The 215,152-nt window shown below is 36.0% G+C and overlaps 1 protein-coding gene and 1 non-coding gene across 5 annotated transcripts; both read left to right on the top strand.

Moving 5' to 3' along the window:
- The first annotated feature begins 31,696 nt into the window (after nt 1–31,696).
- Nucleotides 31,697–31,803, top strand: LOC132520145 (U6 spliceosomal RNA). Its single transcript, XR_009540505.1, has one exon. It is a non-coding gene; the product is annotated as a U6 spliceosomal RNA (small nuclear RNA).
- Nucleotides 31,804–57,272: 25,469 nt separating this feature from the next.
- On the top strand, nt 57,273–213,890 carry RAP1GDS1 (Rap1 GTPase-GDP dissociation stimulator 1). 4 transcript variants are annotated; one of them, XM_060147589.1, is made up of 15 exons: nt 57,273–57,443; nt 93,317–93,427; nt 115,026–115,148; nt 117,870–117,995; nt 158,280–158,426; nt 170,744–170,872; nt 178,184–178,309; nt 188,285–188,428; nt 189,212–189,343; nt 190,533–190,667; nt 192,034–192,159; nt 192,930–193,069; nt 198,977–199,103; nt 202,680–202,808; nt 212,096–213,890. In XM_060147589.1, the coding sequence occupies exons 1-15, from the start codon at nt 57,440–57,442 to the stop codon at nt 212,221–212,223; spliced, it is 1,827 nt and encodes a 608-aa protein (XP_060003572.1). In that variant the 5' UTR covers nt 57,273–57,439; the 3' UTR covers nt 212,224–213,890. The 4 variants fall into 4 exon arrangements, with proteins under 4 accessions (XP_060003572.1, XP_060003573.1, XP_060003575.1 ...); XM_060147590.1 differs by having other exon boundaries at nt 93,320–93,427; XM_060147592.1 differs by lacking the exon at nt 57,273–57,443 and having other exon boundaries at nt 93,411–93,427; nt 115,026–115,210.
- The last annotated feature ends 1,262 nt before the right edge of the window (nt 213,891–215,152 follow it).

Below are 215,152 nucleotides of genomic sequence, written 5' to 3' on the forward strand. Positions count from 1 at the left end.
GGGTTGTGGTCATGTCCTGGCATACCTATAATTTTCCACAAAATACTGGGTGTTGTGTGTGAAAATTTGTAGTGATAACTTGAAACTCTGGATCATGCTTTCTTTCTCCAAAAAAGGATTTCGGTTTTTGGGGGTTTTTTTCCCCTGTAGGTAGTTAGAATAGGGATATATCACCTTGAATATACTCTTGGGTTGTACCAATTCACAGTTGAATTTCAGTTTTTTGGGTTTTTTTTTTTTTTTTTTTTTGCGATACGCGGGCCTCTCACTGCTGTGGCCTCTCCCGTTGCGGAGCACAGGCTCCGGACGCGCAGGCTCAGCAGCCATGGCTCACGGGCCCAGCCGCTCCGCGGCATGTGCGATCTTCCCGGACTGGGGCACGAACCTGCGTCGCCTGCATCAGCAGGTGGACTCTCAACTACTGCGCCACCAGGGAGGCCCTGAATTTCAGTTTTGTGATAGCTCCATATTTTCACTTTGTACTCTTTCTAGGATGTTTCCCTTCATGGGTCTCAACTGAAAGTCTGGAGGGTTTACCATAGCCTCTTTTCTTTAGGTCCTTAAACTCCAAATTTTGTCTCCCCGCCATTGTAAGACTGATAAAATTCCTGCTCAACCTCTTGGCCAATGATTTCTGTTTGATTTCTAATCCCCATGCACAGTAAGCACATGCCTGGAGAGGATAAGCAGCACAGCGTGTTGGGATCATCAGGTACCAATTTATGTACCTTCTCTCCCAGATCTTGGTTCATGGGTTACTAGTTCCTAGATACCTAGCTCTTTGATGCTTCAAGACCAAGAAAGAAATCAATGATGCTCAGATGATGGATAGTGGTGCCACTAACTGAACAGGGCATACAAGATAAAAAATGATTGAGGGGGTCATAACGGAAAGGGATGTGGTCAAGAGGAAGAGACAATAAATTCTGCTTTGATAATGTTTAAAGTGTTTGTGGCTCTTCTAAACAAAGATAACCACTAAGCAACTGGATTTAGGGAAAGAGGTTTGGGCTATTGATACAAATGTGTAAGTTATCTGAACATAAGTGATGCTTAAAATTATGAGATCAGATGCAATCATGAAGGTAGAGTTCTATATGTAGAGTAAGTGAACCAGGCTTAAGATATAACTCTGGAAAACTCAGATATTTAAGATGAGATAATAAATATATGTTTAGAATCAGTCTCAATTAATTAACTACAAAAATAGTTCAGTAGTCCAAGAAAAGAACTGTCAATCCTGTCTTTTTAATTATTCCATGAAAAATTATTTCTTCCAAATGTTAGTTTATAATCTTTCCTCATATAGTTCTAAATTAACAAAACTAGCATGTTAGTAGATCCATAGGGAAGCTGTTAGTCATGTATTTCCATAAAGATTTATGTTTCTAGAACATAGCATAAACACCAGAAGAATATAATGAAACAAAGGTAGCATATGTAAGTTCAAGCTGGAATTGATCTGTTGTTATTGGTTTAGAAAGTAGGCTCTGGGCTTCCCTGGTGGCGCAGTGGTTGAGAGTCCGCCTGCCGATGCAGGGGACATGGGTTTGTGTCCCGGTCCGGGAAGATCCCACATGCCATGGAGTGGCTGGGCCCGTTAGCCATGGCCGCTGAGACTGCACGTCCGGAGCCTGTGCTCCACAACGGGAGAGGCCACAATAGTGAGAGGCCCGCGTACCGCAAAAAAAAAAAGAAAGTAGGCTCTGAGGTATCTGAATCTAACTGTCAAATGTGTATCCTGTCTTTTCCACTTATTAGTTTTATAATATCGGGAAAGATGCTTAATCTCTCCAGCCCTCAGTTTTCTTATTGGTAAAATGAAAATAAAAGCAGTACCTATTCCATTGGGTTGCTATGACAATGAAATGAAATGAAAGTGTTTAGCACAGTGTCAGGCATATAATAAACTATACATAAATGTGAAAAGGTATATAACTTCAGACCAATTACATGAAGGTAAAATTGGTACATCATTCAAACCACTGTTGGATTCAAGCTTAGAACACCTTTTACCTATGTCTAAATGCCAGCAGAAATCCAGTTGTAATATTTTTCACCCCTTTAATTACCAAAATTGATTCAACTTTGAATGATTCAACTTTGATTCAACTTTGAATGTTTCCTTTTTCTATATGTCTCTCCCAAAATAAAAATAAAGATGCATTTCCCACATAGATTCCCACCATCTTTTTGTCAAAGTATATGAGTGACTATGATCCTTGTTTGAACTGCCTTTGCATATGTAACCGATGTATGCCTTCCAAACTAGAGGAAAGTTATATTATCTAAAATGACTAATGTAAAAGTGTACACTAGATTTATCAGGTGTTGAGCTACAGTTAATCATACTCCCAAAAGATCTAGATACTGCTTCTTTTTAAATTCTGCATGACCAGACTATTTCAGGGGAATTAACTCTCCTAAAACAAGAACAAAATTTGTATTTGGCCAAAATGACAACTTCACTCTTGAAACCAGTGAACTTTAATGATTCAGAAGCTAAATGCTTGCTATTTTATCCCAAGATAATAAGTAAGGTGTTTTTTTAAATTTAATTTTATTTTTTTATACAGCAGGTTCTTATTAGTCATCCATTTGATACACATCAGTGTATACATGTCAATCCCAATCTCCCAATTCATCACACCACCACCCAATAAATAAGTTTATATTCAACAGTGAGTAATGGAGACATTGACTTTCTTATGTCTTCAGAGATTTTTTGAACATTTTTTACCTGTAATACTGTCTCCATCTGAGTGTGCTTGGTTAATGTGCACAGAATTCAGAAAGCATTCTTTCTTTAAGAAATACACTTTACCTGTGTGCATGGCAAAGAAGAAACTTGCTTGTTCTATACTTTCATTTTCCTTACACTTTACAAGTTGGAAATTTTGAAAATGAGATTGCTACCCTGTATTTTTAAGACTTTCAGTTGTAGGTGGTAGAAATACATACAAATTATTTGGTGTTCAAAACAAATGTGTCTGCCGAGTAACTGCAGTTTGCAGGGGTGGTACTGGCTTAGACACAAATAAATCAAGGGTTTCAAACTGCATCACTGCAGTCATCATCATCATCTTGACTGATCTCTCTGTGTCTCTCCCTATTTCTCTCCTCTCTCTTATCTCTCTGGTAAAAAGGGTGTTTTGGGTTTTCTGTCGCTGCTTTAATAAATTACCACAACCTTAATAGCTTAAAACAACACAAATTTATTCTCATAAAACTCTGGAAGTCAGAAGTCCAAAATAAGTCTTGCAAGGCTAAAATCAAGGTGTGCGCACTATGCTGCTTCTTTCGATGATAGCAGCACCAGTGTATGCAGTTTCTCTGTGGTTTCAGGGTCCAGTTCCCGGCACAGAAGTGGCCTAGAGGGGAGTTGGGAGGTGGCAGCACCTTCCCTAATGCTCTGTAGGACAACAGAAGCAGCAGTTTCCTCTTTGGGCCAACTGAGCTGTGTGATGTTCAGAATCGTTCCCAGGCAGTTAACTTCAAGTTCAATTCTCTGGGCCTCCCAGCAGTTCCCTGAGCCAGCCAGTATCCTTTTAATAAACTCCTTTTTCTGCTTAATCAGCTAAAGAGAGTTAACTTAAGGTGCTTGAAATTAAGGGTGATGATTGATTTATCTACCTCAGAGAGTTGGTGTTGTAATTAAACAAAATAAAATCGATAGATTGTCACACGAGTTGCCTTCCTCAGTTTGCTTGCAGATAATCCCCCAAACACACCCTCTGCACCCAAGCTCTTGTTTCAGGGTTGGCTTTTGAGGGAGCACAATGAAGACAGATTCATACCAATGGAAGGAAAATATTATGTTTGACTTTGAACATATCAGATAAAAAGAGGCATTCAAAACTAAAATTCCACAGTGATGCCTCCACTTTCATTTTCTTCAAATCAAGCTGCGAAAATACTGAATTTCATTTTTTAAAATTTGGGATCATTCCCATGGCTTTCTATGCTGTTAATGATTCTGGCATACATTATTTATTTTGCAAAAAATGTTGGCAAAATTCCCTAAAAGGAATAGTCTTTTTAATGCATCATCATTTTGTTTATCCCAGAGGTAAAAGTTTAACATGTGTTTGCACTGAAAATAGTGCTGAAATTTGAGAATTCATTTAAAAGAAGATTAATAGTTTATAATATTCTACTGGTTGTAATGTAGTTTACAAGAAAAACTAATTACTTTTACAGAGTAGTTGAAAACCTTAGACCTAGAATATGTGAATGATCTTCATTTGAACAAATTAAGGGAATTGATTCATATTTGTTGCAAAGCAATCCAGTTACATTTAATCAGGGAACATTCACAGTGTTTGGGTTCAATGTTTCTGGAAACCTAAGAAAATAAAACAAAACTAGAGCACATTTTCCCTGCAGGCTCTAACTTGAAAATTCAATTAAGATTTATTGATAAAAGACTGTACCAGCTAAAATATATTATCCTAATTTAGGAATCCATAAGCATTTCTGTGATTTTTACGCACTATAAATTATATACTTTATGCCTATCTGATGTCCAAATGTGTTGGTAAATGAGGTGCCTAAAGCAACATGTAGGGATAGAATATAATTCTGTTAATGTTGAAAAGAGGTGGCATTTGTATGCTAATCATAACAGAGCTTATGTGGACTGTTTTAACAACTTCCATACTAGACTCATTATATTTATATAGCGTCCCTTCTGTCTCCAGTCTTTTACACCTGGCGAATTCACCCACACACCCTAAAGACAAACTGAAAGCACCAAGGAAAGTTTTAGGCAATTGCCTCCCCCATTTCTCTTTCCCAAAACTCATACCTCCTCCAAACCTGCTTTGGTTTTTTTGATAGCCTGCGTGTGTAACAGAGTTTCCGGTGAGCTGAATTTAGAACCTTGAATGACAAGCTGGCAGCATTTCTTGGTTTAGGTACCTGTAGCCAGTCTCTTTGGAGATCTTTGTTTTGCTTTTAGTTATGTAAGATGTTCAGGCACCTGTTATCTTGGGGGTAAGTCTCATAACCTGATGTTTTTCCTCAAGACTTCATGGTGTACAGAGCCTGCCTCCAGGGTAAGGCATGGGAAATTTTGCATACTGGTGAAGGAGCCACTTGGGGAAAAAAATATGAACTAGAATTTGAACAACTTCCTTTCTGAGGTTTAACATTGTTAGAAGTTTTCTGACAGATTGAGGTGGTTCAGTCCAAGATTTTTCATTGGAAAAAAGCACCAAGGGCTTTGAAGTAGAACTCTCCTTCAGTGATTTGTGCTTAAGACCCAGCTAACCCAAGAACCTCAATATCCAAAGTAAGCAGTTTTGGTCGAGGCACACATGAGAAATAGGTAATTACTTCAGGAGCTTCCAGTGACGCCCTAGCATGTTATCACCTTTGGGGATCCATGGCTGGATACATGTAAGTGTAAACCTGAAGTCTAACTATGGTATAACTGTACAGGGCTGAAGAGGTCTGGGCAAGAAAAGATATCACTGTGGCAATAGATAGGTACTCCTCAGATTGTGCAGAACAGATACTCAGTAGAGACAGCTTGTGCGATAGCAAAACACTTCTGGTGCTAAAGGCATCAACAGACTTTTTGGTTCTCTCTCCTCACATCTTTTTGGAAGCTGAACTGACCATTGTGGGCAGTTGCTTGTGGGGAGGCCACAGGAGGTAGACATCAGTGTTTCTGCAAATATAAGAATGAGGTATGCCAAACTGATGAATTAAGTTGTGGTTTCCAGTTCTGTTGACTCCTAGAGTTTTGGCAGCCTCCCTCTACTCCTGTGTCCCTGAGTATAAGCTACTTTTATTGTGAAACTTACTTTTTTTTCCCCCTATGGAAAAAAAGAATTAAGCAAAAAAATATATAATTGATAAATTTATTTTTTAAATATCCACATAACTCAAAATGTTAGGAATAATTTTAAAACAAAGAAAATAATATATATATGTATAATAGCATTTTTTACAACTCTCAGTGTGCTTGGATGAACAGTAGGGAGTTGGCTAACTGAGAAAGATGCTGAGATACAATGCATTGAATAATAAAAGGGCCATTCTCAGTTTTAGAATGGATAGGGGGCAAGTAGGAGAAGACCTAGATAAAAACAAGACCAAATATAGCCCAGAACTTGAAGTTGTTTGTCTTAACTCTGCTCAAACCGGATTCACACTTACACTCTTTTTTTTTTTTTTTTTGCGGTACGCGGGCCTCTCACTGTTGTGGCCTCTCCCGTTGCGGAACACAGGCTCCGGACGCGCAGGCTCAGCGGCCATGGCTCACGGGCCCAGCCGCTCCGTGGCACGTGGGATCTTACCGGACCAGGGCACGAACCCGTGTCCCCTGCATTTACAGGCGGACTCTCAACCACTGTGCCACCAGGGAAGCCCACACTTCCACTCTTGATGTGGCTGGCACCCAATGAGAAAACAAACCTTTGGACAAAAATAGGTTAGAAAACAAAATGAAAGAAAGCATCCCGTTTTACAAAATCAGATTTTTAAAACAAAATACTTAGTGGTAAAATTAAAAAGAAAAATATAAGATCTACTTGGGAAAAAAATTATGGAATATAAAAAATTAAATATATATAGATATATAGTTGACTCTCGAACAACAGGGGTACAAACTGCACAAGTCCACTTATACGATGATTTTTTTTCAATAATAAATCCTACAGTACTACATTCTCTGCAGTTGTTTGAATCTGAGTATGTGGAACCACAGATGCAGAGGATGGACTATAAGTTATAGTTGGATTTTCCAGTGCTCACAGAGTTAGCACCCCAACCCCTACGTTGTTCAAAGGTCAACTGTACTTTCATCCAGTATAGAAAGACTAAATAATACAAACATCAAAGTCATACTATATAGCACAGGGAACTCTACTCAGTATTCTATAATAACCTATATGGGAAGAGAATCTGAAAAAGAATGGATATATGTGTATGTTAACTGCACCACTTTGCTGTACACCTGAAACTAACACAACGTTGTAAATCAACTATACCCCAATATAACATAAAAATTAAATTTAAAAAAATAATTATACAAACATGAAAATCTCCCAAAGTTTAATAGGTTAATTCATTATCATCCCAAACAGAATTCCAGAGGTTTCTTCTTTTCTTTTTAACTTGCAAAAATAATAGTAGAGTTCACCTATAAAAATAAATGTCTGAGTAGACGCAGAAAATCTCTGAAAAAGAAAATTAATACAGAGGTAATATACCTACCAGTAAAACTTCAATATTAAGGAATGTTATTATTAGCCAAAGAATAGACAGCTCTGTGAAACAAAAGAGAATTCAGAAATAAACCTCCAAACAAATAGGAATTTAGTACATAATTTATAAATCTTTTCAAATTATTGAGGGAAAAATGGATTATTCAATAAATGATGTTGGAACAGCTGGGCTACTAATTTAGAAAGATCTCAAAATGAATTCCAAACATGTAAATATTGCACTGTAAAAGTGCAATCATAAAAATCAAAAATCATAAAAAGCAAAAAAATTGAATTAAATCATAAAAAGCAAAAAAATTGAATTAAAAAATAATTTTAGGGACTTCCCTGGTGGCACAGTAGTTAAGAATCTTCTGCCAATGCAAGGGACAGGGGTTCAAGCCCTGGTCCAGGAAGATAGCACAGGCCGCAGAGCAACTAAGCCCATGTGCCACAACTACTGAGCCTACACTCTATAGCCCGTGAGCCACAAATTACTGAGTGCACATGCCACAACTGCTGAAGCCTGCAGTTCTAGAGCCCGTGCTCTGCAACAAGAGAAGCCACCAAAATGAGAAGCCTGTGCACTGCAACGAAGAGTAGCCCCTGCTCTCTGCAACTAGAGAAAGCCCACATGCAGCAATGAAGATCCAATGCAGCCAAAAATAATTAATTAAAAAAAATACTTTAAAAATAATAATAATTTTAGGGGGACCTTCAGGATGGCAGAGGAGTAAGAGGTGGAGCTCACCTTCCTCCCCACAAATGCATCAAAAATACTTCTACAAGTGGAACAACTCCTACAGAACACTGACTGAATGCTGGCAGAAGACCTCAGACTTCCCAAAAGGCAAGAAAATTCCCACGTACCTGGCTGTGTGGCTGACAGGGTCTTGTTGCTCGGGCCAGGTGTCAAACCTGAACGTTTGAGGTGGGAAAGCCAAGTTCAGGACGTTGGACTACCAGAGACCTCCCAGTCCCCCGTATATCAATCGGTGAGAGCTCTCCCAGAGATCTCCGCTTTAATGCTAAGACCCAGCTCCACCCAATGGCCAGCAAGCTACAGTGCTAGACACCCCATGCCAAACAATGAGCAAGACAGGAACAAAACCCCACCCATTAGCAGAGAGGCTGCCTAAAATGATAATAAGGTCACAAACACCCCAAAACACACTACTACATGCAGACATGCCCACCAGAAAGACAAGATCCAGCACCACCAGAACACGGATACCAGTCCTCTGCACCAGGAAGCCTACACAACCCACTGAACCAACCTCACCCACTGGGGGAAGACACCAAATACAACGAGAACTACAAACCTGCAACCTGCGAAAAGGAGACCCCAAACTCAGTAAGTTAAACAAAATGAGAAGACAGAGAAATATGCAACAGATGAAGGAGCAAGGTAAAAACCCACCAGACCAAACAAATGAAGAGGAAATAAGCAGGCTACCTGAAAGAATTCAGAGTAACGTTAGTAAAGATGATCCAAATTTTGGAAATAGAATGGAAAATTACAAGAAACTTTTAACAAGGACCTAGAAGAACTAAACAGCAAAAAAACATGATGAACAACACAAAAAATGGAATTTAAAATTCTCTAGGAGGAATCAATAGAATAACTGAGGCAGAAGAACGGATAAGTGACGAGGAAGATAAAATAGTGGAAGTAACTACTGCAAAGCAAATTAAAGAAAAAAGAATGAAAAGAATTGAGGACAGTCTCAGAGACCTCTGAGACAACATTAAATGCACCAACATTCGAATTATAGGGGTCCCAGAGGAAGAAGAGAAAAAGAAAGGGTCTGGGAAAATATTTGAAGAGATTATAGTTGAAAACTTCCCTAACATAGGAAAGGAAATAGTCAATCAAGTCCAGGAAGGACAGAGAGTCCCATACAGGATAAACCCTAGGAGAAACACACCAAGACACATACTAATCAGACTATCAAAAATTAAAAACATAGAAAAAATATTAAAAGCAGCAAGGGAAAAGCAACAAATAACATACAAGGGAATCCCCATAACGTTAACAGCTGAGCTTTCATCAGAAACTCTGCAAGCCAGAAGGGAGTGGCAGGACATATTTAAAGTAATGAAAGGAAAAAAACCTACAACCAAGATTACCCAGCAAGGATCTCATTCAGATTCCATGGAGAAATTAAAACCTTTACAGACAAGCAAAAGCTAAGAGAATTCAGCACCACAAAACCACCTTTACAACAAATGTTAAAGGAACTTCTGTAGGCAGGAAACACAACAGAAGGGAAAGACCTACAAAAACAAACCCAAAACAATTAAGAAAATGGTAATAGGAACATACATATCGATAATTACCTTAAATGTAAATGACTTAAATGCTCCAACCAAAAGACATAGATTGGCTGAATGGGTACAAAAACAAGACCTGTATATTTGCTGTCTAGAAGAGACCCACTTCAGGCCTAGGGACACATACAGACTGAAAGTGAGAGGATGGAAAAAGATATTCCATGCAAATGGAAATCAAAAGAAAGCTGGAGTAGCAATACTCATATCAGACAAAATAGACTTTAAAATAAAGACTATTACAAGAGACAAAGGAGGACACTACATAATGATCAAGGGATCAATCCAAGAAGAAGATATAACAATTGTAAATATTTATGCACCCAATACAGAAGCACCTCAATACATAAGGCAAATGCTAACAGCCATAAAAGGGGAAATTGACAGTAACACAATCATAGTAGGGGACTTTAACACCCCAATTTCACCAATGGACAGATCATCCTAAATGAAAATAAATAAGGAAACAGGCTTTAAATGACACATTAAACAAGATGGATTTAATTGATATTTATAGGACATTCCATCCAAAAACAGCAGATTACACTTTCTTCTCAAGTGCCCATGGAACGTTCTCCAGTATAGATCATATCATGGGTCACAAATCAAGCCTTGTTAAATTTAAGAAAATTGAAATGATGTCAGGTATCTTTTCCGACCACAACACTATGAAAGTAGATATCACTTACAGGAAAAAAACTAAAAAATACGAACACATGGAGACTAAACAATACGCTACTAAATAACCAAGAGATCACTGAAAAAATCAAAGAGGGAATCAAAAAATACCTAGAAACAAATGACAATGAAAACATGACGACCCAAAACCTATGGGATGCAGCAAAAGCAGTTCTGACAGAGAAGTTTATAACAATACAATCCTACTTCAAGAAACAAGAAAAATCTCAAATAAACAACCTAACCTTACACCTAAGTCAATTAGAGAAGGAAGAACAAAAGAAACCCAATGTTAGCAGAAAGAAAGAAATCATAAAGATCAGATCAGAAATAAATGAAAAAGAAATGAAGGAAACAATAGCAAAGATCAATAAAACTAAAAGCTGGTTCTTTGAGAAGATAAACAGAATTGATAAACCATTAACAAGACTCATCAAGAAAAAAAGGGAGAAGACTCAAATCAACAGAATTAGAAATGAAAGAGAAGTAACAACTGACACTGCAAAAATACAAAGGATCATGAGAGATTACTACAAGCAACTCTATGCCAATAAAATGGACAACCTGGAAGAAATGGATAAATTCTTTGCAAAACACAACCTTCCAAGACTGAACCAAGAAGAGATAGAAAATATAAACAGACCAATCACAAACACTGAAATTGAAACTGTGGTTAAAAATCCTCCAACAAACAAAAGCCCAGGACCAGATGGCTTCACAGGTAAATTCTATCAAACATTTAGAGAAGAGCTAACACCTATCCTTCTCAAACTCTTCCAAAATATAACAGAGGGAGGAACACTCCCAAACTCATTCTACGAGGCCACCATCACCCTGATACCAAAAGCAGACAAGATGTCACAAAGAAAGAAAACTACAGGCCAATATCACTGTTTAACATAGATGCAAAACTCCTCAACAAAATACTAGCAAACAGAATCCAACAGCACATTAAAAGGGTCATACATCGTGATCAAGTGGGGTTTATCCCAGGAATGCAAGGATTCTTCAATATATGCAAATCAATCGGTGTGATACACCATAATAACAAACTGAAGGAGAAAAACTTTATGATCATCTCAGTAGATGCAGAAAAAGCTTTTGACAAAATTCAACACCGATTTATGATACAAACTCTCCAGAAAGTAGGCATAGAGGGAACTTACCTCAACATAATGAAGGCCATATATGACAAGCCCACAGCCAACATCGTTCTCAATGGTGAAAAACTAAAACCATTTCCTCTAAGATCCAGAAAAAGACAAGGTTGCCCACTCTCACCACTGTCATTCAACATTGGTTTGGAAGTTTTAACTACAGCAATCAGAGAAGTGAAAGAAAAGGAATCCAAATCGGAAAAGAAGAAGTAAAACTGTCACTGTTAGCAGATGACATGATACTATACATAGAGAATCCTAAAGATGTTACCAGAAAGCTACTAGAGCTAATCAATGAATTTGGTAAAGTAGCAAGATACAAAATTAATGCACAGAAAACTCTTGCATTCCTATACATTAACAACAAAATATCTAAAAGAGAAATTAAGGAAACACTCACATTTACCGTTGCAACAAAAAGAATAAAATACCTAGGAATAGGGCTTCCCTGGTGGCGCAGTGGTTGAGAGTCTGCCTGCTGATGCAGGGGACACGGGTTCGTGCCCCAGTCCGGGAAGATCCCACATGCCACGGAGCGGCTGTGCCTGTGAGCCATGGCCACTGAGCCTGCGTGTCCGGAGCCTGTTGCTCCACAACGGGAGAGGCCACAACAGTGAGAGGCCCATGTACCGCAAAAAACAAAACAAAACAAAACAAAACCAAAAACCTGGGAATAAACCTACTTAAGGACACAAAAGACCTGTATGCAGAAAACTATAAGGCACTGATGAAAGAAATTAAAGATGATACAAACAGATGGAGAGATATACCATGTCTTGGAATGGAAGAATCAACATTGTGAAAATGACTATACTACCCAAAGCCATCTACAGATTCAATGCAATCCTTATAAAACTGCCAACAGCATTTTTCACAGAAGTAGAACAAAAGATTTCACAGTTTGTATGGAAACACAAAAGATCCTGAATAGCCAAAGCAATCTTGAGAAAGAAAAATGGAGCTGGAGGAATCAGACTCCCTGACTTCAGACTATACTACAAAGCTACAGTAATTAAGACAGTATGGTACTGGCACAGAAACAGAAATATAGATCAATGGAACAGGATAGAAAGCCCAGAGATAAACCCACACGCATATGGTCAACTTGTCTTTGATAAAGGAGGCAAGAATATACAATGGATAAAAGACAGCCCCTTCAGTAAGTGCTGGGAAAACTGGATAGCTACATGTAAAAGAATGAAATTAGAACACTCCCTAACACCATACACAAACATAAACTCAAAGTGGATTAAAGACCTAAACGTAAGGTTAGACACTATAAAACTCTTAGAGGAAAACATAGGCAGAACACAATTATGACATAAATCACAGCAAGATCCTTTTTGACCCACCTCCTAGAGAAATGGAAAGAAAAAGAAAAATAAACAAATGTTACCTAATGAAACTTAAAAGCTTTTGCACAGCAAAGGAAACCATAAACAAGACAAAAACCAACCCTTAAAATGGGGGAAAATATTTGCAAATGAAGCAACTGACAAAGGATTACCTCCAAAATATACAAGCAGCTCATGCAGCTCAATATCAAAAAACAAACAACGCAATCCAAAAATGGGCAGAAGACCTGAACAGACATTTCTCCCAAGAAGATATACAGATTGCCAACAAACACATGAAAGGATGCTCAACATCACTAATCATTAGAGAAATGCAAATCAAAATTACAATGAGGTATCACCTCACACCAGTCACAATGGCCATCATCAAAAAATCTACAAACAATAAATGCTGGAGAGGGTGTTGAGAAAAGGGAACCCTCTTGCACTGTTGGTGGGAATGTAAATTGATACAGCCACTATGGAGAACAGTATAGAGGTTCTTTAATAAACTAAAAATAGAACTACCATATGACCCAGTAATCCCACTACTGGGCATAAACCCTTAGAAAATCATAATTCAAAAAGAATCGTGTACCACAGTGTTCATTGCAGCACTATATACCCTAGCCAGGATATGGAAGCAATCTAAGTGTCCGTCCACAGATGAATGGATAAAGAACATGTGACACCTGTGTACAATGGAATATTACTCCACCATGAAAAGAAACGAAATTGAGTTCTTTTTAGTGAGGTGGATGGACCTAGAGTTTGTCAAACAGAGTGAAGTAAGTCAGAAAGAGAAAAGCAAATACTGTATGCTAACACATATATATGGAATGTTAAAAAAAATGGTTCTGAAGAACCTAGGGGCAGAACAGGAATAAAGACGCAGACGTACAGAATGAACTTGAGGACACGGGGAGGGGGATGGGTAAGCTGGGACGAAATGAGGGAGTGGCATGGACGTGTATGCACTACCAAATGTAAAATAGTAGCTAGTGGGAAGCAGCCACATAGCAGCCACCCTCAGCTCGGTGCTTTGTGACCACATAGAGAGGTGGGTTAGGGAGGGTGGGAGGGAGACGCAAGAGGGAGGGGATATGGGGATATATTTTTACATATAGCTGATTCACTTTGTTATACAGCAGAAACTAGCACAACATTGTAAAGCAATTATACTCCAATAAAGATGCTAAAAAATAATAATTTTAGAGTAGGAGGCTTTTTATGGGAAGACTGAAAATCTAGAAGTCATTAAGGAATAGATTAATATGTTTGCCTACATAAAAACTAAGGGGTCACGCAAGACAAAACAAATACTACAAATAAAGATAAAATACAACCAACTAACTCGAGAAAAAATTACTTGTAATACATATCAGTAAAATTCTAATTTCTTTAATATACAAAAGCACTTGCTATTCAATGAGAAGAAGAGCAACCACAAAGACAAAAATTGACGTATAGACTTACAAATCTATTTAAAATATTTTATTTAACGAAGAAATGATACAAGCACAGAACAAAGTCTCCTTAATGAGTCTTTATTCTAGTAGGTATGCCTGATTCTCAGCTGGTAAACCCTTGTAGGGCTGTGCTAGTTGCTTACAACTTGTGCCCAATCTGATTGGTGAGAACTCATTCCCTTCCCAGTTAAAGTTAAAAACAAAAGCACCTAATAGTATAATTCCTTGTTATTTAAAAGAATTAAAAAGGCATATGTGTGTTTGCTTTTAAGGATATTCATTTTCTATGTATCTGGTTCCAATTAACTGATTTGTTCCCTATACTTTTCACTGAATGTAATACAAGATGATTACTAATGAATGATTCCTTTTACTTGCATGCGTGATTTTTAGAACTTTAATTTGTAGATATACATTGGGGGAGCTCTGCTCTTATAAGGTATTACATTCCTTGAATTCATATTTTAATATAATTTCATAATAATGTACTAGTATATGGATAGAAAATTCTGGTGGGATACATAAGAAACTGTTAACAACGGTTATCTCTGGACAGTGGAAGTGAGTGGGGTAGGAGATTTTATATTTCATTTCAGACTTCTGTGTATTCATTTAAGTTTTTTTTATCATGTGCCTATTTTCTATAATGTTCATAATAATTTAAATTGAAACAAAAGAATACAATCTTCTAGAATACCAGCTTTGAACTCCTATCTTCCAGGCCTGTCTCCCTACATTCCTAGTGTAGGAAATAACAAATTTGGTTTTCCTGGTTTTTATTCTCAGTTCTCTGACTCCGTTCGCATTTGGTCTGGCTCCTGTTTCCCTAGCTCTCCAGGTAACCACCTCATGTGGTTTAACATGTGGTTCATCTGCTTGCTTAACTGGCACCCAAACCTGAAAGAAGGTCAGACCGAAGTTTCATAAAGTTCAATAACAAGTAACATTATCACTTAGGAAAAGCTATTGTAACAACAAAAAGGAACATTTGATAAAATTGACTTCATTAAGATGCTCAATATCTAATTTAGGGTTGAAGATAAAAACTGGTTGCTGTTGTTTTCATGCTTTTATTATGAAATTGTAAGATTACTATGCATCTTATGTGGTTTAGGGCTGCGTGAACAGATGCATACCTTGCTCAGATTCACTCACACCGCGGAACAACCATACCAGTTACAAAATAGCAGAGGAAATTGGTAATTGTTTCCATTCTGGCCTTCAATGGGCCCACTTTCGTTGCCACACAGTCCAGAGAATATATGGGAATATTGTTTCAGATTGACTAGGGGCCATGGGTATTGATAGTTGGCAAGGGAGAATTTTTTATCCGTCTATTCCCGACCCCTCAACCCCATGATTGGTTTCCTCTCACCATTTTTTTTTTTTCTTGCGGTACACGGGCTTCTCACTGCCGCGGCCTTTCCCGTTGCGGAGCACAGGCTCCGGACGCGCAGGCTCAGCGGCCATGGCTCACGGGCCCAGCCGCTCCGCGGCACGTAGGATCCTCCCGGACCGGGGCACGAACCCGTGTCCTCTGCACCGGCAGGCGGACCCTCAACCACTGCGCCACCAGGGAAGCCCTCCTCTCACCATTTTTAAATAGCACTTTCTTCGCCATTTACTCCCACCTGTCAGGTCTGGGATGAATACTTTTCATCTCTGTTACTGTGATCATTTACCCTGAGTTGTTAACACACAGCCAATAATAAATGATGGCATTCCTGACATTTTCACAAGGAATAAAGCAGTGTAGGTGTACATGTCAATTTTTTGATGTCCAATTTTTTGATGTCCAAACTCATTTCCTGCTTTTTCTAACCTTTATTTTTTGCCTTTATAGCTCACATCTATTTCTGAGCAGGGTTTGCTAGGTAAAAACTTCCTGATTTGTTGACATCTTTTGGCTGAATAACTGTCAGATTCCCATTTGGCCTTTATACTTTCTTTAGCTCCAAGTGGATAAACACTAAAGGGGAAAAAAACCCGATATTCAGAACTAGCCTAAATAGCAATTTTTTCCTGCTCTGCCGAAGTCAGTAGTGGTATTGCAGTTCCAATTAATAAATGTGGTTTGGTGCAGCCAAAACACACTTATTATTTTTTTCAGTAATTATATTAAGACAGTATTAAAATGATTATTCAGGTACCCTACTCCTTAAGGACAAATGAGATTCTATAAAACTGTCTGGAAAGCTACTTGAAATCCTACTTGATATTTTAATTACAGAACTGGAGATATTACCATGGAAAGCAAATTCTTCAGTGACCTGAGTCAAAAGCTTTCTGGAAAGAAGAGATTGCTATGGTGATCATTACTGTGGTTTGCTGGGCCCTGTCAGATAATGACATTCCAGATTATCATTGCACCTAGTGATCGACTCTTTGCCTTCAGGTTTTGATGATTTGGATGGATTTTAGCAGTGCCTTCTCTACTTTATGATCTACCCTTTCATTATTTCCTTCCATTACACAATCTTAAGAATTTCTCTTTTGCCAGAGTATGTCCAGGTTCTACGTAGAACTCTCCTACGTCCTATGCTTTTAAAATGTGTTTATGGACCTGCCCAGATATGTGACTAACACATGGCGTATTCCTCAAGATTTTTATTTGTGTTCCTTCAAATAATGTGTTAGTTCCCTGTTTTACCAATTTTTTAAGTTTGAAGTTTCATATATTGAATAATAATGTCTACTATCTACTATAAATAATATTTCACACATAATAAACCTCACTATTAATGTATAAAGTATGAGATATTAGCAACAGAACTTTAATTTTCAACCAGCCTTAGAAGGACTGCTCCCATTTTTATGTGAAAATCTACATTATCTACGATGTAAAGGGAAAAGACTGAAATTTTACTTGCTAGCATAATAATTCTTGGGAAGTGATAATAATGCTATGTAAGTTTTGCAAAAATATTATTACATAAGAAATTTAAATGTTTTTAACATTTAAAAAAATAGGTTCTTAAATTTAAGATACATGCATTTGCAATATGGATGGAAAGTTTCTTGAGATCTAATTTTAACTACCTGCCTTGTAACCTGTATATTTTGTGATGAAATATGATTATTGATGATTACTAATAAATAGGTGACTCGTCAATTTTTTTGCTTACTTATTAGTTATATTATTAGCTCCATCAAAGAATAATTATTTATAATTATTACATTACATTTAGTTTTTTACTTCCAAATACCTTTATAATACAGGGTCTCTAAAGCTAAAAATAAAAGCAAAAACATAATTGTGAGCACATCTTTTTCCTTTATATGCCTCATGTATGTTCTCCTTCTGGAACTTCCTTTGAAGCTGTGACAGTCCAAAAGATGGAAGAGGAAAGCAATAGAAAGAAATCAAAATTTCACTGCAGCTGTTTAATATTATTGTAAAGTCAATTCACCAACTTTAGAAAAACAGTGATAGGAAGTAGTGAGAAAAGAGATCAGATATAATAAGTTAACAGTGGTTTGAATGAAAGGCTAAGAAACTTGGATTTAATTCTACAAGTAAAAGGAAGTCAGTGAAATTTCCTGATGAGGGAATTGACATAGTAAAAAATTATCTTTTCAAAGATTAATGTGCAATTCTGTCACAAATTAATAGGAGTGAAAAGAGATGGAAAACAAAAGGATATAGGAATCTGGTTACAGTCGTCCTAGCCAGGGGACCTGACTGCCCAAAGTAAAGTAGTTATTATGTAGAGGCAGATAGCATTTAACAAATATTATAAAGAAGAAATGGGCAGAGCTTTAGGAATGATTGTTATGGGTGACAAATAAGAAGGAAAGATAAAAGAGACTCTCAGGCAATGGGCTCACTTATTAGGGCAGCAAAGCTAACAAATATATATGTATATTTTTATGTAAGGACATCTTTTTAAGAAAGTCATAGCCACCTACAGGACAGTAGTTGTAACTTAAAAATCCAATCATGGGGAGAAATACATAGTAACAGACAACTGCCATTAACTCAATAATGCTTTTAGATGAAATTGTATTTTATGAATCACAACAACCTTTATGTCTGTTTACATTGTACACAATTTGACCCTTCTGCATATTGACATTGATATGAATGCTACCCTCGGAGTTGTGCAGTGCACAGTCTACCCTACTGTACACAGTGTCCGTGATGACAGCATCTACACATCTTTGGAAACAGTTGAGCAAAACTGGAGGAAACCCATTTATTCAGTTCTCAGTTACTATCTAATTCAAAATGGCTTCAGGGATGCTTTGCAAGGACTCCTTAATTCCCCAGGGGACAGTCATCCATAGATTGGCTACCAATAAAAGGAAGAGAAACAGGAGGATTATATTGATGTAAACAGTGATGGGAAAGTTCATAGAAGGAAGGACTCTTCTCCCCACCAAATCCCTAGACTCTCTGCTTTCTAAGATAAAGTTTGAGCTAAGAATTACCTCCTATATATTAGTTTCCTAGGGCTGCTGTGAAATAATTATAACAAACTTGGTGTCTTAAAACAGACATTTTTTCTCCCACAGTTTTAGAGGCCAGAAGCCCAAAAATCAAGGTGTCTGTAGGGTCCTGCTCCCTCTGAAGGCTCTAGGGAAAAATCCTTTCTTGCCTCTTCCAGCTTCTGGTAATTCCCAGCAATCCTTGACATTCCTTGGCTTTTATCCACATAGTTCTAATCTCTGCCTCTGTCTTCATACAGCCTTCTCTGTGTATCTCTATGCCTGTTCACTTCTTCTAAGGACACCTAACATTGGATTTAGGGCCCACCCTGACCCAATATGACCTTATCTCAAGATCCTTAACTAATTACATCTGCAAAAACCCTATTTGCAAATAAAGTTACATTCTGAGTCTCTGGGTGGACTTGATTTGAGGAGTACACTATTGAACCCATCACACGTCTATAACTAAAAACCTAAATATTTCACAGGCATGCTCTCAAGTCTTTTAAAGAAAATGTTACATTTTTACAGTTGCTGTGTTTTGCAAAGGTAAAGAAGCAATATGTTCCTATTCTGAAGCTCAAATAGGAAAATAATAGCCGCAGGGCTACATTGGGAGTGGGTTAAAGCAAACATGTTTTGATCGAACAAAACCACACAGAGCACTAAAGAAAAGGCAAGGTCTCCAGGCTCCTGCTTTAGCCTCTTGAGAACAAAGCCTTCCCCTGCGTGGTGACTTTTACTTGCATACCTTTCCCTACCTGTGATAGACAAGCCCTGCTTTTAATTCACCATGAAAGACGGAAATAAAGGACAGAAGATAGGACATAATTCCACAAGCTTGTTATCTGACTTTCTTTTCATAAAACAAAAACCTTTTATTTTGTTGTTAATTGATGTTTAAATTGTACAGTTACTTGCTATCTTGATCTTTCTTTCTCTCGTTCAGCATATTCATTCACTGAAGCCTGATTGGAATATTTTATCTAAAACACTCTGATTCTTTATTAATGTAGAATAGAATGTGTGGGATTTTTAAAATATTAGTTTATAATTCTTTTTGAAGTTTGTATAAAGTTTTGGACTTTAAAAAATCCACCACAGTATTTTTCCTAATATGAATTATTTATCCTGTGCATAAAAATGTAGAAGAGGGTTTAAGTAAGAAAGAATTTTTGATTTATAAAACTATCTTTGTTCTTACTCTTTGTTGCCTTCACATTTTCATGTAGCAAATTAAAGGAAAAACTACATTAGTGTAGGAATTCAATATCCTTTTCCTATGTAATACTAAGTTTGTTCTCCTGTCTAAATTAAATAAGAATGGAAGAAATATGTTTATCCAGAATAATAGGGTCTGTTGGTAAAGAGATGTGTAAAACTCTGCCCCTGCCATTGAAGTGCTGAAAAAACTAGTGGTAAAAAAAAAATTATAATGTAATGTGATGCATGCTACAGTAGTGATGTTTACATATTGCTACGACATTATGAAGGACAAGTTGGTTGAAGATTTGAGCTAAATCTGGAAGGATAAAAAAGACTTTGCCAGGCAGAGTACATTGGAGAAGAATGTTCTAGGCAAAATAAACAGCTGTGCTAATTCATGGAGTATGTTGTGTTCAGAAAATTTTAAGAAATTTATGGTGTCTAAAGAATCGGGTTTGTGTAGCAGATGGAAAATAGCAGGAAGTGAAGATAAGATGATAAAGCAGATTGGGATCATGTTATGTGTAGTAGGAATAATATTTTAGAAATACTAAATCAGTGCATTGTAATATCCCCATTAAAGCATGTTCCTTTGCATTCTTGCACTTCCAGTGTCAAGCCATGAAGTTTATCATGCCATGGTAGGGGAAATACTGTAAAATAAAAGAGTCTTTGATTTGCTTTAGGTATCAAAGCAGACTTTCTTGACTTTTTTAGGAAGATAGTAATTGAGAGACAGGTTTTATAAGAGAGAGAAAAGGACTTACTAAATTCCTCAATCTCTCCCTTAATATTTCAAAAGCCAGCCTATACAGTTTGTGTAAGGCGAGCCAATACAGGCAGGAAGGTTAAATTGGAAGCATCTGCCCCTTTCAGTCTTGTACATTATACAGAAGGACAAGAAATAGAAAGAGTGACACCTGAAGGATGTCTCTCTCCTCTTTCCTCCTGGTTTCTGCTTTGAGAGAGCAGAGGGACTGCAGGTAAAAGGTGTGGCATGAGAGAGAAGGGCATTTATTTGTTTGTTTGTTTATAATTATTTTCTTTTTTAATTTTTATTTTATAGTGAAGTATAGTTGATTGACAATGTTGTATTAGTTTCAGGTGTACAGCAAAGTGATTCAGTTATACATATACATATATCCATTCTTTTTCAGATTCTTTTCCCATATAGATTATTACAGAATACTGAGTAGAGTTCCCTGTGCTATATAGTAGGTCCTTGTTGATTATCTATTTTATATATAGTAGTGTATAAATGTTAATCCCAAACTCCTAATTTACACCACCTTTCCCCTTTGGGAACCATAAATTTGTCGAAGTCTGTGAGTCTGTTTCTGTTTTGTAAATAAGTTTATATGTATTGTTTTTTTAGATTCCACATATAAGTAATAGCATATGATATTTGTCTTTCTCTGTCTTACTTCACTTAGTACGATAATCTCCAGATCCATCCATGTTTCTGCAGATGGCATTATTTCATGCTTTTTAATGGCTGAGTAATATTCCATTGTATATCTGTAACACATCTTCTTTATTCATTCATCTTTGGATGGACATTTAGGTTGCTTCCATGTCTTGGCTATTGTAAATAGTGCTGCAATGCACATTGGGATGCATGTATCCTTTCAAACCATGTTTTTCTCCAGATATATGCCCAGGAGTAGGATTGCTGGATCATATGATAGCTCTATTTTTAGTTTTTTAAGGAATCTCCGTACTGTTCTCCAATTTACATTCCCACCAACAGTGTAGGAGGGTTCCCTTTTCTCCATATCCTCTCCCGCATTTATTATTTATAGACATTCTGTTGATAGCCATTCTGACTGGTGCGAGGCGATACCTCACTGTGGTTTTGATTTGCATTTCTCTAATAATTAGCGATGTTGAGCATCTTTTCATGGCCTTCTGTATGTGAGGGAAGGGCATTTAGAAACATTGACAGCAATTACAAAGGCCAAGGACATTGGACCTAGGGACTTTTAGGAGCAGCATTGGGAGGCTACTGGCCTGGGAGAACCCCACCCTACACAGTGTCCAACATGGCATGGGAACCGTGGTGTGGAGGTGGGGATATATCATGATCACATAATCGGAGGCACATCTCCTGGCTGCTCATGGCCTATACGTGTCCTCCAGTGACCCCAGAAATTCCTGAATGCTTTAGAGAGGGAACCTGAAAGTGCTGAGAGAGCCAGTAGACCAGCATAGCCTGGAATCATAGAAAGAACACTGTGAGAAAACTTAACGGCCCAGGGCAAACGACCAGGCTTCAGTAGTTCATGCCACTATATCACCCCCCAAAGTTGCACCTCAACGCTCACTAGTCCAAGGAGAATACTCATCCAGATTTTCACAGCAGAAATTCACCAATTATCCAACTAACATGTATTTTTTGAGTAGCTAGATGCTTTAATGTGAGGATACAGAGATGAACGAGACAGGCAGAAGTGATCTGATGAAGTGATTTTTGACTTGAGCCTTGAATGGTGAGAAGCAGGCAGTACATGCAGATCTTGGGGAAGGTCTGAAGAGGGCTAGAGCACTGTGAATGAGAAGGACAGTGGCAAGAGATGAAGTCAGAGAGGGAGGCAGAAAGGGAAGACATAGGTAGGGCCTTGTAGGCCTTGGTAGAGAGTTTGGCTTTTATTCTGAAGGCAGTCATGAAAGGGAGTGACATGATCTGATTTACCCATTAGAAAGACAATTCTGGGGCTTCCCTGGTGGCGCAGTGGTTGAGAGTCCGCCTGCCGATGCAGGGGACACGGGTTCATGTCCCGGTATGGGAGGATCCCACGTGCCGCGGAGTGGCTGGGCCCGTGAGCCATGGCCGCTGAGCGTGCGCGGCCGGAGCCTGTGCTCCGCAACGGGAGACGCCACAACAGTGAGAGGCCCACGTACCGCCAAAAAAAAAAAAAAAAATTTCGATTTTTTTTACCTACGACACAGTAAGTGAGGGCTTAACAGATCAGCCCTAGAGAAAAATAAATTTCATTTTCTTTGATCACCTGAGTATAGTGTGAATAAACCTGAGATATATAATCTTCATATATAATTTTAAGCCCAGCAGTTCTTATGATAAATACTTGTTCTTGTTACTCTTCTAAAATGAAATTCATGGATGATAAAACTGACCTACACATGGTTTCAAAAAATCAAGATAATATTTAACGTCATATATAAGAGAAATGAAAGTAACTTATAATAACATGTATTTCAATATATCAATGCTTGGGCACAACTACACTAGAAAACATGAAGTAGTCAGATGCTTACATCTATATAGAGACTCACCATAAATGTGATAGCCACAAATGAAGATGTGTTTTGGGCAACTCAGATACCCCAAGCATCATCCACCATCAGTGTTAGGATTCTCAAAAATGGCAAACAACTTTTGTAAAGTTCTGAACAAAACTAAGTACCTACTTCCCTGAATTTACACAACACTTCCCCTCCTGTAAAATGTCTGCTTAAATGCTTATACAAGTTTCCCACTTACATGAATTTCTTGGGGGACATTTAAAAGATGTGCCGAGGGCTTCCCTGGTGGCTCAGTGGTTGAGAGTCTGCCTGCCGATGCAGGGGACATGGGTTCGTGCCCCGGTCCGGGAGGATCCCACATGCCGCGGAGCGGCTGGGCCCGTGAGCCATGGCTGCTGAGCCTGCGTGTCTGGAGCCTGTGCTCCGCAACGGCAGAGGCCACAACAGTGAGAGGCCCGCGTACCGCAAAAAAAAAAAAAGATGTGCCGAACATGAAACAAACTTTTATTAAGCAAGACTGTCCATGCGTTGTAGAACATCTAGCCTCCCTGGCCCTGCCCAGTGAGAGCCAGTAATACTCCTAATCCTTGTGACAATCAAAAATATACTCACAAATTTGCAAATATCCCTAGGGAGCAGTATTACTCCCCTTGAGGACCACTTTTTAAGTGATATAAGACTACTTTTTAGTTAATAGAGAGCCAATGAAAAATTGTAAATAGCAAGGTGTTCACACACCAGTGTTTTGGAAGACAGCCCCCGATGGCATTGTACAGATTGAAACAGGTAGAAGTTAGTGGTTAAGAGTTCCTTTAGGTAGCTGTTGCAATATTTTGGATAATAGATGATAAAAGCCTAGATTAAGATCATAGCATTATGAAGACAGAAGAAGAATCATAATCTGGAGACAGTCCAAAGCAAAATGAAAAAATTTGAAGGTCAATTATACATAGATTGGGGAAGAGAGAGAAATACAGAATGGCTCTGAGCTTTCTAATTTGGGAGATCAGGTAAGTGATAATGCCATTAGCCATGTTAATGAATACAGGAAGAGAACCAGATTGGAAGCACAAAGGGTAGAAGCTAAATTAAATTTCATTTCATGAATATACAGCCTGAAGAAGGTGCAAGACATTTTTTGCTTTCACCCAATTTACTACCATTAGTTCATTCAACAAATATGTATTGACTACCAACTATGTGCCCTTCACTGGATTTGTGGCAGTAAGACAGTCGTGCTCTCTGCCCTCAAGAAATTTACTATCTAATGAGAGAAAAAGACTTTTCAACTAATAATTACACACATAATCATATAATTATAGTTAGTGCAGTTGTGATAAATATACCAAAGGGTTTGGCATCCAGTGAAAAGTTGACCTAATTAGTCTGGGCAGTAGGGAGATGCTCGCCATTCCTGCCAGAGAGGCTCTAGCAATCTTTATGCCCTCCAGCTTCTTAACCATGCTTTACATCACTCTGCATTGCCAGAGTGTGACACTGGTTGAGAATTATTGAGATGACCTATTGTACTATTTCCTTAGCTATTGTCTTCTTGCGGTCTCTGAGCCAGCCTTGCAACCTTTATTACCCATCATGGCTTTCATGTGAGAATACCCACAACTAAACTCATTGGGGAAAAATAAAATAACTCACTTTTCCTGATCCAAATCTGACTTTTTCTTGCCAGACACCTCTTAACTTTGGGTTGGAGCTGTGAGAGCAACTTTTTGAAGTCTCATAGTCATATGTGGAGCTGGCTTCTCACACCTTTGTCCCTCTGGCAGATAATTGTCAGGTACACTTGGGGATGTCTACCTGCCTCTCAAAATCACCGCTCCCACCATCCCCAGAAAACTCCACCTTCACTTTTCCGATTCATATGGGCAGCGCACATGGAAGCTGGTTCAGAAAAATCAAACAGGTCCTCAGCCAGAATCCTTGTGAGTGTTTGTGGCAGCACACAGGAACAGTGAGAAGATCACCTGACACTCCCTAGACCCCCAAAGGGAATCAATCCCAAGGGAATCCTCACACCTGTGAAGAAATGCTGTTGCAGCAGTCTCTCAAGTGAGACAAAGTTTCTGTTAGAATAGAAACTGGAGGTGTAACATAAACTTTGATGAGTTATAAGACTGTGGATGAAATAAGTTTCTACTTAAAATCTGGCCATCTGATGTTCATAACATTTCTCTTCAGTCAGTATTGACTTGGCCAGAGTCATGGCATCAATACAGGGAAAATGTGGAAGATTTTCCATGTTTTACAATTTTCGCTGCAAAACTGTTTTAAATGTAATTTTAATGTAAGTCACTACACTTTCTAACTCACAATTTGAAAAATCAGTGTTTACGTGAACTTCTGAAAGTTGCCCCTGACCCAAACCAGACACACACACACACACACACACCCTACTTTCTTTTTTTTTTTTTTTTTTTTTTTTGCGGTACGCGGGCCTCTCACTGTTGTGGCCTCTCCCGCTGCGGAGCACAGGCTCCGGACGCGCAGGCTCAGCGGCCATGGCTCACGGGCCCAGCCACTCCGTGGCATGTGGGATCTTCCTGGACCGGGGCACGAACCCGTGTCCCCTGCATCGGCAGGCGGACTCTCAACCACTGCCCCCTACTTTCCTTTAATAGAACAAATCTAGCATATTATAATACAGTGCAAAGAAAAATTTTAACATCTATCTTTTAAAGACATCTTCTCAGTTCTAAAAGATCATGAATTCATAAAGCCCCAATCATTCTCCAAACACATGGTAGCTCTGTTAAGAAAACCTAGGTAATTAGAAAGTATATGAAATCTTAATTAATTAAATAGAGGTGCTTCCAGAGATGAAGAGGGCAGTTTTGCCTCTGTAATATACCATGTTACTCTCATCATTGACAATTTGAACACTGTAGACACAGGCATCTCTATGTAGAAGATAGTGTCTATGGGGGCTTCCCTGGCAGTCCAGTGGTTAAGACTCCACGCTTCCACTGCAGGGGGCACGGGTTTGACCCCTGGTCAGGGAACTAAGACCCCACATGCTGCGTGGCGCAAACTAAGACAGAAAAAAAAAGAAGATAGTGTGTACGGAATATCTATAGGAGAGTAATTCATTTGTGCTGATGTCTAACTAGAACACTGTAAAAAATTAAGTACCAAAATACACCAACTATTTTAAACAAATAGAAATAATATAATGTATATGCACACATTATTATTATGTTTTAATTACAGTTCCAATGAAGACTAAATCAGTTGCATTTCTGATGTTAGGTGTGCCTTTTAAAACAATATTATTTCTATTTCAGTTACAATGATGACTGTGGAAATATTGAACTATCTTAATAATTGGGGTCAGAAAAGAGCTGATGATAGATTCAAATCCTTGGGTATATATTCAAACAAAATATATATAAATAATGAAGTCTCACTTAGCTATAATCTCTTTGGGAGCCTCTTTGCAAATTCAGAAATGAGAACCTGGAAAACACAAGCTGATGCAATATTCTAAAAAATCCTCCAGGGAAAAAGACATCTACACAACAAGCATAGCAAATGAATTGTGTTCAAGACTTTAAACCAAAATGTTAATGCTAAAAGAGCAATATAGGATCATGAAAGTAAAATTATTTCACATTATCACTTTAAACCATTCTCTCTGGGGACTTCAGTAATTACTTTCAAGAATATATTCATTACAGGAAAATTGAAATTTATAGTTATTTTGTCTTGGTTTTTAATAAAAGTATTGCTTTTATAATAGCATTGGACTTAAAAGAAATGAAACTAACCCCCCCCATACCAAAAGCATGGTATTATTTAAAAAGCTCCCTCTTTGGTTACACTGACCTGAAAAATAATAAGGCAAGCTTAAGGTTCATGATAAATCCCATGGGATTGAGAATATTTTTATGAATATGAATATGAAAATTTCTATGAGAAACATTTGCATTTTGCCACTGCATAAAAAAAAAAGCAAGTTGCAAATGAGGTAGAGAGAACTTAATTAAAATCATTTTACCAAATTTTAATTCTTGAGTACCTACCAAACCATTGTGATAATATTCTTATTGACTAGTTAACATGGAAAAAAACTTTTTAATTTTAAGTAGATTTTTGAAAGTATAAATGATCCTCACCCTAATCTCAGTTTATAGTTTAAAATGATAATATATGATAATTAGGATATCTTCTGAATTACTTGTAGAAAGTAATCACTGTTAATTTTTTTTATATTTTAATGTATCCAATGGAAAAAATAGTTCTGTGAATTTAGCAAGACATAAAAACTTGTTCCATAGGTAAAATTCTTCTGCATGGACTTCCCTGGTGGTGCAGTGGTTAAGAATCCACCTGCCAATGCAGGACACGGGTTTGATCCCTGGTCTGGGAAGATCCCACATGCCGCGGAGCAACTTAGCCCTTATGCCACAACTACTGAGCCTGCGCTCTAGAGCCCATGAGCCACAACTGCTAAGCCCACATGTCACAACCACTGAAGCCTGCGCACCTACAGTCTGCACTTTGCAACAACAGAAGCCACCGCAATGAGAAACCTGCACACACCAACGAAGAGTAGCCCCCACTCGCCGCAACTAGAGAAAGCCTGCATGCAGCAACAAAGACCCAACGCAGCCAAAAAAAAAAAAAGAATAAAAAATATATATTCTTATGCATTATTCAGTACTTATATACTATTTTTTGCACTAATATGTCTCACAGAGTACTTAAAAAATTTAGAATCCTCGATAGAACAGGAAGAACTCTTATATGTTACCTAATTTTAAGGTAGACAAAATAACGATCCACCAAAGCTGTCCATGTCCTAATTCCCAAAACCTGTGAATAAATTAGGTTACATGGCAAAAGGGAATTAAGGAATAAGGTTGCAGATAGAATTAAAGTTGCTAATCAGATGGATTTGTAGTGTGGTGGTTATCCTGCATTATCTAGGTGGGCCCAGTGTAATCACAAGGTACTTAGGAGTAGAAGAGGGAAGCAGAAGAGTTAGAATCAGAGAGAGATTTGAAGATGCTATGCTGCTGGCTTTGAAGATGGAGGAAGGGGCCACACACAATGCAGGCAGCTTTCAGAAGAAGGAAAAGGCAAGGAAATGGATTCTCCCCTAGAGCCTCCGGAAGGAATGCAGTCCTGCCAGCAGCTTGACTTTAGCCCAGTAAGACCCATTTTGGACTTCAGACCTCCAGTACTGTAAGAAAATAACTTTGTGTTGTTGTAAACCAATATGTTTGTGGTAATTTGTTATAGCAGCAATAAAAAATTAATATGCCTGATTTTACAAACAAGGAAATAAAGAGTTAAAGTGACATTAATTTTCTAATTAATGGAAAATCTTGGTTAATATAAAGGTCTTCTTATTTTTAGGCCTAAGGGCTAAGCCCTTCTATTTACAAATAATAATACAAACTATTTACAAATAATTTACTTCTATTTACAAATAATGAAAATTAATACAGGAATAAGGAAAAATTAAAACAAAAATATAGCACAAACAATTGAAGGGCTGTACTACTATAAATAAAATGAATAAAAGATAGTAGGTAACTATCATGCAGTCCAACAGTACTGTGGAGAGTTACGGCAGATTACCCTAAGAACTGGATAATCAGTTCTTTTAACTTCAGAGTATAATTTTTTATGGATGTACCTGATATTTTTGGAATTTCTAGAGCCACACAAATGAGTGATCACAATAATGATACCATAAAATAAAGCTTTTACTTACGAGAAGCTATGAAACTTATGAGAAGGTTATGCAACCCAGTGTATAATTTCCTTTCCACACAAAGGTTGGACAGAACAACTTCTCATATCAGTGAAAAGCAGAGTTTAAGCAGAGAGAATCTAATGTGTTGTTTTTCTCATCGTATCTTTTTCTGGTGTAGAGCGGGTATGAAGTATTAGGCTTTAAAAGAGTGTTGAGAGGGCTTCCCTGGTGGCGCAGTGGCTGAGAGTCCGCCTGCCGATGCAGGGGACACGGGTTCGTGCCCCGGTTCTGGAAAATCCCACATGCCGCGGAGCGGCTGGGCCCGTGAGCCATGGCCGCTGAGCCTGTGCGTCCGGAGCCTGTGCTCCGCAACGGGAGAGGCCACAACAGTGAGATGCCTGCGTACCGCAAAAAAAAAAAAAAGAGTGTTGAGAGATTTACAGTCAAGATGACACTGTAAGTTCAGGTTTTCATGTGCCCACCCAGCACACAAAAACAATCAGTAACATATAGTGTATAAATTATTGTATAATTTAAGAGAGAAATTGTATAATTTAAGAGAGAAAGCCAAAAAAGACCTGTCAGACTCAAATGTAAGATAAATCTCCATGGATAAGAAGCAGAAGAGAAACATCACAAGCTCTGCTGGACTCTAAATCCAAAAATAAGAATTGGTGGCTGGAATTTGCTTTCTGAAGGCTAACAGGGACAAAAAATATGCAATGCAAGGTGGAGGACTGCAACCACATCCACTGATCCAAGCTAGACTTGGAGTGGAGCTCACCTCCAAAAAGGCAAATGGAAAACCACTGTTGTATCTGCTGCTTTGTATAGTATATACGGAGCTTCAGGCCTAGGCAAAGAAAACAGTAGGCACAGCTCCTCGAATGTGAAGAAAAGCAAGTCATTAGCTGGCTTGATGAACAAATCCGCAATATTGCCAAATCAACAGGTAGCGAGGACTCCAAACCAATATTATAAAACCTGATTTTGGCCTGAGGATCTGGACAGAAGCAAGAATACAACCACAAGAGAAGCAGGGGTGAGCACAGAGGTAGAGAAAGTAAGAGAGAAATTCAAAGTAAAAGTTCAAAATATATATATTTCCAAGAACAACAGCAATAAACTCAACAGAGGAATCCATCCCAGATGAAATTAGAGTATAGTCTAACGAAGATATTAAAATAAATATTTAGCAAGTTCATTGATATAAATGAAGACATAATTTGCTTTTAAAAAATAAAAAGAAATTTGAAACAGAAAAATAAAAGAAGAAAAAAGATAAATATGAGAATTGTAGAATTTATAGAAATTAAAAATAAAACTATTGAGATTTTAAAAACTCAATAAATGAAATAAAACTCTAGATAGTATTAATGGATACAAAGAGAGAATTAGCAAACTTAAAGATAATATTGAGATATTCACCCCAAAATAGAACTTTGGGACAAAGAGATATATTTAAAAGAAAGAGATATAAATAAAAATAAATTTAAAAAAATAAAAGGGACTTCCCTGGTGGTCCAGTGCTTAAGACTCCCATGCTTCCACTGCAGGGGGCGTGGGTTTGATCCCTGGTCTGGGAACTAAGATCCCACATGCTGCAGTGTGGCCAATAACAAATAAAGATAAATAAATAATAAAAATGAAAATATAATTAGGTACAAAAAGCAACTGAAAAAAAGAAGCAAATAGAACTCTCCTACATTGTTAGTAGGAATGTAAAACTGGACAACCACTTTGGAAAATACCTTTGCAATTTTTTATGAAGTAAAACAAACACTTCTTGTATGAACCAGCAATCACATTCCTAAATATTAACCTAAGAGAAATAAAAGCATATGTTGATACAAATTTTTTATAGGAGAATGTTTATAGAAGATCTATTTATAATAGCCCCCAAACTGGAAACAACTCAAATATTCATCAACTGGTGAATGGTGAATGAATAAACAAATTGCAAAACATCCATACAGTGGAATACAACTCAGCAATAAAAAGACACAAAGTACTAGTACATGAAATAATATAAATGAACCTCCAAAACCCATCATACTAAGTGATAGAAATCAAATAAAAATTCTGTAGAATTCCATTTATGTAACATTCTGAAAGGCAAATTCATAGAGACAGTAATCAGATCATTGTCAGAGATTGGAGATGGGGGAGGGGTCGCATAACAAGGGGCATGAAAGATCTTTTGTGTTTAATGAAAATGTTCTATATTACTGAGCTGTACACATAAAAAGATTTCATTGTGTGTAAAATATACCTCAATGAACCTGAATTTTTAAAAAAGAGAATATATTAAAAGCTACCAGAGAGAGAAGAGGAACACATTTTAACCTATAGCAGGCCTCTTATCAATAATAATAGGCAACGGAGGCAATGAAATGATAGCTTTAAAGCACTGAGGAAAAGAATAATTGTTAATCTAAAATTTTATATACAGTCAAACTATCATTCAAGAATAAAACAAAATAATTACATTTTCAGATACACAAAGACTGAGAGAGAATACTACTTATGGACTGTCAGTGAAAAAAATAGTGAAGGATGTCTTTCAGCAATAAGTAAAATAAACCAGAAGATGCATGAAACTTTTTAAAATGGTGTATTAGAAATTAACAAACTGATGGTTGCCAAAGGGGAAAGGGGGAGAGGAAGGGATAAGTTAGGAATATGGGATGAACAGATACACACTACTATAAATAAAATAGGTAAGCAACAAGGATTTAGTATATAACACAGGGAACAATATTCAATATCTTGTATTAACCCATAATGGAAAATAATCTGAAATAGATATATATATATAAAAGTGAATCACTTTGCTGTACACCTGAAACTAATACAATATTGTAAATCAACTACAATTAAAAATATTAATGAAGTGCTCACTTCAGCAACACATATACTAAAATTGGAACAATACAGAGAAGATTAGCATGGCTCCTGCACAAGGATGACACACAAATTCATGAAGCATTCCATATTTTTTTTTTAAATTAGTGAAACTAAAGTTAGTACTGACTATAAAAAAAGAACTACTTTTGTATTAAAAAAGTCAAACAGTCATGAGATTGGAGAGTACAATAATGGATAACTGAAGCATACTAAGATCATTTTACGTTTGAAAAATAAAAACACCAGATAACTTAAAATCTGTAAGAAATATTTATAGTTAAATATAATGCTGAAAAAATAAGGATTATAACTAATAGACAAAATATATAATCAGTAATAAATGACTCAGCAGACAAAAAGTGGAGAATAGAAAACTTTTGGACCAAGAGAAGGCAGAAAAAAAAAATTAAGCAATAGAAAAAGAATGGTAGGCATAAAATATAAAATAAGACTGTTAAAGTCATTGCAGATATACCAGAAATAGTAATAGTAATAGTGAGATTATTAGGTTGGATAAAGCAACAAATCTTGCTCTATGTTGCTAGCAATGCACTAAACTAAAAGACCACACACAAAAGCTGAAAATAAAAGATAAAGATATCTTATGTAAATACTAGCCAAAGAAAGTTATTTTAGTGATATAAGATTTGGAAAAAGTCAAATTTCAAAACACACAAAAAAAGAACAGTTCAAGAGAATGAGAAGAAAAAAACGCAGGCTTGGAGAAAATATTTGCAAAAGACACATGTGATAACAGACTATTATCCAAAATACACAAAGGACTCTTAAAACTTAGTAATAACCTGATTAAAACATGGGCCAAAGATCTGAACAGACACTAATCAAAGAAAATATACAGGGCTTCCCTGGTGGCACAGTGGTTGAGAGTCCGCCTGCCGATGCAGGGGACACGGGTTTGTGCCCCAGTACGGGAAGATCCCACATGCCGCAGAGCGGCTGGGTCCGTGAGCCATGGCCGCTGAGCCTGCACGTCCGGAGCCTGTGCTCCGCAACGAGAGAGGCCACAACAGTGAGAGGCCCATGTACCACCAAAAAAAAAAAAAAAAAAGATATATAGATGACAAATTCCTATGAAAGGATGCTCCACATCATATGCCACTAGAGAATTGCAAGTTAAAACAATAATGAGATACCATTATATACCTATTAGAATGGCCAAAACCCAAAACACTGATTATACCAAATGCTGGAAACGATGTGGAGCAACAGGAACTCTCATATATCACTGCTAGGAATGCAAAATGTTACAGCCAGTTTGGAAGACTTTTGGGATTTTGGCAATTTCTTACAAAGCTACACATATTCATACCAATAATCCAGTCATTGTGATCCTTGGTATTCATCCAAAGGAGTTGAAAACTTATATACACACAACAACCTACACATAGGTGTTTATAGCAGCTTTATTCATAGTTGCCAAATCTTGGAAGCAACAAAGATGTATTTCATTAGGCAAATGAACAAACTATGGTACATTCAGACAATGGAATATTATTCAGCACTAAAAAGAAACAAGCTATTAAGCTATGAAAAGACACATAGGGCCATTAAATGCGTATTACTAAGTGAAAGAAAACAATCTGAAAAGGATACATACTGTATATTTCCAATTATATGACCTTTTTGAAAAGGCAGAAATATGGAGACAATAAAAGTTCAGGGATTGCCAGAAGTCAGAGAGGGCAGAGATGAATATGCAAAGCACAGAGGATTTTTAGAGTAATGAAAATACTCTATGATTTTATAATGATGACTGTTTGTCATTATACATTATACATACATTATACATTTGTCCAAACCCATAGAATGTACAACACCAAGAATGAACCTTAAGTTACACTGTGGACTTTGGGTGATTATGATGTGACAATGTAGGTTCATCCTTGGTAAAAAAAATAAGAATGATCCATTCTGGTGAGTGATGTTGACAATGGGGGAGGCTATGCATGTGTGGGGAAAAAGGTATGTAAGAAATCTCTGTATCTTCCTCTCAATTTTGTTGTAAACCTAAAACTCTTCTAAAAAATAGTCTTAAAAAATGCAGTGTCTAGGCAATGTGTCTTTACAAGACTCCCCGACTTAGTTCCTATTTGTGTAGCTTCCATGATTGATTCTCCTTTCTTTCCAGAAATTTTGAGAGGTATCCAATATCCTTTACTAAAATCCTTTTCTGCTGATGCCTAGCAAAGCTGGTATCCTAACTAATATAGCTCTGAGGTACAATCCATCTGGAAATTAGAGTTTATCATATAGCCTCTGGGGAGGAACAAAGACTGTGCCCTTGGGTTGTATTGTTAGGAATCTGAGCATTGTAGCATAGGAAGAGTTTGAAGGATCCAAGAGTATGTGCACTTAAACTGACACTCTATAGAAATGTCTCTCTCTGTGTTTCTTTACCGCTAAATACAGTGGCCTATGTTCTCTTCTCATGATTGACCTTTGTGCCATATTTGGTACTGTTGACCACTCCCTCCCTCTGGAAGCTCTATTATGGCTTGCCAGAGAGCATTTCAAGGGCAAAGATTAAACAGGATTATCTTTGTATTTACAGCACTTTGCATTGTGCTTCACACATGGCACTCAATGCGATTTCAATGAATGAATGAATGAACACATATTGTATTTTTAACTGTGACTAAAGGAGAGAGCCTAATTGAATAAAGCACACAGGAAAATGTTGATTAAATAGCGAGAAAGTAATAGTAACTCATCTTGAGTGTTTTCAGCCCATTTTAATTGTAGTGATTAATAACGGCATGTAAGCAAATTGTGGATTAATACAAACAAATAAGACAGGTAATTTTCTTCTAACTAAAACATATCATGGTACTGGTCTATTTGTTAACATATATTGATCAATTAAACTGGAGAGTAAAAAGATAATGAAGGAGGTGCAAAAACTGCATGCGGTTGTCAAGATTCCAAGGAACATCAAAAGTCCTGTGGGTATTCAGTTAATCATGAAGGTCTCTACCTCAACAAAACCAAAAGTGCCCTTGCTGGTTTCACAATACCCCCTCATTTTTTGGATCTTCAAAGATCACCAGGTTGATGTTTACCACACCTAGATCAAGATATGAAGATAAAAGTGATTTTCACCTGGACAAAACTGGACTAGCTCTGTGGGAGATTTATAGTTCATACTTACACCAAGATCAAATATGCCCACCCTAACCAGGTATCAATCTCACTTGCATGACTGATCAGAAACTGGGGTAAAAGAACTATAGCCTATGGACCAAATCCAGCCCCTCATCAGTTTTGTAAATAAAATTTTATTGGATCACACTCATGCCCATTCTTTTCATGTATTGTCTATGGCTGCTTTTATTCTACAATGGTGAAGTTGAGTAGTTGGGACAGAAATAGTGTGGCCCACAAAGAGCTTAAAATATTTACAATCTGGCCCTTTACAGAAAAAGTTTGCTAACCCCTGATCAAGAATATAAGCTTTTTAACCAAATTACTATTGTTAACTTCCCCCTCCATAATTAAATAAATAAAATTTAATTTTCACTTCAAAAAAAAAGGGAACATACCTAATCATAATAAAGGCCATATATGACAAACCCACAGCTAATATCATACTCAATGGTGAAAAACTGAAAGCATTTCCTCTAAGATCAGGAACAAGACAAGGATGTCCACTCTCACCAGTTTTATTCAACATAGTCTTGGAAGTCCTAGCCATGGCAGTCAGAGAAGAAAAAGAAATAAAAGGGATCCAAATTGGAAAAGAAGTAAACCTGTCATGGTTTGCAGATGACATGATGCTATACATAGAAAATCCTAAAGATGCTATCAGAAAAAAACTACTAGAAAACTACTCAAACTCATCAATGAATTTGGTAAAGTTGCAGGATACAAAAGTAATACACAGAAATCTGTTGCATTTCTATACACTAACAATGAAAGATCAGAAAGGGAAATTAAGAAAACAATCCCATTTACCACTGCATCAAAGAGAATAAAATATCTAGGAATAAACCTACCTAAAGAGGCAAAAGATTCTGTACTACAAAAACTATAAGATGCTGATGAAAGAAATCAAAGAAGACACAAACAGATGGAAAGATAGATCATGTCCTTGGATTGGAAGAATCAATATTGTCAAGATGATGATACTACCCAAGGCAGTCTACAAATTCAGTGCAATCCCTATCAAATTACCAATGACATTTTTCACAGAACTAGAACAAAAATATATTTTAATTTGCATGGAAACACAAAAGACCCTGAATAGCCAAAGCAATCTTGAAAAAGAAAAATGGAGCTGGAGGAATCAGACACCCTTACTTCAGACTATACTACAAAGCTACAGTAATCAAGACAATCTGGTACTAGCACAAAAACAGAAATATAGATCAGTGGAAAAGGATAGAAAGCCCAGAGATAAACCCAGGCACCTATGGTAAACTAATCTATGACAAAGGAGGCAAGGATACACAATGGAGAAAAGACAGTCTCTTTAATAAGTGGTACTGAGAAAACTGGACAGCTACATGTAAAACAATGAGATTAGGACACTCGCTAACACCATATACAAATATAAACTCAAAATGGATTAAAGACCTAAATGTAAGACTGGAAACCATAAAACTCCTAAAGGAAAACATAGGCAGAAGACTTTTTGAAATAAATCATAGCAACATTTCTTTGGGTCTGTCTCCTAAAGCAAACGAAATAAATGCAAAAATAAACAAATGGACCCAATTAGGCTTAAAAGCTTTTGCACAGAAAAGGAAACCATCAACAAAATGAAAAGACAACCTACAGAATGGGAGAAAATATTTGAAAATGATGCTACCAGCAAGGGATTAATTTCCAAAATATACAAACAGCTCATATACCTCAAAATATCAAAAAACCAAAAACAACCCAATCAAAAAATGGGCAAAAGACCTAAATAGACATTTCTTCAAAGAAGACATACAGATGGCCAACAGGCACATGAAAAGATGCTCTACATCACTCATTATTAGAGAAATGCAAATCAAAACTACAATGAGGTATCACCTTACACTGGTCAGAATGGCCATCATCAAAAAGTCTGCAAATAATAAAAGCTGCAGAGGGTGTAGAGAAAAGGGAACCCTCCTATACTGTTGATGGGAATGTAAATTGGTGCAGCCACTAGGGAGAACAGTATGGATGTTCCTTAAAAAACTAAAAATAGAGCTACCATATGATCCTGCAATCTCACTTCTAGGCATGTATCTGAAGAAAACCATAATTCAAAAATATACATGCAGGAACTTCCCTGGTGGCACAGTGGTTAAGAATCCGCTTGCCAATGTAGGGGACATGGGTTCGAGCCCTGGTCTTGGAAGATCCCATGTGCTGCGTAGCAATTAAGCCCATGCTCCACAACTACTGAGACTGCGCTCTAGAGCCCAAAAGCCACATCTACTGAGCCCGCGCACCACAACTACTGAAGCCTGCGCCCCTAGAGCCCATGCTCCGCAACAAGAGAAGCCACCGCAATGAGAAGCCCATGCACTGCAACAAAGAGTAGCCCCCACTCGCCACAACTAGAGAAAGCCTGCACGCAGCAACAAAGAGCCAACACAGCCATAAATAAATAAATAAATAAATAAATTTATTAAAAAAAACATGCACCCCAGTGTTCATTGTAGCACTATTTACAATAGCCAAAACATAGAAGCAACCTAAATAATGTCCATTGACAGATGAATGGATAAAGAAGATGTTATATATATATATATATATATACACACACACACACACACACACACACACACACACACACATATATGTATAAATAACCAATAGGGGAAAGGAATCTGAAAAAGAATATGTACGTGTGCTGTATACCTGAAACTTACACAATATTGTAAATCAACTATACTTTAATACAAATTTTTTTTTTAAAAAAAAAGAATATATGGAGAAAGCAGAGAGGTCTAATTTAGTTTTCTAGACTTATACAAGAAGGCCCTGAAAATGGGAATTCTTTCTATTTCAACATCATGGCTGAAGCTTCTCCCTCATCCCCCTTTATCACCCCTGCCCCTACTTCCTTATAATCAGGCTTATAACTGTGAACAGTTTATCATGTTTTAACAGTTTAAAAACTTTGTGATTCAAAACCTATGGTAGGAGTTCCCTGGTGGCACAGTGGTTAAGAATCCGCCTGCCAATGGAGGGAACACGGGTTCGAGCCCTGGTCTGGGAAGATTCCACATGGCACGGAGCAACTAAGCCCGTGCACCACAGCTACTGAGCCTGCGCTCTAGAGCCCGTGCACCACAACTACTGAGCCTGCGTGCCACAACTGCTGAAGCCCGCGTGCCTAGAGCCTGTGCTCCATAACAAGAGAAGCCACCGCAATGAGAAGCCCACGCACCACAACAAAGAGTAGCCCCCACTTGCCACAACTAGAGAAAGCCTGCGTGCAGCAACGAAGGCCCAACACAGCCAAAAATAAATAAATACACTTATTTTTTTTAAAATAAAGGTATGAAAAAATATTTTTTAAAACCTATGCTATATCAGAATTCCACAACTACTTGTACATCATATATCCTAATTCTTTATCCTAAGTTATCACTTTTTCAAAAATAATGGTCTTCTTTTTATCAACAGTCCTTCTCCTTCTGACAACTCTTGGTCAATCTGTTTATCTGTTCCTATTTTCCCACGAATATCTTAAATGTAATACTTCCTTATGTACATGTTCTTAACACTATTTTCTCCTAGCTTCACACTTGCTCATGCATCACTTATCTGCTTCCATAGCTTTCATCATCATTCTGTACAGCTAATTTCATCTTACTTTGACCTTTCCTTTAAACCTCACACATGCATTTCTAAATGCTGTACATCTTCATGTGGGTGTGTTGCTTTCCTGCTCACACTTGTCTGGTTTGACATCTAAATCATTATCTCTGCCCACAAAAACAAATCATAAAATACACACAAAGATAGAGCAGCTATTCATTGTCTGTACTCCCTAACTCAGTTAATTGCATCATTCGCCTACTGGTTGCCAAAGCTAGAAACAAGAGAACCCTCTCCACCTTCTACATCTAATCAAACTTAAAATTCTGAAGATTCTTGAATTTTAAATATATTTAGAAATCATCTTCTCCATGTCATTTCCATTACTGTATTTTATAACTTCATCATTGAATAACTTTAAAACCGTTGCAAATTATTCCTATCTTTGGTGGACTATTTTTCTAATTCATCCCTCATATTGTTCCCAGGCTTATCTTATTATAATACAAATCTGGTCATGAAACGTCTCTGTTTAAAAATCTTCAAAATTCCCTATTGACCTCCAAAATAAAAATGTTTGGGGTGACATTCAAGGCTAATCATGCTCTGAGTTACCTTTTCAAATTTATTTCCAACTAAACCCCATTGTGAAACTTAAACTCTAATAATATTGAATTATTTTCCATTTTCCAGACATATCGGTGGCATAAGAGTTCAGTCATTTTCCCCACCCACACCCCTATGCCAACCATCCTAAGTTCGTTTGAGAAACAATAGGTGGTCAGAGTTTGGCTGACAATTAGATTTTGGTTTGCTGAGGATATGATGCAAGCTGGCTAGAGAAGGGGGAAGGGGAAAAAGAGGACTAAGTGATTAGAAAGGCTGCTGAGGAGATTCTGAGGAAGGAATAAGGCAGTTGTAAGAAAGAGAAAGAGCAGAGTTTTAGGCTATTTTGCTATATGACTCCTTCTGTTTTCTCATTAAATCTTTAGTAAGGCTATATTTCTACGCAATTCTCTCACAGTTGGATTTATTTAAAGGCTAAAACTGAGTGGCCTGGTTTGAAGGTGTGCCTGAGGCTAGTCCAAGCTGAATTTTGGATTCCATTTAACTATGTATATATTCACTTCCACTTTTATATTGTAAATTTCCTTGAAGGCCTGAATCATGTTTTATAGTAACTGATCTCTGTTTGTGCAATTGATTTGGATTCTATCCATCTGTAACTTGTATTTCTTCTGTGATTTCTATTTTAATATTATCTCTGTGTTCTATTCCCCCAACCGCTCATAGTACAATCAGCTGGACAAATGAGTTGGCTCTCTTCCACAGTCTTATCTTCTGTATAATCCTATCCCTGTCACCAGCATAGCACATGCTCAGAAGAGCTCCTTGAGTCTATTCATTCATCTCCCTGAATTAGAAGTCTAAAGCTCTTAAGATTCTTTTGAAAACAGCTGTTCCATTAGACATCCTTCCCCGCTACCAAACAACTGTTGCTGGATATGACCCATCTCCCATTAAACAGCATTAGATATGAGACACTTTTAATGAGGCTTGTGATATTCTATCTTTAAAGCTGTCTTCCAGGGCACTAAATTGGAGCATGCAATTGATGTTTAAAAGAAAATCATTCTAGACATTGTTCTAACAGTGACAGTTCACAAAAAAGATAAAAATCCTTATTGTTACTATTGTTACATTCTAATACAGGGAGAAAACAAACAAATAAAACAAGAAAATATCAGATAACAATGAGGCTATAAAGAAAATAAAACAGTGATATGATGGAGTAACTGATTACTTTAGATTTGTCGGTTTCCGTACATTATAGAGGTGAGGCAACTGAGTTCCTCTATAATAATTGAGCTGTGACCTGAATGACAAGAAGGAAGCAGTTACGGAGAAAGCATTCCTGGCTGTGGGAATATCTGGTTCAATGGCTCTGAGGCAGGAATGAACTTGGCATTTTTAGGAAACAGAAAGAAAGGCAGTGTAAGGGGGAAAAGGGTTTAAAATGATGACAAAGATGCAAGCAGGATAGATTACATGAGGCCTTGTAAGCCAGGGTGAGGAGTTTGGGCTTTCTTCTAAGTGAGGTAGGAAGTTTGGGGGGTTTTAGCAGGGGAGTGATGGATCTGATTTACATTTTATATAATGATGACTCCAGCTGCTGTGTAGAAATTAGATTGTAAGGGGGCAAGAGAAAAAGTCAGAGACGCTTAGAGAAATCTAGGCATGAGAAGATGGTGGTTTGGACCAGGGTTGTGTAACAGAGATAGACGTGGACAGATGTGAAATATATGTTTTGAAAGAAGAAGAATCAGATGGATTGGGGTGGGGAGGTGGGGGCAGGTGGTAAGGAACACAGAGTGAAAGGGAAGAGTAAACGATGAGTTCTAGGTTTTTGGTTTAAACAAAATGAGATGGTAAAGATTAGGAAAGAAGCAGATTGGAGAAGAAAGGATGATTGAAATTTCTTTTTTGGCTATATCAAATTTGAAATGTTTATAAGACAAGCAAGAAGAAGTATGGTAGGTAGCTGGATATACAGATCTGGAACTCAGTGTCAAGCGGGGATAGTGTGTAAAGGAGAGAAAGGAAGAGAAAGAAGGGAAGAGAAGAGGGCCCACCTCACGCTGAGAGGTGGGCAGAGGAGAAGGAGGTCTGAGCTAAGAGGAAAAGCAGAGCATGACCTCTCCTCCACTGTGTTCCAGACTCCTACATCCAATGTCTACACTATAATCATTCCCAAACAACCAATAAGATATCCTTTTCCTATGTTGCTATTGGAAGAAATTCTAGGATTTGCCTGTGAGGCACTCACCCAGTATGCTTATTTGTTCTAAGAAGACAAGTGTTTCCAATGACTTCCTTCCTTTGACTGATTCCTCTGCTGCTGCAAACCACCTGCCCCCCGACCCCAAGTCATTTCTGAACTCAGCATACTCTGCTACCCAACTCTGGCATCTGAATGTTCGTGCTTTTCCTTGATAGTACAAGTCCTGTTGTGCTTTTTGTTTGGGGGGAACTTTTGTATTTTGTTTTTGTTTTTAGCATTTTATGCCTGATTAAATTCCATCTTAGTAACTGAAGAGCTTCTTAAAGGAAGTATTTTAGATAGAAAATACCTTAAGCATATAGCTTAATCTTCACCACCCACAGTAAGTATAATCTTTGGTAAATCCTTGAAACTCATATCAATATTACCTCACTTCTAAAATATGTGCCAAAAGTTATGGAAAATATATTAAGTGAATGAGTGAATTTATAAATGTATATAATACGTACCTGAAGACCAAAAGTTGGATCACCTGTCTTCCAATGTAAAAGTCATTGTTATAACCATTGTCTGCATGTAGTTGGTGCTTAATAATTGTACCGCAGTGGGATGTTTTAGCATGAAGTCTTTACTATACTGAGTGTTGTCAGAAGGAGCAGTCACCCCAAAGTCACAGTTTTACTGTTTTGCTTAGGACCATGCTGCCAAACCAAATGTCTCTCCTCTTCATCCTACTCAAAGAGTATGGTTTCCAAAATGAAATGTGCAAAACAAAACAATGGGGAGCAAGAGTAAAATATTAGACTTGACACCTTTATTTTGTATCTAAAAAATATGAAGGGACTTATGCTTTTCTAATACTCAATGTACTGACTGACACTCCTGTCCTCACTTGCTCCACAAGGCAAATACATAGCATCAAGATGCTATGAATTGATTTCCTTTCTATGTATGATACTGTACCATGGTTCGTGTGCTACACAGAATGTTGTCAATGCGATTAACTTTTTAATAAAATAAGATCTTTAAAATAATAGTGGAGCCTTGTAATAAGCAAGGGCTGACCATGAAAATCTTTTTACCACACAGTAACCAGTATACTGGTTTTCTTCGAGAAAGGACTGTCCAACTAAAAGCTGAATAACATCTTGTCAAGTAAACTTGACAAGTGTGCCCAATTTGCTAACTTTTTCTATGAACGCAAGTGACAGTCAGATATTTTTGAAAAAATAATACTCTTAATCAGTTTCTTCAAGGTAAAGGTGACATTTTTAATAATGAAGGAGAAAGTAACTGCTGCTCAAAAGACATTTGGGCTAAGGAGAGAGCATTTTTAAAATAGATACTTGGAAATGTTCCATTGTTATGTAATTTTGTTGTTGAAAACAATTTAAATGTAAAACTCTTAATATCTGCACACAAAAACTTGGAAATTGAGTTTTTAAGACTTTTTAACAAATCTTCCTTAAAGATCTTCCTTTAATCTCACTTTAAAAAATGAGTAGTTTCAGTGGGTTTTGAGCCCATTTCTTAAAAATATAAAAATGCAATAACTTCTGATTAGTTGTAAGAATGACTGACTGATATTGGGTATGATATATGTTGGCTAGCTGAATTTCAACAAAACCCTTTGCATAATTGGGGATGGGTTTGAAAAATGAGTATCATGATTTAGCAGGCACAGCTAATGGTGCACTTCTTCCATCTGGCTGTACTTATTTTTGTGAGAAAGCTCTTTCAGCTAAAATAGCCATTAAAACCAACATGGGAATAAACTGAACTTAGAACCAGACTACTGAGCCACTATATCACAAGGTATTAAAACAAAATTTTTTTAATTGATGAGGAATTGTCAACCAAATTGCTCTCACCAGAAAGGGCAAGGAGGCTGTTGAACCATTGATAAATAGAATAAAGTAATATGAAAAGTATTATTTAACCTTTTTTATCTAATCATTCTTAATTTCTATTTTAAGTTGTTCTACAAAGTACACATTACAGTAGAACATTATTAAATATATATAATTAATAATTATGTAATTATAATGTATTAAGTTGTTCAAAAATTTTTACTTAGGGCTGCATAATCAAAAAGAAATTTGGAGATCACTGCTTTAGTAGAACTAGTTGCATCATGCCTCAAATTCCTCTTTATTTCAGTAATCTTTGGAAGTACAAGTCCCTTCATCATCCATTATAACCTGCTCTTCCATTCCTGTACTGCTCTATCTCCTCATCTGACTGAATCCCATCTCAGCCTTTCCTCTCTGCCCTCTAAAAAGTTTGAGTCTGAATCAACAAATTTCTTATGGTAAGCTAATCACCACAGATGGCTACCAATGGATCACAATTCCTGGTATTGACATTATTGTGAGACCCCTCCCTTGAATCTGGACTGGTCCCATGACTCACTTTAATTAATAGAATGTGATGATGTTGTGCCAGCTCTGGGTATAAGCCTCAAGGTCTGGCAGATTCCACTTTTGTGCTTTTGGGAAGCCTAAGCTTCCATGTTAGTAGTCGTGTGGAGAAGGAAAAACCCTGAGATGAGAGAGAGAGAGAGAGAGAGCTGCACTGGTATCCCAAGTGAGCCCAGCTTTCCAGTCATCTCCACTAAGACACCAAATATGTGAATGAGCTAATTGGATTTTCCAGCCCAGTCAAAGCTCCCAGTGGCTTCAGCCCCATATGACATCATGTGAATCAGAAGAATCACCCAGCTGAGCACAGTCAATCTGAAGTAACTTGAGAGATAATAAAATTGCTCTTTTAAGCCACTGAGTTTGGTGTGGTTTAGTAAGCAGCAACTGATAACAAAACCATCTGTTACATTCTCAATCTTCTGGAAATTTTCTCTTCCATCTTTTGACTTTCCAGTTGAGGACACTTTACACTACAGGCCTCTCGAATGACATCTGCTTTTCCCCCTCACACTCCACCTACTACAGAGCCAATAGAGTAGGTGTTCTCCTCTCTCCCCACTGTCCTCCTGCAGAGACCTCTGCTCTCTTGAAGCTCATGCCATCTGGCTATATCCCTCTCTAAATCATGTTGCTGCCATCTGCTGATCTCTTGGCCATTCCTCCTTACTCATAGATAACCTAGCCCCTGGCTCACGCTCCACTCCTATTTTTGTCAGCATGCTCTGTGATTTCACTGTGCATGTGGATGACCTAGCCTATAACTTTCCTCTTAGCTCCTTGACTTCTTAACTTTTCCTCTTCCCCTCTTCAGCCACCTGTTCCCATGGTCATGCCTAGAATAAACTGAACTACCTCTGAAATACAAATTTCAAATATCTTTTTAGCTCACATGCACTATTAACTGCACTACAACCATTCTTTGACCATATCAGAATCTGATAGACAATGAAACTTTGAAGAAAATAACCAAACTGATATACTTTTCATTGATAATTACAAACCTCACATGGGCATTAAACACTGCCCAGTAATAGTACTTAATTTCTGCATTAGCTTTGAATTCATAATTTTGGACACAACTGCTTCATGTTGTCTCTTCTCTCCTCAAATAACTTATCTCCCGTTACCCTCCATTAATGATGTCCCCTCACGCTTCATAAATAAAATAGAAGTTATTCAGTGGGGGCTCTCCATCCTCCTGCCATCAAACCTACCAGGCCACCTGTATCTGTTATCTTCGCTCCTGTTACAGAGATTCACTTCAGGTGTCCGTCTCTCGGGCCCATTACCCAGTTAGAGCTCTGGGTCCCATTCCCCCTTGCCTTTCTAAAGGTTTTGTACCTCTAGTTATTCTACTTTGTATCACTTCATCACTCCATTCACTTCAGTGTAAAAACAAAAAAAATCTTCAAACATCCCTTATCTCCCTTATTATGCCATTTCTCTGCTCACCTCCATAGTAAAATTTCTTTTAAAAATGTACACAGGCAATCACCTATCTATCAGTCTTTCAAATTCTAAATCTGGTTTCACTTCCTGGTGTTCACAAAAATTACTCTTGCAGAATCACCAACAATCTTTTCTTTGCCAAATCCAAGGAATGTAATTCTGTGGCCGTCTTATTTCTTTCCCAGTTTTCCCAATTGAATACATGGCTCCACCATCCACCCAGTCATTTAAACCAGAAAGCTCAGCCTTAATTACTTAGCCTTAATTCCTCCTTGACTGTCTGCCCTAAATCTAATTCATCAGCGAGTACAGCCTTTCTACCTCTAGACCTCTAATCCTCTTGCTTTCCTCCTCCACTGCCCTGATGTAAGCCGTACCATCTCTCAAATCATCTAGGAGGCAGTAACTCTTCCTGCTAGATGCTCTTCTTATTTCGACTTGTCTCCACAGCAGCTGAGGTGATCTTTCCAAATTGTATATCAGTCTATGTAACTCCACTATTGAAAACCCTTCACTGCTTGTTGTTTGTACTTAGTGAAATTCAAACTCTTCATCATGGCCTGTAAGATCCATCTGATGGAACTGTAAGGGTAATATTTATTTTTCCCCTTCCCTCCACACATTCCATAGAAAGGAGAGAACTTTCTCTCGGCAGGGAGAAAATCATGGAAATAGTCCCATTCTCTCTCAGCAACTGCCCCCTCCACTCTCATCCCTTAGTACTCCTTCCCCGGAGTAGGAAGAGGGAATTATCTCACTGGTGAGATGGCAATGGGAATTGAGAATGCGTGGCTCAGAGACTTCTTGGGTTCTTTCTTTCAGAACGGCTTATTTCTCCTCTGCCCTTCAGTAACTAGCTTGCCCCTAGAGGGAAAGCCTGCAGTTCAGCTCTGCTGGGGAAAACGGGAGGTGATAGCAGTGGGAGGAGTATTAGGAAGCCCATTTGGCTAAATTCTCCAATCAGCAGAATCAGTAACACAGATGCTATTTTGACCTCTATCTAATCTGACCCCTGAGACCTATATCCCACTTGTTTTTAAATTCTGGAATACCACAGAGGGCTTTATTTATTTATTTATTTATTTTGCATCCCTTAAAGCCCCAAATTCAGCATTAATGGACTTTTCACTACCTCTGCAACTTCATTTTTTGCACTCTCCTCTACCTATTAGGCTTCAATACTCTGGCCGCCTTTCATTTCCTAAAACGTAGCCACAATTTTCCTGCCTCTGGACCTTTGCACTTGCAGCTCCCTCTGCCTCAAGAGTTCTCCCCGTGGCTTTTTGTGTGATCAGCTTCTTATCTTCAGGTCTCAGATTAGTTATCATGTTCTAAGAGTGGCCTTCCCACACAATGTAATGTTATAAATTACTTCCCCACTGTCATTTTTTGTCTGTCCCAGCTCCTTATCTGCTTCCCTTATAGTACTTATCCCATCTTTATGTTTTGTTTATTTGCTTGTTTGTCCTCCTCATTCAAATCTGCTCAATAAAGGAACAAGTCTTTATTGTTCACTGTTGTATCCTCAAGTCTTAGCTCACAGTAGGCTAGTATTAAATATTTATTGAATAAATGAATGATTACATGGAAATAGCAATGCAGAATTAACAGCCTGACTTGCGGACTTGATAATTACAAAGTGTAAATTCTAATTAATTTCCATATGAATTTTTCATATTCCTTTCATTGTTTTGCTCCCAGAAAACCATGAACTGGTTTATTTACCATAAAAACCTGGTTCAAGTCTGATTACTTCAGGAATATGAGTCAACTTAATCAATGATGTTTGTTGAAAATGTACATTTTGTGTTAGCCGAAAAGTTCGTTCGGTTTTTTTCCATAAGATGGCTCTAGTAGTTGTCTTTAACTTCATTAGAAACAACTTTGTTAGATTGTATGTGACAGCTGTCATATCAGAGCGTATTTTAAAAAAAACATCAAAATTAGTGAAATTTTGTGTAGCCATTTTAAGATTGAAGGAAAAAAGCAACATTTTCGGCATATTATGCTTTGTTATTTTGAGAAAGGTGAAAACGCAACTGAAACGCAAAAAAAGATTTGTGCAGTGTATGGAGAAGGTGCTGTGACTGATCGAACATGTCAAAAGTGGCTTGAGAAGTTTCGTGCTGGAGATTTCTTGCTGGACGATGCTCCACAGTCGGGTAGACCAGTTGAAGTTGATAGCGATCAAATCGAGATATTAATTGAGAACAATCAACGTTATACCACGTGGGAGATAGCTGACCTACTCAAAATATCCAAATCAAGCGTTGAGACCATTTGCACCAGCTTGGTTATGTACATCTCTTAGATGTTTGGGTTCCACATAAGTTAAGTGACAAAAACCTTCTTGACAAAAACCTTGTCAAGAGTGTGAATCCGCGTGTGATTCAAAAACCTTCTTGACAAAAACCTTCCGCGTGTGATTCTTAAACATTAACGAAAACATTCTGTTTTTAAAACAAATGGTGACGGGCGATGAAAAGTGGATTCTGTACAATAATGTGGAACGGGAGAGATCGTGGGGCAAGTGAAGTGAACCACCACCAACCACACCAAAGGCCGGTCTTCATCCAGAGAAGGTGATGTATGTATATGGTGGGATTGGAAGGGAGTCCTCTATTATGAGCTCCTTCTGGAAAACCAAACGATTAATTCCAACAAGTGCTGCTCCCAGTTAGACCAAATGAAAGCAGCACTTGACAAAAAGCGTCCAGAGTTAGTCAACAGAAAACGCATGATCTTCCATCAGGATAACGCAAGACTGCATGTTTCTTTGATGACCAGGCAAAAACTGTTACAGCGTGGCCGGGAAGTTCTGATTCATCCGCCATATTCACCAGGCATTGCACCTTGGGATTTCCATTTATTTCCATCTTTACAAAATTCTCCTGTTGGAAAAAAATTTCAATTCCCTGGAAGACTGTAAAAGGCACCTGGAACAGTTCTTTGCTCAAAAAGATAAAAAGGTTTTGGGAAGATGGAATTATGAAGTTGCCTGATAAATGGCAGAAGGTAGTGGATCAAAACGGTGAATACGTTGTTCAATAAAGTTCTTGGTGAAAATGAAAAATGTGTCTTTTTTATTTATTTATTTATTTTGTTTTTGCGGTACGCGGGCGTCTCACTGCTGTGGCCTCTCCCGCTGCGGAGCACAGGCTCCGGACGCGCAGGCCCAGCGGCCACGGCCCACGGGCCCAGCCGCTCCGCGGCACGTGGGATCCCCCCGGACCAGGGCACGAACCCGCGCCCCCTGCATCGGCAGGCGGACCCCCAACCACTGCGCCACCAGGGAAGCCCAAAAATGTGTCTTTTATTCTTAGTTAAAAACTGAAGAAATTTTTTGGCCAAGCCCATAGAACTATTACTAGATTCTAGGAAGGGAAAAAGGACATAAAAATGTGGATCTGGATAATGGATCTAGAAATACAAATATATGTATATCCATGAAATGATTAAAACACATATATAACATAAAAATTACAAGTCTATTTTCCAGCATGATTAAAGAACTAGTTAACAAATTTATCATGTACACTCACATATACATATCACATATGTATCATCTATGCATATAGGTTTTTGCTAATTGTCATACATTTAATGGAACAAAATAAATTTAATATTAACTACCAAGGTAGGTAGAATAATGCCTCTCCACCCGCAAGATATCCACTTTCAAGTCCCTGGAACCTGTCAATATGTTACCTTTGGACCCAGAGATTATCATACTAAGTGACGTAAGTCAGACAGAGAAAGACAAATAACATGATATCACTTCTATGTGGAATATTAAAAAAATGATACAAGTGAACTTAGTTACAAAACAGAAACAGATTCAAAGACATAGAAAATAAACTTATTGTTACCAAAGGGGAAAGGAGATGAGGGATAAATTAGGGGTTTGGGATGAACAGATATACATTACTATATGTAAAACAGATAAACAACAAGGACCTACTGTATAGCACAGGGAACTATATTCAATATCTTGTAATAACTTATAATGGAAAAGAACCTGAAAAAGAATAGATATACATATAGAGAGAATTGAATCACTCTGCTATACACCTGAAACTAACAACATTGTAAATCAACTGTACTTCAATAAAAAGAAAAAAATAAAAAATATATTACCTTCCATGGCAGAAGGGACTTTGCTGATGTGATTAAATTACGGAACATGAGATGGGAAGATGATCCTGGATTATTTTACTGGGCCCAGTATAATCATGAGGGCCCTTAAAAGGGAAAGAAATGGGCAGGAGAGTGAGAGGAAGGAATGTGATTGCAGGCTGGAAGGAGCACACAAGCTAAGGAATGTGGGCAGCCTCGAGAAGCTAGAAAAGGCAAGGAAACAGATGCTCCTTGAGAGCCTCCAAAAAGGGATAAAGCCCTTCTAACACCCTGATTTTAGCCCAGTGAACTCCATTTTGGACTTCTGACCTCCAGAACTGTAAGCTAATAAATCTATGATGTTTTAAGCCAATAATTTTGTGGTAATTTGTTACAGCAGCCATGGGAAACAAATACAAGTACATTAAGCAAACTTTATTCAGTCTTTAATACTTTAGAATCTTCAGGATCATCATTATGAGAATCAATTATCAGTGAACTGTAGGTAAAGAGACATGCCGGTTAATGAGGCTTTTCTGTTCAGAAGTCTGAATAAGCCAGTTTTTGTTATAGGAGCTTTATAAGCACTAAGAACTTCTTAATCAGGGTTGGATGAGATTAAGTTAGAATATGTCTCCTTAAGGAAGTCTTTAGGTGAATTTTAAAGTAGATAAAAGAGGACCCCTGAAAAGGAAATGGTGGAGACTTCAAAAGGATCTGGAAAAATCCTAAGTAGGGAAAATGGGCAATTGCTGGTGATTTGCGCTACACAAAAGTATATGAAGAAAAAAGAGAGTATATGAAGGAAGCAAGATAATCTAATCAGAACTCCTCTTTTGAATTACTTTATTTTTATCTAAAACACCACTCTTAAATGCTTACATATGTTTCACAGAGGAATGGATGGTTATAAGCCTATTGGCATGGATTACTAGATTAGCTTCCGTTAACTCTGAAAAGAAAATCATTCATGAACCAGATAGTTAACCTTGCCAGAGTGGAGAAGTAGGTAAGATAAAATACAGGTGTTTCTTTTCCATGAAGTGTTACAGTGGAGGTGAGGTTAGAGGTGAGGAAACAAGTTTACATGAGGCAATGCGATGAAATGGAAGGAGCGTGGACTTTGAAATCAAACAGACTTGGTTCAAATTCCAGCTCTACCTTTTATTGGTCATGTGACACTAGGCAAATTAATTAAAATATCTTGTTTCTCCATTTCCTTACCTGTAAAATATCTAACTCATGTGGTTAGTATTAGATGTTAGTGTTATTGATACATGAGAGTTTTTGACACATAAATAATCCCAAGAGCATCACACTAATTTCAATTACTTCCCAGTTTTGCCTTAGGCCAGTCCAGGGTAGGAGGAATGAAATGTTTTAAGACTTGGAGGATTTCTCTAGCAAGTTTGTGAGGATATGTACACGTGGGTGGGTGGGCTGGAGCATGGAGATAATTTTAGGTAGTAGAACTGAATGCCTCTATCAGAACCATGCACCATGAGGAAAATATCCCTTAAATGTGCAAGACAGTTCATGTTTTCTCCCCCTGACTGACCTATTATAATTTACAGTATTTACAAAGACGAAATGTGAGACTCAGAGACACAGTGAACTATCCCAAAAGACAAAATTAACTGCCACAGAGGTGGTTAGAGGTAGAATAGGACTCAGCATTCTTGTGTCTTGAGCTCCCTTTGCCTCCATGGTAATGTACTCAGCCATCAGGTCTCAATGTTCTCACGCCACCTATTCATTTTACTTTGGCACGATTTTCTCATTATTATGAAACATGAAAGAAAAAATGAGGTGACAAAACTCAGTAAGGAGTCTGTAGACTGAGATGACACTTTCTGAGCTGATATCTCACTAATAACCTTTTAAGGACTGAGTTAAATTTGAAGTTTACAGGAAGAAAAGGAAACAAAGTTTATCCATGCTTATCAAATGGTCTAAAAACATACAAATGTAACGAATCCCTGCATGTCATGATTTAGAATCCTAGATGCATAGCAAACTTCTAACCCCCCTTTTAATGCAACAGAATGGCAAAGCCAACTGAAATTAAAATAGGCCAAATATTACTTCAAGAATAACTGAGCCTATCTTAATCAAAAGTAGCTTTATTCAATATTCGCAAATAGTATAGTAACACAGAGATTCTGTCTTTTAAACTTGTAAAGTTCAGAGAAGTAGAAGCACACAAAGAGTATTTTAAAGACAATGAAACTCACTTCAAATAAAAATATTTTACAACATAGTATTTTTAATCTGTTGAGGTCACACAAAATATAAGGTATTTTCCCTCAACACATTTACCTAACACATTATTGCAGTGAGGATCTGAGTCAGAGAGGCTTAGATTTGACCTCTGCTTCCTTTATGTATTAGTTGTAGATCCTAAGTTAAATTATTTAACCTCTCTTAACATGTTTCATCATTTGTAAAGCTGAGATAATAATACCTCACCCTTAGTGCTGCTATATATTTAAAATAAACAATCCTAAACAACATCTGATCAATCACCAAGCCAATATCACGCCCTTAGTATTTCTCAGGACTGTCCATTACTCTCTATCCCCACTGCTTCTATTTCAGTTCAGCTCACATTTGGAATATTGCAACAGTCTCCCAGCTTCTAGTCTAGACCTCATTCTTAGGCACTTTCCACTTTGCAACTACTCAAATATAAATTTAACTATGTCATTTTCAAACTTTAAACCCTCCAGTAGCTTCCTGCTGCCCTCAGGATACTGTCCAATATCTTACCTGAACCATCAAGGCCCTACAAGATTTGATCCCTCTTATTTGTCCACTTTGTTCCATGACCTTCTCCCTTTCCCCATATCTGTGCACATCTCACTGTAGCCACCAACTGCTTGCAGGTTCCTTAAAGATTCAAACTCTTGTTTCCAGGCCCATGTACATAAAGCCTTTTGATTGGTTGACTTCTATTCCTCCTTCAGGTCTCTGCTGAATGGCATCTTCTCCAGGAGGCTCTCCATGACGGGGTTAAATGTCCTACCTATATTCTTCCGCACTACTCTGTCCTATTACTTACAGCATGTACTCTGTTCACTTGTGTCTCTGCCACTGTACTCCTCGAGGGCCAAAACCCACTTATTCACCCTTGTGTACCTAACTCCTAGACAGAATGTCACATGCTCTCAGTAAGTATTGCTTTTTTAAATCTACTACTCCTTCTCCTGCCCCCTATATTGTTTTCACCACATTCCATTTATCAGAAACTTTCAATGGTTCCCTATTTCCTACCTTATCAAGTTCAAATTCCTTTGCTTGGCTATTTTAGGCCCTCACAATCTGTCCCTCTTACTACATTTTTCAATCTTATTTCCCAATATGCCTCAACATGTACCTTTCTATGGTCTTATGAATATGACATCTCTGTGCCTTAGCTCATACTCTTTCTCGGAATACATTCCTTTCTTCTCATAATATCTTCAGAAAAATTCTATCCATACACATCTTATGAAGCCATCTTTGACTTTTTTGACTAGTGTTCTTTATATGTTAGTACTCACAGATTTAGGCAATTTTCTAATAGGAAGAAACTTTAAAAATAGACTGTTGCTACTCTCGTTTTGCATGACGCATACCTATACCTATCTCTTAGAGCATCTAGCACAGTGCTGAGCTCAGAAGAGATGCTCAGCAACTACTTGACTGATTGCAAAGTGCTTCGTCCCATCTGAAAAATGTATATAGGACTTCCCTGGTGGTCCAGTGGTTAAGACTCTACGCTTCCAATGCAGGGGACGCAGGATCCACCCCTAGTTGGGGAACTGAGATCCCACATGCCCTGTGTTGTGGACAAGACAAAGCAAACAAATAAAAAATGTATATAATCTAGGCCTATAATCGTTTGCAATATGTAGACATTGGTAATTTGAGGTGACAAACTATGAAAAAAGAAAATTTAGATTTCATAAGATGTAGAAAATGGTTAATATAGGAAGTAAGTGAGAGGAGGGGGTGGGATAGGATTACAGTGAGCTAGGGTTTAAGATATTTCAGTTGTTCAACCTAGCCTAACCTCATTGAGGCCTTTTAAAACTATAGAATTTAGGCAGAAGACTGTTCACTGACAAATCATTTTTTATCACTGCAAAGTCTAGTTAACTACTCCAGTGAGATTCCCTTAAATGCTGTTCAGAACATCATGGGGAAGAAGAGGCAATCAGTTCCCTATTTTTCTTTTAAAGAACATTCTTTCTCTTCTCTTTCTACTTCCTCTTGCTCTGCCCCTCCCAGTGCATTTCCTTTACAGAATTTAAAGCACCTTCTAACCTTTTGAAGTTTACATGCAAAAATGAGGTAAGTTTTGTTATAAACCTTGTCAAAATATAGTGCTTATGACCCTTTCTAATAAACATTTTCCTTGATACTTCTCTTCACCTGCCCCCTACCACAATAATTTGATACACAAATAAATCTGTGATACTTCATTAATATATAGGTATTTCTGGATAGAATTTCCTCCTTCACTTTGTAGCAGGCCTAATCAAATCCTGAGCATTGCTTAACCTGGAGCATGAGAACTAGTAGATTTATTCTGGAAAACTCTTTTGACATCAGGAGTATATTTTCTAGCTATTTATGTGATCAATGACTGGAAGTTTCATCAAAGCAATTTTTCTAATATATAAGTTTTTTGAGAGCAGGGACCATAGTTTATTCTTTATCCCTAATGCCTACTATAGTGCCTGATACGTAGTAGGCACTCAATAAATCTCTATTAACTGAATGAGTGAATAGATTAGTACAAAAACGAGTCCCTTTAGAAGATTCTTCAGAAGATTCATAGTTTAAGACAGAAACAACACAGATAGCAGCTGTCATCATCATCATCATCAATATTTATTGCATAACTAATTTTACTTGGTAAGGTGCTAGAGTTTATAAAAAGAATATTAACACCATTCTTGCTTTTTAAAGACAAAACTCTGAATGAAAAGACTTTCATTCATACAACAGATTTTTACTGAGCATTTGCTCTGTGAGCATTTGTTCTGGCACTGAGGACATAATGGCAAATAAGGCAGACAAAAATTCCTGCCGTTGGAGAGCTTAATTTTTTTTTTTTTTTTTGCGGTACGCGGGCCTCTCACTGTTGTGGCCTCTCCCGTTGCGGAGCACAGGCTCCGGACGCGCAGGCCCAGCGGCCATGGCTCACGGGCCCAGCCACTCCGAGGCATGTGGGATCTTCCCAGACTGGGGCACGAACCCGCATCCCCTGCATCGGCAGGCGGACTCTCAACCACTGCGCCACCAGGGAAGCCCAGAGCTTAAATTTAAATGGGGTGATAGCCGATAAGCAAAATATGTATTATTTTAGTGATAAGTAGTAAGGAAAAAATAAAGTATGGAAGTGGGGCTAGTGTTGAAATTTTAGATAAAATGGCTAGGGAAGGCCTCACATAGATAAGATTTGAATAAAAAGATATTCCTGTGACATTCCTATGACAGGAGAAGACAAGGAAGGGGAGGGGAACTAGTGTGAAAGGGGTAGGCATTATACCAGCCCACGTCTGCATGTTGCAGTCAGTATTGGGTCTCACTATGGTTACACAGCAGTGCATTGGGATTCACTATGCAGTTTGCCTGGCGCAGCCCTGTGGTTTTAACTGGTAGGGGTGCTGAAAGGATGGCTTGTGGATTCGAGCAGAGCAAAGAAGGCACCTAAACTAGTGTCAGGTGGGAGGTCACAAAACGTCTTCAGCTGCTTTTGCTAGTTTCAATTTATGCACCCAAACAAAATATAAAAGATGCTCTTAGAAATTATTGTAATATATAACTACAAAAGGAAGGTAGCAGGAAGACGAAGCAAATGAACTTGAGAATCTGGAAGAGATTAATGTAAGGTTAAAGAAAGAGAGAGGAACAAAAAATGAGGAGCAGCGATACAAAGGCCCAAGGCTGGTCTAGTCTTCTGGCGAGGTCCAAAATGAAAGTGGAACGTGGTGTGGTGTGTGCGGGGGTGTATGTGTGTAGCTTGCATCGGTATGTGTTATGGATTGACTCACGTTCCCTATAAAATATATACATTGAAGTCCTAACCTCCAGTACCTCAGAATGTGACCTTATTTGGAAATAGGGTCACTGCGGATATAATTAAAGATGAGGTCATACTAGAGTACTTGGGCCCCTAATCGAAAATGACTGGTGTGCTCATAAAAAAGAAAAATTTCAACAGACATGCCATGTGAAGTCTGTGGTTATGGTACCATAGGCCAAGGACCTACCAGAAGCGAGGGGAGGCCCGGAAGAAATCTTTCCTTAGCGCCTTCAGGGTGAGCATGGGCCTGCCCACACTTCGATTTCAGACTTCTGGCCTTTAGAACTGTAAGAAAATACATTTCTGTTGTCCTAAGCCACCCAGTTTGTGGTACTTAGCAGCCCTAGGAAACTAATTCTGTTCTGTAAGACTATTTTGAGGCAAAAAGCAAGAGCATTCTTATATCACAGAAAGGAAAGCAGTATAGTAGGAGTGAAGAGCCTGATTGTCTTGGGCATCACAAAAGTCTAACAGTTTTCACTTCTGTAGTTCTATTGTATTTTCTTATTTTATCAAACCTTTTCATTATCATGTTTCCTTTTTGTTTTAGAAAATCGGCTGTCTGCTCAACGCATTACAAGGCCTATTCTGACTTGTGTGCTTGTGATATGACTGTTAAAAGGGGCCACGGATGAAGGGCGGGGGGCACCTTTTTCTCAACACTTGAGTCGAAAGAGCAAAAGTTGAAAAGGGAAAGGAATTTCCGTTGAGCTATTCAGCATCTCCCTCTCACAGGTTGTGCTGCTGACGGCGCCCCTTCCCCTGCAGGACTGCAGTTGCTGCTGCCTCGGGAGAGCGACCTGATCCCTCACCCCACCCACCAGAGAGGGTTCAGGCCACGACCAGGATGCGGAGAAATGGAAGGTTTTCCCCAGCCTCCTCCCCCAGGGTAGAGGACCCAAGACCAGCCTTCGCCCCGCGCGCATGCCCAGTTGGGAGGGCGCCCTCAAAAGGGAGCGCGCGGCTCAGGTTTTCCCCGCAGTTAGGGGGATGTCGGGAGCGGGCGGCGGCTCCGCGTACCGAGGAAACTCCAGCCGGCGGACCCTGCGGGGCCGCACCGACTCAGCGGACTTTTATTTTCTCACCGTGGCGACCTTGTTCCGGCCGCGTTCCAAGGGAGCCGGGCACAGCTGGGCACATCCCGGGAGGGTGGAGCCCGACGGCCAGGGCACCCTCGTTACATGGCTTTTTAGGTGTCCTCCGGGGAAAGGAAGGCCGCACTCCTCTAGGAAGGAGAACGACACACTCTCCGAGGACATCCCGGGGCGATCACTCCTCTCGCTGCCCGGACTTCTCTTTTTAAACTGGTCTTAACTGTCCCGCTAATATTGAGCGCCTTCCCAGGGGCCGCCCAACGAGCCCACAGGCTGCTCTGAAAACGGGCGTCCCCAGGTGTCTTATCTCCAGAGGCACTGGCCTCATCGCCAGTAGGTCTGTTTCAGGACGTCCGCTTTGCTTTCCGACCACCCTCCCAGGTCTGAGGAGGCCCAGCGTTTCCTCCTTCGGGAAATTCCCGCCTGTGCACCCGGGCTGCCCCCTAATAAACACCGGCCCGTTTTCCGGGTGTGGGTTGGTGGGGTCGAGGTAGCGAGCCGGAGGGTAATAGTTCGGGCTCAGGGTCCCTGCGCCCAGCTTTCCCGAGGCTCACCCTCCGGCCCTCAAGCTGCCGCCATGAAGCTCCTCCGCGGCAGCGGCAGCCGGCCGGCAAACACACGCCCACCAGCACGTTTAGATTCTCTCGCCCCGGGGTGGGGGGGAAGGGAAGCACTGAGCATGCTCGGTGGGGAGGGCGGGGCGCTCCCGGACCGCGCGTCTAGGCGGACGCCGCTCCAGCAGGCTCGGCGCCTCCGCCTCCCGCCCGCGGAGCCGCGCCCGCCGCAGGCTGCGCCCGCCCGCCCCGCCCTACCCCGCCCCGCCCCCCGCCGTTCGTCCCCGCCGCGGCCGCGCCGCCTGCAGCAGCAGCAGCGGCGGCAGCAGTAGCTGCTCCTCCCCGGCGGCCGCCCTCCGCGGGTCCCTCCCTGGCTGCAGGAGAGGCGGAGGTAGAGTGAGGACACAGCGCCGCGCCGCCCGCACCGGAGACCTTCGCCTCGCCCTGCCGGCTCCTCACCCTCTGGGAGGACCATGGGTAAGTCATCCTTCCTCCCCCGTCATCGCCTGACATATTTCTCTTTCTCGGCGTGTTGCAGGGTGGGAAGCGTTTCTCGCGCAAAGTTGCCGAATTTCTCAAATCCACTGGTGTGAGGCAGTGGCTCTTCCTCCGGGGAGAGTCGGCGCACGCGGAACGCACGCCGAGTCCGTGGGCTGGGAGGGTCCCGAGGCGGGGTGGGGTCGGGCCGCGGGGCCGGACCGCCCGCCCGGCTCTCGGGCACCTCGCTGCCTCGCCTCCCCTCCTCCATTCTTCCTGCCCGAGCCGGTGCTCGGGCACCACAGAGCCTGCCTCGCGGGCTCGCATTCGCTGCCCCATCCCGGTTTCTTCGGAGGCCGCCCGCTTCCTTTCTCCCGCGGCTGCTGGGCTGGAGGCTCGGGGCGGACCGCGAGAAAGACCACTTCACGTAACTTCCCTGCCAGGGCGACCTTTCCCCATCTTGGGGACTGCCCATCCCAAGGCGAGGAGGTGCGAGCAAGTAGTTTGTGCGGGAGATTTTACAACCTGCACGGAAATTATTTTCGGTGGGGGAGAGCGGACAGTCTCATAGGTTGAAAGGATGACTTGTCAGAGGCCACGAGGAACGTGAGGGAGGATGGATAGAGCCCGCTAGCTGTTGAATTAGTGTTGGGTGGCTACAGTGTGCAATATTCCTGTGCTCAACCCATTTTCTTGGTTCCTTCGCCTGTCTACTGTAGCAGGGAAACTGCAACCTGCCTGTAACATGTTACCGAACTTACATGTTAGTTATTCTTTCCCAGGTTCACTTGTCGAAATCTCCATAATCCGATTTTAGTTCTTTCGCGTTAATATCAAGAGTTTTGGATAGGATATTTAAAAGCAAATATGTTTTATAAAACTGCATGTAATTTAAACCTAAAGTTTTTTTTCATAATATGTTGCTTAATTGTTAAGTTCAGTAATTGCAGAAACGTCTCTTGGATGCTGTAATGTAATTAAAAGACGAAAGTTTTAAAAAAAATAGTAACAATTTGGAATGCCATACTTCTGCAAGTTCCCCAGTTTGCTTCCATTCCTGTCTATCATAGTTTCCTCTTTTTAAAATTTGCTACATTGGCATCTGTCAACTCGGACTTTTCCCACCCCTTCCTTGCAAGTTATTTTAAGCTTGAGATGAGCGTGGTCCTTTCACCTGTCAATACATTGCCCAACACGTACAGAGTTAGGTCATGGCAACTCTGAATCTTCAAAGAAGTATCTGGTGTCGATGGAGCCTACTTGAAAAACAAATGCTCCAAGCTCTGATTCAGACCTTTGGCCGTATATGAGGAAGAGGTCATTGTTACAAGAGGAGGTGGTATGAATGAAAAATGAATCTAGGTCCCAGAATTTTATTTTCACTTGTTCAGTTTTTTCCTTTTTAATGTACTATTGGTATGCTGACAGATTTCTGTAAAAATCGGGTGGCCCATTTATATGTATCTAGTCTTTCTCTGGGAGTAGAATTTTAAATAAATATTAGTTCGGATTATTGGACACATTGTGTCTTTCCCTTGAACATAACAAAAATTTTCTTCTTAATTGTAGGCACAAGTTTGGCCTATAAAATATATTTCCCCATGTTTCAAGGTGAGCTAAAAAAAAGTCTGTTTAACTAAAATTTTAACTTACATGTTAAATCAGTACCTTTTCAGTAGAAAAAAATCCATTCTGTTGCAATACCAGTGAAAAGATACTTAAATAATGTACTTAAAAATAATTAATCTTGAAAATCTTGAATTCTTTACTTGATTTCAAAGAAACTCCAAATAGAAATCCAGAAATCCATCTCTCATTTGAAGCTTGTCAGATATACTTTGATTAAGCACCCTCTCTCCTTTTACCATTCTGTTTGTACCTTGCTGGAAGCTTTATAGCCCTTACGTAATCTGCTTTATAATGGAGTTGTTAAGGTGTGTGTGTTGTGCATTTAATCATGTGTTCCAGAAGATGAAATTTGTGTCTTATGAATTTTTGAGTCCTCTACAGTGCTTACCACATAGTATGTATTCAGTAAATCTTTGGTGAATTAATTGTTGAACTGGAAACCTGTCTGTTATTTTCAACTTGTGAACCTGAAAGTATGGGCTCTGAACAAACATTTAGGTTGGTAGGTATTATGGAGGTGCTGGAGATGTGAAGGAAGTGGGAACAGAGAAGTATAATTACATTATGACTGCTCTTCTCTCTCTCAAAAAAAATAAGTTGGGTTGTCTAAGAGGTACGGGTTTTGGAGCAGCCACCAGGCAAGCTATTTCCTTCTACACTGCTGTTTTCAGTGGTTTAATTTGTGATCGGTAGGTACGTACTATAATGTAAAACTGAAACCTTGGGAAGCAATGTTATATTCGAAGCCAAGGAAGTTATTATAACAATTCATATGTACATAAGGGGTATACTGATTAGTGGTAGGGGGAAAAAATCACTTTTTAATGTCTTTTCAAGAAATAAATACAGTGATTTTTTAAAAAGATATTGTCGTGGCAGTGATTTTTCGCCATAAGAGAGTGAAGGAAACTAACTTCCTGTGTAGTCTTATGGACCATGGCTATTATTTTATGTATATTTTTTTTATAAATTCAGCATAATTTGTTGAATATCAACCATATGTAATGTACTGTGGGAGGATAAAAATTAATAAAACATTTTTCAAGTTTCTTATAATCTTAACAGGAATAATGTTCTACATACACAGATAACTAAAGTATGAGTGATACAAAAGACCTTAACATATTTTATAGTTTCAGAGGATGGAGAGGAGTTTTCAGAAAAACGATGTTATTTGATCTAATGGTTGGTTAAGCTTCTGAAAGGTAGAAATGAACGGAGACTGTTAATCAGGATGGGAGCAGAGGGAGAGAAATGACATAAAGGAAGATACAGAGATAGAAACATTCAAACAGTTTCAGGATATGATTAAATAACCATGTTTGGCTGGAGCAAAAGGTAAGGAAATAGTGGGTGACAGAGATGAAAAAGTTGTAATAGGTAAAGAACAGATAATGGAGGACCTTGAATGCCAAGCCGACGAAGTTTTTAGGCTTGACTTGTCTATTGAGGGACTGTTAAACTTTTTTTATAGGTAAGTGATGGAGCACATCTGTGGTTTAGGAAAATTAATCTGTCAGTTGAGTGCAGGATGGATTGGATGAGAAACTGGAGAATAATTCAGAAGGTGGTTGTTGCAGTTTGGGTGAAAATATATACTGTCCTGAACCAGCCTGTGGCAATGGGAATAGAAAATTGCAATAAAGAATATGGAATTAAGAAAGGAGTCATACATTGTTGCCTGGGCAATAATGAGAATGTGGGATCTTTTAAATATCTGTTTAATCCACGGGAAGAGGAAACGTGAATGAATAGTCAGTTTTGGACCTGAAGTGTTGGACTATTTAGTTTGCCTTTTAGCTTCTCTGCTTCTTGATGACAGGGACTCTCATATTAGGTTTTGAATACATTTCCTAACACTAGTGTCTTGCATGTAGGAGCTATGCAGTAAAAATCAGTTGACTAACCAAAACTAGGTAAAAAATATTTAACAGTTATTTTAACTCTCGAGAGGATTTGAGCTAGAGATCTGGATGTTATCCACAATTTTCCTGAGATAATATTTGAAGTTAGGTAGGAGGATGAGAGTCAACAAAAAGAAGAAAATTTGTCCAGGGTAAGAATCTTGAAGAATGCCCCATTGTTAAGGAAAAAGAATGAAATGATTTGACACCAGAAAAGACAGTAGTAGGTAGGAGTGAAAAACTAGAATAGGCATATGGTTGATTTCAAGAGTGAATGGTCAATAATGGCTGTTGCTTCAGAACAGTAAGAGTAATAGGACTGAGAAAAGGCTCCCAGCTGATGTGGTTTGGTTAGGATATTACCTAGGGTATTTTCTAAAAAGCAGCTTTACGAGGTATGATAGCTATGGAGGTCAGTTGTAAAGGCTAAGTGGCTAATGAGTAAGTGGAGACAGAGTTCCCTATGTATAGTAGTGCAATATTCCTTGCCCCGTTTAAATATCTGTACGTAAGCATAGTTTTGTTTAAACATTTTTTAAATGTCTCACTTTACGTGGAATGACACGTGCTATTTTTTTGCTGAACAATTTGTAATCTCACCATAGTGCCTCACATTTCTTTGACATTCCATTTTTTATGTCTTTGTGACTTAGTATAGTGTACTTTCTGTTTTTGCAGTATCTGTCATGTAGAGGGAGTTTAGAAATGGTTTTATAATTTTACATGACAGTTTGCATAAAGGATACTCTACTAATGAATGGTTTTATCACTTTTTATTTATTATTCATCTTTGTGAATTTGGATTTCTCTAGTTATATGTTCGCCTCTAATTATACTCTTAATTCATGGAGTTTTCTTTTTCTCTGTAGGTATGTATAAGCCTTATGCATAAGTCTTTTTTTTTGCTTTTTTTCTTTTTTTTTGCTTTTTTTCTTTTGGCTTGCATTTCTAAGTCCTGAATAGTTTCGTAGATAAATAGTTAAAATTGGTACTTTTGCTTATTCTTTATAAGTCAGGGTAGAGCAATAAAATATTTTTATAAGCTGATAATCACTAAAATTTATTATTTTAAAAGAGCATAGATTATATATTGACTAGTTCAATAATTTTTCTTATTGGCTTTATACCTATTTTGTATATGCCCACTTTTTTTTTTCATACGGGAGAGAGCTAGATTCACTATCCTTGGCAGAGTCATATTTTCTGAAGTCTCTAGTACTACTATTTGGAAAGTTATAATAGCCTTAATTCATTTTGAGAACCATAGAGTTTTAATTTTCACAGTGGAATGTTGGAGCTTCTAGGTGCCTTTAGGGAAATAGTGTGATTGCTCTCTCCAGAGATTCCAAATCAGCTGAACTGAACTTGGCGATTCTGCAGTTATCAGAGGCACCAACAACAGCCGTAAACAATTATGTAAATTTTTAATATCCCCTCATGAACATCAGGAGGGATGGAGAAGGAAGATCGTCTCCTTTGGGAACTCCATGTTAATTTTAGATAATCAGATGTTCAGATAACTGATAAGGAAAAAATTTAATTTAAAATGCTTTCCTAGACATTTAACTTGACAAACAGCTCTTTCTTATGGAGAGAAGAGCCAAAAAAAATTAAGGTATCAGAATAGGTTATAAAGTCTATTTTGGTTCTAAACTTCTGCAATTCTTTGAAACTAAACTTTGAAATATACTCAATATCATTGATGTCTTAAGTGTGTTATAATCATCCCTATATAACTTGTTTTTCTTTATTGTTCGAAGGGCAGTGTCTCCTTGAGGTAGAAACTTCTGAGTATGAACCAATTTGTTAGACTTGTCTAAATAGATGGCCTAAAATACCATTACCCCTGCTGGCTAAGATATGGATGCTGAATTCAAATTGCAGAGTAATGTAATTCTCTCAGTACATCTATTTATACAACTTTTGTCGGTAGAAGCGTTCCAGGAGTTAAAACTAAGAATTAGGATAGTGATAAATGGGAGTAGTTAAATTGAGCTGCTAGCCATAATTGGCTATACTTATAAATTCTAAAGTCCTTCTGACTTTTTGTTCACAAAATTAACTTTTTCCATATGGGTTCTATATCTGACCCCTTCTCTAAAGGCTGTTTTGCTCAATTTTGTCCATATTTATGGCTTCAACTACTGTCTATATGCTACTGATGCCTAAAAATATATATCTGGACTCTATCTTTTTATCTAGTAGTCGGTTAGCCATCCATCCCTACATGCATAGTCAGTTCAAACTCATTGAGTTCAAAACTGAATTCATTATGTAATTTTTAATAATGATAACCAGAGATACGTTGATTAACATTTTGCCAGAAGCCTTTCTCCAAAAAAGCTCTGATTGTGGTGGTTGATTTCCTGTGAATGCATAGTCGGGAAGAAGTGAGATGCAGCACACCGTTATATAATATACCCACCATACAGACATAATAGCCTCATGAGCACAGATAATAATAAAAGGTAGTAAAGTAATTAAATAGTGATGGGTTTTGACTATTAATAACTTTGTTTTAATATAACTTACTTAATTTTAAGTTTATAAAATTTTCGATAATGGCTATTTTAATAATTGCCTCACAAAATTCCGAAAAATTTAATTATCATTATCTCATGGGCTGGTGCAAGGAGGCCCCAGTACACCTTCGAAGTAATAATTATCATTTATTACCATTGATTAAGAATTATTGATGTCAGTAATCATGTTAAACTTTACATTTTTTTATATTTTTTTAAATAGTTTTAATCTCTTCAACAGTTTTGTGAAGTGGGGGACACTATCCCCATTTTATTTACTCAAAGAATTAAATAATTTATCCAAGGGGACAGAACTAAGTCTCTAAAATCCTGTTTGAGAGCATTGATTCTCACTCTTTAGCTTGCATAAGAATCCCCTATAAGCTTGTTAAAAAAGAAAAATTACTGGGCTCACCCTCAGAAATTCTGATTCAGTAGGTGTGAGATGGGCCAAGAATTTGCCTTGTCAAGACATTTCCCAGACGATGCCGCACTTTGAATAGCATCACCATAAAGCAGAGGTCTGCAAACTTTTTACATAAAGGGCCAGATGGTAAGTATTTTAGGCCCTGTAGGCCGAGAGGCAAAATCAAGGATATTACATAGATAAGAGTGAAACTATATATGAGAAAAACCAAATATCCACAAAATTTTTATTGACTAAATTCAAAATATAACATAAATTGAACATGATTGTAAAATACAGGTCTCCGAATGAAAAGGTTGTAATTCCATTTTTGAGATAGCAGTTTCCTTTAATTGGGACTTCCAGTTACCCTATCATCAAAATTGATTGCCGTTGTTCACTTGTTAATGCAGATCTGTAAAGGCATTTAATTGATTTTGTCTTTGAAACGTTTTCACACAGACAGGTACTACCAAATGCTGCTATCAGTCATGTGCATGTGATCTTAATAATCACATTGATTGTATGGAAGGTATTTATAGAATTCTTTTAGATTCTCTTGATAGTTTCCATTTAGTATGCTGTTTACACTGCAGATTAACCAACTGAAAGTTAGATGGAAGTTCCTCAACTGCATAGTTAAATGGATTTTGATATATGGAAGTTTCTTTTGCACTTGCAGTGAGGTCTGAAAAACACTGCTGGAACTGTAGTTTGAGCTTGCATAATATATCTGTTGCACATTTGTATATGCACAGAGATCTTCTTGTTTTTAACTTTTGACAGCGCAAGAAATGTATAAAGCAGATTGATGGTTACTTGTGATTTGAACAATGTTGTCAAAATGACTTAACACAGTATGTTTCACATATAAGCACTGTTTTGCCTTGACTTTCAGGTCAGATTCAAGGAGACATTATCTAATCTGCAGCAAAATATCATTTCCAAAGGTATTCATTGTTTGATAATAATGGTTGAAGGCACTTCTTATTGTTCAGAAATTTCAGTCTCACCATTGAGCTAAAAAAAAAAAATCACTGTAAAACCGTACAACTGCTAAGCCCTTAAGCTGTTGTGTGGTAAGGCAAGTTAGGATATGCAGCTTCTATTTCCTATCAAAGTACAAACAACCGACAGTGGTTAAATCTGTGAGTGTGAATGAAGTTGATACTATTGGTTCAATCATACATGTTAGTTTAAAATATTTTTCCCACAAAATACCTGCTGATTAATAATATAATGAAGAAACATAGACTTTAAACACCTTATTTTCACAGACTTTATAAATTTATTCAACTAAGCCTTTTTCTGTTCCTCACATGTTTTTACCACCATCAGATGTAACACATCTTAATAGATTCCACTTCAGGTTGTACTGAATTAATGTTTTCTCAACTTTAAAAATATCTTTGTCTCTTCTGTGCAGTCTTTATAGAGGCTCTTCTTCAGTCACTTTCAGCCTTGACTTCTCGAAAATAAGGACACTATGCAGTATCACAAATATCTATCTGTTAATTTATCAAGAACCAAGGAAAACCTTTTTAAAATTATTTGCCTTGTCTTTTAATTGAATATTGATATTGCTCCCAGTGCCCTTACCTCTTCAGGTAGCTATTCTCACTGAAAGAGTTTTCTTAAACGAGTTTTTTCCGCCTCTGGAAATGTTTCTTTGGTTGCTATAGTCAAAATACAGTTTAATTAACTCACCACGAGTAAACAGCTTTCCTTGCTTGACTAATAAGTGAGCCCCTCAGAAACTTAGTTAGTTTGCAACTTCATTTTCTCTTTTTCTTTTTGTGAAGAAATTCTGCTATGATGAGGTACTTTGTTTTATTTATTTTTAAAAATTTTTATTGGCGTATAGTTGCTTTACAATGTTGTGTTAGTGTATACTGTACAGCAAAGTGAATCAGCTATACGTATACATATATCTCCTCTTTTTTTGGATTTCCTTTCCATTTAGGTCACAGAGCATTGAGTAGAGTTCCCTGTGCTATACAGTAGGTTCTCATTAGTTATCTATTTTATACATAGTATCAGTAGTGTATATATTGTCAATCTCAACCTCCCAGAGGTACTTTGTTTTGTATTTTCTAATTCCTCTGACAATTACTTTCCTATGAATTGTGAATATGATGAATACTTAGTCTGGTAATATAGATACATGTTGAATTTTTCTAGCGTAGCTATAGTGTCATTGTGTGATACAGTGGTTTGCCATTTCATTCAGTAACAAAATAATCCATATGTCACTTTAAACATTAAAAGCATGATATTTGAAGTATACTTTTTTTCTTCGTTTTGATGTGATGGTCAAAGTGAAATGTTGTGGTGTGGCAATACACATGGTACTCGAAAAACTGAACAATCATAACTGTGTCACTGCAATTTGTAGTACGTCAAGCAACAGTTTAAAGTGATGAGAGTACCACATATGGTTGCTGTCTCAACGACTCACCTCTGTCATAGTGAAGTGAACACAGGTGTAGACAATAAATAAAGGAATGAATTATGTCCCAGTAAAACTCTATTTGTGGACACTGAAATTTGAATTTCATATAATTTACACATTATGAAATACATTCTTCTTTTGACTTTTTTCAACCATTTACAAATGTGAAACCATTTGACTCGTGGGTTGTATAAAAACAGGCGGTGGGCCGTAGTTGGCCAACTCCCGCTTTAGAGTAATGCTATACTACCTCACCTTTCCCCAAGACTTTTTCTCCATTATGCATTCCGTAACTCCCTGGTGGTATCACCATTTATCCAGTCAACTGTTCCTAAAATCTAGAATCATTCTACTTCCAACACCCTTTGGGTTTCCTAAATTCTAATCGTTCTACCTGCTTGAATCAGTCCTCTCCTCCTTTCTCCACTGTAAACATGTCAGTTCACCTCTTGAAACCACTTTACTAGTCTAACAGATGTTCTTTCTCTCAGCATTCCCCCTCTTAAGTTCTTGCATGCTTCTAGAGTACTCTCTAAAATGTGAATCTAATCATTTCACTCCATAGATACTTTTTTCAATAGGTTTCCAACATGTATAACAGGGTTTCCAAACTCAAATGAAACTATATGATTAAAGAGGGTTAAGTGGTGATCTTTTCACACATATGCACTTTTTCTTTTGCATATTAAATCTAAAGGAATATTTTATTTCCATAAAAATGTATGCTTTCTTTCATTTTTCTTGACAAAATGTCTTTTTGTCTTTCATTTTCTCACCTTTGATAAAAGACAAAGTTTAGAAAAATGTTTCTCTACCATAATAAAAAACAGCAATGAAAGCATGATGAATTGTAACTAACGCTGGGCCTCACTGAAGGGCTACAACAGGAAATGGTGGGACTATGGCCAACTAAGAGAGTATGTGCCCAACCTAAAAGAGGAATGCCCTACTCAGCTCCAGCCAGTTTTGCCATGTACAGATGAGGGCCCAAGGAAGCCAGATTTTCAGACTTTTCAAAAGAAACCAGAGATTACACTTTTATCTGAATACTTCAGATTGTTAGTTTTCGGAATTGTAAGACCCAGGGCCTCAAACAATGACGTCTATCTGGCTCTGTCTCTTTCTGTCCAGATTATGGAGCTGAGGCTCAGTGAGATTAAGAGACATGCCCAATTTCACACATTTAGTTAGGGTCAGTGTCAGATCTAGAACCCTTATTTCCTAACTCCTTAACTAGTGTTCTGTTCATTATACTAGGCCAGCTCCAATCTGTTAATGAAAAAAAGTGCACACACACAGGGGCGCGCGCGTGCACACACACACACACACACACACACGCACACATACAAACAAGCTAATAACAAGGATTTATTCAGGTGAATAGGATAGTGGAAAACTCTTTACCCATTTCTATTGCTAGAGTCCAGGCCCTTACCTCAGCTACTACTGAGACCATTTCTTAGTTGGCCTCTTGATACTAGACTGTGCTCTCCAGTCTTTTCTACGTGCTACGACCATCTTTTTTTAAGACACCACATTGATCATGTCACTTCCCTACACAAGATCTAATATTGCTTCAACTGTTGACCACATCAAGTCTAAACTCTGCTTAGCTTTCAAAGTCCACAGAAATCTGCTACCTCTCTTGTATTTCTCACTGCTCTTTGAAATACATCTTCCTTTATCCTAAATATTCTTCGTCAGTGATACCACCAAGACACCACTGTTCATGTTACCCTTTCTTTTAGAATAACTTTTCATATTCATTCTCCTTAGTCCAGCTCATGAAAACTACTTCTGACCTCTCATACTGACCTCTTATTGTTCTCTGGACACCTCTTACTTCTTGGACTTCTATAACACATTCAATAATTCAATAATTTTAGTTGATCAGTGTTTCATATTTCTTATTGGCATTCAGTAAATACTTGTTTGTTCAGTTATAGAGTCACTACAGATTCAGGTCAGTCTTCTCCTAATTTAACAGCATTACCCTATAGTGATGATAGACATGTCTGTAACAGAGCTTGCAAACCAGCAGTCCATGGTCCACATATACTCTGCAGAAGGATTTTTTTAGCGAAGTTTTAGAAATTGGAATTAGTTGTCAACATTTAAATAATCAGGAAATTTCTGATAAAAATCTTCACCAACTTTTCTTGAAAAATTAAACATTTAGGATCTCTGAACCTATATTTCTATTGGTGACAATCAATGATAGTTGTCCTTTAGGCAGGGTATAAGGTCCCCAGTTCATTACTTCTTATTATTATCTTTTTTTTATAAGACACTTCTTTTACCACTTTATTTTTATTGTTTTGTTTGTTTTGGCCTCACCGCCCAGCATGTTGTATCTTAGTTCCCCTACCAGGGATCAAACCCGTGCTCCCTGCATTGCAAGCTCGATTCTTAACCACTGGACCACCAGGGAAGTCCCTCTTACTATTATCTTAAATCCTACAAATCTCACTCGGTACTCTCTCACTCTTGAAAGTATTTAAATTTGCAATGTCTGAAATTTCTGTTATAGCTTTTGAACTACTAAAGAGTTAATTGTATTCAAACTTCTGATAAAATTGACCTTATATTACTTTTGAAAATTAATACATTTATTTTAAAATTAAGAAATTGTTGTGAAAATTAAATCGTACAACTAGTCAAGAGCAAAGTTAACTATCTGTGATATATATGGTCATCAGTGATGATTAAACTGAATTTTCAATTGACCAAATGATACAAGAAATCAAAGAGATAGAGGATGGAATCTCTGCTTTTCCGTAAATTAATTAATTGTTTAGTATAACCTTTTGGCAAGTTAGTTCAGGTCTTTAAATCCCCATTTCATATATATCCTTAAAATATTATGTTATTATTGAATAGGAACCAAATAATAGATTTCAATTAAAAATGGAAGGGGCATGCCCATTTCATACTAATATAAATTATCATATGGAGAACTTCAAGCTCAGTTACCTAATAAAGACCTACTAGCCCCCAAACCAAGATCTGTTGTATTTTTCCTTCCTTTTTTGACTCTCAAGCATAAAATACATTTTCTAGGGCAAATGATGGCATGGCATTTAAAAAAGCAATCGAAGTGCAATAAGACTGCTGAACTGTTTCTAGAGAATATTATTTTCTTATGTATTAGAAAGTATTTTCTAACATATAAGAATTATATGAACTTAAAATAATTATATAAAAAGAATTACATAAAATCATAATTTAAAAATTTTTAAATTTAAAATTATTTTTAAAAACTGTATAAAAATAGTTGTATAAAATAATTTCAAATAACTAGTAAGTTCCCTGAATTTATGGGTGGAGTTTTGTTTTTTATAGTCAGGAAAAAATTATAACCAGCGATCATCGTACTTCAACAAAAAACTGTTTTCAAAGCTGTGAGAAGCTCACATCATCTAAGATTCTTTTTAACAACAGATTTGTCAGGTTGTAAAAATTATTTCCGTTAACTCTTCTGAAAAATATTCCCCTTCTAAGATTCCTCAAGTAACTCCATCATGAAAGATGAAACTGATCATTATAAGAACGTAAAACTTACATTGATGTATTTATGCTTCACAGAAATATAAATGTTGGTTTATCTTTAAGGTTATAAGATGGCCTCAGAAACAAAATCAGAACAAAGACAAAGTTTATATGAGCTGATTAACTTAATTTCCTTTTAGTTGCAGGAACACATTTTTGGGGAGGGTGGTGGTAAGCTCCCAGAAAAGATAACTGTCAACTGTGTCACATTTCTGGCTTTTGTATAGTTTGTATAAAGCTCCAGAGTCAGATCAGAAACACAAGATTACCATATTAGGCATTACAGAAAGTGACAAAATAAGGAGTGCAAGTAGCCACATTTTTTTGCTTTTGAAAAGCTTAACCTCTAACTGGTAGATAAAGAATAATATAAAAGAATGAGTAATAGAAACAGATGTGGCCATAATTTGGATTCTTTTTTTTTAATTAATTATGTTTAAATTTTATTATTTGAGTCAGGTCTTCGTTGCAGCATGCAGGATCTTTAGTCACAGTGCATGGGCTCTTTGTTGTGGCGCGCAGGCTTCTCTAGTTGCGGTGCGTGGGCTTTTCTCTAGTTGCGGTGCACAGGTTCCAGAGCACGTGGGCTCAGTAGTTGTGGCACGCGGACTGAGTTGCCCCACGCCATGTGGAATCTTAGTTTCCCAACCGGGGATCGAACGCACGTCCCCAGCACTGGGGTATGGATTCTTAACCACTGGACCACCAGAGAAGTCCCCATAATTTGGATTCTAGAAAAAGAGAAAACACCTCCCCCCCTAAGAATTTGAATGAGAGGATAGATCAAATTTATCTTTTCAGCACCTAGTACAGATTCTTTGAAATATACAAGTGCTCATTACTTACAGTGATCTGGAAAATTTTTCCTAGAATTTACTTACTTATTCAATTAAACACTTACTTGTACTAAAAAGCGTGTTACTACCCTTGAGATGCTATGGCAGAGACTGCTCCCTGATACATTTCATTGTGATTTTCTTTCTTGTTTTTTGTTCTGTTTTGTGACATATTAAGATACATGGACAGTCGTTAGCCAGTACAACTATCTAACATGGTTGGGTTATAAATTCATTATTGAATAGCTTTCGTCTATACAAAGAAAGATACAGGTAGTCCTTCTTTGTACAGCTCTGGTATGCATGAGATCTGCATGAGGTTCACTTAATTGCAGTACGGTGCAGATTGCTTGGTCAGTGAGAAGTGCTTGGACTGTGAAGACACACATGTCTGGATTTATCCCAACTTTGACACTTAAGTTTCTGGGCAAGTTCTTCAGCTGCCGAATTCAACTTTCTCAGCTGTTAAAATACAGGTAATAATAACACCTATTTCACAAGGTAGTTGTAAATATTATGTAAAATAACAAGCATATAAATTTTAATTTCTATTTCCAAAGCTGAAAATACAGTCATTTTTGGGAAACTTTATCTTATATTCAGAGTTAAAACCAATCAAAGGGTGTAATGCTCTTTGTTGTATTATTTTAACCAAATTATGTAGTGAATATTAAGTTACTGTAGCAGATTATATTTTCCAAAGGTGGCCACAACAATCTCTTTTGGCCCCAGATATTCTTCTAAATCTTGCCACTCTCCATTGAGAGTTGGGGAATTCTCTTCCTGTTGAATCTGAGCATGCTTGTGACTCACTTGTAACCGATAGAAGACAGCAGTAGTGATGCTGTGATTTCCTAGTCTCAGTAGTAAAAGGCATTGTTGCTTCTACCTTATTTGTCGAGACACTGGCCTGCTTGGAGCCCTAAGAAGTCTGAGACCCTGAAGATGCCATGCTATACGGAAGCCAGGCCACATAAGGAGGCCTCAGGTGTCAGGTCTCAGGTCAGCAATCCTAACATTCAGGTCCTTCCAGGCCAATCACCAGACATGTGTGTGAATGAGCTATCAGATGATTCAGATGATACCAGCCTCAGCCGTTGAGTCACTCCCAGAGACGTTCCTGGCCTTTGAGACAGCATTGAGGCCCCAGACCTTGTGGAGAGAACACAAGCCATTCTCAGTGTGTCCTTTGTGAATTCCTGGTTCATGGAATCTGTGAGAGTAATAAATTGGCCTTTGTTTTATGCCAGTAAGTTTGGGGTGGTTTGTTATGTAACAGTAATAATTGGAACAGTTATAAAATGTGAAAGATAATTGTTTCAGTAAGAAACAGATTGCTGTTAAAACTCATTAAAGTGGGAACTACCTGCTGAATAAATGTTTACTGATTTTTTTCTTTCATTTCAAATGAAGATAGCCTAACATAGAATTTTTTCTACTAAGTAGCATTTCCTTATGGTTTATTTAATTGTTCTTTATGTGACATTAATTCCCTTGAAAAAATGTTTGTTGACTGTCTTGGCTACCAGAAAAGAGATATGCATGTTTAAACAGTATTATAGGTTTCACTATAACTTTTTCGTAAATGTTACCTGTTTGGCTAATGAAAAATGTCAGTCAGTACTTTTAAGTTAATAAGGATAGTTACCACTAAAAATTACGTATTTTTTTTCAAAACCTAATAGCCTAATAAAATCTCATAGGAACAAAGGAATATCTGTACTCCTCTCTCCAAATGAAAGTTTATTATACCTGATATTAATTTTAATGTTAATCTTATATTCGTATATTTATTAAGCTTATTTTATATATTTGACAAAATTATTTTGAGTCTGTTTCTTTCCTGTCACTGTTGGAAGACAGTGGGTTTTCTAAGTTTATTACCACTAAATGAAATAATACTTTCTCATATAATTACCAAAGAATTTCAGATACATAGTAGTTATTAGATTTTCTAAAATAATACTATAATGATTCTAATAATGGTACTTTATTAAGATCATTACCATGAGAAAGGTAGTTAGTACTATGGTAACATTTGGATTGATTATGCTTTAAAGTGTGTGTGTGTGTGTGTATGTGTTTTTAAATATAAATAATTGCATAAATAGAGTGCTTCTGGAAGCATGCACAAGAAAATGTTAACATTGATTGCTTCTGGGAGTAAATTGAGACATGTGAAGGTAATTCCCACGAAAATAAAATTAAAACTAAAAAAAAAAGTTTTCTATACTATGCGAACTGTGTTGTATACATCTTTGTATCTTTAGCACTTAGGGCAGTGTTTGATGTTTGGTAGATGCTTAGTTCATATTGTTGGATGAGTAGAAGTTTGAGGTTATCTTCTTAACCTTTATTCACCTGATACATAGCATTCGTGATCTGATAGACTATGATATTGTTCACTGAAAGAGCTAATATTCTTACTTGTTTGCCACACAACTCCTCATTTTTCTAAGCCGACTATGTATATATCTGTATCAGTCTAGGTCCAATCAGAAGGCACACCACCTAATGTTACATTTATACGTACGTATAGGTATTATGACAGGAAACACGAGGTCTGTAGATCTTAGAACAGGGTTTATTACTCAGAACATTTTAGTACTGGTGATTGGTGCACATGTAGCAGAGAGGAATTTTAAGAGAGGAATCCTAAAATTACGACACTGAGAGCTTATATTGGGTTGCTGGCGCACCTGCCATTCGAGGAACACATGCACACATGCCCCTTATCTTTGCTCTTGAATTAAACAAAGCCTCTCTTGGGAGAGGGATGGCATCTCTAGGTTTGTTACCCTAAAAGTAAGCTAAAAGCAAATATCTGGGAAGAAGAGGGCAATGTTTTACAATCCTAGAATGTGTCCATTCTAAGGGTGGGAGACTTATCTTTATTACAGGTTATCAACTTCCTTTGCTCAGAATGCCCCAACAGTGCAGGAACACCGTGAAATCCAGGGAGAATTGTCTTTCAACACACAGTAATTTAAACAGGGGACATTTGATGTAAAAACTATTCAACAGTAATTGGAGAGTAACTTTAAAGGTAGATAGCAAACTCTGAAGTGTTTGGTGCAGGAGTGTATCCAAGGAAGCACACACTTCTTTGGAAGGGTGAATTCTCATTAAAAGATACAGTTTCAGGCCTCCTGATGGCATAGAAGTTCACTGGGTTGCCCAGGCCAGAGCTGGTCCATACCCATCAGACCTGTAGGAGACTCCTGGGAGAACAAGCAAGCTGGGGTTGATGGGTGGCACACAGATAGTTGGGCATGCAGAGGAAGTTGAAGCACCCCTTCAGGTACTACTGGAGCCTGGAGCTGGAGGAGCCCTCTTCTGCAGGAACCCGGCACACTTCTGTGTACAGTTTGGGCTGGAGTAGCTCTGGATAGCCAGCTCCACAGGGCTTCTGGCACACATACTTCCAGGGCTGAGAGATGGTGTGGGAAGCAGTAACCGGGGCTGGGATGCAGCCTTGAGTTGTGTGGGGCTGTTGTACACAGCGCTGCTGCCTGAGCTGAGAGCTGGAGAAAATGTATGGTGAATGCTATGACTCGCAGACACTTGACACTGGAGAAAATTACGCAGGCTGAGCAGGAAGGAGGGCACCTTCCTCTTCAGTGCTATCCATTGTCATCTACAGACAAAGCTTGTATCATGCCATCTGACAAAGGAGAAATATGTAAAGGGCCCAGATTCTTTTTTTTTTTTTTTTTTTTTTTTGCGGTACGCGGGCCTCTCACTGTTGTGGCCTCTCCCGCTGCGGAGCACAGGCTCCGGACGCGCAGGCTCAGCGGCCATGGCTCACGGGCCCAGCTGCTCCGCGGCACGTGGGATCTTCCCGGACCGGGGCACGAACCTGTGTCCCCTGCATCGGCAGGCGGACTCTCAACCACTGTGCCACCAGGGAAGCCCCCAGATTCATTTTTATAGATCAGGCAATAAGGGTGAATTTGGAGCTGAGAGACAAATAGGTTGGTAACTGACTTAAATGTCTCTTCATCCTATGGCTTGAATTTTATTCCTTTTAAATTCATGGTACATCATAGCTTTAAGTACAGATATTATCATGCTTTCTGTTTTATATATTTAATTTTTTCTAAATTCTCTTGTTTTACCTTGACCCTCACATTTCTTTCTGCTTTCTGTTGCAGTATCCTGAGAAAATATTCCCATGTGGGCTCATCAGTTATAGTCCAGACATTATCATTTTTATTAGATTTTTAAAATTCTTAATATGTTCCTTAATATATGCCTATGTTAAATTCATCTGTCACATTTATGACTACTTGTTTATATATCCTTTTTCTCTGGTTGGCATTTTATTACCCAGAAAAGTTGGTGTTGCCTAAAAGTTTATAAATTTCAGTGTATATTATCTCCTTCTTGTATTTATTCGGTTACGAAGTGAGACTATTTGCTTTGCACCAATCTTAATGAAGTACTTCTTTATATATTTCTCTAGCTAAAGAAAGTTCCATTTACGTAGGTCTTTTATGTCAATCTTTAATCTAGTTCTCTATTACAAAGCATTATAAAGCAGGGTCTTTGCTTCTTTGTCCATCTTTATAATTGATTAGTCACAGTTCTAAGAATACTCTAGTGAAGAATTTGCTCGGGACTGTTTGGAAGTATAAGTAGATAGCCCCCAAACACTTCTGTTTATCTACCTTATGTAGCTTTTTAAAATTCCCATATATTTAGGCAGGATTTCCTCTTATTGAAATTATATTATCTGTCTCTTGTCTGGTCTTCCTCACCTTTCCCTGTCAGGCATATCCTAGAGTCCAGGGCAGAGCTTGGAGGCAGGATATCTTTTACTCTTGAATCTAAATGCCAGGAGCTGAAGCATTATAGGCAGACACTTTAGTATCCAGGAGGAGTAAAAGGTCACAGCTAAGATATTAAATCCAAGATCAATGTACTATTCTGAGGGACTAAATAGAATATGAAAGCCTGAAGATAAATGGGGCCTGAGAAACTGGGAAATGCAGGATAATGAAGTGAACTGATAAAACATTGTTCCGAAGAATCTGGTGGTAGAATGCTGATACTGTGAGGACTCAGTTGATCTGCAGGCACGTACCAGGTATAGGGAGCTGGAACAGGGTAAATATGTTTCAAGTAGCTGTTTTTATGTTTAGAGAGTTTCTCTTTTGTTACAGACTCAATTAGCTTACCTGTACAGAAGTCAAGTTGGAAAGTATATAGTTTCCACTTTCCAGCATTTTCTGGAACTCTTGTGTATAGAGATCATTCCGACAGTTCTTCTACACGGAAGCTGTTTGTAATATGACAAATTACACGGTTTCACCGACATTGTTCTAGTATAATTCTTGGGTGTCTTTAAAATTCTTTGACAAATGCCATTGTGCTTTGTAGATTTATCTACATTGATTTTCTAAGTTGGCTTACAATATCCTGGGTGTTGACAACTATTTGGTATGGTTGTATTTTAAATCTTTCTGTTAGGGGATTGTTGAGGAGAAGAAATCACCCTGGTATTTCTCTTGGTCAGTTCTGGGTCAAAGAATTAATTAAGCTTGAATCTCAGCATAAATCATTCTCTTAAAAAAAGCTGATATATTAACTTATTAGCAGTTTGTGTCATACTATCTGCTAAAGCTATATTTGACAGCTATAAAACAGTGAGCTCATTCTTGAACTCTAAGTGAAAAGGTCTTTTGGCATTGTGTGAAATAAAATTTTACAAACTGTATCTTATCCAAATGCTCTTATCCATTATGGTTTAATATTATAGTTGTGAAGATCATCAGTCATACTCTTGACCCTCTAATCAAACGTGACATCTTACTAAGACTGTAGTGTTATTGGTTCAAACTAAAATAGACTTTAACTCCATTTAAGAATGCATGAAAAGTGATTGCTCAAAAAGTTTTTATCCAATTTCTGAAATAATTAGAGAAGAAAAAGTGAAGCGTAGTCATTGTTTTTAGAGTAACATCTTTTAGTGTAACATAAAAATATTTCTTAATCATGGCAATTTATGCCGTAATCTGTAATAAGAAATGCAGGTACAAATAACTCAGTAAAGTAGGTTTTCAGGATTTATTAAGTTTCTACTATAGGAGAGCAATGTGAGTATCCTAGAAGAATCTCCTGTTGTACAAGAATGTCCCGTCAAATAGTAGAAATAGTAGAAATAAACTAAAAGAGTTCTATGAACCTAGGACTATAAAACTAGCAAAATGAAAAATACAGAAGAAATAGAACTGTACAATAGTATATAAAAATGATTTCTTAGTTAAATAGATTTGTGAACTTGATTATGAACTTAAATTTTGGAGTTCATCTACTTATATAGTTCAAACCGTTGACATATAGAAGAGATTGATTAAATTCATCTAAGGCCTTATATTTTTATGAACTCTTAAGTTAGTAATCTTGTCTCAAGTGAGGGAGGAAGTAATGTGAGATGTGCAATTATAATCATCTTGTGGAGTGAAAGAAGCATATCCAGTAGATAGATGTGTGGATAACTGGCAAATGGGCACAAAGTTAAGATGTCTTTGCAACCTGGAGAAGTGTATTGGGAGAGAACCCACATGTATGAAGGGGTATGACTACATGTTAAAGTAATGAATGAATTAAGGTAGAAATTAGGAGTTTAATATTTATGAAATTTGTTTTGGAGTTCTTTCATTAAGTAAAACAGTTTCTATGTCTTCATTTGTTTCTCTCTAAATATTACAGATATTTCTAATTCTCCACGTATTGCCTGAATTGCTGTTGAAAATAAATATTGCACACATGCATTTTGAACTGTTACAGTTTTGCTCTGGTATCTCTTTTCCAAGTCAAGTTTAGTGTTCACTAAACATTTAGTATTTAGGTAGATTCCTCTTAGAATGCTTCTGTGGAACTTAATCTTGGAAACGAATTTAAAGAAAATGGCCTATTTACATTAGCTTTATATTCACTTTAAGTTTCAAATTCTTTATTCTGTGACTAAACAATAATTATGAAGATAATAGTAAATGATTAAATTTTAAATCTTTTCTTAAGTTCTTAGGTGTTCCCCCCGCCCCCTGCTGCCCCAGTTGATATTTTGACCCCAGAAATCTATAGTAGCAGCAGTAGTGACTGAATCATGAACTTTTCTACTTCACCTTTTTTTGCTTGCCAAGAAGTAAGTCCCTGTTTTGTTAGGTGTGTATGTGTGTTTATATGAGTATATCTACCCACCTTCAGAGAGTCATGGAGGATGCAACGGTATTAAGGGCAGAAGAGAAGGTTTTCTATGTTGAATTTTAACCTAAAATGATTAACTTGGCCATGAATTAATTGAGTTCAGAACTATTTTCTCGTTTGATCCTGTCTTTCTTGGGAATGGGTATAAACATTAGAAAAGAAGGGATAACACGATCTGTTTTTTACTAATCATAATTTTATATACAGAAAACTCAGGAAACTAAAAAGTCCCACTTTTTAATAACCTCATATTCATAAGAGAATTTGGCTGGTTATGAAATAATTATACAAAGTAACTCCTTTCTACTCTAGGTATAAACACCTACACATGATAATGGGAAAAATTATTCAGTTCTCACTAATGACAGAATTTTTAAATATGTTGAAACAAATTTAATAATAAATTACAGGATCTATATAAAAATAGAACATTTTACTGAGAGACCCAAAACAAGATCAGAATAAAATGAAATACATACATTTAGTGGAAGGGAAGACTTCATAGTGTGAGAATGCAAATTATCCCACAATTAAAATATAAATTTAATATAATTCCAGTTATAATCTCAGGAGGGTTTTTATTCATCCATTAATTCATTTGCTGTGGAATGATTAGATGAAATGATGTTAAACCTCTTATGGAAGAAGAAAATCTGAGTAGTCAAGATAGCTGAAAAAGAACATAGTGGCAGGACTAGCCTTACCAGGTATCAGAATATTAGATACAGCCAGTGTAATTACTTAGATATAGTGTTGGTATAAGAATAGACAAAAGGTCACTGGAAAGAAAAGAAACTTTAGAAAATACATTTCTGTATAAAGAGACAAAGGTGGTAGTTTAATTCTATGAGCAAAGGATGGAGTATTAAAACTACTCCTGACACAAGAAAATAAAAGTACACCCTAATCTTAGGCCACGTGTAAAAATGAATTCCTGTGAATCGAATACTTAAATAAAAATTAACAGAATCATAATAGTGTAAGAAAATTGAGGCATTTGCTGGGAGCTCAAGAGACTTTCTTAACCACAGATGGAAATCCAGATGCTATAAAAGAAAATTAGGAAAAAATACATAAACAATTTTAGTGAATTAGTAATAGATTTAGAGAAAAAAGTTAAATGGATGACAGACAAAAGGTTAATGTCTATACTGTACAATAACAACAAGACTGACAAACCTATTTGAACACTAGGCAAAGGATGTGAATAAACACTTTACAGGAAAGCAAATCCAGTGGCCAACAAACATGAAAAGATGCTGATATTTATAGTGGTTAAAGAAATGCAAATTAAAATAACAATTACATATCAACTCTAAACCCATCAGACCATCAAGAAATAGATATCAATATTTATTGATAGCCAGGTTATTGGAAAGAGAATACTTTCAACACATCTGGAAGAAAAGTGAAATCTTTCATCCTTTTCGGGCAGCTGTTGGCAGCATCTATTAAAATTACAATATCAGCAATTCCATCCTGGGAGCCTATCCCATAAAACTAAAAGTACTTTGTACATGTATAATGATGCTTATTGCACTAGGGGTACCAATGACCAAAATGAAACACTTTTAGCAAAAGAAAGTGAAAATGTATGTGTACAGGAATGTTTGAATAAATTGTGGTGTATCTGTACTATGAACTATGGTAGTTATTTAAAAACATGAGTTAGAACTATACAGATTGACTTGGAGTAATTTATAAGAGTTATTGAGTGAGAAAATCAAGATGCAAAAAAGTGTGTATAATATAATCCCATTTTAGTTAACAGTTTCCCAAACTTACTGTATATTTTTATACATGATTATGTGAGGATGTAAAAAAACATGAACGCTTAAAAAACTTAGGTTATTGACATGTAAATGGAGAGGTTGATATGGAGACAGGGAAGACCAGGCAAAAAAGAAGATGTTATCACATTTATGCATTTTAATTAAGCTTTGTGTGCGTGTGTAAAATGTTAAATAACATTGAAAAAGCAAATTAAAAATAGACACAACTGGGACTTCCCTGCTGGCGCAGTGGTTAAGAATCCGCCTGCCAATGCAGGGGACACGGGTTCGAGCCCTGGTCCGGGAAGATCCCACATGCCATGGAGCAACTAAGCCCGTGCGCCACAACTACCGAGCCTGCGCTCTAGAGCCCGTGAGCCACAACTACTGAGCCCGTGTGCCTAGAGCCCATGCTCCGCAACAAGAGAAGCCACCACAGTGAGAAGTCCGTGCACCACAACTAAGAGTAGCCCCCGCTCGCTGCAAGTAGAGAAAGCCCGCCCACAGCAATGAAGACCCAACACAGCCAAAAATAAATAAAATAAATTTATTTAAAAAAAAAAAAAGAGCTTCCCTGGTGGCGCAGTGGTTGAGAGTCCGCCTGCCGGTGCAGGGGACGCGGGTTCGTGCCCCGGTCCGGGAGGATCCCACATGCCGCAGAGCGGCTGGGTCCGTGAGCCATGGCCGCTGAGCCTGTGCGTCCGGAGCCTGTGCTCCGCAACGGGAGAGGCCACAACAGTGAGAGGCCCGCGTACCGCAAAAAAAAAAAAAAAAAAAAAAAAAAGTAGACATAGCTGGTGAGTGCCATTAAATTCTGTTCAGCAGTTGTTCACTGAATGCTTACTGTGTTCAAGACAGCATGGTGGGTGTAATGAGCAGTACAACTATGACAGTTATTAATAATTATTATATCAACAATCATCAACAGTGCTTGATTGCTTAGTGCATGCTATATAGCCTGTTCTAAGAGCATTATGTATAACCTCATTTGATCCTCACAACAACCTGATGAGGTACTTATTATTGTTATCCACATTTTATATATGAGAAGACAAAGAAAATAAGCTTGTGTAGTTTATGCAGTTTAAGTGGTGGAACCAAGATTTGAACCCAGATGGACTGACTCCAGAGGCTACTAATCATTAAAATATGGTGCCTTTTTTGTCCATGAGTTGCTTATTATGGTGAAACAGTGGCAATATAGAAAACGGTGAAATCCATGCCATCATTGAGGTTAAGAACAAGATATGGGAGCCTAGAAAAGAAAGGAGTTGGTCTGACTGCAAGAATACAGAAGATTTCACAGCAGAATCGAATATTAGTTGACTTTGCAGAGTAAGTAGTTATTCTATAGATAGAGAATGCACAGAAAGGCATTTTAGACAGGAAGAATTTAATAAGCACAGTTGTAAAAATGGGCATATGCCTGGAAAAAAGCCAGTAATCTAGTGGGACGGACACATATGTTGTGTGAGAAAGTAATGCGATGAGGGCATAATATTAGTTGAGGCACTTGGTTTTGACGTAAGGTATTCTGGACTTTAGGCAATTATTCATCACTGAATAATTTTGAAAGAACAGTGATATGCTCTGGAAAGAACATGTTTCTGAGGTTTCTAGCCTGGGTGAATAGAAATTGGTAAGTTGGACCCAGGTTCTGTAAGACTCAGAAACAATCTTCATTTACTCATTTTAGTGTTAATAAGAAAATTGGAGAATGTAAGATTTATTTGTAAAGGGGGAGGGATAATAATCAGAGGGGACTTATATCCCGTGTTGGTCTTTGAGTTCTCAACTAGCAGAAATGGATTAAAAGAAAGAATGAAACAAATATATTTTTAAAGTTTGTTTTTTCCTCACATGTAGCATAATTTAATGGAAGACTCAATAGACTATGTTTTTAAATAAATCTATTTTATTTATTTATTTATTTTTGGCTGCTTTGGGTCTTTGTTGCTGCACGCGGGCTTTCTTTAGCTGTGGCGAGCAGGGGCTACTCTTTTTTTTTTTTTTTGCGATATGCGGGCCTCTCACCGTTGTGGCCTCTCCCGTTGCAGAGCACAGGCTCTGGACGCGCAGACTCAGCGGCCATGGCTCACGGGCCCAGCCGCTCCACGGCATGTGGGATCTTCCCGGACCGGGGCACGAACCCGTGTCCCCTGCATCGGCAGGCGGACTCTCAACCACTGCGCCACCAGGGAAGCCCGGGGGCTACTCTTTGTTGCAGTGCGCGGGCTTCTCACTGCAGTGCCTTCTCTTGTTGCGGAGCACGGGCTCTAGGCGCGTGGCTTCAGTAGTTGTGGCACGTGGGCTCAGTAGTTGTGGCTCGCGGGCTCTAGAGTGCAGGCTAAGTAGTTGTGGCTCACGGGCTTAGGTGCTCCGTGTCATGTGGGATCTTCCCGGACCAGGGCTTGAGCTCGTGTCCCCTGCATTGGCAGGTGGATTCTTAACCACTGCGCCACCTGGGAAGTCTGCAATAGACTAATTTTTAAAAGTGTTCTGGGTTTTAGGCCTGGCTCGGGACTAAACTCTGTAAAGATACATTAAGCAAAAAAATAAGATAGAAACTGAGTTACAATGTACGGAAGCTGAAAATACTATAATTTTTAAATACAGTACTTTCCATCGTCATACTAGTAAAAAACAATCATTTCTTTCTTTAGCAGGCAAACTTTTAAAATAGTTTCATTTTGTCAAATACTAAATCCTTTTGATAAGTGAAATATAATGTTCAGGAGAGACTGTTATTATTTCCAGCTCCCTAAGCCAGGTGTCCCAAACTGACTTAATGCCATTCATTTGGAGATGAATTTGAAATTCTTCCAGTCATGCATTGACTACATTCTAGGTGCTTGAAAAGCGTGTTAGTATAAAAATAATTTTTATTTTCATTTGGTGTGTGTAATAATGATGATAGTAAAGCTTTGCTACTATATATGTACATGAAGGTTAATTCTCTTCAATTGCAAGAAATAATCTCTTTTTTAAGAGTGTTGCTATTACTAAGAAGCTGTATATTTAGAAAATATTGAGTGGCATTTGAAGGGGGATAAATTTGTCTCCTAATGGGTATTATCAACAGTGATATAGTTGTCCAGAGAGATAAACACCTCTCTATCTGTCAGTCGGTCAGTCTGTCCATCCATCCATCCACTTACTATATAGTAAGATGATAGAATGAACATTTGAAAATATACACTATATTTTTAGATCCAGTAACCTTGAAACTAAAGGTACTATTTGTAGATAATATCTTTGAAGAAGATAAACTCTTAAAATTATGCTACCATGAATAGCATAAAGAACTTCAGATTTATATGTGGAATCTAAAAAATGATACAAAGGAACTTATTTACAAAACAGAAATAGACTCACAGACATAGAAAAACTTACGGTTACTAAGGGGAAAAAGGGGAGAGGGATAAATTAGGGATTTGGGATTAACAGATACATACTACTATATATAAAATAAACAATTAGACCTACTTATAGCACAGGGAACTATATTCAGTATCTTGTAATAACCTATAATGGAAAAGAATCTGAAAAACAATATATATATGTATCTATATATATCTGAATCACTTTACTATACACCTGAAACATTGTAAATCAACTATACTTAAATTAAAAAAAAATTCAAGTTTCGGCTAATGAGATTCAGAAGGAAAAAAAATGAATGAAAATAAGACTAAAAACTGAATTATTCTGGGACCTAAAATAATTTCCTTTTTGATCTACTTTGTGACTGAATGTCAATATCCTTACATATAAAATAATGCTATCAGCATTCAGGTATCTAATTAGGGAATACTGTTTGGAAAATACAAATTTGTTAAAAATGAATGGTATGTCTTCCCTACCATTAACCATTCTGACCATCAACCCCCACCCCTTAGGCTAACTATAAAGCAAAAGTTGTACAATGTGTTTGACTTTATATTATTATATTAGAAATAAACAGTGGTTGTTTTTCTCTTTTAAAAAAAGAAAAGAATTTCAGGACTTACTAGCCTAATATGATACTGTCTCATTTTGAGACTGGCTCTTTGGGACAGTATATTCTTTGATGATGGTGATTATCTTAGGCACTTCTATAGTCAAGTTATTTAAATATAAAAATAACCCCACTTTTCTCATCAGTTTTTCTTAGATTGATATTAAGAAAAGAGAGGAACTGATAGCTGTAAAATTTGAAACTCTTCCGTTGCAGTACACACTTAAAGACCAGCACATTGAGTTTCTGGCTAATAGAATAGAGAAATTGGAGCATAAAGAGCCTTTGGTGCCTAATGGTATACAGGATTGGAAGAGAAAAGTCTGGACAAGGTTGTTTCAAAGTTCCAGCAGGAAAGTATAGCTGTCTTCATATCTTTATGTCTTAATATCTTTAACAAGGGCTTCTAAGAGGAGACACTTGGGATGAGAGCTAGCTTGCTGATCAGGGTTATCAGAAGTTGCAGTCATATTTTATCCAAATGTAACAAGGCCTAAAAAGTGGCAGTTCTTTACATTGATAGGTAGATAGCTGGATAGATAAAGGAAGTTATCTGTCCAGCTGGATAAAGGAAGGAAGGATAGAAGGAGAGGCAGCATAACATTCTATGTATTTATTTTATTTTTTAAATTAATATTTTTTATTGAAGTATAGTTGACTTATAATACTGTGTTAGTTTCAGGTGTACAACAGAGTGATTAAGCTATACATATATATATCTATATTCTCTTTATTCCTTCCCATTATATTTTATTACAAGATATTGAATATAGTTTCCTGTGCTGTACAGTAAATCCTTATTGTTTATCTATTTTATATGTGGTAGTGTGCATCTGTTAATTAATTCCATACTTCCAATGTATCCCTCTCCCCCGCTTGCCCTTTGGTAACCATGTTTGTTTTCTTTGTGAGTTTGTTACTGTTTTATAAATAAGTTCATTTGTACTATTTTTTTAGATTCCACATATAAGTGATATCGTATAATATTTGTCTTTCTCTGACTTTACTTAGTATGATAATCTCTAGGTTCATCCATGTTGCTGCAAATGGCATTAGTTAATTCTTTTTTATGGCTGAGTAATATTAAATTGTATATATATATGCCTCATCTTCTTTATCCATTCATCTGTTGATGAATATTGAGGTTGCTTCCATGTCTTGGCTATTGTAAATAGTGCTGCTATGAACATTGAGGTGCATGTATCTTTTTTTTAATTAATTTTTATTGGAGTATAGTTGATTTACAATGTTGTTGTGTTAGTTTCTGCTGTATGGCAAAGTGAATCAGTTATACATATAAATATATATCCACTCTTTTTTAGATTCCATTCCCATATAGGTCATTACCACATGATCCAGCAATCCCACTCCTGGGCATATATCTGGAAAAGATGAAAGCTCTAATTCAAAAAGATACATGCGCTGAATCATGTGGTAACTCTTAGTTTTTTAAGGAACCTCCATACTGTTCTCCATGGTGCCTGCACCAATGTACGTTCCCACCAACAGCGTAGGAGGGTTCCCTTTTCTCCACACCCTCTCCAGCATTTATTATTTGTAGACTTTTTTTTTCACATTTTCATTTTAATTAGCTGTTTAAAATGCTAGGGTTTTTTGGCCACGTGGGACTTATGTACATTTTCAATTACATAGGACTCAGTATTTTAAATCATTGAATTCTCATTACACATTCTGCAGTTCATAAGCTACCCTATCTATACGTACTATCATGTGTTTAAGTATTAACTTGCCTACGATCATTTAAGTAGTAAAAGAGTGAAAATGAGACCTGCGACAGCAATTCTGCATACTTGCTGAGTGACCTTGGAATATAAATCCCTGTAGGTCCCTATAAAAGGAGAAAGTTGATCCAGAAGATCACAGATCTATTCCTAATAGTCAGTGAATACCCTATTCTTTTTTTTAAATCGAAATATAGTTGATTTACAATGTTGTGTTCATGTCTGCTGTACAGCAGAGTGATTCAGTTATACATATATATACATTCTCTTTTAGATTCTTTTCCATTATGGTTTATCACAGGATATTGAACATAGTTCCCTGTGCTATACAGTAGGACCTTGTTGATTATTTGTAGGCGTTTTGATGATGGCCATTCTGACCAGTGTGAGGTGATACCTCATTGTATTTTGACTTGCATTTTTCTAATAATTAGCATCGTTAAGCATCTTTTCATGTGCCTGTTGGCTATCTGTATGTCTTCTTTGGAGAAATGTCTGTTTAGGTCTTCTGCCCATTTTTTGATTGGGTTGTTTGGTTTTTTTGTTGATGATCAGCATACCATTCTAATTCTCTGGTGAACATGTATATATTGTCCAGAGAGAGAAGAGGACTCTGGGCAAAACCGCAGTCATACTAACATTAAAGGGACAGATAGAGAAGAAGACCAAGAACAAATATTTAGAGACACTGGTGTTTTGAAGTAAGATGTCAAATAATAGAATTGAGAAAAGTCCATTGTGTTTGTCGAGATATCATTTAAGACTTTTGCCAGACTAATTTTGATAGAGTTTTAGATAGTTTGGTTAGGTTTTGAGAGTGATTAAGTGGTTAAGAAGTAGGAGACAGAGAATTAAGGACAGAAGTCAAATTTGCTTTTACTCCTTCTTTTTAATTAATTGATTAATTATAATTTATTTTATTTTTGGCTGTGTTGGGTCTTTGTTGCTGCGCACGGGCTTTCTCTAGTTGCGGCGAGCGGGGGCTACTCTTCGTCGTGGTGCGCGGGCTGCTCATTGCAGTGGTTTCTCTTGTTGCGGAGCACAGGCTCTAGACATGCGGGCTTCAGTAGCTGTGGCATGCGGACTCAGTAGTTGTGGCTCCTGGGCTCTAGAGGTACAGGCTCAGTAGTTGTGGCCCCACGGGCTTAGTTGCTCCGCGGCATGTGGGATCTTCTTGGACCAGGGATCGAACCTGTGTCCCCTGCATTACCAGGCGGGTTCTCAACCACTGCACCACCAGGGAAGTCCCTGCTTTAACTCTTTGAAGATGTCATAATTTCTTTCACAAGACAAGCTAGACCATATGCTGTAATATAAGGAAGAGATTATTATTTTAAGGCAAAAATTTTTATTTTAGTTGTTAATACTTCTTAGTACTAGAACTTCCCATGAAAATTATCATTCTCTACTTACTTCCCCTACCCTCCCCACCAGCCAGAAGCTGAGAAATTTTCTATTAGAATAATTACAGTGTCTTAAATCATAAGTAAATATAAAGTACGGAAATCTGGATTTACACACACAAAAAATTTGGATGGTAAGGATTCACTACTGAGATGTACTGTCATGCTTTGAAGGGGTCCAAAAATAATACCCCCGTTCCCTACCCAAGTTCAGAATCACTGGCGATATAAGCAGATGAGTTCTCTGTTGGAATTCAGAATAACTGCTTTAAAATTGGTAAAGTCTAGAATGAAGGACAGAGCTTATTTGTATAGTTACAAAGGAATGGCTAATACTTCAGGGCTGAATTAAATATATTTACTAATAATCTTGTCACTGGTGCAGCTGGACAGCCAAAGATGGAGAGGAATTCTTGCCCCTTCTACTAAAAACTCAGGAGCCCAGAAGGGGCTGAGCCATGCATATCCAGTTCTTCTCTCTCAACTTGTTAATCAGATAAATCATTCCTCTCCTGGAGAATGGAGGTGGCAGTTGCCAAGTGAGGAGCCAGAAGAAGTGTCGCTGTAGTAAAAATTCCCTGTAAGGAAGCTTGAGACCAGTGGGAAAGGGGTTACTGCCCCAGTCATTTTATTTTCCAGTATGCTCTTTTAAAGAGGTGTAATTCACACAGACTAAAATACACAGATTTTAAATGTACAGTTTGATGAGCTTTGACAAATGTACATACTTATGTAATCACTATTCCAATCAAGATATCAACATTCTGACACTATAAACAGATTCACAGCAAGAGTTTTTTAAGTACTAACCTGTTCGTTCATTTTAAATGCTTAAAAAATACATTAAATTTGTAATAATTCTGTTGACAGCGTTGGTTGTCTCTGGATGAAGAGTTTAATGAACTTTTTCTAAAAAGATCCCACATCATTAGTAGGCATATAATTATTTCTATGGAGAGACTGAATGATTTTTTTACTGAGTAGAAGTCTTTTAAAAATGGAATCGTCTATGTATTTTTTTAGTTATATATTTTATATTCTTAAGTACTTAAATTGTCTTCACTGATACCTTCCTATATTAAAATATAAGATCCTGGGCTTCCCTGGTGGTGCAGTGGTTGAGAGTCCGCCTGCCGATGCAGAGGACACGGGTTCGTGCCCCGGTCCGGGAAGATCCCACATGCCGCGGAGCGGCTGGGCCTGTGAGCCATGGCCGCTGAGCCTGCGCGTCCGGAGCCTGTGCTCCGCAACGGGAGAGGCCACAACAGTGAGAGGCCCGTGTATAGCAAAAAAAAAAAAAAAAAAAAAAAAAAAAATAAGATCCTGTATTTCTATTTCTGATAATATGGAGTGCATAGTGTAGGTGCATAGCAGGTAACATTTACCTTCCCTTCCCTATTGGTATACTTTGGCTCATAAGTTTGTGATATAAAGGATGGTAACTAGAGAGCTTTCTGCAAGTAAGGAATTCATTCCCTTATTCACTTAGTTAATTTAATAAATATTTGCTGGCTACCTTTTTGTGCCAAGTAATAGGTATAGTGCAATGACTATAGTTAACAATGTGCCCCATACAATATAGAGGGGGAGTATATATTACCAATTAAACAAAAGAATATATAACTGCACACTGTGAATAGTGCTGTAAAGGATGGATGCGGTGATAGAGAATAACCCTGGAGGGTTGGGGAAGAGAAGACTTAGAAGAATGATGGTCTCTGGGGTTGTGACAGTTAGGCTGAAACTTGATAAGAAAGGGTTGTCAAACAAGGAGCACTGGGGATGGAATGAAGGAAAGGAAACAAGTAAAACAGATCCAGATGCCAATATAGGTAGTACTAAGTACGTCTTAACTACTTTTATTACTTGTTGACTCATAGTTTTGATGTATTATTATCATTTGACTAACATTATGTCTTTTTTCCTCAGTGTTGTGGTAATTACTTTTTATTAATTTTAGTAGTATGAACTTAGATATGATATATTATTCATACTTTATTTCAGAAAAATCAACCTATATCCATGTAATAAGATAGAACAAGTATATCTGAGATGTGATGCCCTACAACTTCTTTTTAGTTAATAGAAGACATATATATGAATATAGTTTTCTTTTCCTTTAGGGAAATAAAATCAACTTCTCAAAACTATTTAAGCCCTCTTAGGAAAATAAATATTAACATTCGTTGTGACTGATAACCTGGGATTTTTTTATAAAGTAGGTTTAGGATTACTAGGTTAATCACAGTTGTATGAGACATCACTAGAGCATGTTAGTATTATTTAATGTAAATTTTTGTCTACTTTTTCCTGGGTTGACCTGGAAAATAAATTACCACTCATTTTATAATAGGGAATTCCACTTTATTTTTAGAATTGTCATGAGCTGGCAATGTACAAAAGTCTATTAAAATTTACACCTTACTTGGAAGTAAGAAAATGCCTGAAATTCTAATACTAGAGCAGCAATCCCAGGAGTCTTTGGTGTGCTGTTAGGGTGCCCATGAGGTCAAAACTATTTGTGTGGTATCATCAAAAGACATTTTTTGTCTTTTTTCACTGTATTGACATTTGCACTGACAGTGGTGCAAAAGCATCTGTGGGTAAAAAATTGCTAGTGCTTCAGTATGTGTGAATCAGGCTACTAGTAGCACCAAACTACAATAACTAGTAATTATTGTATTCTTTACCATCGTATACTTGAGGTTAAAAAAAAAATACCAGTTTTACTTAAGAATGTCCATGATGAAGCAGGAAAAACAATGTTTTTAAAACTCTTAACTAATACACATTTTAAAAATATACTATTTGATAAAATGGGAAGTACACAGAAAACACCTGCATTGCATCGTAACGTCTGATGGTTGTTTTTAAGAAAAGCAGTTGTGCAATCTTTTGAGTTGTGAGCTGACTGAGATACTTTTTTTCATGGAATAACTTTTTTTTTTAATTTGAAAGAACAGAGAGACGAACTGGCTTTTCATATTTGGCAGATATTTTCTCACGAATGAGGTTAATTTGTCATTTAAGGAAAACAACTCACAGTATCTGTTGCTGGTGATAAAATTAGAGGTTTTAAGAGAAAATTAGAATTTTGGAAAACTTGTATCACCTTAGGCTTGACAGCTTCCCAGTACTTAGTCTTTAAAAAAGATTAGTGAAGATATTAACAAATGTGATATTTTGAAATAGTACAATGAAATGTGTCAGTGTTTGGAAGATATGCATAACTCCATGACCTAATTTTTTAAATGACCAATGCATGGATGACAAACATGTTGCATGCATGAAAGATTCAAAATGCAAAAGAGCAGTGGATTTTCATGTAACAGTTGGCAGAGCTCAGTGATATTGTTTCAGATTTCACATGGTAACTAGCCTTTAAAACACTACCACTAATCAAATTTTGGTGTAGTATCAAAGACTATCCACTGTTATCTGAAAAGGCTGTTAAAATACTCCCTTGTTTTCCAACTATGTATATGTGTGAGGCTGAATTTTTTTCATCTACTTAACCAAAACAACAAATTATAAAGATTGAGTACAGAAGCAGATATGAGAATCCAGTTTTCTTCTATTAAGGCAGACATTACAGAGATTTGTGAAAATGTAGAAAAATGCCACTCTTCTCAGTAAGTTGGTTTTGAAATATAATTATTTTTCATTAAAAATATAATTATGTTAACAGATAATAGTTTTATATTTGTTAGGTTTAAATGAATTACTAAAATAAGTCTTTAAAAGTCTCATTTTTAATTTTTAGTATGTTAAATATCAATATAAATAATTGAAAACAGAGCTCTTTTGTACATGATACTATACATAGAAAATCCTAAGAAAACATCATCAGAAAACTACTAGAGCTCATCAATGAATTCGGTAAAGTTGAAGGATACGAAATTAACATACAGAAATTTGTTTGCATTTCTGTACACTAACAATCAGAGAAATTATGGAAACAATCCCATTTACCATCGCATCAAAAAGAATAAAATACCTAGGAATAAACCTACCTAAGGTGGTAAAAAGAAACCTGTACTTGGAAAACTATGAGACACTGATGAAAGAAATTGAGGATTACACAAACAGATGGAAGATATACTGTGTTCTTGGATTGAAAGAATTATTATTGTTAAAATGACCATTGTTAAAATGACCATACTACTCAAGGCAGTCTGCTGATTCAGTTCAATCCCTGTCAAAATACCAGTGACATTTTTCGCAGAACTAGACCAAATAATTTAAAAATTTGGATGGAAACACAGAAGACCCTGAATAGCCAAAACAATCTTGAGAAAGAAGAACAGAGCTGAAGGAATCACGCTCCCTGACTTCAGACTTTATTACAAAGCTACAGTCATCAAAACAGTATGGTACTGGCACAAAAGCAGACACATAGACTAATGGAACAGAATAAAAAGCCCAGAAATAAACCCCCACACTTATGGTCAGTTAATCTACAGCAAAGGAGGCAAGACCATGCAATGGAGAAAATACAGTCTCTTCAATAAGTGGTGCTGGGAAAACTGGACAACTACATGGAAAAGAATGAAATTAGAACATTCTCTAGCACCATATAAAACACTAGACTCAAAATGGATTAGAGACCTAAATGTAAGACCAGAAATTATAAATTTCCTAGAGGAAAACATAGGCAGAACGCTCTTTGACATAAATCGCAGCATTAATTTTTTGGATCCATCTCCTAAAGTAAAGAAAATAAAAGTAAAATAAACAAATGGGACCTAATTAAACTTAAAAGCTTTTACGCAGAAAAGGAAACCATCAGCAAAATTAAAACACACCCTACTAAATAGGAAAAAATATTTGCAAATTATATGACCAATAAGGGACTAATATCCGTAATATATAAACAGCTTATACAACTCAACATCAAAAAACAAACAACTTGATTAAAAAATAGGCAGAAGACCTGAACAGACATTTTTCCAAAGAGGACATGCAGATGGCCAACAGACACATGAAAAGATGCTCAACATCACTAATCATTAGGGAAATGCAAATTAGAACCACAGTGAGATATTATCTCACAAGTGACAGAATGGCTGTCATCAAAAAGAACACAAATAACAAATGTTGGTGAGGATGTGGAGAAAAGGGCACCCTTGTATACTTTTGGTGGGAATGTAAGTTGTTGCTACACTGTGGAAAACAGTATGGAGGTTTCTCAAAAAAATAAAACTAGAACTACCACTCGGTATATATATCAAAACACTAATTCGAAAAGATACATGCACCCCAATGTTCATAGCAGCATTATTTGCAGTAGCTAAGATATGGAAGCAACCTAAGTGTCCATCAACAGATGAATGGATAAAGAAGATGTTGGGGGGAGGTGTCTGTGCGTATATATACACACACACAATGGAATACTACTCAGCTATAAAATAAGAATGAAATTCTGCCATTTGCAACAATGTGGACTGACCTAAAGAGTACTGTGCTAAGTGAAATGAGTCAGAGAAAGACAAATACTGTATGATATCATTTATATATGAAATCTAAAAAATACAACAAACTATTAAATATAGCAAAAAAGAAACAGACTCACAGATATAGAGAACAAACTAGTGGTTATCAGTGGGGAGGGGAAGTAAAGGGGTAGGGGATTAAGAAGTACAAACTATTATGTATAAAATAAGCTACAAGGATACATTGTACAACACAGAGAATATAGCCAATATTTTATAACTATAAATGGAGCATAACCTTTAAACATTGTGAATCACTATATTGTACACCTATAATTTATATAACATTATACATCAGCTAAACTTGAATAAAAAATTTTAAAAGACCTCTTTGGGGTCCTAAATAATTTTTAATAGTGTAAAAAGATTTTTAACAGTCTATGGTCTAGAGGAATCCATGTATAATTTAGGAGGAGAACATTGCTTTAAAATCCAAAATGTACATGTTTTGGCTTAAAGCAGTACTTTGAAGCGTTTTTTAAATGGCATTGTTAAAACAGGTTTTATAGTCATCAGACTATTATTTTAAGTCATATCATTTTGAAACTTTTCTAAACCTTCGTTTTCATTTTATGTATTTAAAATACAACAGAGGAAGCCAAAAATGTAATAAAGTATTATTTGCAAAGCTATGTAATTTTTTGTAGACCTTTTTTTTTTTTTCAGTTAACCATGCCTTGTTCCTGAACAAGCTAAATAAGGTACAAGAATGCTGAAAAGATGTTCTGTGACTATCTATGGAATATTCTTGGTATCTTACAGATACAGAATGAATATTTTATAGGAGTTAAATGGATAAAATTTTATTTAAAAAATATGTAATCGTATAGTCCATTGCCATTTTGGAATGTATGTGGAAATTAATTCACCATATGGGAGCCTTATGCCTGTTAGTGGTACTGTTTATCATGTAACATGATGGTTAGAGAGGTTTCTGATTGCTCTTTTTTCTCTAAGCAGATAATCTCAGTGATACCTTGAAGAAGCTGAAGATAACAGCTGTTGACAGAACTGATGATAGTTTAGAAGGATGCTTGGATTGTCTACTTCAAGCCTTGGCTCAAAATAGTAAGTTTTAAGGAACCTCCATACTGTGAGGATATGGGGAGGGGGAAGGGTAAGCTGTGACAAAGTGAGAGAGTGGCATGGACATATATACACTACCAAACGTAAAATAGATAGCTAGTGGGAAGCAGCTGCATAGCACAGGGAGATCAGCTCCGTGCTTTGTGACCACCTAGAGGGGTGGGATAGGGAGTGTGGGAGGGAGGGAGACGCAAGAGGGAAGAGAGATGGTAACATATGTATATGTATAACTGATTCACTTTGTTATAAAGCAGAAACTAACACACCATTGTAAAGCAATTATACTCCAATGAAGATGTAAAAAAAAATAGTAAGTTTTATTATGTTTACTCAAATGCCAAACAAAAAATCAAATCAACAGTCATTCAGAAATTGGTATATAGTTTAGCACATAGCTTACATTCACATAACTTGAATTCTTTTGAATCCTATCCCTGAATACTGAGATTGTTTTACATGTTCACCCTCCTACTTACCTCACCTCCCCCAGGATACTGAAAGCCAAGTTGATAGGCAGAAGAAAGGTGGAATTGATTGGTGGTGATGACATTAATACTAGTCCCAGAGAGAGGCAGTTCTTAACAGATAAGCGCCAAAGTTGTTTTTCTTCTTAACACCTAACTACGCTTTAAAAAAAGACTGTGTTTACATGTGGGGACGAGAAACAGAGGAAAAGAAAGAAAGAAAGGAAGGAAGAAAGGAAGGAAGGAAGGAAAAGAAAGAAAGAAAGAGAGAGAGAGAGAAAGAAAGAAAGAGAGAGGGAGCTTAAACAGTTGAAATTTTTTTTCTGAGATCTTTTTAATCATTTTACTTTAAAATAATGTGTATGCTTAGGTTTAATTGGAAAGAGCCATCAGCAGTCATCCAGAAATCCTGTAAAACTGAGGTAACACTTGATCTTTGGTGGCGTGGTAAATAAGAGATAAAAATTATACAACTCTTCATTGACTAATACATTGTATTGTTACAGTTGATCCATCATATTTCTATTCACTAATTTCTGTATTATCACAATGAATAGACAGATACAGAATAATTTTCATTTGTTTCCTTAATTCTCCTTGGCTGTGCTGTGGTTTATGCTGTGCTTGTTTTTAATTATGCCATTATTTTATCCTGGGACTAATTATGTAGCTGACAAATAATTCAGGAGGAAGAATAGACTGTATTGTTAGAGTTCAGTTTCAAGCACTCTGATATGTATGCATTTTTTTTCTTTTTTCTTTTTTAGTAAACTGTGATTAGGAAATTTAAAATAATTGATTGCAGTACTCTTTATCAAAAAGCACATTTAAGGTAGCTTTTAAAATTCTGTTTTAGTAATATTTTGCTTTTGAGATTATAATTATGTCAAGCTATTTAATCTTAGAGATATCAGAGAAGGGATTTAAAATAAGGAGTTCAGTAAAAACATCTGGATAAGGGTCACAGTGGTAAAGAAAAATAAGAGAGAATGTGTAAGGCTGTACTCTCCATTATAGTAGATACAGGTGGCTATTTAAATTTTAACAATTAAATTTAATTAAAAATTAAGTTCTTTAGTCTAACTTTCAATAGCCATGTTTGATTGGTGACTACCTTATTGGGGATCACAGGTATAAACTATTTCCATGATCACAGAATATTCTTTTGGATAGAACCACATAATGACCTGAGTTTTACACATGCCTGTATAGGCAGATTTACGTAATCTTGTAATCAGTCTGTATAAATTGAGTATCTCAAGTTCATTTTTTTCAAGCGTTGTTTTATTATAACTTATTTTGTTTAAATGGCCCCATTTTTTCTCTGTGTTAAAAACAAGTAGTATTTTCTAAATGGACCATTTGTTCAGGACCTGAAGGACACGGAGGTGATATCCTTGGTTATACATGGAGGCTTGCTCAGCCCTCTCCTGGAAAGACTGGTACACAGATAGATGAAATTGTTGAAGAGAAATGAAAAAAGGAAGCAACATTTTATAGCTTTTTAAAGAACAGATTCAGGAAGTATTGACAAGTGTATATAGCTGCTGAACTAAATTTCAGACCCATTGCAGAGTTATTCGTTGGACCCATTTATTGAAAATGGTCTTGAAATTATATATCATAAAATGTTAAGGCCAAATAGTTACAAAGTAGTAATGAAAACAACAGACTCTACCAATTTAATTATTGACTCCTTAGGAAGGGAACAAAAGGAATATGGCTTCTTAAGAATCTGTAATAAAATTCATAATTGTCCTCACATCTGAGACTATTGACACAAAAGAATTTGATGTAGGAAGAGGTGGTTCATGCAGATGTTCCGTCTTTGACTTACAAATGATATCTATCATTGATTGAGCATCCACTGTGTACTCAGCACTAGACTTCAGACCTTTATCTGTTGTCTAATCTAATCTTTCCTATAGACCCATGAGGAGGTATTATATACATCACCATTTAAAAGATAAGGAAACAGTCCCTGTAAGGGTACTTGCCTTGCTCTGGCAGAGTACAGAGTTTGAATTTGAACTCTTAGTTTACAAAATAAAAAACTACGTTCTGAGTAAAGTGCAGCTTTTTTCCTGCATTTATAGAATGTAAAAGTGTTTTCAGAAACTAGATTTTAATATTGTCTTAAATTTTTGCTTTTTCTTTAAAATAGTTTCAAATTATTATTACAGAGGAAGAAAATTTATAAACCATTTTCCCCTTTGAGTATATATTTATTTTATAGATATTAATTGGTATGTTTTATAAAATTAACATCTAGCTTTTAAGCAAGAAAAATTTTTTTTAAATACCAGGGAAATGTTTATTTTATAAAGTTCTTAACTTCCCTGAATAAAATGTTTGATCCGTCACTACCTCTATGCTCTTAAAGGTAAAATTATAAAGCATATAACCTAGAATCTATACTGTTTTTTTTTACACAGAGAAGTTCTAATTTCATAATTCTTCCTAGTGTCAGGTGTTCTAACTAAAAAATATCAGTGTTTGCACTAGAATTGCACCTGATCAAGAAAGAATGATTTCTCCATTCTTTACAAGATGGTAATGTGTGTAATGGAAATCTAATCTTAAAGTTCTATTTTACAGTTTACTAACCTGCCATTGGAAAGGACATTTCTGAGAGGAAAGAAATTATGCTTTTAAGTTTTTACACTGTGGGAATTTAGTATTTTTGAATTGTATATTACAGATTATCATAATCTGAATTAGAATTTTTGCTTTGATGTATGACTTCAGAGTGTTTTCTTAAATTTGGGGGGGGCATTAAATCTAGTATATGTAAGGATCTTAAAAGACAAAAGTTGAAAATTTGAATACGTACTAGACTTTGTGGAAAACATTTTGTTTGAGCAAGCATTTTGTGTAAATCTCTGATCTAAATTAATATAGAAGCATTCATTCACTCATATAAATACTTCAGATCTCAGCTTTAAAATGTTTTTAGTAAATATATGAAGGCTACCAGCCAAGAAATCAGCCCGTTTATTCTGGTCTCTTTTGATTCAGAGAATAGTTAGAAGATTCTCAGTAAATGCTTGTTGAATTGTAGTGTCGGTTATTCTATTTCATGCTTATTTGAAAATGTAAAACAGCCCACATTTTTATCCATAAACATTAAGGCAGGAATTGTCCTTAGAGAGTATGACATCTGAACCACTTTATAAGACAAACTACTAGCATGAATTAAAGGCCCCCAAATAAGCAAAATTAACAGTCTATTCATAATAAAAATTCTATTCTGTTGTAAGAGCATGGGGACCATGTTCTTGTTGGCTGAGGGAACCACAATACAGTGCCAGCATGATCACCAGCACCACTTTCAATTTTTTCCCTAACGGATTAGGCTGTTTTCCTCTTTCTCATTGCCTCATATACCTTTGTATTTTAACTTTAACCAATTGCCCGATGGCAATTCCTATTTCATGCAAGTGTCACGTAATTGTTTATTATCTACAGAAAACCCTATGAAAGAACATCAGTTTACTTGTTTTTAAAGAAGAAAGTATTTAGTATCTAGTTCCATATTCCTAACTTGGTAATACTCATCTACCTGTTGAATTCTTAGGTTATTTCTTAACGCTTGTTCTTTATTTTATTCAGTGTGTTGATTTTTGATTTGATTTTGATTTGAGTGTGTTGATTAGGCTATAATCCTAAACATATCAAATTATGTACAGAAGCCACTAATGTAGATTATAAATCTTCTCTAACAGTAAGAATTGTCTGTTGTCGTTTGCTTTTAGTCTGCTTTATGCCTTTAATATTTCTGAACAGACTTACTGTCATGTATCAAAATTATTTCCCAAGTAAGGGACTTTGAAATTTATTATCAACTGTTTTTCAATAACCTTGTTAAATCTTCATTTACTGAGCATGAAAGATCGCTGCTGCTTTAGTAGAAATGAAAATTTATTTCACTTAATTCTTTCACAGTAATATCTAGATTTCAGTTTTTTACCCTACGTTATCAAATGTATCACAGAGTGATACATTTGCAGTTTTCTTTGCAAGCTAGATTCATTATGGTGTTCACCTCCTTTATATAGTTTTGTATTATGTGGCTCTTTTAGTTATTGTGTCCATCATTAATGAGGGCTTATGACTGGTGCTAATCATAAATTACCAAAGGTTCAGTTTTTACTAAATAAAGGTAGTATTTTAAGAGTAGAGGAGACTAGACTAAACTAGAGAACATGGTCAACTAAAAAGACACTGACAATTCTTGATGAATTAAGACCCCTGGATTGCCATAGAGTAGTGGTGGCCACCTAAGTTTGAATTTTTCTACGCAGTCTAAAAAGCCATACAAATCAACAAAAAATCAGATAAAATCAAATATCTATAACCTATGCCCTGGAGACACACTAAGAACTTCAGATTATTAGGAGAGAGAAATTAATATCCAAATCTAGCCTACTCAGCTTCAGAGCCCATTTTTAGAGAGAGTTCATGAAGACTGCAGAGACCACATGGAAAGGACGAGAGGGGTTGAATCAGGAGCCTAGGGGTGATAGTTTACAGTTAAAATTGCCTTTAGAAAGAAAAAGTCTTAACTTGGTGGGAAAATTCTAAGATCTGGCCTTAGATTCAATTGGAGCATTGGCTATTGGGAATCAAAAGGAGGAGACTTAAAAGTTCACAGGACCCTAGGCAACAGATCAGGAGAGTGCCACTTTGGGGGATGAAATTGTTCTCCCTTGTAGACGTGGTGTTGAAGGAAAAGAAGGATGCAAGATGGAGAAAGTAAGTGTTCTGTAGAAATAAGAAAATCATACTGTTAGAAGACACACTAATAACCCCCTTTGGTTTAAGTTCAGAAGAGGGAGCTTTTGAACTAAAAAACCTGAGAATTCATCCTTACCCTTACTGCATACAACTTTTACTGCTAGTTAAAGAAAAGAAAAACTATACACTGAATAGGAAATTGCAGGCTATATACATACATAGGTGCTACAAGGAACAAAGCAGAAAATAAGAATCAAAACATTTTAGTTATTGAATTGTTTTCTCCTAAACCACCCACGAAGTGGTTATCAGTAACAGAACACCATGACCTATATTAAACATCCTTAAGCCTTTGCAATTATGAAAAGGAAGAAGAATACCTGGGTAAGAAATTCAGAAACTTGGAACCAAAGTAGATAATTACTAGGAAGATGTAAAGTAAGAGTTGACTAGAAGATAATGAAGAAAAGAATCATTTTAAAAAGTAAGACTAAATTACAAGATACCAAGGAAGAATAGAGGTGACTGAAAATTTAATAAGGAGCATTGAGGAAAGTGGGCAAAATGAAGACAGAATAAAGGAGCAAAGAGAAAATGATTACTATAGAAGATAGGCAAAAGGATCCAACATATGTGCAACTGGAATCCTCAAGGAGAAAAACAAAACAGTGGAACAGAGCTAATATTTAAAAGTATGAACTTTTCTGAAGTATAAAAAGACCAGAATCTGTATGTTGAAAGGGCCTAGCATGTACTTGTGAAAATTGACCTCGAAGAAGTCTAGCAAAACTTTTAGACTTTAAAGGTAAAAATAAATACAAAGGAGAAATCCTCCAGGCTTCCATGCTAAAAGATCAAGTTATTTAAAAAGAAAAGAAAATTAGATTGGCATCAGACTCTTCAACAACACTATGCAAAACAATTCAATATTAGAGCAGTATTTTCAGAAAACTAAAGGAATAAGAATTTTATATTGAGCCAAGGTGCTCAGTAAGTATCAAGGCTATAGCAAAATTCTGTTAAACATGGAAAAACGCAGGGAATACTATGCTCATTAGCCTTTCAGAGGAATCTTCTAAACTTGTGTTGTCCAATACAGTATCCATTCTCTGACATGGCTATTGAGTATTTGAAATGAGGCTAGTCTGAATTTAGGTATGCCATAAGTGTAAAATACATACTATACTTTAAAGACTTAGTACTTCCTCAAAAGTAAAATATCTCATGAAACGTTTTAAAATTATTGATTATATATTGAATCTCATTTTTAAAATTTTATAAAATATTTATAAATATTTCTATTGGAGTTTTATAGGCTATCATTTCTTGAATTATGGGTGGTTTAAGAATTGGACCAGCCAGTATGATGTGATGGAAATGAAGCTGAGAAACAAAATCATCATCATTGTCATCAATAAAATGTAGTTGGGTTATTCAGTGGAGGAGCAGACATTTTTAAAAGAGGCCATTTAAAATAATGAACCTTAAGTTCATTATCCTAGGGTTAGAGTCTAAGGAAGTAGTAGCATATAGGTCCAAGATATATGTTAGTCAGAAGCAGAAAGAAGAGACAGTATATATTCAAATATATTTATATCTAGGAATTCGTAGAAGAGGGGTCACAGAAAGGCTTGAATCTGATTGAAATAATGAGAAAGACCATCTTGAAATCTTTCACAGGTCACAAGATTAGTAACAGAAGATAATAACATGGTTACTGGGTTCTGTTTGCCTTCTAATATGCTTTTAAGCATAAGGGGCAAAGAAAGCTCTCATTATGTACAATCTCCAGAAGGAGATAAGCCTCCATTGGTATTTGTATTTTGTGATTGAAGCATGGACAGAGAATCTGGATTTTCTTACACTAGCTAATTGATAAATGATACCATTTTTGCTTCTTAAGTTTGCTAAATTTGAAAAACTTCTTATGTTCCTGACAGTAAAATATGTAAGAGAAATGTGATTTGAAATGATACTATATGCCAAATATATACTGAAAAAGATCTACCATCCTCAGTAAAACACTAATACTGACTTACTGTCACTAAGTTGTTGAGGGAGAAGCTGATGGGTTTGTGCTGCTGTGTCTTCCTAACATTTGTTTCTGACAGGGGCCCATTTAACTGTGTAACTGCAGCTACCTGTAGGTCTTCTGTGGCCATATGCTTGATAGATGTTAACTGGCTTCTCAAATTAAACACTAACCCAACATGTCCTGAACGTGTCAAAAAATATGAGGCATGCAGATTGGACTTTTAATTAGTATAATGAATTGGAAATGAATTAATAAGAATTATATATTCTCCCATGGAGCTGATTTTCAGATAGCTGGGGGCTTTGAATGACACTCCGGGAGGCATGCCATCAACCACCACACAACCAGGGTTAATTGTGATTTTCCTGTAGGGAACTTTCACAGGGAAGTCCATACCAGTGGCTTCACCAGATTTTCAACTAAAGAGGTCATTAACTTGTTCTCTTAGCTGTCTAGCTTTTTCAACTTTTGACAGTCTTTCATTATCATAGTCTGGAATTGTCACCTGAATGATGTTAAGATCTTCAACATCTGATGCAGTAGTATTAACATTGGGCGATGAATTTATTTTTCTTGGAGGGCTCTTAGAGGAGGAGGTGCTCTCCTTAATTGCTGTCTCAAACATTTCAGGCTTTTTAATGATGAACTTAATTTTGGCTTTGTTTCTGAGTATCTTCTCCAGCCTTGGAATGCCAAAAGTAGATGGTCATCAGAATGGCACACCCTCGGGTAAGCCTTCCACGTGCTGAGTTCATTAAATTCACAGTCATTAGACCATTTCCAGGACTTGTGATTAATAACCAGTTGGTTGATCAGAGTGAGTCAGAAGGCCCGTAATCCAAGAATCAGCCGAGCCAAGCCAGTTGGAGGTTCCTGCAACAGAAGAAATAAAGGAGACTGATAGAAGCTCTCAAATCAAGCAAGAACCAGACCCTACGTGATAGACCTCTTCCCTCCTAGGCTTAAAGTATCAGTGGGTGAGAAGAGCTTTTTGGACTGTTACTGCCCCAAGCTGTGTCATATACTTGTATAACAGAAATACCTTCTATACAAACCTTTTTTTCTACTTTTCAATAGAAATGTCTACTTTTTCAGCAGTTCTGTGAATTGAATTAAAGAGCAGAGTGACTGTAAAAAAAAAAAAAAAAAGGATTATATATTCTCAACAGAAAAATGTAGTTTGATGTTTAAAGGAAAATGCTTTAAAGTAAGAAATAGATTGATTAAATTAACCTATTTTCAGTGTCTTTGCTGTGATTATGGATGTTTGAACCTGATATTAAAGGTATGGGCAGTAGCATACTGCTTTTTAGCTCTTGTAGTACTTGGTAGTCATGATGGTTGTTTCCTCTAGAAAGCTTTCTTACATAGTCTAAATGCTTTCACTTTTACCTCTTGTAATTCAGATTTCCTGAGTACCCACTTGGCATTGTAAAACAAAGGTTAAAGTTTCACCATTAGGTAGACTTTGGGATTTATAAATGTGACATTTTGAGAAATTAATGAATCATTATTTTTGCTAAAGGGAAGCCTCTATATAAAATACATATAGTCTTGCTATTATGATTATTTGATTTTATTATGTTCAATTATTATTATTTTATTTTATTTATTTATTTTTTGCGATACACGGGCCTCTCACTGTTGTGGCCTCTCCCATTGCGGAGCACAGGCTCCGGACGCACAGGCTCAGTGGCCCAGCCGCTCCACGGCATGTGGGATCTTCCCGGACCGGGGCACGAACCCATGTCCCCTGCATTGGCAGGCAGACTCTCAACCACTGTGCCACCAGGGAAGCCCCCAATTATTTATTTTTATATATGGCATAGGTGAGGATTTAATTTTATTATTTTCTAGACAATCAATTTTCCCAACACCATGTGTCATTTAATCTATTTAATCTACTCCTTATTGGTTGAGGATGTTCCTTTTATCATATAATAACTACTTAATTTAATATAATTGGGCCAGTCTTGGGGTTTTATTTTATTCCATTAATTTGTTTGTCTATTATTGTGTTGTAACCATGCTATTTTAATTATAGTAACTTTATTGAGAAAGTTCCTCTTCATAAATCTGTTTCAAAGTTTTTTTATTTTCATGGGTTTGTTATATCAGAGAAGTTGTGTAAATACTTTGTTGCATTCCTGGAGAATGCTGTTGAAATTGGGATAAGCTATAAATTAATTTGGAAAGAATTGAAAACTTCTTAATAGTTTGTTATTCTAAAAACATAAATTATATCTTTTTTTTATTCAAGTTTTCTTTCTTTATGTCTCATTAAGATTATGTAATTTGGTTCACATGCTTTCCATATATATCTTATTTAAAGCATTTTTCCTATGTATTCTACATTATTTTGGTTGTTTTTGCAAATGGACTTTTTCCTATTATAACTTCCAGGCCGTTTTGTTAGAGATCAGTTTGAAAGCTGTATTGATTTTTATATCTTTTATTTGTATTCAGCTACCTTTCGAGCTCACTTATTAGTTAAAATAATTTTTTAGCTAGTTCTCTTGGGTTTTGCAGTCAGAACATAAAGTGTTATTTTTGTTTCCTCTTTCCCTTGTAACTATAGCTGACTTATTGAGTTGGCTTGAACGGCCAGCAAAATAGTAAATAACAATGGTATGAGTAGTATCTTATTTTAGTTTCTGATATTAGTGGCAAGCCCTTCTAATGCTTCACCATTCAATATAATACCTCTGGACTTAATATAAAAATCCTTTTTCATGTTAAGATAGTCTTAATTAAAGAATGATTTTCTTAAAAAAATCAAGAACAGGTACCTCTAAACCATAAATCTTTAGCCTACTCAGTATAAGAATAGTAAACATTTTTCTTTTTTATTATTTTGAAGTTTATTTATAATGAAATTATTTGCTGAGAGCGTTAATTCTAGAGGAAGATTTTCTTAAGTATGGAAAGTGCAGTGTAGTTTTACAGTCTCAGATTCAATGTCATTTAGTAGAATAGTGAGGTTCAGTATGATTTATATCTTCCCTTGTGTACTCAGGGACAAACGTTTACCTATTGAGAATTAGTACCTAAAGAATAATTAAAATTAATAATGTTAATTATTTATTTTAGAATGAATGATTATTAAATGTTCTGATAAACATTTTAGGAAATTTCTCAATTTAGTAATTTACAGCCCCCAAAGGCTCAAAACTACAGTCAGTGGAGCATTAATTTTGCCACCAGATAATTGTTTGGTTACAATTACAAGGTCATATTATATCAGCCTTTGAATTATGTTTATAGCTATAAATTGAGATATTCATTTTTTTGTTAGTTTGTATTACTCAGCCCTGACAGTGTGAAATTGATTGCTTATTATTTTTCTTACTTCATTTTAATATAGTTTTACAGAGATATAAATTTAGTTCTACATGTAGTTTTATGCAGTGTAGTTTTACATAGATTCCTCTTAGACATTTGTAATGTTATATGAATTTTGGTATGTCAAGATTTAATGAAACATGAATATAAATTATTTTATAAATTTAAAAAATATTTTAATTACTTGGCATTAATAATCATTTTTAAAATTTCTAACATTTAGTTTAGAGGAAGAAAAAGAAACACTAGCCAGAAAAATAGGTAATTGAAATAAATTTTTCTCCTTTTGGAGGTTTGATTTTATATGAATCTTAATCAATGTAAACCTATAGTTTATCTATTATGTTAAAACTGGAAGAGATGCCGTACCATGGGAATATCTTTTATACCAAGTAAATAAACAAAAGCAAAGTTATTTCACTTTTCACTGTTACTCATTTATTACCTACTGCAATTTTCAGTTTTTGAGTTATGAATGTATATGAATATTAATGACCAACTGCAAATATTTTTGAAATCGGAAAAACAGTAGTAACATTAAAGGCAAAATAGAGAGTAAAAGGTTAACTCTTTGCTTGAAATATTGAGAGTAAGGGAAGAATAGCCAGAAAGTGGAAAAGGTTCCAAATTAAGAAACACTTTTTAGAAGCATATTAAAAAAGAGTTGAAGAAATGTATGCTAAGTCAGCTATACATCTCTTTAACTGGATGTAAGATACTATATTATTTTTATTTGCTGTACAGTAAGATCTTGATGAAGAATACTAAGGCCAAAAGTATTATATACCATATTCTTAACTGTGTGTGGTTCATGGTCATTTTGCTGTCTTATAACAAATCACAACATAAATCTTAGCAGTATATTTTTGGATCTGTATCCTAAGGCAAAAGAAATAAAAATAAACAAATGGGACCTAATTTACCTTAAAAGCTTTTACACAGCAAAGGAAGCCATCAACAAAACGAAAAGACAACCTACTGAATGGGAGAAAATATTTGCAAAGATATGACTGATAAGGGGTTAATATCCAAAATATATAAACAACCTAGTTATCCCAGTTGGGATAACTGCTAGTTATACATACAACTCAATATCAAAACAACCAAGAACCCAATTTAAAAACAAGCAGAAGAGCTGAAGAGACATTTTTCCAAAGAAGATATACAGCTAGCCAAAACGTACGTGAAAAAATGCTTAGCATCACTAATCAGAGAACTAAAATCAAAACCACAATGAGATATCACCTCACACCTGTCAAAATGGCTATCATCAAAAAGTCTACAAATAGCAAATGTTAGCTAGGATGTGGAGAAAAGGGAACCCTAGTACACTGTTGGTGGAATTGTAAATTCATGTAGCTACTATGGAAAACAGTATGGAGGTTCCTCAAAGAACTAAAAATAGAACTACCATATTATCCAGCAATTCCACTGCTGGGTATATATCTGAAGAAAACACTGGATCATTGGGATACATGCACCCCAATGTTCATAGCAGCATTATCTATAGTAGCCAAGATATGGAGGCAGTCTAAGTGCCCATCATCAGATGAATGGATAAAGAAGATGTGGTGTATGTATACACACACTAGAGTATTCTCAGCTGTAAAAAAGAATGAAATCCTGCCATTGCAACAACGTGGATGGACCTAGAGAGCGTTATGTTTAGTGAAATAGGTCAGACATAGAAAGACAAATACTCTGTTATCACTTATATGTGGAATCTAAGAAATAAAACGAATGAATATAACAAAACAGAAACAGACTCACAGATACAGAGAACAAATTAGTGATTACCTATGGGGAGAGGGAAGCGCGGGGGATGACAAGATAGGAGTATGGGATTAAGAGACACAAATTACTATTTATAAAATAAGCAACAAGAATATATTGTATAGCACAGGGAAATGTAGCCATTGTTTTGTACTAACTTTAAATGGATTATAATCTATAAAAATATTGAACCATTATGTTGTCATCTAAAACTAATATATTATAAATCAATTATTTCAAAAATAAAGAAAAAATTAACAAATAAGTAAAAATAAACACAACCTCTTTCCTCAGAAATCATCAATAACTGAGAAAGTGTGAACGTTTCATGTGCTTAGTAAGATAGAGTTTAGGTATAATATTCTAGGTGGTATTCATACAGTGGACTGTATAATGTAGAGAATCTTTATACTCTAATTTTTTTTACTAGAATTTAGTAGCATTCAGTGCCTTCTGTTGTCAGATGCCTTCACTTGGAAATTTTGGCTGTTTTATTACCAGTTAAAAAACAAACAATGCATTGTGTAATTTCTTAAAATTTCAGAAAGCCAACACATTTAGATACAGTCAAAGTCACTTTTCTTTTCTGACTCTAGTTATACAGAGTTGGAGCAGTAGTACAGAATACTATGTGAGATTTCATGACCCTGCACGTGAATTACTCTGCTGCCAGCATTCCTCTTGCTCCAGGGCACGTGGGGGAAAGAGTTCAGGGTGGTCAGTCTTTTGTTCTATTCAAACATTCAGCTGATAGAGTGAGGTCTACCCACATTGTAGAAGCCAATCTGCTTTGCTTAAAATGTACAGATTTAAATGTTAATCTTATCCAAAAACTCCCTTACAAAAACCTCCAGAATAATGTTTGGCCAAATTCCTGGGTACCATGGCTCAATCAAGTTGTCATGTAAAAGTAACCATCACAAGTGGACTCTATATTCTACTGACATATCAAAATGAATTGTGTGGCATAATAGTTATGTGTTGGGATAACTGCTAGTGAGGAATGATGCCCTTAACATTAGAGCTTTCCACAAGCAAATCTAGTTGATTTGACTAAGGTTGATTTTATGACCTGCTTTTTAGTATTTGTTGTGATAAACCCCAAACTGAGACTCCAAAAGGCGGAGTAGTGGGGTTTTTTTTTTAAGAGACATCTGGATTTAAATTCTGGGTTTTAGCACACAGTGTTCTCTGAGGTGAGTTCACTTAGATGCTGGTAATTTTCTCTGCCCATATTTAAGCATTACGCGTCTTTTCTCCTCCTTGTACTAAAGGAGCAAACAGAATGTTTTCATTTTGCTCATAATAACTTACTTATGGATTGATCACCTTTTCTTTCTGATGTGTGCATGTGGGAGGGATAAGATAAAAACAAAGTAGTTTCTAAAATGATGTCTGAAGTTTCAAGAACATTTTTGCATATGTTTGCTTTTGAAAAAATGTAATCTGAGACCTGATTAGCTTAATGCAAAGTGAAAAGTTTAGTCTCTGCATAAGCTAGCGATTGGTAATGCTACCAAAAAGACTTCCATTCTTGATGAGAAAATTCTTAAAATATAAGACAGTCTCCTTATAAGCTCAATCTTCTTTTCTGTTAAAAGTAATTACAACTTCTACAACATTAATAAATGTAACTCAGTTGCTCCATCTTTAGTATTCTGTAGGACAGCTTATGCATCCCTCTAGTTGAACTTATTTCGGTGTATATTAATTATGTGTGTATGCCTTTTTTTATTCAGTTATAAACTCCTTAAGCACAGGGCAGTTCTATTCAACTAGCATTAATTGGGTACCACCATGCATTAGTTGGTACCTTGCCCTGGAGCGATTGGATAGACAAGTAACAGATAAGTTTTAATACAGTATAACACATTATATAATAGAGCTGATTACAAAGTGTTCAGAGAACTGGGTTCAATTCATAGTTGTAAGAGTCTTTCAGAGTGTCACAGAGGGACTGACATTTCACCTAGATTCTGATGGATAAATGGGTGTTTCATAGGCGGATTATCTTATCCTTCTCCTTTTACCTACCTTTTCTTCAAACCCTAGATAATATCAGCCATCTACCTTTTCCACTTCTCAATTCTGGCAGCCTCCAGCTGCTGGTAAAAAAATCACCCAGTGGTACAGAATGTTGCTATTACAAATTTAGGGTCTCTAGCTTCAGATAGTAGTGCTTTTTATGTGTTCCTTCTTTGTGGAATAAATTTTTCTCCTTTTTCTGCTGAACATGCTTTTTTGGGCTTCAGAACTCAGTTTAAATGTTAACCTTGTTTATGGAAATTTCTATGATCTTCATGGAACTGTGATTGCTTCCCATTATACATTGTATGTAACCTCCATGGTGTTATCAGTCGCAGTGAACTGTGGTAATTTATTTACCTCTCTCTTTCTCTTACCAGACAGCTCACTGAGGATATGATTTGTATCCTTTAGCTTATATTCCCAATATGGTAGGGACTCAGTAAAAAGACATCTTCTGTGGATAATCTCATCTACTCCAAGTCTTCAGCTACCAAATAGGTTCTAACAGCTTGGAAACAATTACAACATTGTGTGTGAATATTGGGGAAGAGGGGTGAATTTGATAAGCAGGATCAGGGAATGCTGGATTTTGAAAATACAGTGTACTTTACCCAGGTCATGTGAGGGCACAAGGATTATGGGAAGAACATCCCAAGCAATGGAGGCAACATATACAATGTCACAGTGGTGGGGAAGAAACCTAGTTCAATCAGAAACTGAAACTGGAAAGAGAGTAGGGGTCAAATTATGAAAGGACTTTTATGCCATACGTCTGAGTCCACGTGGGCTGCTATAACAAAATAGCCTGGACTAGGTGGTATTCCTCACACTTCTGGTGGCTGGGAAGTCCAAGACCAAGGCACCAGCAGATTCTGGTGAGGGCCTGCTCTCCGATTCATAGACCGCTGTCTTTTCACTGGAACCTCACATGGTGGAAGAAGCATGGCATCTCTCTGGGGTCTATTTTTGTAAGGTCATTAATCCCTACATGAAGACTGCCCTGTGACCTACAGATGCCAATCTCTTTAGCTTTGTTTACTTCATATTTTTCCCCAAGGTGTTTCACAGGATGGAGATAGATCTTTTACTAAAAATATTCCTTCACTGTGTTTTACTATGTCCTTGTTCTCTTAGTATGAAGTGAGGAAATCCACGTTTACCGTAGGGACCACGTTTTCAGTAATTACTGTGAACTTAGAGTTGAACGATTCTAGTTATATACTCTGCTTTTACCACAGTCATTAGCACGGTTCCTCCGGGTATTTCTCAGCAAATATCTTTCTTTTATTTTTTAACCAACTCAGTTTTTAGCAACTGACCTAGTTGGTGGTAAGTTTAAGGAAAATAGACTAGCAGATCTCCCTGCTTATTCTAGTGATTTCCAAATACATAACTTCTCCAACTCCCACAGCTTACATTATCCCTGGAATTGAAATGACTACAAAACTGTCAAAATCATTTATTGTAATTTTATAAATGACTCTCACAACTTAATCTTTTAGTAAGACCTCTTTCTGATGGTGAGTCATTGTGCAAGTGGGTCTTTGTTCTGCCCTGTTTCTTTTCATGACTATATCCAGCCTTTTCTTTCCTGTACTTCATGTTCCTTTTATTTGCTTAAAATCTTTATTGCGGGAAAAAGATTCTCATCAGTGAAAGAAAAAGCATTTTATAACAACCCCCCATATACTTCCATTTTCTTTTAGAAACATTAATTTCTCATTTATCAGGTCCTTTAATCTTATATCCAATATAGTCCTCTTCTGTGTTTTAAATATATTTTAAACCTGTTTCATTTTCTCTATACACAGTTCCCTTTCTCTCCTTCAATCACTGAGTCAATTTATCTATCTCAAAATACTGTGCATCCCTTTCTTACCCAGTTGTCTTAGTTTAGTTCTTACTTCTGAAAAATATGTTAAATAAAAATATTTGTCACGTAATAACTTGGTGAATCTGGTCAAGGTATTGTTAGCACTATATATCTTCTAAATTAACAGTTGTGTTAGGAAGAGCACTGGACTAGGAATCAGAAATTGGTTTCTTATTGCTTTTCCAATATAATCATATAGCTTTATTTGTAGTATGAAGAAAACATAACCTATCATGCCTATGTCACATGTCTGTTTTAAAAAATGAGTTTTTATGGTAGTCAGGTATCTTTAAAAGTTTAAATGGCTCTCAGTCAGGTGCCTTTAAATGAGGACACTATGCCTCTGTGTAGGAATTAGCTATAGTGGTGGTGTGGGTGTGGCATTTCAGAGAGGGAACAAATGCAGTAAGAAAGTATGAAATAAAATGATTAATTTAGACTTCTATAAGCAATTTAATGTGGCTAGAATGTAGGATATCAATGGAGGAGTATCAGGAGATATGGTTGGGAAATATAAATGTCATGGATGTGCTTGAATGTTTAATTAAAACTTATAGACGATCATTTAAAGATTTAAAGTAGGGGAGTGACATAAAATTTGTATTTCCAGAAGCTATTCTGCCGTCAATGTAGATGACAGTTGCAGGGGAGGCTGGAGTTAGGGAGACTCTTGAGGAGGCTGTTGCATTTAATAAAGGTCAGAATTGAGAACTGGAAGTAGCACGAATGTAACAAGGAAAGGATAGATGCACAAGATGCTAGTCAGATGGAATCTACAGAACTTACAGTACTTTCTGATTAACATGGGTGGTAGCAAGGCATTTACTAAAAGAAAAATTTATAATCATTCTAGGGCTTGTGGCTTAGATGGGTTCCCTGCCATTAACTGCAATAGAGACTAAAATGAAAGGAAAGGAAGAGAGTAAATTGGATTTTGGAAATGATAAATTTGAGGTATTTATTGTATATCCAAGCGCACATGCTTTGTTTTCCTTTGGATAAAGGGAGAGAGGATTTGGGGCTCGTCTGTGTGGTAGGAAATGAAACCTTGGATTTGGATCAGATCTCCCAGGCACAGGGCCAGATCTCTTGTTACACCCTATTCTAAAAATCTACCCCTTGAGAAATAAATAGTTCCCCAGAGACAACGATACACACACAGCCCTGGAGTCATATTCCTTGTCCTTGCAGTCAATCCCAAATCTGAATCTTCCCTTCACAGTCAGTCACGAGGATCCTTGGACATATAATATAAGTAAAAATAGCAATTCTTTATTGTTCTCATAACTAGAAGTAAATAATCCAAGTACATTTTTAATCTAATAGAGTCACAGTAATGACAGTCATTATTTTTGTTTTTCTAATTTGGAGTTTACTGTAAATTGGCTATCAAATGCTCTTCATTAGCTTCTCCTCATAAAGCCTATATGCCAACATAACCTCATAAATTCAGCTTATAGCAGCATACCTGAAAACCTACTCTTGATATTTAACTGTAAAGCCAATTATTTTAATGTATTTACTTGGCAGCTTTGTTGGGAACTTTAGCATTTTTCGAGCCATATCTTAAATTCCCATTCCTATTCCACCCATTCTCTGTCTTCTCCTGGGTTATTGGTCTTGAGAAATTCTATGAGTTGTGCTTTAACTTCTCCTCTCCCTATAGCATTGTAGCACAGCTTCTTGATTTACCCTTCTTTCAAGTTTCTCTGACCCAATTGCTCAGTTTTCTTTTTCTTTCTGTCACTGGCAGTTTCATAACGAAGCTGCTTCTTGCCACCAGGAGGTCAGGTGGGGTGTGGACATAGGACTGCAGAGACAGAATAGTGCTTGCAGAACTGCAAGGGCTACTCTAATGGATATGACTCCTGCCGTAGCTCCACAGATATTATTTTAGAGTAGCAACTGCCCTTCATGTATGGGTCCTTCAAAATTCAAGGAATGCCAGCTGCCTATAATTTGTAGGCATACTCAAACGCTTTTATGACTGCACCTAAATGTGAAGGGGGAGAAAGAAGTGGAATTGATTCCTGCAAATATTTAAAATGGGTATAGTTCCAATGTCAGTAGTAGTATGGCTAAAGATAATGAAAAGTCTGCCTTTTTTTTTTTTAGGACTCCTGATCACAACACATGATTTCTTTTTACAAGCAGTCATTCATTTAGACCTGCAAACACCACCGCTGACGCCTTCTTAATGCTCTCTTAAAATCATTTCAGCGGTGCTCACAGATATCTGTGAACATGTTTAGTTCACAGATACACATTGTGAGATGCAGTAGAATGCCAGTGTAGAAAGCATATATGAAATGAGGCTGAAACTTTGTCATTGTTTATTGGATAGTGGCATTTTAATGATAAGCAGTATTTGGCCCTTTATGTTTTCATGACAAACGAAAGAAGATAATTCCCAGCTGTTTAAGTTCTAAACCTATATATAAATCCACATGCTAGCAAGTAAATAGAATTCCTTTTCGATTTTTCTAAATTGTAAATCAGATTTATATGAAAAATCAGATTATATTTTCCCTTTTATTTCTCTGACAATAGTATTAAAAAAATACTATTCCCAAATCTTGATTCATCTTATTATAACTGTTTTCCCAGTTCCCTGGATTGTAATCCATGGAAACTCATCAGAGTGCAAGAGTCTTGTATTGCTTTGTTTTCTTTTTTTCCCCGTGCCCCTGACATTCAGCTCTGATGTTAAGCCATTTTTTTAGTTATAGTTAAAGTGAGACGTGCCTGGGTGATTTGCAGTTAACTGCTCGCCTCCACACACACAAATGCCTCAGCTTCACATCTAATCATGATTCATCCCTCATGCCAGATTTTTGCTGTCATCCTAGCACCAGCAGATGGTGGGACAAGACCCCTGGGGCAGTCAACCCCAGTGTCCTACCGTTGTAGCAGTGGTCAGAAAAGGAAGAATTTTAACATGGCAAACTGAGTTCAGTTCTTTTGGCTTCTTGCTAGAAAGAATAATAATGATAATAATAATTAACAGAAACTTGGTGTCAGATTTTCAGGTGGTACCTTAAAAACGTATTTTTTAATCCAAGAAACAAAGTAAAAGTGAAAAGCCACATTGTATTTTATAAATGCGCTTGCTGAAAGGACAGCTCCTGTGTTTATGTTCTATCATGTGTACTTTACATTTGTAATAATCTGAATTGTGAGAAACCAGTGAGTAGCAGCGTACAGAAAGACAAATTTCATTTACTTATGCTTAAGTAAGTTTTCTGTTCTAAAAAATAACACCAGTGGTTGCCAGGTGATACACATGTTGAATTGTTAGTGTAGTAGAATCTGAATTTGCTCTTCATGCTCTATGATTATTGGTGACTTTAGACAAGTTTACTTTATCTTTCTGGGCTTCTGTTTCTTCACCTAATAAAAAGCGCTGTTTTAAAGTATCTCCAAAATATCCTTTTTTATTACAGTACATAAAATGTAAGAAAACCAAAATAGCATTAGCTGTATTAAAGTGTACTAGGCGTATGGAAAAGGAAATGCATGGATGGAGTTTCAACATTGACTAATTTTGATTACTTGATCTTTTGTACTAATGTCATATATAAACATGCACATATACCCAAGTAACTACAGTAATTGCAAAGAAGTGTTTTTAAGATAACAAATCCATGGAACTTTTACAATTTTCAATTTTTACAAATTTATAAATAATTTTCCATATAATTTTCTATTGCTTCAGCCCTGATAATGTTAAGAGTGTTATACCTCTTTAACCCAGAATCCTGGCTAGTCCTGGGTTACACAGAACATTGCTTTTTAACTTTTTGACCAGAATCTACGATTAGTGGTACATTTTACATTCAGTAAGCACACACATACAGTTACATGTGCATGTGTTTCACTCAGTGTTTTACCTTACTGTCCGCAAAAAAATTTTTTTCTATTCTTTTGTTGTTGTTGTGGATATTGTTGATTCTATTTCTCTTTTTAAGAAATTGCTGGTCCTTGCTCACCAGATTGATTTCAGGGTTCTTAATGGATTGGGACCCACAGTTTGAAAAACACTGAGCTAAACAATCAGCGCTTACTATATGAAGAGATTTTTTTTTTTGCGGTACGCGGGCCTCTCACTGTTGTGGCTTCTCCCGTTGCGGAGCACAGGCTCCGGACACGCAGGCTCAGCGGCCCTGGCTCACGGGCCCAGCCGCTCCGCAGCATGTGGGATCTTCCCAGACTGGGGCACGAACCCGCGTCCCCTGCATCGGCAGGCGGACTCTCAACCACTGCGCCACCAGGGAAGCCCTAATCAGCGCTTACTATAAAGAAATAGATAATTTTTTGTAGACTTTCTCAAATTATTAAAAATGATTTCCTACTCTCTGTTGATCAGAGCAGCTGCCATTTACTTAACAAGAAATCGTTAGAGTTCTCTTGTTTGTTTGTATAACCAAAGGATGTAAAGGATATAGAGGAGCTACACATAGAAATAAATTTAAATAGAATGTCTTAATGAGCCTTATAGCTCCCTGTTTTTAAACAATGCCATTCCTCTTCGTTGTTAAGAGCCAAATAGTGATTTTAAATTTTGTTTCCTTGAGCTTGTCTTTATTTCCATCATCATTCCAGGTGTTCCTGTTTTTTATTTTAATAGGTCATGCTTTTTACATGAAGCAGCTTGATTTCATACAAAGGCTCTTTATTTGTATTTTAACAAAGATGGAAAGAAAAGGAAAGAAGTAGGTCTTCTTGAATTTCTATATCACCATATAGAGTTCTAAATACCATGGCCTTATTGCTGTTGACTATTTCCCTTTCTCATTAGTGGTGGTTTGAATAAGTTGTGTGAGAAACATAGTAATCATATGGAACTGAATAGTCTCTTCTATCACTCCATATAAAATGATATGAGGTTTCGTTTTTAGTTGCCACTTATTTTTTTTAATTGCTGTAGCATTATAGGTAATCATAGAATTCACATGTATTAATAACACACTGTTAGAGAATTCAGAAGGGAAGTAGAAAGTAAAGCATTCCTACTCTGAATAGACAGTGTTGGAAGTAACATTGAGAAGTAAATTTGGTATGCAAATGGTATATTCAGAAAGGATTCCTTTATAATCTGTAGATTTAGAAAAGATTGTATTAGAAAGTGTTTTGCATAGATAAAAACTGAACATAAAAGCAGCTTGTGGAACTGAAGGTAATTTTATATAAATATACACATTTTGATATATAATGAACTGTTTCTATTATGGATGGTGAAAATTCTTAAAGAAAAATTTATTGTAGATGAAGTTGTCAGTGTTAGTGTTGAAGATGTTCACTGAAGCTCTTTGTATGTATCTCTTTCAGATATGGAAACAAGTGAAAAAATCCAAGGAAGTGGAATACTTCAACTGTTTGCAAGTCTGTTGGTTCCACAGTCTTCCTGCACAGCCAAAGTAGCTAACATCATAGCAGAAATAGCCAAAAATGGTGAGGTTTTCCTCAAGAACTTTTCTGCTGGGAACATCTTCAGTTTTACACCCTACCTGTCAGTATGTTTTATTAATTTATGTTTTAATTTTGTAGATTAGACCTTTTTACTTTCTTTCTATTTTTCTTTTCTTTGACTTTTTTCACGTAATGAAATGTTGTTTAAAATGACTATCATTATAGTCATTCTATTCGTACGTTTCCCATTTGCTATTCCATTCCTTCAGAGTAGAATTAAAGAACAGCACTGCTAGTCCTGTACCTGTATCATTTATTGCTTTGGTTACAGGATTCTTGAGCTGCCACTGAGTCATTCGTCTTCATTGTCACAGGAGAGCTTACCCTTTTTCAGTGTATACGTTGGTTTGTGTTATATCCAGATAAACTCACTGTTTTTTTCTTTTTAGTCTGACCTACTGACGTTGGCACTTGACTGCAACAGTGTAGTCGGAATACATACTGGTTTCTGAATTCATCTTCATGAGAAACATTTATTTCTTAGGTTTCCATGTAATGATAGCAAAGCATAGATTATAAAATAGCCGTCCCATTATATATGGTTTATATCCAGTGAGAGGGGATTCTTTGGAAGAATTATTTTGTAGCAGAAATATTTGTGTATGATTTTAGTTTAGTCAATTTGAGAAAAACACTGACTTCTTAAAGCAGTTTTTAAGCAAAAGGGGAGGCCATGCTAAATGTAATACCATTAGTATGCCTCAGTTTGTCAAAGTTTGATATTATTTTTAGTTCTTTTATTTTAGTAAGTTGCATATATTATACTTTAAAAAAAGAAACTTTAAAATTCTGGCTTCAGTTTTACACAATTTTATACATTGTGGAATCACTGTGGCAGGTGGCATTGTAAAGTATGTTTTTAGCCCAGTAAAACAACTTGTTCATATGTGTGTTACCAGAAAGAATTGCCATGAAATTTTTTCATTTGTTTAGAGGTGCTCAAAATATCTTTCCAAATTCCAATATTGGTAAATCATTTTTTGGTTGTTAATGAAAACTGACCATCTATTGTTTGTATGTACATCTAAGCTATTGTAATTTATAATCATTATGCTGTGCTCTGGAGTTGAGCTGGTCATAAATGTTCAGAGATTCCTAGTGGTCTGGAGTATTTAGTGTACTTCAAGAAGATTTGAACTGCTCTGAATAGATAGGGATCACCTTGGGACAACAAAGAACTCCTGAAGCAGATCTAGTTTGAAAATGAAACCCCTTCAGATATTGTTTGTTAACTTAGAGCAACCACTATCTAAATCTTCTTAGATGCAAAGCAGCTTGATTTTTAAGATCAAGTAATTTATTTTTAACTTCATTAGAAACACAGTATAGTTTCCAGAAATCAATTTTTATCTTAAAACTTTTTTTCTTAAGAATGAGCACACACACATAACATAGATTGAGAAATTTTGAATAGATTTTTTTTTGAAATGGCTTGCCATTCCTATATGATCTTATTACTTAATAGTATCAATCCTTATAATACTTGGTCACAGTTGCATGATAACTCTGCTGCTAGAGGTTGCTTCTAGTTACACTCTAGTAGATGACAACTATGTTTTAAAGACATAATTTATAGCATTTATACTTTTAATCAGAGGCTTGTTAAGGGCATGCCACTAATCCCTACTGGTTAAAATAAATGGGATCCGTTTAAATGGTTGTTTACTGCTTAATCGTCACATTGTTTCTTTTTTAAGTGACTGGCTGAGAAAGTGGATTAGAGTCTTTCTTTTTAAATAAATATCTTCAGAAATGCAACATGACCCAACAGAGATATTAACTAGCCTTATATTTCTTCTGGTTAGAAACTTGACAATGAAAGAAGATTGTGTGAACCGGAGAAAAAAAGAAATTGGAAGTTGATCTGTTCATCGTCACTCTGCTGTGCACGTTATATAATAATAGAAGAGAAGTGTTAGCATATACTTGTTAGATTTGGATTAATTATAAAATATAATTATGGTTAAATTTGTACATACAAAAGGAACTCTCTAAAAATTAGCGTACCTGACTATGTGCTGATGTTCAAAATCCAGAGTATTAGTAAGAAGTTCCAGGGGCAAGTTTAACGTGGGAGCATAGCTATGACCATAAATTGCAGTAAAAGATTTTGATATCTTTTAAATAAAGTGTTCCCCTATATAACAGATTTAAGATGGATTTGAGGCAAAGGAAAAATAAGTAAAAGAGGAAGTATCTGAATATTTCTTCCTTTTTAGAATTGTACTCTCAGAGTGTCTAATAATAATAATAACAACAACAACAACAAATTTCTGAAACGAGGTACTGTTTATGTGTCTACAGTGCTGATAACTGAAGTTGAAAATGTGTGAAAGCAAACAAAACCTTTACATCTTATTCCCCTCCTCCAACTCCTCCCCCCCTCCCCCCTCCACCTTCCTCCTCTTATAACATCCAGGTATAAGAAGATAGTGATAAATTAGGTATAATGAAAGTTAATGAAAAATTCTTTTGGTTTATTGTAGAGACTATCAGCAAAGAAAAATATGACCCCACTCATTTTTGTGTACTTATTTCATGAAGTATTTAGTAGGGTTGTAATGATACTTTTAGACAGAAATGTACTCTTCAGATAGTAAGCCATCTTAAACATTTTCATATTAGATATTTATTTTATTAAGGGAGGTTTTTTATGTAATTGAGAATCTTTATATTTTTAATTAAATATGTTCTTCTTTTCAGAATTTATGCGAATTCCATGTGTGGATGCAGGATTAATTTCACCACTGGTGCAGCTGCTAAATAGCAAAGACCAGGAAGTGCTGCTTCAAACTGGCAGGGCTCTAGGAAACATATGTTACGATAGCCGTAAGTGTTGAAATAGCAATGGTACACTTATAAACTTTTGTTTAAGAATTACGATTTTCATAATAATTCTGCTTTTAGTGTTAGCACTGTCTTTTCTAGGCTAAGACATTAATGTGAGCCAGTATGACTTAGCTCTGCTTATGTAGCTGAATCGATGGAAATTCGGGCCATAGTATTCTTTTATCTTAGACTTATCTGAAATGAATTCTTTTTCTCATATCACAAATGATATTTTCGGAGGAAAATAAGTCATTTTCTAAGAATTGGAGCTTTTAATTTTAGGAAAAAAATATATCTTTTCAATTAGGTTTTATTGAAGTACCATCTCTGCATGAGAATACTTCTGAACACATTTTTTAGTTTCTAAGTCTGTCCAAATACATTTTTAATTACTTGCAATTCAGTAAAGCCATTCATAAAAACCATTATCTTCTCAAGAGCTAGATTGGCCTATTGCATCTTGCATTGATTCCATTCCTATTTGTCATAATGTCATTGTCATCCTCACCACTTTATATAATATACTGTTCTACTAGGCAAAGAGAAAGCAAGAACTTGGGTATGGGTATAGATATTGCAAAATTTTTACATTTTCTACTTTTCCTTCCCACGTATATGCAAACAAAATACAGAAAAAAATCTTGAGTATATTCAGTTTAGTTAGGCTTATCCTGATTTTCCTTAGATTTCTGAGACAAAAACACATTTTTTAACGTTCACCTTTAAAGTCTCCTAAGAATTTAGTTCTATTTATACAACTAGGATAACTTTTATTGTTTATTTTCCCCATTGAGTTTATGTACAAAAATCATAGATAGCTCTTTTATAATACACAGTGTTTCAAAAAGTGATTTGTGCATATAAGCCAGACAAAATAAAGTCATAAACATATTTATTTATAATAAAAGAAAGAAGCAGAAAAAAAGATTGAAACTACAGCTTTCAGTTATAACTTCTCTGTAGCAGTGGTGGTAAGACTAGCCTCATTTATTCTTTCCTTTTTCTGGAATATTATATATTATATCTGAGGACACGGGATGTCTTTTAATGTGAATTTTAATTGGAGAATTTCAGTCCCTAATCCTGCTTATAAATTTACCTATCCGTGCCTTCATTCCAATTCTTACTATCCTAGGGTATTAGCTTTGTTTATAAAATCCTAGTGCTCTATGTTTATAACTTGCATTTTCATATTTAGGATTTTTATTAAACACTATAGCTTCTAACGTTAGCTTTCAAGAATGAATGTGTATTTTATATGATTAATTTTAACAATGTATATTTAATAGACCCCTGCAGAGTAATAGGCAAAGATTGATGGCAAGTATTTGGAGAGTATAATCATTACTCTTTTTATGCTTATCTTCTGTGTTTATTACTAGAATTTAAGGCTATCAAAAGTATTCTTTAATCTTTGTTCAGTTTAGATATTCTTGAATTATGCATTGTTTGAACATCATAGGAATTATCTGTTTTGAGTACTTTTGTCCTAGAGTTTCACTTAATATTGGCACAATGGAAGAAATACCCATAGTGATCTATTATCTCATCTTGCTATGATTTTTATGGGCACAGAGTAATTTTATTTCCTGTATACGCTAAAGAACCTTGAAGTTAGTGTAATAAATGTCTACTTAATAAGTATCATTTTGATGAAACTGAAGTCCATTATTATGCTGTTTATCATATCCATTTACTCTGTTCTTATGAGGTATACAGTATAAAGTCTGTGGATATGCTTTAGGCTATGAAGTTAATTTTTTGTTTCATTTATTTGTGAATATTTATAACCACTTTATTCTCATTCAATTCAATGAAAATTATAAATAGAAAATTAAGCATACTGAATACAGACTTTTTATACATTTAAACCTTGTTTAAGGAAAATGAAGTTAGTAATCTTAAAAATGAATAAATATAAGAAGTGATTTATTACTGTAAATCATGTGGTAAAAATGTATTCATTGTGCCATGCTGTCTTAAGCATATAATTTCCATAATACTGTATGCTTTCTTATCCTTTTATTTGAAATTAAATCTATGTCAGTTTATGAGTGATTTCTCCAGAATAGTTGTAGGAAGAGTACAGCACCTTTATTTTAATTACAAGAATGATATCAAAGTCTATAAATGTGATGCTGTGTGGTTGATTTTTTAATTTACTTGAAATGCAGTGACATATTATGACAAGCAGGAGTTTGAAAGAACCCAGAAATTAGATTTCTCTCTTTAAAAAGTATTGAATAACTTCTATTTTAATTAATTAATTAACCTTCTTCCCTCTTAAGAATGTAATGCTTCATTCCTAAATGGAGAATAGAAAACTACAAATGACAGCCTTGTACATACAAGGAATCTTCTTCTTACAGATAACATGTGTTTTAAAATTCACGTTTGTATTTTATCAAACTTACCCATAGGACTAATCAGTTTATTCTTGTTTTATAAATGTATTCCAAATGAATAATTTTTTAGTGTGGGTTTATTCAGAATTTTATTGGGCTTACAACAGATAGTAAAGTCAACATATACATAAAGTAGCATGGGAATCCAGTATTAGAGATAAATATGTGAGAAATTTGTGCATATTTTATAGATTTTTATTTTGATACTTAAAACATAAGGCAATTTGCCAGCATATGTCAGTTAACAGTTCTTTTTGAAAGGAGAGCTCTAACTGTAGAAAGAATTACACTTACCACGAAATTCATGGAAATCTTTTGAAAAAAGTAGGTCAGATTTCAGATTTCCCAGCTTTGACAGTGCCCATTTTATGGAACTCTTCCTAATGGAAGGAAACGGTCTTATATATCCTAACATCAGGTAATAGACTGATATAACTGCTAAATGGGACAGGATGAGGCTTGTTGCTGATGAACTTTTTGAATCCCACCCAGTCTCTCTCTTGCATATAGAGATGAAAGCATCAGTGAGTGGGAACAGTTTTCATTTAAAATGCCTGGTCTTTTTTCTGTGCTTCCAGAGAGCTGCCAAGGCATTTATGGATTTCTTTTTCGAAGTATCCAGACTTCTGATATAAGCAACGTTTTAACTCTTTGCCCTTTAACTTCTCCAAAATAATTCTTTTTATAAGAAGTTTGACATCTTTTAGATCAAAGAAGAGAGAAAAATTATATTTCAATTTGGAAAGAAGTCAGCAAAGCTGTGATGGGATATGCTAGGGGATATGATTTTAGATAACGTAGTATTACATCTCAGCAGTGCATACATTTGGCCTGTTTAATTACACATTTCTCTCAAAGGTGATATGGAAAAAAATGAGCCCCTTTTTCTCCTTACCTGGCCATTTTTGTGGTATTCTCTTCTTTTAATGATTAGTTTTGTTTATATAACTGTGCACATTTAAAATTGCTTATATAATTAAATGGTCTTATAGTATCGAAGAGCTTCATGTTAAATCCCCCCCCCCATGTTTATAATTCGTAGCGATAAATTGGTGACTGGAGACTGAGCTTTCTCTGTTTGTAGATGGTACTGTTTGAGGTCAGGAAATAATTGATATCAGAAATACTGGTCAAGTCATTTAGTAGAGGCTAAAAGAAAATGATTGCATGAAATTGAATATTTGTGCCTTTTTGTATACCAGAGAAAGAATAATATAAAATTCAAATTAATTAAAATTAAACAAATATACCTCTTTACAGAAATGAAATTAGTGCTTTTGATTATGTAATTAGTCCTATTATTAGAAAGATGCGCACTTAAGAAGCTTGTATGACATGCTGTCTTACATGATATAAAGGAAATTGAATTCTTGCTCACTAATGAAGAAATAAATCTACCAAAATGAGGTGGTAATCAGGCTTGCCAAAGCCATTGTTTATGAGGTAAACTAAGTATTGTTTATTTCAATGACTTCAAGAAGTGTAAAAATGAAAGGATGCCCAAGTACATGCATGGACCTATTTATATATTAGGGATTCTAACTGTGCTACACTATTTTTAATGTAAGGGATGAAGAAAAAATTTATTATTCTGACTGCAAACGCTGAAAAAGAATTAGCAATAATTCTGTAATATTTCATAATGTAAGTTGGTTAGATAAGAGTCATACAGACATGCTTTGAAATTGCCTAAGTAGTCAGAATATGTTTGCAGCAGTTATATTAAACACAGAACTATTTATATCTTACATTTAAAATGTTTGTTTCAGTGATATAAATTAGGTTAAGTGTTTGATTATGTTATTAAAGAGTTTGCAGGTCTATAGATTTGTCCTACTTCTTTTAGTATTCAATTTTAGAGTAGAATAGAATTATCAACCAATAAGTATAAAAATAAGATTCTTCAGCTTTTACTAATCTGTTGTAATTTTTAATAAATTTATTATCAGAGTACATCATGTATATAAGAATAAACAACTGTATGCAACTGCTTTTAGAGACAGTAAATATGGCTATTATCACATGAAAATCCTCTCTTGTAAAGATTTCCTACATATATAGGAGTTGGAAATAGATGTTGTTTTGTAACCCTATCATAAGCTCTATAAAAGGTTCCTGCCATTAAAGAGCTTTTAATATGGTGGAGAAAATAAAATGCACAAAGGAACACAACTTATGGACAATTACAGAGTATACACTTAATATGTGGTTTTTGATCAGAATGAAAATAAATGGGTGATGGGAGTAGTATTTGGAGCCATTTTTTAGAAATTAAGCAAATGGTGCATTGCTTATAAAATATAGTTTATTTTTAAATTAATAAAATTATAAATAAGTAAAATTTTAGTAAGCTCTCTGGAAGGCAAATATTACAGATTGATAAGATTTCCAGATCTACCATTTACTAAATTATCATTTAATCTTTCTGAATTTTAGTTTCCTCATTGGAAAAGTGGACTGTTGTATGGATTAAATAAGGTTATATATAGATGTACAATATAAATTATGAACTGCTAGGCAAAGGAAATACGTAGCATTTATGTATGATCATTTGTCTTACTCAGTTTGGGCTGCTATATTAAAATACCACAGACTGAGTGGCTTAAACAACCAACATTTATTTCTCACAGTTTCGGAGGCTGGGAAATCCACCCCAGATCAAAGCAGTAGTAGATTCAGTATCTGGTGAGAACACTCCTTGTTTGGCCACAGCCTTCTTATTGTATGTTCACAGAGAGAGGAGAGCTAGAGGAAGCAAGCTCTCCTGTCTCTTCATTGAGGGTTCTACCTGCATGACCTAATTACCTTCTAATGTCATAACATCAGGGGTTAGAATATCAACATATGAATTTTAGGGAGACACAAACATTCATTCTATAACATTATTGTTTCTAAAAAGTATGCTGTGACATAATGCAATGCATACACTAATGTACTCAGGATATACTTTTTTAAAGTATAAAGGACAGAATCCATATAAGGAGAGGCAAAGATAAATCTAGTAAGAGTCAGGGATAATATACTTACCATAATGAGCACTAATTTAATTTGAGCATCTCAGTTGCCAAGGTGAAAAACTTGATATGCTATGTAATTTTTATTTTATGCTAAGGAGAAATTTTGTAGCTCTTCAGTTAAACAAAAAACTGTTGAGACAAATTCTAGACGAGATTTATCATCAGGATATCATTAGCTTCTTAGATGATTCTGTATACATTCCTCTTAAAATCTGCAAAAGATATTGGTTTGCATTAGACAGTATCTTCAATAACGGTTCTAAAAAATTGCTCAAATAGTCTCCATATGATTGTTTCTTATACCACATCTTTAACAGAATCCAAGAAATAATACGGAGTACTTTAGCAAACGTAGTTCTATTTGGACAATATAGCCCAAATGTGTTGTTTTTTGGTAGTTGAACTTGATTCAAGCATACAACTTAAAATTTTCAAGAAGTTTTGACTTGAATATATTTCCTAGTTTATTTTAAACCAAAATACAGTTCTACTTTGCATTCGTTATACCTGCTCAATTTCTGTGTTGTGTAATGTATCCAAGTTCTATTTTCTGAGACCAAAAAATATAATTATCTTTTATTTTTAAGCCTGTTACCGATTTGATAAAATTTGATTTACACGATAGTGAATATTTAAAACTACCACAGTTACATGAATCTATACACATGATAAAACTGCTTTGAACTATACATGCCCACACACATATGCAAATGCATATAAAAACTGATGAAATCTAAACAAGGTCCGTAGATTGTCACTTTCCTGGTTGGTATATTGTATTAGAGTTATGTAAATGTTACCCTTGGAGCAAGCTGGTTGGAGGGTGCATAGGACCTGTCTGTACTAATTTTTTTTTTTTTGCAACTTTCTGTGAGTCTCTAATTATTTCAAAATTAAACCTTTAAAAAACTCCACATTTCTAAGAGGCATATATATAATCTGTGGGAAATGACCTTGTTTCTATCAGCCCTACTTGAGGGAGTGGGAAGAAGAAATGTATATAACATAATTACAAACTTATATACATATACACGTACATATAAACATTTAAAGTATGACCCACAACAGTAATTTTCTTTTTATTGGATTTATATAATTAAAGTGGAGGACAAAATTGCCTCTAATTTTTTCTCCTTCCAAATTTGACTTTAAGGGAAAAAAATCAACAAAAAAATTGACAGCCCTAAAATAAAATTTAGGGAGAGACAGTTCATACTTTTGGGACCTTGATCAGAACAGATAATCAGTAGGTTCTGCCTTCTGTGCATCCTGTAGGGATAGATTAGGCATTAGCACTCCTAGTCTCGGGAGGATTTCTGTGTTGGGCCACAAGCCTCTACTTCAGGTGAGATTTCTGGTGAGTCAGGATCAGCCTGTAAGTAGTTTATAATTTACCTTTGTTCTGGAAAAACCAACGCAAATAATGTGAGGGGGAAAATGTTTTGCTGGTAATCACTTCTGTTTAATTGTTCAAGTGTGTCTCCTTTGTTTAAAGAGTTAATAGTGCATTTAAGGTAATGAAACATGTGAGTAAAATAGGACACAGTGATGGTGCTGTAAGAGGATACACAATAGAGATCTAGGAGGGAGCTCATTTGTGTTTGAGCCCTCCCAATGGTGTTAATAGAGGAGGAAGCAGTCAATCTGCATAGTATCTGGACATGTGGAGAAAGGATTAGGAGATTATTCAGGAGCACAGAAAAGCATTTTAAAAGGTAGATAATACAGTAGAGAGATATGTCTGGAACCCATATTGGAAAAAGGCTAGTACAGTGGGGAGTCATTGGAGGTATTTGAGCAAGAGTTAAATGTGCAGATCGATCCCGTAGAAAAAGCTAATTTGAAAGAGATGTACATTATAAGATAGGCAGTTGCCCTTAACAAGAAGTATGTATCTGAAACACTTAGTGGACTTTTTCAAAATACATTTTCTTGGCCACACCCTAGATGATTCTAATACACATTCATACTTAAAAACCATTGGACAGTAGACTAGATGAAAAATAACCAGTTAGAAGGTTATTGTTTCTTTTCAAGCTTGAAGAATAAAAGAGAGAATAGAAAGGAAGAGAGGGTGTGTGTGTGTGTGTGTGTGTGTGTGTGTGTGTGTGTAAGAATCCAAGAAAGTATCAGGTAAGAGAAAGGAGTCCATGAGTCCAAAATTCAAATCTGGATAATATCAACAACAGAAATAGATCTCAACCAGGTGGATATGTTTGGAGGCATGTTGAATTTGAGGTGCTGTTGTCACATTCAGGTGACAGAGCTTTGAGATTCACGCACTTAAAAGTGATGGTTGACCCATGGAAATGTTTAAAGGAAATGTTTAAAGGAAAGCGTGAGGAAAACAGCCACATTTTGAGTATAGAAGAAAGGAAGGAGCTTATGAAGAAGCACTGAAAGATTCGAGGAAAACAATTTTCTTGTCATGGATTCCAAAGAGTTGGGTGATAAACACTGTCAGGTACTGCCAAGAAAAATACTGAATTTTGTCATTTGATTAACAGACATTCATGTTTTAAAAAAATCTCTAAGTCGAGTCTTGTGGAGAAAGAAATAGAATTTCAAGGGCTATGGTGAGTAATGAGGAAATGAAAAGAGGGTATTAACTTTCTAGAAATTGAATGAGAAAAGAAGAGACAGAAGCGGTTTGTGGGAAGGGCAGCATTGTGAGAGTAATTAGAGTAGTGGAAACAGGAACTTATTTGTTGGGCTAGGACCCTATGGACAAGGACAGAGTAAATTTCCTGGAGTAAATGATTGATGGGCAAAGATCATAGATGAAAAAAGAAGAAATGAAATCTTTGGTGTTAGAATGGGAAGGGACATTCTTCCTTAGAGAAAAATAACAACATAGGTGAAACTATAAAAAAACAATTTACAGTAGTACAGAGAGCAGTCAAAAGAGTGCTTCTGGCGTGGCCTCCATCTTCCCAGTAAAGTACAAGTCAAGCTCATTATTAAATAGAAGTCAGTTGCAAAGTGACGGTAAGAAGCTTTGGTGTGGGGAAGGGATCAGAGTTGGGGCTGTGAGGCGTATTATAAGCAGTCATAAGGATATGATTTTTAGGTAACCAAATGGTAGTGAAGGTTTACTGTAGGTAGAGATCTTGATTTTGCATTCATTTATCGATTTGTGTTGTGCACTTACAATGTATGTAGGCTAAGGAGTTGTTTTTGTGCTGGAATGTGTGGACAGGAAAAAGCCACTGGAAGAAAACTTGAAATTGGTATTTTCAGTTCCATAGAAGGGTTCAATTTGTATTGGAAGGAGAGGAGAAGTGAGGTAGAGATATCAAAAAGCCATTATAGTAGACCCAGGTATGATACGGTAAATACTGACTGGGGCGGAGAGAATGAAATTGAATTTTGAAGTGAGATTGGATTGATTGTCATTAATTTGGTTGGTTCTTGCAAAGTACTGTACTAGGTTTAAGCAATGTTAAATATTTAGTAACCCTTCAGATAATTTATACTTTGAGGATCTATGATTTTTCCATTTTTGTGCTTCATATTACATTCAAATACCTTTTGTTTATTAAAATGGTATTTAAAAATCTAACAGTCTATAAATTTTTACCTTCATAAAACTTGTATGGCAAAGAACACATTATATATTTAGCTGCTTTTTTCCAGTACTTGATTAGTTCCCATGTACCATGTTATAAAAAAGCTAATGCCTTGTTAAAGAGATGGACTAATAGTTTACAGGTAGTTGTGATCAATTTTAATAGATAGGAAAGTAGAGACAACATGTGAGGGAGCATTGTACATGGCAAAAGTATTAGATGATTTTTTCTTTTTTTGAACTCAATAAGAAGTCATATATGGTTGCCAAATTAAATTTTTTTGTGTGTGTCCCTTGGATACCAGATTCTCTCCTCTCCTCTGCGTCAAAGCCTAAATGGCATTTGGAATTTCCCTTTCCTGATTTAAAAAGGGTAGGGAAAGTCTTAAAAAGGGTAGGGAAAGTCTAATTATGAAGCTCTGCAAAAGTAAGATTTTTTGTTTGTTTTTGCTGTTGAAATCTGTTTTTTTCCCAGACCTTTACTATCCTAATTTCACCTGTTAAAGATAAAGTCTATGTATAGACACATTAAACATAAAATGTCTAGTCTGCTTATTGAAGCCCTGTCAATACATAGTATCCTCTGCTCTTAATTGTGTTCTGTTTTAATTTTTCTATTTTTCTTCTTTGTAACCAAGCTAAAGTACTGAAAACTTTCTCTATTTTTAATCAAAGTTATCCCTACTGCGTATCGGGAGTCTTTCCCTTGGTTGGGAAGGAATATAAAAGATAAATACTATTTAAAGGTGAATAATTCACATTCTTCTTGCTGAGTGGAATAATGTACCTTTTGAGAAACTGTGCTGTTATCAGTTTAAGTTAAATTCTAAATCATTACTACATACACATGTGAGCACACATGCAAATACGTATACATCGTCTAGGGTAGTTTTTTTAAAGTATGAAATAGTTTGATACAAAAGCGTCTCATTTAAAATAGTTGGAATAAAATTTAATTTTGATCTTGAGCAATTAGACTAATAAATTGGAGCAGTAAATTATTTACATTGTTGCCTGAATGCTGTTCAGAAGTCGTTTAAGGTAATTTTATGAAATAACTGAGTTTAATTAATAAATTGTTTATAAAATACAGATATTCAGTCTTTTGCTGATACAGTAAGTCCCCTACATATGAACCTTCAAGCTGCAAACTTTCAAAGATGCGAACTTGCATTTCATCAACATCTGGTGTGAGTGAAACTGCAGCTTGCTTTCCGTCTCCTATTGCTGACGATCCTTCAGCTCTATCATCTCCCACCTCCCTCCCTCCTCCAGTCAGTAACTCTTCTTGCCTGTTCACTTGATGTCAACCCCTGTAGGCCAGCTGTTGTACTGTATTACTGTACTTTTCAAGGTACTGTACTGTAAGATTAAAAATGTTTTCTTTATTTTTTGTGTGTTTGTTTTCTATGTATTATTTGTGTGAAAAGTATTATAAACGTATTACAGTACAGTACTGTATATTCGATTGTGTTAGTTGGGTACCTAGACTAACTTTCTTGGACTTACGAACAAATTGGACCTATGAATGCACTCTCAGAACAGAGCTTGTTCATGTATAGGGGACTTACTGTAATGTAGAAATATAAAAGCCTGGTAAACAGAGTAACTTCAGTGATTTCTTTAGCAAATGCAGTGTGACTTACGGATGCTCTATTATTATATAAAGGCTTTTTTAAAAAATTAGAGTTGTAAACAATTTTGACTGATGTGAGAAATCTATTGGTCTATATAAATTAATACTGATATCAGTAGGCATGCCAAAGCTGTCCATCAGATGCCGTGCTGTGACCTAATTTTAAACTGCATCTGTGGAACTGGTGCTTTCGTCTCCTGATCCTGCATTATAAATGTAAATATATAAATATTTGAAATTATCCTACATTAAATAAAGGCAAATTTTAAACCTGAATATAATACTGTGCCACCAAATTGCAAGCTTTATGTTTCCTTTTGATATACGGGTATTTAACGGTCATGATGTTTTTTTTCTTCATGACTCATTTTTGTAATTTCACTGGTGTAATATTTATAGCTTTTGCTTTTATATCTAGTCTTTCATGCATTTTACCTGCACCTGGATCATGAATAAGTTGTTTTTTTGAATTTCAGAAAAGATGTTGATGGGTTTAAATTTTTCATTTGAATGCTTAAAACATATTTGAATATGTCTAAGGTACATAGTAGAAATTACCTATTTTGACAAAATTATAGGGGAAAATGTAAGCATCAGAAGTTAATTTTCTTCCCTAGTAGATTTCATAAGTATGTTTTGACTTTATCTTGAAAAGCAAGGCAGGTATGTCTATTTACCAGTACCCTGCTCCTAAAAAATAAAATAGCGCTAGGCAAAATTAAGAGACAATATATTTAAGAGTACAAAAATCCTTTATAATCTTGTATATCAGAATAGAAAATATGTCTGACTTACAAAAATATGATACTACTCCTAATGATTTACATCATGACTACCAACTTATTTTTTCTTTTTCATGCACCCATAACAAATAAAATTATAGTTTTTTTAGGCTACCAACGTTTTTGGGTATGAAGACCTTCTTTTCAGCACCAAAAATAATTGTCCTCCCCCCACCTTTGAGGATATTGCTCACATACAGTAATGATTTATTTATTATGAAAGTTCATTTACACCATGTAGATTCAAAGGCTAGAATTTTTACATTGGGAGATACTTCTTTGTCATTTACAAAATGTTTCGTTTGAATCTAGTCATATGATGCTGAAGATTGCAAATCAAAAGAGACATGCCATCATAGTAAAATAGCTAACAGAGATTTAACCTGTAAACTCTTCTTTTTTAATCAGCCTTCTATATGACATAGGGAAAAAAACTATCTCTACTAAGTGAGATTAGAACTAGAAACATGACTTTATGTCATTGAAGGTATGTATTTATGTTCCTCCTTATAGAAAGTCTCAGTACATACACCATGGGTCATATGATTCGAGTGTTTTTTTCCAGTAATGATGATGAGTAAATCCCAGGAAATTCTCATTCTGTGCCTTTGTATTATTTCATGTATATATATGCACCAAATACTTTAATCAATAAATATTGATTGAGCCCACTGTGTTCAGGGCATTGTGCCAGGTGTTGGGAATCATTGAAAATAAGAGCGAGAAGCCCCTTTGTGGGTATTGCACAGGAGGAGATAGATAATAAACAAGTAAACACTACAAAAAGAAGATATTTACAGATTGTGATCATTGGTATCAAGGAAATAAACAAGATGATATAATGGAGAGTATCTGAAGGTGAAGAAAGTTCTGTTTTTATCTGAGCTGAAGTCTGAAAAAATGAGAATAAAGTAGCTATTTAAAGAGAAGGGGAAGAATATTCCTTAGAGAAGTATAGCAATTGCAAAGCGCCAATTGAGGACAGAACTTAGTTTGGTCAAAGCACAGGAAAGAGACCAAGGTATATGAGATGCAGTAGACAGGGAGAGTGTTGGATAATAAAGTGGAAGAAATAAATAAGACCTAGATCATAGCCTTGTGGGCCATCCCAGAGTAATGAGAAGCTGTCAAAGGGGATCTGGCATAGATTTTTAAAACATCACTCTTGGAGCTGCATGAAAAGTGGGTTGAGAAGAATGGAAGAGTATGGAAAGGAAGTGTGGAGACCAATTATAAGATTTGTAGCAGTCCAGGCAAGAGATAATGGTGACTTGGATTAGGTTTGTGGTAGTGAAGATGAGGGCCATCAGAAGAATTTGAGAAATACTTAGAGTGGTGGATGAATCAGGAATAAGGGTAAAGGAGAAATCAAGAGTGATTCTTAGATTTGGGGCTCGACCAGAGGATGGGGTAGTTTACCGATAAAGGAAAGAACAGAGGTTATTTTGTTATGTTTTTCTGAGTATTGTTGTTATTGCTGCTTGTTTTTGTTTTGTTTTATTTTGTTGGTGGCAGTAATAAATCTGAGATTCTTAATAGAGAGATACAAAAGGAAATGGCAAGTGGTCAATTTCTATATCTTTATATTCGTACACACTTTGGGAATAAACATTCAAAAAGTTTAAATCTCTCTTGTTTAGCAAAATATTCAGATGTTACTTGGATAGAAGATGTGGATTCAAGGAACAAGCTTAGGGGTATAAAGCCACATAGAATTCATGAAATTTTTTAAAACAAGGGACTTTTAGAAGTCATCTAATCCAACCCTGCCATATTTTACAGATAAGGAAGCTGAGGCCTGAGAGTTCACATGACTTTTCAGGATCAACAGCTAAACTGGTCATAGTGTTGAACTAAAATTCATGTCTCTTGTTCATTTTCTCAAAGTACTGTAATTGAAGAAATTATCACTTTCATAAATACATAAATATGTCATCAAATACCTTTATATTTCAGTATTAATAGTTCAGCTCTTAGAATTGCAGATATAGGAATATGTTGTAAGAATTTTGCTAGAAGCTAATCTTAAATCAATATTTTGTTTAATCTGTTTTAAGTCAAAAAAGTAAACTACCTAATTTGAAAGAAGATAAAGCAGAACCAAGTGATGAAGGAGAAGCTTTTCACATTTCTCCAAATTTTAAAACTTTATGTAAAAGTGTATATGTGTATATAAGCATGCACACATTTGATCCTTTATTCTTCTCATTTTTTCTAAATGTAGGAGAATGTATGAAATATTGACTTTCCTTTTTATTCATTGGGAAATGATGAACATTTAAATTTGATCAGGATTCTTAGTAAAAACTAAGGAAATCCAGTTAATAATCTGAGGGTTTTACAATTCTCAGTAAACCAGCTAGACAAACATTGGTAAACCCTTCAAGTTTTCAGACAAATACCTATTGCTTTGTACAATTTCCTCTGCACACAAGGTATATAGATAATAAAAATTAGAATTATACCATCCTTACTAAATATCCTGAATAATTCTTCCTTTCCTGGGATGAAAAATAATAGAAAGGAATTTATACACATCTTACATATTTTTAATAAATATTTTAAATTCAGTTTTACTGATTGATACACCCTTTTAAATTTCTCTAATTTATTGGCTTAACAAAGTGAGCTTTTCTATTTAGTAGTTCTCTAACCTAAAATTTTTCCTCATACTATGCTCTAAATGAAATAAATTGGGATTTAAAGTAGAAAAACCATAATAATGTAACAAATAAGCAGCAAAAAAATTTCCTGAGTGACCTGAAAAACCTTAAAATAAGCAGTGATAAGACACAAGAACAGAAACAGGGGACTTCCCTGGCGGCGCAGTGGTTAAGAATCCGCCTGCCTATGCAGAGGACACGGGTTTGAGCCCTGGTCCGGATAGATCCCACATGCCACAGAGCAACTAAGCCCGTGCACCACAACTACTGAGCCTGCGCACCTAGAGCCCAGGCTCCACAACAAGAGAAGACACCACAATGAGAAGCCCGCGCACTGCAACGAAGAGTAGCCTCTGCTCACTGCAACTAGAGAAAGCCGGCGCACAACAATGAAGACCTAACACAGCCAAAAATAAATAAATAAATAAATAAATTTATTTTTAAAAGAACAGAAACAGGTTCTTTCCTTTGGACAGCTTGTCATTTGAGTGAACACCAGGTGATGGTTGTTTTTTTCCTCTCTCTTCCACATACTGTAGTATGGGTCAGTTAAGTAGTTAATATATGTTGTTTGTATTAGCTAATCTTTATTAGACCAGATCAATATTATGTAGTGTCCCATGATAAAGAAAAGAACGAAAAGAAGATATACCAAATTATTTTTCAGATTGGCATATATTTCATGATGCCGTAAGTGAATGAAAATCAGGCAAAATTTTAAAAAAATAATTTGATGTTAAAATTGACTAACAACAAAGCCACCAGGTGAAATATTTAATGATTTCTGAGCATGGAATCAATTGTATCATTCTTACGTGAAGGTCTAGTTGTCTTTTTCCTCTTCACAATTCTGAATTGTTATGACAGTTTCTTAGCACTCATTTCTAGAATTTTATTTTTTAATCAACCTTTCTTTTAGCCCTGAATTTTGTTCATTTTGTAACTTAGATGATTACTTATTGTAAAATTAATTAGAAAAGTTACACATTAAAGTTAAAATCAGTTTAGTAGAATGAGGCTGATGCTTTTCTCTAGTGGCCAAGTTGATTGTGGAGCAGAAGCCCTATGCTTGCTTAGATATGAAGCTAAGGTTTCACTTCAATTTGGTGTGCATTTATTTAAGTACCTCTTATGCTCAGGAGTACATGCATTGTCCTTTATTTTAAGAACTTTCCATTTTTACTGTATTTGAGAACTTTTTAAATACAATTTTTCAATGGCACACCACATTCTTTTAACTGTAATAGTGCTCAGTAACCATATACTCATAAACGTACTCCTACCATAAGAACCAGCTATTTCATTTCTAGATATTTAACCAAAAACTTGTACATCAGCATTCACTGCAGCTGTATTCACAATAGCCCCAAACTAGAAACATCCCAAATGTCTTATACATTTAGGTGAACAGATTAAAAAAAAATTTGTGACATACAATGGAATACTACTCAGTAATAAAGAAGAATAAACCACTTACATACCTAACACTATGAATAAATCTCAAAATCATTAGGCTGAGTTAAAGAAGCTAGACATAAAAGAATACATATTATATGAATGTATTTATTCAAACTAATCTAGAATGACAGAGAACAGTGGTTGTCTGGGGACAGAAGTGGAGGGAAAGAAGGCCTGCAAGGGGACATGAAGAATCTTTTGATTGTGATAAAATGTTTTGTATTTTGATTGTGTTGGTAGTTTCTAGGATGTGCAAAACTGTCAGAACTCATCAATTATATGTTTTAAATCTGTGTGTTCAGTAGTTTATTTTACATAAATTTTTCCTTGATAGAGTTAATAAGGAAGGGGATGAGTCAGAATCTAAGCGAAAAAGTACACAGTTGGGTTTTTTTTTTCTTTGTATACACTTAATAAATGCCAGTAAGGACTTGAAAAACATTCTGAGAAACATGACAATGAATCTTTTTCTAACCCTTCTAGGTAAAACTTCTTTATTTGTGCTTGCACTGTACTCTGAAAACTTAACTGTTTACTGCATAAATATTTTCCTTCATACTTTTCTCTCCTTAACTATGAATTAGTTAGCTTTGTATTCCCCAAACCTAGCTCAGTATGTGAAACACCATATGTACCCCCAAAACATTTTGATAAATAAATGCAGGGAATTAATGGTAATTTGGCCCCAGGTCTTAAAATACCTTGATTAAACTGAGCATGTAATTTATGCCATTAATTAGTAGTTTAAGGAACTGTTACTCCTTTTAAGTAGTGATTAACTTAGATTACAGGTGAGCTAGAGAAAACTGTAATTTTACTGTAGAAATATACCTATTATTATGGATTCATAATTTACAGGTCTTAGATGACTACACTTATGTTTATCATGAAATTTAATTTCTGTGAAGTTTTATATAAACTTCCTTTCTCCTTTTTTCTCCATCTGTTCCTCCCGAACATGTATATATTCTCTTATCTGTGCTTCCATAACATGCTGTAAAAAACTGTATTGAAGCTTTTATTGTCTACTATTCTGTCTTTCTTACTGAAATAGAAACTCTGTAAAAGAAGAGGCTTCTTATATTCCTGTTGATATCCACACTGTCTGACATAAAGGCTAAGTTAATATTAATAAGTACCTATTCTATAATTGAATGTGTAAGTTTCCTTGGATAAATTGGGCAATATTAATTTCTGTCATTTGTCTTCATGATTGACTTCTTATACCTCTTTTTAATTCTTTAGTGGTTGCCCATACATACATCTTTAACTTAATCACAATTTACCATCAAATACTATATTATGTCACATATAGTTTAATAACCTTACAACTATATAATTCCAATTCCTTCCTCCCATTCGTTGTGCTATTATTGTCATGTATGTTGTTTTTACATGTTAGAAATCCCACAATATATTGTTGTTAATTATGTTGATACTTTACACAGTTCCTTTTGGGAAAGAATTTATTACACTGAACAAAAAATTCATGTTAAAAGCAGAAGGAACCATATGACATACTGAGTCTGGATCCTTTGCGGTTTTTTATTTTTTTCATTGTACATTTATTTATTTATATTTTTATACAGCAGGTTCGTCTTAGTTATCTGTTTTATACATATTAGTGGATATATGTTAATCCCAATCTCCCAATTCATCGCCTCCCTCTCAGCTTTCCCCGCTTGGTGTCCATACGTTTGTTCTCTACATATGTATCTGTATTTCTGCCTTGCAGACTGGTTCATCTGTATCATTTTTATACATTCCACATATATGCGTTAATATACAATATTTGTTTTTCTCTTTCTGACTTGCTTCACTCTGTATGACAGTCTCTAGATCCATCCACGTCTCTGTAAATGACCCAATTTCGTTCCTTTTTATGGCTGAGTAATATTCCATTGTATATATGTACCACATCTTCTTTATCCATTCGTCTGTCGATGGACATTTAGGTTGCTTCCATGACCTAGATATTGTAAATAGTGCTGCAGTGAACATTGGGGTGCATGTGTCTTTTTGAATTATGGTTTTCTCTGGGTATATGTCCAGTAGTGGGATTACTGGGACATATGATAATATTATATATATATTTTTAAGGAATCTCCATACTGTTCTCCATAGTGGCTGTATCAATTTACATTCCCACCAACAGTGCAAGAGGGTTCCCTTTTCTCCACACCCTCTCCGGCATTTGTTGATGGTACATTTTCTGATGATGTCCATTCTAACTGGTGTGAGGTGATACCTCATTGTAGTTTTGATTTGCATTTCTCTAATAATTAGTGATCTTGAGCAGCTTTTCATGTGGCTCTTGGCCATCTGTATGTCTTCTTTGGAGAAATGTCTGTTTAGGTCTTCTTCCCATTTTTTGATTGAGTTGTTATTTCAGTATTGAGCTGCATGAGCTGTTTGTATATTTTGGAGGTTAATCCTTTGTCCATTGATTTGTTTGCAAATATTTTCTCTCATTCTGATAGTTGTCTTTTCATCTTGTTGATAGTTTCCTTTGCTGTGCAAAAGCTTTCAAGTTTCATTAGGTCCCAGTTGTTTATTTTTGGTTTTATTTCCATTACTCTCAGTGGTGGGTCAAAAAGATCTTGCTGTGATTTATGTCAAAGAGTGTTCTTCCTATGATTTCCTCTAAGAGTTTTATACTGTCCAGTCTTACATTTAGGTCTTTAATCCATTTTGAGTTTATTTTTGTATATGGTGTTAGCGAGTGTTCTAATTTCGTTGTTTTACATGTAGCTGTCCAGTTTTCTCAGCACCACTTATTAAGGAGACTGTCTTTTCTCCATTGTATATCCTTGCCTCCTTTGTTGTAGATTAGTTGACCATAGGTGCATGGATTTATCTCTGGACTTTCTATCCTGTTCCATTGATCTATATATCTGTTTTTGTGCCAGTACCAGATTGTCTTGATTACTGTAGCTTTGTAGTATAGTCTGAAGTGAGAGAGTCTGATTCCTCCAGATCCATTTTTTCCACTCAAGATTCCTTTGGCTATTTGGGGTCTTTTGTGTCTCCATACAAAGTTTAGGATTTTTTTGTTCTACTTCTGTAAAAAATGCCACTGGTAATTTGATAGGGATTGCATTGAATCTGTAGATTGCTTTGGGTAGTATAGTCATTTGCACAGTATTGATTCTTCCAATCCAAGAGCATGATATATCTGTTTGTGTCATCTTTGATTTCTTTCATCAGTGTCTTACAGTTTTCTGAGTACAGGTCTTTTACCACCTTAGGTAGGTTTATTTCTGGGTATTTTATTCTTTTTGTTACAGTAGTGAATGGGATTGTTTCCTTAACTTCTCTTTCTGATCTTTTGTTGTTAATGTATAGGAATGCAAGAGATCTCTGTGCCTTAATTTTGTATCCTGCAACTTTATGAGATTTATTGATTAGCTCTAGTAGTTTTCTGGTGGCATCTTTCGGATTCTCTATATATAGTATTATGTAATCTGCAAGCAGTGACAGTTTTACTTCTTCTTTTCCAATTTGTATTCCTTTTATATATTTATTTTCTCTGGCGTGGCTAGAACTTCCAAACTATGTTGAATAAGAGTGGACATACTTGTCTTCTTCCTGATCTTAAAGGAAATGCTTTCAGTTTTCACCATTGAGAATGATGTTTGCTGTGGGCCTTTGACCTTCGTTATGTTGAGGTAGGTTCCCTCTATGCCCACTTGCTGGAGAGTTTTTATCATAAATGGGTAATGAATCTTGTCAAAAGGTTTTCCTGCATCTATTGAGATGATCATATGGTTTTTATTCTTCAGTTGGTTAATATGGTGTATCACAGTCATTCATTTGCATATATTGAAGAATCCTTGCATCCCTGGGATAAATTTCACTTGATCATGGTGTATGATCCTTTTAATGTGTTGCTGGATTCTGTTTGCTAGTATTTTGGTGAGGATTTTTGCATGTATGTTCATCAGTGATAGTGGCCTGTGGTTTTCTTTCTCTGTGATATCTTTGTCTGGTTTTGGTACCAGGGTGATGGTGGCCTCATAGAATGACTTTGGAAGCGTTCCTTCCTCTGCATTTTCTTGGAAGAGTTTGAAAAGGATGGGTGTTAGCTTTTCTCTAAATGTTTGATAAAATTCATTTGTGAAGCCATCTGGTCCTGGACTTCTGTTTGTTGGAAGACTTTTAATCATAGTTTCAATTTCATTACTTGTGATTGGCCTGTTCATATTTTCTATCTCTTCCTGGTTCAGTCTTGGAAGGTTATACCTTTCTAACAATTTGTCCCTTTCTTCCGGGTTGTTCATTTTATTGGCATGGAGTTGCTTGTAGTAGTCTCTTATGATGCTTTATATTTCTGCGGTGTCCGCTATAACTTCTTATTTTACATTTCTAATTTTATTGATTTGACCCTCCCTCTTTTTTCTTGATGAGTCTAGCTAAAGGTTTATCAATTTTGTTTATCTTCTCAAAGAACCAGCTTTTAGTTTTATTGATCTTTGCTATTGTTTTCTTTGTTTCTATTTCATTTATTTCCGCTCTGATCTTTATGATTTCTTTCCTTCTGCGAACTTTGGGTTTTGTTTGTCCTTCTTTCTGGAGTTCCTTTGGGTGTAAGCTTAGATTTTTTATTTGAGATTGTTCTTGTTTCCTGAGGTAGGATTGTATTGCTATAAACTTCCCTCTTAGAACTGATTTTGCTGCATCCCATAGGTTTTGGATCATTGTGTTTCTGTTGTCATTTATATCTAGTATTTTTTGATTTCCTGTTTGATTTTTTCAGTGCTCTCTTGGTTATTAAATAACGTATTGGTTATCTTCCATATGTTTGTTTTTCTTTCCCTGTTATTGATTTCTAATCTCATAACATTGTGATCGGAAAAGATGCTTGATATGATTTCAGTTGTCTTAAATTTACCAAGGCTTGATTTGTGAACCAAGATGTGATCTGTGCTGGGGAGTGTTCCATGCGCACTTGAGAAGAATGTGTAATCTGGTGTTTTTGGATGGAATGTCCTATAAATATCAATTAAATCTATCTGGTCTATTGTGTCATTTAAAGCTTGTGTTTCCTTATTAAATATATGGGTGATTTGTACATTGGTGTAAGTGAGGTGTTAAAATCCCCCACTATTATTGTGTTACGGTCAATTTCCTCTTTTATAGCTGTTAGCATTTGCATTATGTATTGAGGTGCTCCTGTGTTGGGTGCATATAGATTTGTAATTGTTATCTCTTCTTGGATTGATCCCTTGATCATTATGTAGTGTCCTTACTTGTCTCTTGTAACATTCTCTATTTTAAAGTCTATTTTATCCGATATGAGTATTGCTACTCCAGCTTTCTTTTGATTTCCATGGAATATCTTTTTCCATCCCCTCACTTTCAGTCTCTGTGTGTCCCTAGGTCCGAAGTGGGTCTCTTGTAGGCAGGATATATTTGGGTCTTGTTTTTGTATCCATTCAACCAGCCTGTGTCTTTTGGTTGGAATATTTAATCTATTCACATTTAAGGTAATTATCGATATATATGTTCCTCTTACCATTTTCTTAATTGTTTAGGATTTGTTTTTGTAGGTCCATTTCTTCTCTTCTGTTCCCCACGTAGAGAAGCTCCTTTAGCATTTCTTGTAGAGGTGGTTAGGTGGTTCTGAACTCTCTTAGCTTTTGCTTGTCTGTAAAGCTTTTGATTTCTCAATCAAATGTGAATGAGATCCTTGCCGGGTAGCATAATCTTGGTTGCAGATTCTTCCCTTTCATCACTTTAAATATATCGTGCCGGAAGAATAAGACGTGGAGATCACCTTCCTCCCCACAAATACATCAGAAATACATCTACATGTGGACAAACCCCTACAGAACACCTACTGAAAGCCGGCAGAAGAACTCACACCTTCCAAAATGCAAGAATCTGCCCACGTACGTGGGTAGGGCAAAAGGAAAAACAGACACAAAAGCATAGAGATGGGACCTGCTCTTCTGGGAGGGAGCTCTGAAGGAGGAAAGGTTTCCACACACCAGGAAGCCCCTTTGCAGGCAGAGACTGTGGGTGGCGAAGGGGATAAGCTTCAGAGCCACGGAAGAGAGCACAGCAACAGGGATGCAGCGGGCAAAGCAAAGAGATTCCCCCATGGAGGATCGGTGCCGGCCAGCACTCACCAACCCGAGAGGCTTGTCTGCTCACCCACCGGGACAGGTGGGGGCTAGGAGCTGAGGCTCGGGCTTCGGAGGTCAGATTCCAGGGAGAGGACTGGAATTGACTGCGTGAATACAGCCTGAAGTGAGCTAGTGCACCACAGCTAGCCGGGAGGGAGTCCAGGAAAAAGTCTGGAGCTGCCAAATAGGCAAGAGACGACTTCTTGCCTCTTTGTTTCGCAGTGTGCGAGGAGAGGGGATTAAGAGCGCCACCCAAACGAGCTCCAGAGATGGGTGCGGCCCATGGCTATCAGCGCAGGCCCGAAAGACAGGCATGAAACACTAAGGCTGCTGCTGAAGCCATCAAGAAGCCTGTGTGAAAGCCCAGGTCACAATCCACACCTCCCCTCCCGGGAGCCTGTGCAGCCTGCCACTGCCAGGGTCCCATGACCCAGGGACAACTTCTTCGGGAGAACACATGGCATACTTCAGGTTGGTGCAACGTCACGCTGGCCTATGCAGCCACAGGTGCCCTGTATTCCATACGCTTCCCTCCTCCCGGCCTGAGTGAGCCAGAGCCACTTAATCAGCTGCTACTTTAACCCCATCCTGTCTGAACGAAGAACAGACGCCCTCAGGTGACTGACACGCAGAGGCGGGGCCAAATCCAAAGCTGAACCCCAGGAGCTATGCGAACAGAGAAAGGGAAATCTCTCCTAGCAGCCTCAGAAGCAGTGGATTAAATCTCAACAATCAACTGAATGTACCCTGCATCTGTGGAATACCTGAATAGACAACGAATCATCCCAAATTGAGGCAGTGGACTTTGGGAGCAATGATATATATATTTTTTTCCTTTTTCTCTTTTTCTGAGTGTGTATGTATATGCTTCCGTGTGTGATTTTTGTCTGTATAGCTTTACTTTTACCGTTTGGCCTAGGGTTCTGTCCACTTTATTTTTTTAGTATACTTTTTAGCACTTGTTATCATTGGTGGATTGTTTTTTGATTTAGTTGCTTCTTTCTTTTTTTTATTTAAATTTTTTTTAATTTTTAGTAATTTTTATTTTAATAATTTTATTTAATTTTTTTTTCTTTCTTTTTTTCTCCCTTTTATTCTGAGCCGTGTGGATGACAGGGTCTTGGTGCTCCGGCCAGGCTTCAGGCCTGTGCCTCTGAGGTGGGAGAGCTGACATTGCTCCACCACAGGACATTGGTCCACCAGAGACTTCCGAGCTCCATGTAATATCAAATGGTGAAAATCTCTCAGATATCTCCATCTTAATGCCAGGACCCAGCTCCACTCAACAGCCAGCAAGGTACAGTGCTGGACACCCTATGTCAAACAACTAGGAAGGCAGGAACGCAACCCCACCCATTAACAGAGAGGCTGCCTAAAATCATGGTACGGTCACAGACACCCCAAAACACACCACCAAATGTGGACCTGCCCACCAGAAAGACAAGTGCAGCCTCATCCACCAGAACACAGGCACTAGTCCCCTCCACCAGGAAGCCTACACAACACACTGAACCAACCTTAGCCACTGGGGGCAGATAGCAAAAACAACAGGAACTACAAACCTGCAGCATGCCAAAAGGAGACCCCAAACACAGTAAGTTAAGCAAAATGAAAAGACAGACACACAGCAGATAGTTAAAAACCCACCCAACCAAACAAATGAAGAGGAAATAGGTAGTCTACCTGAAAAAGATTTCAGAATAATGTAAACATAATCCAAAATCTTGGAAATAGGATGGACAAAATACAAGAAACGTTTAACAAGGACCTAGAAGAACTAAAGAGCAAACAGTGACGAATAACAAAATAAATGAAGTTAAAAATTCCCTAGAAGGAATCAATGGCAGAAGAACAGGTAAGTGACGAGGAAGATAAAATAGTGGAAATAACTACTGCAGGACACAATAGTGAAAAAAGAATGGAAAGAATTGAGGACACTGTCAGAGACTTCTGGGATAACATTAAACGCAACAACATTCGAATTATAGGGGGCCCAGAAGAAGAAGAGAAAAACAAAGGGATGGAGAAAATATTTGAAGAGATTACAGTTGAAAACTTCCCTAATATGGGAAAGGAAATAGTTCATCAAGTCCAGGAAGCGCAGAGTCCGATACAGGATAAATCCAAGGAGAAACACGCCAAGACACGTATTAATCAAACTATCAAAGGTTAAATACAAAGAAAAAATATTAAAAGCAGCAAGGGAAAAACAACAAATAACACACAAGGGAATCCCCACAAGGTTAACAGCTGATCTTTCAGCAGAAACTCTGCCAGTGATGAAAGGGAAAAAACTAGAACCAAGATTACTCTACCCAGCAAGGATCTCATTCAGATTCGACAAGCAAAAGCTAAGACAATTCAGCACCACCATACCAGCTTTACAACAAATGCTCTAGGCAGGAAACACAACAGAAGGAAAAGACCTACAATAACAAACCCAAAACAATTAAGAGAATGGTAATAGGAACATACATATCGAAAATTACCTTAAATGTAAATGGATTAAATGCTCCAAGCAAAAGACATAGACTGGCTGAATGGATACACAATCAAGACCCGTATATATGCTCTATACAAGAGACCCACTTCAGATCTAGAGACACATACAGACTGAAAGTGAGGGGATGGAAAAGATATTCCATGCAAATGGAAATGAAAAGAAAGCTGGAGTAGCAATTCACATATCAGACAAAACAGACTTTAAAGTAAAGAGTATTACAAGAGACAGAGAAGGACACTACATAATGTTCAAGGGATCAATCCAAGAAGAAGATATAAGTTGTAAAATATCTATGCACCCAACATAGGAGCACCTCAATACATAAGGCAAATACTAACAGCCATAAAAGGGGAAATTGACAGTAACAGTTATAGTACTTTAACACCCCACTATCAACAATGGACAGATCATCCAAAATGGAAATAAATAAGTAACACAAGCTTTAAATGATACATTAAACAAGATGGACTTAATTGATATTTATAGGACATTCCATCCAAAAACAAGTGAATACACTTTCTTCTCAAGTGCTCATGGAACATTCTCCAGGATAGATCATATCGTGGGTCACAAATCAGGCCTTGTTAAATTTAAGAAAATTGAAATCGTATCGAGTATCTTTTCCAACCACAATGCTTATGAGCCTAGATATCAATTAGAGGAAAAAAAGCTGTAAAAATTACAAACACATGGAGGCTAAACAATACACTAGTGAATAACCAAGAGATCACTGAAGAAATAAAAGAGGAAATCAAAAAATACTATAAACAAATGACAATGAAAACACGAAGACCCGAAACCTATGGGATGCAGCAAAAGCAGTTCTATGAGGGAGGTTTATAGCAATACACTCCTATCTCAAGAAAGAAGAAAAATCTCACATAAACAATGTAATCCTACACCTAAAGCAATTAGAGAAAGAACAAAGAAACCGCAAAGTTTGCAGAAGGATAGAAATTATAAAGATCAGATCAGACCTAAATGAAAAAGAAGTGTAGGAAAGATTAGCAAAGATCAATAAAACTAAAAGCTGTTTCTTCGAGTAGATAAATAAAATTGGTAAACCATTAGCCAGTCTTCTCAGGAAAACAAGGGAGAACTCAGATCAACAGAATTAGGAAAGAAAAAGGAGAAGTATCAGCTGACACTGCAGAAATACAAAGGATCATGTGAGATTACGTCAAGCAAGTATATGCCAATAAAATGGACAACCTGGAAGAAATGGACAAATTCTTTGAAAAGCACAACCTTCCGAGACTGAAGCAGGAAGAGATATAAAATATAAACAGACCAATCACAAGCCCTGAAATTGGAACTGTGATTAAAAATCTTCCAACAAACAAAAGCCCAGGACCAGATGGCTTCACAGGTAAATTCTATCAAACATTTAGAGAAGAGCTAACACCTATCCTTCTCAAACTCTTCCAAAATATAGCAGAGGGAGGAGCACTCCCAAACTCATTCTACGAGGCCAACATCACCTTGATACCAAAACCAGACAAGGATGTCACAATGAAAGAAAACTACAGGCCAATATCACTGATTAACAGAGATGCAAAACTTCTCAACAAAATATTAGCAAACAGAATCCAACAGCACATTAAAAGGATCATACACCACGATCAAGTGTGGTTTATCCCAGGAATGCAAAGGATTCTTCCATATGCGCAAATCAATCAATGTGATACACCATATTAACAAACTGAAGAATAAAAACCATATGCTCATCTCAATAGATGCAGAAAATCCTTTCTACAAAATTCAACACCCATTTATGATAAAAACCCTCCAGAAAGTAGGCATAGAGGGAACTTACCTCAACATAATAAAGGCCATATATGACAAACCCACAGCCAACATCATCCTCAATGCTGAAAAACTGAAAGCATTTCCACTAAGATCAAGAAAAAGACAAGGTTGCCCACTCTCACTACTATCATTGAACATAGTTTGGAAATTTTAGCTACTGCAATCAGAGAAGAAAAAGAAATAAAAGGAATCCAAATTGGAAAAGTAGTAAAGCTGTCACTGTTTGCAGGTGACATGATACTATATGTAGAGAATCCTGAAGATGCTACCAGAAAACTACTAGAGCTAATCAATGAATTTTTTAAAGTAGCAAGATACAAAATTAATGCACAGAAATGTCTTACATTCCTATACACTAGTGATAAAAATCTGAAAGTGAAATTAAGGAAACACTCCCATTTACCATTCCAACAAAAAGGATAAAATACCTAGGAATAAACCTAGCTAAGGAGACAAAAGACCTATATGCAGAAAAGTATAAGACACTAATGAAGGAAATTAAAGGTGATACAAATAGATGGAGAGATATACCATGTTCTTGGATCTGAAGAATCAACATTGTGAAAATGACTATACTACGCAAAGCAATCTACAGATTCATTGCAATCCCTATCAAACTACCACTGGCATTTTTCACAGAACTAGAACAAAAAATTTCACAATTTGTATGGAAACACAAAAGATCCCGAGTAGCTAATGCAATCTTGTGAAAGAAAAACGGAGTTGGAGGAATCAGGCTCCCAGACTTCAGACTATACTACAAAGCTACAGTAATCAAGACAGTATGATACTGGCACAAAACCAGAAATATAAATCAATGGAACAGGATAGAAAGCCCAGAGATAAACCTATGCACATATGGTCTACTTATTTTTGATAAAGTAGGTAAGACTGTACAATGGAGAAAAGACAGTCTCTTCAATAAATGTTGCTGGGAAAACCGGACAGCTACATGTAAAAGAATGAAATTAGCACACCCCCTAACCCCATACACAAAAATAAACTCAAAATAGATTAAAGACTTAAATGTAAGGCCAGACAGTATGAAACTCTTAGAGGAAAACATAGGCAGATCATCACTCTATGACATAAATCACAGCAAGATCCTTTTTGACCCACCTCCTAGAGAAATGGAAATAAAAACAAAAACAAATGGGACCTAATGAAACTTAAAAGGTTTTGCACAGCAAAGGAAACCATAAACAAGATGAAAAGACAAACCTCAGAATGGGAGAAAATATTTGCAAATGAAGCAACTGACAAAGGATTAATCTCCAAAATTCACAAGCAGCTCATTCAGCTCAATATGAAAGAAACAAACAACCTAATCCAAAACTGGGCAGAAGACCTAAATAGACATTTCTCCAAGGAAGATACACAGATTGCCAACAAACACTTGAAAAAATGCTCAACATCATTAATCATTAGAGAAATGCAAATCAAAACTACAATGAGGGGCTTCTCTGGTGGCACAGTGGTTGAGAGTCCGCCTGCCGATGCAGGGGACACGGGTTCATGCACCGGTCCGGGAAGATCCCACATGCCACAGAGTGGCTGGGCCTGTGAGCCATGGCCGCTGAGCCTGTGCATCCGGAGCCTGTGCTCCGCAACGGGAGAGTCCACAACAGTGAGAGGTCCACGTACCGCCAAAAAAAAAAACTACAATGAGATATTATCTCACACTAGTCAAAATGGGCATCATCAAAGAAATCTACAAACAATAAATGCTGGAGAAGTTGTGGAGAAAAGGGAACCCTCTTGCACTGTTGGTGGGAATGTACATTGATACAGCCACTATGGAGAACAGTATGGAGGTTCCTCAAGAAACTAAAAATAGAATTACCGTATGACCCAGTAACGCCACTACTGGCCATATACCCTGAGAAAACCATACGTCATGTACCACAATGTTCATTGCAGCTCTATTTACCATAGCCAGGACATGGAAGCAACTGAAGTGTCTATTGACAGATGAATGGATAAAGAAGATGTGGCAAATATATACAATAGAATATTAGTCATAAAAAGAAACGAAATTGAGTTATTTGTAGTGAGGTGGATGGACCTATGTTCTGTCATACAGAGTGAACTAAGTCAGAAGGAGAAAATCAATACTGTATGCTAACACATATATATGAAATCTTAGAAAAAAACATGGTTATGAAGAACCTTGGGGCAGGACAGGGATAAAGATGCAGACGTAGAGTGTGGCCTTGAGGAGACCGGGAGGGGGAAGGGTAAGCTGGGACAAAGTGAGAGATTGGCATGGACATATATACACTACCAAATGTAAAACCAGTAGCTAGTAAGAAGCAGCCACATAGCACAGGGAGATCAGCTCGGTGCTTTGTGGACCATGTAGAGCAGTGCGATTTGGAGGGTGGGAGGGAGGGAGATGCAAGGGTAAGAGACATGGGGATATATGTATAGTTGATTCACTTTGTTATAAACCATAAACTAATGCACCATTGTAAAGCAATTATATTCTAAAAAAGATGTTACAAATAAATAAATATATTGTGCCACTCCCTTCTGGCTTGTAGAGTTTCTGATGAGAAATCAGCTGTTAACCTTATTGTAGTTCCCTTGTTTGTTATGTGTCCTTTTTCTCTTGTTGCTTTTAATAATTTTTCTTTGACTTTAATTTTTGTCAGTTTGATTACTCTGTGTCTTAGCGTGTTTCTCCTATGGTTTATCCTGCCTGGGGCTCTCTGCACTTCCTGGACTTGGGTAGCTATTTCCTTTCCCACGTTAGGAAGTTTTTGACACGAATCTCTTCAAATATTTTCTTAGGTCCTTTCTCTCTCTTCTTTTGGGAACCCTATTATGTGACTGTTGTTGCGTTTAATGTTGTCCTAGAGGTCTCTTAGGCTCTCTTCATTTCTTTTCATTCTTTTTTCTTTATTCTGTTCTGCTTCAGTGAATTCCACCATTGTGTCTTCCAGGTCACTTATCCATTTTTCTGCCTCAGTTATTCTGCTATTGATTCCTTCTAGTATATTTTTCATTTCAGTTATTGTATTTTTCATCTCTGTTTGCTTTTTCTTTAATTCTTCTAGGTCTTTATTATACATTTCTTGCATCTTCTTGATCTTTGCCTCTTTTCTTTTTCTAAGGTCCTGGATCATCTTCGCCATCATTATTCTGAATTCTTTTTCTGGAATGTTGCTTATCTCCACTTTATTTACTTATTTTCTGGGGTTTTATCTTGTTCCCTCATCTGGTACATAGTCCTTTGCCTTTTCATTTTGTCTCTCTCTCTGTGAATGCAGTTTTTGTTCCTCAGACTGCAGGATTGTAGTTCTCTGTGCATCTGCTGTCTGCCCTCTGGTGGATGAGGCTATCTAAGAGTCTTTTGAAAGCTTCCTGATTGGCGAGACTGGTGGTGGGTAGAACTGGGTGTTGTTCTGGTGGGCAGAGCTCAGTAAAACGTTAATCTCCTTGTCTCCTAATGGGTGGGGTTTAGTTTCCTTCCTGTTGGTTGTTTGACCTGAGGCGGCCCAGCACTGGAGCCTACAGGCTCTTTGGTGGGGTAATGGCAGACCCCTGGAGGGTTGACGCCAAGGAGTACTTCCCAGAACTTCTGCTGCCAGTGTCCTTGTCCCCGCAATGAGCCACAGCCACCCTTCACATCTGCAGGAGAGCCTCCAACACTAACAGGTACTAACAGGGTCAGTCTCCTGTGGGGTCATTGCCTCTTACCCCTGAGCCCTGATGCGCACACTACTTTGTGTGTGCTCCCCAAGAGTAGAGTCTCTGTTTCCCCCAGTCTTGTTGAAGTCCTGCAATCAAATCCTGCTAGCCTTCAAAGTCTGATTCTCTGGGAATTTCTCCTCCCATTCCCAGATCCCCTGGTTGGTAAGCCTGACATGGGGCTCAGAGCTTTCACTGCTGTGGGTGCACTTCTGTTGTATAATTGTTCTCCAGTTTGTGTGTCACTCACCCAGTGGTTATGGGATTTGATTTTATTGTGATTGAGCCCCTCCTACTGTGTCGTTGCAGCTTCTCCTTTGTCTTTGGGTGTGGGGTATCTTTTTTGGTGAGTTCCAGTGTCTTCCTATCAATGATTGTTCAGCAGTTAGTTGTGATTCCAGTGCTCTCGCAAGAGGGAGTGTGCGCACATCCTTCTGGTCCGCCATATTGAACCAATCTCTCTTGACAGGTATTTTTAAAAACAGGAGAAAAAATTTTTACATTTACTTTGATTTTTGTCATATTTATCATTCATTGTTTCTTTGGATACATTCAAATTTTTGTGTAGTATTTTACACCTTCTGCCTGAAAATCTGTTTTGTTAACAGGTTTTTTTTTTCTTTCAATACTTCAAAGATGTTATTCCATTGGTTTTTAGCTTGCATAGTTTTGGATAAGAAGTCTGCTGTATTCTTATTTTTGCTATTCCAAATATAAATATTTCTATTTTTTCCCTCTTGCTGCCTTCAAAGATTCTCTTTTTCTTTGATTTTTCAGCAGCTTGACTATTTGGTGTGTATTTTTGTTTTCTTTTCTTTGCTGGGGAGGGGGAGGGTCCCTAAAGTTCACAGATTTGTGGCGTGGTGTCTTTCATTATTTTTGGAAATTTTTCAGCTGTTAACTGTTTAAATTTTCTTCTACCATGTTCTCAATCTTTTCTCCTTCTGAGATTCCAGTTATACTCAAGTTAGACCCTTTGCTATTTTCTTTCAGCTTGTATGTGCTTTGGGATTTCCCCCACTCTTTTTTGTCTCTTTGTGTTTTAATTTTTATTTCTGTTGATCTACAAGTTCACTGAGTCTTTCCTTCATTTTGTTGAGTCTACTGCTCAACCTTTTGAAATAATTCTTTATCTTTGATAATGTTTTTCATTATAACATCTGCATTTAACTCTTATAATTTCTGTTTCTCTACAAAATTCCACGTGTTCATAGATATTCACTTTTTCTACTAAATTCTTTAATATACGAATCATGATTATTTTAAAGTCCCTTTTTGATAGTTCTAACATCTTAGTCACCTATGAAGTCTCATTCTGATGATCGATTTATCTCGACAGTGAATTATTTTTTGCTTCCTTTTTAAAATGTATCTCTTAATTTTGTATTGAATGATGGACATTGTGTGTAGAAAAACACTAGAGACTGAAATTAACAATATTTAATCTCTGGAAGTAGCACACTTCCTTTTATTTCAGGCAGTTAGTATGGGGTGGAGGACCAGCCAATCTAGTCAGAAGTTGAGCTGGGTTCATGTTTTGCTGTTGCTAACTTTACTTCAGTGCGGTAGTCTTCAGAACTTTAGTAGTTGGCTCTTCCTACCTTGTGCTTAGAGTAGGCGTACTAGAGGACTTTTTTTAGTGTTCCTGCTCTCTCTTCAGACTTTAGCCATTCATGCCTGCCTGTTCCACAGAGAGATTCTCTCCGTACTCTTGTTCGTCTCCCAACAGTAGACTATTATTGATAAGCACCATGCTGAACATCCATCACTGTTACTATTTATCTATGAAGCAAAACCCATTTCTAAACATTTTGGTTCTAAGTAGAAAGAAATTCAAAGTAGATTAAGTAGTGAGGAAAGAAGCTGTAATTTTCCATTGGTTGTACCCATATCACAGTTGCTACATGTGATTAAGTAATTAAATAGGTAAGTAAATCAAGCCCTATATTAATTGATTAAATAATATGATGTCCTGTATTATTGATTAAATAAAGTCTTGTATTAATTATACTTGAGAAATATTATTGTTAGTAATCTGAAAACTGTAGTTTCTGTGAGATTTATAAAACCTGAATATATAGTATAGGCTTACTTAATGTCAAATATTCTTTTTTTAATATGAAGCTTGAACATTTCACATTGTTTATGTAGAGAAGTGTATTAGTTTCCTGGGGATGCTGTAATGAAGTTCCACTAACTGGTGGCTTAAAACAACACAAATTTATTATTTTATAGTTGTGGAGGCTGTAACTTCAAAATCAAGTTGTCAAGCAGGGCCATGCTCCCTTTAAACCTGTAGGCAAGGAGGACTTTTTTTTTTTTTTTTTTTTTGCTTCTTCCTAGCTTCTGGTGGCAGCTGGAGTTCCTTGGCTTGTGGCAGCAAACTCCAGTCTCTGCTGTTATCTTCACATGGCTGTCTTCTCCATTTGTGTTTTCATGTCTTCACATGGCATTCTCCTCTCTGCATCTCTCTCTTCTTCTTATAAGAATACCAGTCATATTGGATTGGAGACCCACCCTACTACAGTATGACCTCATCTTAACTAAACTCTCTTCAATGAACCTGTTTCCAAATAAAGTCTGAGGTACTGGGAGTTAGGACTTGAACATATATTTTTGGGAGATACAGTTCAACCCATAGTAAGCAGGAATGATGTCAGTGTCTCAAAAGCAGACTCCTTTATCAGTAGTGTTATCTCAGATAAAGATATTAAACTACTGAACCTAAATGGCAGGCTAAGCATATGCTCATGAGTAAATCTGTGTGTCATAAATTTGTGTTTGAAGTTTATAAGAAGAAATTTGATATTTGATTCCTTTTCAGTTCAGGTAAATTTAAAGATAGCGACTAACATTTTTTAAATCACATTTTAATGAAAATATTTACAAACTTTATCCTATTTACTCCTTATTTGGATCATTATTCATACAGAATTCTGGAAAACTTTAGAAATTCAATCATTTTCTTAACTGAGTAATGTGATAGTTTGGGGATTTTCAGTAATATTTTTCATTTAGTTATCTAAGACATCTGAGTTTTGTAACACATGTGGCTGGCATGCACTGAAAATGAAAGGGCTCTTAATGGGCTCTTTGAAGTTTAAAATCTAGGATTCTAATCTCAGTTATAGTTTAGTATGGACTAAAAAGTCTCAGAATAGTATTTGTGTACCTGCATTTAATATGAGTCTAATTTATGTTGCCTGCTGTATTAAGATCCTTGTTTAGTATATATTACACATTTTCAAATTCTGTTATAACAAAGTATTTGTTCTTGGAGGTTTAAAAGTGGCATAGTAGTAGAGTCTGAAGGAAAGACGTGAAGAATGTGATTAAAATAAATGTTATCTTATTAAAATAAATGTTATTAAAATAAGTGGCATCTTTATAATGTTACCACTTTTTCCAAACCAATACTAGTAAGGTCTTAAGTTATAATTGTTTTGACTTTAAGCACCTATTCTGAATCACTTTTTTGTTCACTAAGAAAAAGCACATCAAAAATTATTATTCTTTCTAGACAGTATAATTTTTCAGAGCTCAGCTTTCTAACTTAGCTTGTAAAAAGAATTTCTGATTTATTTGCCAGGGTCTTTATAGTGTCTAGTAATATTTACTTGGGAAAAATTTAAATAAGTACATGAATTATAATGATTAATTATTGGAAAGCTAAAATAGCAAAATTTAACACGTTAAAAAACCTTACACAGCATATGTTAAGTATTTCCTGTGTGCACACATGGACACAGCAGAAATAGAAGTAGAAACTGAAATGAATAAGAGAATGTCAAAGCTAAAAAGAAGTCTGACCATCTTCTACTCTTGCTTTCCCCCCTTTTCCAGATTAGGAAACTGACATCAACAGAGGTTACGAGGCTTTCTTACGGTCAATCTTAACAAAACCCCAAATTTAAAGACCTTATAGTTATTTTATAAGTCATTACCTCAGTGATAATCACTCAGTGAGTGATTACCTCAGTTTTTTTAAATATTAAAAACTTCTACTTTGCCTTATTGAAATTCTTAATTTTAACATTCCAAATTTTAGGTAACAAAAACATTCTAATTTCTACTCCAACAACCAGGACTAGTCCAAGGACTTCATCATTAAATGTTCTTTCCCTTCAGATCCTCAGTTTATGACATGTCTACAACTTTATTTACTTAAAAAGGGAAGTGTTACTTCCTGTTGAAAATAAATCTTCTTTACCCTTAAATAGCTATAACTGAACTTTAATTACAGTATGAGATACTGAAAGTGATTGGGAAAAGTTGCATATCATCCTAGGTCTAATAAGTGGAGAGGGTGAAAAAGTGGGAAAGATTGTATCTGATGTCTTCTCTTTTCTGTCTGAAAGTAGGATGCATGGTTTCTGTTAAGAATGCAGAAGTTGGGAAAGGGAGGGACTTGTCAAAGTTGTGACTATTTGGACGGCTCATCATGGGTGATGTGACAGGGATGTGTGAAAAGATGTGCAGCATAGTTTAAGGGTTTGTCCTTGTTTATAAGGCATATAAGTGTTACAGCGTTAAAGAAAAGATGGTGTAATTTGTTCATTCTTTGCTGTGATTCTATTGTTAGTTAAAGCACATTTTCTCAGAGATATGGAAATTTCTCACTCTCAGTGTGGATCTCAATGAATGGATGTGTGACTCTCCGTGAGTTTTGATACGGATATGAAAATTGTGTTATTGTACTATGCCTCTTTAATCTGTTAACCAATTATATGTGAAATAGATTTTGCCTATCATCTTCTCTCCGTTTAGCCTGCATTTTGGACAGCTATTGTTTAATGTAGATTGGTCTTGATATTTGTTAAGTTCATGGATACCCTAAAAAGATTTTGGGGGTAAAGATACCCAAGAACCTGTCAGAAATGAATCTTTAAAAAAGATTCACAATTGACACCAATATAGTGCTACTGTCTTGCTGAACTACATGGTAAAAGTATTGCAATATACCTTTTTTAGTGTTTAATGAGGGAACGTTGAATTGGAATTCAGATTTCCCAAGTTTTAGTTCAGAAGGCTGATATTTAATCATCACAATTTCTTTAAGCAAAGTATGAGTTGAAATATAAGAAAAATGAAATATGGTTTATAATTTATCTTCTTAATTCACTTATAATAGTATTATCTCTAAAGTACACGTACAAGAAAAGTCATTTTTATCTCTGTGTTCGGAGCCTTAGCTTTTATTTTGGCCATCAGAAACCCTAAAGAGCCTTTGTTAGCTTTATGCTCCGTATCATCTTTAATTATGCCAAATCTCTAGCACTTACTGTAATGTGTGTGTGCAGCCGGTGCACAGCCAGCATTGTTAATTAACACAGAGCATTTGTACAGGATGCTTTTATAGAAAACAGAGTGAGTGAGGCAGTGCACAAATCCATGACAGTGTAACATGTTAAAAGTGAACTCTTTAATTGCTAAAACTTCTTTGAAAACACAAAAGATAATTTATTCAGTAGTATCTCCACAACACATACTTTTCTCGTGTTTTTCAATATTAATTTTTGACAAAATTTAGATGAAAGCTTATTAGTATGATCAGCTCCTGAAGTTTATTTCTCATAATTTTCTGAGGTGGTACGTCATAATCATCACCACAGCAACCACTCCTGATGTCACAGAGGATTATTACTTCTGGGGGGAAAAAAGTAGCTTGAGCAGATGGATGCATAAGGAATGAAGATCTTGTTATTATACAAATAAGTAGAGGGTGGGAGGAAAACATATCAAATATGTATGTAGGCATAATTCTTTAAAAATAAAATTATGATACTGAGAATTTCTGAGAAGAAATATGAAAAAAGGTGATGTTTAAACCACAAAAGTGGAAGGTAGCATGGAAAACATAGACTTCTGGATTATAAAAATAAACTATTTTTAAAAATTAATTTTAGATAAAATTTGCTATTGCAAATTATGGGCCACTTTGACATCCAACACCGTGCTGCTTCCCCAGTCTTCCTCCTTAGTCTTTTCAAAGATTTAAGCCTTCTAAATTCTCCTTTCAGAAAGCTGGTGATTATTGAAATGATAAAAAAAAAACAACAACAGTGTATTTGCTGATATTATTGTAAGGCTTTTCTATAAGCAAGAGTATAAAAAAGTTCTAGAATTGTGCTTATCCAGTCATATTATTACACAGGCTTGATAGTCAGCTTCTAGTAGCTACTTGGCTCTCTTTCCATTTTTTTCTTTCAAATTCTAGCATGTATGCATCCATTTATCTCTCTCTTTTTCTCCCTCCCTCAACGTGAACTGTTTGTTTCCCCATGTACATGCTACATACTCTTGAACTAAATTAACTGTCTTGTTGAATGTCCAGAAAAGGAAACTGTCAGCAAAGACCTGCTCCTGTATATTCTGCAATAGGTTCAACCTCACCCATCAGATTTAAAAATCAAATAGAGGGCTTCCCTAGAGGCGCAGTGGTTGAGAGTCCGCCTGCCGATGCAGGGGACGCATGTTCGTGCCCCGGTCTGGGAGGGTCCCGCGTGCCGCGGAGCGGCTGGGCCCGTGAGCCGTGGCTGCTGGGCCTGCGCGTCCGGAGCCTGTGCTCCGCGGCGGTAGAGGCCGCAGCAGTGAGAGGCCCATGTACCGCCAAAAAAAAAAAAAAAAAAAATCAAATAGAATGCCAGTGGTAGTGAAGGAGTGAAGCAGCAGGAACTCACACACTGCTGGAGGGAATGTACACTGGCTTTGGAAGCCTGTTGGTCATTATCTAAAAAAGTGGAAGATGTGCAGATTCTATGAACCAACAATACCACCTGGGTATTATAAATAATAGCCCAAACCTAAAAACAACCCAGGTAATAATCAGCAAAAGAATAGACAAATAATTACTATGTGTTCATACAATGAATATTGTACAGCAAAGAAGCATATAGCAGAGTGGATGAATTTCATAAACATACTGTTGAGTGTAAGAAGGCACAAAAAGAATGAATATAACATGAGTTCATTCAAATAAAGTTCAAAAAAAGCAAAGCCAAACCATATTGTGGTGGTTTAAACATTAAAAAAGAAGTAAATGATTTTCATTCTCACCTCTCCCTCTCCCGCCCTCTCTCTCATCCCCAAGGTGAATCATACTTTACCAAAATCTACCCTAAGGCCCCATCCATTCCATAAATATTGAGTGCCTGCTGTGTACTAAGCATTTGGGGAAAGATACCAGAAAATCTGAATGTAGGATATACTATAACCCATCAGGTAGTTGTATTCACAGGTTGTTTTTAGGTCCTTTCCTCAGCCTTAGCGTATAACTTGTACTTGGTAATGGAATACCAACTTGTTCTCATTTTTTTCTCATTTGTGAGGCATACTAAACATGACATACAAATTTTATTGCTTCCTGCTTTTGGCTACTGAATATCTTTTTGACTACTGAAGAGTAATACCACCTGTTAGATTTAAAGTGCAGTATCTCATTAGATTTAAAGCCCTGCTCTTACCTAGTGTGAAGAAAGATCATATTTGTGCTGGAAACTACTTTGTGTGACAGGTCATCATTAAAGAATGTAGCAGGGCTTAAAGAATTGGTGGGCTGCACTTTCCCCAGTGGTTGGATACCTCATAATTATGGAAAATAAAAACGTAAATTATATTTCTAGATGTGACAGCCCAGGATGCTTCACAAATTAGAAGTCATTTATTATCAGAAGAGTTAAAAGTGAGCCTACATTTGGGGATATGAACGTTTAGGATGAGGAACCTTTTGGAAATTATTTTCAAGTGAACAATAATACTCATTTTAATATCATAACATAAAGCTATAGGGTTACCTTTACTGCGGAAACACAGTTTATATGGACTTGTGTAATGACAGATGTTCTAATATGTATTTTAAATAATTTGTAAGATGGCTTTAAAAACTTACTCACTGGTTTTGGTAGAATAAAGGAACACAGCATTATAGCACTCTAGTCAATGCTCTGTGGTGACCTAAATGAGTAGGGAACTCTACTCAATGCTCTGTGGTGACCTAAATGAGAAGGAAATCCAAAAAAGAGGGGATACATGTATACATATAGCTGATTCACTTTGCTGTACAGTATAAATGAACACAACATTGTAAAGCAACTATACTCCAGTAAAAAAAAAGCTTTATTATTTCTTTGCATCTTCAGATTCTTTAAAATATTTTAATAAAATTCTCCTTGAGTCAGATATCTTCTATTATATGTCCTTTCTTTTCTTCTCAAATTTGGTAATAATGTATCAATAATTTCTAATGTAGAAATTGAGCTTATGCTCTTCAGCCAACCCTTGATAACACATAGCTATCTTGTAGTCCAAACAGGGCAGGGAGGGAGGAAGGGAACGAAGAAGGAAGCAAAGGAAGGGAAGCGAAATACTGTGGTTCTGAAACACAAGTAGGTAATTTGCCTTTTAATTGTAGCTTCATTCTTATTTATTGCATTATTAAGTTTGATGACCAAATTTGTTGAATAAATTTGTATGAAAATTTATTGAATTATTTAATGTTTTGAATATTGAATACCTGAGTGTTGATAGGAAGCCAGCTTAGCTTTCTAAGCATACACGATTTATATTTTGAAAGCCCATATTTACTCAACAGTTAGAATCAAAAACTATTTGAGCTTTGCAGTTTAGGGATGGGATACATATTGTATATGCATAGTATTGAAGGTCTGAACCTTTAGATTTGTCATCCTAATATTTAGTTTTTCTGACATGATCCTCCTACAAATTGCCCAACAATTTAGATAATTTACATTTATGTTATTGGAAAAGAAAACTTTAGAAATTAGATTTCTAAATGAGATAGGACCAATGTACTTGGCTGGCTCATGTGACTAGCTACCTTGGCACTTAAGAATTTTCTGTGATCTTATTAGCTAATTAGCATAGGGTCCTTTTCTGCATCTGTATAATCATAGAATAAAGCCAAGTGGACGTGACACAAAACTTAAGTGAACAAAACTGTTTTGTTTCATTTTAGTATGGATTTCCTTAAAATTTTGCAAAATTATGAAGCTAGTATTTATGAGGCCCTGCTATTTAAGTTGTGTGTGTGTATTTCTACCACAGGAAATGATATGTATTGCCTCATTTTCTAATATGGTTCAGCAACAGTTATAAAGATATGACCTTAGTTTCAGTTCTTTTATTAGGAAAATGAAAATCTTTCACTTACTCACTAATTTCATAGCTCTAAGTCCTTTGTGAGCCATTTCTTTTACTGATCCTTCTGTTGTGCTTCTATAGCTGCAAGATCCAGTATAGCAGCCACTAGGCATTTTGACTCTTGAGCAATTGAAATGTGGCTAGTCTGAATTGACATGGAACTGTAAGTGTAAAATATAAAACACACTTGGATTTCAAAGATTTATTACAAAGCAGAGATGTAAAATATTTCATTAATAATTTGTATATTGATTGTGTATTGCAGTGATCAGTATTTTAGATATATTGGATTGAGTAAAATATATTACTAAAACTAATTTTTCACTTTTTATGTTTTTAATGTGGCTACTAGTAAATTTAAATTATGTAGGTATCTCACATTTGTGGCTCTCATATTTTTATTGGATAGCACTGTTCTAGAGTCTTTTTTTTTTTTTCTTTTTTCTTTTTTTGCGGCACGCGGGCCTCTCACTGTTGTGGCCTCTCCCGTTGCGGAGCACAGGCTCCGGATGCGCAGGCTCAGCGGCCATGGCTCACGGGCCCAGCCGCTCCGCAGCATGTGGTATCTTCCCGGACTGGGGCACGAACCCGTGTCCCCTGCATCGTTAGGCGGACTCTCAAGCACTGCGCCACCAGGGAAGCCCGAGTCTGTCATATTTTATATAAGGAAGTCAGATTTAGAAAGACATAGTCTTTCTTTCATCTCTTTCCAATTCTATGTTCAAGGGTTAGAAAGTATTTTAAAGCAGTTTATATGTTCCAACAATTAAATGACATCTGTTCTATGTAGTGTAGGTGTACACATAAATAGAAGGTATGTCTGACCATTTGACCACTGGTTGTAATGTTGAAGTGTATTGGTGTGCTCTTGAATGGAGAGAATAAGGAAAAATGAAACACAAACTACTAAGAATTGAAAAAGGGAACATGCTTATGTGCTATTGAAAATGCCAGTAAAAGACCCTAGTACTAATCTTTAGGAATTACATATTGTAATCTAAAATTATACTGTGTTGCAGATGCTTATCTTTGGTAATAACTGACTGAAACCACTGATGGAAAGATACATTTAGTGGTTTCCAAGCTGAGAAAAAAAATATTCCAATGGAATATTAGTTCCTATTTTTTTCTCTTACACAGAGTTGTCATCTGTGAAAGAGGAGGCAGAATATTTCACATGTCATAGTCATAAAATCTTAGGACCCACAGAAGTTCTTTAGGTTCCTATATGATACCAATGAGAAAAATCATTTTTCTCCTAAAAAGTGATTGTCTCTTTTCCCCATCCCACCCCCATTTCCATGTTTATTTGTTTTGTTTTCCGAAAAGTCATATTTAATGCCCTACTTAGGTTTATTTTCTACTTACTCACTAAATAAGGAATAACTGTTATGTTTTGTATTTGAAATTGTAAGGTACATTTCTTTTTTCTTTTCTTTTTAATTTGACTCTTTGTTTTACAGATGAGGGCAGAAGTGCAGTTGACCAAGCAGGTGGTGCACAGATTGTAATTGACCATTTAAGGTCACTGTGCAGTAAAACAGATCCCGCCAATGAGAAGCTCTTGACTGTCTTTTGTGGCATGCTGATGAACTATAGCAATGAGAATGGTAAACAAAATTGAAAACTTGCTTTATCTGTGGGGGAAAAATTAAAAATCATTACTGTAGTATAAACCAAAACTATTTAGAAAAATTATGAGCAAAGCATTGATAAGTAGCATATAAAATTAGTAATTAGTCAACATTAAATAACAATGTTTAAAAATACAAAATGGTCAAATTTACTAAATGGTACTAATTGTTGAAGGGTTGTCCATGTTAATCAATACCAAAAACAAGAAACAACATAATGGTATGGTTTAATATTTTTTGCTATGAACATTTAAAAAATATACAATGTTAAAATACCTTCATGTTTATTACTTTATATTAATACCAGGAGCAGCTTTAAAACATAAACACTGTCTATATAAATAGAATTATTTTCTCTAGATACTGGGTTTACTTAAAACAATAAAAAAATCTTTTAATGAAATCTGGCCTTAGAAAAATAAAGTTCAGATATTTGATTTTAGAAATTTAATAAATATTTGTAAACAGAAGTTTCTTTTCACTGTAAAACATTCTTAGAACCCAGCAACAAATAACATGTCAATTTGCAGATAGCCTATATGGTTGTTAATTAAATGAGCATAAGAACAGTGAAACAAAGGCTTCATTGTACTTTTAAATGTCACAAAAAATTCATCTGTCCTATGAATTACTGCATGGTAAAACACTCAAATTCTAGTAGGTTCCTAGAATTAATACAAATAAGGTCTTTCTGTGGCTTATTTCATCATGGCATTTTAAGTTGTAATCTCTGGCAGAGACCAATTTTACTTGTATATTGAAAATGTAATAGTATTCTTTCATGTGTCCTAGAAACACATGGCCCTTTAGGTATATTTTTTATTTCTTCATGAGTCCAAAGAAATATTCTCAGTAATTAAAAAAAAAAAAAGGTAAACATCGATGACAAATGGCTACGGACATTTGACCTTGGTGTTAGTGATAGCAGCAAATGGTGGGGACTGAGCCCTGTCCCATTGAAAGGGGAGAGCTACTACTCTCCTCTAGCCAGTTGTTTCTGTGTGGCAGTTTGGCCACATACTGCCAAATCTTTTCATCTGGTGGGAAGAGGAAGCTAGAAATTTAACTTTTCATGTGACATCTGTTTTTTAAATGGTGGATTACATTTGCTTCTCTAGCACTGTACAAGCTAAACAGAATGTGTCCTCAGGTCACATCCTTTCCAAGAAACACCAGTTTTAAACTTATGAATTAAAGTTATCCATTATAATAATAAAAAATAGTTCTTATTCATCAAATGGCTTGCCTGTTAAACTTGAGCTAGAAACAAATGTAGTCTTTATAGGGTCAGTTACCTCTATTTTTCTTACCCTCTGGTGGAATCATTTTTGAAGAGAAAATGTCCTAAATATGAACAGGAGAATTCATCTATCTGGGTAAAGTTCCTAAATAATTGAAATTTGACCATAATACACAGGTATCTGAATTGCACTAAGAAATCATTGGCCAGTTGTTCATGTCACTTGCTTTTTCTTCGGCTTCATTTAGGCTTGGACACCTGAGAAAGTGGAACAAAGCTAAGTGGGAGAATGGTTTAGAAAGACAAGTGAAAGAAACTAGTTGTGAAGTTACTATGGCAGCTTTGGATATAAAAGAATTAGGCTTGTTATGCATCTAAACTAGTTGTTTATCCTTTGAGGAAGTTCTTCAAAAATCTGTACAAAAGCTTAGCAAATGGCAAAATGGTCTTCAAAAGCATCACTAATTCTAATCCAAATGAGATTGTGATTGACTCTCTATAATAGGGTGTCGCACTGTGTAGAGAGGTGTACTGGGAAGGTAATGTTAACAATACGCAGAGTGCACGGGCTAAATGTGTGTATATTTCTTTTGTAAGGGTAGGTTTTTTTTTTCCCCTGGTGTGCAAGTATTCCCAAGAAATAGCTTAGATACTTTAGAAAGCTATATTAACTTTTCTCAGAACATTACTCGAGCAGTGGTGTTTTTGTTCCATTATTCTAAAAGCTGAAATTTGAATGCAGCTTTCAAAAGTTATTAGATAAAATAGAAGTAAACTTATCTTTAGTATTTTAAAGGAACAAATGCCAGACTTGTGACGATCTTCTTTCCTCTGCTTCCTTTTACTTTTGTCTGTCATGGGGATCATAGTTTGTGAAGTGGTTCTTTTTCTCCATAATGTTCTTTAACTTAAATTATATCCTTTTTTGTTTTGCATAATTATTAAGCATCTTTGTTGTTGTATCAATTATTTACTTACTCTTTTCTTTAAAATATGTGTTGAAAGACTTTCCAACTTAATGTTAGGTCTTCTTGGTTAACTTAAGATCATTTGGTATTGATCCTGTCCACCTGTATGAGTCACTGAGCCAAAAAGCACTAGAGCTTTTTGAGACTCAGGAGGCGCTTTTTACTAGCGCTGATAAATGAAATTCCTTTTTTGTGTATTTACTATTGAATTCCAGTACACAAGCCTGTGCTAGTTTCTGAGTAGAATAGTTGAGTGATAAATACCTCCTTATTACTCTAACGGAAAAATTAACTCTACCCTTGGGCCCAATAACTTAAGCCTCATTTGTAGTTAGGGAGTTATTCTTTAGCTTCATAGATAAATTTTTTTTTTTTTTTTTTTTTTGCGGTACGCAGGCCTCTCACCGCTGCGGCCCCTCCCGCCGCGGAGCACAGGCTCCGGACGCGCAGGCCCAGCGGCCATGGCCCACGGGCCCAGCCGCTCCGAGGCACGCGGGATCCTCCCGGACCGGGGCACGAACCCGCGCCCCCCGCATCGGCAGGCGGACCCCCAACCACCGCGCCACCAGGGAAGCCCGATAAATTTTTTTTTAAACAGAGAGAGGTAAGAAAGTACTGAAATGGGGCTTCCCTGGTGGCTCAGTGGTTGGGAGTCCACCTGCCGATGCAGGGGACACGGGTTCGTGCCCCGGTCCGGGAAGATCCCACATGCCGCGGAGCAGCTGCGTCCGTGAGCCATGGCCGCTGAGCCTGCGCGTCCGGAGCCTGTGCTCCGCAAGGGGAGAGGCCACAACAGTGAGAGGCCCGCGTATAGCAAAAAAAAAAAAAAAAGTACTGAAATGGTAACAAAGATCCACCAACATAGTTTCTCTAATAAGAACATTTTCAAATTGTTTATTAGTCCTAAAGGTGGCTTGACACCAGGCTGAGACTTAGGATATCTTGATTCCTGTCCATATAGTGGACAACTCTGAGCATATCAAATCTTTGAATACATTAAATAGGAAATCAAGTTTCTTAAACACATGCAAGAAAGAGATCTATAATGAAAACACTCAGTAAAGGCATTTTTATACCCTTTGATAAAACGGTATAAAACTCAAGGTTCACGAGTTTTAAAACTTTTGAACCAGCTCAAGACTTTAAGCTATGAGCTAGATATATTCTTTTGTTTCCCCACTGGTGAAGCAATTAAAACTTTCTATATTCAGACAAGTAAGTTTGGAATATCTGAATAGAAAAAGGTATAATTGCTTAGCTAGAAAAGTTGTGTCATTAATATTGCTAAATAAAATCATGTTTAACTAGAATAACAAACAAAACTTTGTTTAGTAAAAATCATTTCAAATTTTTCCTTTGGGGAAAAATCATACCTGTTTTTCACATGGTGAAAAAGCACTCTTCAGTTCTGTGGCCCTCCAAAATATTCTGAGTATTTGACAGTTGTGGTTAGAGACAAGCGTATTGACAGTTTGACGTTCTATTTGAGGAAATGTGAACTTCCTGTATTTTCTTTATGTAGTTACAGCAGGGTCCCCAACCCCGGTACCGGTCTGCGACGGCCTGTTAGGAACCGGGCCTCACAGCAGGAGGTGAGCAGTGGGCAAGCGAGCCCTTCTAAAGTGACTAACATAATATACACGGTCTATGATGGGCTTCTTCATGTGACCAGTATCATATATATGATATATGTATGTGTATGTGTATATATAGATATATGTATATACCTATGATTTTTACAAATAGAGCTGATTTTTCTGTGGTATCTTAATAACTCCTTATTATCGAAAGAGTAATTTCTCTTTTTTTGTGGTTCCTGAAATCTCTCTGCGATACTCTCATGATAATTCTCACATTTATTTGCCTTACAGACTTATGATAACTGAACTACGGTTGAAGGGAGGCCATCTGTGTGATTTAAGAAATGCAGCTCATGGAGTATCAGAGCATTTTAACAATTGAATTTAAGTATTAAGCCCAGTACTTAAATTCAGTTGTTTAAAATAGGCCTGTAAAGTATCTTCTCTCCTCTAATTTAAAGATCACTTAACATATAATTAGTTTTAGCTCCTTTCATTTCAACCAGCAGTTTCCCAATTCTAATAATACTCTTCCTAGTGAACTCAGCCAATAACTTGGCTTACTTGATTTTTCTTCCTATTTAAAATAGGAAGAATAGAAATTAATAAGGAATAATCCTGATTAAAAACTAAAAACGCACTTTGGACTGAGCTACTTGTTTATGTTTTGGTATTACTTTATTATAGGTAATAAAGAATGCTTCCTAGATGTTAGATGTTTAGAAAATGATTTGCTTTGCATGAGTGAGGAACTAGTTCCAAAGTTTACTTACTGTGGGTATAAGCTAGTTAATAATTCCATAAATTTCCTAAACACTGAAGACTTTTTGCCTAACTTTAAGGGGGAAAGACAAAACAAAGTGTGTTTTTGCAATTTATTGTCTTTTTTTCTTAATTATAATTTTCCTATATACTATTTTCATGTATTTTCTGTTCATAAAGGCATGGGAGATGTACTTTTAAGTTATATCTTTTTAAGCCCAGTTTGTCAAATTAAAGTACTCTAGTATGTTAAGGTGTGTTAAAGACTTATTGTACCCCTGAAAAGTTTTTAGGTTTTAAAAAATAATAATATTAGAATTCTTTATTTACTAACTGCTGTTCTCTCTAAAAAATTTCTGAATTTTTACTGTTTGTCCAACAGAGCTTTCTAATCAGTCTGAAGTAGGTTGCATTCATGAAGTTCTGCTACAAATGTCATTTTAAACAAATTGTTTTATTGATGTACAGAGCAGTTAGTTGTTCTTGTGCCTCCTGCTAATTCTGCCTATTAAATTTGACCAATTAGACTAGGTTATTAGCTCTTCACCATAACCCTCCTAAACAATTACTATAATAATGCTGTTATTTAATGGACAGGCTAAGAACTTGGTTTTTAGTAGAGGTGTACCAAATGCATATTTTGGTTTAATTCCACATAGACAAGTATTAGCGTTAATATTCAGCTTTGGCCATTATAGAATGAACTTCTGAATGCAAAAATTGGAAATTTTATCACAAAAAAAATGAAATGATTGTTATAGTTTTTTTTGGTTAATGATTTAAAGTTCGGCATTAAATTATAGAAATTATACTCTTTGCAGCATTTTTAGCTTCTGGATTATTTTTATAATCATGACAGTGCATTTAGCATTGTGATACTAAATAATCAATTTTAACTGGGGACAGTGGAGTAACAAAATATGTTTGGGGTTCTTCTCTAACATGTTTTTCTTCATTTGCTTTATGTCTTGATTGAAGATGACTAATCATGGATGTTATTGAATATTACTTTCAAGAATTTTCTCATAGTGAAAATTTAAAGAGGCAGAGTGGGCTTTCTGATTTTAACTCATCCTCATAAGATGTAAAGACTTCTCAAGTTGGACTTTTTCCTGAAAGATTCATGGAATTAAGTAACTAAAAATCAAAAACAACTCCTAACATTTATTTTATTTTTTGTTGTAAATTATAAAGAGAGTAGATAATATAATCTCTATTATTCTGCCTTGATTTAATTTTTACATTTGTATAGCTTTCACCCTCATTAGTTATTGCCACATTTTAATATTGCAGTATAAATACACATGTACATTTCATCTAATAGAATTTCAGCACGTGAAACACATTGGGAGATTTTTCTCTGTACATGAAATGCTTACCTATATTTAAAAATGAATATTTAGATAGTAAAGATAAAACTGAAAGACCAGGCCTTGTTTTTATTTTTGATGTTACACTGGTTGAAATATGATGGTATCAAGCACATGATCATTGACTACGCACAAATTTGTCGGTGCTAGAAATGACATTGAAGTAAGCATTCAGGTGTTTGACCTTCAAGAGCTGAGGCAAAAGCCAGAGATGAGTAATGGATTTTGACCATATATCAGTGCATCTTTAATTCAGACCATTTAAAATATTCATTCAGTGAGAAGCTCAGGGCAGAAAAGTATCATATGTAAACTAACTTGTGTAAAAATTAGTAACCCTGATTTCTGACTACAAATAAGTCCAGTTAACAGCAAACTGCCTATATTTTATTTACTGAAAAAAAATTTTAATTAAATATTTGAAAAATGTTTCTTGGAAAGAAATTAGAAATCTTTGGGTTATATAGATATTTCTTGTTAACACAGTTTGTGTGTTGCAAATAACTTCTTTGAATTTTTAAAGTGTAAAAAATTTAATCATAGTAATGCTCCAGGGTAACTAGTATTATTTGGGTTTTTGTTAAAACCAGTAAATCCTTTTGTAAAACAGAATTTTCATGTTTTTTAAACGCATATGATTATAAGATACACATGTTGTCTGTAAATTAACCTGACAATTAGCTCAATTTGCTATACAAAAATTTAGGCTTAAATTTATACTTACTATAGATGTGGCCTTTCAGCAATGCCCTATGAGAGCCCAGACTGGATTTATTTCTCCCAATAAGAGCTACGTAAGCAACAGCTGGCAGTAGTCCTCTTCTAAAAAAACAAAAAACAATTTTAACTTTTAAAAGACCAGTTTGTTTCTGAGATGAAAGCACAGCGTTTTCTTAAATCAGAGTAGATGTATATGTAGAAATCTTTGTAGCAGTATTCATTATAACGAGTTGATCTGTAGTAAATAATTTAACCTGAAGTGAGTCTAGGGAAAAAGTTATCTGCTGCACTAAGACATAATCATTCTAGATGTTATTGGATTGAGAACAGCAAATGGGTGGGCCTCTTAAGAATAATAAAACATTTTTCCTTTCTCTTGTGATTTGCTTTGAGGTTTTTCATTGTTGCTGTGTTTTACATCATACTCACTCATGTACTTTTGTCAGTTATCTCTAGAACTTTTACGAAAGGGAAATTTTGCTCTGTAGAGACTTTTATTTTCAGAACCCAGAAAAAAACTTTTTCATTTTTTATTGTTAACTTTTAGAAAGTAAGAAATATATAAATGTATTGTTTTTAGACTCATATTCTCAATACTAATGAATTGTGATTCTCTTTTTTTTTTCTTTGAAATGGCTGTTCGTCTTGGAAATGTATAACCTGGGGCTTAAATTATTGAGATAGTCTGGGTGCAAAACATATAATGCAGGTTTTGTGTAAAGAGGCCTTTGAAAATCATTGATTTGAAGTTAACTTTAAACAGTCTAAATATTTTTGGTTTCATAGCACTAGGTTTAGAATAAAAATTCTTCACTTTCCTGATCAATCAACAAAAGTAAGTCATAAGTAACTGAAAAGGAAGTCTTTACTTGTACCTGCACATGTGTATGTATAAAGTTTTTAACCACAAACCATCGTCTTGGTTGCTGTATTTAAGTCAGTTTACTTTTCAACATTATAATAGATAGAGCTGCAACTTGCTTCAACTTGCAAGTTCTACTCACTGTTACCTCATTTCTAATTTTTACTTTTTATATATATTTTTGGAAATATAGATGTGCCATTAGTAAAGGGCAATTTTCTTCCATCTTTATTATGCCCCAATGATTTTTATCCAAATTGTATTAGAACTTCTCATCAGGATTTACATTTGCTTGTTTTTATTGTTTCAACTGTATATAATTAATTTGACTGTAGATTAGGTTTTTATGCAATCCTGTAAATAGGAAATGTACTCTTTATACTATAAATAATATACATACTAATGTAGAGACTGTATATTTTGAATTGTGTGTGTGTTATTTTGACACAGTTTCATCATTAAGTCCTATTTATCAATAAGCTTATTGTCTATAAGGGCCATTTCTTAGGAATAAGATAGACGTGTTATAATCTTCTTAAGAAACCTATTCTTTTTAGTAATTGATCAACATAACTTCAGTTGAGTTACTGCAATTCTTGGCATACATTTCTGGACCTATAATCTATACCAACGTTTTAAACATTAAACTTAAAACTCAGGGGGAAAAAGGTTCTTCAACTTGAGATCTTCTCTCCAGATCTCCATTCTTTGGAGTTTCCATGTGTGTGACCTGAAGAACTTGGAACCATTGAAATTCAAATGTAGGTAGGTAAGTGTTCACACCAGCGCATGCGTTGATTGCCTTATATTTCTTTGTATATGCATCTGTATTGCACCCCCTCAGTGCCTTTCTTCCTCTTCCTCCCCATAGATCATGCAGGGCCTGTGTCATCTTGATATTATGTAATTTTGTAATTCTGTATTTTGGTCAGTATTTGTCTGTGTTGTGTGTCGGGAGCAATTTTTAAAAGTCTTCAGACATTTATGACATTGTGCTGTCTAAAGACTGTCTTTCACACTTAAGTGTTTGCTGTGTATGGGCCTTGATTGCATTTTTGTGAATTGTGTTTGTTGAGCTCTGACAACATTCCCTTGGAGTTGCTGGTATTCTTTGAAGGATGCAAAAAGTCTCAGTCTTGAATTATGTTACTTATTTTCTCAAATCTAGAGAATGTGAACTATTTCTGGTTCTAAGGATTTCTTCCAGTTAGTCTTTAATTTAAAAGTCATATTCCTGATACCATTCACAATAGCATGAGTGTCAGCTACTATCCTTTGAAGTCTATTCAAAGCTTTCTTTGGGCAATAAGAAAAAGTGATTCAACTTAATCATTTGCTTCCAGCAATAAGTACTAATACTAATTTATTCCACACAAACAGGACCTCTACTTAACCCTCAAAAAAACTATTTATTGATAACATAGTAAGTTGTAACTGAAATAGGCAAACAGATCTAATCATGAAATATTTTCCTAGGCTTAAGTAGAATTTCTGCTCACATAAGCAAAATGAGATGTTAAGGTGCTTAATTAATGTTATGTCGCTCAAAATATCTGAGCATCACAATCTAGGATTCCTACTGTGCTTTTAATTTTACATTTTTTCTGTTGTCACATCTGCCAAGCATATCATTGAATTTCAGAATCTCTTTTTCCATATTGTTTTTCCAATTCCTATAAAAATCAGGTAATCTGTTGGCAGTGGTTCTTAAACTTTTGATCTCAGAACTCTTTTAGACACTTAAAAATTACTAAAGATCTCAAAGAATTTTTGTTTATATATATGGGTTATATCTATCAATATTTACTATATTGGAAATAAAAGTGACAGTTTTTAAAATTATTTAGTATTGCATTTTACTATCTTAACCTACCATTATAGGTTAAGGTAAATAGCATGTTTTTATGAAAAATAACTTTAAAAATTTTTTTAACAATTGCTGAGAACAGCATTTATTTTACTGTGAATGTATGATGGTAAAGAATACAATGACTACTAATACAATTTGGTGCCACTGACTGCGTTCATTCTAATGCCCCAGCAGTTTTGCCCACTAATGTTTTTGTACCATCAGTGCAAATGTCAATACAGTGAAAAAGGCAAATCAAATCTTGGTATTTTTATGAAAGTAGTTTTGACCTGGTGATCTTCTGAAAGGGTTTTGGGGACTCCACTTTGAGAACCATGTTCTAGGATGCTTGCTTATCTCGAAATGAAAATTTGTACCAACCTGTTTAAGTTTTTTCCCTCTTCTGGGCCTCCCTTATCAAAGGAGAATGACTTGCCTGTAATTGGTATGAACAGATTTTAGAGTTACTTGAGTATAATTTTTGTTTTAGTTACCATCATAGAAATGGATATAAAAGAAAGCACCCAAGTGGTCCAAAATGAGGTCTGTCCATTGGATGACTATATATTTTTCTCTTTACTTGTGTGTGGTATGTGTGTTGTATGTGAGTATACAATCAGTTTGGCTCCTGGGTAGCTTGAAAACACATTTTCATGAAGCAGTGTGATTTTCATGAATTATGGCAATTCACACCATATGCCATTGGGCTATGCTACTTTTTCTGCTGATCTACCACAATTTCAAATATTACTGCTTCAATTTGTATGCCACAGATTGTATGAAACTCTGTAATATTTCTTAACCTTTTGTCCCTCTTATCCCTGGAACCAAAATTCATAATATTGTAAAATTAGAGAGCATTAGAGATGCTAAGTTAAGAGAACATGAAGAATATCTAAGTGGCATTCTCCTGTTGAGTTATCTCCTTCACAAATTTTGTTATTCCTCTAATGTCCCTGGACTGTTGGATTTTTATAGTTTGGACCAATAGTACTGAGGGGGTGTGTGATGCTTACATATATGCAAACACATAGTGGAGTTTGACTCACTCAATGCATGCGCTAGTGCTCACGCTTACGTACCTGAATATTAATGATTCAGTAGCTCTGCAGTATTTGAAGAGGTAGTCAAAATGAATAAATAAATAAAGTTAAAAATACTGCTAAAGAACAAGAATCTGCAGAGGTGGTCCAATAGTAAGGAACTCTATCTACTGGTAAGTAACCAAAATAATTTCTAATATGGAAAGCTTCTTGGTACATGATCTTTAAAAATACTATAACCACAATACAATATTCTGCCACTATAACACATAGGTATAATACTATAATAGATACAATATTATAGGTATAACAAGTAATTTGCCTGTAAGATAATATAAGTATTGTGAGTCATTCATTAGTTACTAAATTGTAGAGTTAGAAAAAAATATTTAGCATCAAAAGCATAAAAACAAATCATTTAGTTGAATATGTTCTTTTATATCTACCTCCTTTTAGAACAGACTTCATAATTCCATTGCAAATTTTGAAATTGTTTTAGACTATCTGAACTCTAAATGTAAACTTAACTTTGTCTCAGGCCTTGTTTCCTATTCTTGTTTTGGTAATAGACCCCTTTCTAGTATAGATGGTCCCCACACCGGAACCAGATAATATCCATAATTACTGTCAGTTTTAAGGGCTGATAAGCCTCTGTTGGCTGTCTCTTCATACTTCACTCTAAAAGCAGTAAAAATTAAGTACAGAGACCTCCGGGCAAGTAATCAGTTGGCATGTGAGACAGCTCAACCTTGCCTTTATGTTCTTTGCTGACGGTTAAGAACTAAGAAGAGTGACAAAGAGATTAGTACGCAAACTCCATCAAGGGATGCATGCTAAGAGGAAAATGTGTTCTGTAAGAAACAGATTTTTAATCTTTAAATTCCAAGTAGGTAACTTAAAAGAATTTAGAGAAAATTATTAACTTGAAAATGGCATATAATTTTTAAAAGGAAAAGAAAAAAATTTTGAAGGCATTCCTTTATCTTTAGATGAACCAGTTATTAACAGTAATAGTGTTTTGTATAGGCATGTGAGTGTTTGTCTTTCTTCTTAGCTTATTCTAAGAGACAGTACTTCTGGTTTTCATTTTGATTTATTTACCTTCAACTCTACTGCTATAGGTATTCTATTATCATTGTTCATGAAGAGCCATTGTGGAAATCCAAGGCATATTAAGTACTTTAAAACCAATTAGTTTCTTAGAAAATGAAGGCAAGCAATGATGACAAAGCCGTATTGACCTCATTCCCTTTACCTCTAAGATGATTGTCACTGTTATTAAATAAAACTTTGAAAAGAAAAATATTTTAAGTAACCAGATTTTTTTTTCCTTGTTAAAACTACTTTCCTTCCTAACAGTCATCAAAGAACACTCTGCTGCAAATAAACAATAACCTGTGTGTGTTACATACTTTTCATTCCTTATTATGGAGCAACTATTTTTAAGGGATTCTAAGATTTTTTTTGTCTTAATCTTTATTAAAATTGCTTTTTTTCTTACGCTTTTCATATACTCTGTGACTTCCTGTAATGCAAATGTTACTTTGTCTAACCTTTTAACTTAAAAACCAGTGGTAGTGTTTACTTATACATTTTAAAACCTGCTCTGTAAAGATATAAGATCATGTTTTTTAAAAAAATTAGTGATTTGACATCTTATTTGAATTATTTTCATTTCTAAGTGTCTTTTAATCATTGAAAAGTTTTAAAATTCAACTCTTCTGAACTAATGTCTTAAAACATTTTCGAGGCAGTTATATGAGCGGACTTAATCTTGCTTTACTCTAATTGAAGTAGTGTTGAGTTTGCAATAGAGAGAATAAGAGGTGTTTTCTTCTTACTAATGTCCATTTAATACATAAACATTTTTTTTGTGTTTTGTTTTTTTTTTTTTTACAGATTCCCTTCAAGCTCAACTTATCAACATGGGTGTTATTCCTACCTTAGTTAAATTACTGGGCATCCACTGCCAAAATGCAGCTCTTACAGAAATGTGTCTTGTTGCATTTGGCAATTTAGCAGAACTTGGTAAGTCCTAGCCATGAGTCAAAAATGTAATTAACTTATTAATGTACTTACAATAAATTTTCCTTTAGAGGTTAACCTGGGAATCTGTTTATATTAGTTTTTTTTTTTGAAGCATTGTAGATACATTGTTTCAATGTTAAAAAGTGTAGATCCAATTACATCTTAGGATTGTATTGTTTATAATTGGAGCTAGTTTGCTTTCCTAATTGCTTTATGTATTAAGGTTTAAAGTTTATACTTGTATACTATTTAATGAAATTGAATATTTAAAATGATCTCCAATTGACTTTAGTATTCTTAATGTGATGGTCTTAAAATCAAGTATTGTATTTCCAGGGCAAAAATAAGGACCTCATAATTTATTATGTTTTGTATGAACTATTTGCTTATCAGGTGAAAAGGAATCTAGCAGACTAAGGTTCTTCCCTCTCTTTTTACAAAATCCAAAAAAATAGTAGAGAACTTTTTCATCAGAATATGTTTGTAACAGAATTTGAAAAAAATATGAGAAATCCTTGAAAATCAGAAGGTGGGCAGAAACAGACCAGTGCTGGCAACACAGCCCAGCCCTAATAGAGGGAGGACTGATGACCCCAGCACCCCCATCTCTTTTCCCTGTTTTATTTTTCTCTATATCATGTATATTACCCTTTCTTCTTTTCTCTCCTTCCTCCCCATAATTCTTGATAGAAAGTTACAACTCCTGGTCTAAATCTACCCCACAACCATGTTCATAATAAATTGTTCATCATGGGGACAGTGAAACCAAATGATGTTTCATCATAGCTAAAATAATAGCTATATCAAATGAGTAAATCAATTCTATTAATATCCCCATTTTATAAATAAATAAACAGAAGCACCAGGACTCTAACCTTGGTTTTTCTAACTGAAAGCTCATCTCCTTGCACACTCACATTAAAATCTTGATTTCAGTACTTTACTTTCGCTTTGACTTCAAGTTAAGGGAGTAGGAATTATTTATCAGAGTTAATTTTTAGAAGTCATTTTTATTCAGTGGGTCATCTCCTGGCATTTGTGAATGTTTCTTGTCTTCTCTTCTGCTTTTTTCTTTTTCATACTGTCTCATTATTTCCATCATTCAAGTAGGGCCAAGAATGAAACAACGTTAATTTACTCTTTTACAAGTTAGTTTCCATTATTAAAATGGAATGTAGGAGTTTGTGTTTAGTATACTTTGTAGAATTAAGACAAAGTATGTTATAATCCCTGATAATGTCATAACCTTTGTAACAGAGACAGACACCAGTTAATATGAGTTACCTGTGTTAAGGTGTCAGGATTTGTTTGGGAAATTGTATAGACCACCTCGATTCTGCATGCAGGGAGACCTGGGTCTGTATTAAAAGATGGATATGCACCCAATTTAGTTTGGCCCAATTCCATACTCTGGTCCCAGCTGTTACTGCCCTTACCCCATATGGAGAAAGAAAGTACAAAAGAGAAATACTTCTTCATTTACTAAGACTTCTAGAGTATATATCATGAGTCTGTTATGCCCATGTAATAGCTAAGTTATACATCAACACTGAAATAAAACATGTATGCCCAGGATACATGTTTTCTCTTTTCAGTGTGGGCTTTATTGCCCGTGAGTTAGCGAATCACCTAGTATTATTTTATGGACATAGGTAAAGATCAAAATCATATCACATTTATATCACACACTTCTGAGTATGGCATATCATTAAATGCTAGAGTTACTTTTTGTCAAAATTTCTTAATAAAAATGTTAAATAGCAGAAATTTGTGTAGTTTTGCTCACTAAAGATATAAAGACAAAATATAAAATAATTAAACAATTGCAAACTATTTCATAATTGGGGGCCGAAAAGGAATGTGCAGCTCTATCTTTTTATTCTCTTTCAGTTCTAGTTTATGTGCACACATAATTTTTCTATATTCACAATTATAGCATTAATCCAATTTTAAAGTTTGCAGATTTATTTAACATTATAGATTAAGCAGAATGGGATTTTTTCCCCTTTTTATTTGGCTCCACAATCTTTTATAAATAAAATTGTCTGCTTAAAATATTAGTATTTGGGGGGTTAGAGATGTTAGAATGAAAATCTGCACTTACTTTCACTCTCTTCTGGAAACCAACTAAAACTACAATAGATTCTTTTTTAAATGCAAAACCATCAAGGAAAAGAAAGCGGGATTGGTGGGGGGACCAAGTAAAGAGGTTAACACAGAAACTTTTTAGAGCCCGGAAAGAAAAGCAAGCAGTAACTCACTAAGCAAAACTTTGAAATCTAAATCCTGAATTGGAAAACCAAGAACTAACCAGTTTGCTCTTTGGAATCTTCAAAAAGTTTAGGATTTGGTGGCATCAAGATTTCTAAACCTTCTTTCCCCTCCCACACTGTGGTAACTAGCCCTTCCCATCTAAGCAGCAGACTGTGTGTACTCTCTGGAGAGACTAAAAATAGAGGGTTTGTACACTGGGGACATCAGACTAAATGAAGTAAGAGGTACCAGAGTACCATTCTGAACACAGTTAAGTGAAGGTAGGTATGCTTAATGGTCCCATTTGTCCTTTAGAACATGGACTTAAAGATGCTTATGTTGGAGTTTCTCTACAAAAGAGCCATCTGACCTACAGGGAATCTTCAGTCAACAAGGCCGCTCATAGATTGGCATTGACATATATACACTAATATGTATAAAATAGGTAACTAGGGCTTCCCTGGTGGCGCAGTGGTTGAGAGTCCACCTGCCAATGCAGGGGACACGGGTTCATGCCCCGGTCCGGGAGGATCCCACACGCCGCGGAGCAGCTAGGCCCATGAGCCATGGCCTCTGAGCCTGCGCGTCCAGAGCCTGTGCTCTGCAGCGAGAGAGGCCACAACAGTGAGAGGCCCGCGTACTGCCAAAAAAAAAATTAGGTAACTAATAAGAACCTGCTGTGTAATATATAAATTAAATAAATAAAATAAGGCCACTCCTACTCATAGATCCTAATCAGTTTTTAGATCCCAGTTAATCAGTGGCAGACAAGCAGAGAGGTGACGACAGCCTGTAAGTGGAAGATAAATAAATAAAAAAAGGTAACTCGGAGGAAATAGAAACTATGCAGGATCGGGGTGGGGGATACTCAAACATGCTCAGAGAAATGAGAGAAATGCTGTAATCATGAAACTAACGATGCTATTTTTAAAGAAAAGGAACAAATGAAAAAGCTAGAACATTAAAAACAATAGCTAAAATGAAAGCCAATAAAATGTATGGAGAAATATTTATAGATATAAACCAAAAAACAAGGATATGGAAAGTAGAAGCGAAAATATAGATAGAGGATCAAACGAAGAGTTCTAGAAAGAGGTAAATAGGAGGAAATGGCCAAATAACTCAAGTACCACAAAACTAAAGTATATATTTCTCCAGATTGGAAGAATCTGTCAAATGCCTAGCCTAGCAGATGACAATTAGGCCCCCAGACCATGGCACATCAATGTGAAGTTTTAGAATAATGAGGACAAAGAGAATCTTTTACAGACTTCCAGAGAGAGGGGAAAAAGTTACATAAAAAAGATGGTGAATCAGTAGACATCAGATGTATCAAAACAACACTGATAACCAGAAGAAAATGGAATATTGTCTTCAAAAATTTGAGGAAAAATTATTTCCAATATAGAATTCTATATGCAAACCATCGGTCAAGTCTGAGGTTACAATAAGGACATTGTCAAACATGAATGTCTAAAATTGGTGTCCTACATCTTTCCTGGAAGCCACTGGAAGATGTATCCCACCAAAACAAGGGATATAAATAAGACTACATAGGAATCAGGAAACAAGAGATACAACAGGAAAATAGGAGTTCCTAGTATTATGGTGACATGAGAGCCCCAAATGGCCTATTTTCAAAGAGTAACCAGTCCAGATTGGGGAAATTCTTTACGAGATGAAATTGATTGAGCACCTAAAGTGAACGAGCTTATTAAGAGAAAACTAGACAACTGACAGAGTGTGGAGTTGAACTAATGTAAGTACATTGAAAACTAAGTAAATGAGAAAAAAAAATTTCCTGGGAAATAAAAGTAATTCCAGGGCAAATGAAATAGTGTATCATTGAAACACTAATTATTGAAATAACCAAAATTACAGTATAATTACAGTGAGAAGATGGAGGGTATTGTGGAGACAAGAAGAAAAGAAAGCTAGTGCTTCATCTTTCATAGTGGGAAGTCAATCAAAACTTAATACGTTATTTAAAGATTTGGAGGTAAATACCAGTGAATTAGCTAAAAGAGCTTTATGTGCTTATTTTTGAAGAAGAAATGGGCAAGGGGGACTCGATTCTGCCAGTAGTGTAAGTATTAGGACTAACTCTTTAAACTCATATATAATTTTGATTAAAAAAAAAGAAAACCCTTAGGAAGTAAGCCTTCTTGCTAAAGGTCTGTTAAGGATCCATGGCATTTAATCCAAATATAATGTCCAAGTCATAATTCACACTATCTTTTCTCTGTATCCACCTGCAGGATAAGTACAGGTTTTTTTCGTTAATTCCTATGTTAATCATAGTGCCTTGTTTCCTTGTGCTGGCGAATGACGTGAATTACTTAGCAGCGGTGATTTGGTTTCAGTTTAATAAGTAGAAAAATAAAATATGGATTGGAAAAAAGAGTGCTAGAACTATTATTTTTTGAAAAGAATAATAGCACATAACTAGATAAATGATGTCTATTTCACCTGTGATTTTATGTTTCATTTTATTTGAAGAATTGTCTGAAACAGAGGAGTAACCACCGGCGTTAAGGAGTTAAATCATTCCTATTTAAATCAAACTAACCTCCTTTTAGGGTAAGGTGGGCTGACGTTTGTAAACTATGATTTCTGAGGGTTTAGGTAGCCTATCAGAAAAGACACTTCACCCACACTCCTTTTTTTGTGGCACTAAGGAATCCTTACAAGTCTTGGAGTGGATTCTCATCATTTTGGCATAGATGTGGTACATGTGCCAAAAGCAGTGTAACAGTAGAGTGAATCAAAACTGTATTAAGCCATATAAAATTTTATGTTTCTCCATTTTCTTTTAAAGTTGAATTTGTAATATTTTTTATTTGACATTGGCAGAGATTTACCAGAGACTAGAGAGCAGAATATCGCTCTTACATTCATTTACTTGTTCTTTCAGTCACACGTTCATGCAATCAATAAATTTCTTTTGAACACCTGCTCTCTACTGGGCACCATACTGTACACTGTACTTATGGTAGTTAAAATACTATACACTGTCCGTGCCCTCAAAGGACTTATAGTTTAGTGGGTGAGATGGAAATTTATTTTTTAAATGAATTTACAAATAAATAAGCATACAATTTTAAATTATGATAATTGCTAGTATGAGAAAGTAATTGAACAGGGTAAGGAACTAATTTAAATGACAGACATAGACTCTAGGTGGGAAAGAGCATTTTCAGACAGTCAAAATTTCAAAATATTTATCTCCTATACACAGTACGTAGAAGCTTTCTCAGGAAGCTGCTGGAGGATGCCTCCACCAAAACTAAAAATGTGAAGGTGAAAGGACATAGATAATAGAGTATCTGATACAGGAGGGAGAAGAAAGCATCCATCAAGGTGATGAAAAAGAAATTCCAGGATGTCAGCTGTGCCCCACAAACATGGAGAGCAACCAGTCTAGGTTGGATTTGGTCAGAATTCTCTGAAAGAAACTTCTAGATAAATTGATAGGATATCTGATGCAGCAAAAGAAACTGAGAAGAGGCTTGGAGAGAAATGGAATGGATTCTGGTTGTATTTTGGAGGTAGACTGATAGACCTTGGTTATTCTTTGGCTGTACAGTTGAGTGAGAACAAGTGAGCAGTGACCCCCAGGTTTCTGCCCGCATGGCAGATGGCTAGGTGGCATGTTCCTTCACTAAATGATGGAAGTCTGGAGGAAGAACAGATTTCAGGGTAGTATCAGAAGTCCACTTTAGACATGGAGTTTGGATGCTAGAGAGAGATTCAAATGGAGACGTCAAATGGCCAGTTAAATAAATAGCCTGGAGTCCAGAAGAGGGCTAGAGATATGATTATATAAGCATCAACATATAGGTGCTATTTTATGCTATGGAAGAAGTTAGATTGCCTAGGGTGAGAGTAAGGCTCAAAAAGGTGAGAAGGCAAAGGATCAAGTCCCAAGGAACCACAACAGAATGTACAGAGGTCTGATGCAGGAGGAGGAGCCAGCAAGGGAGACCGCAGAATGGAGAGGTGGGCCAAACTAGTCTGAGCTGGGTTTAGGAATGCATGTGAGTTGAGAAAGGAAAGACAGTGTATGTAGACAATGCTGTCAAGAAATTTGTTTGTGAAAGGGAACAGATGGGATGGTAGTGAATAAAAGTGGTGTAAAGGGAAGGTGTTTGTTTTTAATATTGCATATTTCTGTGAGAAATATTAAAGCACATTTAAATGGTGAGGATGAGGCTCTAGAGTGAGAGGCTGGAGATGGTGAAGAGGAAGAGGGAATGAGGAATTGGCCTTTGATAGAAAACCTTGTCAGGGGCTTCCCTGGTGGCGCAGTGGTTAAGAATCCAACTGCCAATGCATGGGACACGGGTTCAAGCCCTGGTCCGGGAAGATCCCACATGCTGCGGAGCAACTAAGCCCGTGCGCCACAACTACTGAGCCTGCGCTCTGAAGCCCACAAGCCACAACTGTTGAGCCCACGTGCCACAGCTACTGAAGCCTGCACGCCTAGAGCCCCTGCTCTGCAACAAGAGAAGACACTGCAATGAGAAGGCCGCGCACCGTAACGAAGAGTAGCCCCCGCTCACCGCAACTAGAGAAAGCCACACGCAGCAAGGAAGACCCAAGGCAGCCAAAAATAAATTTTAAAGATAAATAAATTAGAAAGGCATGTCAAGAAGAATGCAAAAGTATACCACTGTATCGGTGTAAAGACAAGTCACCTTTAATTCAGCCATGTAAAATGCAGTCTGTTATGAGTAATTTTTCTTCTTTGACTAAAAGCCTTGAAACTATGAATTTATAACAGTAATTTTACTGTTGCTGTGATTACCTATATGTTATGCTAGTGAACATTTATTTTATAGCCTTGAATAAAATTGGGCCAAAACATTTTCTTTAAAGACTTAGATGTTTTTCCTCTTCAGGGGCATTTAAAAAAATGGTTTTGATTGTTCCTGTATTTGAAGAGTGTTTGTACTTATCAGTAATGGTAAAAAATGACCAAATATTGAAGGTAATAGAAAACAGTTTCTGGGCTTAATTTTGTTTGCTTACTCTAAATTTTCCTCTTGTTTTTTGCAGAGTCAAGTAAAGAACAGTTTGCCAGTACGAACATTGCTGAAGAGCTGGTAAAACTCTTCAAGAAACAAATAGACCATGATAAGAGGGAAATGGTGTTTGAGGTTCTTGCTCCATTGGCAGAAAACGGTGAGAAAATAAATGCATCTCTTGATTTTTGATCATGTAGGCTTTTTCCATTTTTTTCTAATATTATTTAATTGCCAGCTATTTAACTCAAAATTCTTTTTTTTTTATTAATGATGTGATAAGTTTTATTTTGGGTATCTCTAACTTCAGCTGCATTATCTACTGCATAACTATATCTACATTGGCCAAAGCTACTTTCCAAGTTTCTTTGATTTTATAATCTTGGCAAAGATGGTTCTGTAGCTTACACATTCTTATGCCAATCTGGAAAAGGCAGCCAATAGGCTGAACTCCACTTATGTACCCTTGCAGGGCAAAAAGGTCATAAAAGTTGGAGTACCAGGCCTACCAACAGTGTGAACACTGGTAAACTATTCCTGTCTTTGAGCAAAAAATCTTAAGGGATACACTCTAGGAATAAGAGGGAACCAGAGTAAGCAAACCATCCCATACAAATAATTTTTCAAATACAGTGTCTAGCACACAATCAAAGAGGACCAGACACATGAGGAGACAAGACATTGTAAGCAAGAATCAGCACAAAGAACAGGAAACAGCAGCAAATCTCCAGATACTGGAATTATTAGACATTGACTCAAAACAGGTATGCTTATTATGTTCAGAGAGTTAAAAACAAGCTTAAAATTTTTAGAAGGAAACTAGAAACTATAAAAAGTGGAATGAATAGCAGATTTGAAAAAGAAGCAATTGGAAATTCCTGAATTGAAAAATACAACCAAAATTAAGAAACTAATAGGGCTTCCCTGGTGCTGCAGTGGTTGAGAGTCCACCTGGGGACATGGGTTCGTGCCCCAGTCCAGGAAGATCCCACATGCTGTGGAGCGGCTAGGTCCGTGAGCCATGGCCGCTGAGCCTGCGTGTCTGGAGCCTGTGCTCCGCAACGGGAGAGGCCACAACAGTGAGAGGCCCGTGTACCGCAAAAAAAAAAAAAAAAAATTAAGAACCTAATAGATGAGTTTAACAGCAGATTAAATATAGCTGAATTAGAGAACCAGTGAACTGGAAGATAGATTGGAAGAAAATCCAGAATGAAATATAGAGAAATAAAAGACCCAATATACATAAGAGAGAATAAGAGGTACAGAGTATAAAGTGAGAGGGTCTCATATACATTTTTTGGAGTCCCAGAAAGAGGGCAGATGGGAGGGCAGAAGTTTGAAGAAATTTTGTCAGAACCCTTACCAGAAATTATGAAAGATATCAAAGATTCAAGAAGCCCAGTGAATTTAAAACATGATAAAAAGAAATACACATTTCGATACATCATATTGAAATTGCAAAAAAAAAAAAAAAGACAAAAGTTTTAAAAGTAGCCAGGAAAAATATAGATTACCTTAAAAGAGGCAAAAGTTTGACAGCTAACTTCTCGACAGTAGCAATGAAAGCCAGATGACAAACATCTTCTGTGTGCCGAAAGAAAATAAATTCAATCTAAAATTCTAAACCCAGTGAAAATACCCATCAAAACTGAAAGCAAAATGAAGATATTTTCAGGTTAGAAACTGCGAAAGTTCACCACCAATATACCCTTACTAAAGGAAATTATAAAGGATGTTTGTTAGAAAAAAGGAAAATGATTCCAAAAACAAAAGGAAACTGACTCCAGAAGGAAGGTTATAGGTACAAGGGAGGAGAAGGAAGCAAAATAACCCAGTAAATATGTGTGTAAACTCATGAACATTGAATATATAAAATAATAAAAATAATGCACTGTGAAGTTTAAAATGTATATGTGTATAATCTAAAATACACCACAGAATGAGTGTATAAATCTGGAGGGAGGTAAAAGTAGTTAAAGAGTCCCAAGACCCTTGTACTACATGGAGGAAAGTACTATTAGATTCTGGTGAATAAATGATTTCAAATTTTAAGGTGAACTAAAATAATTTTTAAAACCAGTGTGTAACTACCAAACTAATGGATTTATGGAAAGATTTTTTTTGTTTTAATACCCCATCAATCCTAATTAACAGAAGAGCAGAGAGAAAAGGGAACATGGAACAGGGGGTAAAAATAGGGCAGAAAAAATATGCTAGATTTATGACACAGTATTTCATTAATTACATTAAATGAATGTGGCCTGAATGCTTTAGTTAAAAGACTAATCGTTAACTGATTTTTAAAAAACCAGCTTTTTTTTTTTTTTTTGCGGTATGCGGGCCTCTCACCGTTGTGGCCTCTCCCGTTGCGGAGCACAGGCTCCGGATGCACAGGCCCAGCAGCCATGGCTCACGGGCCCAGCCGCTCCACGGCACGCGGGATCCTCCCAGACCGGGGCACGAACCTGTGTCCCCTGCATCGGCAGGCGGACTCTCAACCACTGCGCCACCAGGGAAGCCCCAGCTTTTTTTTTAAACAAGCAACGCTTCTTAAGTATGAGGAGATTTAAAAGGTTGAGATTAAAAAGATTGGAAAAAATATACCATTCAAACCTAAAAAAGGCTGAGGTAGTCATATTAATATCAGATAAAAGAGACTTTAATATTAAAAGACTTGGTAGAGATAAAGAAGGTGACTTTATCATGATAAAATGTCCAATTCTTGGAAGCTATAAAAATGTACATTATGTCAAAAGATATGAAGCAAAAATATTCAGAACTATGAGGTGCTCTAAATATCCACAAAAATCATTATAGAACAAACATTAAAAAATAGGAATATAGAAAATGTGGGCAACATGATTAAGAAAATTGATTTAATGGACGTATTTTGGAACACTGCACCCTGCTTCAGAGCCCTTTCTTTTCAAGTACATATGAAACATTTAAAACATGTATACTGATGGGAAAAATATCAAAGGATTGCAATCTTAGAGTATGTTCTCTGATCTAAGTGAATTACAATAGTAACTAATAATAAAAAGATAACTAGGAAATCCCCATTTGTTTAGATATTAAGAAATACACTTCAGATACCTTGGAGGTCAAAGAAGAATCATGAAGAAAATTAGAACATTTTTCTAATAATGAAAATGAGAACACTATCTCAAATCTTGTGTGTTGCAGGTAAAGCCATACTTAGAGGGGTTTTTTTTTCACTTTAAATGAATATAATAGAAAAGGAAAAAGCTAACATCAGTGAGCTCAGTATTAATCTCAGGAATTGAGAGAGGGAAAACATAAATGAAACCCAAAGAAATTACAATAGAAGCAAGGAAATACAGGAACTGAAATTAATAAAATAGAATATATGTAATGCAATATAAGTATATACTTGCCTATGTTGAGTCTGAAAAGACATCATAAAACTGGTAAATCCCTAGTAGGATTAATCAGGAAAAAAAAAGAGAGAAAGCACAAATAACCAAAATCAAGAAAACAGAGATCTCACTACAGATCTTAAAGATATTCGGAGAATGTTATGAAAATTTGATGCCAATACATTTTCAAGTATGGGTGATATAGAATAGAAAAGCTGAGTAATCTTATCTTAATTTTTTTCCAGAATAGGAAAAGCAGATATATTCACCAATATATTTTGTGAAGCTAATAAAATACCAACAAAGACAATACAAGAATAAAAATTAAAGGCCAGTCTCACCATGAGCATAGATCCAAAATTCCCATAAACTTTAGCAAACAAAATCCAATAATATATTTAAAAATTAATCATCATACCAAATTGGATTTATTCTAGAAATATAAAGTAGTTTAGTATTCCAAATGCAATCAATATAATTCATCACATTAAAACTTAATAAAGGGGAAAAAATCATATATCTTGTCATTCAGAAAAAGCATTTTAGAAGATTAACCATCCTTCCATGATTTTTAAAAACTCTTTGCAAACCATCACTAGAAGAGAATGAAAAGAATATATAACCAGAAGCCTATAGAAAGCATCATACTGAGTGGTATAACAAAAAGCATTTCCTTTTAAGATTGGGAATAGGAAAGGTCATCCCCATTTTTATTTCTTATTGTATTGTAGGAACTATCCAGTGCTGTAGAGTAAAAAAGAAAGAAAAGATATAGGAAAGAAAGAAATAAAACTATCATTATTCATAGATATGATTACGTATATCAAAAATATACTGGTGGTGCAGTGGTTGAGAGTCCACCTGCCGATGCAGGGGACACGGGTTCGTGCCCCAGTCCGGGAAGATCCCACATGCCGCGGAGGGGCTGGGCCCGTGAGCCATGGCCACTGAGCTCGCGCGTCCGGAGCCTGTGCTCCGCAACGGGAGAGGCCGCAACAGTGAGAGGCCCACGTACCGCAAAAAAAAAGAAACAAAATAATATATATATATATAGATTAATTTTTAAAATTAGAATTTGGTTGGGTTGCCAGGCAAGACAAAGAAAAACATCTAAAAACCAAAGCATTATATTTTTACATACCAGCAAAAACAGAAAATATATTTTTAAAAATACACTATTTACTATAGTATAAAAAATGAAATATTTAAGGGAATTCCCTGGCAGTCCAGTGGTTAGAACTCCTTGCTTCCACTGCCAGGGACCTGGGTTTGACCCTTAGTCACGGAACTAAGATCCTGCAAGCAGTGCGGCGTGGCGAAAAAAAAAAAAAAGGAATACTTAAGAATGGACTAATAAAAGATGTGTAATCTAAACAAGGTCTCTCTCCTTGTAGCCTTCTTCCTTAGCCCTTCCCCACCACTGTCTTCCTCAGGCACACCATTTACCAGAGGATTCGACTTTAATGCATGTAGTAGATGTGTTTGTGTATGCTTATGTGAAATTGTATTGATATAGTTTCATGAATGTATCTGTTTATAATTTACACAAGTGACATTTTTCTATAAGTTTCCTTGTATTCTTAACTTTTGTTGCTCAACAATATGTTTTAAGAGTTATGCATAACATTCTGTTATATAAGCCTACTTCACTTTAATTATTTATTCTATTTATTCTTAGTTGTCAACAACCCTCATATCCAGCAAATACTGGATTTCATTGTTCATTTCTTCTTTGCTAGTTGTTCGAAAAGCAAGTGTTTCATTTGATTGAACTTACAAATGGAGAGATGACCCATAGTCATTATCCCAGACAGCATTCCAGTTCTGCAGAAACCAATACTGACCCAGACAAAGAAATTATTGAAGCCATTGGATAAAACACATAGATCTGTGTGCCATTTCTTTATGAAGATACCACATTTTGGATTTCTCTTTTTGGGAAATCTAGAGGTTGTGTTGCAATTTCAAGAAGAGGGTGGGACTGTATGAGACAATGACAGTCTTTTAACAGATACAGTTTTGGTGTTATTCTTTTTTTTTTTTTTTTTGTGGTACGCGGGCCTCTCACTGATGTGGCCTCTCCCGTCGCGGAGCACAGGCTCCGGACGCGCAGACCTAGCGGCCATGGCTCACGGGCCTATCCGCTCCATGGCATGTGGGATCTTCCCGGACCGGGGCACGAACCTGTGTCCCCTGCATTGGTAGGCAGACTCTCAACCACTGTGCCACCAGGGAAGCCCATTTTGGTGTTATTCTTTTTAAAAAAACTTTTCCTGTTTAAGCAATAAATGGTTAGAATTGTTACTTTTTAATGTCATCTTGGAAATACCATCAAATGAAATTTGAAATAAATAAATAAATAAAAAATGTGTAAGGAAACTGTAGAAAGTCATCAAGAGAAATTAAAATCTAAATAAGTGCAAAGCTATATCACTTCCATAGATTGGAAACCTTGATTTTGTAATGATCTTATATCTCACCATATTGATCTGAAGACTTATGGCAGTTCTCATCAAAATCCCAAAGACCAAGAGTAGCCAAGATACTGTGAAAGAGACTAAGGTAGCAGAACTGATTTTATTGCATAACAATAATAAAACTTCATTCTGATAAAACTGTAGTATTTAAAAGACAATGTGGTATTGGTTCAAAGATGGACAAGAAGACCAGTGGAACAGGATAGCCCAGAAACAAATGGATGCATTAGTAGATGTTTATTTTACTAAGAAAAAAAGGTGTCACTGCAAAACTATATTGAAAGGACAATCTTTTTAATAAACAGTGCTGGGAATGGAAAAAAGAACTGTTGGAGACACTCATACAATCCCACTTAATACTATTTTTATTCTTTAACTTTTTTAAAATTTTTATTTATTTTTGGCTGCGTTGGGTCTTCGTCGCTGCGCATGGGTTTTCTCTAGTTGTAACGAGTGGGGGCTACTCTTCATCGTGCTGTGCGGGCTTCTCATTGTGGTGGCTTCTCTTGTTGTGGAGCATGGACTCTAGGTGCGCAGGCTCAGTTGTGGCTCGTGGGCTCTAGAGCGCAGGTTCAGTAGTTGTGGCGCATGGGCTTAGTTGCTCAGCAGCATGTGGGATCCTCCTGGACCAGGGGTTGAACCTGTGTCCCCTGCATTGGCATGCGGATTCTTAACCACTGCACCACCAGGGAAGTCCCAATACTATTTTTTAAATTTCATTTCAGATAGATTATTGACCTGAATGTAAAAGTTGAAACAAGAAAGTTTATCTTAAAATATGATCTAGGAGAATATCATCACAGCCTTGGAGTACAGAAAGTTTTCTTAAGTCACAAAAAGCTGTAACTATAAAGGAAAAATTTATAAATTTTGTTATTTTAAAAGGAAAAAATTTTATTCCTCAAAGTACACCATTAAGAGTGAAAAGCATGACAGTAGATGAGAATTTATTTACAACAGAGGGCTGATGTGTACAATATATAGAAAAACTCCCTCAAATCATTAAGAAAAATGTAGAAAACCCAGTGGAAAAATGTGCAAACGATTTAAGAAGGCAAAAGATAAAATCCAAGTGGCTAATAAACACATGAAAATATGCTCAACTCATTAAAAATCAGGAACTGCAAAATAAAACCACAATAAAATACCACTGTATACTCACCGGAAAGTGATAATACCAAGTGTCGATGAAGGTGTGGAACAGTGGAAACTCATTAAGTGCTGATGGGAGTGTAAATTGGTACAATTTGGAGAACAGTATCTACTGAGTTGGAGATATGCCTGCCCTGTGAGCCAACAATTCCACTGTTAGGTGTATACCCAGAAATGGGTACATGTGCACCAGGAGCCATTACAAGAATGTTCATAACAGCATTATTTATAATAATGAATAAATGGAAACAACTCATATCCATTAACAGTAGAATAAATAAATTATGGTATATCCATATTATGGAAAAATATACAGTTTTGAAAGAATGAAGACAGCTATAACCAATAGTGTAGATGAATCTTATAAACATATTAAAAGGAAAAAGCCAACACTGAAAAATACATATTTTACGATTCCATTTATATGAAGTTAGAAAAAGCTAAAATTAACTATAGTTTTTAGGAATGATTATTTGGTGAAACTATAAAAGTATGGATGTGATTACCTTAAAAAGCATGGTGATTTGAAAGGGGGGGATAAGTGATAGAAAAAAGTAAAGCACAGAGGGGCTTCCAGGGTTGTTGGCAATGAATTTCTTGATCTAGGTGATAGTTACACAGTTATTTACTTAGTAATAATAATTGATTAAGAGTAACGTATATTTTATGCACTCTGCGGCATTTGTGGGCTTTTTTTCACCACTTAGAAAAGATTTTCAAATATACATTTATACACATATACCTGTACATATATATGATACATATACCTGTACATATATATGATACATGTATGTACATATATGTACGTATATATGCAAACGGTGGTGATAAAGATAGATGTCTTTGGGCAGAATGGTATTGATCAATGTGTGCTGGGCTGTCTGCTTTGGCAGAATGCCTCATTAATCATTTTTAATAAGGCAGTTTAAGCCTCCCACATATATATGTGATTACAGTTAAACTGTTGAGAGGAAAGATCTGTAAACTTTAATCCTGACACATTTTAAATCTTCTGAATGCCTTAGATCTTATTTTTTAGGAAGAAATTTATTTTTCCTCTCATTTGGTGGTTTGGCCAAATAGGAAATTTTCATTGTGACCTTCAGTCAGTTTTATGCCAGAGAATGACCTGTACCCTTCCTTGCAATATTTCAAAATAACAGTGTTTTTCTCTCTTATTTGTTTTGTCCTCCACTATTTTCACTTGTGTTTTATAACTGTGTTGTGGATTGAGTGATACTTTTGAAAACTTGTTTCTGGACTAGCCTTAGCATATCATCCTTGGTTTTCCTTGTATGCAAAGGAGAGTGATTCCAACATTTAAACTGGGATTTGTATAATTCAAGGTTTTTTGTATTTTTAAGGCTTTTTCATTGTGGCTTTCAATTCTAGTCGCCACACATTTCTACTTCTGTCATTCTGTAACCAAGGAAACTCCCTACTTTCAGCATGGCACAGTTCAAGTATACCTTTTAAAAAAATATTACAGGTTGAATATTCTGTGTATTCTGAAATAATATGCTAAAGAATATCAGCGATCCTAGTGATAGAAAAAAGCCAAACTTTTACACATTAAAATTGTCTGAAAGAACAAGTCTTAAGTATGAAAACAGTCTTTCCAAATAAAAAAGTTTCTTCCAAATAAAAAACTTGAACTGCCATTGCTGTAGATATGTGCATATACAGCTTAGGGAAACTGAAGACTAAAATAAAATCCAACTAGAAAATAAAATTTAAATTAAAAAATTTATGTGTAACAAATATATTTCTGAGGTCAGTTGATCAGCATTTATCTTAAGCAGTATCAAATACACCCAAAATATTTAAGTAGGCCAATTTAGGTTAAAACACAAAGATGAATGAGGTATATTGGGGGAGACAGATATGGATGCAAATATAAAATCTTCAACGAAGTAAGTTCTATAATGAAAGAATATTTAAGATATTAGTGGTGCAAACAATATCGATTTGATAGGCTCACAGAGTTTGCTATGAAGATAATTTTAAAAAATATAATTGGTATGTAAATTCTGTCTCTAAAATTCCTTAGTTTGTTAGTTATCCATTAGAAAACTTGAAAGTTATTTGTTTCTTTCAGCTTTTATTGTGAAAATTTAAAAACCTATTCAGGGGCTTCCCTGGTGGTGCAGTGGTTAAGGATCCGCCTGCCAATGCAGGGGACACGGGTTCGAGCCCTGGTCCGGGAAGATCCCACATGCCGTGGAGCAACTAATCCTGTGCACCACAACTACTGAGCCTGCGCTCTAGAGCCCACGACCCACAACAACTGAGCCCACGTGCCACAACTTCTGAAGGCCACGCGCCTAGAACCCGTGCTCCGCAGCAAGAGAAGCTACCACAATGAGAAGCCTGTGCACCACAACGAAGAGCGGCTCCCGCTCACCACAACTAGAGAAAGCCTGCACACAGCAAGGAAGACCCAACGCAGCCAAAAATAAATAAATAAATAAATTTATTTTTTTAAAAAAAACAACCTATTCAGATGTAGAGAGATTGTAGTATAATGAACCACCATGTACCCATCACCCAAGAAAGCTTCAAATTAATGAAAACCTGAAACGCTTTTTAAAAACATGACTTTCAAGTTCAGAAAGTTACAAATTAATTAACTGCCCTAGAAAAATAACATCTGTACAAATATGAATCCAAATGTAAATACTTGTGATATACTTTGAAATTTACTAATACCTCTTTTTAGTATCTTTGTATTCAAACTCCATTAGTGAATGTGTTTTAACTTTAACAGTTACGTGTGTTTTATTTTAAACAGTGTGCAGTATTTTATAGTATTGCCTTTTAAATGTGAGCATAGTATCTAGAATAACAGTAGAATGATATTACTTACCTTCAGTGCTGAGAATCAATTTGTTTAGTTGCTGCCAGACATTGTGAAAAGTGACATCATATCAAATAGAAATGAAATAAAGCTTTTGTGTATTTAAGCTGCACTGTCAGATACTCCCATCTGAAACTCAAATCTTCAGAGGTGTGTTATCTAAATCATGCACTTTTTTGGTTTTTTTATAATTCTTTACATTAAATTGCTCATACCAGAATTCCTATTTCATCTCAAATTTTGGTTGTTTTGTTCACATTATTCTTTAGATGCTATTAAGCTACAGCTGGTTGAAGCAGGCCTGGTAGAATGTCTACTAGAGATTGTTCAGCAGAAAGTGGATAGTGACAAAGAGGAGGATATTGCTGAGCTCAAAACCGCTTCAGATCTAATGGTTTTATTACTTCTTGGAGGTGAGTTGTAATTTATGCCAACGAAAGAACATGACTGTCAGATATTTAAAAATTTATCGTCTCTTTTATAAATACTATATTAGGCATTTTTTCATTTTCCTGTCACATTTAATCCTGTTGATTTGTTGATTTTGAAACCTTAAATACATCTTCCAGTATTTAAAGAGCTGTCATATAGAAGACAGCTGTGGCACCAAAGGACTAAAAGCGAGATGGCTACTTGGGACTTAGACTAGAAAAATTCTAAGCCCTTTTGTCCAGTCTCTGCTAAAAGGTTATTAGAAAAAGAGTCATTACTGGGACTTCCCTGGTGGTGCACTGGTTAAGAATCCGCCTGCCAATGCAGGGGACACGGGTTCGAGCCCTGGTCCGGGAAGATCCCACATGCCGCGGAGCAACTAAGCCCATGAGCCACAACTACTGATCCTGCGCTTTGCAGCCTGTGAGCCACAACTACTGAGCCCACGTGCCACAAATGAAGCCCGTGCGCCCAGAGCCCATGCTCTGCAACAAGAAGGCACCGCAATGAGAAGCCCGTGCACCACAACGAAGAGTAGTCCCCACTCACCACAACTAGAGAAAGCCCGCGCACAGCAACGAAGACCCAACGCAGCCAAAAATAAATAAATTTATAAATTTATTTAAGAAATAGAGTTATTACTTTTCCCTTTGTGAATTATAGATTGTAAAGTATCTATGTGATTTCCCAATTGGGTATTCAGTTAAGAATAGGGATATGTTACTTCTAAGTATTTTCCTCTTACCTGTTGCATTTACCTCTAGATGAATCCATGCAGAAATTATTTGAAGGAGGAAAAGGTAATGTGTTTCAAAGGGTACTGTCTTGGATTCCATCAAATAACCACCAGCTACAGCTTGCTGGAGCATTGGCAATTGCAAATTTTGCCAGAAATGGTAAGCATATGAGTTCATCCTTATTAAATCAGACCTTCTGTATTTTTAAATTTTGCTTTGCCATAACGTATACTAAACCTAAAACAGTTTAGAAGCATGTGCAGTATCTGTGTGTAATACTACCTTAATTTTTCAGAAATCTGAAATACTAGTATTGACTTTCCCAACAAATTACATATTTTATGCAATTCAACTAAGTTCTAATAGTTTAAAGGTCATGAACAGTGATTATGAAGTCTTTCTTTTGAGTACTGTGTACTTCAGAGATGAATAAACTTGAGTCCCATTCTAATAAACATCTGATCTGGGAGGATATACTTTTTTGCCTGGTGATTTTATTTTGGATTTAATAATCTGAGTATTCATTATTGTGCCTCATTTATAGTGTTACACCTATAAAATCTAAGCATGGGCAATCCTCTGGTTTAAGATAGAATATTTACTTAAATAAAATTTCAGAGGCACCAGACCTCCATGTATATTTCTGAAGTCTGACACTTCTGCTATTCCCTCTAGAAACTTATACTGTGTCTAGGAAATACGAGTTATTTTTGTTTTTAATTTGATTTTATTTGAGTATTAACTGTTGTTATAGCATGTTATAATAGATGACTTATTCCATTTTTCCTTCTGGGGACCATCATTAACTCCTTAATGATGAAATTAAGACTGGCAAAATATTGATAATTATTGAAGCTAAATGGGGGGTAAATAGTAGTTCATTATAATATTCTCTCTGCTTTATAAATGTTTCAGAAATTCTGTCTTTAAAAAATAATTTAAATATCAGCCATGATGACAAAATGTAGAGTACTGTCACTGTAACGTTCGCAGAACACTAGCATACTTCACTATAAATAGAAACTATTGGAGGACATTTTAAGCATGTGGTTTCTACTTACTCATCTTCTGATATATTATCAGGAACTCAGCTAGAGACTTTTTTGGCCAGTTTTTAAAATTTTGGCCAGTTTTTAAAATTTTATCTATTTTAAGAATCTTATAATCGGATTCTCAGTCAGTAAACAAACAAAAACATCTGTAAATCTGATGTAAGAAGGAGATGGAATTCATTTTATTTTCCTATAGCTCCATTTTCCCTAATGTAGATAATGGGCAGGCATCAGTTTTACAAAATATTTATAGATATTTGTAAAGAGGGAAAAAAATGTTTTTTGTTGTTATTTAGATGGAAATTGTATCCATATGGTAGACAATGGAATTGTAGAAAAACTTATGGATTTACTGGACAGACATGTAGAAGATGGAAACGTAACTGTGCAGCACGCGGCACTAAGTGCCCTCAGAAACCTAGCCATTCCAGGTAAGACTTAAGAATGGGAGCCAATGAGATTTATTCTAAAAGTCATCTATGAGATGGGGTGCTTTGAGACAGTTGTATCGGTAGCCTCTTTATTAGCTCAAATGCTTTTATCTCGTTCTCAGTGCAGTCCAATATTTTAATCTATTATTTAAATGAAATTCGTGGTTTCAGTCATAGAAACTGCTCTGAAACAACATCAAAGCCAAGGTCAATAGCTCAGAAAGCAATAGTGCCTACTGTACAGCACAGGGAACTCTACTCAATATTCTGTACTGACCTATATGGGAAAAGAATCTAAAAGAGAGTAGATATATGTATATGTACAACTGATTCACTTTTCTGTAAGCAGAAACTAACACAACATTGTAAATCAACTATAATCCAATAAAAATTAATTAAAAAGAGAAAGAATGGGAGCCAACTGTGTAAGAGATAAAGATCTGTCGTTTTGGGAAGATATTTATGTGATTTGTGGACCTGCCCTGACCAAGAAAAGAAAAATAGTCTTCAGATTGCTTACATTTTTCTTACTAATAAATGGAGATCATATGTTAAAGAAGTTTTCTGAGACTATACAAGCATAATCTTCCTTTTTCAGATTATTCAAATATTCTGTTACTTTTTGTGAACTCCTAGATTTTCATCATATTGTATAGTTAAGTTTTTTAAGCATCTTCAGCTGAGGTAAGATAATGGTATCAAGTAACAGACTCCCTTAAAGAATAACTTTTAAGAATTCTTTTTCCCTACGAGCAGACGTACAATTTTTTTAAATAGCCTTAATGTGCCTTTTTGGATTACAAGGCTTTTGAAATCACATGATCACGGGAACTAATACAGGATATAGTTGAAACTATCCTTTTATTCTACTTTCTAAAGGTAAATTTCTGATTAGGGAAAATAGTATAACTATATGAAAATGCAATCTATATAAAATCAATTTGGCTCATGTAGCAGATTAATATTGTTTATTAATGTCTATAATATCTATATCAACAGTTGGGTCCAGGACAGAGGTAAAAAGAAACATTTATTAAAGTTGAGGAATTGTGCTTTTCATAAATAAGAAGGCAACATTATCAGATTTCCTTTACAAATTATTAGTTTATGATTAGATTTTAAAAGCAAGTAAGTGTGATTTTGTATGTTGTGCTCCTGTAGACAAATAGGATACTTATCCCCTAGCCCTCCCATTCCCAGTTCCATTCTTAAAATTAACAGAAAAGTAACAATGTTGTTTTTAAGTAGACAAATATAACATGGGGCCTTAAGATAATAAGACACTCAAAAAATGTATATTGAATTGAATGATTATCATCAAAAATGCTATCATTTTAATCAGTGTTTTTTTTTTCTCTCTCTCTAGTTATAAATAAAGCAAAGATGTTATCAGCTGGCGTCACAGAGGCAGTTTTGAAATTTCTTAAATCTGAAATGCCCCCAGTTCAGTTCAAACTCCTGGGAACATTAAGAATGTTAATAGATGCACAAGGTAAGAGAAATGCTTTCTCAAGGTGCATTTTTGGTATAATAGTCTTAATGTGCATCTAGTGGAAAAAGGACCTGTTTTTAGCTTTCAGAATTATGTAATCATAAAGATAAGTAGCAAATAAAAGGCAAAAAGAGATTGGTTTTGGAACCCCCATTCATTAATTTCCATGCTTGTTATAATTGACTTTCAATGGAAATTATATTTCATTTCTCTTTATTAGTACATATAATCTGATTTTAGGTTAATTTATTACTGGTTCTTGAGGGGTTTTTATGTTTTGGCATTTTTTATACCCTTTCTTACCTTGTAAAATTATCAAGTTGCAATACAGTGACAGTCAGAATTTTTTTAAGTTTGTTTTGCAAACAGGGAGATCATTTTTCTGTTTACAGAAACAATAATGAAAACCAATCCTTGGGATGAGTTACATTTATTTACTTACTTCTAAATTCTAAACCTTCTCTATACTGATTCCTTAGAGTACTGCTAAAAATTCTTCGGTACAGTTTTCCAAAGTACTAACACACTGCCAGGCTGAGCCAAAAGAGTATAAAGTTGTTTATTTTGTTTTTGTATAAAAGTCCACAACTGAATAGAAAATCTCAATAGTCCATCAGATACGGAATATCTGCAGTTCTTGCTTTAATAAAATTGTTGTGTTCTGTTTTTAGACCTGTAATTTTCCTTCACACTCTTACATCTTTACCAATTACTTCAGTTGATTGCCTATCAGTGATTCATTCCTTTGTGGTTTGCCTTCTTTCCTATAGCAGAAGCTGCTGAACAACTGGGAAAGAATGTTAAATTAGTGGAGCGTTTGGTGGAATGGTGTGAAGCCAAAGATCACGCTGGTGTGATGGGGGAGTCAAACAGACTGCTCTCTGCCCTCATACGACACAGTAAATCAAAAGTAAGTCCCGGAGGAAACCGTTCATTTATTTATGAAACAGATTAAAAGAAGATGGCAAGAGAAAAAGCTTGAAAGTAAAGGTATTCCTTGACTTATGTAAATCTCCTTCGTATAAATAATTGACTTCACCATAGTAACTGTTCCAGCTGGTTGGCCACAGGAATGTTCCTCCCCGTCAGATGCTACCTCTTGGCATCTTTCCCTGCGGCAAAAGCAGCTGTTAACTTGGACCTTCCTACTACCTGTCTTACCTATAGCAGCCTAAAATCCCGTCCATTTTCACTGACACCAGTACAGGACCAAGTATATTGTTGACAAGATGGAAAGTATGAAGAAAGCATAGCAAAATGAACTCCTGTGGTAGTCCTTTTACCTCTTCATCATAACTGCTCTGTCAGGCCCATTTGTTCATTTCACAGTCAACATTTTGGTACTTACAGTGTAAATATTATAAAATATAGTATGACTTTCAAGAATTAACGGTCCAGTGGGAGGGCAGATATAAAAACAGCATTAAAGCCACAGACTCCAATTCAGATATAACTTAGAAGACAGAGAGACCAACTGTCTGGGCATCACAGAAGGGGTCGTGTTTTAGATGTTAACTGGGAATCTCTCAGGAGGAGAGTGGGAAGAGAAAGCACAGAAAGGCCTCCAAGCAAAGACCACAGTGTGTCAGCAGCACAGAGGTCTACAACAACATAGTCCGAGAGGAAGACCGCAAGTAAAGCAGTATTGCTGGAGCAGAGTGTGTAAAGACAGTGACCAGAGAGGAAGAGAAGAGGGGATCAAGATGAATTATGTGCCAGCTTAAGGCATATGAATTTATCCTATAGAGAATTAGGAAGCTCCCGAAGGATTTTAAGCGCCAGGGTGCTATTATTTGGTTTTCATTAGAAAGACGACTCTAGGGCTTACTAAGGGCAAGGAAAACATAGTTTTTCAAAAATATACGTGCGAGATGATAAAGGCCTGAATTAAGGTTTTGGGTTAAGCAATTTGAAGTTGCTGGTAGTCAACCATTTTGACACAACGAAACAAGTGTCATATGGTTCAACCTAATAGAAGCAGTGAGGATGGAAAAGAAGGATTTGAGAAAGATATGAGTGGCAGAATTGACAGAATTCAAAAGTGGGGTCCAAGGAGAAGGAGGTTTTAGAGAGAATTCCAAGTTTGGGGCTTAGTACCAGGTGGGGTAATCATGCCATTCATCAAAATAAGAGACCATGAGAAAAACTGACATTCCCTAACTTGCTTACTGCCAAATCACTCTTCTATCCTTTTCAGAGTCTTTACCTAATTCTTTGCTCCATTCTAGGAGCATTCTTACCAGTGGTTTCATTTAGGCAAACCATAATTCTGTTAACTAGATTGCAACAAACAGAGCCATGTTTGGGCCTCTGAATTTGGAACTCTCAGGTAAATTCCTGTTACTTGTGGTGGTTAGGCCAATGAAGACTTGATTAATCCATAATATACCTTAAGTTCACTAACAACTAACAGAATTGTATAACCAAACCATTAGTGGACACAAAAATGTGTGCACAGGAAGATAACGTTCCATCATCTTAAATAACCAAATCTTGGAACCAAAGCTCTTCAGATGCTGTAATATTGAGATCTGAGGGTTTTGAGGCTTTTCTGTGGGTTTCATTATCACAGATTCCCTTTCCCTTATCTAACACCATACTCCCTCCCCCCAAAAGTTTTCAAATAAAATAACCATTAAGCATCCATCACCATGTAGGTTCTTTGAAAAGACTTATGAGAAATATGGGATGGTACCTTTCTAGGTGTGTGTGTGTGTGTGTGTGTGTGTGTAATAAAAAACAATTTGAAATGATATGGGATTGCAACTTTATAGTTCCATTATAACTTTTTTACAATTCAGTACCAGATAGGCTACTTTTTCCTTTACATATGTTTCCTACAATTGAGATTATACTGCTACTAAGAGGCAATAGGAACCTTGATCCATAGACGTTAATGATTAGAATACAAGGTGTGTTATTTGAGCTCTGGATTAGAATTATTAATTTAAATTATTTTTAAATTTAACAAACATTCAAGGAACAGATGATTCTGTTTGAACAGCATTTCTCAAAATATGTTCTGTCGAATAATAACCCCAAGAAATGTTCCAAGAAAAAGGGTTTCATGGTCAGAGTAGTTAGGATAATAGTGCATTCCCTTTACTTGCCTTTAGAATTCTGTAGAAGCTCTAAAGAAACTTCCTTAACTTTAGCTATTTAACTGTGGGTCTTTTTTGCAAGAGGCATCTATTAACATTCCACTGGACATACTTTGGAAAATGCTGCTCTGGAGTAAGTTTTTAAAATAATTAAACACTAGGTACAAATTTGTTACATTCCTGTATATCCTTAACCAACTGTTGTGAATCACAGCTCTGTCCTTACGTTATTCTTAAACTTTGAATATTCTACTCCTTTTAAAGTCACCCTGAATTCTACCTTGGAGTCCAGTCCTCCAAAAGTTTGCACTGATTCATGGGGTTTCATGCTGGCTTAGGCCTTTCAGCCATATATGGTGTATCCTTGTGCTTATGCCAATAGGTAAAATTACATCTTCCCTCTAAAGAGTGCCCTAGGCTACGACTCGTAACCAGCTAGCTGGACCTTCTGACTGCAGATATCAAAAACAGAGAAAGAAATGTAGTTTGCCTCTACAATAGGAAAATAAAAATTCCCTTTTATCAAAGTAGGCACTTTTCTTTAACCTGTAAGAGTAAAACATTCTTCATCAGTATCAGCTAAAAACTTGTTTAAACAAATGTACTTAGTCATTTGCTTATTCATCCAACATTTACTTAAACCTATACTGAGAGCTTTGATGATACAATATTAAAAAAGAAAATTTTTGGTAGGTGATTCAGTAGCTACACCAGCCTACAGTCTTATAAATCGATTATCTCAAATTCAAGCCTATCTCAAACCATTCCATTGTAACAACATTGTTATACAATTTTCAACAGAGTCTTGAGCTGGATTTATCTCAACAGTTAAGAACAAACTGACCATAAATGCTAAATATGTGAGACTGTTAACATAGATAATTTGCCTTAGTTATATATGTACCAAAATTTAGTTTTCCATAAGAAAACTCCTTGAAAAATAGGATTATGAAATAAAATACTGTTTCAAACTTTGTAAAGCATTATAAAATACTTCAAAATTCTTAAAGACTCTCCAGAGATACCTAAGGTTTAGAAGGATTACCCAGAGAAAACGTCTCATTATGTATATCTACAGTTTACTTATTATAAATGAAATGGTTTCAGAGAGGTTAAAATAATCTCTGGATTCATTTTAGAAGTGTATTGGTTAAAATTATTTTTAATTTTCCAGATGAACCTTCTTGCTCTATGGAGTGGTGCTAATATTCTTCTTTTTTTTCAATCTTGAAGTTAAAAATATAACTTTAAAATACATTCATAGATCCCCTTCAAATCACATTAAATGAATGCCTCTGCTTGGCATTATGATGAATTCAGTGTGTATGCTTTTCCATAGACCACAAATGGTTAAAAACAAGACCTAGTAGTCAAACTGCCTGGATTGAATCTTGGCTTTTTATCATTTAATCACTGTCTGATTTGGGGCAAATTCCATAACTTAATCTAAGCTTCCATTTCTTCATCTATAAACTGGAGATAATATCTAGCTAGTGGGATTTTCTGTGAGGATAAAAATGAGCTACTATCTGTAAGTTACCCAGTGTATAAGTGTTGTCCAGTGTATAGGTGCTTCTCCATACAGGGTAGCTGTCAATAGTAATAATCCTCTTTTGTCATATGACACAAGTACAATGCTTCATTTATCTTTTATCCCCCATTCTATCGGGCAAAGTGATTCTGTAGAGTAGCTACTCAGTAAGCATTTATTGAAGTAGGAGGAGAAGAGGGCAGGCACTTTAAAGGACAGTACTCAGATATTCGTTCTAGAAAAGTGAGATGGAAAAGAAGCTACGCTTCGATTTAAGGGGTCAGGGTGGGGGGTGGTGATTTTTGGTATTTCTGATGTGCAAATTTTCTTCATTCATTCATCCCTTTCCCTTCTTTCTACTACAGTGGGCTTTTGAGGGTGAATCACAAAAGAGAGGATGAAATGACAGCCCAGGAACCTTCCTAGGTGACTGCATATGTATCTTGTGAATCTCTTTTGATCCTTTTTACTCAACAAGCTCCTTTGTGATATTTATAAAATTCTTTACTAATTTTAAGAATTCTATATCAGTTTCAAGTAAACTGCCTCTGAGTAAGCAGTATAAAGCAGTATATAGTCATCCTCGTCCCTCGGTATCTGAGGGGGATTGGGCACTCTCTCAGATACCAGAATCTGTGAATGCTCAAGTCCCTTATATAAAAACGGCATAGTATTTCCATCTAACCTACACACATCCCCCTTAGACTTTAAATCATCTCTAAATAACTTATAATACCTAATATGATGTAACTGCTAGTAGATCGTTGGAAATACAGTGTAACTACTAAATCGTTGCCAGCGCACAGCAAATTCAAGTTCTGCTTTTTGAAACTTTATGAAATTTTTTTCCCCCAAATATTTTCACTACATGGTTGGTTGAATCCATGGATGCAGAACCTGCAGGTACGGAGGGCTGACTATATTGGGAGGCTTTCTTTTCATTAGAAAAGGCTTTAAAAGATAGTTTCTCACTTTCTAAAAAAGTTGATGCACAAAGACATTAAATGCTAGAACACAACTGCTGTAAAAACTCAGAACTTAGACTCTATTTGATTTAGAATGTTTGCTCACTAAACAAGTTTGGACTCAAAGCAAAGATACTGTCTCTAAATAGTTTTCTTAAAATTTACATAAGGTAGAAGCATAAACACTTTTTCCAATATTTTAGCAAATTAATTTGAAAATATTTCTAATTACAGTTTTGTACCAATGAAGCTAACTTGGACAGGCTACTTAAAATATTCAGTGCTTACTTCAAATTACTAAAAATAGTGAAAAGTAGTAAAATTACTTTTTAAATATTTTATAATTGAGGCTTTCTACTAAATCATATTTAATCCAACAAAACCCTAAGTGAGATGAAGACAAAAATGAGTACTAGAAATAAATGTACCCATTTCTTTCTATCTAGCCTTTGCTGTATACTTTTATGTGTGCTCTTCATGTAATAACTTTGTAATTATAACAAAAACCTATGAGATACACACTTACATTGTCTCAGTGTTATAGGTGAAGTCTCTGAGATGCAGAGAGAGTCAGTAGTTTGCTCAAAGTCAGTGGGATTTATTGAGTCTGGAGCCCACTGCCCCTCTGCCGCTGGAGAGGACAGAGCTGTAGGCACCATGAGAAATGAGGGAGACAGAATTTTGATTTAAGTTCTGCTCAAGTCCTTTTGTATGTAATCTAGTTTCGTTAGACCCAACAAAGGTTTTAAAAGGCTGCATACATACATGTATACATGCACACATACATACGTAAAAAGCTTCACCTGATGCATCTGAAAAAACTACCTGGTGTTATAATAAAAATCTGAAAGGAAGAACTTTTTACATTATTATTATTCCAAGATTTATTCTCTTTTGTTGATCTCGTGGTAAGTCTTCATTTCGGGCAATGGCACTTTTATTTCTTTGACTTTGTTAGCTTCTGGGACTCTCTGTTCCTTGATATGAACTGCAGTGGTCTTTTTTGCTTAGGTAATTTAAGTTGTCATCTTTTGATGAATTTATTTAAAGGTAAAAGCTTTTTCCTTCTCTTCTGTGAAGAAGAAGAAATTATGGTTAAATGTGATGATTCATAGGGACACTGTCAGAAAACCACTCAACAGTGAATTGACTGATGGTAACGCAGTTTTTTTTATGTTTAAAAGTAATGTTTATAATTCTGTGATATTAATTTATTGTAGGATGTAATTAAAACCATTGTACAAAGTGGTGGCATCAAGCATCTAGTTACCATGGCAACTAGTGAACATGTAATAATGCAGAATGAAGCCCTTGTTGCTTTGGCACTAATAGCAGCTTTAGAATTGGGTAAGTACCCCAGTGACAAACTTATTTTCTCCTGTTTTTATCTTGGATGAAAGGAAGCACAGGAGTGGAATAGAAGTCAGACAGGACCTTGACTAGAAGCATTTTGCCAGTGTGTTTCTGTACCCGTCCGGATCTGAGTATATGGAAAATCACATTCTATAGATTGTCACCATAGCTGTCCTTTTTGGTTGTTCTTTTGGTAACATTTTTAGGGTAATGCTTTAAGGTTAGTTTGACTCTTAAATGATACTTCAAAGTTTAGGCACTTAGGGAATACAGAAAACATTTTCAGCAGACCTCATGGAGAAGTGAAACAATACTTAAAATACAACAAGTTCAGGGTTTGCTACTCTTCCAGACATCCAGACCTTCCCTTCCATCTCTACTACTGATTCTCTCTTACTAACCTCCTCCTCTCTATCACCATGGTTTCTGTTGCTTTACAGCATTGCCTTCATTCTAAATTCTCACCTTTTATGTCACTCTTCTGTGTATTTACATTCAGGATTCCCCCAAAGCAGAGTCTAAATGATTCAGGTAGTTTCTCTCTAGCAGTAGCATTCCTGTTACTCAGAATTCTTCAGGAGAAGCTAGCATCTAGTTTTTGGGTAGCAACTTTGTCTCCGGAACCAAACTCTGATACATAGTCAGCTGGGGACAATCAAAGTCACATGGCCTGTGGTAAGGCCTGAGGTTGCCTTACATAAAGGAGGACTATAGACTTGGTAGGCATGTCCTGTTCGGTTCAAAACCATTCGGGTAAATACTGTTAACTGATCACCTCAGTTCCCAGTGATGATTTTTGCCCATAATTCTCACACTGGGGCAAGTGGACCCACCAACCCTTATCCCAGGAAGGAGAAGCCAAAAGATAAACATGGTATATCTCCTTCAGTGTCAGATTTACTCAGATTTCAGGTATGAGAGATTTGAATTTTTGTCGTCTTAAGGGGACAATTAAAACAATTTATAATTTTTAAAAAATCAGGTATAAGTAGGATGTAAAATTTTCTTGAATTCTAAAGAAAGAAAACATCCAGAAAATATATGTGGCTTTGGTCACTAACTTAGGTTAAAGATGCTGTGATTTCCTCCATGGTTTGGGTAGATTATGTGAGTCTGTCCAGAGGTCCGGACACCTTTAAGAGGGGAAGCTATGATGAAGAGGTGAGAGTTGGTGAGGACATTGAATACCAAATGGGGTTCATGGCTTGATTTTTAAAAATGGCTTAAAGTGATAGAGCAATTTCAGAATATCCTTGACTTCCTATCCTGGGCTGAATCTGGTCTTGTGCCGTTCATAACTAGTATCTTCTAAATAGGCTTTAATTTTGTCTGCTTCCTGATAGCTGAGCATTTGCCTGAGTCTGTTTACCTTACCACAGAACTATATAAAATGACAAAACATAATCATATTTGTTGTTGGTTGTTGTCACCTAGTGTTTCCTAGGCTCTTTGAGCCTAAGATTTAGAAATGAGGTCATACTACCTTTTTGATATAAAATACACTTTGAAAACCGTATTTTTCCGAACTTGTATCCTTACAGGCTTTTAGATATTATTAAGGAATTACTATAAAATTTTTGTACGATAATAGTATTGAAGCAACATTTTAAGTGTCCTTATCCTTTTTTTTTTTTTTTTTGATAATTGTACGTTCACAAGCAGTCGTAGGAAATAATACAGAAAGATCCCTTGTACACTTTGCCCAGTTTTGCCCAGTGGTAACATTTTGCAAAACTAGTGTAACATCGCAACTACTGATACAATGTACCTATCTTATTCATACTTCCCCAGTTTTACTTGTACTTACTTGTGTGTATGTTATATTCAGTTTATCACCTGTGTAGGTGTATCTGAGCAGTTCTAATACCACAAGGATTCTCCATTTATAACCACATTCACCTACCTCCTACACTGCTCCTAATCCCTGGAAACCACTAATCTGCCCTTCATTTCTAAAATTTTTTTCATTTCAAAAATATATAAATGGAATCATATCGTATGTGACCTTATGGAATCGGCTTCTTTTGCTCAGCATAAATTCCTACAGAGTCATTGATTTGTGTGTCAATAGTTCATTCCTTCTCATTCCTGAATAGTATTTTGTGATATGTATGTACCACAATTTGTTTAACCATTCACGTATTGAAGTACATCTGGGCTGATTCCACTTTGGAATTTTTAAAAATAAAGCTACAATGAACATTCATATATGGGATTTTATGTAAACATAAATTTTCATTTTTCTAGATAAATGCCTACGAGTTACTAGATAACTCCTGGGTTGTATGGTAACTTCATGATTGATATTTAGAGAAACTGACAGACTGTTTTTCAGAGTGGCTATACCATTTTACATTCCAGCCAGCACTGCATAAGTGATCTAATTTGCTCTGTATCCTCACCAACGTTTAGTATTGTCCCTGTTTTTTTCTTTTATTTTAGTCAATCTGATAGATATATAGTGATATCTCATGCAGTTTTAATTTCCATTTTTCTAATAACTACTGATGATGAACATCTTTATGTGCTTATTTGCCATCTGTATTCATTCCTTGGTAAAATGCCTATTTAGATCTTTGCCATTTTCTAAATTGTTTTTAACTATTGAGTTTTGAGGATTATTTATATTCTGAAAGTCCTGTAGTTTTACATTTAACTCTGTGATCCTTTTTGTATTAATATCTGTATAAGATGTGAGGTTTAGGTCAGGGTTTCTTTTTTTTTTAAATTTTTTGCCTATGGATGTAATTGCTCCAGTACCATTTATTGAAAAGGCTGTCTTTCCTCAACTAAATTGATTTTGTACCTTTGTCAAAAATCAGTTGCGCTTACGTGTGTGGGTCTACTTCTAGGGTCTTCTTTCAGTTCCTCTGACCTATATGTCTGTCTCTCCACCAACACCACGCTGTCTTGATAACTGTAGCTATACAATGACCTTCATATCAGGTAGAGGAATTCCCCCACTTTATTCTTCTTTATCAAGATTGTTTACCTCTTCTAGGGCCTGTGGCTTTCCATATAAATTTTAGTATAAGCTTATCTATTTCCTATGGAGAATCCTCTTGGGATTTTGATAGGAATTGCAGAGTCCGATTCTCTTGAAGATACATGCTGAAATACCTGTGGAGGAAATTATGTGATTATAGGATTTGCTCCAAAATAATTTGGGATGGGTTAGAATAAGTGGATAAGACTAGAGATAGAGGATACACAGTTGGCCATGATCATTTTTGAAGATGGTGATAGTGCATAGTGTATCATACTATCTTTTCTGCTTTTGTATATGTTTAACAGTTTTCATAATAAAGGTTTTTAATTGCCTCATATTTAAAGGAATGTTTTAATATTGAATTTTAGGCCTAAACTCCTGAAATATCTACTGAATTTTAGATCTAAATACGCTTTTAACAAGGTCTAAATTTAATATTGCATATCTATGTCATTATTATTTATTAGTCCCGTTTGAAAGGTTTCACATTATCAGTTTCTAGAAAGGGAAGTTAGTATTTAGCCAGATTGTCCCAGGTTCATACCCAGTGAATATAACTGATACTTGGTTTCATGTTCCAGGCACTGCTGAGAAAGATCTAGAAAGTGCTAAACTTGTACAGATTTTACACACACTGCTAGCAGATGAGAGAAGTGCTCCTGAAATCAAATATAATTCCATGGTCCTGATCTGTGCTCTCATGGGATCTGGTACGTATTTCCTCTGTCATTTGATATTCATCAACATATGGTTGACATTAAATATAAAATAATAGTAAATGGTGGCTTTGGGTTTTAAAAGCATTAGAAATTAGTTTATGGAAGATACAGGATTACTTTTACACTGCAAATACTCCCAAAAGATTCTTAATAATGAAAAGTGTTATATAGCAAATATAGGCAAAAGTCAGTGTTAAAAAATTAATACCTTTAAGTTTCATTAACCCTAAAATATTTTATATAAAGAACAAATTCTGATTTTGTATACCATGATATTAGCTAAGGAGTTTGTTCAAGAAATCATTAGCATATCTTGTTATACATTTCATGGACCACTTGAAAAGAACATGTATCCTGCTGTTATCGAGTGGTGAGTTCTATAAATGTCAATTAGATCCTTTTGTTTGGTAATGGTGTTTCTGTATTCTTGCTGATTTTCTACTCGGTCTGTCAATTACTGAGAGAGGGGTGTTGAAGTCTCCAGCTATTATTGTTGATTTGTCTGTATCTCCCTTCAGTTCTATCAGGTTTTGCTTCATACATTTTGCAGCTCAGTTGGCAGGTGCATACACCCTTCCTCGTGGATTTACCTTTCTATCGTTATGTAATGTTCCTCTCTGTCTCTGGTAGTTTTCTTTGCTCTGAAGTCTACTTTATCTGCTATTAATATAGCTACTCCTACCTTCTTTTGAATAACATTCACGTGATCTTTTTCTACCCTTTCAGATTCAGTCTGCGTTATCTTGTATTTGAAGTGTAGGCAGCATATTGTTGGGTCATGTTTTTTAATCCACTCTGTCATCCCCCCACCTTTTTTTTTAATGCTTAAAGATTACATAATTTCATCCACAAAGTTGGTCATCATTATTATTACTACCATTGGTTAGACGAGGAAGCCAAGACAGTGAAGGAAGCGAGCAGGGACATTGCAGTGGTGCTGGGTGAGGAGTGGTGAACATAAATTGTCCTGTCTGGTTAGTGACAGGCACTTTCAAGGTGGTGGTAACAACCCAAATGATGGGCAGTAGAGGGGGTGGGTGTCGGGAAAGCACCTCTGGTAGTGAGCCTTGATGGGCAGAGTTGCGTTTCTAGGTGGACTTTTTTGTGCACACACCGAGGGTGGATATGACTCCTGGGGCAGGCTCACCTTATCCAAGTACAAAACCAGAATGTTAGTTTACTTATATATAATGAGAAGTATGCCTGCCACTGATCTCAGAACACCCCAGGTGCACATGTCTGGCTCATTGACTCCTTCAGGGCAGACAGGCATCAAGGGTTGCTTGATGAGCTTTGATCAGAACAAGGAGAATTAAATGAATGGACTGTGTAATGGCATCAGGTCAAAGTGGTTTGATGCCTCTGTCTCTGCAGTTGCATCAGCTTTGCTAAAGGAACTGGAAGCATGGAATCCCTGGGCTTGAGGCTCCATCTTTTTGGATGTTGCTGGTATGGCTCTGTCTGCATTACCCACAGTAGAGTTTTCTGTTCTATGCTGCTGTACTGACGAATGCCCCAGTAACCTCTGCTTTGCTTGCATTCTTTGAGGTAATTGTTGATCCTTTCCACAAATCCTGCTTGGGCAACCCCTCAAATGTTAAAATTCTCCTTTACAAAGAGTGCATCCATTCTCAATTTGACCAATAAATAAATGGTCAAGACACTCTTGTGTTAAGTCTTTAGTTAAGGAAGTATTTCCTTTGGTTATTTTCTGAATTTTTCCAGGGCCAGTATTTTTAGTGATGCACTGTTAGAGAAAAATAGAAATATTATTTGGGTAACCGGTAAGATTTTTTATTTTTTTACTGTAATATGATACCCAAGTTGGAGAGCAGTGGGAAACAAAAAGTTTGTGTGTTGTTTAATCAGTAAGCAAAAATCATTTACTATTTCTTTGGGTTTTTTTATTATTGCAGTTTTTAATATTTATTCCATTTATTTAAATTAATTTTTAAAAGTTCACCCATTTCTCCCAACCCCAATCCCTGTCCCCTGCAACCACCAATCTATTCTTTGTATCTATGAACTTGGTTTTTAGATTCCACATATAAGAGAGATCATATGGTATTTGTCTTTCTCTGTCTCATTTCACTTAGAATAATGCCCTCAAGGTCCAGCCATATTGTCACAAATGGCAAGATTTCATTCTTTTTATGGCTGAATAATATTCCATTATATACACACACCATAATTTCTTTACTCATTCACGTATCCATAGACATGTAAGTTGCTGCTGTATCTTGGCTTTTCTAAGTAATGATGCAATGAACATGGGGTGCATATGTCTTTTCAAATTAGTGATATTTCCTCTGTATACATTTAGAACCACATTAGTGTTATAATTTTTGTTTTCAACCATCAAACATAATCCAGAAAACTCTTGATAAAAGGAAAGCCTATTGTATTTATCTATATGTATTTGCTATATCTGTTCTTTCTGATGTTCCAAAATTCCTTTTATTCCCTTTCTGTTTGGAGAACTTCCTTTAGCCATTCTTTTAGGTTAGGTCTGTTTGTGACAAATTCTCATTTCCTTTATTATTCCTTATTTATTCATTTTCGTTGAGAATATCTTGATTTCTTTTTCATTTCTGAAAAATATTTTCTCTGTGTATAGAATTCTGGGTTGACAGTTCTTTTCTTTCAGAACATGAAAAATGTTGTGCCACTTTCTTCTGGCCTCCATAGTTTCTTATGAGAAATCCACTATCTCGCTGTTTTTTCCCTTGTAGGTAAGGTGTCATTTCTGTCTCAAGACTTTTTCTCTTAGTTTTCAAAAGTTTGAATATGATGTGTCTTGGCATAGATTTCTTTAGGATTATCCTGTTTAGGGCTTGCTCAGCTTCTTGAATCTGTACGCTATGTCTTTTGCTAAATTTGGGAAGTTTTTAACCATGTTCCTTCAGGTACCTTTTCAGTCCCACCTTATTTCTCTTCTCCTTCAAGGCCTCTTCTGACATAAATGTGAGCTCTTTAGTTATATCCCACAGGTCCCTGAGGTTTTGTTCATTTTTTTTCCAGTTTATTATCTCTCCGTTGTTCAGATGGGGTAATTTGTATTGCTTTATTGCTTTGTATTGCTTTAAGTTCACTGATTATTTCTTCTTTCTTCTCTGTCTTCTCTTCTTTCTTCTGTCTTGATAGGCTTATCAAGCTTTTTGTTGCAGGTACTATAGTTTTGAGTTCTAAAATTTCTATTCTCTTCTTTATATCTTCTGTTTCCTTGCTGTGATCTCATTTGTTTCAAGCATGTTCATAATTGTTCAGGCATTTTCTTAATGTAAAATATACATATAATTTGCCATTTGAACCATTTTAAGTGTACAGTTCAGTGGATTAAGTACATTCATATCACTGTGCAACCATCCCCACCATTCATCTCCAGACCTTTTTCTTCTTTCCAAACTGAAACTCCATACTCTTTAAACAGTAACTCCCTAATCACCCATCTCCCCAGCTTTTGGCAACCACCATTTTATTTTCTCTCTTTATGAATTTGACTACTCATGGTACCCCATGTAAGTGGAATCATACAATATTTTTCCTTTTGTGTCTGGCTTATTTCCCTTAGCATAATGTCTTCAAGGCTCATCTATGTTGTAGCATGTGTCAGAATTCCATTGCTTCTTAAGGCTAAATAATGTTCCGTTGTTTGTATATATTACATTTTGTTTATCCATTCATCCATCAGTGGACATTTGGGTTATTTTCACCTTTTGGCTATTGTGAATAATGCCACTATGACCATGAATGCACAAATATCTGTTTGAGTTCCTGCTTTCAGTTATTTTGCTTATATACACAGAAGTGGAATTGCTAGATAATACAGTAATTCTATGCTTAATTTTTTGAGGAACCACTGTACTGTTTTCCACAGTGTCTGCACCATTTTACATTTCCACCAGAGGTGCACATGGGTTCCAGTTTCTACATCCTCGCTAATATTTGTTATTTGTTTTGATAATAGCCATCCTAATGGTTGTCAGGTGGTATCTTATTGTAGTTTTGATTTGCTTTCGCCTGATGATTAGTGATGTTGGGGATCTTTTCATTTGCTTATTGGCCATTTGTATATCTTATCTTCTTTGGTGATATGTTTAGTCAAGTGCTTTGCCCATTTTTTATTTGGGTTGTTTTTGGAAAAGTTCTCTATATGTTCTGTGTATTAAATGCTTATTGGATATATGATTTGCACGTATTTTCTCCTATTCCAAGGGTTGCCTTTTCACTGTTGTGTCCTTTGATACACAGTTTTTAATTTTGATAAAGTCCAGTTTATCTATTTCTCCTTTTGTTGCCTGTGCTTTTCATGCATATCCAAAAGATCATTACTAAACTTAATGTCATGAAGTCTTACCCCTATGTTTTCTTTCAGAATCTTACAGTTTTAGCTCTTATGTTCAGGTCTTTGATCTATTTTGAGTTAACTTTTGTATGTGATGTAAGGTAAGGGACCAACCTCATTTTTCTCCTGTGGATATTACCAGCACCATTTGTTGAAAAGACTGTCCTTTTGTCATTGAATGGTCTTGACACCCATGTTGAAAATTATTTGACCATATATGTGAGGGCTTATTTCTGGGTTTTCTGTTCTATTCTGTTAATCTCTCTGTCTTTATATCAGCACCACACTGTTTTGATTATTGTAGCTTTGTAGTAAGTTTTGAAATTAGGAAGTGTAAGACCTCCAACTTTATTCTTTTTCAAGATTGTTTTAGATATCTGGAGTCCCTTGAGATTCCATCTGAATTTTAAAATGGATTTTTCCATTTCTGCTAAAAACGTTGGTTCTGGTTTCATTTTTTGTATTTTTTTAGCCTTTCCACTATGTTTATTTTTATTTTATTACGTTGTAATGAAACTGATTATTTTTATTATTAGTTTTACCATTATAGTCTATTAGTGAATGTTTTATTTATTTTTTAAAATTTTAATTTTATATTGGAGTATAGTTAACAATGTTGTGTTAGTTTCAGGTGTACAACAGTGTGATTCAGTTATACGTGTACATGTATCTATTCTTTTTCAAAACTTTTTCCCATTTAGATTATTACAGGGTATTGAGCAGAGTTCCCTGTGCTGCACGCTAGGTCCTTGTTGGTTATCTATTTTATATATAGTTGTGTGTATATGTCAATCCCAAGCTCCCAATCTGTCCCACCCCCGCCTCCACCCCTGGTAACCAAAAGTTCATTCTCTAAGTCTGTGAGTCTGTTTCTGTTTTGTAAATAAGTTCATTTGTATCTTTTTTTCCTTTAGATTCTGCATATAAGCAATATCATATGATATTTGTCTTTCTCTGTCTTATTTCACTTAGTATAATCTTCAGTCCATCCATATTGCTGCAAATGGCATTATTTCATTCTTCTTAATGGCTGAGTAATATTCCACTATATATATATGTACCACATCTTCTTTATCCATTCATCTGTCAGTGGACATTTAGGTTGTGCTACGTCTTGGCCATTGTAAACAGTGCTGTGGTGAACATCGGGGTGCGTGTATCTTTTCGGACCATGTTTTTCTCCAGATATATGCCCAGGACTGGGATTACTGGATCATATGGTAGGTCTGTGTTTAGTTTCTTAAGGGACCTCCATACTGTTCTCCATACTGGCTATACAAATTTACGTTCCCACCAACAGTGTAGGAGGGTTCCCTTGTCTCCACACCCTCTCCAGCATTTATTGTTTGTAGACTTTTTGATGATGGCCATTCCGACTGGTGTGAGGTAGAATCTTATTGCGGTTTTGATTTCATTTCTCTAATAATTAGCGATGTTAAGCATCTTTTCTTGTGCCACTTGGTCATCTATATATCTTCTTTGGAGAAGTGTCTATTTAGGTCTTCTGCCCATTTTTTGATTGGGTTGTTTTTTTTTTTTCTGATATTGAGCTACATGAGCTCTTCGTAAATTTTGGAGACTAATCCTTTGTCAGTCGCATCATTTGCAAGTATTTTCTCCCATTCTGTGGGTTGTCTTTTCACTTCGTTTATGGTTTCCTTTGCTGTGCAAAAGCTTTTGAGTTTAATTAGGTCCAATTTGTTTATTTTTGTTTTTATTTCCATTACTCGAGGATATGGGTTGAAAAAGATATTGCTGTGATTTATGTCATAGAGTGTTCTGCCTATGTTTTCCTCTAAGAGTTTTATAGTATCCAGTCTTACATTTAGGTCTTTAATCCATTTTGAATTTATTTTTGTGTATGGTGTTAAAGGATGTTCTAATTTCATTTTTTTTACATGTAGCTGTCCAGTTTTATCAGCACCATTTATTGAAGAGACTGTCTTTTCTCCATTGTATAGTGTTGCCTCCTTTGTCATAGATTAATTGACCATACATGTGTGTGTTTATTTCTGGGCTTTCTATCCTGTTCCATTGATCTATATTTCTGTTTTTGTCCCAGTACCATACTGTTTTGATGACTGTAGCTTTGTGGTATAGTCCGACGTCAGGGCGCCTGATTCCTCCAGCTCCGTTTTTACTTCTCAGGATTGCTTTGGGTATTTGGGGGTTTTTGTGTCTCCATACAGATTTTTAGATTTTTTGTTCTAGTTCTGTGAAAAATGCCATTGGTAATTCGATAGGGATTGCATTGAATTTGTAGACCGCCTTGGGTAGTATCATCATTTTGACAATATTGATTATTCCAATCCAAGAACATTGTACAGTATATCTGTCCATCTGTTTGTGTCATCTTCAATTTATTTCATCAGTGTCTTATAGTTTTCAGAGTACAGGTCTTTTGCCTTCTTAGGTAAGTTTATTCCTATGTATTTTATTCTTTTTGATGAGATGGTAAATGGGACTGTTTCTTTCATTTCTCTTTCTGATCTTTTGTTGTTAATGTATAGAAATGCACCAGATTTCTGTGTATATTAATTTTGTATCCTGCAGCTTTACCGAATTCACTGATGAGCTCCTTGTCTTGTTCCTGATCTTAGAGGAAATGCTTTCAGCTTTTCACCATTGTTAGCTGTAGGTTTGTCATATATGGCCTTTATTATGCCCACTTTGTAGAGAGCTTTTATCATAAAAGGGTGTTGAATTTTGTCAAAAGCTTTTTTCTGCATCTATTGAGATGATCATATGGTTTTTATTCTTCTACTTTTTGATGTGGTGTATCACAGTGATTGATTTGCATATATTGAAGAATCCTTGCATCCCTGGGATAAATCCCACTTGATCATGATGTGTGATCCTTTTAATGTATTGTTGGATTTGGTTTGCTAGTGTTTCGTTGACGATTTTTGCATCTCCGTTCATCAATGATATTGGCCTATAACTTTCTTTTTTTGTGGTACCTTTGTTTGGTTTTGGTATCAGGGTGATAGTAGCCTCATAGAATGAGTTTGGGATTGTTCCTTCCTCTGTGATCTTATTGGAATAGTTTCAGAAGGATAGGTGTTAGATCTTCTCTAAACGTTTGATAGAATTTGCCTGTGAAGCCATCTGGTCCAGGACTTTGGTTTGTTGGGAGTTTTTTAATCATAGCTTCCATTTCAGTACTTGTAACTGGTCTGTTCATATTTTCTGTTTCTTCCTGGTTCAGTCTTGGGAGATTGCACCTTTCTAAGAATTTGTCCATTTCTTTTGTGTTGTCCATTTTATTGGCATATAGTTGCTTGTAGTAGTCTCTTATGATCCTTTGATTTTCTGTGGTGTCCATTGTAACTTCTCCTTTTTCATTTCTAATTTTATTGATTTCAGCCCACTCCCCTGTTTTTTCTTGATGAGTCTGGCTAAAGGTTTATCAATTTTGTTTATCTTTTCAAAGAACCAGCTTTTAGTTTCCTTGATCTTTTTTATCATTTTCTTTGGCTCTATTACAGTTATTTCTGCTCTGATCTTTATGCTTTCTTTCCTTCTACTAACTTTGGGTTTTGTTACTTCTTCTTTCTCTAGTTGCTTTAAGTGTAAGGTTAGGTTGTTTGAGATTCTTCTTATTTCCTGAGGTAAGATTGTATTGTTGTAAACTTCCTTCTTAGGACTGCTTTTGCTGTGTCCCATAGGTTTTGGACTGTTGTGTTTTCGTTGTCATTTGGCTCTAGGTATTTTATGATTTCCTCTTTGATTTCTTCAGTGATTCATTGGTTGTTTAGTGGCATATTGTTTAGCCTCCACATGTTGTGTTTTTTACAGTTTTTTCCTTGTAGTTAATTTCAAATCTCATAGCGTTTTGGTTAGAAAATTTGCTTGATAAGATTTCAATTTTCTTAAATTTACCAAGGCTCGCTTTGTGGCCCAACATGTGATCAGTCCTGGAGAATGTCCATGTGCACTTGAGAAGACTGTGTATTCTGCTGCTTTTGGATGGAATGCTCTATAAATATCAATTAAGTCCATCTGGTCTGATGTGTCATTTAAGGCCTGTGTTTCCTTATTGGTTTTTCTGTCTGGATGCTCTGTCCATTGATGAAAGTGGGGTGTTAAGGTCCCCCACTATTATTGTGTTACTGTCAGTTTCTCCTTTTATGGCTGTTTGTTAGTATTTGCCTTTAAGGTGCTCCTGTGTTGGGTGCATATATATTTAAAATTGTTATATCTCCTTCTTGGATTGATCCCTTGATCATTAATTACATAGTGTCCTTCTTTGTCTCTTGTAACAGTCTTTATTTTGCAGTCTATTTTGGCTGATATGAGTATTGCTACTCCAGCTGGTTCTGGTTTTATACCTCAGTTTTATCAAAATAAACACATCAGTTTGAGGGATGCTAATTACATTAAACTTACCGGACTTAAGAGGAATCCTGTATTTTACTGTAACTGAAGTTAAATAGAGCAAGAAAACCAGAAAGAGGAAGATATAGTAGGCTCCTTTTTAGATTTCCTATCACAGAAATTTGTTGAAAGGATGTGAGGTAATAACCTTTTTGTTTGCCACAAAATTAATTTGAAACAGATCTAAGATTTTTCCGTAAGTATTGGACTTCATATTTGAACTGATGATAGGGTTAAGTTAGGAGTGTATAACTGAACCTTGAAATCATACAATGAGCTGTGTTTTAATTATAACTCATTATTTTAATCAACCTTTGACTGTAGAACTTGACATATGATTTATTTTTATAAAGGGTTTCTGATTTTTTTATTCTAACATCCCTAAAAAAGACATTTCTAGGCTACTGCTCTGTCTTTTTCCAGAATTGTTCCTAGTTTTATAACTCGGTATCATTTAAATGAGCATTTTGGGTATATGTTTTAGGTCGAGTGTATAGTAAGAAAGATTAGAACAACCTAATAGAAGCATACCTGGTGCCTTGTTTTTGTCTTCCAGAATCTCTACACAAGGAAGTACAGGATTTGGCCTTTCTAGATGTTGTATCCAAACTTCGCAGTCATGAGAACAAAAGTGTTGCTCAACAGGCTTCTCTCACAGAGCAGAGACTTGCTGTGGAAAGCTGAGAACTACCCCTCCCTGATACACCCCTCATTTCCCCTTTGTCCTCCATCCAGCTGCCTCTTCTGCTTCATTCTCTTCCATATCACTTGTGCATGCGTGTAATGTTCCAATGCCAATTGAAGAACTGCTGTAGGTACCTTCCCACTAAGATTTCTAAACCCATAGTTAGTTAGTTAGTTAGTGTGAACATGAATTTGTCAAAAACAAGTCTCCACCCCATAACTGTTTCCTTGTATTCCTGTTGCTTGAGCTACATTAAGTAGAATGTGCATGTTGTAGTCCTATGATGATGACGTAAACTTGGTACTACACAATGACTTGCTCCTCGTCCTTGGTAGACTACATAATAATGTACTGGTAAATTAATTAGAAACAAATGAGAATGCAGCAGGATCTGACTAGCTTATGAAAGATGGAACTGAATAGTAAAAATAGCTCCATTTCTTGGTGCTTGGAAAGCACAGTGACCAAAAAACCTGTATGGCTGCTTATTCATTAGTCTTACCTGCTAATGTCAAACCCATGGTACCTAGAGTTAAATAAAGTCCAATGCTCTCGCTCTTTACCCTCTGGTTTCTTCTTCTTCCTTTGTAGACTCTTGAAACTGCCACAAACTTGGCAAGACTTTCTAAGGTTTTCTGTGTCATATTTAACTGGCCGTCATCAGTAGCCTGATGCTGAAAACATTTGTAGTTTTCAGCATGAAACTAAGGGGTTGAAGAATAGTACACTAGTACATCTTGTTTTTTGCCTGTATTTTAGATTCTGATATATGTACAGTTTCACCTCAGAATTTCTTCTGTCAGTTAATCAACATTGTTCACCACATCTCTTTAAAAGTCACTTGGCATTTGTTTTCAACTGAGAAAGTTGAGTACAGCTCTTTAGAAAATGGATTTTTTTTTTCCTGTTTTTCACCATTCAGCTTGAAAGCAAGAAGTTTCCTTGGTCTTTTAACCCTTTTAAATTTTATATGAGAACTAGCAGGGCATATGAAAAAAGATTAAGAAGTGTTTGTCTAGACTAAAGAAAGGAAGGTCATAAAAGCCATAGTAGCCAGTCCAGTTCATTCTGCACATGGCCTCATCCCAGTAGCTGTTAGAGTTTCCCACCTCCACTTTCCACAGAGAACTGCAGTGGATCATAAAGCCTATCGGAAAGTGACAGTGCCAAGTGCCAAGACTGAAGAGGTCAGAAGCCCCCTTGGCAGAATGTAGTACACTCTTCACTGCTACCACCACACCAAACGGGTCTTAGAGCTTTGAAACACATGAACATCCCTGTGACATACCTGCCTTCTCCGAATGCCCGTGTTTGACAAATACTGGCTGAAAGGTAAGGTGGGCTCCTTGCTCTCCAGAATTGATGCTGCGCATCTCTATGGGGTGATCGAAGTTGGACTTCTGACTCTGAAATAGCTGTAATTCGAGAAAGTTAAAACCCCAGTGGAGGTAAAGAACTTTTTGAGTGACTGTTCCCTCTGATGTCCAAGCAAAGGACGGTTATTGTGAGCGCTTTTGCTACATTTACTGTAAGAACGATCTGGTTCATTGTCTTCTCCTGGGCTGGATAGTGGACTATATTTTATTTTAGATTTTGAAAGACATCTGTAATGTTGCATAATAGGCTGTCCATATTAATAACTAAATAAACAGTATATAAACTGTAATGACATCATTTGGTTTATTTGTATATTTTACTTCTATTTCCAGCTCCTAGAACAGTGCCTGCTCATTGTTGGTGCTCAGTAAGTATTTGTTGAATGAATCCCTACTTCCATGAAACTTCCAGAGTGCCTGAACTATTTCTAGATAGATTGTTAGAGAAATTGAGATGTAGGTATTTGTTTGACTTCAGAGAATTTTCCTTTTTTGATAGTAAGATCTGTCTGTATTGAAAAGCATTATATAGAAAACCGCGGAACAGAAGCGTCCAAAAAGCACGGACTTGAGAAAAAAAAAAAAAAAAAATACTGTCTGGGCCACAGCTGCCAGCAATCAATTTGCTGATATGCTAGGAGCTCTCATCTTCAGCAAAACAAAATGCAATTCAAATCACCAGTTGTTCTGCGGCGTGACCAGACCAGAGGCTGTGCCCTTATGATAACAGGGCTCCACCAAACTCGGTGATGTGCTGCTGTGCCAGGGCAGTGGGTGGGAGTCCACAGACAATACCATCCCTCTCCTACTACTTGGTCTTAGTTTTAGAGACCACCTTTACGTTAGTTTGCTACTCACTAAGAGTGCATTCTAAGGGAAAGATGGGAGGAGCCGCAAAACAAAACTTTCATTACCACTTTGTGCCAGGACTAGAGCATAGATGAAAAGCAAAAAGGCCAAAACTTAGAGGGAAGGAGATGTCTGAGTGAAATGCACTGGAATGTCCTCCTTTCCTCCCTCCCAGTCCCATTAGCTCCTTGGAATCTTGCTAACCACCCACCCAGAGTGTAACTTCACTGTGCTCAAAGCAAAATTGATTAAATACTGGCCCATAATCCTGTGTCTTCCTTGATAAAACATGCTTTGAGCATACTATCTGATAACAGTGGAGATGTGGAACAAAATTTTTCAGTTCTAATACAGTTTCCTCTTGGGTGGAACAGAATGCTCTCAGATATAAGCATTAGGGTGAAGTGTTCTGAGAAACCACTGCATGTGAAGATTTCAAAAAGAAATACTCCTTGGTATCATTAGAAGGCTTATTATCTAATTCTGTTGAACATAAGGGGTGAAGATGTCTGTTACTCAGGTAAGCATTATCCTTTGTATCCAGCTGTTACTATAATCAATAAGCTTAAAAGACACTTCTTAACTCTAGGAAGCCATACATTTGAATCATACAAGTGTCTATTAAAAAGCACTTAATGAGGGGTTTCCCTGGTGGCACAGTGGTTGAGAGTCCGCCTGCCAATGCAGAGGACACGGGTTCGTG

This window comes from Lagenorhynchus albirostris, chromosome 4, assembly GCF_949774975.1.
Source record: "Lagenorhynchus albirostris chromosome 4, mLagAlb1.1, whole genome shotgun sequence".
Taxonomy (NCBI): domain Eukaryota; kingdom Metazoa; phylum Chordata; class Mammalia; order Artiodactyla; family Delphinidae; genus Lagenorhynchus; species Lagenorhynchus albirostris.

Excerpts from the sequence above, each read along its gene's own strand:
- RAP1GDS1 (XM_060147589.1), top strand. Across the intron at positions 93,428-115,025 it reads TCAAGCCTTGGCTCAAAATA|ATATGGAAACAAGTGAAAAA; the intron begins GTAAGTTTTAAG and ends TATCTCTTTCAG. Across the intron at positions 202,809-212,095 it reads CTGTGCTCTCATGGGATCTG|AATCTCTACACAAGGAAGTA; the intron begins GTACGTATTTCC and ends TTTGTCTTCCAG.